The following is a 288,358-nucleotide window of genomic DNA, read 5'->3' as shown; positions in this document are numbered from 1 at the left end:
GTTGGTCCGTGGCTGCTCCCTGGTTAGGTTACGACGGATCAAGTATAGCTGGGCTCACCACAGTCTCGCCTCAGTGAAAGAGGGCAGACCGACCTCCCTGGAGGTCTTCTGAGTGCCATCGCTGTTTAATTATCTGTAGTCAGCTATTTTAAATTTTAGGCTTATGGTTATAGTTTGTTTCAAAAAATTTTGCAAAATTGATTTCTAAATTTACTTTTCAAGCTTAAACACTACGGCCTTCTGCCTTTAAAGATTACGGTAATATATTCTGAAGTTTTGAAATTTAATTGTGGCCCTCACCCATTAGTATTGCACTTTGTGTATGTTGTTTTTGAATTATTTTAGTGCTACCTTAATTGGATATTTACCTTGTTAAGATTTCTTGTTGGAGCCCTTCAGCAGTGAAAGAGTTGCTAAATTACAATAAATGACAAATAGAACTAGCAACTAATTTCAACTCTTGGCCCTTTACACAATCCTATTACCTGTTCTGAACAGCGGGTTTAGCGGGCGTTTCAGAAATCACGAAAGGTGCATAAATAAGAACAAGTAAATGTCGCACTACTTCTAGGATCAATACTAATTTTCTTATGTATAAGGAACTTATCTTGTACCCCGCATCCCTATAATCATCATCTTTATGCGGTCACTCTTGAACAGTACTTTACCTCTAGATCATAAAATCGAAAAACAAATGTAAACCACCAAAAAGAAATTCTAAAAGAATTCGTGCAAATTCCATACTTACGTAAATTACGAAGGTCGTCCAATAAGAAGTGTAGCACTTTCTTTTCTGAAAGCAGGTTGGTGTCATTTAGGAATCCAGTACACCACATTATTCCCACTTTTATGCTACAAAAACCTATTTTTCAACATAATCTCCGTTCAGTCTAACGCAACTACTGCGAGGGTCCGTATTCCCCCATAGTATCACTTCACTGGCCGATGTCGGAGATAACGTCTTGCTACGTCAATAACCTCCCTATCAGCAGATTTCAGAGTACTTGACGGCTCAACACAAAAATTTTTTCTCAAGTACAGATAGTGTTGAGGATCAGTGGACAAAGTTCAAAACCATCGTACAATATGCATTAGATGAGTATGTGCCAAGCAAGATCGTAAGAGATGGGAAAGAACCACCGTGGTACAACAACCCAGTTACAAAACTGCTGCGGAAGCAAAGGGAACTTCACACCAAACATAAATATAGCCAAAGCCTTGCAGACAAACAAAAACTACGCGAAGCGAAATGTTGTGTGAGGAGTGTTTTGCTAGAGACGTTCAATGAATTCAAAGTAAAGTTCTATGTACTGACTTGGCAGAAAATCCTAAGAAATTTTGGACTTATGTCATAGTGGTAGATGGACCAACATAAAATGTCCAGACACACTGTGACCAAAATGACACTGAAACAGACGATGACAGACTAAAGGCCTAAGTACTGAATGTATTTTTCCTAAGCTGTTTCACAGAAGAAGACTGCACTGTAGTTCCTTCTCTAGACTGTAGCACAGACGACAAAATGGTAGATATCGGAATAGACGACAGAGGGATAGAGAAACAATTACAATCGCTCAAAAGAGGAAACGCCGCTGGACCTGATGGGATACCAGTTAGATTTCACACAAAGTGTACCGTAGGCCTCTAGAGGAGCGTAGAGTACCAAAGGATTGGAAAGGGCACAGGTCATCCCCGTTTTCAAGAAGGGACGTCGAACAGATGTTCATAATTATAGACCTATATCTCTAACGTCGATCAGTTGCAGAATTTTGGAACACGTATTATGTTCAAGTGTAATGACTTTACTGGAGACTAGAAATCTACTCTGTAGGAATCAGCATGGGTTTCGAAAAAGATCGTGTGAAACCCAGCTCTCGCTATTCGTCCACGAGATTTAGAGGGCCATAGACACGTGTTCCCAGATAGATGCCGTGTTTCTTGATTTCCGCAAGGCGTTCGATACAGTTCCTCACAGTCGTTTAATGACCAAAGTAAGAGCATATGGACTATCAGACCAATTGTGTGATTAGATTAAATAGTTCCTAGATAACAGAAGGCAGCATGTCAAGTCTTCCGAAGTAAGAGTGATTTCAGGTGTGCCGTAGGGGAGTGTCGTAGGACCGTTGCTATTCACAATATACATAAATGACCTTGTGGATAACATCGGAAGTTCACTGAGGCTTTTGGCGGATGATGCTGTGGTATTTCGAGAGGTTGTAACAATGGAAAATTGTACTGTAATGCAGGAGGATCTGCAGCGAATTGACGCATGGTTCAGGGAATGGCAACTGAATCTCAGTGTAGACAACTGTAATGTGCTGCGAATACTTAGAAAGAAAGATCTCTTATTATTTAGCTACAATATAGCAGGTCAGCAACTGGAAGCAGTTAATTCCATAAATTATCTGTGAGTAGCCTTTAGGAGTGATTTAAAATGGAATGATCATATAAAGTTGATCGTTGGTAAAGCAGATGCCAGACAGATTCATTGGAAGAATCCTAAGGAAACGCAATCCGAAAACAACGGAATTAGGTTACAGTATACTTTTTCGCCCACTGCTTGAATACTGCCCACCAGTGTGGGATTCGTACCAGATAGGGTTCATAGAAGAGAGGAGATCCAACGCAGAGCAGCACGCTTCGTTACAGGATCTTTTAGAATCGCGAAAGCGTTACGTAGATGATAGATAAACTCCAGTGGAAGACTCTGCAAGAGAGACGCTCAGTAGCTCGGTGCGGGCTTTTGTTGAAGCTTCGAGAACATATCTTCTCCGAGGAGACAAACTGTATATTGCTTCCTTCTATGAATATCTCGCGAAGAGACCATGAGGATAAAATTAGAGAGACTATAGCTCACACAGAGGCAAACCGACAATCTTTCTTTCCAAGAACAATACGATACTGGAATAAAAGGGGGAATCGACAGAGGTACTCAAGGTACCCTCCACCACACACCGTCACGTGGTTTGCGGAGTATGGATGTAGATGTAGATCATACAGGTACCGCTGCCCTTCGTGGGGCCAAAATACTGGAAGTTGGAAGGTGCGAGTTCCGGACTGTAGGATGGATGAGGAAGAAAAGTGCAATGATGTTTACCGTGCGCCTCTGGAGTGAGGCGTTGCATTGTCTTGTAAAAGGAGGAGCTCGTTTGAATTTTTGTGGCGACGAACACACTGATGTCCAACCTCTCAGGAGCCATGGCTTTGTGCGGCCGGCCGGCGCACGAGATATGGGAGAGGTTTCCGAGATCTTTCTAGGATGACGACAGACGTCTTTCCCTGCGATTTATCATGCTTTTGCCCAGTGTCAGGTCTCTGTAGATATTCTGCAGGCAACTATGAATTCCTGCGATGCTCTTGTTTCCCACCACTCAATGGCAGCTCTCTGGATGGACACCATTTTGGAGGCTACGTATAGTGTCGCCACCAGTCAAAACATCATGAACGTCTAAGGGCTTAAGTGGTTATATTCCACGATGTCCCAAACAAATTTCACGTTTTTTCAGTATAACTAACAGAACGAAAAAATGTGTTGCATTACTTATTGAATGCCCCGCGAGCATTTGTAAATGTTTTTATTGTGTACTGAACGTAAAATTGTCCCGAAGAGCAAGCAATGACTTGCACCAAATGAAATTAAGAATTAATGAATTGCAGTCGAAACTATTCCGGAAGTGAGAGACCAACAACATAAGTCAACGATTGTACCACAGATACCCCAACGAATGAGTCAAACTGCTATCAACGACTGGTTAACAGAACGTTGGTGCACCTACACAGCGCAATACAGCATTACAGTAGCGTTCCTATGTGGCATGGATTACGCAAGTCCTTTGCAGTTTCCCAGGGGTATGTGGCACCAGATCTCCACGCGCAAGTTACATACTTCCTATAAATTACGAGCCAGTTGTTCACGGGAGCGGAACTGGCGTCCCATAGTGTCCCAATTATGTTCCATAGGGCACAGATCATGCGAATTTGGTTGCCAACACATCAGTGGGAGTCAGTATCATGTTAAAAAAAAAGGCTCTAAGCACTATGAGACTTAACGACTCAGGTCATCGGTCCCCTAGAACTACTTAAAGCTAACTAACCTAAGTACATCACACACATCCATGCCCGAGGCAAGATTTGAACCTACGACCGTAGCGGTCGCGCGGTTCCAGACTGTAGCGCCTAGAACCGCTCGGTCACAACGGCCGTCTAGTGTCATGTTCCTCCAACTACTGTAGCGCGATACTGGCTCTGGGACAAGCGGAGTTATCCTGCTAGAACATGCCATCAGCGTTTGGGAATACGTCAGCAGTAAAGGGATTCAGGTGGAGCACAATAATGTTCACGTAGTCCGCAGGTGCTGTGTTGTTATCGATTGCTACCGTAGACTCCTCGCCAATGCGTGCCACTGACATTATACTGACCCCACTGGCCTGTGTCCGTTTCGCGGTGCATGACTTGAGCAGCCACTCACCAAATGGCACCGTATCAGGACACGGCCATTGGCTAAGTGTAACAAGAAACGTGATTCTGCCACGGTTCGTTCTTTACCCATTGCAACAGTATGTAACAATGTCGTTGTATTAGCATTGGAAAACATCGCAGGTGCCTGCTACGGAACCCTCATTCAACGGTATTCTCGGAAACACTTTCGCCTCCACTAGCACCTTGTACTCTGTCTCGAGCTCCTATCCTCTGACAACAGTGCCTTCTGTGAAGAGGCAGTCATGTGCAATGCTCTGTGACCTACTCGTGGTTTCACCGTCTTTAAGAGACATTTCATCAGCTCTCACGGCACTAACAAGGGAACAGTCCAACATCTACGTTGTTTCCGACGTGTTTGATGAGACCACTGGATTTCCCGATTTGTGATCCGTATCGTGCTAGGGTGATCCTCCAACCTTGTCCACTCCACTTATGAGTCACGTGCCTACAACATCACCACCACGAGGCAGTCAATCTCCTGGTGCATAGTGATTGAATAGTGATATGCCACCTAGCTGCTGGGTGGGACTGCGAGGCCACAACAGATAAACGGGAATTATGTTTCAAAAACATGGCACTATTAAATAACCTACATTCTGATCACTACCATGCTAATATAGAACTCAAAATCATCCCAAAAATGAAAACTGAAACCAAAATCCCAAAAGACGAAAATACTATCCCGAATAGTTAATAAACTCGTTTCCCATCGCAACTGACGGCATGCAAAACCAAAACTGGAATCAGACGAATTAAAGCCCAACAACCAAAGCTGAACAATTAGCTTGCATGAACAAAGCTAAGAAACAAGCTTCGTGGACAGCAGACTGTGACAGAATCCTTGAAATAAGAAAGAGAAGTATGGCAACAGTGTCGACGAGAGAAAAATGAGCATAATAGAAAAAACGTCTTCACCTTAAGACAATAGCGAACAAAAATATTAAAACAAGAAAAGAAGCTCAAGAAAAGCAACTTATTTTTCAAACGAAAGAAGACTTAATCAAAAACAGCACAAAGAACTTTTATAAGACCCTTAAACAAAAAATAACCAAATACAGTTCACCGACTCTACAGTCCCAATTCAAAAACGGAAGGACTGCCCACAACCAAAGGGATAATTTCAAAATATGGGCATAATATTCCAGAAACCTCTCAACTGTGAAGAACACATAGATAAAAACCGATTTTAAGACCTCAATGGTCACCAACCCCTGAATCACCCTCCAACTAGGTACTACAGAGAATCATTTCAAATGCTATAAATCCTTGTAAGAAAAGCAAACCAAGGTTTAACCTTGGAAAAAGTCAATAAAGTGCCATAGACTCTCTCCAAAACATATCTGAAGAAATGTAAATAAATTAAAGAATCCAAATCAATGGAAGATGGCTTTAATACACTCACTCCATGAACTAACTGACCCCAACAACTACAGAGGAATCCCACTCCTACATGTAACGTATAATATATTCTATAAAGTCCTACTAAAGAGGGCAGAACCCCAAATAGACCATCAACTTGGGGAGTACCAAACAGGTTTCGGGGAAAGAAGATCCTGTGCAGTTCAAAACTTAGCACTCAAAAACCTTATGGCATATCAAAACTGAAGAACAAAATCATATGTTATCAGTTTCATTGACTTTCAAAAAGTATACAACTCATAGGGAATCCTCATATCTAGACTACAAGAATTAAACCTAGACAACAAAACCACAAACCTAATCAGAGAATCCCCAACGCACGCAAAGTCAAATTCATGGGAAAACTCTTTGACATTTTTCAGATAAAAGCTGGTGTACAGCTGTTATTTAACTGCACCCTAGAAAAATTAGTCAGTGCGTGGAACACAAAAGTGCATGTGGAATACGATTGGGAACAAAGAACAAAGGCATCAAAGTTAATTACCTAGCTTTTGCAGATGATATGACCCTACTAGCAAAGAACAGACCTTAGAACTACAAAAACAAGCTGAAAAAATACGTTTCAATATCTCCTTTGGAAAGAAAGGAGTTAAGACAAACATAAAAAACACCAGAACTTATTAAAGCGGGAGAAGGAGAAAGAGAGATCGTCAAAGAATTCAAATATCTGGGAGAATGGATCAAGTTGAGTGCCCTCGCGAAACAAGCAATGGAATCTAAAAGAAATAAAACTGGTCTTCCAACTCACCAGAAACACATATTACAGAAAAACGCAAAAATAAGACATTACAAAACAATAATCAACCCGAGAGTTCTGTATGCAGCTGTAACATTGTGTTTCACCATCCTGGCCCATTTGGAAGGCTGGTGATCAAAAAAAGGAAGAAACTAAGAAAAATCAAAAGTCGCAGATTCCACAACAAGAAACTAATTCATATTAAAAATGAAACATTTCCCAAACTACCGAGAACCTCTCAGACACAATGAGGACAAGAGTAGTTTATTTTTACGGACCCATTATTAGAATGAATCCAAATAGAATAACAAAACAATTGTTCCTACTTCTGCAACAAAAAACCAATCAAATTGGCTCAAGGACATGGAGAAGGACTTAAGAGAACTGCAGATTGCAGAAAATATGCTCATAGATAGAACTGCAAGGTAGGCAGCCAGTCAAAATGAAAAACAAACGAACGATCCAAAGTTGCGAAGAAAAAGGAAACTAAGGTCAGAAAAATTGAAACAATGGTGGGACAACAGAAAGGCACAGAACGTTAAAAAGTGATTGATTTAACTTACCCCAAAATTGAGTGAAATGAAAGAAAGTTTAGTAAACATTTATTGTAAATAACTCATGTACGCATAACTGTCAACCATATAACTTAAATATTTTGTGTAATATGTATAAAAAATTTAAAATTTGAATAAGAATCTTCAGAGTAGTGCCCTCGGCTACAGCACAACTGGCAGACCCCGTCGCCATAACAGGATCACCCAACAGGCCCCAGAGGCTCGGATAAAAAGGCAGTTACATTCAATCACCACAAAAAATGAAGAATTAGGATTGCATTTCTAATATAAACACAGCCCCGATAATATTTCCCTCTTTTTCAAAAAGTAAAACACCGTAAAAATCTTAAGTGAAGGCACGGAAGGAAGATAAATTAAATGCAGAGAAAACATTGATAGTGAACTTCGCTGAGCAGAAACGGCCACAAATAATTTAACACTTGACATATTCAATGTCTTTAAGAAAATTCCATTATGCTTCCAGGAGGCCTCTTATTACAACAGCACTACTCCTAAGAAACGTAGTACAAATAGTTAAAAAGGTTTAAGTTAAAAGCAGATACCTGCTCCAGGGTTTCTTTTTCAGAACTTCCATGGCCAGCTATGCAGTAAACTTGTATTTAGTTAAAAAAAACTGTCGCTTAACAGCCCTTGAGCAGCAACTGCCTTTTGTGAAAAAAACTGCTTAATGACACAGGAATTCAACCCTCAGCACAAGGCGCTGTAGTGGCTCCAGAAGTGATTCAGATTGCACAGCAGCTATACAACTTGAACAATATAGAAACTTTTCTAACCAACGGGGAGTTAAAATTAATGTTCTCAATATGAGAAGCTACATAAAACCCATGTTCGCGCTTATCAATGTTGAAAGCACTTTGCTCTCTATAGTACAAAAGCTTTATTAAGCACCATGAAAGCTAAGTAGAAACACTAATAATGTTCACTCAATAGGATGGCCTTAATTGACGTTAAAAGGTTAACTATGAAATACCAATCACACAAACCTTACTGTGCATATGCCTTGCTTTGCACTCAGCCAAACAGACAACTTCCATCGACAAAAGACTGGAGTGGAAACAACCACCATTTAAATTGTAATGTGTCTTAAAATTCAATACAAAGAGCTTATAATGAAAATTTTACCGTGAATCCGGCAATCACATTACAACTTGTGGCGTCGCAACTAGTGCGAGCGCACAGTTTTCTATCAAATATTTACTGTGAAATGTAGACAGACTGTAAAGTAGCCATCAGATTAGCATATGTGCTGTAGCGGGCAGATTACCGGTGTCCGTTCGTCTGACGTCACGACCATATGGCATGTCTGTACCGTGAGAATGTAAGACCTGTGCGCTAACTAGCCGCGTGTATAACGTGGAACTTTCATCTTTAATAACTTCTAACTGAGGAACCTGAGGAAATTAAAAGTTAATATACTAGTTTCTGTTATGAATAAAAATAAGTCATCCAAATTTGAGCTTGGAAACCTGCATATTTTGGAAATTAGAAAAATCTTACAGAAAACGCAAATTTCTACAATTTTCGAGTCTAAATAAATACCATTATGTATAGATCACCTTCAGTGACCATCCAACTATGAAACAAAATCACCTTCCGTGCTTTTGTATTTATTTTGAGAATTTTACTTTTAGAAATTCACCTATAACTTTGTTAAAACCATAAATGTTTTGAATTTTTGTGAACAGTTAATTTATATGAGTAGGTGAGAGTGAATGAGTGTGCCTGAGTGAATGAAAGAGGGACATTCGCCATTCTTTGCAAGTGTATAAAATCTAGGTTGGAACTCGCAAGTGTTCAGACGATGTAACCGTGGGAACAGAGTCGCCAGTGGTTCCCCATCTTAGTGAATGTCGGATGTCCAAGAGTGTATGGTATTGTACAAGCAGCCAGAACGGTCGCGAGTATTTAAATAATTTCTGGAAATAAAGTAAAGTCTAGTTTTCCTTTCGGTTTGTTAAATTATACAGTAAATTTTGTGTAACAAGAAATCATGACGTAAATGATTCAGAAGTCATGACTGGTGCGTGCTAGATTTTGGCGCGAGGCGCACCCAAAGAGTTAATTCTGATTGGCTGTGTGATGTGTGAGCCAATGAGATGCGAGGACGGTTAGCAGACTAGGAGAGTGAGTCGCGAGTGGATGAGGGGTCGCGAAGGAACTGTGATCGAGAAGAGACATGCTTGATGTGTCCTCGCGAATAATGTGTAAAATGAAGTCATAAAACGGCTTCATCGGTTCGGTACTGTGCGATTTGAGACTGGAAGAGTCCAGTAACGCGTAGTGTGAGTTTGAGCGAGTTGTGACTTTTCGTTCCGCGAAAGACGCGAGTAACTTTAATAATTAAAAGCGTGGCGGTACTTCGTAAACTTTTACTAAGTGCTTATGGCGAGCATTAACGTTAAAAAACGAACTATTATTGAACATCGACTGCAAACGTGTATGTTAGAAAATCGTCTGTGTTGCAGTTAAGTAAATTCCGTAACTTTGAAAGCTAATTCTGGCGGGGTTTGAGTGTGGATAGAATTGTGAACTGAACTTTCTTCAAACGTAGATTAGCGGGCTGATGATCAGGCTTAAAGACAATAAAGAGCTTAAATAGAATTACCAACTTCGCGTTCTCGTTTGAGTAAACAATTACTACCATTCCAATAACTCAATTTATTTAGGAAGATTGCTCATAGATTGTATTTCAGCAAACATGTATCGCGGCCTCCGGTGAGCGGCTATTAAATTGCAGTTTCTTCAACACTGCTTTTCTGCAATTTTTCCAGTAGCTGCTATCAGGAGAGGCGAGTGCAGCAACTACCTAAGAAACGAGGTAGGTGGATTTTCTTTCAGGGAAAGGAAACTGCGCGATAAGAGCCTGACCCGTCGCAAGTGGTGCATCGGCCGGGAAATAAAAATAGTAAATTCCAGTGAATTTCAAAAAAAAGCAGTAGTGACAATTACCGGACAATACAGAAGTGCTCGCTATGTGTAGGAACTGTGTAGCGTACAAATTGATATCGCCACGTGAATAGGAAGGACAGTGAAAGTGTCCGTGAACTGTAATGTGTTGTACGGAACGGAAGAATTTTTCGGTGACTACGCGCCGATTGGAATAGCAGTCTACGACGGCGTCTGGCAGACGACGAGCTACGGAGACTACGCAGAGGCGACGACAGCAGTGGCAGTTGGCAGCGCTGATTCGAGCGGGGTTCCGGAAACTGGTACAGCATTGCAGTGTATGGTGAACGGACCCGCAGTTTCATCTAGCAGCAACGCAGCACGCTGAAGCACAAAGTTAAGTACAGTGCTTTTGAAAACTTTGTGTGTTTGTGGAGTCAAACTGAGAAAAATGGCTGAGTTTCAACCAAGTGACAAAAAGGCGGAACTAAGTTGTGATAGTGGGATGGAGACAGGGGAAAATGACCCCATGAATTTTAGTTTAGACGTGTCTCAACCCAATTTCAGTAGTAGTTTGACTGATTCATCCTATGTTAATTATAGTTTGGAGTCAGATCCAAATATGTCAGTGCCCAGTGAGTTACAGTTACCCATGCCGGTAGTTAATGTTAATAGGGACATTGTATCAGCAAATGAGGGGGCGAAGGATAATGTCGCCAGTATGCTGATGAATCTATTAACTAAGATGAACGTGTTGGATTCCAATATGTCAAGTAAGATGGATTCCAGTATATCAAAATTGGAAACTAATATGTCACAAATGGAAACTAATATGTCAAGTAAAATGGATTCAAAAATGTCTAAATTAGGATCTGATTTAAGTAATGAGATGACTAAAATGGGCGCTGATTTAGATTCCAAAATATCCGATCTCAGAGACTGTTGGAAGCAAGATTTAGCAGTGCTCAGTAGTAAAGTAAATGTTGAAATACAGCAGGTTAAACTAGAATGTACAGAAAATATTGTTCAAGTGCAAAGTGAATTGACGACACGAATCGAACAGGTTACTGAGGATCAACAGCAATTTAAATCCCATGTGGATGCAGAATTAGATAAAGTATGTGAGCACATAAAAGTGGTAGAGAATTCCAATGAAATTAATCATGCCGCCTTAGAATGTAAAGTAAATGATACCAAAATTCGGTGTGAGAAACTTGGAGAGCAAGTTGTAAATAAGGTCAATAATTTAGAGACTCACATAAGCCATTTCAGTGAAAGTGTGAATGAGCAACTTTGTGGGCATGAATGCAGACTAACCAAAGTAGAACAGTGTGTTTCTAACCATAGTGGTAGTATAATTTCCAGTGGAATAATTGAATCTACCGAGGTTGCGTATGTTACCCACAGACAGTTTTTAAAATTTGACCCAAGTAAGAACATGCACCCCAGAGAATTTTGGAACGATTTTGAAGACGTTTTGCCGAAAGTATGGAGCGATAAACAAAAGATAGGCTTTATCACTTCAAATTTGATGGGAGAGGCCAGAGTATGGGGGAATTTAGCCTCTGAAAAATACGCGAAATTGTCAGAATTTAAATTAGCGTTCTTTGAGGAATACTGGGGAAAGAGAAAGCAGATGGATGTTCTTAATCGGTTCTGGTCGGGAGAGAAGTATGACCCCAAGAGAGAGGGCATCAAACGATTTGTTCAAAGGTGGGTAACAACTCTGTCCTACCTTAGTAATAAGTTAGAAACAGAACAGATCATATTAGGGGTAGAAAATAAGCTACCGTGGAACTGGAAAACTAAGATCATATCTGCGCCCCGAGATAACATTGACAAGTTCGTACAGTATTTAGAAAGGGTTGAATCCGTCCAAAAAGAAGAAGAAAACATGAGGAGGGAGCATCGCCCGCCTGCTAGGCAGAATGACAATCGCGCGGATGTAAACATTATTAGGATGGGTGTTCAGAGAGGCGGCGGATACCGTGGCAGTTCACGTGGTAGAGGAAGAACATATGTTAACAGGTGCAATGAACGCGAGCAGTATGACAGCGGCCGACAGATGTCAGGAGGTGAGGCGGTCAGCTGGAGGCATAGTGATGACGCACCGCGCTCGGAAAACCATTAATTGTCTACGAGTGTGCTGGCGATCGTAGGCAACAGCGTTTAAAGTTAAATCCGCTGGCAAAACCATTCATAAGAAAGCAGCCTGAACGACCACCTAACATAAATGTTGTTGCTACAAAATTTAGGGAGGATAACGTAAAACAGACAGAGATAGTAGCTTTAAGTCAAGTGGAGGTTAATGAACCAATTAACTGTAAGAATAATCATAAGAAGCCACTTATTGAAGAACTAAGTACTAGTTATAAGGGTAATAATCAGAAAGACATTATGCACAGTAAAACTAATGAAGAGCTGTCGGATAGGGGTGAGAACAGTAATAATGGCAGGGTTGTGACTGTGCTTGATAAGATAATTGATGTTGTAGATAGTTACGAAGAAGAGGATAGATTAGAGGAGGAGGTAGAGGTTAATGACGACGCCTTGGATAGGGTCGTAGAAAAGGAGGTTAATGAGAAAGAGGGGGAAACATTGGAAAAATGTTTTGACTTAGCAATAGTGGATAGGCTAATAGGAGCTGCCACTAGAATTGAGGGTGATAATAAGCATGAAATAAACCCTGTAAGTGTGAATGTGATTGCCACCCAAAAGACAGGCTTCGAAAGGAGAGAAATTGTGCAAGATTTATTGGAGGAAGCAGAACCCAAAATAAATAAAGAGTACTTAGGGCAACCGATAGTAGAGCTAAGAGTATTAAATGAACCAGTTAAATGTTTGATAGATACTGGATCGGAAGTCTGTGCAGTATCCCAGAACTTGGTAAATGAACTCCCTAACAGTAAACAGATTGTTAAGATGCCAGTAAGTGGCTTGAACATTGTAGTAGCAACCGGTAAGACTAAGAAGACAGTAAAACAGGAAGTGTTTCTACCCATAGCATTTAAGGAAGTAGAAATAAGACAGAACTTCTTAGTTATAAATGGACTGAGTGTAGACATATTGGTGGGGGCTGACTTTTTGAATAAATATGAAGGATGGGTGAATTTTTCTACCAATGATGTTATGGTAAAAATTAAGGGTAAACTAATTACTATACCTTTCATCGGTAAGCAGCTATGTGAGGATCCTGAGCAGAATGATTTTCCTATATGTATTTGTAAAACAGAGAAATTCTTGGAGGGCTATAATGAGTACGGTGGCAAAAAAGTAGAGGATCCGTCTGAGCTTGTGAGTGTCAGAAATAGGATCGAGGAGAAATTACTAGAATTAATTGATATTGATGAAGCAAGGAAAAACGATTTAAGACAAATACTAGTCAAACATGCCGAGGTTTTCTCAGATCAACCAGGGCTAGTAAAGGATTATGAGTGTTTTTTGACAGTGCAGAAAGACGCTCATTTCTTCAAAAAACCATTTGCAATCCCAGAAGTACATAAGGAGGCAGTACGTGACTTAATTCAAAATATGTTAGAGTGGGGAATTATTGAAAGGGCTGTTAGTGTGTACAATAACCCGCTAGTCATAGTTCCTAAGAAGGATGGCTCAATTAGACTAGTGTTGGATGCTCGAGCATTAAACAAAATAGTACTACCTGAGAGTGACCGTCCGGAGAATATTGAAGAACTGCTACAAAAGTTTAAAGGTGCTAAGTTCTTTACATCCATGGATGTGACCTGTGGATATTGGAACCTACCGTTAGCAAAGGAATCAAGAAAGTACACGGCATTCTTATTCGAAGGTAGATGTTATCAGTATAAGGTGGTGCCGTTTGGCTTAAATATAAGTGTATGTGCCTTTGTAAGAGCTATGTCGCAGGTATTAGGGGACCATCTACTAAGAAGAATTACAGTGTATGTAGACGACGTTTTGATATCGACACCAACGTGGGAGGAACACTGTATGTTATTGGATGAAGTATTGAGGGCCATAAAATTGGGGGGTATGAAATTGAAGCTAGACAAAACTGAATTTGTGAAGAAAGAAATTAAATTCTTGGGGCACATAGTGAGTGGCGATGGTATCATGCCGGATCCAGAAAAGATTAGAGCAATAAGGGATTATGCTGCACCTACAACACGTAAAGCATTAAAGGGGATGTTTGGTTTGTTTGGGTTTTATAGAAAATTTGTGTCTGGACAATTATTCAATGCACCGTGCCTGCGAGAACTCTTAAAGAAAAATGTAGTTTATAAATGGACTTCTGAGTGTCAGAAGGCGTTTGAAGAATTGAAAGAAGCTCTTATTAATAGTAAGATTTTGAACCATCCCGATTTTTCGAAACCATTTTGTCTGGGATCTGATGCTTGTGGTTACGGGTTAGGAGTTGAACTATTTCAGTTGGAAAAAGAAGGAGAAGAGGAAGTCCACAAGACCATAGCCTTTGCGAGCAGGTCATTGCAACAATCCGAGAAAATTTATAGTATATCTGAACTTGAAGCATTAGCTGTTATTTTCGGCCTGCAAAAATTTGAAAAGTACCTTTTAGGACATGAAATTTGGATCTACACAGACCATAGTGCCCTTACATATTTAGACTCATGTCAGCTAAAACATGCTAGATTAAGAAGGTGGTCCCTGTATTTACAGCAATTTAATTATAAGATGATATACATTAAGGGTTCCGAGAACATCGTGGCGGACGCCTTATCAAGAAGTGTGAAAGATACAGGACAAGAAGGGAAATCTTTAAGAAATACCGATAATAATGAAGTAATGTTGGCCATCATGCAGCTCCAGGACGATGGCTTAATTAAGCGCATTTGTAAGAACCTACGGAGGGAACAGAACCAGGATGACAACATTAAATTAGTAAAGAGTAGATTAGGTCATCCAGACTACCCAAAATTACTGGTCTACTATAAAGTGCATAAAGATGTCTTATTTAGGCGCAGGAAAGACAGTGAGGAGAATTGGAAAATATGTTTTCCGGAGCAACATGTAGATGCACTTATAGACTACGTACATTGTAAGTATGGGCATTATGGCGCTCGTAAATGTATAGCTAAGTTAAGTGAAGTGGTAATTTTTGATAATATGTGGAGAAGGGTGCAACAGCGATTAGAATCCTGTGATCGTTGCCAGAAAGTTAGGGCCAACAATAGAACTATCCAAGGACAGATGTATTCAGTAGAACCACAAAATCGGCTGGATTTAGTAGCTGTAGATTTATTTGGTCCACTACCAGTGTCTAGAGGGGGATGTGAATATGTGTTTGTGATGGTGGATGGGTTTACTAAGTACGTAAAATTTTACCCAATTAAGAAATCCAACTCTAAAGTATTAGTGAATAAGTTGGAGAAGGACTATTTTGGGAAGATAGGAGTGCCAAAGGCAATATTGTCAGACAATGGGCCCCAGTTTATCTCTAAGAAATTTAGTGAATGTTTACAACAGAGAGGTATCGATCACATAAAAATCTCCGCGTACTTTCCTCAAGGGAACATGTGTGAGCGAATTATGAAGGAGTTAAACAGATTGTGTAGAACATATTGTCATAAAAAACACTCCGCTTGGGCCAATTATATTGAATACTTCGAAGAAGTAATAAACCATCTGAAGCATGAAGCCACAGGATATGCACCAGTAGAGCTAATGTGTGACATTAGGCCGAATAATATTTTATTCGACCTGGTCGAGTTTCCAAATCTCACAGACATAGCCATCGAAGAGAAGGAGAGACTGGCACGTATTAATATAAGAAAGAAGGCCCTGGAAAGAAAGAGAAGGCATGACGCAAGAGCTGATCCCACTAGTTTTCAGGTAGGGGATCTAGTGCTAGTGAAAACTAGGGAAAGATCTAAGAAACTTACGTCAGAAACAAAGAAGTTTACCGATGAGTACGTGGGCCCATTTAGAATCGTAGAGAAGCCTCACCCAAATGCTTATAGACTGGAGTTTGTGAAATCACATAAGGTGTTAGGGCTTAGGAACATTGTGGATTTGAAAAGATATGTTCAAAAGAGAGACGTGGCCAGGAGTGAGTAGATACCTCAGAGAGCTTTGCACTCTTTGCAGAGCTAAGTGCGTGACGAGCACTAGGTCTCGAGTCGTTTGACAATATTTCTTCCACTTTCTTTTCCGTATTGTCAACCTACCTCTTCTTTCATTCAGAACTAAAATTCTATCGTCTTTCCTTCTTCTCTATCGTAGTTTTTAAGTGATAAAGTGTTTAAGTAATGAGTAGGAAAGAACCTCAGTGCAGTATAGGTTAAGCGTAAGGAATGAGTGTAAGAGAAAATCAAAAAGGATTAAGATACCTCAGATAAGTAATAAGTCTCAGTAAAGTAAATGTTTGGCCTAAGGTGTGAGTAATGCCCTTAGAAAGGTAAAATAACTAAGAAATATAAGAGCCTCAGAAAATATGGTGACGAACATTGAAGCTGTTTGTTAAGTAACAGAACGATATGTTAAGACGTAGCATTAAGCTAATGTTTAGGAAAGGAAATGGAGCAGTACAGCAAAACTGTCTGTTCAATGAAGTCAGAGCCTCAGGAGGTGATTTAGTGGTAAAATGAGTAAAGGTACAGTGCAACAAGGTTGACTGTCAAAGGGGTAAAGGAAGTTAAGTTAAAGGGACAGTGCAGCAGGACTGACTGTCAAATGAAGAGAAATATGTGAGAAAAGGAGAAAGAATGAGCATAGTGTTTGGCTAGCTCGATATTAGGAAAAAGTGAGGCTACGAAGGTGAGTAAATAAAAAGCTTAATGTTGGTAACCAGAGGTGGCGTTTGTTGGTAAACAGAGGAGATGTTTGTAAACAAAAGGAAGTGAGGCTACGAATGTAAACAGAGCTGAGGCGACGTTGGTAACTCAGGAGGTGGATGTATGTTAGAAAGTATGGGTAACGAGGTTTCGCAGATTAGTAGGAAACGCTTTAACAAATACTAACCTGAGTGTGTGAAGTATGAGTATGAGAGTTGTAAATTAAACCCGAATGTGACTAGAGAAAACCTGATGTTGACAAGAAATTGAAGTAACTCCAGATATGTGAGATGAGGAAAGTACCCATGACATCGATTCCATTTTTGACCAGAGACACACAAAGCTCCCCAAGTTTGTCGTAGAGATTAGTATAAGGATTGTAGTGTTGATAAATGAATAAGTAAATATGTATTTTTCAGTGTTTAATTTATGATACAGGACTACAGGAGATTGCCTGGAGACAGAATTGTAATATTGATAATTTTGTGTATATTTTATATTGTTGTGTATTGTACAGGAACTGGAGAGTCACCAGTGCTGGCGGAGATTTATTATGTATTTGTGAACTATTTGTAGGAATTGTTTTTCTTAGTATTTCTTATGTAACCATAACTTGTTTGATTATGAGATGAAGAAGTAATTAAAGAGTAAATGTGCCATTTCGGTACTGCATTAGGAAAGTCAATTCACTTTTCACTTAAAAAAAAAAAAAAAAAAAAAAAAAAAAAAAAAAATTGAAAATTGTACATACTGTAAAGTAAATTTTATCAAAAATATGAGACTTTAGAGTCAAGCAGATAGCGCCATTTATCGCTGCTGTAGGTTAAGACGTAGCAGTTAGAAAGGGAACTGAGGCCAGCTGATGTTTCAGGTGCGCCGAAGTAAACAGAGGTGGTAGCACGAGACTTGAAATGGACCTCCCAAGCAGGACCCGGTCGAACTACGAGTGCTATCAAAATCTTAAGTGTAAGTGGTAAAAAAGTGACGCTCACCATAGCGATAGTAGTGTTAGTGTGCGTGTGACGTACATCAAGATAGTATTTAGGTTTGTTTTCTCTTTCAGGAATTTGTAAATAGAATTTTGTGATCTGAAAAATTTTTTTTGAATGATGATAAAAGTGCATGTTTAGATATAAGATGTTTTGTAGGTCGTCAGCCCTAGGTATAAGTGGATGATTGATGTACAGGAACTATAAATGTTAAATAGCTGTTTGAGTAAATCTTTAATAGAAATTTTTTTTAGAAAACTAAAAGTTTGTCATGAATGAAAAAATTTAGTTTCCTCAGGAGGTGTGTGGCGTCGCAACTAGTGCGAGCGCACAGTTTTCTATCAAATATTTACTGTGAAATGTAGACAGACTGTAAAGTAGCCATCAGATTAGCATATGTGCTGTAGCGGGCAGATTACCGGTGTCCGTTCGTCTGACGTCACGACCATATGGCATGTCTGTACCGTGAGAATGTAAGACCTGTGCGCTAACTAGCCGCGTGTATAACGTGGAACTTTCATCTTTAATAACTTCTAACTGAGGAACCTGAGGAAATTAAAAGTTAATATACTAGTTTCTGTTATGAATAAAAATAAGTCATCCAAATTTGAGCTTGGAAACCTGCATATTTTGGAAATTAGAAAAATCTTACAGAAAACGCAAATTTCTACAATTTTCGAGTCTAAATAAATACCATTATGTATAGATCACCTTCAGTGACCATCCAACTATGAAACAAAATCACCTTCCGTGCTTTTGTATTTATTTTGAGAATTTTACTTTTAGAAATTCACCTATAACTTTGTTAAAACCATAAATGTTTTGAATTTTTGTGAACAGTTAATTTATATGAGTAGGTGAGAGTGAATGAGTGTGCCTGAGTGAATGAAAGAGGGACATTCGCCATTCTTTGCAAGTGTATAAAATCTAGGTTGGAACTCGCAAGTGTTCAGACGATGTAACCGTGGGAACAGAGTCGCCAGTGGTTCCCCATCTTAGTGAATGTCGGATGTCCAAGAGTGTATGGTATTGTACAAGCAGCCAGAACGGTCGCGAGTATTTAAATAATTTCTGGAAATAAAGTAAAGTCTAGTTTTCCTTTCGGTTTGTTAAATTATACAGTAAATTTTGTGTAACAAGAAATCATGACGTAAATGATTCAGAAGTCATGACTGGTGCGTGCTAGATTTTGGCGCGAGGCGCACCCAAAGAGTTAATTCTGATTGGCTGTGTGATGTGTGAGCCAATGAGATGCGAGGACGGTTAGCAGACTAGGAGAGTGAGTCGCGAGTGGATGAGGGGTCGCGAAGGAACTGTGATCGAGAAGAGACATGCTTGATGTGTCCTCGCGAATAATGTGTAAAATGAAGTCATAAAACGGCTTCATCGGTTCGGTACTGTGCGATTTGAGACTGGAAGAGTCCAGTAACGCGTAGTGTGAGTTTGAGCGAGTTGTGACTTTTCGTTCCGCGAAAGACGCGAGTAACTTTAATAATTAAAAGCGTGGCGGTACTTCGTAAACTTTTACTAAGTGCTTATGGCGAGCATTAACGTTAAAAAACGAACTATTATTGAACATCGACTGCAAACGTGTATGTTAGAAAATCGTCTGTGTTGCAGTTAAGTAAATTCCGTAACTTTGAAAGCTAATTCTGGCGGGGTTTGAGTGTGGATAGAATTGTGAACTGAACTTTCTTCAAACGTAGATTAGCGGGCTGATGATCAGGCTTAAAGACAATAAAGAGCTTAAATAGAATTACCAACTTCGCGTTCTCGTTTGAGTAAACAATTACTACCATTCCAATAACTCAATTTATTTAGGAAGATTGCTCATAGATTGTATTTCAGCAAACATGTATCGCGGCCTCCGGTGAGCGGCTATTAAATTGCAGTTTCTTCAACACTGCTTTTCTGCAATTTTTCCAGTAGCTGCTATCAGGAGAGGCGAGTGCAGCAACTACCTAAGAAACGAGGTAGGTGGATTTTCTTTCAGGGAAAGGAAACTGCGCGATAAGAGCCTGACCCGTCGCAAACTACAAACCTGCGTTGCACAAACAACAAGACTGATCGCCAAATAATGAGTAATCTTGACCGATAGCAAGTTCGATTAATAAATTCACATTCCCCGTAGAGTGCTTGAAATGCAGAGCAAGGCGTTCTACCGAACAGGGCCGCACGGTGCATCAAAGTAACCATGTAGGTGACTCGGTTTACGATACTGGGCGGCCAACCTCCCAAAACACCCGCATACAGCCACACCACAGCAACTGGCCCCTGCCCGCGATGTTTACACTTCGTATTGCTGCTCACCTTCTGGCATCTAGTCCACCCGTCCTTCCACCACTCCCCTGCATGGTTCGGCCATCGTGCAAGTCCACAAACTCTGGCGGTGAGGCTCATAGTCAAAGATTACAAGTCCTGTCAAAAGACATGATCGATAGAGGCCCATACGGCTCAGTGGTCATTACGTGTAAGTTATATTTTGTCAACTATGATGTTTGATATTTTGTTGGTATTATCATATCATGAATTTTCGACCCCACAGATAATGAGATTTAGTGTACCGTAGCCCCACCAAAGTTAGCTACGACTCCGTTACAGTCTGCCGCTGTAGCCGGGTGGTGCAGGACGGCGGTACAAACACTCAATCAGTCTCACAACTTTACCGTGGTTTTTCTAAATCGCTTAAGGCGAATGCTGTGTTCCTTGAAAGAGTATGACCAATTTTCTATCCCGTACCTTCCCACTCTGAACATGCACTGTACCCCTACAGATCTCCTCATCGATGGGTCACCAAACCCTATTTTTCCTTCTTCCTTCCCCTCGCAACTACCGTCGTCATCGCTTGCACAGCCGCAGTACTGGAAGCGGCCTACGCCAACAGTGGCGCTCAAGCCACAGAGTCGACCAATCGGTGCGCCACACCATTGTTGGCTGTTCGAAAATCATACGGACCATGCCCAGTGGCTGCCGACCGCACCTAACAATGAGGAGAAGTTAACGCTTCCGCAGACATCGCCGAGACAATGTCAGGATTTTCCACAGCATGCTGCCCAATTTGAAATAGAGCAGTGTTGTAAATACTTGGCCCAACCATACTGGAGGTGGAAGAGGTTAGAAAAGTACACCAGCTGGGTACAATAGCACCGTTAGTTTGACGTCACTTGACACCGATATATGGACACAAAGGCCGAAACAAGTGCTATACCTGCACTGTACTCCCCTTCCTGAACCTTCTGTCGTATACACCTCCCACTGACTCATATCTCGTTTACAAATTTTTCTTTTGTGATACATTTTCTACTTCTTTTCCTGCTCGCATATAATGAATGCCCTAGACCGCTTTTCTTGTCCTAGAACTGCGTAATCCAATGTTTTCAGTTTTGTTCTAGTTCTGTGTCAGAAATAGAATAATTGTAATAATTCGACACAGACTCCCAGTTGCCAATGTTTAGGTGTGTGGACTGTCATCAATTTGAATCGCGTGCAGCAGCTGGAGCTTGTAGGTATGAGGCTTCAGTCTCGTGATGTGTGTAAAAGCATGAGCACAGTGGTTTGTTCTAGCTGCAGTCTTCCAGACGCCACACCGATTGATGTGGTGGGGCTCTGGATAAGCCTGTTGCACCCGTTCCGCATCTGCGTCGCTGATACGTGGACACCCAGAACTTTTCCTCTTCACGACACTTCCGAATATCTTGAATCTCGTGTATCACTGTCGAAGGTGATGATGGCGTGCTCTCATAAGATGTCATTAAGTTCTGCTGGACCTGGAGATCAGATTAGTTCCGTATCAGCCATTCTACATACTGTGCCATCTACAGGGGGGATGGCCATTTTCGTCAACAACAATTCTGCAAAACAAAATAAAAAATTATACTGCAAATCGTACCATTCCACTCATTCTTATTATTCTTATTGGAAGGCTTTAAGTACTGTAACTACCTGATTACCATCAGCCATGGTGAGCTGTGGTAGAAACTGCTGTTTTGAAGAGCGCACCGCAGCGCGTAGTGTGATGCAGTCGCCCTTCGTTTCTGGCTGTGGCGCCGCTGTGGCAATCGCAGCTTTGGTGTCTCCCTCTGGTTGGAAAGTGGAAAGGTTGCTGTTCACGTGCATGTAAGGGGCGCTATGAGCTAGCCAGTCGATCAATCTGGGTCAGTCTCCCGTCCCCAGCTTGCTAGTGTGTCCCTTATCTGCATTTGTTAGGCAGTTAATGTCTCTCTGTCGTTCGGAGTGCTAGTATGTCTGTCGTTCGGATCAACCTTTAAAGCCGGCAAAATGAGAGTATTTCCACTCCGCCAGTAAGAGAAGTCAGCGAGGGGTCGCCGGACGGGGCTTAGTAAACTGCATCTGCGCGTTAGGCCGTCAGTCTGCTCGAGTTTGCTCAGGAAATGGTCATAGGCGGTTGGGTCGATCGGTTGGTCGGTCGCGCACTGAGACACAAGATGACTTGTCTGTCTTGAGCGTCGGCGCATGAGAGGTCGCCACGTGAGTCCAGTGGGCCGCAGCAATAGGAGTCAACACACGACATCAGTCTGGCCGGTGCGAGCTGCGACGCCGTGAGATGGGAGATGGGCGCGCTTTCCTGCTTCCGTTGAAGCGGCTGGGAGCGGGCGGTTCGCAAGAGCGATTTGGGGGTGCCGCGCCAGGTCTTCTCGAGAAATCGCACTTTATTAGAAGTTAAGTGGTTGGTGATATGTTGTTTGATATACTCTTGTTAAATTCTACTTGTTTTCTTGGTGAGGTCACTAGCCGTTTGCTCTGGGGTCTTCCCACCATTCTTCTCCATTTGCCCATCCACGGGAAAGTGGTTGTTTACAAATTGGGTGGTCCGTTTTTCCCTTGTGGAGTAGGGGCGGGTTAGAGCAACCTTCGGTTCGGGTTGTTCGGTAATCTTCCTATCAATCTACCGTATGTTAGTAGCTGCCTCTGTCATTTTTGTCGGTGTGTTAACGAATTTATTGCTTGAGTGTAACGGCCTAATACCTGAAATATGTTTTTACCCTTGAAAAGTTTGATATTAGTGCCTATGACCTTGAGAGGCGGTACCTGTGCTGCAGAGAATCTTAACTATTGTTTGGCCAATCTTGTAGAATTTTATAAAAGATTGCATTTCATGGGCTTTTATTTAAATGATCATTTTAGTATATAAAGTTGCCACCCCTTCACCGTAAGACTTTTCTTAGAAGATAAAATCAAGTTACACCTTCTGTGGCAGGGTTAATATTTTAACTGTTAGTGTTTTGTACCATTTCCATCCCCCTACTGGGGATGCATAGTTTATGTGCTTGTGTAAGTTGTTAAAACTCTTCGTTTAAAGTTATCTGGTGTGTTGCAGATTTGCATCAGTGTAGTCTTTCAGAGGCTGTTGTGAGCGGTTGTAACTACGGCCTTGTCAAAATGGAGCGGGAAGGTTCTCTGCCCAAAAGCTCATACAGTCAGAAGTTGTTTGTTTCTGCCTCTGAATAAATTGTAACTTTGATATTTAGAGGGTGCTTTCTGATTATAATTTTAAATCAATTTCTTTAAAAAAATGTTTTTAGGCACTATTAAGATGAATAAAATTCCCGTTTGTTAAAAGGGATTTGGTTATGATTTCATCAGTTACTCCCTGGCAACTACTTCCATGCTTACATAGTGTGATTAAATGTGTTAACGTTCTTGATGAATCGCTAGTAAATAAAATAAATTCTTAAGAATATTCTTTGAAAATAAATGACGTTCACATGACTGTCAGGACAGCATGCGAGAAAAACTATAAGCTTGGTTTCTACAAGCGCAGCACAAGGCGAGAGTTTCTACTGCTTGCCTTCATGTTTGCCAAACCCTACCTTGACTAGCAATGTCGCCAGATGTTTCCTGAATTGAGAACGTTTGAAGGTTGTGAACAGGAGCCTCCAATCAGCTAGGAATTTGAACGATCTAACGCGCCAGTTGGACAGAATTCTGCACGATATCCCTCAGGAGGACATTCAACAACTCTGTCGATCATTTCCAAGCCAAATAACTTCTTGCATAAGGACCAGAGTTGGACCAACGCGTTATTGACTTGCTCGATTTGTGAAGCTCTTTCTCTTAAATAAATTATCGAGTTTCTCAGAAATTGTAATCATTTGTTTGCCTATGTGTACACATCACATCTACGGATTTTCGTCCAATTTAGGTTCAAATTGCTCTGAGCACTATGGGACTCAACTTCTGAGGTCATCAGTCCTCTAGAACTTAGGTCATCAGTCCTCTAGAACTTAGAACTACTTAAACATAACCAACCTAAGGACACCACACATATCCATGCCCGAGGCAGGATTCGAACCTGCGACCGTAGCGGTCTCGCGGTTCCAGACTGTAGCGCCTAGAACCGCACGGCCACTCCGGCCAGCCGTCCGATGTAGATAATTCCATTTTTGTGTGTCGTTTTCTTGTCTTAGAGCATATAATGAAGTGCTGTCTGAGAAAAGCTGCACAAATAGAGGCCTGTGCACGAGTCAGCATGGGAGACAATCTGGACGCACCGGGCAGAGCGGGGGGTACGACAGAACAAGTAGTGTGAGAGGGAACCCACGAATACCATCGAGCGGCAAAGAAGGGCGTATTTAATCGGGCGCCTGCGAAGCCATGGTCTAGTCGGCAATCGGTAAGTTGACTCTGCTCTCCGAACAGTGAAAGTACGGCAAGCCCGGTGGTGTTCGCTATAAAACGGTCTGTTCGTGACAGTGTCTGGAAAACATGGATCAGAACAGCGTCTTTAGCTGTGTGAGCCGTGAGAGTGGGTTTTTATAGAGCATTTCCCTCATTTCTTGTGCAAGTTGTAGCTAACTATCTCCCTTACACAACCAATAGACAGCAGATAACCAGCAGACATTGAAGATGATGTATGCTTAAGATCTTAGTCTTTACAAGAGTGAGTAATTATTATTGTGTGGCTGTTCAGCATTCTTGTAATAATTTTAGCCATTAGGGCAGTAGTACTCAGTGAACCACTAGGCCATGTTACTGTAAATTTTTTCCAGGGGATGTAACTACGTCTAAGTGAAGGAAATCAATGACATCTTTTGGTAACCTAGATCTAGTGTTGCTGTAATTATCTTTCCGGTTCCTTTTGCAATTAACCTTGCATATTCTTACTAATGTTGTTGGTCATACCGCCGGTTTTCAGTGCAAGGCCAAAAGCTATTTTGGAATGTTGCATAGAAACGCTTTCAGATAGCGTTGTAATTTTATATTTATTGTGGTGTGCGTGCTGTAAGACCTTCGGTTTACACACCATCAGATTATTTGACTTGTCACTCTAACAAAGTAAGCGAGTGTCAGCAATATGTCTCGTGGTCTTACCGTGGCGTGATTATCTTCTGCTGTTAGGTCAGACGATAGAAATGCCACTTGCACGCTTAGAGTAGCAGATTGACGGTGACCAACTTTAAACAGAACTTAATTAATTTTCACACACCTTTATTGAAATAATAACTAGCATAAACATTACATAACTAGATTCTGGATGCTATTTACAATTGAAAGTCTGAAGTTCCTTTGGTCTTGGTACGTTAATCTTATTCTCACATATCTCTGACACCTGACAAAGAGCCTATAAATTTATCTTCATGGCTATGTACTAGAATATGATAATCTTGTTAGGTGCAGACTGAAACTTGACTATAGACTGGTACAGACTAATGCAGACTGGTACAGACTGGTGCAGACAAATGCAGACTGATTAATCGGAGGTCTGTACACTCATTATAATACCTCGCGCATTCAGGTATCATCGGCGGAAGCAGAATTTGGTCCGTCTCTAAGGCAGCGCCATCTCGTAGTGCGGAGACAGACGAGCGCTGCGCCTGCGCTGTTGTGCTTAGCGGGGCGGGGTCTAGTGGTAAAGTTGTGTACGCGCTGAATACGTGGAATTATGTACACAACATTTATGATTTCTTGTGACTACGTTATTCGGCTGAGACTGTGGGCACAATAATTCAGAACAAATATTTCTGTCATTATTCTCATAACTATAGTCAGAATGTATTTTTTCCTCTAATCTGTGTGCAATTTATTCTTGAAATGGGTTGTTGTTGTTGTTGTTGTGGACTTCACTCCTGAGAGTGGTTTGATACAGCTCTCGTTGCTACTCTATCCTGTGCTAGCTTCTTCATCTCCCAGTACAGACTGCAGCCTACATCCTTTTGAATCTGGTTAGTGTATTCATCTCTTGGTCTCCCTCTACGATTTTTACTCTCCACGGTGCCCTCCAATACTAAAATTGTGATTCCTTGATGCCTGAGAACATTTCCTACCAACGAGTCCCTTCTTCTTGTCAAGTTGTGCCACAAACTCCTCTATTCCCCAATTCTATTCAATACCTCCTCATTAGTTATGTGATCTACCCATCTAATCTTCAGCATTCTTGTGTATCACCACATTTCGAAAGCTTCTATTCTCTTCTGGTCCAAACTATTTATCGTCCTTGTTTCACTTCCATACATGGCTATACTCCATACAAATACTTTCAAAAACGACTTCCTGATACTTAAATCTATACTCAATGTTAACAAATTTCTCTTCTTCAGAAACGCTATCCTTGCCATAGTCTGTGTACATTTTATATCCTCTCTACTTCGACCATCATCATTTATTTTGCTCCCCAAATAGCAAAATTCCTGTACTACTTTAAATGTCTCATTTCCTAATGTAATTCCCAGGGCATCACCCGACTTAATTCGACTACACCCCATTATCCTCGTTTTGATATTGTTGATGTTCATCTTATATCCTCCTTTCAAGACACTGTCCGTTCCGTTCAACTGCTTTCCAAGTCCTTTGCTGTCTCTGACAGGCTTACAATGTCATCGGCGAACCTTAACGTTTTTATTTCTTCCCCATAGAATTTAGTAGCCTACTCCGAATTTTTCTTTTGGTTCCTTTACTGCTTGCTCAATATACAGATTGAAGTGTTTGTGATTTTTCCTCATTCCTTGAACTTCCCTAGAATAATTTTACTATGTTATTTGTTTTTAATATTATGGTTAGTCTCTTTTGGGCTTATTACCTGGTTGTAGATTCTAATTAACTGTAAGGATTCTTGCATCTCACTATGACTGAGAGGGCATTAGCCTCTAACTGTTCCTTGTTATTCAGTCATTTGTCGTCAGTTTTAAGGCATTGCTCTTATAAATTTTTAACACTGATTTAATAAACAGTCTCTGAAATGTTGTTAAATAAAAGTCTTAAAGTTGTGATCAGTACCGCTCAACCCAGAGCTACATTTTGTGTTATGTCAAGCAGCTTTAGGAATATGAAACGAAAATATCACATAGGCTCAATCGTAGGTGAACTAGGTAGCATATGTTCTCAAGTCTATGGCACCTATCTGTATCTGTAATAATAATGAAATTGTGAACTATTGTGTATGTCTGTTAGAACACTCTAATTTCGAAAGCTGCTTAGCGAACTTTCATGGGGTTTTCCCATGTAATTTGAGCGTAGCTCAGGGCAACATACAGCCTTTATTTAATCAAAATCTTATCATACCAAAAATATTTCGCAATTTGCAGTTTTATCTGCAGTCATGTCTGTCTGTTTGAACAAGCTAATCTCCAAAACTACTAGACGAATTTTCGTGGAGTATTTACAGGTAATATCAGAGTAGCTTGAGGCGACTTAAAGGCAGCTTATTGGCGTGTCAACAAGAATGGCTGCCAAGCCTGTTTGTGCTATTCCCAGACGGTGAACCGCCACTGTGCGAACCGGCCTGCAACGCACTCATTTCCTCATCATGCGCCCATCGCGTCGGCGGGCACGTGCTCTTTCGCAGCGACGATATGACGTTATGGGCGGCGGGCCTCCCTGGAGTTATGTTTTATTCAGACAGCCCTGCTGGAGCGGCGCCATAGTCAGGGCGGCCGACGCAGGGAATCACCGCAGATCTGCCTCGCGGCGCCTCTTCCCGCGGCCTTAAACAGGCGTTGCGACCACTTCCGCGGAAGTGGTGTGGCTGTCGAGCTGGTCTCCCTGTTGTCAGCATCGCGTGTCTGGTACAGTACACCATGTATGTCTAAAGGCTGTAACACTAAAAAGCATAAACTCTGCAGATTTTTCACGCGTGTGACCAATATTCCACATGCCATATATACAGGGTGTTACAAAAAGGTACGGCCAAACTTTCAGGAAACATTTCTCACACACAAAGAAACAAAATATGTTATGTGGACATGTGTCCGGAAACGCTTACTTTCCATGTTAGAGCTCATTTTATTACTTCTCTTCAAATCACATTGATCATAGAATGGGAACACACAGCAACAGAACGTACCAGCGTGACTTCAAACACTTCGTTACACGAAATGTTCAAAATGTCCTCCGTTAGCGAGGATACATGCATCCACCCTCCGTTGCATGGAATCCCTGATGCGCTGATGCAGCCCCGGAGAATGGCGTATTATATCACAGCCGTCCACAATACGAGCACGAAGAGTTTCTAAATTTGATACCGGGGTTGCGTAGACAAGAGCTTTCAAATGCCCCCACAAATGAAAGTCAAGAGGGTTGAGGTCAGGAGAGTGTGGAGGCCATGGAATTGGTCCACCTCTACCAATCCATGGGTCACCGAATCTGTTGTTGAGAAGCGTACGAACACATCGACTGAAATGTTCTAACAGCACAGGTAGAGTATCCTGTATGAAATCATGATAACGTGCTCCATTGAGCGTAGGTGGAAGAACATGGGGCTCAATCAAGACATCACCAATAATGCCTGCCCAAACGTTCACAGAGAATCTGTGTTGATGACGTGATTGCACAATTGCGTGCGGATTCTCGTCAGCCCACAAATGTTGATTGTGAAAATTTACAGTTTGATCACTTGGAATGAAGCCTCATCCGTAAAGAGAACATTTGCATATTGTAGGATGAACCATTCGCAGAACTGTACCCGCGGAGGCCAATCAGTTTCTGATAGTGCCTGCACACGCTCTACATGGTACGGAAACAACTGGTTCTCCCGTAGCACTCTCCATACAGTGACGTGGTCAGCGTTACCTTGTACAGCAGCAACTTCTCTGACGCTGACATTAGGGTTATCGTCAACTGCACGAATAATTGCCTCGTCAATTGCAGGTGTCCTCGTCGTTCTAGGTCTTCCCCAGTCACTAGTCATAGACTGGAATGTTCCATGCTCCCTAAGATGCCGATCAATTACTTCCTGTCGGGACACCTTCGTTCTGGAAATCTGTCTCGATACAAACATACCGCGCCACGGCTATTGCCCCGTGCTAATCCTTACATCAAATGGACATCGCCAACTCCGTATTTGTAAACATTGCACTGACTGCAAAACCACGTTCGTGATGAACACTAACCTGTTGATGCTACGTACTGATGTGCTTGATGCCAGCACTTGCAGAGCAATGAGTTGCCCATCAACACAAGCACCGAAGTCAACATTACCTTCCTTCAATTGGGCCAACTGGCGGTGAATCGAGGAAGTACAGTACATACTGACGAAACTAAAATGAGCTCTAACATGGAAATTAAGTGTCTCCTGACACATGTCCACATAACATCTTTTCTTTAGTTGTGTGTGAGGAATGCTTCCTGGAAACTTGGCCATACCTTTTTGTAACACCCTGTACATCAACCGACGGTCACACAGCTGCACAGAAAATCAGAATATACGAGGTGTTCCAGAAAAGTAATCAGAATGTATTTTTCGTTAAACTTTGGGATTCCACGAATGTGACCTTCGAAAAATTGTAACAGCCGTATGGCTCCTTATCAAGAACACAAGTTTTTCGCTGGCACAGATTATTTTTGGAAGGCCGAGGACATGTTGCAGATGAAGCTCGCTCAGGGAGATCTCCAAATTCTAAACGGACGAAAATGTCGAACGTGTTGTGGCGGTGCGGATTGTTCTGTCACTATTCATTAATCATTTTGTCCACCTACGTGGATAGGCTTCCGGTTGTCTGACCATTCACTCTGCAATAGTGGTTTAGCCGACGAAAACAACGTTGACAAAAATTCGACTAAATACTTATCACGCAAAGGCCACGTACCTCCAGTCCATGGGCAGCAAATGAAAATTAGTTAAACTATCGAGCGTTAGGAATTCTTGCATGACTCGTTTGGAAAAAGATCTAAAATTTCCTTTTAATTGGTTTATTGTCTACTAAGGGTAATGGAAATGGCGTATGGCTGGGGCCTCCCGTCCTGAAGACCGTTCGCCTGGTGCAAGTCTTTCGAGTTGACGCCACTTCGGCGACTCGCGTTTCGATGGGGATGAAATGATGATTACGACAAAACAACATCCAGCACCTCAGCGGAGAAAATCTCCGACACAGCCGGGAATCGAACCCGGGCCGTTAGGTGTGACATTCCGTCGCGCTGACCAATCTGCTACCACTGGGCGCAACATGCACAACTTATGCAATACTACTGACTGTCTCCGTAACAAATTCACACCCAAAAGCAGCCAGAAAATATTTAGTCAGATCCAATATTTTAAACGTCCTAGAGTGTCACTGACCCACAACTACTTGCGAGTTAATACAGTCAGTTGTTCAGTTGTCTTCTTGTACAGAAATGCTCGCCATAATGTCTCGTAATTTGCGCTAAACACACCACGCAGAATTTATGTACGACTTCAAAGGTTCACACGCAAAATTTCCTAAAACAAATCACTCAAAAAGCTCAAACTTTCTCAAAATACTCAACACTGTAGTCACTTTTCATCAACTACACGATAACCGATAAAACTCACAGATTTTGTGATTTTAGTAAAAATTTGACCAGCGCGGTTTAACGTAGGTGTTTACTAGCAGGCGGCTTCCAAGCGACTATATCGACTCATAGATCTAAGGCAAGAAGCCCTACTCAAACGCGCTAGAAATTTCTGAATTCTTATTGACTAGTATGTTAAGGAACCAATCTGTTCAAATCGAGCACTTCTTTACACTCGGTATTTCCAATATCAGCCAATCACATTACCACACTAGACTTGAAATCACGTAACTGTGAAACTAGATAAAATTTAATGAAACCAAAATACAATTCCTTATTACAGAATGAATTACCAATAAATTTAATGCTCAACGCCCCTTCTGGCTGTCCTTTATAAAATCAAGCTCTCTCAGACACACGAACTGTTTCCCCTATTATACAACGGCTTCCTCGAACATAAATTTACATAGTGTTGATAAAACATCACATTTTTACTTTACGTATGTCCTCCATTCATTCTCAATCTCTCCAAAACACTCACACAACCAGAACACAAGGAAACAATAGTTTTGCAATGATCTGTTAGTTACGACAGCAATCTGTGACAATGAAACTAAAGAAAAATCTACAAACTTTGATTGTATGAACTTATCCTCTTGGTTTTAGTTTGATTTGATACTATAGATGAATACATTACAGTCCCTAAATCGGTTTCACAGTGCCAGTACAGTTATTATGTGCTTTAGATCAAAATCTGTATTTCCGGAACTATTGAAGTTATTGATTTGAAATTTTGGCAGAATGATTCTGTTATCCATATAATTTGGTATACAAAGAGTGAAAAAGACCGATTAATATTTAACACTACTTCTTCCGATTCCTAGAGAGCCTGTGAAACGTACTGCACGCAGGGGTAAGCAAATACAACATCTCGCAAAGGCCCAGTAGCCGGCGTCAGTTGTGCGAGCGTGAGAATCAAACTTCGCTCTCCTGCCGGCTCCACGGCTAGCTACGCCTTCAGTGCCAGATTTGGTAATAATTTGCTATGCTACAGTGTGCGTGCTCTTGTGAGAACAGGCCGACGTTTGCCAATAAGAATGACGGGTGACCTGTCAAACACTTTCAGCGTACATCACATTTTGACAAAAGTTCAGCACATGCGAAAAGTTTGTGCCAAAATGGTACCGAAAAACATCACGACTGAGCAGATGGACAATAAATGAAACTTGTACATTGATTTTCTTGAGAGGATGTCCAATGAATGGTTCAGTCGTGTGATGACAGGTGATGAATCCTCGATTTCTGAATACCATTCTGAGACAAGGCACATCAAAGATCAAGACATTGCTGATTAGCTTTTTGACAGTATGGGTACCGTGAATAAAGAATTCGTTCCTGCAGGACAACCTGTCAACCAAGTGCTTCACAAAGATATTCTTTAAAGTCTGAGGAAAAGGGTGGACTGGGACAATTGGATGCTGCATCATGACAACGATGCATGTCACACGGCCACGGAATTTTTTACTCCAAATTCCTATTCTTTCACACCCCTTGTTCACCTGATCTGAATCATTCTGACTTTTTGTGTTCCCGAAATTGAAAACTCACTTGTAACGACGTCTTTTTGGGACTCTGGAGAATATTCAAAAGAGTGTCTCCGACTTCTTAAAGGCCGTACGTGTAGAAGCCTTTCAGAGCTGCTACCAAGACTCGCAACGACGCATCCGCCACTGTATAGCTACAGAAAGGACCTACTTTACAGGATGCAATATTATTGTTTGAAAAAAAGTAAAAACTTTGGTAGATAAAACATCAGTCTCATTACTTCTTTCGCACACCTCGTATGATATGTATTACAATGCAGCCCGGAGCAAAGACTTCTGAAAGACATCCTAACATTCTCGCTGCACCACTGAAAGTCTACATTTCGCTTTCGGCATCTCGATAGCTCGACAAACGTCCCTCAGCCAAGGGAACTTGCGTAGAATTATTGTGACGCTAGAGGGAATTGTGATTCTGGGTTCGAGAACTGTCCAAATAACATTCCTCAATGAACCAATCTTTTATTAAATAACCCAAGACCCTAAGCATGAAAGGGAATACCCAAAGAAAGGGTAACCCATAGAGCCACAATTTTAAAATAAGCATATACAAAGACCTCCAAAATATACAAATTAATTATAAAAATACTAATAACATTCCTTAGATATTTTATAAAGTCGTACTGACCCCAAAAATTTACAAAAATTTAAACAGTACAAAATGTCATTACTTAAGTTGCGCAACTGTAACGTAGTTTATTACTGCAAGCAGGAAATTAAAGATTTAACCTGACGCCACAGTCCCTTAAAGCAATAACCGAACACAACACTCTCACACATCAAGTTACCAATTACACCAATCACTGCAAAAGCGACTAACACCTAAAGTGTGACAGAACCTCAGTTTAGATAAAAGGGCCCAACAAAATATACAACGATCAAAGTGAATCTTAGAAGCAAAGAAAACTGCTGAATATTTTTGAATTAACGCAGGGGCACGTCGATGTGACAGGTACCAAAAGATAACACGAGTCTTTTAAAATGATAAATGGCCCCAAACTATAATTTACACATTCACCTTTTGTGATTAAATGCGAGCAGCAATTTTCCAGGAAGCCAAATCTTGAATACAGACAAGTGAACTAGAGCAGGCTCATGTTCCGAGATCATATCCTAGACGTTTCCTGTCTCGTTTCAGATTGGCACATCCAGCAAGACGTGCTCATGCCATCCTAGTTGTTCCTGCCGTGTTCTCTTCTCGGCCTCCTCACAGCAACTGAGAGCACACAAGAAGGCAGCAGCAAATAAACGGCCGCGGAGCGCCCTCTTGAAAGCTGCGGCAGACGACTCGTTCAAATCTGCTCGCATCCGTGACGGCATCGAACCGGTAATGAAGCAGACAGCGGGTATAGCGCGACATGCTGTACAGACACCTAGTTGACAAGGCGCCATAAAGACACCCAACGAAAGCAAAAGATTTGATCCAACAGTATATGATTGTACGAGTATAATTACCTTTCGCAAGCCACCTTACACTGCCCCGTGGAGGGCTTCTCTCGTCCCTGCATCATACTCTTCGGAAAATTGGCTCTGAGCACAATGGGACTTAAGATCTGAGGTCATCAGTCCCCTAGAAGTTAGAACTACTTAAACCTAACTGACCTAAGGACATTACACACATCCATGCCCGAGGCAGGATTCGAACCTGCGACCGTAGCGGTCGCGCGGGTCCAGACCGAGCCGCTCGGCCACATCGGCCGGCCGAAGTATGACTGTTCGTAAACCTCTGTATGAGATGCTGTTTGTCTGATTTCCTCGAGATGGTCAGTCAGCGAGAGAGAGAGTAGGGGCAAAGTAATAATTTGCCCCGGATCTTCTTGTAAGGTACGCACTCGGAAATTCAACAGTAGATCACGCAGTGATGACCCCATTCCTCTCTTGTTGTGTCTCTTAATGGAATTTGTTGAGCGCCTACGTAACGCTCAAGTACTTATTGTACCACCTACTGCCGAAACGTGACGATCTTCGTCGGATGTCGACTATCTCTTCTCTTAATCTAATCTGGTCAGCGTCTCAGACTGAAGCTGCGATACTAAAGAATCTGTGTTAAAATTGCTTAGTAAGTCACTTCTCTCGTTTCAGGATTCTTCCAATGAATCTCTGCCTCGCATCTGCTTTCCCTAAAATTAGTCCATGCAGCCATTCGTCCTTAGTCGTTCTGGACACTTACATCTGTTGTTACTGTTTCCAGTAATTTATCACTAATAGTATTTAATCTTTCCGCTTATTTATGACAAATAAGTTAGATTTCGCTCTGAGCTCTCTGGGACTTAACTTCTGAGGTCATCAGTCCCCTAGAACCTAGAACTACTTAAACATAACTAACCTAAGGACAGCACACACACCCATGCGCGAGGCAGGATTCGAACCTGCGACCGTAGAGTTCCCGCGATTCCAGACTGTAGCGCCCAGGACCGCTCGTCCATCCCGGCCGACTAAGATTTCTTTAGGTTCATAGACAACTGCTGGTTCCTACACAGGTCCTCGTGCATTTCACTACAGTCTTCCTACAGACAGCTGCATCCTCTGTGAAGACTCTGAAGCACTCTCCAACATTGTCCACCACATTATTTATACAGCGTGTAACGTTAATATTGGCAGATACTTCTACTGTGACTGAGGACGATATACTGAATAGCATTACATCAGTATTTTCAGACTAATAATTCTATTTATTACAAGTCGTATGTATTTATGTTGGGTAATACGCATGATATAATCAGACATAACAGTTTATTTTCTCCTGGACAACAAATCGGATACTGAAGTGTCGATTCGTGGAGACACAATTATGGAACAGAATGCCAGATGTAGTTCACTTCGCGGTCTAGTTTCGACCACACACACACACACACACACACACACACATACACACACACACACACATACACACGCACACGCACGCAAAAGCACGCACACAAAGTCGTAAAGACTGAGACGTGTTTGTGGGAAGACTGTTCGACGCAGAGAAAAAACAATCAACCATAAAAATACCTGCACTTATACATGTTGCACGCTACATGAATATTGGGTGTGCCAAATGATCTCCGCATGTCACTTATATTTAAGAAATGGGGACGGGCAGAAAGGTACGGTTTGCGGCATAATATTACTTCCGGACACACCATCATGACGTCCGACAGTGGTACACGAGGTTCAGGGAATCCGGAAGTGTCATGAAGAGGACGAGTTCTGGATGTCCGTGCGTCAGTGACGCAGATGCTGCATGGGCTCCACAGTCGTATCCAGAGCCCAACCAATTCAGTCCGTCTGGCATTTAGAGAGCCACAGCTGGAATCAACGACAGCGCACAGGCTGCCATACTAGAGACTGAAGCGTCTTACCTACAAGTAGGAGCTGCTGCATGCGCTTCAACCTGATGACAGTCCACAGACCAAAACTTTGGCAACTGAGATTCTGAGTCGCATCAACTATGAACCAGACTGTTAGAATCATTGTGTCTCCTAGGCAATACAAGACCAAAACTGGAAATACCGGGTTACACAGGTCTTGTAAAAGAACAAAAAAGCTGTCTAGCGCATTCAAATCGAGCAGGAAACGAAGTCGGAAATAAAATTCGTAAACGAAGTATGGGTTAGTGGCAGCTGTAGACGACACAACGTTCAGGAAGGGCTGTATGGTACAGGTATAGCACTTGCCTCGGCCTTTGTGTCCACAAATAAGTGACAAGTGGCTCCAAGATAATGATGATATCGTACCCAGCTAGTGTACTTCTTCTATTCTACACTACTGGCCATTACAATTGCCACACCACGAAGATGACGTGCTGCAAAAGCGAAATTTAACCGACAGGAAGAAGATTCTGTGATATGCAAATGATTAGCCAGAGCATTCACACAACGTTGGCGCCGGTGCCGACACCTACAACGTGCTCATATGAGGAAAGTTTCCAACCGATTTCTCATACACAAACAGCAGTTTATCGGCGTTACCTGGTGAAACGTTGTTGTGATGCCTCGTGTAAGGAGGAGAAATGCGTACCATCACGTTTCCGACTTTGATAAAGGTCGCATTGTAGCCTGCAGTGATTGCGGTTTATCGTATCGCGACACTGCTGCTCGCGTTGGTCGAGATCCAATGACTGTTACCAGATTATGGAATCGGTGGCTTCAGGAGGGTAATACGAAATGCCATGCTGGATCCCAAATGCCTCGTATCACTAGCAGTCGAGATGACAGGCATCTTATCCGCATGACTGTGACGGATCGTGCAGTCAAGTCTCGATCCCTGAGTCAACAGATGGGGACGTTTGCAAGACAACAACCAGCTGCACGAACACGACGACGTTTGCAGCAGCATGGACTATCAGCTCGGAGACCATGGCTGCGGTTACCCTTGACGCTGCATCACAGACAGGAGCGCCTGCGATGGTGTACTCAACGACGAACCTGGGTGCACGAAGGGCAAAACGTCAATTTTTCGGATGAATCCAGGTTCTGTTTACAGCATCACGGTGGTCGCACCCGTGTTTGGCGACACCACGGTGAACGCACACTCGAAGTGTGTGTTCGTGATCGCCATACTGGCGTATCACCCGGCGTGATGGTATGGGGTGCCATTGGTTACACATCTCGGTCATCTCTCGTTCGCATTGACGGCACTTTGAATAGCGGACGTTACATTTCAGATGTGTTACGACCCGTGGCTCTACTCTTGATTCGAAACCCTACATTTCAGTAGGATAATGCACATCATGTTGCAGGTCCTGTACGGGCCTTTCTGGATACAGAAAATGTTCGACTGCTGCCCTGGTCAGCCTGTTCTCCAGATCTCACACCAACTGAAAACGTCTGGCTAATGGTGGCCGAGTAACTGGCTCGTCACAATGCACCAGTTGCTGATGAACTGTGGTATCGTGTTGAAGCTGTATGGGCAGCTGTACATGTACACAGTATCCAAGCTCTGTTTGACTCAATGCCCAGGCGTATCAAGGCCGTTATTAGGACCAGAGGTGGTTGTTCTGGGTACTGATTTCTCAGGATCTATGGACCCAAAAGGCGTGTAAATGTAAACACATGTCAGTTCTAGTATAATATATTTGACCAATGAATACCCGTTTATCATCTGCATTTCTTCTTTGTGTAGCATCTTTAATGGCTAGTAGTGTAGTATGACTAGGTCACTAATTACAACATCTCTATTGCTGAGTAACCAACTACCTGTGGCCACTCCTGACATTGTCTCCTCGATGTCGCCCTCTCCTCGTTGACAGGTGATGTCGACAACCACAGAGCCTGGTCCGTATGATTTTCGAACAGCCCACATTTATGTAGCGCACCGGCTGGTCGACTCTCTGGCTTTAGCGCCACGGCGTAGGCCGCTTCTAGCACTGCGGCTGTACAAGCAATAAGCCAATAGATGCGACGGGTAGAAACAAGGCAAATTAGGGTTTAGCGACCCGTTGATGATGATATCGTCAGGGATACAGTGCATGTTCGGTGTCCGGAGGGATGAGGCAGGAAAGCGGTCATGCCCTTTTCAAGGCACGTCACCAGCATTCGCCTTACGCGATTTAGAAAAACCACGGAAAATCTGAGGCCGGATGTATTTTTGTACTGCCGTCCTCCTGCACTAGGCTGGAGCTACAGACTTCAACGGTGGCGTAGCTAACTTTGGTGGCCCACAATACACTACATCTCTTTGGGAATTGAAAATTCGTGATGTGGCAACACCAACAAAATCTCAAATAACATAGTTGACAAAACAAAAAAAATGTCTCTGAGCACTATGGGACTCAACTGCTGTTGTCATTAGTCCCCTAGAACTTAGAACTACTTAAACGTAACGAACCTAAGGACATCACACACATCCATGGCCGAAGCAGGATTCGAACCTGCGTTCGTAGCAGTCGCTCGGTTCCGGACTGCGCACCTAGAACCGGGAGACCACCGCAGCCGGCGTTGACAAAACATAAAATACAGATAATGACCGCCGAGACATGTGACCTCCGTCGATCAGGTTCGATGGGAGTTGGAATCTTTGACTATGAGCCTTGTTGCCAGCACTAGTGGGCGTGCACGGCGACCGAACTGCTGAGTGGAAAGAGGCGGGGAGACAGCTCGACAAGATGCCAGACCGAGAGCAGTAATACGAAGTGCAAACACGGCGGACCGGCGCCAGCTTTTGTGGTGTGATTGCGGGCGTAAATTGTCGGAGGCTGGACGGCCGGGATCGGAGACCGAATCACCTAGGAGGTTACTGGGATGCACCGTGTGTCCCTGATCTGTGGAACGCCTTGCTCAGCATTTTATGCACTTTCACGTCAACTGGCTCTACCGGGAATGTGGATGTATTAGTTCAGCTTGCTAATTGTCAAGATTACTCATTATTTGGTGAGCAGCCTTGTTGTTTGTAAAGCGCGGCTATAATCGTTATGCGCTTGACGGATTCCCGGTAAAATTTGTATTAGAAGCTCCTTGTATCGAATTTTAGGACACATTATAATTTTTAATGGTGATTGATTCCGCTCCAGTCTGTGTTCGGTTGAAGTTGTCTGTTTGGCTAAGTGGAAAGCTAGGCACATGCACAGTATGCTTTGTGTGATTGCTATTTCATAGTTAACCATTAAACGTCAGTTGAGGCCAAACTATTGAGCGAACATTATTAGTGTTTCCACTTATGTTTCCTGGTGCCATATAAAAACAAGTAAAACATATTCTTTTGCACTATTGTGAGCAAATTTCTCTCAACTTTGATAACCATTGATATGGATCTTATGTAGCTTCACATATTGATAAAATTGATTATAACTCCTCGTTGGCTAGAAAAGTTTAAGTTGCAAAATTGCTGTGCAATCTGAATCACTTGTGGAGTAACTATAGCGCCTTGTACTGAGGGCTGAATTCCTGTGTCATTAAGTAGATTTTTTCCCAAACGCAGTTGCTGCTCAAGGGCTGTTGTACGACTGGCTTTTTAATTAATTATAATTTTATGCATAGCTGGCGGCGGTAATTCTGAATTTAAAAAACCCCTGAAGCAATTCTTTGCTCTTAAGTCTTTTCAACTATTTGTAATACGTTTCTTATGATCAGTGTTGTAGTCACAGGAGGTCTCTTGAAAGCATGGTGGTATTTTCTTAAAGATATTCAACACGTCAAGAGGATAAATTATTTGTGGCCGTTTATACTTATCCAAGTCTTTTTTTTATATTTAGATTATCTTCCTACCGTTTTTTTTTAAGATTTTAAGGTGTTTTAGCTTTGGAATAAAGAGGGAAATATTACCGGGGCCGTCTTTATATTAGAAATACAATTCTAATTTTTAGTGATTGTAGTGATTGAATGTAACTGCCTTTCTATCCGAGCCTCTGGGGTCTGCTGGGTGATCCTGTTACGACGACGGGGCCCGCCGGGTGTTCTGTCGCCGAAGGCGCCTATCTAAAGACTTTTATTCAAATTTTCATCCTTTGTAAATGTTTAACATTCAAGATTTAAGTAATATCCTTATCACTGATGTTAAAATTAATTACTTAAAATAAATGTTTACTAATCGTTCTTTTCATCCAACTTTGGGTCAAGTTAAACCAAATATTTTTAATGTTCTATGCCTTTCTGTCGTTCCAGTATTGTTTCATTCTTTCTGATCTTGCTTACCTTTCTTCTTCGAAGCTTTGGATTGTTTCTTTGGGTTCATTCTGAGGCTGTGCCCATAAAAATCACTTCTTCTTTTTCTGATTGTGTCTGAGAGTCTTTCGATAGGGTTTCATTTATGATGTGGATTTGTTTGTTGCTGTGGCATGTTTGTCCAAGGAGTTTTCTTAATATCTTGCTTTCTTGGATCGCCAGCCTTTCAACTGGGGTGATGGACAAGGTTGTGGATGCATATTGGGTTTCCGGTTTGATTACTGCATTGTTATGTGTTATTTTGGCATCCCATGAGGGGGTTTCTTTGTAATATCTGTTTTTGGTGAATTACAAGGCCAGTTCAACTTCGCCCCTTTTATATGCGATTGACTTTTTCGAGGGCATTTTAGCTGACACATTTTTGGTTATATTTGAAAACTTTGACGCTCTCTGTTTTTTGTTCTCCCATTTTAATACGTTTTGGTCGGTTTATTATGTTTGTTATTTTCCTGGTCTTTTCTAAGAAGATCCTGAGGCCTATTTTTTCAGCTTATTTTTATAGTTCGAAGGTCTATCCATTGGCTTCTTCCCACGTCTCGGCTATTAGGTCATCCACGTAGAACAGACAATTGACTTTGAAGCCATTGTTTTTTGTTCCCACTCTCTAATTAATTTTTATAGAGCGCAGTTAAATAGCAATGGGGAGAGACCATCTCATTGGCGTAGACCAGATTTTATCTCAAAAAGGTCGGAGAGTTCTCCCGCGTATTTGACTTTGGAGTAGATGTTGGTAAGGATTTCTCTGACTGATACCATATAATTTGATCTTGATTTTTGGTAGACCATTAGGTTTAGGCCAACGGCCTTGCCGCAGTGGGTACACTGGTTCCCGTCAGATCACCAAACTTAAGCGCCATCGGGCTGGGCTAGCACTTGGATGGGTGACTATCTTGTGTGCCGAGCGCTGTTGGCAAGCGGGGTGCACTCAGCCCTTGTGAGGCTAACAGAGGAGCTATTTGATTGTGAATTAGCAGCTCCGGTCTCGGAAACCGAGCCACAGCCGGGAGAGCGGTGTGCTGACCACATGCCCCTCCATATCCGCATCCAGGGACGCCTGGAGGTTAAGGATGACACAGCGGCCGGTCGGTACCGTTGTGCCTTCCAAGGCCTGGTAGGACGGAGAGAGATGACGTTTAAGATTTTTCTGGGCAAGACCTTCCTTTCCTACAATCCGCTTGTTATTCACGAAGTTGACGGTCTGATTGGTGGTCTGCCCTGTTTAGTAGGACTTCAGAGAATATTTGGTATGTTACCTATGGGAGTGAGTTCCCTCTGTAGTTGTTGAGATTAGACTTAGACTTTTTCTTATGGAGTGGGTGGATGATACCAGTCTTCCACTGATTAAGGATTCTTTCATTATAATATTTTAATAATTTAGTAAAATTTTAGTAAAATTTTAACCTTATGCACTTTGATCTATTTAACGTTACAACAGATAACATTATATTGTAAATGTGTGCCGCGTAATCCCCACCGCACACCCTTTTTACGTTATATGCAGTTTATATGGCACAAAATATTAATTAATTTTATATTGCTTATTGTTGCGAGCACGACAGATAAAATACGATTCTTACTATTAGTTTCTGCAGTTGAAAATATTTTAACCTTATGCACTTTGAACTATTATAAGGGGATTCGCACAACATTGAAAAATTTCCTGCTGTGGGCGTACGGTCTTTAATTTACAAACTATTTTTATATAACACTGATCTGATTTGTTAGATATGGAACATAGTATCATTACTGTAACTAATTATGGAATTTAAAAAATGCCCTTCGTTACTTTCATCTCTTGAATGCTCAGACAATTACTCTTATTACCTGTATGGAAGTTACAGTACGTTATGTTCACAAAACGTAAAGGCTACTGTGGATTTTTAAAAAAAATATATGATCACTATTAACTGCCACGCCTAACATGAGAGCATGAAACTAAAAAAAATGAAATTTGACTATTATGTTATTAGCCAGAGAAGGATTAGCACAGCAGTCTTTGATCACACAAAAATTTTAGCACTCGTGAATTATTTACGTAACTGAAAACGTAATAGCACATGCCCATGTCCACCTGAAAATGACATAACAAAATCCACAATTTCCTTCTGAAGTCTCCAGGAATCTGAAAGAGATAGTTTTAATGTACCGGTACCTGCCCGCTATATTGCGGGAAACTACTTTCATTCAGTTTAATTTGAATTTGCCGCGGCAGCGGCTCTCGCGATCGCTGCACGGCTCTGCGTCATGAAAAATTCCTAATATGCTGAAAACTGCTAAGAATGTGGAAAGAAATCTTCGGCAAACTAGCAATAAATTATTACAGGTAATAATTTTAACAATTTCTGTATTCAAAAAATCAACATAAATTGAACGTACACACCTTTTACAAATTTCAGCCTCCAATGAGGTCTTCCTCTATCAGACGACAAACGAAGGCTACCTAACCAATCGAGCAAACGTCACAGGATCTTACAACTGTATCGGCTACAACAAGACAGGGAGAGTAATGTTTTAAGCTCCTCTATTTATAGGCAATTTAATATGCATCTTTGTTATCTCTTTGAATTATGATTGTCTGCTTCGATACATACATGTGCCGACCATGGACATTATTTGTGAAATATAAATACATAAGTATTGCACAAACATAAAAATGAAAAATTGTTATTTCCTTTTATACATAATCTACAACCATTCATACAACAATGAAATAATAATAATACAGATAAATGTTTATTTTTATTATTTTTTATATATTCTAACGATTTTGTAAATGTCTTGCCAGAAGACGTCACATGTGCTACAGATCTTCCTCGCTATGCTAATGTTAAAATGCAGTTGTAAAAAAATATGCGATTACGAGCCTATAATTATTCATCACCTGCAAAACACGTTTTGGATTTTCGTAGTGTCTTAAATGTATGATGTCCCATCAGTTTACCAGTTATACAACCAGTACTGCCAGTTTTCGAAACAAGGGGCATCCTACCAAATCGTAAATTGTACCACCAATTTTACCAATTCCCGGAAATAATTGCTGACAGTTCTGCCAATTGTACAACCAATAGTACCAGTTTCTACCAATTAAAAAAACGTGATATAGCTGACTGTTACAAGACCGTGCTGCTGCAATGTCGACTGCCAGATCTTTATAAACCACAAGTGTGTCTGTTGTTATTGGTTGATGTTGTTGTCGTTGTAGTCTTCAGTCCTGAGACTGTTTTGATGCTGCTCTCCATTCTACCCTGTGCAACCTTGTTCATCTCCATGTATCTACTGCAACCTACATCCTTCTGAATCTGCATAGTGGTCTCCCTCTACAATTTTTACTCTCCACGCTGTCCTCCAATGCTAAATTTGTGATCTCTTTATGCCTCAGAACATGTCGTACCAACCGGTCCCTTCTTCTTGTCAAGTTGTGCCACAAACTCCTCTTCTCCCCAGTTCTATTCCGTACCTCCACTTTAATTATGTGAACTACCCATCGAATCTTCAGCATTCTTTTGTAGCACCATATTTCGAAAACTTCTATTCTCTTCTTGTCCAAACTATTTATCGTCCATGTTTCACTTCCATACATGGCTATACTCCATACAAAAACTTTCAGAAACAACTTCCTGACTCTTAAATCTATACTCGATGTTAACAAATTTCTCTTCTTCAGAAACGCTTTATTGCCAGTATACATTTTATATCCTCTCTACTTCGACCATCATCAGTTATTTTGCTCCCCAAGTAGCAAAATTCCTTTACTACTTCAAGTGTCTCATTTCCTAATCTAATTCTGTTAGCATCGCCCGACTTAATTCGACTACATTCCGTAATCTTCGTTTTGCTTTTGTTAATGTTCATCTGATATCCTCCTTTCAAGACACTGTCCATTCCGTTCAACTGCTCTTCCAAGTCCTTTGGTTTCTCTGACAGAATTACAATGTCATCGGCGAACCTCAACGTTTTTATTTCTTCTCCATGGATTTAAATACCTACTTCGAATTTTTCTTTTGTTCCTTTTACAGCTTGCTGAATTGGTTGATGGGGTTGCAAATAAAAAAAATTAGAAACCGATTTTATAGGACACCTGGTTACTTTACGATGAGCGTTCGATAATTAATGCTCCACATTATTTTCTCGGCCAGTTTCGATTGAAAAGATTCTGCATTTGTTGTGAGACGTCGTGGAATATTCCTGCCTCAAGTCCTATAGTTTCATGACGTTACGAGAGGTGGCGGTGCTATACATAGCCTTCAAAATGGCGTCTGTAACTGAGATATGTTCCTAGGAGAGACCAGTAATTGAGTTAGGTGCTTACAGAACATCTGCGGGTAGCTGGCTGTGAACAAAGGCAGTGAGTCGTGGGGTGAGCCATTTGTCGTCATCGCAGCAAGGTCTCGCAAACCAGAATGATCCGCTACGTGCCCGTCGGCCACACACTGCTGTGACTCCTTCAGTGTTGGAACATGGGGACACTTTTATTCGAGGTGATCGATCACAGGACACGTTCGTCCACCAGTTGGGGTGCTCGAAGATGTGTGGCTGCTCGATTTCTCGCAGCCTAACAGAAGACCATAATACCTCGCTTGGTAGCCGCGTGGTTTGGGGCGTCTCGCCACGGTTCGCGCGGCTCACCCCGTCGGTGGTTCGAGTCCTCCCTCGGACATAGGTGTTTGTGTTGTCCTTATCATAAGTTAGTTTAAGTTATATTCAGTAGTGTGTAAGCCGAGGGACCGACGACCTCAGCAGTTTGGTCCCATAGGAACTCACCACAAATTTGAAAATGTCAAAAAGAAGACCATACAGGGCAACAAAGTACCACAATGTAGAACTGCTTCCGCGGTGCGAGGGAAATGACTGATGCCGCAAAATATTGGCTCCGACAACGGAGATGATGTTGATAAATACAGTTTTGTAGTCAAAAGTGTGAGGAATTGTATGGGGCACTGGAATCCTGAATAAAACAAACATACTTTTAGAAAAAAAAGTGTTTTATTACTTATTGAACGCCCTTCATACATCTGACAAGTACAGTAATAGCCATTCGTTTTCATGCTATATTACTGCTGATTGCCTGGCAATCTAAATAAACTGCTATGTCTTGATTTTAAGGGCTGCTGCTATGGATCAGGTAATAGTAAGGCGCGGGATGCTCTGTATCGTCATCCTGAAGTTCTGCCAGCATTGGCTTAATGGTGGTTTGGGCTGTGGACGGCTGTAGCTGTAGTTTTACCACTGCTTAGTCAAACGACAACAGCTCAGAAAGACATGGTGTGGACAGTGACTGCCGTTATATTAATATTCGCTGCTATTTTACGGAATTAGCTATGACGTTTTCAATATCTACTCACAAAACGGAGGTTTACGTAGTAAGTTGCACGAAACTACAGTATAAGTCTAAATTAACGCCTTCGAGAAGTTCTCTATGGTTTTTCGCCTCCATGAAGCAGTCATAGGTACCGACCATAATAAGAAAAAAGAAAAAAAGAAAAAAATATATAACCGCGCGGTCCATCCCACCCAGGGTCGAGTTACCCCTCGGGCGTGGGAGTGTGTATTGTTCTTAGCATAAGTTAGTTTAAGTAGTGTGTGAGTATAGGGACCGATGACCTCTGCAGTTTGCTCCCTTAGCAACTCTCACACACATTTGAAAAAAAATGTTTCTGGTCACCCCATCTGGAAGATCTCATGTTATGTTAGAACACAGGAAGATGCAAGTCCTGGTCTAAGAAGGTCAAGAATGCAATTGCATTGCCTTCTTACATAGGTGTTTAGAAACCAGCACCTTCCCGGGAATTAGGATTGATATTTGGTTACACAAACTATCAAATAGCAATGATAATTAGCATGAGTCTTTATTCGTCGTTTCTGAACTAGTATATGATATAGTTTTCTTTAACAGTGCATTTATTAATGGTGGAAGGTAGCGGAAATCAATTCGTCGTTTGATGTAATAGAATCAAGAGTTCGTGTAACACGTTTGATATGATTATAATTACTATTATTATTATCATCATTATCAGTAAGGGCATGGATGTGTGTGATGTCCTTAGCTTAGTTAGGTTTAAGTAGTTCCAAGTTCTAGGGGCTGATGACCTCAGATGTTATGTCCCATAGTGCTCAGAGCCATTTGAACCATTAGCAGTAACGCATGCACAAATAGGTTTAGCCTTTGCTAATAGCATTGCATCGACTGCAGAGCCTCTCCTGGGCTCGTGCTCATATCTAAACTCCTCCAGCACACGCCATGAAGGCCCAAAGGTACCGACTGGTCACCGTGTCGTCCTCAGTCCACAGGTGTCACTGGATACGGATATGGAGGGCATGTGGTCAGCACACCGCTCTCCTAGCCGTATGTCACTTTCCGAGTCCGGAGCCGCTACATCTCAATCAAGTACTCTTAAGTTTGCTCACAAGGGCTAACTGCACCACGCTTGCCAACAGCGCTCGGCAGAGCTGATGGTCATCCATGAAAGTGCTAGCCCAGCCCGACAGCGCTTAACTTCGGTGATCTGACGGGAACCGGTGTCACCACTGCGGCAAGGCCGTTGGCAGTGATCACATCAGTTGGACCCTAGACTACTCGAAAAGCGTGGCCTGTCAGATGAGTGCCCATTTCATTTGGTAAGAGTTGATGGTAGGGTTCGACTGTAGCGCAGATCCAGCGAAGCCATGGGCCAAGTTGTTAACAAGCCAATGTGCAAGATGGTCAAGTCTGTTTTTGCATGAAATGGACTGGATCCTCTGGTCCAACTGAACTATTATTGACTACTTGGAGACAGTTTACAGCCTTTCACGTACTTCATGTTCCCAAACACCGATGGAACTTTTGTGGATGGCGATGCACCATGTCACAATTGTTCTAGATTGGTTTGAAGAACATTCCGGGTCAATTCGAGCTAATCATTTGGCCCCCCAGATCGTCCGTCATTGATCCCATGCAACATTTATGGTATATAATTGAAAGTTCAGATCGTGCACAAACTACTGTAGCGGAAATACTTTCGCAAATTATGGACGCTAGTAGGGGCAGCATGGCTCAATATATCTGCAGGGGTTTTCCAGCGGCATGTTGAGTCCACACCACAGTTGCGGCACTACACTGGGCAAATGGAAGTCCGACGCAACGTTAGGAGGTATCCCATGAATTTTTGTCGCCTCAGTGTAAAGTTGGTATTACAGTATTGGAGCATTCAGATCTAATCTTTTTCGTATAGTAGTATGCTTGATCAAAACGAGCGATATAAATAGTAATTTTGACTGACTGTAATATCGAAAACATGTTGGTTGAAGTCTTTTCGTAGCCGCAAGCGAGCAGGGAGTGTTAGGTGAAACTACTAACGTGTAGGGCCGGTGGTACTGTTGTATTTAGCCCCAGATTTGTGGCATTCTGCTGAAGTTAGGTGAATTCGAACGTGTGGACCCTGTGTCATCGCTTTTAATTCGGTCCATTCAAACACATTTTACTTCTGTTGACACTTGATAATGGCGGCATGTGACCATGCTAATTTCATTTTAGGTACACCTGCAGTGCAGTTGTACAATATATTCTTCTTCATAAGCGTTGCGTAAATACAGTAGTTATGAATCACAGTTCAAAAAATGGTTTAAATGGCTCTGAGCACTATGGGACTTAACATCTTAGGCCATCAGTCCCCTAGAACTTAGTACTAGTTAAACCTAACTAACCTGAGGACATCACACAAATCCATGCCCGAGGCAGGATTCGAACCTGCGACCGTAGCAGTCGCGCGGTTCCGGACTGCGCGCCTAGAACCGCGAGACCACCGCGGCCGGCATGAATCGCAGTTTAACATAAAAAATTTATGCTGCAAGACATGATGCAATGGTGTCTCGAATTCCTTGTTACGTAATGAAAATTATAAACAAGTAAATAGATAATATATTGTGTTTGGTGCAATGGTCCTTTTTTCTTCTTAAAACATAAAAAATAACATTGCTCTAACGGTATTACAGTAATACCCATTTCTTGCAACAAATAGCTACAACCTAAAATTTGAAATTTTTCCGGCGAATCAATTGTTCAAAAAGATTTCGGGCTTGTAGACGGTCGTCGTAAACGACGACCGTCTGCATGTCCGAAATCTTTTTGAACAGCCACAACCTAATCCTTTGATCACGGAGGACAGACTGAGATCAGAGAGAAAATAACTTAATAGCTGCTGGTCCCTACTGCTTTTGGCTGAGAGTATCTGCGTACATTTGCTAAATTATTGAGATTTTCTTGAAAATTTTGGGTACAGGCTACATTAGGACCTTATGATTAGCGCTCTCACAATACTGTTTGATTGAAGACCTACGTTTAACGTAAGGCAGGTAATCACTTACATTGCACGCAAAAAGTGATGCATTTTACTCAGTCAGCTGGCTGATATACACACATCCGCATATAGTGCTCAATCTCTTTGGCCCGTACATCTGCATTTTGGCGACTCCTACCATATTTATTTAAAAATTTTCAGGTTTCGCCACCTACCGATTTAAAATTTTTTAACCATTTTTACCAATTTCTGTATTTGGCGCTACTAGATGAACATTTTGCATAAACTCTAGAACTAACTTTCCGCAGCATATGTACAACGTGTGTGTCGTGTATGTGTGGTGTACGCAAACCACATGTAGGATGCATTTGCGTCGCATTTGTGAAGTAATTGTAATGTAGTTATAGAGTGACTGTAGTGTAATTTCAGTGTATGTGGAGTATATGTGGCACTGAGGCGCCAATTTACTTACACAGCCAATAGTACTGATTTCCAGATTGGCATCCCACCATTTATTTTATTGTATAGACAATACAACCTATTTCCGGATTTGGTGCCACTCGAATAACAGTTGGTACACTTCAACTGGTATGACTTACCTTACCTCTCCACTTGTTTTTCTCTGTTTGACCTGCAACGTCTGATCTCTTCACTACCGAGTAGCGACGTCTAATGGAAAACAACAGGGCGAGACTAATGAATAATGACGGTAATTTTCAGCACTAAATAATTTGTGGTTGTTGACGCGACATCATGCCAGTGTGTTTCGCATGTGAGACGCCCACGTTGCACCGACGTGGAAGTCTGTGTGATACATATGTGTAAAACATGTGTGACGCCGTCACATCTTCTAGATACTTTTGGACAAAGAAATTAATTCCTTATAATAAATAGCCGAACACTGCGCTAGAATGGAGAGCATACCTACATCAACATATAAAACTACATACGCACTCTGCAGGCAACTACCATATGCTGCGTCGCGGAGGATACTCCGTACCCGTGCTAGTTACTTCCTTTCCTGTCCCACTCGAGAAACAGAGCAAAGGAAAACGACTGTGTGTATGTCTACATGCGAGCACTAAGTTCTCTTATCTTATCGTTGTGGTCTACAGACGAAACGTACGTGGCAATAGTACAATGGTTAAGCAGTCAGCCTGAAATGCCGGTTTTCTAAATTTTGTCAATAGTGTTCCTAGAAACGAAAGTGGCCTTCCCTCCGTGGATTCCCATTTGAGTTCCCAAACATCTTGCTCGAAAGTGGTGAGAGCTCCTTCATCCTACAAGCAGAGACAGGAAAAGACGACACTCCCAGATTCGAATTGAAATATGTCGAAAGTTCGAAGGCCGCACTTACAGGGCAGCGTTATGCACTAGCAAATGTCATACATATTGACGCTAAACAGGTGTGACATCACAAGCGTAGACTTCGTCCGCACTGCTTCTCTATAATACAGCGGCGGTAGCACCGCAGGTGAATTAATTCCGTGACGAGCAGGGAGGGGAGTTGGCATTGAGGTGCCGGGGAGAGGGGGCGGAGGTGATGGAGAAGTTGGCCTTCACAAGGCAGTAACTTGATGATGTCAGAATTCCAGCACAGAATTCCAAGATCGACGATGTCATGGCTTTGGTGCAATTGTCCTAGCACGATGATACCAGAATTTCGACAACGATGATGGGCCTGAGACTATAACACGCACAACTAAAACGTTTAGTCGGAAGTGATTCAGAGTAATTCAGATTGGAATACTGGCTTTTAAGACGGAACAAAGAATTCTCATCGCATGTTAAGCCGTGCCTTGTAGGCTCTTTTTGTGGAGGACAAATGTGCTCGCCATTTGCGACATATTAATGAGATCCGCTTACGAAGTTCTCGCAACCGCCTGTCTCGGAGTATTGTACTGAAACTATGTAGACTTATCTGTCTAGGTGTGGAAATCTCACGGAAGACAATAGCACAAGTCCTGCGTATTTGTGTGTCGCTCCACCTGACAGAATGCAGTGTAAGCAAATGGAACGCTTGTTCATGAAAGAGTTAGAAGTTTTGGTGTGTGTAGGTAAGGGACACACGACCGAAATGATTGAAATACGTACGTATACGAAGTAATATGTCCAAGATTGCAGAAAGTACGTAAACCTAATATACTGCAGCACACTTTTCCCTTAATGGGTGATTACAATGGACAAAGTTTAATATTTTATACATGCCGTATTTACGCTGTCACACAAAGAGAACCTGAAGATATTATTAACTTGCAGATTGTGATTTTAAGAATGAGGGAGAATGGTTGGCCGGCTGCTGTGGCCGAGCGGTTCTAGGCGTTTCAGTCAGGTACCCTGCTGCTGCTACGGTCGCAGGTTCCATATGGATGTGTGTGATGTCCTTAAGTTAGTTAGGTTTAAGAAGTTCTAAGTCTAGGGGACTGATGGCGTCAGATGCTAAGTCCCATAGTGCTTAGAACCATTTGAACCATTTTTTATCCTGGTTGAAACTCTTTAGAACCCACAGATTTTGAATTAGAATCGATTACTAGCTACCATGTGCTATAGTGAATGAATTTCCCTCACTTCACGTCTATGATCAGAAATATTTTGTCATCAGGCTACTGGTTTCGGTCTATAATGACCATCTCCAGATCAATTTTATAAAAACATGCTATGCTGAAATCATATGCCTACGAAACCATAATGTTCTCCACAGCAAGTTCAGTGAAAAATTAAATAAACTCGATTTTGAGTAGTTTTAAGATGCACGCAAGTACCAGCAACGTAGGCAAAAGGCGAATGCACTCAAGCTGCGATCTCACCGAATTCTTTGTAGCATCAGGCTGAATGCGCCCATTTCGAAACACATAAGGCAAGCGTCCAAATCACATAATTTCGACTAGAAGGCAGGAGCTAAAGTAAGAGCATTCCTTAATCCCAGGAGGTTCTACAGAAAACGAATTTTGGTGGCTCACGCCCTGATTAACTGCCACATGTCAAATCTGCACATACTGTGTAACACCAATAATGAATCAATTTATGTATATTCCGTACACGTTCTCTGCTGATATTTTACAGTAGTGTATCTGCTTAGTCAAAGTCCTTGGTTGTGTAAATATGTAATAATTATTAATTATGTTAATTACCTCTGTGAATGTAACAAATTGTAAAAACGGTGTATATTTGACTGTTCTCTGACCAGGGATTCTAAATGTAAAACACATAATAAAACCCCGCAGCTGCGGAAGTAGTTTAGCGGAAGTGGAAACAGTGGACTTGACTCAGAGAGCGCTTGATTCCCTTGTGGTGAGTGGCGTATTAAAGTTGTGAGTGCGATACTGAATGGTCAGCGACAGCCTTGGTCAGCTATTGCAGTTAATTTGGATGTATAAATTGAGGAAAGAAGAGCCTCGAACGAAACGTAAAGTGGGCTGTTGACCACCGCTTCATTAATGGCAGTGTTTGATTGAACTTCCGGCGCCAAGAAGAGTTATATCAGGGCGTAGCTAACTTCACGAAGTATGGTTCCTTTACTGCCAATTTTATAGTCGCTATAATTTTCCACAAGCGGTACCAACGTTGGCAGAATCGTTATCTAAATATGTACATCCAATGCACCAGGTATTAAGTATTGAATAATAACTTTTTGTGGAACTTCTAAATTACGTGTGCACGTCTATGGTTATCACCAGTCACATTCCTAGACAAGGTCCTTTCCAAGTGAATTAATTCTGAATGTACTGATTCTGTTAAACTGACAATTTTAGCAGTATAACATTTTGCTGCTTTTATTAACTTTGTGGACTATGAAGTTTATTTACTTTTCTGTACTGCAGTAATTTATTTACTCCAGTACTTTTTCATCTTAAAGTCTCCTGAAGAGTATTCATAAAAAAGCTTCTCATTAAATAACAAGCTGCCTTTAAAATAATCAATGACAACAATATGAAGTACTCATAGCTGTCTGTAAGTGAAGTTATACAAAGACAGGAGTATTATTGCACTCTGAACATGTTTGCAAACTTGTAAATGTTTGTTTCTTCGTATATGTTGTTTTAAAATGGTTTTTCAAGTTGCGCAGTCATTTATAGAGCCAGTTTGACTTTGAGTCCAATGAGAGACTAGTTGCTACGTCCCCTTCTTAACTGTTGAACAAATTTTGCAGTATTCACTATACTTAAAATTGTTGTTAAAGATATTTGACATTTTCCTAATTTTGTGTGTTACTGTTTACAACAGATGATGGTTCTTCAAAGCATACCAGTTTAATAGACCCATAAGCTACTTAACTTATGTAATAAATGAAAGTAAAGTCTCTTTCTCAGCAAGTGCAGCAACCAGTATGATATTTATTATGCTCCAAAATGTTTCTTACAAATAATAGCAAAAGTGTCCATTTGTATAGAGTAATTTCAAGTGCAAATTTTGAAGCCCATAGTAATCAATACTGTTTCAAGTCATGATATCTTTTGTGATAATTAAAGCAATAGTAGTTCACGCTACTGCCAGTCACACTTTGTTAGGAGGCTTATATGCTTTCTGCATTTTTTAATTATACTGCATAGCAGTTTTTGAAACTAGGAAGTTTTATTGTGAGACATGTGTACTGATGCATTTATTGGTCATTCTATGTACCGTACAATGGTTAGTGCTGTAACTGATACCGGGACAGTCGTGGGACTGAAGTGACGGAAAGCGCGGCGGGACCCGCGAACAACAACACAACGGGAGAGGACAGACACGACCAACGAAGGACAGAACGACGAACGCGAGACGAGGTGTCAACCGGCGCACGCAAGATTAAACTGGGTGGCTGAGCGAGAGGCAGGCGCGTAAGTACTCTATCGGGGTCGCCGCTATTGGCCGCTGGGACCACGTGTTCCACTGTGGCGCCCTCACACTGAAAGCGGGCCAGGAGGCGCGCGCCGCCACATGGTGCAGAGACCTCTATTGGTCTTCGAAGTCCATGACGTCTGGCGCGGATTCGAATTCCGTAGCGCGCGGTACCAGAGTTATTGTTTGCTAAGGGCAAGTTACTGAATAATATTGATAGCAACTGTGCTAGAAAAGATTAGTTGGGGTATCAACTGAGGTTAGTTTTCTTAGTTGAAGTTTATTTCCACTTTGCTATAAGACTTGTAAGTAGGCTGTTTAGGTTTTCTTATTGGTAACGCCGCTTAGCGCTCGGTATGAAAAATCACTGGCTGTGCTGTGCGCAGTCTGTGTTTAGTTTGCATTGTTGTCTGCCATTGTAGTGTTGAGCAGCGGCAGCTGGATGCTAACAGCGCGTAGCGTTGCGCAGTTGGAGGTGAGCCGCCAGCAGTGGTGGACGTGGGGAGAGAGATGGCGGAGTTTTGTAATTTGTAAGACTGGATGTCATGAACTACCATATATATATTTCGACTATTAAGGTAAATACACTGTTTGTTCTCTATTAAAATCTTTCATTTGCTAACTATACCTATCAGTAGTTAGTGCCTTCCGTAGTTTGAATATTTTATATAGCTGGCAGTAGTGGCGCTCGCTGTATTGCAGTAGTTCGAGTAACGAAGATTTTTGTGAGGTAAGTGATTTGTGAAAGGTATAGATTAATGTTAGTCAGGGCCATTCTTTTGTAGGGATTTTTGAAAGTCAGATTGCGTTGCGCTAAAAAAAGTATTGTGTGTCAGTTTAAGCACAGCCTTGTACAATTGTTCTAAGAGGACGTTTCAACTTGATACTACATTGTCTAATTAGGCTAGCGACCGTATAATGTTCATAACCAATTTGCTTTACTGTTGTTATTAAAACACTTACTTCGTGATTACGAAATTATTGCTCGATTTCTTTGTCATTAGATACAGTCACGGTCAGTCTCAGCCCTTCACATAGTGTTAATATTATCGGCGATTGCCAATTTGGTAAGGGCCGGTAGTGTTACAACTGCCAATATATAAGTGGTGATGGCTCCTGAAAATACATTCTGCCAGCAGACTCTCTAGGATGTTATACGAAACAGCAGTCCCGCGAAAGCGGATATGTTTCAGGATAACATTAACGAAGAAATGAAGTAGTACTAGAAAAATTATTAGAGGGATAACGTTTATGGAAGAACCATTCTATAAGAAGTGGCAAGTTAGTAAATCATTTGCTACTGCACTCAAGTTTTATTAATTTTGTGGTGGAAGAGGACAATGTGCAAAACAGATTTCAGACACTGTTGAGTGCAGTAGAGTGGTACGCCTGTAACGAGTCCAGTGTACTTTACGGACATAAATACACATCGTCTACATACTGTATCCAAGTATGAGAAATTGTCAGTTGCATTCATGACGTTGAGATATGAGAAATATATATCTAAGATAGCGGAATACATGATGCCACAGTAGCAGACACTGTAGATGTAAAACATTGACACTTGGATAGAATATTATTCTTTAGTTAACATGTGTTTTGTGGAAGAAAATTACAGATAACTTAGATCAAGAAATAGTTAATTTATAGCTCCATTATGCCTTGCTCCCAGTCTGTTACAATGATTAAACTATGGTCATTGACAAGTGCAACTTAAACTGTAAATTATATCCGCAGTTATTGCTTGATGTAATGTCTGCTCTATAATTTTTTTACGGAATTACATATTTTTGACAAATAATAAAAATATGGAAATATCATAATTTACACCAATATTGTCAATATCGTTATGTTTCTTACGAATAATACAATCTGTCTTGATATTTTTTAACATGGCACCAATTTACGCAATATTTGAACATGGCACCAATTTCACTATCTTATATTCGTAGATTTCCCAACATTGTAATTAGACTTTGCATCGTCTACACATATTTCTTATACATCTATAGCGCAGAATAGCACTGACAGATCCTTATTCTTTTGAAAGGTTCACATATATTCCCGAAAAATGCGCCACAGGCACTATAGCCATATTACTCAGTTGCTGTTTAGAAATAGAAAACTAGGAAGATAGGAATAAATGAAGACCAGAAACAATGGGGTTCAAAATAAAGTTACCATTTCTACTTCACTCCACCTGTTCTTCCAGGACACAGGCCAGTGGCAAGTAATTATTCTAGAAGGTGATGATGCGTTGCACTGACGCATTCCAAGTAGTGCTATATATATCTACACGTAAGCTGTAGGCTGACATATCAGTATTAGTGTCTGTAGTACTTATAATTCAGGAGCAGTGTGTGAACTTTGCTTCCGGAAGACAGTACGGTATTCAGCTGTTGAGTTATCATATTGTTACATCCGATCAGTGATTCTTTTGTAGTAGGTTCTATTATACCATGAAGCTTTATTCAGTAAGTCGTGTAGCTACATCACCTATTTATACTATACAGTACTAGAGCAATACGTACAGAGCGGGCAGGCAGTGACTAGAAATTGTATTGCACAGTGCAGGGTATGCAATGTGTATCAGTTTTGTAAAGATGAAGAGATTAGCAGAATGTAGAAAAATACTGAGGTCAACGTCAAATAAGTCGAATGATTACTTCATAGAATGTATCATCGGAAACATAACGCGTCATATTATCCTGGATGGAGAATCAACACCAACGTAAAAAATATTTCGGTGTGTTCCATGGAAGTAGCTCTTAACATAGAAAACAGTGAAGAAGTACACGTAACGGAACTATCTCGTTCTTTCTTTTGCACTTTCGATTCGTCGCTTCAAGACGTAGAGCGGACTATTCTAGTTCCTGTCCATTATTTAGTCACGATGTTTTTCAGCCAGCCATCAGGTTAGGTGGTGGTGGTGCATAAGATTTCCAATTGGGAATACATGGGAGGAGCTATCCAGTCCCGACAGTTACATGTCACACAAGGAAAACCTCTCACAAACCTGGGCCAGATCAATAGAATTGCAGTTGTTTTATTTTTGGGGCAGTTATCCTAGACCAAAGTTAAACTGTTTGTGACTAATACGTTATATCTTGTGCACGAGTTTCTGTGTGTGCAGCTTTTAAAAATCCACGGCTGATATTCTTTCATGCCGGTCTCGCAATGGATCGTCCAGTTACATTTTTGGTCGTATTTACTCGGTTCGTTATTTTTTCACAGGAGTTTCGTTTATCATTACAGTTAGCCGTTATTATACTTTATTTGTCCTTTTGAAAAATTATGAGAATATTTGGAAACCTTTAACGGAACAATATGTTCACTCCTGAAAGCTAGTCGTTCTTACCACTATTTACGCAGATTTTAATTAAAATTAAAAAAACTCATGGATTCTGTAAAGTATGAATAATTGAATGAAACAATTGATCGAATTTTCTTATTTATTGAGCACTGGACGGCGATCTGTCTTAACTACTAAAAACCATTCAAAACCCAGGTTCAAATACAATTTTCTTTCATTTAAAACGGCCGGTTTCAACAGGCATTGCTGTCATCTTCAGGCATTTAACATCTTTTCCTCTTGTGTGAGGTTCAGGGCAAAATGGACATGTTTTACAATGAAAAGATGTTAAAGACCTAAAGATGACGGCAATGACTGAAACCGGTCGTCTTAAATAAAAGAAAAACACTTACGCGATGTTGGCTTTCGAATGGTTTTTATGAATGAAAAGAAATTATTGCGTACATACGATAGCGTTTATTTCTATCTAAATATGAAAATTTTGAGTTTGTTACCTGCCCTGCACGAAACCGACTTTCTCTGGTTGAAGGGGTAAGACATATTTAACTCAGACTGTTCAGAGCACCGACATCCCAAAAATTATTTGAGAATGAAGATTAATTTTTGTGACTGTTCTGTATATGAAGAATTGATTGTTTTTACAAGGGACTGAGCGGAATTAGCACAATAAATCGCAGAGATAAAAATGAATAATGTTTCTCAATGTTAAATATTTACAAAACACAGATCACCAGATTACAAAGTATGGATTGGTTATTTCCACTGACTTTTTATACTACCGCCACTCAGTGGATTGTTTTTATTCTGCCAAATAGTGCTAATTCGCTAGAGTTGTATGCTACGAATTTTGTCGATTTTTGCCAGTAATCCTACTGTGTAGGATTGTCATTCACTGTAGGGAACGTTGTGTATGGTGAGACTGAATACAGTAATAATAAACCACAAATAGAGTAACACGTGTAAAACAAATGACTGGGAGTAAGAGTCAGTGAGGATAATGATGTGGGACAAATAAGCAAACTCAGTTGCAGATACTGCTAAAACTTCGATGTATTGGTTTCTGGATAGCCACAGGCTCTGCGAGAGAGAGAGAGAGAGAGAGAGAGAGAGAGAGAGAGAGAGAGACTACTTAAGGAATACTTGTAGGGTCCTCATTGCAATTCAGTTAGGTGTGTGGCATTTTTAATCAGGCTGACACAACAGGAGCCGCGTAGAACAGATTGGCGGGGGAACATAACCCAGATGGTAGAATTAATAAAATGGCAGGAGAATCTCAGAACACACGTCAGCCTGGCTACAAAAAACTGCAAGAATCAGTTTTCAGGAATGAGTCTACGAACATTTTATATCGCCACACCTAGCAATCCTGAACAGCATAAAACTGTAAAATTAAGATGGGTAACAGGCCAGCACATCCGTATAACTCATCATTCTCAATAGGCTCCGTTCGTGAATCGATCTGTAAGGAATCCTCATACATGATACAACAAAAACTGCATTTAGTTGTGAACTGTGTACAGATTCGCAGAATGTAAATGTAGACATCTATGTAGATATAAGAGTTGATATTACTCTTGATACGATGTCCGCGTGATTGTTTTGAGGACTAGACTTCAGTGTAGAGGAAGAAAGAAGCCGTGTGTCGTCTTGCAGTAACAATGCAAGTCTTTCAGAGTCTACCAGTTATTTGTAAAAACACTCTCAATCTCTGAAGTAAAAGCAAATTTCTTACACGTGATGGGCTGTCTTTGACTTTCACTATGGTTCATTCTAGACACCCGAGCTCGAATCGTTTCGGATTCGCTGCTGCACGGACATCTGAGCAAAAGTCTTCAAATGAAAGGGCCATATCTCCGCGTAAGACAAAAACCCGTTTCTTTAATGTATTGACATGCGCCAATCTCTGTAATGTTTTTGATATATCACCTGAAACGTTTTTCAAATAGTCGTGTAATGAAATAATTCTGCAGGGGAGAAGCGTGCATTTTAATTATGAATCGTTACGCCTTATTGTATATGAAAATCAGGAGAAAAATTTCTGCAGAACAATTTTCAGACATCGTGGTATATGCAGGCCAACCTTACCTGCACTTTGATCTGTTGTTTCTGTGTGATATTGCTGAAATGTGACAAGGGACTACCAAGATGTATTTTAGTGTACTGTGTGACAAAACACAATTTACATACAATTATGGTTAATAAATGATGTTATATGTTTATATAAAAAATCAGGAATCTGTTACACAAAGGAAGTAATGCGATAATTATAAAGTTTTAAAAAGGGACATCAAGTGCCTGAAAGCGGTAAGGGAAATAAAATTTCTTTTGTACAAGGGGTTGCTGATTATTTCAGTAAATGGAAATACAGCTGTTGAAGAACTACCAAGCAAATATGGAAGGCGGTATGTTTAGAATATACCGTCTATGCAATGAGAACACGTGCAGCACACACACACACTTTATCAGTTTTTTTGTGTGATGTATTTTTTTACCATTACCACCATAGAAATCTACACTGCTTTATTTTGGTACGGATATTTCACGTAATGCACAGCAATCATTATATCAAAATTTCTGTATAGTAGTCAACTGGTACTCAGTCTGAGAAATATCCACTCTAGAAACGTCGAATATTAATGTCCTGGGCGTAAACAGTGTCGCACATATTCCACTTGAAAATAATACGAGAATGTGTGGTTTATTGGTTTTGATGATGCCTTGAACAGTACCTTCTTCGATGATAGTTTTGTTATCAGGACAACACTATAATACACAGTATGCGAGAGTAATCCTGGCTTGGCAGGGGGGCCTTCAGCACTATAACACACAGTATGTGATAGTGATCCTGGCTTAGTTGTCGCTGCATCAAGCTTCCTCCTTCTTCTTTTGTTCGTCTGTGAATATAACTTGCACCTTGACAGCCTGCAACAAACAGAACACAGAAATTTTATGTTTAAACAGCCATGGGCAAGACATCCATCAAGAATCACAGAATGTTGCACTACTGGCCATTAAAATTGCTGCACCACGAAGATGCCGTGCTACAGACGCGAAATTTAACCGACAGGAAAAAGATGCTATGATATGCAAATGATTAGCTTGTCAGAGCATTCACACAAGATGGGCGCTGGTGGCGACACCTACCACGTGCTGACATGAAGAAAGTTTCCAATCCATTTCTCATACACAAACAGCAGCTGACCGACGTTGCCTGGTGAAACGTTGCTGTGATGCCTCGTGTAAGGAGGAGAAATGCGTACCATCCCGTTTCCGACTTTGATAAAGGTAGGATTATAGCCTATCGCGATTGCGGTTTACCGTATCGCGACATTGCTGCTCGCGTTGGTCGAAATCCAATGACTGTTAGCAGAATTTGGGATCGGTGGGTTCAGGAGGGCAATACGGAACGCCGTGCTGGATCCCAAAGTCCTCGTATCACTAGCAGTCGAGATGACAGGCATCCTAGCCGCATGGCGGAACCGGATCGTGCAGCCACGTCTCGATCCTCGAGTCAACAGATGGGGACGTCTGCAAGGCAACAACCATCTGTACGAACAGTTCGACGAGGTTTGCAGCAGCATGGACTATCAGCTCGGAGACCATGGCTGCGGTTACCCTTGACGCTGCATCACAGACAGGAGCGCCTGCGATGGTGTACTCAACGTTGAACCTGGGTGCACGAATTGCAAACCGTCATATTTTCAGATGAATCCAGGTTCTGTTAACAGCATCATGACGGTCGCATCCGTCTTTGGCGACATCGCGGTGAACGTACATTGGAAGCGTGTATTCGTCATCACCCTGCGTGATGGTATGGGGTGCCATTGGGTACACGTCTCGGTCACCTCTTGTTCGCAATGACGGCACTTTGGACAGTGGACGTTACATTTCAGATGTGTTACGACCCGTGGCTCTACCCTTCATTCGATCTCTGTGAAACATACATTTCTTCAGGATAATGCACGACCGCATGTATCAGGTCCTGCACGGGTCTTTCTGCAAAACAGAAAATGACCGACTGCTGCCCTGTCCAGCACATTCTCCAGATCTCTCACCAACTGAAAAAGTCTGGTCAATGATGGCCCAGCAACTGGCTCGTCACAATACGCCAGTCACTACTCTTGATGAACTGTGGTATCGTGTTGAAGCTGCATGGGCAGCTGTACCTGTACACGCCATCCAAGCTATGTTTGACTCAATACCCAGGCATCTCAAGGACGTTATTACAGACAGAGGTGGTTGTTCTGGATACTGATTTCTCAAGGTCTATGTACCCAAATTGCGTGAAAACGTAATTACATGTCAGTTCTAGTATAATATATTTGTCCAATGTATTCCCGTTTATCATCTGCATTTCTTCTTGGTGTAGCAATTTTAATGGCTATTAGTGTATTTACTGTTTTATTAATGCATCTACATCTATATCCATACTCTGCAAGCCACCTGACGGTGTGTGGCGGATGGTACCCTGAGTACCTCTATCGGTTCTCCCTTCTATTCCAGTCTCGTATTGTTCGTGGAAAGAAGGATTGTCGGTATGCTTCTGTGTGGGCTCTAATCTCTCTGATTTTATCCTCATGGTCTCTTCGCGATACGTAGGAGGGAGAAATATACTGCTTGACTCTTCGGTGAAGGTATGTTCTCGAAGCTTTAACAAAAGCCCGTACCGAGCTACTGAGCGTCTCTCCTGCAGAGTCTTACACTGGAGTTTATCTATCGTCTCCGTAACGCTTTCGCGATTACTAAATGATCCTGTAACGAAGTGCGCTTCTCTTCGTGGGAGCAGTATTCGAGCAGTGGGCGAACCAGCGTACTGTAACCTACTTCCTTTGCTTTCGGATTGCATTTTCTAAGGATTCTTCCAATGAATCTCAGTCTGACATCTACTTTACCGACGATCAACTTTATATGATCATTCCATTTCAAATCACTCCTAATGCGTACTCCCAGATAATTTATGGAATTAACTGCTTCCAGTTGCTGACCTCCTGTTTTGTAGCTAAATGAAAAGGGATCTATCTTTCTATGTATTCGCAGCACGTTACACATGTCTACATTGAGATTCAATTGCCATTCCCTGCACCATGCGACAATTCGCTGCAGATCCTCCTGCATTTCACTACAATTTTCCATTGTTACAACCTCTCGATACACCACAGCATCATCTGCAAAAACCGAGCGAGGTGGTGCAGTGGTTAGACACTGGACTTGCATTCGGGAGGACGACGGTTCAATCCCGCGTCCGGCCATCCTGATTTAGGTTTTCCGTGATTTCCCTAAATCACTCCAGGCAAATACCGGGATGGTTCCTCTGAAAGGGCACGGCCGACTTCCTTCCCCATCCTTCCTAATCCGATGAGACCGATGACCACACTTTCTGGTCTCCTTCCCCAACCAACCAACCAACCATCATCTGCAAAAAGCCTCAGTGAACTTCCGATGTCATCCACCAGGTCATTTATGTATATTGTGAATAGCAACGGTCCTATGACACTCCCCTGCGGCACACCTGACATCACTCTTACTTCGGAAGACTTCTCTCCATTGAGAAAGACATGCTGCGTTCTGTTATCTAGGAACTCCAAAATCCAATCACACAATTTGTCTGATAGTTCATATGCTCTTACTTTGTTCATTAAACGAGTGTGGGGAACTGTATCGAATGCCTTGCGGAAGTCAAGAAACACGGCATCTACCTGTGAACCCGTGCCTATGGCTCTGAGTCTCGGGGACGAATAGCGCGAGCTGGGTTTCACACGATCGCCTTCTTCGAAACCCATGCAGATTCCTACAGACTAGATTTCTGGTCTCCAGAAAAGTCATTATACTCGAACGTAATACGTGTTCCAAAATTCTACAACTGATCGACGTTAGAGATATAGGTCTATAGTTGTGCACATCTGTTCAACGTCCCTTCTTGAAAACGGGGATGACCTGTGCCCTTTCCAATCCTTTGGTACTCTACGCTCCTCTAGAGGCCTACGGTACACCGCTGCAAGAAAGGGCGCAAGTTCCATCGCGTACTTTGTGTGAAATCGAACTGGTATCCCATCAGGTTCAGCGGCGTTTCCTCTTTTGAGCGATTTTAATTGTTTCTCTATCTCTCTGTCGTCTATTTAGATATCTACCATTTTGTCGTCTGTGCGACAGTCTGGAGAAGGAACTACAGTGCAGTCTTCCTCAGTGAAACAGCTTAGGAATAAGACATTCAGTACTTCGGCCTTTAGTCTGTCATCCTCTGTTTCAGTGTCATTTTGGTCACAGTGTGTCTGGACATTTTATGTTGGTCCACCTACCGCTATGACATAAGTCCAAAATTTCTTAGGAGTTTCTGCCAAGTCAGTAAATAGAACTTTACTTTGAATTCATTGAACATCTCTAGCAAAGCACTCCTCACACTACATTTCGCTTCATGTAGTTTTAGTTTGTCTGCAAGGCTTTGGCTATGTTTATGTTTGCTGTGAAGTTCCCTTTGCTTCCGCAGCAGTTTTCTAACTCGGTTGTTGTACCACTGTGGCTCTTTTCCATCTCTTGCTATCTTGCTTGGCACATACTCATCTAACGCATATTGTACGATGGTTTTGAACTTCGATCACTGATCCTCAACACTATCTGTACTTGAGACAAAACTTTTGTGTTGAGCCGTCAGGTACCTTGAAATCTGCTTTTTCTCACTTTTGCTAAACAGAAAAGTCTTCCTACCTTTTTTAATATTTTTATTTACGGCTGAAATCATCGATGCAGTAACCGATTTATGATAGCTGATTCCCTCTTCTGCGTTAACTGTTTCAAATAATTCGGGTCTGTTTGTCACCAGAAGGTTTAGTATATTATCGCCACGAGTCGCTTCTCTGCTTAACTGCTCAAGGTAGTTTTCAGATAAATTTCACTCGATTCGTTGTCCCTGCCACCCGTTATGAACGTTTGAGTCTCCTAGTCTATATCCGGCAAATTAAAATCTCCACCCAGAACTATAACATGGTGGGGAAATCTACTCGAAATATTTTCCAAATTATTCTTCAGGTGCTCAGCCACAACAGCTCCTGAGCTCGGGGGCCTATGGAGACATCCAATTACAATGTCTGAGTCTGCTTTAACAGTGACCTTCACCCAAATCATTTTACATTTCGGATCTCCGTCAATTTCCTTCGATACTATTGCACTTCTTATCGCTATAAACACGCCTCCCGCTTCACTGTCCAGCCTGTCTCTGCGGTATATATTCCAATCTGTGTTTAGGATTTCATTGCTTTCTTTCGGATTGGAATTATTATATTCTTCTTGAAATCTGAGGGTATTTCGGCTGTTTCATACATCTTGCTCACCAGAGGGTAGAGTTTTTTCAAGACTGGCTCTCCCAAGGCCGTCAGTAGTTCTATTGGAATGTTGTCTACTCCGGGGGCCTTGATTCGACTCAGGTGTTTCAGTGCTCTGTCAAACTCTTCACGCAGTATTGTGTCTCCCATTTCATCTTCATCTACATTCTCTTCATTTCCTTAATATTGTCCTCAAGTAATTGCCTTTGTATAGACCCTCTATATACTCCTTACACTTTTCTGCTTTCCCTTCTTTGCTTAGAACTGGGTTTCCATCTGGGCTCTTGATGTTCATGCAGGTGGTTCTCTTTTGTCCAAAGGTGTCTTTAATTTTCCTGTAGGCAGTATCTACCTTACGCCTAGTGTGATAAGCCTCTATATCCTTACATTTGTCTAGCCATCCCAGCTTAGCCATTATGTGCTGCCTGTCGATCTCATTTTTGAGACGTTTGTATTCCTTTTTGCCTGCTTCTTTACAGCATTTTTATATTTTCTCGTTTCATCAATTAAATTCAGTATCCCTTCTGTTACCCAAGGTTTTCTACTACCCCTCGTCTTTTTACCTGTTTGTTCCTCTGCTGCCTTCACTACTTCTTCCCTCAGAGTTACCCATTCTTCTTCTAATGTATTTCTTCCCCCATTCCTGTCAATTGTTCCCTTATGCTCTACCTGAAACTCTGTAGAACCTCTGGTTTAGTCAGTTTATCCAGGTCCCATCTCCCTAAATTCCCACCTTTTTGCAGTTTCTTCAGTTTTAATCTACAGTTCATAATCAACAGATTGTGGTCAGAGTCCAATCTGCCTTGCAAATGTCTTACAATTTAAAACAGGGTTCCTAAATCTCTGCCTTACCATTATGTAATCTATCTGAAACCTGTCAGTATCTCCAGGCTTCTTCCATGTATACAGCCTTCTTTTATGATTCTTGAACCAAGTGTTAGCTATGATTAAGTTGTGCTCTGTGCAAAATTCTACCAGGCGGCTTCCTCTTTCATTTCTTAGCCCCAATCCATTTTCACCTACTACATTTCCTTCTCTCCCTTTTCCTACACTCGAATTCCAGTCACCCATAACTATTAGATTTTCGTCTCCCTTCACTATCTGAATAATTTCTCTTATTTCTTCATACATTTATCAATTTCTTCGTCATCTGCAGAGCTAGTTGGCATATAAACTTGTACTACTGTAGTAGGCTTGGGCTTCGTGTCTATCTTGGCCACAATAATGCGTTCAATATGCTGTTTGTAGTAGCTTATCCGCATTCCTATTTTCCTATTCATTATTAAACCTATTCCTGCATTACCCCTACTTAATTTTGTGTTAGTAACCCTGTAGTCACCTGACCAGAAGTCTTGTTCGTCCTGCCACCGAACTTCACTAATTCCCGCTATATCTAACTTTAACCTTTCCATTTCCCTTTTTAAATTTTCTAACCTACCTGCCCGATTAAGGGATCTGACATTCCACGCTCCTATCCGTAGAACGCCAGTTTTCTTTCTCCTGATAACGACATCCTCTTGAGTAGTCCCCGCCTGGAGATCCGAATAGGGGACTATTTTACCACCAGAATATTTTACCCAAGAGGACGCCATCATCATTTAATCATACAGTAAAGCTGCATGCCCTCAGGAAAAATTACGGCCGTAGTTTCCCTTTCCTTTCAGCCGTTCGCAGTACCAGCACAGCAAGGCCGTTTTGGTTATTGTTACAAGGCCAGATCAGTCAATCATCCAGACTGCTGCCCTTGCAACTACTGATAAGGCTGCTGCCCCTCTTCAGGAACCATATGTTTGTCTGGCCTCTCAACAGATACCCCTCCGTTGTGGTTGCACCTACGGTACGGCTATCTGTATCGCTGAGGCACGCAAGCCTCCCCACCAACGGCAAGGTCCATGGTTCATGGTTCATGGTTCATGGTTGCCTGCTTGCATTCTACGCGCTGTAACGGTCGTGAGCGTTAGTTACCTTTCAGACTGGACGTAGTTACTTGATGTTAGTCTTTAAGACGACAAAGACGCCATACCAACACCTCTCTAAAATTGAATGATGTCGTGTAATAGGCTTCGACAAGCTGGATGTTCCCTCTGCCGTATTGCAGAAAGACATATAGCCATAGTACATAGCTGCTGGAAGCGCTGGTCACAAGAATTTACGGCCACAAGGAGACACGTTTCTGGATGGCCACGTTATAGTACCGTGATGGAAGACAGTTGTGTTCAGAATATGGCCCAGGCGCTTCATACTTCATTTGCAGCAGCAGTTGGCACTGCAGTGACTCAACGAACTGTTCCAAATCGGTTACTTAAAGGACAGTTCTGAGCCAGAAGTTCTGCAGCGTGCGTTCCACAGACTCTAAACCACCGCCATTTGCGACTTCAGTTATGTCAAGTATGAACTCACTGGGGGCAGGGTGGAGTTCCGTTGTGTTTTCTGATGAAAGCTGGTTCTGCCACGGTGCCAGAGAGGTCGAGTGTTGCTTATAAGGAACCCAGTTGAGGGAGTGTAAGCAACCTATCTGCATGCTAGATACACTGGACCTATACTTGGAGAAATCGTCTGAGATACGATTTCGTATGACAGCAGGAGTACTCTCGTGCTTATGCCATACACACTGACTGCAAGACTGCGTGTCAGTCTGGTGATTCCACCAGTTGTGCTGCCATTCATGAACAGCATTCTAGGAGGTGTACCAACAAGTTAAGGCTCGTCCACATATCGCTGCTGTAACTCAACATGCTCTACGGAGTGTCGACATGTTGCCTTCACCTACTCGATCACCAAATTTGCCTCCAATCGAGCATACATAGGGCCTCATCTGACAACAAATCCAGCGTCACCCACAAACATCATTAGCCGTCACTATATTGGCCAACTAATTGCAAAAGGCATGGAACTCTATTCCAGAGACTGTACAATACAATGGAAGCACGTTTGCCTGTTTGAATTCTACATTACAACAGTTATTAATGTACCAGCCTAACATATTTGCAATGGCTTATCTCGCGCTTACTTCAACCTATGACTTCGCGTGTATTACCCTGACGAATGTGTTCTCGAAACTCAATTACTCTACACTAATAACTTTTTGGCGTTCTTATTTTCTCCGTCAGTGTAGTATTCAAAGTTTTCACTGTGTAGAGGATGTTCACATATACAGCCACAGATACATATATTACAAAGACTTAAACATTTTTTGAGTCTGAATGACCTGATACTTGGAATACCATCCAGAATTCATATTTACGCTACCTGTCACATGTTCTCAAGCTGTAATACACTCCTAGTATGGCAAACTCTTTCTAATATATTAATTTGAAGATAGCATTTAAAATAGGCAGTGAACCATTTTTATTTGAGGCTCACATGAATTTAATGCTTCCTAGATTATGATAACATTTACTGTTCCAGACTTTCGCTATACGTTGAGAGTCGAACAGTAGTCACACTCTCAGAAACACGTCTGTAACGAAATCCCAAAACAGAGTAATTCGAAACTCTCAGATATCTGCATCTGGCTTGTCGACCCGTGAAATAATTTTCATGACGTACTTATTCGAAAGTCCCATTAAGAAATCGCAACAGATTACATACCGAGACTTCAAACTCATTAATTTGTCTAAGCTTGCAACTGAGGTGCAAAAAATAGTTCAAGGGATGTCTTTTACTCCTTTCTAGGCCGTAAATGGAAAACTTTTTCTCTTTCCTTTTATTTACCTACGAAGAGAAATTCACAGGGGTCCTCAGGAAAGGCTCTCCAGACAGCTCATGTAAACCTTGTCAGAAGCCAGGTGTGTTGCGACCACGACCAAATTCTCACGATCTCTGTTGGTCCATGATGGACAGGCGACATCGGCTGGTTAAGTAATTGTCAGTGTCAATGCAATTCACGAACAGCCGCGTAACATGTTATTTTATTTTATTTTGAAGGCTACCAGTTTCAGCATTTCACTATGACATCTTCAGGTCCCTGCAGAATAAAAGAGTGTACCTGTAGTGTATAAGAGGGCGTACAAAGCAAGTTTACAGAAAGTGACGGGTAATCATAACAGTGCTTAAAGCTTAAAAATGAAAGTACTGGCGCTAAACGAAATCACTGTGTACATCTAGAACAATACACTAAAAATATGTGTACATATTTGTTAGTCATAAAACTATACAACACCGCAGATTTGGAAGAGAACGTGCAAAAACATTAAAAAGATCAGAACTGGACAGTATACAATCAGGAGCTCCGTTGAAACAAAGCTTGTCTTTCTTTCATTTTATACCCAAAATCCTATCAAATTCTTATAGATGAGGAAACCCCTAGTACATATGAGAACCTACCTTCATTTAAAGTAAAATCACAGTTTTCTATTAAGTGCAACAGTACGCAAATTTACGGCCTACATACTATCACAGCTGGTGATATAATTCGTTAACATAGCATCAAAGAAACAACTTGCCGAAAAACCCAACGGTAGTCGAAAATTAAGAAGAAAAACAGCATGCAAAGAGTCCGCTAAGAACATTCAAAAAAATCTTCTGGGCCTACTTTATACAGCAAATCGAAATAGATATGATTTGGTTTCCTTTATATTACTTAAGAGGTCAGTGTTACCACAGTGAAACAGACCAACAAGGGCTCAAATACTCCTTAACGAAGGGGAGTCCTCCAAGTTCTCAGCTGACAACGTAATAGTGTTTTCCTGGTCTGTAATGCAATACCCTAACGACCTATCTATAGTTGACGAACCCATCTAAATAATAAGGCATAGCAAGTTGTGTCGCGATTCGTAACGTGGGTATGGAAAAAGATAAAAGGTAAGTGAGTGTGCAAAGCCCTTAGAGTGAGTAACGCACTTGCGTGCCAAAGGGGCACCTACTGTGCGCGAAAAGGGTTTATTTAGTCACTGGAACCATATTACACAAATCAAAAAAAAGTTTTGCGACACGTCGGTTCCGAAAGTTCCGGAAGCTGCACAGTAAAGTGGAATATAGATTAACATAAACACCACTTTCGCCCTTCTTATCTCATGAAAACGGCACATTGCATGTTGTACCACCACATAGAGAGACCTTCAGGGTGATGGTCCACATTGCTTTACACATCGGTACCTCTAATACCCAATAGCACGTCCTCTTGCATTGATGCATGCCTGTATTCGTCGTGGCATATTATCCACAAGTTCATCAGGGCGCTGTTGGTCCAGATTGTCCCACTCCTCAAGGCCTATTCGGCGTAGAAGCCTCAGAGTAGTTGGTGTGTCAAGGAGTCCATAAACAGCCCTTTGTAATGTATCCCAGGCATGATGCATGAGATTCATGTCTGGAGAACATGCCGGCCACTCTAGTCGAGCGATGTCGTTATCCTGAAGGAAGTCATTCAGAAGAAGTGCACGATGTAGGCGCGAATTGTCGTCCATGAAGACAAATACCTTGCCAATATCCTGCCGATATGGTTGCACTATCGGTCGGAGGATGACAGTCACGTATCGTACAGCCGTTACAGCGCATTCCATGACCACCAGCGGCGCAACATAATACCACCTCAAAACAACAGGGATACTCCACTTCTCAGCACTCGCTTGACAGTATGTCTAAGGCATTCAGCCTGACCGGGTTGCCACCAAAGACGTCTCAGACGATTGTTTGTTTGAAGGCATATACGACACTCTTCGGTGAAGAGAAGGTGATGCCCATCCTGAGCGGTCCATTCGGCATGATGCTGGGCTCATCTGTACCGCGCTGCATGGTGTCGTAGTTGCAAAGATGGAACTCGGGAGTGCGCATCATACAGCCCATTGCACACAGTTTGAGTCGTAAATTGACGTCCTGTGGCTGCACGAAATGCATTATGCAACATGGTGGCGTTGCTGTCAGGGTTCCTTCGAGCCATAATCGGTAGATAGCAGTCATCCACTGCAGCAGTAGCTCTTGGGCGGCCTGAGCGAGGCATGTCATCGACTTTTCCTGTCTCTCTTTATTTCCTCCATGTCCGAACAACATCGCTGTGGTTCACTGCGAGGCGCCTGGACACCTCCCTTGTTGAGAGCCCTTCCTGGTACAAAGTAACAATGCCGACGCGATTCAACGGCGGTTTTTACAGTCTAGATATGGTTGAACTACAGACAACAGAAGCCATGTAGGTCGGCTGTCGTACCCCCTCCTTCTAATAGGCGCTGCTCATTGTGATTGTTTACATCTTGGGGCGGGTTTACTGACATTTATGAACAATCAAAGGGATTGTGAGATACAATATCCACAGTCAACGTCTATCTTCAGGAGTTCTGGGAACAGGGATGATGCAAAACTTTTTTTGGTGTGTGTGTATAAAGTACTCGTGGGGTGAAGAAAACTATTCAAAGCAAGGCCAGTAACAGAGTAGTCCAAGGCAATGAAAGAACGTGTTAGTGCCAGTTCAAATATATAAAGAGTCTCAAGCCAATTACGTCCCACTGCGGTAGCCCATAAACTCACAAATTTTTTAACTACCGTCTGGTCAACATGATACTCTATGAATATCAAAACGCTTCTCTACTAAAACCATCATAGCATTCCCCCAGAGCTGCATGGAGAAGTATGGAGAACGCTGACACGCTGATAAACTATCCGTCCCGAATTCCCACAAGTGGCCTGGGGAATGTATCAGCTTGGGTATAGAAATGCAAGTGGCTTAAAGGTGGTAGCTGACAGTAGATAACACCATTTCCCATCATAAGATACCGTAGAACACTTCATCGCCCTAATTATAAAAGTAGCGTATAAGATCACAATAAACCGAAAACATAATCACTAATGAAGACATGCTGCCTAACAAGAGAGTAGACTGCTATAAAGCGGGATGCAAAGAGTTGCAGAAATAACCGAGATCTACGAGCCCACTTAAAGGTGACATATTGTATGCTTCAGCCAAACAAGTAAGTGTGTTACAGTAATGGTGAAAAAGTACATTCATATTAAGATTCTTAGACAGCAAAATTATAGGAGAAGAAAAATTTATGTTGTCGGAAACATAATGGTCAAACATATAAAGGTTTAAATTAATATAGAGGTGTATACGGTGAAGAGCCAAGGAAACTGGTACACCTGCCTATATCGTGTAGGATCCACGTGGACCCGCAGAAGTACCGCAACACGACGTGTCAAGGACTCGACTATCGTCTGAAGAAGTACTGGAGGCAATTGACACCATAAATCATGCAAAGCTTTGCATAAATTCGTAAGACTACGGGCGGTGGGGATCTCTTCCGAAGAACACGTTGCAGGGAATCCCAGATATGCTCAATGATGTTCGCGTCTCGGGAGTTTATTGATCAGCGGAAGTGCTTGAACTCAGAAGATTGTTCCTGGAGCAACTCTGTAACAATTCTTGACGTGTAGGGTGTCGCATTGTCAGACTAGAGTAGCCCAAGTCCGTCAGAATGCACAATGGACATGAATGGATACAGGTGATCAGACCCGAGCTACCTGTCAGAGTTCCATCTAGACGTATCTGGGATCGCATATCACTCCCTTAGGCAGCACGTCTTCATTAGTGACCATGTCTTCGGTTGCTTTTTATCTTATATTAACAAATATCTCCAAATATTTTAGCGTATTGTGCTGGATGTACACAGAGATTTGGTTTAACGCCACTGCTTTCATTTGTAAGCTTTAAGTGCTGTTATGATTAACCGTCACTTTCTATAAGCTTGCGTTGTACACCATGATATACACTAATGTATACTCTTTTATTATGCGGGTGTCTGAAGGTGGCATAGTGAAATGCTGAAACTGGTAGCCTTAAAAATAAAAATAAAAAAAGTCTTAAGTTGTACGAATGCTGGCGAATTTCATTGACATTGACAATTAAGATTCTGACGAGGTGCTCTGTTTGTATGCTGGTTAGATTGATACATGTTATCTCACTCCAGATCAAGTAAAATGATAATTATGCCCACAAAGTTAACAGGTTACTTGAAAAAACAGCTGCTGTAAACATTATTTGATAATATCCTGAATTCTTCAGAGGCCTCGCCTATTGTTTGTGGTTGTAGGACCATTTCAGTTGAATGATTTATTTTAATTGTTACTAAATGATAGAGTTTGATCTCGTAAATATAAGATTTATTGAAAAAATGTGCCATCCACTCAAAACACCTTAACGTCCAGGTTACAAACATCGTAAGATTGCATTTTACATAACCAAAAAAAAAAGACCATGATCAGAAAAATGAATTGTTATTGGCGTTGCCACCAGCATGATCCTGGACAATTACGACCGAGACGGTGCCGAGGCACATAAAGGACACGAAATACATCTTCAACTGTGATTGTAAAGTCTTATAGTAAAATAAAGAATTGCATGAATCCGAACAGAGCACCAACAGATCAATAAATAAAGGAAGGAACAGAAAGAATCGTCACCAGATGGGTGAACTCCAATGGACTAAGAACAACAAAACAAAATATAAGTCAAATGTGTTTTATTCCGTTAGACAACTTGGTGGAAGGGCGAAGTCAAGAAAAACATGTACTAGCTCGAAATCTGAAACAGAGTGACCATCTCAGTGAGCAATCGAAGTAGAATTCTTCTCTGAATTTTGATAATCTTCCTTCAGATCGCTGAAAGGCACCTAGTACAAATTGTCTAACAAATTCCAGAAAGAACCTCGCAGCTCCTCCAATGAGCCATCGGGGAGTCAGCTTGCGAGCTCCCACCATCACGTAAAAGATGTATCCGCCAATGAGATTCTTGTTTATGGAAATGAGCACCGAGTGCCATCCCGTTCCCGCAGCCAGACTTGTTTACTGGAATACTTGAAAATTTGGCGATTTTTGCACAGAGCGTTCACACGGTAAGGGCAGAGTTCATAAATTCCGCAGACGCCTGTGAAAACTGTGTCTGGAGACCAAAACACAGCGGGATACCAATAACTGGACAGCAGACGACCCCTAACCAGTGGAGTTCTGAGCCCTTCCACCATTGGCTTGCCCTTCAGCTACAGAGGACGCCGGTCTACAGTTCCACCACCCATTATTCGAGGTACCTGCAGGGTAATTCCTGCGGTCCGCTAAAGTGAAACCAGCAATTTGAGTGACAGGTTTTCTTTTCCCAGCGAAGATGAGTTCCCTTGAAGAAGACCAGATACATTAAAGAATGAAATGTTTGAAGTTACGTATAGAAAAATTACTACTCGATTTGTTACAATTTACGCCCTAATCGCTCCTGTAAACAATTCGCAGAACAAGTGAAAAGTTGGCAGATAAAACGCTCGGAAAGTAAATAAAGCAAGAGAGTCTTGCATACAAACCCAGTATCCAAAAATGACAAAATTTGAGGAGAAGGACCTGAAACAGGCCACTGCCTCACAATCTTCATGCATTTTACCTAATCGTAAAGCATGGGTTAGTATGTCATGAGACATCTCGTATTAGAAATGCATCGGAACAACCGAGCAAAAGAAAGACTAATTGGTAAAGCCTTTCATACATGCTCAAGTTTCTCTAAGTAACCAATCTGCGTATGGGAATTGTGTGGCCAGTTGCTAAAATTCTCTGGTCCAGTATTTCTCCTGTGTCCCCTTATCATGAGCTGCTAGACTATTGAAGCAAAAGGACTCTGATATTTCTTCGGCGTTATCAGCGTATAGCCCGGTTACACGTTAGTAATCCGAAACTCTCAAGTTTATTATCTGCACAATCTCTTTCCCATTTCTCCGACAGTGGGTAGACACGACATGAAACGCGCGTGTATTAAATTGCTGCCTTGTCGAATGTTACGGAATGAAGTGAGTGAAAATTATCGACGACTATTTGCTTGGTAGATATTTGGCGACAATCTCTAATTCTTTCTGGTTTCCTACAACTAGTACAAAGATAGATAGTGATAGGATCTACATGGAAACCTTGCCTGTCAATCTAAATACAGGAGCAAAAGAAACTAAAAATGGAGAAAAAATGATTTTTTTTAAAAAATTTAACTTCTAATCACAGATTATCTACAGCTGTTGCCTGTAGATTTGGCGCTACAAAACCTTCTTGCCTGATTGCCCTTTCAATACTGAATTTCCTACCATGTTGATGTTGATGAAGTGGTATGAATGTTATATGCACAAAAGCAAGTGCCATCGGTTTACGGATAAGGAACATGCAACATGTCCCTCAAAATTCATATTCGTTTCTCCATCTCAAAAGACAATGCCATATTTCTTAATTGGAACTAAATTTGACAGACTACAACATTCATGCGAAATTTAGGTTGAAGGAGCCAGGGTGCATTTTCAAAAAGTTCGAGAAAGATCTTAAGCGTTACACAATATCGCGTATCGAGTCAAGTAGATTTCTAAGCGACGCACATCATTAGCGGGATGTATGAGCGCTTGCTTTTGTGACGGCTCTCATAACAATCATACTGAGTGTACGATAACTAATATAAATTAATGCAGACCGTGACTGGCACACAGATATCCTGCTTTTTGCAAGCACCCGCCTTATTCATTATGCTATACGAGCACACCTCTTGGGGTGTCTCCAGTTATCATATGTCATTGATATTTCTGTCTATGACTACTGCACACTTTCATCAGAGATTCTCCCTTGGGGTGTGTGAGAACAGAACCAGTGGAAGAGTGAAGAAGGCGAAGAACGGCGCATTAACTAGCCGTAAGAGATATACATGAATTATATTAAATATAAAAGTAATATGTTCAGAAATCGCAAGTGGACGCGCCATTGGCGATGAATATTTGGCGCTTAGTCAGGTAGCATAACGCTTTAGCAGAAAATCTGGTTTCAGGTCTAATTCTACTACAGATTCTCATTTCTCGTGACATTCGATTCATCGCTGGATCAGTATTTCTGCCAGATTTCAATTGATAAAATTTCATACTATTGTAGCTTCATTGACTTTAGTGCTATCGTCTCTATTCGACAAATTAAATTCATTTCTTACAGCCGTATATGGTGAGAATGGCGAATTCTCTTTTTTGCTTTAGTAGTCAAGAAAACCGCTGTCTGCAAACACTTATTGAAGCGTATTTGCATATTACTCTTACAATTTTACAATAAGTTAAATTAAGGAACCGCAATGTTACAAATACACTTCTGGAAATGGAAAAAAGAACACACTGACACCGGTGTGTCAAACCCACCATACTTGCTCCGGACACTGTGAGAGGGCTGTACAAGCAATGATCACACGCACGGCACAGCGGACACACCAGGAACCGCGGTGTTGGCCGTCGAATGGCGCTAGCTGCGCAGCATTTGTGCACCACGGCTGTCATTGTCAGCCAGTTTGCCGTGGCATACGGAGCTCCATCGCAGTCTTTAACACTGGTAGCATGCCGCAACAGCGTGGACGTGAACCGTATGTGCAGTTGACGGACTTTGAGCGAGGGCGTATAGTGGGCATGCGGGAGGCCGGGTGGACGTACCGCCGAATTGCTCAACACGTGGGGCGTGAGGTCTCCACAGTACATCGATGTTGTCGCCAGTGGTCGGCGGAAGGTGCACGTGCCCGTCGACCTGGGACCGGTCCGCAGCGACGGACGGATGCACGCCAAGACCGTAGGATACTACGCAGTGCCGTAGGGGACCGCACCGCCACTTCCCAGCAAATTAGGGACACTGTTGCTCCTGGGGTATCGGCCAGGACAATTCGCAACCGTCTCCATGAAGCTGGGCTACGGTCCCGCACACCGTTAGGCCGTCTTCCGCTCACGCCCCAACATCGTGCGGCCCGCCTCCAGTGGTGTCGCGACAGGCGTGAATGGAGGGACGAATGGAGACGTGTCGTCTTCAGCGATGAGAGTCGCTTCTGCCTTGGTGCCAATGATGGTCGTATGCGTGTTTGGCGCCGTGCAGGTGAGCGCCGCAATCAGGACTGCATATGACCATGGCACACAGGGCCAACACACGGCATCATGGTGTGGGGAGCGATCTCCTACACTGGCCGTACACCTCTTGTGATCGTCGAGGGGACACTGAATAGTGCACGGTACATCCAAACCGTCATCGAACCCATCGTTCTACCATTCCTAGACCGCCAAGGGAACTTGCTGTTCCAACAGGACAATGCACGTCCGCATGTATCCCGTGCTACCCAACGTGCTCTAGAAGGTGTAAGTCAACTATCCTGGCCAGCAAGATCTCCGGATCTGTCCCCCATTGAGCATGTTTGGGACTGGATGAAGCGTAGTCTCACGCGGTCTGCACGTCCAGCACGAACGCTGGTCCAACTGAGGCGCCAGGTGGAAATGGCATGGCAAGCCGTTCCACAGGACTACATCCAGCATCTCTACGATCGTCTCCATGGGAGAATTGCAGCCTGCATTGCTGCGAAAGGTGGATATACACTGTACTAGTGCCGACATTGTGCATGCTCTGTTGCCTGTGTCTATGTGCCTGTGGTTCTGTCAGTGTGATCATGTGATGTATCTGACCCCAGGAATGTGTCAATAAAGTTTCCCCTTCCTGGGACAATGAATTCACGGTGTTCTTATTTCAATTTCCAGGAGTGTACAATGTTATCTTACGAAAGTATAAAAAGTACACCATATGTCCCTGGAAGAATAGCCAAAACTGCGCCCTCCCGCCCCCCTCCCCCTTGAAAACTGCCTTATGCAGTTTTTTTCTACACAAATTCAATAAATTTTAATTCTAGAGCAAGTTAGAGCCTATACGCGTAAAACCTGCTTCCGGTGGCTTCCCACACCAGCGCGCTTCTACAGTCGTCTTTAAGGAAACGCTTTAATGAGAGACAGAAGATGGGAACACGAAAGATAGGAGAACTCACATACCAGTCTCGCTTGGTTCGTACTACAGTGAGTTTGACTTCTCGATGTGGGTGGACAAGTTTTTATGAAGACCTGAAACATCCCTTCATTCGCATATAGGATCTTCTTCGCTCATGTCTTGAGTTATTATATATACTTAGGTTATTTATATACTGTTAAGGAATATTTGTATTACAGTACTGTCTCACGCCAGATTTATTCTATCATTGAATGAGAGCATCTACAATAGACGAATGTATTACTTGCTGTTATGTCAGCCTGGTGGCTTGCGCACGGCATTATTCTCACTTCAGTATTTCTTAGAAGCACGTGCTTGTATGTTGACCTCGAGCTCCGTATCATTTGCACATATGATTTTTTTTGTACTTTATTTTGTGGTGCGATGATTTATTTTATGCAATACTACTAGTTTTATGTAAGAAGGATCAGGTTCATTGCTATATCGTACACGCATTTCATGGCGTTCGGTTATGGATGTAATCTTGAGTAGATATCAGGTACCATGTCGAATTTATACAACGAGCTTCACAATATCTTGTTTTCAGTCCGATCCAACGACTGTGGCTTATATTGTTTTGTGTACAGTTGCTATGGTGATACATTTATGTTGCTATTTCTAATGGGCGCACCTAAATAATATGAACTATATTCCTATCATAAATTTACATGGTGATCTAATTCTGTCCATTGCTGCCGACGAATATGGTGTGTGTAGGCAAATAATCTGAACTATAGTTTTATAGTAAAATTACATTTTAAAAAGGAGATTGTATATTTTCTAAATGTAATTTATCGTAGGTTTGTAGTTTTAAGAAATGTTATCCAATATTGTCAGAAGTGATTTTAGGGATCTGCCACTATTGGTTATCCGTCTTGAGCATACTGAAATTAAATTAAAGAAAATTACACCAGTCGCGTTTCGCTTTTGTTTATAAAGTATGTTCCGTGGTTATTCTGTAAATTGGATGCATATGTTTGTACATTTTTGGTTCTTTTAGGTTACAAACAGCGTTTTGTTTATAAAGTTGCTCTGCAAGTTACTTACCATGTTTCTTTACATATTCTGCTTCTTCCCTCTTCGCTAGCAGCGGTTGACGTCGAAAGTCTTCCATCTACACATGCACTTAGCAATTGTTGAAATTATAAAATATTTCTTGCACTGTATTATTTACACTTTGCTTTTGCTACTCACCTAAAGTTATGTGTGTTTCTCACTCTGCACAGTAACAGTGTTTACGTTTGTTCGTTTGTATTCGTTCACGTTGTGAGTAATTTTAAGGAGATTACAGTGTAGAATGTATTTGTATAGTGGCGTATGTAGTTAGAGATTTATGAATCTACATATCGAGTGTTGAGTACCGCAACGTAAGGAACTGAATACGGACTTATCTTTGCAAATATCGTACTTATTCAGTCGCCATTGTAGTGATAAGTGAACGAATGCTCTAGGACCTCAGCACATGGTGCATGTTTTATATTTCTGGCATTTCATGTTTGATATCCAGTTGTTCCTTGCTACCTTTTATTGTAAAACGTTGCAATGTCAATATGTAATATGCAAGTTTGTAAGCTCCATGAACGTATGTTAAGATGTTACAAGCTACATTGTAATGCTTCAGTAACTTATATTGTGTTTAAATGTGTACTAGCCACGTTGACTTGGAATATTTGCTGATTAATAATCCTGATATAAAAATGACAGCATAGATCCGTAAAAACTAGAAATCAATAAAAGATTGATAAGCGATCTTGGGGGTGCGTGAAATTTCAGAATTATATAATTCTTTAATCATTTAACGTTTTTGGCTTCCTTCCTTTCAGGTTTTACGTCGACTCTGCGTCTCCATCCTTGAAGCGGGCCTATTTCGCCATGCCCTCATTATAACCCTGTCAAAACTCTTGGAGGTGGACCGTTTAACTCGCAACTAAGTGGATGAGTTTACAATGTTCACAGAAAACATTGGTCCTCGCAGCAGTGAATAATACGCTGTGTTCAAAAAGTCTCCCCGCAGTGCCGTATGATTGTTAGCCGCGCATGGCGTATGATTAGACGAACTGAATTGTGTATTCAACAACAGGGGACACACTTTCAGCATTTAATGTGACAATTTCTAAGTAAAAATTAATATTCAATAAATTAATAACTTGTATTTCAATAAGTTTCATTTCGGTACGTTCCATGCGTCATACGACACGCGCCGCTAACAGTCATTCGGCACTGCGGAGAGGGTTTTTGAACACTGCTATAAAAATTAGAAACAGTGAATTGACATTGGTATGAAGATAAGCCTTAATTACGTTTACATGATCTGTCCTTACAAGTTGAAGATTACACAAAAATATTGGAAGACTGCAACGACTGTAAATTCAGATGCTAGCGGAGGCTGCAGGTTACGCAGCTGTGTGTGACCACCTGTCCGTTGTCCTCAGTACGTCTCAAGTGTCAGCCACCATCAGAAAAGTGTTCTGAGTATTTGTGAGTGAATTCCGTCGAAAATGAGTTAATTCGAAAGTGTGCAAATTGTTGGCTCTCGTCTTGTCGTTGCTTCCGTAACGAACGTAGTCGAAGTGTCTTTTGTATGAAGACGCACCATATCGAAGATACCTCGTAGAGGGAAAGGGGAAAAACATCTTCCGCTAAGTCGTAACGCGGACGAAAGTGTGTGCTGAGTGCACGCCACAGACAGACATTAGTAGATGACTGTGACGAAAAATAAGAGGATGACAACAGCAAATTAACTGCAGAACTGGATGTCGTACTCACGAACGCTGTCAGCATCGAAACAATGTCTATGAGTTAGGAATTTCAGTGAAGATGGAATTCCATCAGTAATGCAAATGCCAGTACCAGGAGTACGTGGTGCGGAAGACAAAAAATCTGGACTATGTAGCGATGAAAGATTTCGATGGATGAGTCTTGTTGCACATTGTTCCCAACTTCAAGCTGAGTTTGCGTCGGAAGAGTAAAACATGGGGTGGGTTCGGTGTTGATTTGGGCAGTCATATTGTGGTATTCCGTGAGCCGTATGGTAACTCTACGTCACATTGCTGTCAAGGATTACGTAAACATTTTGGTTGATTAGGTCTATTATCACGGTGCACTGTTTGTCCGCCAATTGTGTGTTCCACGACGTAAGTAATCCTGTTTACACAGCTCGCACCGTCCAGGTTGGTTATCTGAGCATGCGGTTGAATTGTCGCATCTCCCCTGGCGAACACTGTTGCCCGATCTCATTTATAGAACTTTTGTGGTCTGCTTTGGAGGGAAGTGTGCGTGATCGCTATAAACCTCCACCATTTTTACCTGAAAACTATTTTGCTGGAAGATTAGTGTAAAACACCCTTGAAAACATTTTCTTTTTTAAATCATGTCTTTTGACTGGTTTGATGCGGCCAACGACAAATTCTTTTCCTGCGTCAACTTTTCATCTCATAATACCACTTGCAACCTATGTCCTCAATTATTTGCTCGATGTATTCTGTATTCCAGTCTCTGTCTTTCTCCACGGTTTTACGCTCTACACTCCCTCTAATACCATGGAAGTTATTCCCTAATGTCTAAACAACTGTCCTACCATCCTGTCACTTTTTCTTGTGAGGGTTTTCCATATAGCGCTTTTCTCTTCGATTTTGTTCAGTATCTCCCCATTCCTTATCATATCAACCCATCTAATTTTCAATATTCGTCTGTAGCACCGTATCTTAAATTCTTCGATTCTCTTCTGTTCCGGATTTCTCAAATTCCATTTTTCGATACCATATAATACCGTTTTCCCAAGGTACACCCTTAGAAATTACTTCCTCTGTTTAAGGCCTATGTCCGATAACAGTAAACTTCTCTAGGCAAGAAAGCCCTTTTTGCCAGTGTTAACCTCGCTTTTGATGTGCTTGTTCCTTCCGTCATGTGTAATTTTGCTGCCTAGATCGCAGTATTTCTTAACTTCATTCACTTCGTGACTATTAGCCCTGATGTTAAGTTTCTGTCTGTTTTCGTTTTTGCTGCTTTTCATTAATTTCACCTTTCATCCATTTACTCTCAATCCATATTTTGTACTTATTATTCCAATCACCAGCTCAGTTCTCCCTCACTATCACTGAGGACAGCAATTCCACCATCAAATCTTATCATTGATGCCTTTTACCTTAAACTTTAAGTCCACTGCTGGAACTTACTTTATATCTATCATTGCTTCTTCGATGTATAGATTTAACGGTAGGGGAGAAAGACTACATCCCTGTTTTGCACTCCTTTTAATCCGAGCGCTTCGTTCTTAGTCTTTCACTATTATTATTCCTTCTTGGTTCTTGTACACGTTGTATATTACCCACCCCTACCTGTAACTTGTTCCTGTTTTACTGAGAATTTCGAACATCAGTTGACACTGTCGAACGCTTTTTCCAGTTCGACAAATCCAATGAAAGAGTCTCGAGTTTTCTTTGGTCTATCTACCATTATCAAGCACATCAACGTCTACATATATACTCCGCTAGCCACCAAGCGGTGTGTGGCGGAGGGCATAATTTGCGCCAAAGTCATATCCCCCCCTCTGTTCCACTCGCGGATCGCGCGAGGGAAAAACGACTGTCTGAACGCCTCAGTACGAGCTCTTATTTCTCTTATCTTTGAATGATGATCATTACGCTACTTCAAAGTTGGTGGTAATAATATATGCTCTACAACCTCGGTGAAGAATGGATTTCGGAATTTAGTGAGCATCCCTTTCTGTTTAGCGCGTCGTCTATCTGCAAGTGTGTCCCACTTCAAACATTCTATGGGAGTTGTAGCGCTCTCGCGATGGCTAAATGTACCAGTCACGAATCTTGCCGCTCTTCTTTGGCCCTTCTCAATCTCTTGAACCAGACCCAACTGGTAAGGGTCCCATAGAATCGAAAAATACTCCAAGACTGGACGAACTAACGTACTGAATGCTATTTCCTTTGTGGAAGGACTGCATCGTTTCAGGATTCTACCAATAAACCACAATCTAGAGTAAACTTATAATTCCATTTGAGATCATTTCGAATAGTCACACCCAGATACTTGACTGATGTTACTGCTTCCAAAGACTGATCATTTAGTTTGTACTCATACATTAATGGGGATTTTCGCCTTATTATACGCAGTAGGTCACACTTACTAATATTGAGAGATAACTGGCAGTCATCACACCACGCATTTATTTTCTGCAAATCCTCATTAATTTGTTCACAACTTTTGTGTGATACTACTTTCCTGTAGACTACAGCACCATCGGCAAACAGTCTAAGACCGCAATATCATCAACCAGGACGTTTATGCAAATCATAAAAAGCAGAGCACCTATGACGCTGCCCTGGGGCACACGTGAAGTTACTCTTGTTTCTGTTGAAGTTACCCGTTCAGGACGACATACTGCTCCCTGTCTGTTACAAAAGTTTCTATCCACCCGCATATGCCATTGGATCGACCGTAAGCGCGCACATTTTGTAGCAAGCGACAGTGCGGAACTGAGTAGAACGCCTTTCGAAAGTCGAAAAATATGGCATCAACCTGGGAGCCGTTATCTACAGCCTGTTGTATATCATACACAGAGAGGGCTAGCTGTGTCTCGCATGACCGTGCTGGTTTCTGCAGATGAGCATCTCAGAGTCTAGAAAGGTCATTTTGTCTGAACGCAAAATATGTTCCATGACTCTACAACAAATCGACGTCAGTGAAATTGGCCGGTAATTATGTGCATCCGATTTTCTACCCTTTTTATAGATTGCTTTTACCTGGGCCTTCTTCCAGTCCCGTAGATCTTTCCGCCGTTCCAATGATTTCTGATAGATGACGGATAAGAACGATGCTATATTTGTAGCATAGTCATCATAAAATCTTACTTGAATACCGTCTGGGCCAGATTCCTTTCTGGCGTCTCAGTATCTTAACTGTTTTACAATCCCAGATACACTAAACACTATGTCAGCCATCCTTTGGTTTTTCGATAGTTGAAAGGGGGAATGGTGCTGCAGTCCTCTATCGTAAACGAGTTTTTGAAGCCGGCCCGTGTGGCGAAGTTGTTCTAGGCACTTCAGTCCGGAACTGCGCGACTGCTACGCTCGCAGGTTCGAATCTTGCCTCAGGCATGGATGTGTGTGATGTACTTAGGTCAGTTAGATTTAAGTAGTTCTACGTTCTAGGGGACTGATGGCCTTAGATGTTCAGAGCCATTTGAACCATTTTGAGTTTTTGAAATCTAAGAACTACCTTTTGGTTCTTTACCTTTCCTGAAGCCCACCTGATCCTCATCTAATACACACAAAACTATACACGAACTGTATTTACCCTTCCCGAGACGACCGGCAACTGTTTTCAATACCAAAGGATATCCTGCACCGTATTAGGCGTGGTGATGGTTTTTGGTGTTTTCTATTTTTTCCATCTCCTGCATATTAATCCTTTTGGACTTACCGAGATGTACTTGCTGGCCGACCTCTGGTATTGGCTCACCTTGTAGCCTTCGTACGTGGAGATGCTGCTACGGACGCGGTCCACCCTGGCGGCGGACGCCCTCCGGCCCTCGGGCAGCACCCACCGCATCAGCGGCGTCACCAGACTCCTGTCCACGGAGGCGAGGTCCCTTTTCCCTGTGACCAGGCTGATGGCCAGTGAAGACACCAGCGTCACCACGAGGCCCATCATTGTGTACCACACGTACGACACTCGGTAGATGGGCAGAACAGAGCTGGAACAAAAACGTTTCATTTAGAGGTCACTGGTATTGTGTCCGGCAGGTTTCGTGACAGTTGGTGTCCGCAGCTCGTGGTCTGGTGACTATCGTCGCTGACCCTGGATCACAGGGTCTCGGGTTCAGTTCCCGGCGTGGAGGTTTGAGCTGTCCTCATCATTTCATCATCATTCGAAAAAGCGGTGAAACGGTACAGTGAAAACATTGAGTATTTAAACGGGCGCTGATAACTCCGCAGTTGAGCTCCGCACAAACCAGGAATCATCATCATCGTAGCAGCTGGAAAAACGTAGTTACGAGTCACTATGAAAGAATGTATCATCAACACAAGGTTCAAAATGGTTCAAATGGCTCTGAGCACTACAGGACTCAACTGCTGTGTTTATGTCCTCTAGAACTAAGAACTACTTAAACCTAACTAACCTAAGGACATCACACACATCCATGCTCGAGGCAGGATTCGAACCTGCGACCGTACAGTCACACGGGTCCGGACTGCGCGCTTAGAACCGCGAGACCACCGCGGCCGGCCAACACAAGGTATTCGATGACAATGTTGTATGCAGTTTTTACAAATACGTAGAAAAGTTAAGCTCCATGGAAAGGCCGTTAATATACAAAACGCTCAGATGAAAAAGATCTTTAGCCAGTTTTGCAGTTTTTCTACTCTAGTATTCACCAAGTTAGCTAAATAGAAAACAAAAATACAAAATAAAATTTCGGAAGTGAGATTAAAATTTAGGGGAAAATGATATCAATGAGGAGGTTGTTGTAACCTGTGAATGTGAAAAAGAGTGAACTGACATGTTGAATGGATGCAAGGTTTCTGCGCACAGATCACTTATTAAGAATAAACCAAATAAAGATGAAGTTACTGATAGCGAAAATAAATTAGCTATACGCTTTACACCAAAGTCGAGGAATATGTACAGACGAAGAGAAGGAAGTCTGCCACCATGGAAACAAACGATTGACGGGCGAAGCAAGGAAGATATAAAAAGCAGACTAATCCAGTCGAGAAGAAGATTTCCGGCAGAAAATAGTCATCACTACAGACTTCCGTTTTAGAAATTTCTGACAACGACGGTCTGGAACAGCACTGTATGGAAATGAAACATTGTGTGAAAACATGCGAAAAGAGAGAATATAATCATTTGAGATGCAGTGTCTATGAACATCGCTAACTGTCAAGTGAACTGATAGATAAGAGATCATCTGCAGAACGCAGGACTGGCTAGGAGAAGAATATCTGGAAAACACTAGCCAGAAGGAGGACGTGATGGTGTAACATTGTCAAATAGCACCGCCACGATGTGTGTATTGGGCCTCAGGTCTGGCACAAATGGCCGACTGCTGCAGAACGAACATCACAGGAACTATGAATGATCATTGAGCATGTGATAAGCATGTAATCAGTCCCTCCAGCATTTTTACCAGTAGGTGAACCCTAGTCGCGCCGCTGTTTCTTCGTTCAAGCAGCTCCTCTTATGACCACACAAACCTGAGTGGACCCTGTCCCAAATCTCGCTACCTCGCGAAAATCCGAGGAGGTACCGAGAATCAAACCAGGATCCTTCTGCAACAAAGGCAGCGACGCTATCCATTTACAGACGACACTAGTGTCATAATAAGTCCCATAACAGCAAACAGCAGAAGAGAGAGTAAATAATATTTTCCAAGGAATTATGGAATGGTTCTCTGAAAATGAAGTCTTCTTAAATTTTGAAAGAAAAGATACACACTACATGCAGTTCTGTACAACAAATAGAGTCAGAGCAAGAAAAATGTACCGCATGAGCAGCAGTCAGTAAATAGGGTAGAAGGCTCCAAATTTTTTGGAGTGCATATTGATGAAAACCTGAACAGGAAGAACCAAATTACTGAGCTTCTCAAACAATTCTGTTCAGCTACATTTGCTCTTCGTATAATATTGCTTATCTGGGAAACAAACATATTAAACTCCTGACATATTTTGCATATTCGTACTCAATCATGTCGTAAGGAAAAATCTTCTGTGGTAACTCATTAATTAGAAAGAAAGTATTGAGTGCACAAAAATAACAATAATATGTGGTACTCACACACGGTCGTCGTGTCTTCAAATAGATAGGCATTTTAACTGCATCGTCACAATACATAATTCCGCTAGTGAAATTCAACATAATTAATCCACTACGACCTGAGAAAAATGGAGTTGTAGACACCTACAGCACTAGATGGGAAAAGAACATTTATTAACCATTATTAAAGCTGTCAGTGGCTCAGGGTTCAATATGGAGCAATAGAAATTTTTGTCATTTTCCCAGTAACATAAAATGTCAGACAGGTAGAAAATAAGTTTTAAATCTCATTTAAAGTCATTTCCCCAAAAAACTCATCTATACTGTTAACTAATTGCTACTTAACAAATGGTAGACATCAAGGAAAGACTAGTTTTTAAGTCTAGTTACATGAGCACGAATAAAATGATAATTTCATGAACGTTAATCATATATAAATATTCTATAAACTCACTCGTTCCACATCATTTGGATAAAAGAATCGTTCAAATGGTCTGTGAGTCATGTAACTAGCTACAGAGCGCTCAGTGTGTTAAGACATCAGGGAATAGCTTCTGTGGTACAGGACGGCGTCACTGAGGGTGGAAATTATGTAAGACAGACATAACTGCAACAAATAATGCACAACATTCGGTGTGTTACTCTCATATGAAAAGGATAGCATAGAGGATGATACCAGTTAAACTTACGAGAAAAAAGGTGAAATGTCTAAGTCGTTTACACGACGACGGTCTTCGACATGGCAAAATACGTGGAATGAAATTAAACAGCTTTTACATTGGCGGAAAAACACGTGGAATAAAATTAAACTGATTTTGTATTGGTTTCATCTGTCATTTTATCCAAACTCTTTTAGAAATATTGCGTATTTCAAACACGCCTTTGGGCGAGGCCACCTGTGCTCCATGTTTTGTCTCCTCCTGTCCATAGAGGTATTTTCACTATCCGTTCGTAAACCTTTTAGTTCCACGTGTTGATTTCGCTTGATTTGAACTTAGGTTTGCTTTCTGATAATTAGAGAGAAATTATACAGATTGTAAAATGTTTTTCTTTCTTTTCTAACTAGCTCTCTGTTAACGTGAACCCATCAATGCAATCTTCTTGCCTGTAATTTTTATGAGTTACGTATAACAAGTCAGGTTGTCGCTATAATATTTGTATCGGTCACTTATTTGTTGTAACATAAAATGAGACAGATTGTTTCTAAACGAAACAGTACCAAAATTTCACAAATTCTCTACTGCTGCCACTTGATTCAACTTGTCAGCTTATGCTAATAGTGCGTTGTGTCAGTTCGCAAGCGTTACACTCATCTGGTCTCACTGACAAGTCGTACGACACACAGTAACATATATAGGACGGGCATTTGGCTACGACCTTCGGCAACAAATAGAATCAGAGACTCAGAGGGCCATAGTAAGAGTGATGTCAGGTGTGCCGCAGGGGAGTGTCATAGGACCGTTGCTATTCACAATATACATAAATGACCTGGTGGATGACATCGGAAGTTCACTGAGGCTTTTTGCAGATGGTGTATCGAGAGGTTGTAACAATGGAAAAGTGTACTGAAATGCAGGAGGATCTGCAGCGAATTGATGCATGGTGCAGGGAATGGCAATGCAGGGAATTGGCCAAATCGTAAAAACTTTATTTTCAATTGACCAAATCACAAAACACTTCAAAACGCAGTATCGGCCTGCACTGGCTCTCATCAGAACCGTAAAACGGATGTATTAAATGAATGTCACGCTTTGAGTGACTCATTACTACGACATTCAGAGTTAGTAATAAGGCAATTTTTGGAAGCAAACGATTCAGATGTGCATCAACTCGAGTGACACATTGCCAGGTCAATTACTTATTAACAGTGACAGAAAGGATACTACGATACTCATTTTCCTCCTGTTCAGAAAGAGTGAAATAAAATGATAACTTACCTTTGAGTACTGAAGTACAGAGGTACTTATGATGGAACTATCCACAAAAATGGTTGAAATGGCTCTGAACACTATAGGACTTAACTGCTGAGGTCATAAGTCCCCTAGAACTTAGAACATCTTAAACCTAACTAACCTAAGGACATCACACACATCCATGCCCGAGACAGGATTTGAACCTGCGAACCTCCGGCCGGAGAACTGTGTACGCTAATGAAACATTGACACATACGCATGGGATATGAGGAGAAAATTAGTTCTAATGACTCGTAAGTCACATATTTAATAAGGCGACACAGCGTCAATTCGACCGAAATTACAAGGGAAATCCACCCTATGAATCATGGACGATGTCGGATGAAAGCAAAGGCCCACTACAGTTGCTATTATTTCGGGGGGATGCATTTGTATAGCTAAACGATGATGGTTTCGTCCAGGACAAACTTGTGCCGTGCGCCCGCGTTTGATTTCGTGTAATTCCCTCGGATTTGGAAACCCTCTGGCCGCAAGAGCACATGGAGCGCTACTTGAGTTAAGGGCTGCGGCGACCAGGACAAAAAAGGGGAATATGACCTGGGTGGCGTGGAGCGCAAGGAAGGCGGCGCGTTGTTGTGGCCAAGTGTCTGCCGTGGCCCGTTGGCAACAGTTGTGCCTTTGCTCACTGTGGTTTTGTTGGCGCCGAGTGTTTGTCGCAGCCGTGGACATTGCTCGTTAAAGCCTAGGACGCTCAGTATTCAGCGTACCTTTAATATTGAAGATGCCGGTCTGACCTTTGCAAGTACTGGACGCATTAGTGTCTGCTGTATGAAACGTGTGGGTTTCCACCTACGAGTAATCTTCGTTACATCCTTCTGTCGGCGCTCTCTAAGCAAGCGTTTGTCAATGGACGCTGGATTTTACGGGAAATCACGTTGAGCATCCGATTAGTGTTCACGTCACTCGGTGTCGTGTGGCGGCTGCTTTGACTCCTTATCTTGGTTGCCCGCTGTTATGTACATAAATCTGTTATTTATGAAGGTTTTTGCCTGGTTCTACTGGAGTCCAGTTCTGTCCATGTGTATGGGCTAGTGGCTGTCACTATCCCATAAAGATTTTAGAATCTAAGAGTATAGAATGCAGATGTAATTCATCTGATGTACGAATTGTACTTCACAATCAGTGAAAATTGTTCAATCAAGCTACCTTATTTCTGAGACATGTCTATAGTTACCTGTTGGCCAGTATCACGAGCTCGAGCTGTTTACTAAATTGTTTGTATCTATAAAAAAAGAACTAAAGAACAATTCCTCCATTTATGGTATATTTAATTTTTACTAAATAACTAACGAGTTTTCTCTGTATTACGGGATAGGTGATTTTATGTCTTGTTAACTGTTATCTTGTTCAAGATGCCTGAGTACCATGACTAAAATTTTTAATGAAGGTTTCTAGTACTATGGTAGTGGCAAACCGCCTCATTATGATAGTAGGGAAGGAGGAATTATTACTACTGGCGTCGCTCTGCCACTGCCTGTATCAACATAAATTTGAACTACCTTTGTCAGTCATTTTGGCCACTTCGAAGGCAATGGCGTTTTAAAATTACTGATATTTTTGACATAATCATTTGACCATATATTTCCTGTTTGCAATGTAAAAAATCAAATGGTTAAAATGGCTCTGAGCACTACGGGACTTAACTTCTGAGGTCATCAGTCCCCTAGAACTTAGAACTACTTAAACCTAACTAACCTAAGGACAACACAAACATCAGCCCGAGGCAGGATTCAAACCTGTGACCGTAGCGGTCGAGCGGTTCCAGACTGAAGCGCCTAGAACCGCTCGGGCACACCAGCCGGCTGCAATGTAAATGTACTTTTTTTTACTTCATTTAATATTCCTTACTAAAAGGAAATGATTTTATACTGTGGAGTTTGCCATCAGTTGGTTATTGAAATCCAGTCATTTCAGTTAATGTTATTCTTGGATGTTTGCTTTTAAAAATAAATTCATTACTGTTTTCAGATACATTAATAAATTCATTATTGCTCAGTACCTTTCCACTCAACACCTGCTCCCTACTGCATTTCAAGAACATTCAGGAGGTAAAATAATCCCACCTTCGATTCTCTGAACGGGGACCACTCAGAAGGATGTCACCATCAAGAAAATCAAAAGATACGACGTACTCGGCTGGGCGTGGAATGAATGCTAGACCCCTTGATAATGTATGGCGGTTAGAGAATTTAAAAAAAGGGAATTGTTAGATTAAGATATTGTGGCAATTAGTGGAACGTCGTGACACCAAGAAATGGCTTCTGAAACAGTTTGTAAAGGACAATAGGAAATCAGAAGGGGTAACAGGTCTAATAATGAGTGAGGATTTAGATGCACATTCACAAAAGCAAAACGAGGGTAATGGAGTGTAGTCGAATTAAAACAGGTGATGCTGCCGGAATTAGATAAGGAACCGAGAAACTTAAAATAGTTGATGAGTTTGGTAATTGGGCTGTAAAATGACTGATGATCGGCGAAGTAGAGAGGATATAAAACGTAGACTGGCAACGGCAAGGAAAGCGTTTCCGAAGAAGAGCAACTGTTTAACATCAAGTATATATTTAAGTGGCAGGAAGTCTTTTCTGAAAGTATTTACGTGGAGTGTGGTAATGTATGAAAGTGAAACATGGTCGATGAACAGTTTAGACAAGAAGACAGCAGAAGCTTTAGAAATTTGGTACTACAGAAGAATGCTGAAAATAGGATGGGTAGATCTGTGGCATCAAGGAATGGGGGTCACCATTTTAGTACTGCTGGAGGAAAGTTGGGAGGAAGGGGGGGGGGCAATAATCGCAGAGGGAGACAAAGATATTGATACAGGAAGGAGACTCGAAAGGATGTGTGTTGCAGTAGTTACTCGGAGACGAAGAGGCCTGCTCAGGATGAAGTAGCATGGAGACGAGCTTCAAACCTTTCTTCCGACTGAAGACAACAACAACAACAATAATGAGTCAGAAAATACGAACGTGTGTCGTAGCCAAGACAGATACGAAACCAACTCTGACCACATCAGCAAACGTTTATACATCAACTAGTTCTGCAGATGGTGGATACATTGAATGAACGTACAATGAAACAAAAAAATACTCAGGCAGTAAATTTTGTTAGTATTGGGGACTCGTATTCAATAGTGGAAAAAGGAAGAGAAGGAATTATAGTAGGAGAACATGTAGTGGGGGAAGGAATGAAAGGCGTCTGGGAGAAATCTGCAGAGAGCATAATTTTATCATTGCTGAAACTGGATTTATGAATCATTTGAGAAGTTGTATATATGGAAGAGACCCGAGGATATTGGAAATATATGCTTAATGGTTTTTTTTTAGTCACTCAAAAGCACCCTGCGCCATACTGTACAACATCCTCTTGTTGTATTTCCAAGTTTTTTCCTTCTTTTCTTCTTTACAGACTCCTTTGTGGCTAACTGTACTGCATACTGTGCTTTATCAATGTGAACCTTGTCCCTCCGTTCAAGTTCTCTTATGCAGTCTGCTATAGGATTAATTCCCATATGCTGTTGCACTTTAACCCTTATAGTATTGCCATCATTAAAATCAATAACAACATCAATGTCCCCGCGCTTTAGTGTCTTCATTCCAGAAAAAAACCTTTTTTTGGTATGCGAGTCCATATATTGTTATTCAACGACCCATTTGGATTTTGAGTCTGATCTTGCTGGCACCTCTTCAGCAATTCAGCAATTGCCAAGTATCTGTAAATAGGTTTAATGATATCCATGACTGCTGCTATGCTCGAATGTTAATGGCTGGATGAACTGTTTGAGTTGTGGGCATTGCAGTAATTGCACCACGAATCATGTCCAGGAGGGTAACGATGGTGTACAGGTTTTTCATCAGTTGACAGAACGTGGAAGAAGGTAGCCCATAATGCCTGCTTCATTTACAACAGATCGTCAGTATTATTTCCAACGGCCATCCCACAATACGGCTGTAGTTCATCAATCATTTTGTCTGTCAACCTGCCTCTTCTGGTTTTACCATCAGAAAGTTTCTTGTCTCTCAAACTTTGTTTCAACTTTACTGGTTTTTACAATGCTACCAATACAAACATGTAATCTAATCTTTATAAAACAGCAATCCACAGCCTTCTATATAAAAAAAACTACCGATTTTATTGGATCTTGAAGTAATGCAAGTAAAAATTTTAACATTTTCTACCTGTGTAAATTATACTTAAGAAAATAAAATAAAATACCTCCCATGTGAGATTGGCAAAAATCTGAAAAAGTGAAAAAAAATTGTTTCCGTTCAAATTCGCCTTAAAGGCAATATACAGAAAAAGGACAAAAATACGGAAACTTAAAAATCGACGTACATTCCAGTGACAAATACGGTGTAGTTAACTCGTTGGCATTCAAAACAGTTTCCAGTCATCTCGGAATGGATAAATACAAGCCATGTGTGGGTTTTAGAAGAATCCTATAGCACTCTTCCTGAAAAATAATGGCAATTTCAGATAAAGATGATGGAGATGCACAGAGACCACGCATCCTTCTCTGCAAATTACACCACAAAGTAAGATCTGGAGATTGTAGTGGGCACGGTAGTAGTGGATGAAGCAAGCTGTTTGAACAGGGGTGATGTCGTCTTACAACATAGCATTATCGTTGGGGACCAAATATACCGTGGGACGGATCTGATCAGCGAAAATGGACACGTAATCCTTTACAGTAATGCGACCTGGCAGAGCAGTCGTGGGGCCTACGGAATTCAAAATAGCATCCAAACCCAGTCATGTTTCACACTTTCGCAGCAAGCAATCTGCGTCGTAGACTTGGGACGGCGTATGCCTGAAGTAAACTCGGCCGGTAGCTGAAAGTAGTAAGATACATCCAACCACATGATTTCCTCCCCTGTTCCATAGCCCAGGTTTTATGGCTTCGATATTACGGTTTCCCGGTGTGGCTTTTGAATTTCAGCCCGCCTTGAATTCCTCGCTCATCGAGCACCCTTTGTGTTGTGTTGGTGTTGACAGGGGTCGGGAGTGCGACATTCAGTGCTGCAGTGACTTTTGGAGAAGTCGACCTCTCAATTTTCAAGACAATGCTCTTCAGAGACCCTCACGATCACTCAGTACACACTTTCGTCCGCTATCTGACTTTGCGCGTAATGTTTCTCAGGTTTCCCAGTATACAGTGTAAATATGCAGTAAGGTGCCTCTTGAAACACCAAACACTGCGACTACCCAGGTCGCAGAAACACCCATCACGCGAGCACCAACAGTTTGTGCACGTTCGTATCCACCTAGCCGCTCTCACAACAACAGAGACACTTGCCACTTACTGATGGCACTGAACAGGTGCCATTAATCGTCAAATACGACAGCGTCTTCTTCGGGCTCGGCTAGCACATTCATTTATGTTCAGGCATGCATTTCTCGCGAGTTTTCGACATCTTTGTACAACTCCTGCAAAAGTATAAAGTACAGATGCAGAACGAGATGAAGAAGTAAATGAGATGGGAAACATGATTCGGCGGGAAATCTTTGCCTAAACACTGAAATGCTAAATAGAAACATGGCCTGAGAAGTAAGCACATCCTCAGGTAATCACTAAGATCCTTCACAGAGTCAGCCATGATAAAGCTATCACACACTACGAGCAATGTAATTGGGACAATCGAAATAGTTTTTTAGGAATTCAGTAATCCCCATTCCAACTGAAGCAGTTGTTGACAGGTGTGTAAACAACCGAACCAACGGTCTAATACAACAATGCTGCAAAATATCTACATAAATTAATCACAGAATAATGGAACAACCGGTGGAAGTCGACCTTGTGGAAGGTCAACTTGAGTCCCAAATAAGTATAGGATTACTCGACGCAGTAGTGACCATAGGAGGTCAGATATGTTGAAGAAAGGCAAACCTACATTTATCGCACTTGTTTATTTTGAGACAAATTTCGAAAATGATCTCTTAAATATACTCGATTATGTCTAGAGGTAGCAGGGATAAATTACAGGGAGTGGGAGGTTTATTCCAAACATGTACAGGAAGTAGACTGAGTTGTAAGATTCGAAGCGCATGGAAAGAAAATAGTGGTTGAGAATGGAATGATACATAGGTGTAGCGTGTCCGTAAACTGTACTCAGCTTGTGTAGTGGCCAAACAATAAACAGAATTGTACATCACATCGTGCAAGTGTGGAGGCGATCTAGGGTAATGTGAGCTGAAGAAGTCAAACTTTCAACAGCCAAGATAGTAAATTATAATGTTATTTTTGATGACAAATCTAAGTTGCTAATATCGGATCTTATGCAAAACATCCTATCACGTCTCCATCACATGAACAATATTTCGTGAGAAGTCGTAACACTATATACTGTACATATGTTGTTGTTGTTATTGTTGTGGTTCTCAGTCCTGAGGCTGGTTTGATGCATGCTACTCTATCCTGTGCAAGCTTCGTCATCTCCCAGTACCTACTGCAACCTACATCCTTCTGAATCTGCTTAGCGCATTCATCTCTTGGTCTCCCTCTACAATTCTTAACCTGCACGCTGCCCTACAATGTTAAATTTGTAATCCCTTGATGACTCAGGAAAATGTCCTACCAACCGATCCCTTCTTCTAGTCAAGTTGTGCCACAAACTTCTCTTCTCCCCAATCCTATTCAATACATCCTCATTAGTTACGTGATCTACCCACCTAATCTTCAACATTCTTCTGTAGCTCCACATTTCGAAAGCTTCTATTCTCTTCTTGCCTACACTATTTATCGTCCATGTTTCACTTCCATACATGGCTACACTCCATATAATTACTTTCAGAAACGACTTCCTGAAACTTAAATCTATACTCGATGTTAACAAATTTCTCTTGTTCAGAAACGCTTTCCTTGCCATTGCCAGTCTACATTTTATATCCTCTCTACTTGACCATCATCAGTTATTTTGCTCCCAAAATAGAAAAACTCCTTTACTACTTTAAGTGTCTCATTTCCTAGTCTAATATCCTCAGCATCACCCAACTTAATTCGACTACATTCCATTATCCTCGTTTTGCTTTTGTTTATGTTCATCTTATATCATCCATTCAAGACACTATCCATTCCATTCAACTGCTCTTCCAAGTCCTTTGCTGTCTGTGACAGAATTACAATGTCATCGGCGAACCTCAATGTTTATATTCCTTTCCACGGATTTTAATTCCTACTCCGAATTTTCCCTTTGTTTCTTTTACTGCTTGCTCAATATGCAGATTGAATAACATCGGTGATCGAGCGAGGTGGCGCAGTGGTTAGCACACTGGACTCGCATTCGGGAGTCCAGCCATCCTTATTTAGGTTTTCCGTGATTTCCTTAAATCGCTCCAGATAAATGCCGGAATGGTTTCTTTGAAAGGGCACGGCCGTTTTCCTTCCCCGTCTTTCCCTAAACCGACGAGACCGATGACCTCGCAGTTTGCTCTCTTCCCCCAAAACAACCAACGAATAACATCGGGGAGAGGCTACAACCCTGTCTCACTCCCTTCCCAACCACTGCTTCCCATTCATGCACCTCGACACTTATAACTGCCATCTGGTTTCTTTACAAATTGTAAATAGCCTTTCGCTCCCCGCCACCTCCAGAATTTGAAAGAGAGTATTCCAGTTAACATTGTCAAAAGCTTTATCTAAGTCTACAAATGCTAGAAACGTAGGTTTGCCTTTCATTAATCTATTTTCTAAGATAAGGCGTAGCGTCAGTATTGCCTCACGTGTTCCAACATTTCTACGGAATCCAAACTGATCTTCCCCGAGGTCGGCTTCTACCTGTTTTTCCATTCGTCTCTAAACAGTTCGCGTTAGTATTTTGCAACTGCGATTTATTAAACTGATAGTTCTCTAATTTTCACATCTGTCAACACCTGCTTTCTTTGGGATTGGAATTATTATAGTCTTCTTGAAGTCTGTGGGTATTTCGCCTGTTTCATACATCTTGCTCACCAGATGGTAGAGTTTTGTCAGGACTGGCTCTCCTAAGGCCGTCAGTAGTTCCAATGGAATGTTGTCTACTCCGGGGGCCTTGTTTCGATACAGGTCTTTCAGTGCTCTGTCAAACTCTTCACGCAGTATCGTATCTCCCATTTCATCTTTATATACATCCTCTTCCATTTCCATAATATTGTCCTCAAGTACATCGCCCTTGTATAGACTCTCTATATACTCCTTCCATCTTTTTCCTTCCCCTTCTTTCCTTAGAACTGGGTTTCCATCTGAGCTCCTGATATTCATACAAGTGGCTCTCTTTTCTCCAAAAGTCTCTTTAATTTTCCTGTAGGCAGTAGCTATCTTACCCCTAGTGAGATAAGCCTCTACATCCTTACATTTGTCCACTAGCCATCCCTGGTTAGCCATTTTGCACTTCCTGTCGATCCCATTTCTGAGACGTTTGTATTCCTTTTTGCCTGCTTCATTCACTGCATTTTTGCATTTTCTCCTTTCATCAATTAAATTCAATATTTCTTCTGTTAACCAAGGATTTCTACTAGCCCTCGTCTTTTTACCTACTTGATCCTCTGCTGCCTTCACTACTTCATCCCTCAGAGCTACCCATTCTTCTTCTACAGTATTTCTTTCCCCAGTTCGTATCAATTGCTCCCTTATGCTCTCCCTAAAACTCTGTACAACCTCAGGTTTAGTCTTTTTATCCAGGTCCCATCTCGTTAAATTCCCACCTATTTCCTGTTTCTTCAGTTTTAATCTACAGTCCATAACGAATAGATTGTGGTCAGAGTCCACATCTGCCCCTGTAAATGTCTTACAATTTAAAACATGGTTCCTAAATCTCTGCCTTACCATTATGTAATCTATCTGAAACCTATCAGTATCTCCAGGCTTCTTCCATGAATACAACCTTTCTTTATGATTCTTGAACGAAGTATTAGCTATGATTAAGTTGTGCTCTTTGCAAAATTCTACCAGGTGGCTTCCTCTTTCATTTCTTAACCCCAATCCATATTCACCTACTATGTTTCCTTATCTCCCTTTTCCTACTATCGACATCCAGTCACCCATGACTATTTAATTTTCGTCTCCCTTCACTACCTGAATAATTTCTTTTGTCTCATCATACATGTCTTCAATTTCTTTGTCATCTTCAGAACTAGTTGGCATATAAACTTGTACTACTGTAGTAGGCGTGGGCTTCGAGTCTATCATGGCTACTATAATACGTTCACTATGCTGTTTGTAGTAGCTTACCCGCACTCCTATTTTTTTCGTTATTAAACCTACTCCTGCATTATCCCTATTTCATTTTGTATTTATAACTCTGCATTTCCCTGACCAGAAGTCGTGTTCCTCCTGCCACCGAACTTCAGTAATTTCCACTATATCTAACTTTAATCTATCCATTTACCTCTTTAAATTTTCTAACCTACCTGCCCGATTAAGGGATCTGACATTCCATGCTCCGATCCGTAGAACGCCATATGATGGAGAGATACATCTGCATAATATCCCACGATGGCACCTTAGATAAGCCGAAAACGGTCATAAAAAATAATATGATAATTAGCGATCATGACTGTTGAATTTTTACCTCTAATGTCCACAGTAAAGGAAACAGGGAAATGGAATGTACACTCAGATAGAAAAAGTAAAAACTTTGAGCTTTCGTACCAATTCTACCATACACGGCAAAGGATACGGAAGAGCAGTGTCCTGAAAATGGTTCTAACATTAGTAAAGTAAAACAAGGTAATGGAATGTAGTCTAACTGAATCAAGTGATGCTGAAGGAATTAGATTAGCAAATGAGACACCAAAAGTAGTAGGTGAGTTTAGCTATTAGGGCAGCAAAATAGCTGTCGGAGGTAGAAAGGATACACAATGCAGACTTATAGTAACAAGAAAACATTTCATATATAAGAAGAATTTGTTGACGTTAAATATAATTTTAAGTATTAAGAAGTTCTTTTGAAGGTATTTTTCGGGAGTGTAGCCATGTACAGAAGTGAAAGGCGGATGATAAACAGCTCAGACAAGAGGAGAAAAGAGATTTTTTGATATGCCATGCTACAGACGTATGCTGAAGATCAGCTGTGAGATTGAATGAGTCTCCCGCTTCCGAAGACGCTTATCTCCACGTAACAAAATTTTTCTGAAACTAGAACAATCTGTCATTCAGCTGTTATTTGGTTTTTATGTTACACTTTATTCATTACCATTTTCTTTTATTTTGTGGATTTATGTTTAGAGTTCCCATAAAAGATATCACAAAAGTTTTATTTCACACAAATACGACGATAGTTTGGAAAGTAAGTTCCGTTTAGATTTTTCTCCACGGCACTGATACGATCGCAATTCCGCTCATGCATAGTAGTGTCTCTGGTTCCAGCAGAACGAGATGATGCCATTTCGAGTTCGCTCTGTGTTGTGTGTCGTTCGTAGTGATTGGTTATAATGGCATCGCTGGTCGAAAATCCCTCCGCGTGTGAACTGAGATGTGTGATTCGTTTTGTTAATGCTAAGAAGGTTAAACCAAGTGGCACTCATCGACAAATGTACGAGGTTTACAGAGAAAATTTAATGAGTGCATCAGTGGTGAGAAGATGGGTCCAACAGTTTAAGGGCGTGATCAAGTGCATGACGAAGAACGAAGTGGACTTCTTTCCGTGGTTTCTGACGAACTAGTTAGTGCAGTCAAAAAAAAATTATTTAAAAAACGTAGTTTACTATTAATGCTATTGCCTGTCAACTTCCACAACTTTCACGGATAGTAGTTTACGAGACTGGTACAGAAAAACTGGGGTTTCATAAACTTTTCACATGTTGGGTCCTTAAACGTAGGGCAACAGGCGGAACATTCTATGACGAAGGAATGCGTGAACTTACGCCACGCTATGAGAAATGCCTGGAAAATAACGAAGGCTATTTTGAAAATTAGTGTGTTATAGATTTTTGTGAAATAACTTGCTTTATTGCCGGCCGGAGTGGCCGTGCGGTTCTAGGCACTACAGTCGAACCGGGCGACCGCTGCGGTCACATGTTCGAATCCTGTCTCGGGGATGGATGTGTGTGGTGTCCTTAGGTTAGTTAGGTTTAATTAGTTCTACGTTCTGGGTGACTGATGACCTCAGGAGTTAAGTCGCTTAGTGCTCAGAGCCATTTGAACCATTTTGAACTTGCTTTATTCGTCTATATTCTATTCCTTTTCTTTTTTTTACATAATGGTTTCTGGAAATGTTTTGGTTTTAAAATTATGGGTAAAAATTAAAAGTAATATAAACGTATGATAATATCAATTCCTTTTACAAAATTACTAGTGACTAGTAGAAACAACAACATCGTATATACTTCGTAATTTTTTTCAACAGTTGCCGTCAACTTTATATGAAACTAGAGATCTTGTAGAATAGAAGTTCATTAATGTCATCCATGCTGGTCAATACAGGTTCTGTAAAAGGACCTTCATGTATTTGACTTTTTCTGATTTTCCCTAACACCTTTACGTATCTCTGCTGGTTTTAGTCCCAAGAAGGATTTACCCTCCTATATGTGCTATAGCTTTGTTCCACTTGAATAGTAATATTGCTCTGACCTTTCTTTTTAGTTAATATTCTTTTTGAATGCTTGAACTGAATGTGCCACGAGAGGGAGGTATCATGACACGTTTGTGAGATGTCTTCCAGGCAGTAACATGTACAGCTGATCCTAGTTTGCAAACTCTCCGATAATGTCATAATAATCACTGGGGCTCAAGACAGGATGTGCTTTTTTAACGTAATTTGTTTTCAATCCGGCTCAATGTTATGTATTTGTGCCAAAATCCACATCGAAAGGTATATCAATATGAAAAATATAAATTACGGAAAGCTAAACAACACAAAGTCGCATTAACTTTCTAAGACAAATGAATATAATGTTTAAAACGTATCCTAAATACGATTTCACAAGTTTACTGAAATGACGGGTTTTGGAACACTATCTTTTTCAAACCATTAAATCTCTGAATCTAACGGTTGTAGGTCCAGTATTGTCTGCTTTTAGCGTCTACTAAAACTGCGACCATCTTGGTTATAACGGAGTCTGGAACTACAGGCAAATTCAGGAGTTACTTTTACAACCGAAATAGCTGCCATTGGTACTTACACCGTGTTCCAAACTGTGCATCTCCAACCATGCTCCTTCGACACACAAACAATTTAATATTGGTTTCGGAAGCGGGCCAGGAGAGTAACTAAAGATGCGGCACTGAATCGAACGGGATGAAAACGAAGTTTATGGCACAACTTAGATTAAAGACGGGGTAAAAGCTGTAGAATGAGGCCAGGTGATCGATACAGTAAGCAGTTCCAAATGGATGTGTGTCGTAGCAGCTGTGCGGAGATAAAGAGAGGGGATGGACCAGCGCGGGGAGCTGCATCAAGCCAGTGTTCGGCCTTAAGGCTACAACAATGACAGGTGTGCACCTGCTGGTTCTAACGAAAATATATCGATCGAATCCACGTATCAACATTCCTTAATTACAACTACAGCTACCTCAGTGTTAAGACAAACAAATGTGTTGCAGTGTGTGTACCATCACTTGACGAAACACGCTGTGAGTGTATCCTATCGCTTGTGAGGTTTTTAATATTTTGTCGAGCAGTTTTGTTTAGTAAGTTATTCACCACTGTTGATCTTCTCCAATTTCGGATTAAAAAATGCAGAGCTTGTTGTGGGACACTGTGAAATATCCCCGCCTCAGCCAATACTTTCATAAATTTCCGATATATGGCGGTGCTATACATACCCTTCAAAATGTCGTTTGTAACGGTAGTGCGCTCAAACAGAGAGCTGTCACTGAGTTCTTTCGGCGAAAATCCAGAGCATCGCAGATATTCACAGGCTCTTGATGAATGTGTACTGTGACCTGGCAGTGAACAACAGCACGGTGAACAGTTGGGCGAGGTGTCCGGCACCAACATCATCAACACAACAAGGTCACACAATCCTGTCCGACCTCCGGCTAGAGGCACGCACCTTTGATCCTTGCAATGTTTTAACGAGCGAACACGCTTATTCGACGTGATCGATGGATCACAGTCAAACACATCACTGCTCAACTGGACACATTCGCCCACTAGTTTGGATGCTTAAAGGTGTTTGCCCGGTGGGTTCCTCGCCGCTCTACAGAAAACGAAATTGAAGAACGAAGGACCTTCCGTGTGGAATCGCTTGCCCGTTATGAAGCTAATCGTGACAATTTTTTGTCGAACATCGTCACAGGCGATGAAACATAGGTTCATCACTTCGAACCAGAAACAAACAGCAATCCACAGAGTGGCGAAACACCACCTCTCCTCCAAAGAAAACGTTCAAGGCGCTCCCTCAGCCGGTGAAGTCATGGCCGTGGTGTTGTGGGATTCTGAAGAGTTCTATTGATGTGTTCGTCGGCACAAAAACGTAAACGAACTGCTTCTTCATGAAAATTAAAACTGTCACACAAGCCTGCGCTTCCGATAACAGCTTGCACAACTTAATTGGACTATTCTTCATCATCCACCCTACAGTCTGTACCTCGTGCCTTTCGATTTCCATCTGTTTGGCTCAATGAAGGATGCACTCCGCAGGCAACAGTACGTGGATGTTGGAAAGGCTGTTGATGCAGCAAGACGTTATCTCCAACGTAGACTAGTAGAGAGGTTCCATCCGGGCATTCCGGCTCTCCCAGCAAGATGGCGTGGGGCCGTTGCATTGAACGGGGATTATGTTGAAAAATATAATGGGGAATAAGGCCATGTCTTGGAATCCTGAGTAAAACTAATCTGCTTCCAGGAAAAAAATGCGTTACATTACTCTCGCATTATATTTAGTAGCTACTGCAAGCATTTTGTTTTCGTTTTCGCTGTGCAGCTGAATGGCTCCTTTTTCTGTTCCCCAATCAGATGATGGCAAAGTGCTTCGCTCAAAGTGAACTGCACACTTTGTTGCATTGCACAATAGATATTGTTTTGAATTCTTGTATTAGAGTCTTAAATCTTGTCTAGGACTAACATAATAATAAGGAAATAGTATTAAAACCAATATGTTGCCTATAAAATTCTTCCTTTAATGTAGGCCTGTACTAAATTTTTTGAGTCGTTCAAACAGCCGCAACTAAAGCGCCAAGTTAGCTCAGGCAGTTGGAGGACAGCGCCATCTATTAGTCGTCTATTGTAATGAACTTCACGTGATGATGTAAGTATTCTGAGTGTAAAACGTTATAATTCATTTCTTATATAACTAACATTGAGAGATTTATTATGTTTGCTTAATTTACTGGACGCCGGACGAAATAAAGGACTCGAAGTTTCCCCCATGTTATTTTGTCTTATTTGGAAAAAAGTACGGTAAGCAATGGCGTACTCTAAGCAAACAGGTAAGTGCGTTAGTATTTTGTGGAGAACCCTGTCGCATTTTGTGTGTACTTAAGACATTAAGAACTCTTTTCAAACCGTTTCTACGCATTCCGGTGTGCTGATCTTCATGCCATAATCACTTCATTACAAGATTATTTTTAGTAACGTAATTTCTCAGCTAATAATATAATAATTCTGAAGTGCGCAACTTAATAACTTAAAGGCAAGAATAAAGAATGCTTTGACAGTTATGCACAATTTTAGTGCACCATAACATTAGTTAAATGTTCAGTGTGTTTCATTTTTAAATATAACCTTGCTTTTTCAAACTTTAGAAGCTATCGCAGTTAGATTATGTACATAATTACAACGAGAGGTCATTACTACATTAATACCTAATTATTGTAATTATTATATTAGTATTACACTGTTATTATTTGTAGACAATTTGATGTGTATTGTGTCGCAGGCTGTGCAAACGTTAGACTTTAAAAAGCAATGATGTGTTTACGTGCGTGAATGCGATCCACTTATCCTGCTAGGCTCTCTCGTAGACACGCGGCAAGATATTTCCACTGTTGATTTCTTTTCTGGAATCGGTAGTTTACGCTAATTTTTCTATCATTTACCGCAGGGAATCTCCTAAGACTATATTTTTATTCTCCTCTCATAACCAGTTTTCTGAATTTTCGGGTACATCTAGCCATAATTATCATGTTGTCAAAATACAGCCAGTCTCTTTTCTTGTAATAATGATTCACCTTGTAACAGACATTATTTCACCTTGTGGCAGACAGTCTCACACTTTGCAATATAGAGTCTCTCACCTGGAAGACCTGGACAGTCACTCACCTTGCAGCGTCCGCCGTGACAGTGCTGTTGGCGGCTGCGGTGATGGCCGTGATGTTGAGGTGACGCAGGAGTTCGGCGCTGCAGCCCGCGATGGACACCGGCTTGCTGGGGATGGTGATGAGTCCGGCGGCCATGACCGCCTGTGAGCCCAGCACCACCCAGCCCATGAAGATCAAGCCTGCCAGTCCTCCAAGGATCGCACCCTGTGCAGCGGTCGAAACAATCAGCTGGCATTCTTTGGCGGTCATCAGCTGTAATTTTCAGTCCCAACGACAGTCATGTTCCATATAGTTGCTTATTGTTTGTGGATTACTGAAGACAGGAGTGAAGGATAATTCGCTAATTCTATACCGCTCTCAGTATAGCGAAACTCTTGGAAAAGTTATGTCGAGTAAAAACACTGCTGCAGCTGAGTGGTTACTTTATACAAAAAGAAGGGTGTTGTTGCTTTAGTTGCATCATCAGGTGAAGCCCTTAATGCAAAAAAAAAAAAGAAAAAGAAAAAAGAAACCGTGAAATTACAGGAAGAAGTGACAACCTTCGATAAAAAGAACGTCTGCTTTACCAAACGTTCCTCAATGCAAGTAATAAAATATGTGGCAATGGCCAGCTCTTACAGGTATATCATGATACTGTAGTATAAATGATGATAAACTTTCCCCCATTTACAAGAACTTCACTCCATTCCAAAAATCATGTCGCAGCACATGATAGATCAATGCAGAAGCGGGCCAAAAGCCAAACCTATAACGTAAACCGCTAAAATACTGTGCGCTGCGGAAGGGGTGTAAGCGGAAGATAACGGAAAAAAACTAGAAAATTACACTATGTGCTAGTGGAGTAGACGAGTAGAATAGAGGGCAGCCCCGAGACTGACAACATAGTAAAGCAGAAACATACCATGAGACACAAGATATGTGGGTGCATGCGTGGAAGAGCTAAGATGGACTCAAGAGGTAAGAAGAGCACTAGGGATCTGGTGCACACGAGATTACAAAGTCACATACTTTCCAATATACACTCCTGGAAATTGAAATAAGAACACCGTGAATTCATTGTCCCAGGAAGGGGAAACTTTATTGACACATTCCTGGGGTCAGATTTATCACATGATCACACTGACAGAACCACAGGCACATAGACACAGGCAACAGAGCATGCACAATGTCGGCACTAGTACAGTGCATATCCACCTTTCGCAGCAATGCAGGCTGCTATTCTCCCATGGAGACGATCGTAGAGATGCTGGATGTAGTCCTGTGGAACGGCTTGCCATGCCATTTCCACCTGGCGCCTCAGTTGGACCAGCGTTCGTGCTGGACGTGCAGACCGCGTGAGACGACGCTTCATCCAGTCCCAAACATGCTCAATGGGGGACAGATCCGGAGATCTTGCTGGCCAGGGTAGTTGACTTACACCTTCTAGAGCACGTTGGGTGGCACGGGATACATGCGGACGTTCATTGTCCTGTTGGAACAGCAAGTTCCCTTGCCGGTCTAGGAATGGTAGAACGATGGGTTCGATGACGGTTTGGATGTACCGTACACTATTCAGTGTCCCCTCGACGATCACCAGAGGTGTACGGCCAGTGTAGGAGATCGCTCCCCACACCCTGATGCCTGGTGTTGGCCCTGTGTGGCTCGGTCGTATGCAGTCCTGATTGTGGCGCGCACCTGCACGGCGCCAAACACGCATACGACCATCATTGGCACCAAGGCAGAAGCGACTCTCATCGCTGAAGACGACACGTCTCCATTCGTCCCTCCATTCACGCCTGTCACGACACCACTGGAGGCGGGCTGCACGATGTTGGGGCGTGAGCGGGAAACGGCCTAACAGTGTGCGGGACCATAGCCCAGCTTCATGGAGACGGCTGCCAATGGTCCTCGCCGATACCCAAGGAGCAACAGTGTCCCTAATTTGCTGGGCAGTGGCGGTGAGGTCCCCCACGGCACTGCGTAGGATCCTACGGTCTTGGCGTGCATCCATGCGTCGCTGCGGTCCGGTCCCAGGTCGACGGCCACGTGCACCTTCCGCCGACCACTGGCGACAACATCGATGTACTGTGGAGACCTCACGCCCCACGTGTTGAGCAATTCGGCGGTACGTCCACCCGGCCTCCCGCATGCCCACTATACGCCCTCGCTCAAAGTCCGTCAACTGCACATACGGTGCAAGTCCACGCTGTCGCGGCATGCTACCAGTGTTAAAGACTGCGATGGAGCTCCGTATGCTACGGCAAACTGGCTGACACTGACGGCGGCGGTGCACAAATGCTGCGCAGCTAGCGCCATTCGACGGCCAACACCGCGGTTCCTGGTGTGTCCGCTGTGCCGTGCGTGTGATCATTGCTTGTACAGCCCTCTCGCAGTGTCCGGAGCAAGTATGGTGGGTCTGACACACCGGTGTCAATGTGTTCTTTTTTCCATTTCCAGGAGTGTAATATGTCCACTCTCGAGGTAGTGCTGTACCTAGAAACTGGCCGAAAAAGTGATGGCATCGGTTTCTTGGGACAAAGATGGCATTCTGCTGGTGGACTATTTTCCTCAAGGATCTACTACTAGCGGACAGTAGCATACTAACCTACTGGACCAGTTGAAGTAGGAGATTAATGATAAACGCCTAGAAAAGTTGACCAAAGAGAATCCTTTATTGCATGTCAGCGCACCTGCTCGCATGTCTATCGCTGTCGCTGCCAAACTGACGACCCTGGGCTTCGAACTAGTCAACCCTTCGTGCTCGTCAGTCCCACGCCGTCGGTTCCACCAGGTGCCGTGATTCATCATCGTGATTCATATTCTCACACACCTGACGAGTCGCAGTGTACTTGTTGACGTGTCAACATGGGTTTGGACAAAAGGAGCAGGGCACTATTAGTGAAGCTCTGATATCAAAACAACAGTAACGCTGCAGCTAAACTTCGAGAAAATCGCCGGTTGAAAGGATTACGGAAGGACTCTCTTTCTCCACCTGCAAGCGGACCATGATGAAGTTCTAATCAACTTGAGAAATGGGCGTCGCTTTGGGAAGAGAGCTACGACCGCTTGCACCACAGGTGTTTGATGAAATATCTGCTACTATGGCAGACAACGCTGCGCACAATTCCCGATCGTCAGGCAGTACACGTGGTGTGACCATCCCGTGGTCCACTGTACGGAAGGTGCTGTGATACCATTCTCAAATGGTATCCGCACAAGATCCATATCGTACAGCAGCTTGCACCAAAAGACGCACAACGGCGTGTTGATTTCATTCTCCACTTTCTCGCAAGGTTTGTAGTTGCCAAGGGCTGGCTATGGACGATCCTGTGGACAGACGAAGTTCATTTTTCTCTGACGGGTGAGGTGTATACAGAGAATTTCCAAGTGCGCAGATTTTCACCTACAGTCACTGTGCATTAAGTTTCTCTGTAAGGTGAGCGTGTCACCGTATGGTATGGCTTCACGGCTACATTCATCATTGGACCATTCTTTTTTTGAACAGGTTGACGCTAAAGGACGAAAGATGTGCAGTGTGACTGGCAAGCACTGCGATATGGTTCGCCAGCGTGTCATACCCGCTCTGCACGAGAGAGAAGCATTGAATTCAGCAATTTTCATGAAAGCTGGAGCCCCACCGCACACCGCTCGTAAAGTTCACCTGCTTCTCCGAAACGCATCTGGAAACTATTAAATTATCAGCCGATCGTTTCCAAATGCTAAGCGGGCAGGATCACCTGATCTCACGTACTGTGGTTTCTGATTGTTGGGCTACCTGAAGGACAGGCTTTTTCCAGGGAAACATCCACACATGTGCTGATCTGAAGCGCAGCATATTACGAGAAGTAGCCAGCAAACCTACGGAGACGCTTCATTCAGTTGTGCAAAATGCAATGCTGAGCTTTCAGACTTTTCTGGACACTGAAGGGCGCCTATTGAGCCTCTTTTGTAGCAATAGTAGTACCGGTATGTAATGATATGATGTACCTTAGCAGCACATCAAAAGTGTTTCAATTGAACTAATTCTAATTTCTCTTTCCCATGATCTCGACATTAATGCTACGGTACGGTAATTAGTTTCTTTGCTATAACTTGTTAAATAGGGAAAATTTAACTATAAACATCCGGTTCATAATGAAAGTATGAGTGCCGTTTGTAGACACATCGTTGACAACTTATTGAAGTTTGGGTCAGGCCGTTGGTCCTGCTCGGATAGCCTAATAATAAGGTAATAGTTCGCGATAAGCGTGAAATCTGGGTTCGTGTCCCGGTCCGGCAAATATTTTCATTTCATTATACAGCCGACGGTTGTCCACATTCGTAAGTGCGAATACATTTTATGTAGTTTGTTTAACGACGTTGTAAATTACAGAAGCTGCTCCAAACGGCAATGATCAGATTTAGTACAGGCATCTCACGAAGCTCGTCAGTAAGTTAGTGGACAAACGGGTCTGGCGACGTTGGAGCAGCTACTACTCTGTCTAACAGCTCCACAAATGGTCTGATAGACCCTGCAAGAACGGGACCTACGGCGACTGAAGAGAATCGTTCAACGTGACAGAAATGCAACCCTTCCGCAAACTGCTGCAGGTTTCAATGCTGGACCATCAACAAACGTCAGTATGTGAACCATTCAACGAAACGTGATCCATATGGGCTTTCGGAGCCGAACGTCCACTCGTGTAACCTCGATGACCGCACGGCACAAGGCCTTACGCCTCGCCTGTGTCCGTCACCACCGACATTGGGCTGTTGATGACTGGAAGCATGTTGTCTGGTCGGACGAGTCTCGTTTCAAATTCTCGAGCGGATGGACGTGTGCAGGTATGGAGACAACCTCATGAATCCATGGATCGTGCATGTCAGCAGGGGACTGTTGGAGATGGTGGAGGCTCTGTAGTGGTGCGGGGCGTCTGAATCTGGAGTGATATGTGACCCCTGATAGGTCTAGATACGACTCTGCCAGTTGACACGTGTGTAAGCATCCTGTCTGATCACCTGCCTCCACTCGTGTCCATTGTGCATTCCGACGGACTTGGGCAATTCCAGCAGGACAATGCGATACCCCACACGTTCAGCAGTACTTCAGACATTAGTGGAGTCCATGCTACGTCGTGCTGCGGCACTTCTGCGTGATCGCAGGGGCCCTACACTATATTAGGCAGGTGTACCAGTTTCTTTGGCTCTTCAGTGCATTTCATGAATTTAAACATAGGCACGTTCAGTATTGCCAACGATATCACATCTGGATACATAATAATAAATTTTAGTCTCTCCAAGAACTGTTTGAACTTAGTAAATCTGATTAACAGATTTCTATTGATGAATACATTACCGAACAAAATTCCTTAGTGATGTTTTCACGGCCTGGCTTTTCGAATAAAATCAAATTTAATGGTAATGTTTTTTAGAAAATTGCGAAATACTTGTAGTTTCTAGAGAAAATGTCGTTATTAAAAACTTACAGGTGACCTTAAAAACATGAATCATAACAATAATGGTTTGGTTTGTGCCTTGAAGCTTTACGCTGAAATCTTTGAAACGATGGCACAAGTCCATAGAAAACATTAGTTTTCTAGGCCACGTACCATCCATAGACTACGAATATTGTACAATGTTTCCCTTATTTTACGAATGCTGCCTGATTTGTTCCGAAAACTCCACGTATCTTTGAAGTACGTTTCCGCGGCTCAGCCAGTGATCACAGATATACATCTGTAAGCCACTGTACACCGACCTGACTTCATCTAAGACCGATTCGAAACTTCCTTTATTAGAAGCTTGATACGATAAAAGGTCTACTATTGTTGTAACTATTTTCATTATATTATGAAGAACAGCGAAAGCATGCTTTTCACGACGTAGTGGAATCCAAGAACAGAATGTCCATTGTGTGCTTGGAACAATCTAATAAAACCAGTTTTTTACACAGCTTATTAGAAGCACCGTTAGTCGTTATCCAAACAATTTTCTTTAGATGTATTTCTTTTCGAGTAAACTAATTTTTAACAGCCGTACAAATAGCTGTCTCATTAGTAGTTGCTGTCAACGGCATCATCGCAATCACTTCTTCTTCGATGCCATTTACTCCACCACATCTAGCAAACACAGCTAAACAGGAGGATTTAGTAACGTCTGTATTTTCGTCAAGACACAGCAAAATATAAAGAGAGGTCATGATGTAATTGTTTTGTGGCTCTTTTACTTTTCCGCAAGTTTTAGTATTCTCTTTTTTATTGTGTTTCTAGATAGAGTATATGTGACCTATTCAATTATCTTGCCTCATTTTCAAAATCTTCAAAAAGTGATGGCGCACATGCAAATCATGTTCCCTTCTGAAATTCCCAGTTACCAAAAGGCTTACCATGCCTGGCGGTGATTTTTGCAGCGGCACTCCTGTGACAGTTCTTGCTAACATACCTAATCACAGACGTCGACTGTCTATTCCTGTCATTAATAGCATCTGCAATGAATTCATTTTGCCCTGGTTTGTGGTTTGCTTCGTAGTGCAGTGTTACAGACGATCTTCTGAGTTCCACATTTCCGGAATATAAAACACACACAGCTTTATTGCGTTTACTAATTACTCGATATTTCTCAATCTACCAAGCTATAAATTGTCTATTACATTTATTTTGTACTTCTTGTTTATTTTCTATACTAGCTGTGTTGAATAATACTCACACGTTTTCCCGGTGCGACAGTTTGTACGAAACTTGTATGTAGAGGTTGGAAGTCGTTGTTGGAACAACTGCCAACCTATGTGATCCACCCATGGATGACAGCGAATTATCACTAATGCATTTGAGAACACTATCACTCACAATAAGTGGGCATGAGCCAAGGTCTATCATTTCCAACTTCCATTAGGGCTTCGGCACCGACAGTCCACTCACGATGGACTGTAATGCCACGGCTTCAAATGCAGGCGAACAAATGAATTAGTTCGATTAGGCAGGTGTATTTGGCTGCGCGTCGCAAATTTTAAGCGTGCCACTGGTTACTATCCCTGCCTACGCAGTGGCTAAGCCATTTCTCTGCAATACCCTTCTTATTTCAAAAGTACTAGGCTCTCAAGGTATGGAGAGGAGCTTCTGTGCCTAAGGTTCTATTGAGTTTAAACTTGTAATTTGTTTTAATGTTGTATACGCTGGGGGAAGCTCAAGTTTCAAAATTTCTGTGATGTCTTGAAGGTGGGAAGTAAGTTACTTCTGTATGTACAGCTATGATACCTCAGTTTAGCAATGGAGATCTCATGTCCCCTCTCGTGACACAGTCTTGATCTGGCATTCTGGATACACGAGTAGGGATAATAAAATATCAGGAGGAATAGTTGTAGTGATACGAGGGACATTAAGACACTAACCAGAAATGTAAACATCACTTCTATTTAGCATAAACTACACCTAGACACCAAATTTTTATACAAGAAACACATAAATGACATGGATAGTACATAGAATGAATCATACTGCCAGTTAAGGGCTCTCAATCTACCTATAAAAGGGAATGTCCAGACTGACTGACTCACTGTCTCAGCAGCGCCTAGCGCAAGGCACTAAGGATAGAAACTTGAAATATGCAGAGGGCTTTGATCTTATACTGTAGGTGTCATTTAAAAAGGTATTGCTCGAAATTCGATTGCTAAGGGGTGAATAGGCGGTGAAAGGCTTTTTGAAAATATGTCATTAATAAGGCAGTTTTTAAGCTGGCACTATGGAAATTGGTGTTTGATTACTCAGTAAAAAATTCAAGAAAAAAGTCACAAAAAACCATATTTTAACCTGTTTAGAAATTCAATAATTAACGAAGTAAAATAGCGTGTGAAAGTTTTTATGAAAATAAATTACCATTAAAGAACTATTAAAGCATTTTTAAAGCTACATCAATGAAAATTGTTATTTGAAATGAAAAAATAAATAAAAAATATGTATTGCACTGATTTGGATATTCAACACCCTAAGGGAGTGAAATAAGAGATGAAAAATTTTATGGAATTATTTCATTTGTAACGTTCCCTTAGAAAAATTAATTAATTACTGTGCTGATAAACCTCTTACATTATTTGATTTTCAAACAGCTAAGCAGAACTGAACGTACTCAGACATTTCGCTCTGTACCTATTATGATCAACACTAAAGTGACACACAATATTTTTTAGCGCAACGAAATCTGACTTTCAATAATCCCTACAAGAGAATGGCCCTGACTAAATTAACCTATACGTTTCACAAGTCACTTACCTCACAAAAATCTTCGTTACTCAAACTAGTGCAATACAGCGAGCGCCAATACTGCTAGCTAAATAAAAGATTCAAACTACTGAAGGCACTAACTACTGATAGGCATAGTTAGAAAATGAAAGACTTTGATAGAGAGCAAACAATATATTTACCTTAAAAGTGTTCAAAAGTTATAATATATATAGCAGTTCATGACATCCATTCTTACACATGTCAGAACTCCGCCATTTCTCTCCCCACATCCACCACTGCTGGCGGCTCACCTCCAACTGCGCAACGCTACGCGCTATCAACATCCAGCAGCCCAACACTACAATGGCCAATAACAATGCAAACCATCCACAGACTGCACACAGCACAGCCAGTGATTTTCATACAGAGCGCTACGTGGCGTTACCAATATACAGAGCGCTACGTGGCGTTACCAATATAAAAACCTAAACAGCCTACTTACACATTATGAAAGCTCTTTCCAAACCAAATCTGTGAAAATTTGTATTTGGCTTCTCTGTTAGAAATAAAAAAATGTGCTTTTTGAGGTTTTTGTGAATTCAACCCTTAAGTGTGTGAAATAGGAGTGAGAATTTTAAGAAAATATTTCGTTATATTGAAACGCCTTTGAAGCTAAATTTATGAGAACTGGTACTTCACTTCTGTGTTAGATACAAATGAATTTGTGTTAGTGGAAGAAAGTTCCTATAGAAATATCATCTCAAGAACGCAAAAGGCATAATTAACAATAACCCTTGACTCCAGCTGCCAGTACTAATTTTTGACCAGAAGTACATACGGAAAGGACCGTGCTCCTATGGCCTTAATTAGTGTGAAAATCTTAGAGTGTCCTGCAATTTCCGAACAACATAAAAATTGGGTTAAAGAGAAACAAAAAATCTGTGCAGACCATAAAGCAGCGTCGATACAATAGTATAACATATTCTGACTACCGTTAGGATAAAAGCCTACTGAGCTCGGTAACGCCCGTATTTCATTAAGATTTATTGTACATGCAAGCTGGTATTTTTAACACAAAATACATTTAATCCAAGGCATGTCGTAATAAATATACAACTTGAGAGTCTGAAGTACATTCAAAGGAAAGTGAAGAACACATTATTTTTCCCTAATCGCTGGAGTCGTATATCTACCACAAACGTACTCACCCAAATGTTGACCCATGGCAGAAACATGCCGGCGGTGAAGACACCCAGGACTGGACCGTTAGTCATGGCATCCAGGGACATAGACAGCTGAAACAGCGGGAAGAATGTCGTTCATCTCAAGCTATACGTCAGTGCGCCCATTAGGAGAAATAAATTTTTTACAACAATGGATAGCTTTCTCATAAAATTTAAGATTCATTTGCCAACTCATTGTACAGGACACGTATGATGCGTGTGATTTTTAATTTAATCTAACAGTAGTGAATAAAATAGCTGACACACAGTACAACCTGCTACTAAAAAGTACCGTTAATTATGCTGACAAGCTATAGGTTCCCTTCCATCCTCCACCTCCCCCCATCGCCCCTTTCCCAAATTTTCGTAAAAAATCCCTTATCATCGCACAAGGATTAATGAGGACGAATACTTAAAAATTCTATTTGTTGAGGCAGACAAAGCCGTGGATATTACTGCGTAGGGATATTAGCTGACGTTTTCAATGACAGGGCGTAAATGAACTCCAGAATGATGAAACACGAGATTTCTAAACAGAACTCCAAAAGATATTATACCTTTCTAACCATAAGTGATATCGTAAATGTTCGTTTATTTATCAATACGTTAAAATCCTTTTTCGGTACTTTGATACGTGTAGGTCAGACACGAGTCAAGAAGCATGTACTGTATTGTGGAGCTTGTACCACGTACGATTAACATAGGACACTGAAAAGACTCAAAGTGGAGAAGCATATTTCCTACTAAGTATGTGCGAGAGCTTCAAGAACATACTCATTCACCTCAGATGGAAGACGTTGCAGGGGAGTCTTTTGTGACTGAAGGCGTGGTTTCTTGCGAAAATTGTGAGAACGAACGTTCGAAAGCAACTTCTTACTATCTGTCCCGTAATTCTTGCGAAATGATGGAAAATCAGAAAATTCGAACATACCGACTATAGTTCTTCCTTTTCATCAGTGGAGAAATCCAAATGATTGGAAAAGAGCTCAGGTAGTCCCATAGTCCCAGTCTTCAAGAAGGGTCGTCGAGCAGATGCGCAAAACTATAGACCTATATCTCTGACGTCGATCTGTTGTAGAATTTTAGAACATGTTTTTTGCTCACGTATCATGTCGTTTCTGGAAATCCAGAATCTAATCTGTAGGAATCAACATGGATTGCTGAAACAGCGATCGCGTGAGACCCCACTCGCTTTATTTGTTCATGAGACCCAGAAATTATTAGATACAGGCTCTCAGGTAGATGCCATTTTCCTTGACTTCCGGAAGGCGTTCGATATAGTTCCGCATTGTAGGAGCCTACGGAATATAAGGCCAGCTGTGTGACTGGATTGAAGAGTTTTTAGCAAACAGAACACAGCATGTTGTTCTCAATGGAGACACATCTACAGAGGTTAAAGTAACTTGTGGCGTGCCACAGGGGAGTGTTAAGTGACCATTACCTTTCACAATATATATTAATGACCTAGTAGATAGTGTCGGAAGTTCCATGTGGATTTTCGCGGATGATGCTGTAGTATTCAGAGAAGTTGCACCGTTAGAAAATAGTAGCGAAATGCAGGAATATCTGCAGCGGGTAGGCACTTGGTGCAGGAAGTGCAACTGACCCTTAACATAGACAAATGTAACGTATTGCGAATAGATAGAAAGAAGGATCCTTTATTGTATGATTATATGATAGCAGAACAAACACTAGTAGCAGTTACTTCTGTAAAATATCTGGGAGTACGCGTGCGGAACGATTTGAAGTGGAATGATCATATAAAATAAATTATTGGTAAGGCGGGTACTAGGCTGAGCTTCATTGGGAGAGTCCTTAGAAAATGTAGTCCATCAACAAAGGAGGTGGCTTACAAAACACTCGTTCGACCTATACTTGAGTATTGTTCATCAGTGTGGGATCCATACCAGGTCAGGTTGACGGAGGGAGTAGAGAAGATCCAAAGAAGAGCGGCGCGTTTCGTCACAGGGTTATTCACAGGGTTATTTGGTAAGCTTGATAGCGTTACGGAGATGTTTAGCAAAGTGGCAGACTATGCAAGAGAGGCGCTCGGCATCGCAGTGTAGCTTGCTGTCCTGGTTTCGAGAGGGTGCGTTTCTGGATGAGGTATCGAATATATTGCTTCCCCCTACTTATACCTCCCGAGGAGATCACGAATGTAAAATTAGAGAGATTCGAGCGCGCACGGAGGTTTTCCGGCAGTCGTTCTTCCCGCGAACCAAACGCGACTGGAACCGGAAAGGGAGGTAATGACAGTGGCACGTAAAGTGCCCTCTGCCACACTCTGTTGGGTGGCTTGCGGAGTATAAATGTAGATGTAGATGTAGATGGAGAACAGAAAGGCCAGAAATCATAATGGTACCACAATTACTTCCCGCCACGCGTTGCAAGTTGTAAGGCGTGTACGTGCTGATGTGGATTTAGATACTGTATTTCAGGTGAAAGTTGCTAGTCAGCTTAGGAATGGAGATGCTCTCGTTAGTTGTAATCCGTCTCGTTAACGGTTTTCTAAAATTGCACTCTTAGTAGCATTTTACACAACTCCTGAGTGGAAGCTTTCAGAGTAGTTTCGGCAGTGCCAGGTTTTGATGTTAGTCATTGTTCAGCAACTCGTAAGAGTTGCCCTGGTCGAGCTTTCCCAAACAGAGTGTAGCCTAAAGATGTCATATAAATCGGTTTTATCAGCCTGCTATTCCTACATGGTTTTGCTGTTATATCAGTCAAGGTTGTAGATATGAATTATTGAATATGTGGAGTTCATTAAGGTGCTTCATAAAACAATAAGTTAGTTCCACGACACAGGTCTCTTTATATAACACAAGAAAGTGTATGGTGAAATATTCTTATATTTTGTTTTGTTCAAGTAAGTTTCATCACCTTAAAATTATTAAAGTATGCACCGGAGGAAACCAGTGGTTTACTTTTCATGATGAACAGGAATAAGCATCATCGCATTTACTGATCCGTTCGACGTAAGTGCTATAGTTTAGCAACACTTCCATTCTGTCAAATGTTCGATAAATAATATTTGTTAGAATTTTCCCACAAAATACCAGCACTAAACATTTCCAGAATAAGAAAATGAAAGTAGCAAAGATGATCTGACGAAACATTCAACTCCATGCAGAACTGCTCTCATATAAATTTCACCAAGAATTAACCACCTGAAGAGAGGTAAACTTGTTAACATCAGGTATTTTATTAGTTTACATATAACTGTCTAAATAGTGGACGCCTACAGTACTTTGTCAATTAAATGACTGATAATTATGATACCGACCTGGACTGTACAACTCGTCTACAACTAATGATGTACCACACAACCTTGTAATATATCTTAAAGAAGCTGAAGAACATATAAACTGGACAGTAGCTAGTCAGCTAGATGTTTGTTGTGCGGTCTCAAGTCTCACGCTTTAGCCTGTTTTCGCATTATGTGTGGCGTCGAGCGCACCGAAAAAAAAGGTGCCTTTGACTGCAGATATGTGGAGGGTGCATTTCAGGCTGGTATTTAGGGGACGCTTCTGGCATCGTACGTTGGGCCCACTTACTCAGGTTACCGTGAATATGAACAAGGATGTTTATTTCAACAGTATCGGTGACCAAGTGTAGCTCTTTCTTCTACATCCTCCCGTCTTCCAGATGACAACAGCCATGTTTCCAAGGATTGTACACATAAATTCCTGTTGTGGCGGTTGCTCAGGTACCCTGTTGTGCGTCAACTAGCCAGGTGAATTGCTCAATCCTAATCCTACATAAGATTGTTAGGAAATTCGAAATGCAAATAAAACGTGACAATCAACATTCCTGCAATTCGGTGACAGTACGAGATCTAGTCGTCAATGAGCGGCTACAGCTGGATATGGAATACCTGTATAAACGTGTGAACTCCTCAGCAACCTGAGAACTTTTTCTAGGCTAGAGAGGATGATGCACGTTAATAGTGTAATGTTTTCTGGGAGCTAAGTAACTGCTCAGTGTGCTTAATTACTAGTCTGAGTAACGGCCCTTAAAGAATTCCAGTAAATTTTAAAGGTATTTTTATCTCTCCATCTGTAAACAGATTGTTTTATGCGAAGTTACAGACGACGAAATGTTAGTTACCGCAAATACCTGATTCGAAGCAAGATCTCAAGGCGGCTATTACACCGCAGCAATCTTGTTTTAGCAGCAGAGCTGAAGGACAGAGCGCGACTTGCAGTTGGTCTCCTGAAGCAGGAAGCTCTTCGTTGAATCAAGAGGGATAGACTCACCTGCAGTACCGTGCCGAGCTTCTCGACCACAAAGACGAGCGACGTGCAGAGGACGCCGAAGATCACCACGACGCTCTTGAGCAGGATGTCGGTCTGGCGCTCGGAGAGCGCGTCCTGTCCGTAGAACGTCTTGAAGAAGTCCTCCAGCACCACCGCGGAGACAGAGTTGAGCGAAGTCGACATGGAGCTACCAAAATGAGCGCAATGAGAAGCGACAGACCTCGATATTTGCTTAGAACGTGGTGTCCGTGATCCGGTCAACTAGAATAAGTACGTAATTTTATTGTTTATGACCAATGCGATGATGCATATACATTCATACACGACAGTTTGTCGACATTACTGCTGTTCACATACATACAATTAAACGTAGAAATATACGGCTTACACCTTTTTGCTGTGACCTGTTTGGCACGGCAAGAAAGTAAAAGATACAGAATTGTTGGTTGAGACCTTGGAACTATGTATCTTCTTCCACGTGTATGAACCGTGAAATTTTTAATGTTTCCCGATCTTTCGGCTGGTTTTATCTCCTCCACCCCTTCCTTATGCTGTTCGTTAAATGCCGGCCGGAGTGGCCGAGCGGTTCTAGGCGCTTCAGTCTGGAACAGAGCGACCGCTACGGTCGCAGGTTCGAATCCTGCCTCGGGCATGGATGAATGTGATGTCTTTAGGTTAGTTAGGTTTAAGTACATCTAAGTTCTAGGGGACTGATAACCTCAGCTGCTAAATCCCATAGTGCTCAGAGCCATTTGAACCATTTTTTGTTCCTTAAATCTCTGATGTACTATTATCAACTTCCTTTTCTTCTTGTCTCACCAGTCAAATTTTCTCTGCCTTTTGTCCCATCTGTTGGATATTGCTCATTCTCGACGAGAACGTAATGGGTTTGTATTGAATTGTATGTATGTTGACCGGGGACCTATAAACGACGGAGAGGTTCCGTCCCCGCCGCAGCCGCAGTGGTCCACAACCCCACGACGACTACTACTGCACACCTCCGCTGTCCCACACTGAGCCCAGGGTTACTGTGAGGTTCGGCACCCGGTGGACCCCCCAGGGAACGTCTCACACCAGACGAGTGTAGCCCCTATGTTTGAGTGGTAGAGTAACGGTGGCGTACGCGTATGTGGAGAACTTGTTTGCGCAGCAATCGCCGGCACAGTGTAGCTGAGGCGGAATAAGAGGAACCAGCCCGCATTCGCCGAGGCAGATGGAAAACCGCCTAAAAACCATCCACAGACTGACCGGTTCAGCGGACCTCGACACAAATCCACCGGGCGGATTCGTGCCGGGGTCCAGGCGCTCCTTCCTGCCCGGAAAGCCGTGCGTTAGATCGCACGGGCAACCGGGCTGGCACGTAACGGATTTAATGTTAGCACATTTACATTTCACAAAATTATCTTCATCACTATAACTATTACTATCAGGTATAGCTAGTATAATATCCACATTCTAAAGTTGACTCACTTAGGCCTGAGATCGAATTTTTATTTTCGTGTTTATTTATTTATGTTATCTTTTGAATGACCTTTATTTTTTGAGTCATCTGTCTTCCTACTGGTTTGATAAGGTACGCCATAACTCCTCTCCTGTGGCAATCTTTTCATCTCATACTACCAGTTGCACCCTACGTCCACTACCATTTGCTCTATGTATTCCAGTATCTGTCTTCCTCTACAGTTAATACACTCTACGGCTCCTTCTAGTACCATGGAAGTTATCCCCCGGTGCCTTATATGTGTCACACCATTATGTCCTTTCGTCTTGTCAGTGTTCTTCTTATGGTCCTTTCGCCGTTGATTCTGAGAAGAATCTCCTAATTCGTAATCTTATCAGGCTACCTAATTTCCAAAATTATTCTGTAGCACCACATCTCAAAGGCTTCGATTCTCTTCTGGCTTTCGCACGGTCCATGTCTCACCACCAAACTATGCTATGCTCCAAACGTACATCTTCAGAAATTTCTTCATCACGTTAGGCTTATGTTTGATGCTAACAGACTTAGCTTGGGCAGGAATGCTTTTTTTCACAAGTGCTAGCCTATTTTTGCGTCCTTCTTGCCCAGTCCGCAATAGGGTATTTTGCTGACTAGTTGGCACGATTCCTTACCTCCGTCTTCTTCGTGATCCTTAGTTGTAATGTTTTCTCGGTCTTCTCCTTGGTGTTACTTCTCATTACTGCCACCTTTCTTCGATTTACTCTGAATAGAAATTGTGTACTCATTAGATTGTTCATTCCATTCAACACGTTCTTCTTCACTTTCACTGAGGATAGCAAATTCTTCTGTGAATCTTATCACTGATATACTTTTAACCTTTCCGACTCTTGAACGTTTCTCTTATTTTCCTTATTGCTTCTGCTATGTATAGGTTGGACAGAAAGAGCTAGAGACAACAACCCTGTCTTTCACCCTTTTTAATCCGAGCGCTTCATTCTTGGGCTTCTAGTCTTATTGTTCCCTCGTGTTTCATGTACCAATTCTATATCACCCGCCTTTCCCTATAGTTTACCCTTATTCTTATCAGAATTTCTAACATCTTGCACCATTTTACATTGTCAAACGCTTTTATCATGCCGACAAATCCTATGAACGTATCCTGATTTTTATTCAGTCTTGCTTCCATTATCTCTCGCAACGTCAGAACTACCTCTCTGTTGCCTGCACCGTTCCTAAGCCCAAACTGATCATCTAACAGGCCCTAATTTTCTTTTCCATTCTTCTGTACGTTATTCTTGTCAGCAACTTGAATGCATGAACTGTTAACCTGATTGTGCGAACATTCTTGCACTTGTCGGCTCTTGTCGTCTTCGGAACTGTGTGGATGATGTTTTCCCGAAATTCAGATAGTATATCGCCGGTTTCATACACTCTACACACCAACATGAACAGTCGTTTTGTTGACACTACTACTAATAATTTTAGAAATTCGGATGGGAAGTTATCTACTCCTTCTACGTTACTTGACCTTAAGTCTTCCAAATCTTCTTTGAATTCTTATTCTGATACTGGATCTCCTATCCCTTCCTTGTCGATCTCTGTTTCTTCTTCTGTTACGACATCAGACAACTCTTCCCCCTTATAGAGACCATCAGTGTAATCTTTCCACCTATCCGCTCTTTTCTCGGCATTTAAGAGTGGAATTCCCATTGCAATCTGAATGTTACCGAGCTTGTTCTTAATTTCACCGAAGGTTGCTTTGACTTTTCTGTGCACTGTATCCATCCTTACAACAATCATTTCTTTTTCGATTTCTTCACATTTTTCATGCAGCCATTTCCTTGGCTTCTCTGCACTACCAATTGATTTCGTTCTCAAGTGCCTTGTGTTTCTGCATTCCTGAATTCCCCCGAACATTTTTGAATTTCCTTTTTTGTAACAGAGTAATAAGCAACAGCTCCATAAAATAAATTTAATTTATTTACGGGTTTCGGTCACTTAATGCACTTCTGCCCTTCTTCAGATTGGCCTATCCCATTATTTGCAAGTGTCAATAATAAGGTTCATACAGCAAAATGTCGGACCTTGTTACTGATGCAAATATGCAGTAGGCACAACCTTCTGAAGAACGGCACTAAGTGCGAGAAACAGGTACAGAAAGTAATTTCTTTGATGTAGCTGTTGGCTTATTATTTCGTTACATACCACTACAGTTAATTCTAAACTCCCTTCTTTCATCGATCACCTGAAGAAAGTCATCTGTTACCCATGGTTCCGTCGCAGTTGCCTTCCTTGCACCTGCGGTTTTCTTTCTCACTTCTGTGATTTCCCTCTTTAAAGATGTCTGTCCCTCTTGAATTGAACTGCCTACTACACTTTTTACTATCGCAGTACGTATAGCCTCAGAGTAATTCAAGCGTATCTCTTCATTCCTTAGTAGTTACATATCTCACTCGTTTGCGCACTGATTCTTTCTGACTACTCTCTTAAATTTTAGCCTACTTTCCGTCACTACCAAACGGTGATCTGAGTCCGTATCTGCTCATTGGTACACCTTACAATGTAATATCTGATATCGGAATCTGTGCCTGACAGTAACGTAATCCAACTGAAGTCTTTCCGTACCTTCCAGCCGATTCCGTGTGTACCTCTTCCTCTTGTGATTCTTGAACAGAGTATTCGTTGTTACTAAAGGATATTTATTGAACAACCCAATTAGAATTATTCTCTCTCGTTTCTACTAATATATTCACATTCTTCCGCTTACAGCTACTCCCTCTCCTACAGCCGCGTTACAGTCCCCCATGAAGATTAAATTTTCATCTCCCTTCATGTTCTGAACTACCCTTTCGCTATCCTCATACATCTTCCCTATATCTTCGTCCTTTGCTTGCGACTTCGGCATGTTTCCCTGAATTATTGTTGTCGGTGTTGATTTGCTGTCGATTCTGATAACTACCCTATCAAGGAACTGTTCACAGTAACACACACTCTGCCCTACCTTCCCATTCATAACGAATCCTACTCCTGTTATACCATTCTCTGCAGCTGCTGATATTACTCCATGCTCGTTAGACCTGAAATCCTTGTCTTTCGTCCATCTCACTCCAATGACCCCCACTATATCTAGACTGATACTTAACATTTCCATTTTCACATTTTCTAGCTTCCATACCACATTCAAACTACTGACATTCTAAGCCCCGACTCGTAGAACGTTATCCTTTCGTTGGTTATTCTGTCTTTCCCTCTTGGCCACCTAGCCATTGGCAATTCCCTCCCGGAGTTCAGAATCTGGGACTAGTTCGAAATCTTTTGGGAATGGAGAGATCAAATGGTTGAAATGGCTCTGAACACTTTTGGCAATGGAGAGATCAAATGGTTGAAATGGCTCTGAACACTATGGGACTTAACATCTGTGGTCAACAGTCCCCTAGAACTTAGAACTACTTAACCCTAACTAATCTAAGGACATCACACACATCCATGCCCGAGGCAGGATTCGAACCTGGGACCGTAGCGGTCACGCGGTTCCAGACTGAAGCGACTAGAACCGCACGGCCACAACGGCCGGAAATGGAGAGATCATCATGATGCTTTTTTCAATAAGAGGGCACATTTCATGTGGATACATTTTGTGTGCCTGTGATGGAGTGGTTTCCATTGCCTTCCGCCTGTTCATGAAGTTCATCATTGCTGGTTCTTCCGCCTGTAGGGCAGTTTCCCACCTCAAGGACAAGAGAGTGTCCTGAACCTCTATCCGTTCCTCCGCCCATGTTTGACGAGGACGTTGGCTGAGTGAGGGTGACTTCTTATGCCAGAAGTCTTCGGCCGCAATTGCTGACGATTTTTTTTTTAAATTTAAGCCGTGATGGGGTTCGTCCCATGATGCATGTTCAGGTTCGTCATCGATTTGTTAACTCAGTTTTTTTAATTACATAGGGCAGCTAACGCTCTGACCGAACATGCTGAGCTACCTTGCTGGCGTCCCTAGAGCACATTTATGTTATCAGAAATACACTGATGAACAAAATTGTTATGACCACCTATCTGCCTGCCGGAGTGGCCGTGCGATTCTAGGCGCTACAGTCTGGAGCCTGGCGACCGCTACGGTCGCAGGTTCGAATCCTGCCTCGGGCATGGATGTGTATGATGTCCTTAGGTTTAATTAGGTGTAATTAGTTCTAAGTTCTGGGCGACTGACGGCCTCAGAAGTGGAGTCGAATAGTGCTCAGAGCCATTTGAACCATTTTGAACCACCTATCTAATAGCCCGTGTGTCTATTTTTGGCTTGGAAAAAATGGAAATGAGCGTATGGCAGGCCTGCTCCGGTAAGTTCGGCCGCCAAGTGTAAGCCCTATTTCATTGGGCACCGTATTGGGCGTCTTGGGCGCCAGTGATGATGATGAAATGATGGTGAGGACAGCACAACACCCAGTCCACTAGCGGAGAAAATGTTCAACCACGCCCAGAATCGAACCTGGGCCCGCTTGCATAGGAGACGAGCACGTTACTACCCAGCTAAGCAGGCAGACTTCAGCACGGATGACAGTGGCGACGCAACGTGGCAGGGAAGCAATGAGACCTGACTGGTCGCTGGACGGAACTGGCACCACATCTGCAGACACGAGTCTCCTAATTTCCGTAAATTATGTGGAGAGGGTCGATGGACTCTGACGCCACGTTCAATCACATCCAAGATGTGTTCGATCACGTTCATATCTGGCGAGTTGTGAGACCAGCACTCAATTGGAACCCGACACTGCGTTCTTCAAAGCACTTCATCATACTCGCGGTCTTATGACAAGGCGCTTTATCTTGTTGAAAGATGCCACTTGTGACGTTACCTTTAAATTCAAATTGAATGTCAAAAAAATTAATTATTTAAACAGTATCGAATGCAAACTGACTCAGAAAGTTATCGATCTTATACAAGGGTTAGAGCTATAACCTCCCTTCTATATTTGTACCTGTCGGAAATTTACCCAACTGCACCTCGCACTGTATAAAAGTCTTTGGGTTATCAAAACTATGTCCCCACAAACTGTTATCCAACTTAAACTCGTTTGCTAACCTTTGACTAAACAGAACCTAATTTGAACTGAACTGTAACTGATCGGAATGCAGCTTGTCTTTATATTGAATGTATAACTGCAGTAAAACCATTATCTAGCCGTAACAAAATTTCGAATTGTTGCAAACTACCCGAAAGCACAATAGCAGACAGCAATCAGACAGCGGCTAAGCTAGAGTCTTGTCTCTAAATACATAGTAAAACTGTTGCATGTGGTAATGCGTAATGATAAACAATGGGGTGGGGTGTGTAGCTGTTCCTATGAAATGGTATTCCAAGGCAATGATTTTAGAATGAAGTATGTATTCAAAAAAGACTGAGTAAAACTTCGCCGGTTCCTCACACATAACCTTGGTCTGAACAATACTATGCTTAACAAACTGAACAATGATTTAAAAGTGGTACAATGTTAACAGAGAATTTCTGTAAAAGCCGAACAGTTTAATCAGTTTATTTGTTAAAGCATGAGTCAGGGAAGTAGAGCGATCTTTCTGTCAGCTCTGGGCAAGCTAACTAGCTGTCAATAGCCATTTCTAGCTGAGCAGTGCTGCAGTCTTACCTCAAACTCCTTCTCTGCAAAGTAATAATATTATTCGAAATATATATTCTCGTCGCTTTCAGATGTATTCATCTCACTCATGCGAGGAGTCCTTTACAATTAATCTATCTTCATGTAACACGAACCATCACAAATCAACAAAGCACTGCTGAATATGTCCATCACTCACCACAGTTCAACTAAGAATGTAACAGACTATGAAGAGGCAAAGACTGTGCCATGACAAGACCAAAGATTGTTGAACAATAACGTAACTTGCTCTCTCTCTCTGAAATGCATTAGGTAACATATGGCAAAATTTATGTTGTTGTTAATGTTAATAAAAACAGTATAGAGTTGTGCAGTTTTAAGAAAAATGCTGTACTGTGAAAAGGAACATAAATTCTGCGCGTGAAAGCCAAAATACCAGAAGTTGGTGATTAAAAAAATGGTTTAAATGGCTCTTAGCACTATGGGACTTAACATCCATGGTCATCAGTCGCCTAGGACGTAGAGCTACTTAAACCTAACTAACTCAAGGACATCACACAACACCCAACCATCACGAGGCAGAGAAAATCCCTGACCCAGCCGGGAATCGAACCCGGGAAGCCGGGCGTGGGAAGCGAGAACGCTTCCGCACGACCACGAGATGCGGGCGTTTGGTAGTAAAAGAACAACCTGCAAGATAGTGCAGCAATGACAGTTACTGACAGTTCGACAGTCTATTTTAGGTTGCATTAGAGTTCCTGAGAGACCAGAAAAAGACTTTAAAAATATGGCTGGTTCTAACGGCAATCCAGAAACAGGGAAACTCACGATGGAGCAGTGAGGTGGCGCTCGCTGATGACGCATGCGCGGTGGGAAAGAGTGACTCAGGTGGCCAACAAGGAGTTATTACTAGCGGCTAGTGACAATAGGAGATTAGTTGTGGAATACGTCCAAAAACATTTGATTTTTATTTCCTTTCAAGTTTACGTTACAGTGAATTATAAGTGAGATATTACAACAATGTATTTACGTTCATAAATACACAACAGATTTTGACAACTTTTGTAAACCAGAAAGATTCTCATTTGCTTGAGATTTTTCCTAGACGGCTAAACAACTCGTAACCGAAACTTGTACTGTCATAGGCACAATTGTTAGATTGATTAAAAGTGCGCATACACACAATTGTCTACATTATCCATTTCTCCCTTTTCATCAAGCGCGTTTAGTAAAAAAATGGTTCAAATGGCTCTGAGCACTATGGGACTTAACATCTGTGGTCATCAGTGCCCTAGACCTTAGAACTACTTAAACCTAACTAACCTAAGGACATCACACACATCCATGCCCGAGGCAGGATTCGAACCTGCGACCGTAGCAGTCCCACGGTTCCGGACTGCGCGCCTAGAACCACTAGACCACAGCGGCCGGCAGCGCATTTAGTACTGACTACTTTAATCGATCAGGAAACTGACCATTCCTAAAGGAAAAATTACATATATGGCTAAATACAGGGCTAAGATGCGCAGCACAGTACTCCAACAGGGATCTCATTTCTGTGATCCACGTTGGACTTTTACCTGAGGGCGGCGCTGAAGATACCCGCAACAAAGATTCCTGGCAGACCAGGTAAGTCCTGTAGGGCTTGCATCACCAACAGCGGAAGCAGTTGATCCTTGGCGCTCGCTTGCTGAAAGAGAGGGAAGACTCACTGTTTATGGTGCACTCGTTAAATTCTTTATATTTCCATAGGCATGTGATTACCCATATAACTCATAGCTACAGCCTATATTTGAAGCAACAGATATTTGGCCTCCAAATGTTATTTGCAGCTGATGGGGACGCCGAATGTGAGACCCACAAGTGTGTATTTTGTGTTATTGCATGTTATATGCTTGGTAAAATTCAAAGACAGGAATATAAATACTATAAGGCAAGACAAATTTTATAGTGGACAGGGCTTTCATGCGGTCCATGTGGAATTAATTGTTAGCTGCATGTGGCTAATTCGGATATACAACAGATAAAGCGGTCAGATTAACCTTCAACTCAGTGTCAGCAGTTTCTTCCACTGATCTCGTTATTAGTCAGATAATGTTTGCTATGATGTTAGAGGACTGGGTCAGTGTAGTTACAACTGAATGATAAATGATCATTTTGCATCAAAAACTTCTGTGTTTGAATGGAATTCCAAGTCTCTTGGCAAGGACCAAACAGTAGAGTGTTAAAATTACAACCACTTTACTCTGTATTTTATTTGCCTGTTTATATAATATAATCAATTTTGGGCCTGCAAGTCCGCTCTTGCACCAGACCAAGGTTTCACACAAACAGTACTTTTATCTCTCGCTTTCAGTTGCAGTTGACAGTAATTTTTACACGATAAATAGTAATAAAACTAAAAACCTTTCGAATCATCTTTGAATGTACCTAATGACATTGGTATTTACAGGACTTAGAAGTAATAGCTACAACACAGAACGACACGGTGCTCTTTTTATGGTCAAGAGTTCTCAGAGTCATGACTTCGAGGCGAAACGGTTATTCATTGAGTTTGATTCAAGGCCATTTGTCTGCACCTGGGGTTGGAGAGCGACAGACATTCTGGCACACCTTTTAAAGCCGAACCCCTGCTGTGATCTCGAGGTAGCTGCTGACGTGAGTCGTTATTTTAGAGGTAAGGAATTACGCAGCGTTTTGTGACCGCTTATATACAGAGGCACACAATATCACTCTGGTCAACACTGACTGCCTTCTCCACTGGCCTCTACAAATTGTTTGGCAATCGTCGAGTAAATTTGCTCCATTCACTCACAAATATGCCTACAAACTTAAAATCCATTATATGTAATGTTTCTAGATTTCAGTGAATAAAAAGATATACCATAAGTCTTAGGCTGTGACTTTAGATTGACATTAGAATCCTTTTGTCGTCACAACATCAGTCATCGCTCAGTAGGAATACACTATCGCTATCGTTTACCTTAGTAATGAGAGGATCACAGTCATGGTACACTGCATAAGTGAGCAAACCAATATAGCAGCTCATCATAATGAGGAACATTGCACCAGCAATGAACACCCACATTGTCCTGAAAATCAACAAACAGGTACATGAGGACAGTATGCTTAGTCTCTTAGGTCAAGGTTAGTGTTATCACAACAATTTTTCATTTGAAAGTAAACACTAAGCTGAAACGTCTTGAAAAGTTAAAAATATTTAAGTGATTGGAACTCGAACATTGTCCTTGTCTTTTATGTACAAGTAGAACATCTGGGAAGTATGGCAAGTAGAGGATATGTCACATTTGTACTAGCAGAAATGACGTTTTAATGGTGTCCACATTGCAACTCAAAGACAGGGAAGAGAAACAGTTTCCCAGAGAGACATGACGTCAAATCAGTCTTCATGATTACATCTGAAATATGTGAACTCACGATGCGTGTGGAAGATTGTGTAAACTTCAGACCTCCTACCACTTACGAAATACCATATGAGTGCAGACAGTGTGACATCGTACAGATTGTATGATGGACAACAGGACACCGGACTGAATATGAGAGTTTTCTGTGACTAGCCTATCCAGAGAATTGTGCAGTAGCTAAAAATGCATTGTAAAACCGACATACCATCGCATTCAACGGCTCCATTATCCTAGTGAATACTGACGGCTTCTGCGCCAATAAACGTAAAGGAGATGTATAGATTAAAATATAAGCTAACGTCTTCAACAAAGATGGTGCTTTACAGCAGAGCACCGCGTGTAACCGGTGCATCGTGAAATTAACCAGGGGCGCAGCAGACTGTGAATACAAATGTTCCCTTATATGGCGATGGACCAAGAATCAGTGACAGCACAGGCTTTACTATGGCTGTTAACGTAGATGGCGGGTATCAGAGGGCAATTATTTGCCACTTGTCAATGGCCAAAGAGTACTCGTGGATATGTAACCACTAACCGGGCTGGAAGCTCGAGAACATTTTATTCACTCTGTAAAAAGTTTTGCAGTTTCCTTTTCCTGCTGTTTAAATGAGTTCTATTCAAACATCATCATCTTTCGGCACCATCCCTTATTCATAGCTAAGATACCTAGATACCTAAAATATCTGACATTTTTTCCAGAATGTCATTAATATCGTTAATAGTTGTCTACGTTGCTGTTTCTTGTTATGAACTATTTGTATGCTTCAGTTAATACTGAAACAGTATTATTGTTTAAATGGCTCTGAGCACTATGGGACTTAACATCTGAGGTCATCAGTCCCCTATAACTTAAAACTACTTAAACCTAACTAACCTAAGGACATCACACACATTCATGCCCGAGGCAGCATTCGAATCTGCGACCGTAGCAGCTGCAAGCTTTCGGACTCAAGCGCCTAGAACTGCTCGGTCACACTGGCCGGCCAGTTACAAGTTTCCTCGCTCTAAGTAGTTTTCCATATTTAGTGATGCAATACGATATGTCCGCCACATTATTTTCTATTTTTTTTCTCCCAACGAGTGACTTGGTATTGTGGTGTAAACGCTGGACTCGCTTTTAGCAAGGTGGAGGTACGAATACCCAGACAGATACAGTATCCAACGCATTCGCATGCAGACACGTTGGATGCGGTGTGTTGACGTTTCGTCCACAGTTTATAAAATTTTACATGGAATTAATTTGTGAATATAGAAATATGGTGCTCCAAATTGGATTGGCAGGATTCGAACCTGCGACCGTAGAGGTCGTGCGCTTCCAGACCGTAGCGACTAGAACCGCTTGGCCAACCCGGCCAGATCATGTGAGCAGAGATGAAACTCACTGAGAGACAGTTGGACTGTATAGTGGGTCATCAAACACTTCCCACCAAAAGCGCTGCAGAAACATTTCCGTTGCCCCCTGCATAGTGCGGCCAAGAACTGTAATGAAGAAGGAAACGCATGACAGGTATATTATGTGGGCTGCTTGAGATTAGGCGAAATATCTCACCAGGTCCTCGTGTTTGGCGGGAGACACTATTTTCTGGGGATCTTTACATGCTCACTGTGCGCTCAGAACTGAAAAGAGCGACTTGACACGATCGACAGGCGTACTAGGAACATTGCCAACACGTCTGCACAAACCTTTACCGGATTTTGCTGTGATCTCTATTTCGCGCCGGATCGGATCTTACTTTCCGGATAGGCCTCCTATATTCTCATATGGGGGCGATCTTTTTAGCTGAAAGCCTCTTGCCTGGTGTCAGAGTGTAAATATGATATCGGAGCGCCTGTGCCTACCCAAAGGCCCTTCGCACACGCATGCATGGTTGTGGTCTAGAGTCGTGCTCAGATAGGGTAGTGGTAAGGAGTTTCATGTGTGGTGAGGTTCAGTGACCATGTTGGATTCTACTTAAAAATTCAGTCCCAGCAGGAAAACACTGTCAGGTTAGGCAATGCTACCCTAAAACGCCATGCCTACAAGAAGCTATGTCTGTCGAACCAACCAGTTCTGAGGCAACTCTTTACTCCTATTAAGTTGCCGTTTCCAGGTTGATCTTAACCGCCAGCTATTTCCCGGGAATGTGTTCCTGTGCTCGTGGCGCCCTTCTTCAAACCAAGGAGCTTCTCTAACGGTCACTACCATCTGGGTGACAACCATTACAGCTTGAGAAGTGTTGGCTTAAAACGAACCAGGCTCAATAAAGCTGTGTACAGAGAGAATAATATAAAGAAATTTCTGGATCCCTCTCGTCTCGAAACAACATTTAATATGTAGCTGAACTGCCTACTGAAATAGATTCAGTATTGCAAAATAACTGCTTTGGGTTCAAATGTGCTATTACCACTTGGAACACCGATTTTTACTGAATCCCAACATCTAATGTTTAAAGCTGAAACTGTTGTCTGAACTAAACTAATCTAAACTTCTCTCAAAAAGGCCATGAAGGCCCAATGGTACTGACCGGCCGCCGTATCATCCTGAGCCCAAAGGCGTCACTGGATGCGGATATGGAGGGGCATGTGATCAGCACACCGCTCTCCCGGCCGTAAGCCCGCTTCCGCGACCTGAGCCGCCACTTCTCAAAGCAGCTCCATAGTTTACGTCACAAAGGCTGAGTGCACCCCGCTGGCCAATAGCGCTCGGCAGACCGAATGGTCACCCATCCAAGTACTAGCCAAGTGCTAGCTCAGCTCGACAGCGCTTAACTTCAGTGGTGTGACGAAAATCGGCGTTACCACTGCGGCAAGGCCGTTGGCTTTAATAGTCTGAAGATGCGAATAATACCGAAACTGTCTTCAAAAGGGAATTGTAGCGGTTACCCTACAACGTCTCCATCAAGGGAACAATCCAGAAGTTCAAAATCGTCTGCCCGCAAAACCAAAAATATAAATTTTCGTTTGTTCAAAATCGTGTTTGTACGGTTCCTTTGAAGTATAATTATTTGTAACAGCATTGTAAAATTATATATCATATACATTCAAAAAGTAGGTATAAAAAAAGCATGCTTATCCCAATGCTACGTCGTGTCAAAATTTCAAAGCAGTTGGTCAAAAGATTTCGGAGAGTTGTGATTAGGAACATTTACTGTTTCTATATAAGTGCGTCTCCGAAAGTTCTTCGAGGATTCCTTTGAAATTTTGACACAGCACTGCATTCGAATACTCATGTGTTTTAATATACAAGCTGGACTACCATTTGGTGTATGCGTAAAATATATCTACTAAAACGCGAAACGTTATATAAATTTAAATTTTGGTTTGTTCCAAATCGAAAGTCCTTGAAATTTTGACACCTTGTCAATACGGGCCTTTTTTGAGGTACCTAATTATTTAACAGATGTATATTTTTAATACATGTAAAATATATGCGAATTGTGTAAAGAAAAAACTTTGTTACCAAAAATCTGGTAGTGAATCGTTGTATTTATGGGTTACTGATTTATGGTTACAATGCTACTACAGAATCTGAATTTGCAATAACAATAAATAAGGCTCAAGGTCCGAGAAAAGGGCGGAGAGAGAGGAGATGGACAGAGTCGTGAGATGAAGAAAACGTGAAGAAGGAAATTGAAGAAGAAGATGGATACGGGGGTGGGGGAGGAGATGGACAGAGAAAGGAGGGGTGATGGACACAGAAAAGGGGGCATGAGGAGATGGAGAGAGAAGGAGGGCAGAAGGAAAAGATACACAGAGAGAGAGAGACAGGAAACGAGGAGGAGGTGGACAAAGAGAGTGGGTAGAGAATGAGCTTAGGACGTACATCCAATTCTCAATTTTAATTCATTCTAGAAGAGTGTGTTTTCTCTGCTCTTTCATTTACATTTAAGCAGACTGAGCCACCGCAAAGCGTGGCCGGGTACAGCTAATTAAGGATGCAATTAATCTAGAGAGTCCGCCTTCAGTTTCTAAGGACACGGACGGTCTGCATAGAATTGATGCAAACAGTCCGTAGAATTTCCGTTTGATATCCTGAGGCTGGTGTGTCTGCAGCTTATACTCACATTCGCGCCTTGGGCAGGCTCTCGACTGAGGCGAACCTCTGCAGCGTCATCTGGGAGACACCGAGCGGCAACCAGCCGAAGAAGTTGCCCACGAGGAAGCCGAACCAGCTGTGGCGGGCCGTGAGTTCGAACCCGAGGCTGCAACACACGAAGTGAACTACTTTCTTACACGTCGAGTCTGTCAGATTAGTAGCACACTTTTGACATGTGAAGTTCTGCTGGCTGTATGATAGGATCATACTGAATAAAATATCTGCGATCTCTTTGATTGCTGTTGTTGGTAGCAGCCACCACGGAGACCAACATCATAAAGAGTGTTACTTCATGATATTGTGATATACCGTTGAGGCCTAAGCACGTACACCGTCACGGATTTGAGGTCGAATGGGGACCATAGCACCGAGAACGCGGGCCACATTCACCAATATGTATCCACGTATTTTAAACTCAGTATTTTACTTCAGTTTTTTAGAGTTCCGTACTTCAAATAGGATCCTTATAGGGTCACTATCGTTCAGCTGTTTCTGGGCCTGTATACACCATGCGAAGAAAAGTATCAGGACACCCCCAAGAACATACGTTTTTCGGCATTGTGCTGCCACCTACTGCCAAGTACATATCAGCGACCTCAGTAGCCATTAGACATCGTGGAAGAGCAGAATGGGGCGCTCCACAGTTGGTGGTGGTGGTGGTGGTGGTGGTTAGTGTTTAACGTCCCGTCGACAACGAGGTCATTAGAGACGGAGCGCAAGCTCGGGTTAGGGAAGGATTGGGAAGGAAATCGGCCGTGCTCTTTCAAAGGAACCATCCCGGCATTTGCCTGAAGCGATTTAAAGAAATCACGGAAAACCTAAATCAGAATGGCCGGAGGCGGGATTGAACCGTCGTCCTCCCGAATGCGAGTCCAGTGTGCTAACCACTGCGCCACCTCGCTCGGTGCTCCACAGTACTCACAGACTTCGAACGTGGTCAGATTATTGCGTGTAACTTGTATCATACGATATTTTCGCACTCCTAGCCGCGGAGGCTAGGCGTGTGGTCTGGGCGTCTTGTCAGGTTCGCGCGGCTTCCCCCGTCGGAGGTTCGAGTCCTCCTTCAGGTATGGGTGTGTGTGTTGTCCTTAGCGTAAGTTAAAGTTAGATTAAGAAGCGTGTAAGCCTAGGGACCGATGGCCTCAGCACTTTATTCTCATAGTCCTTAGCACAAATTTCCAATTTCCACACTCCTAAACAGCATTAAGTCCACTGTTTCCATTGTTATAGTGAAGTAGAAACGTGAAGGGACACGTACAGCACGAAAGCGTGTAGGCCGACCTCATCTGTAGACTCTCAGAGACGGCCGACATTTGAAGAGGGTCATAATGTGTAATAGACAGACATCTATCCAGACCATCGCATATGAATTCCGAACTCCATCAGGACCCTCTGAAAGTAGTATGACAGTTAGACGGGAGGTGAGAAAACTTGGATTTCATGGTCGAGCGGCTGCTCGTAAGCCCCACATAACCCCGATAAATGTCAAACGACGCCTCACTTGCTGTAGGGAGCGTAAACATTGGACGATGGAAAAGTGGAAAAACGTTGTGTGGAGTGACGAATCGCGGTACACAAGTGGCCATCCGATGCCAGGGTGTGGGTATGGTGAATGCCAGGTGAACGTCATCTGCCAACGTGTGTAGTGCCAACAGTAATATTCGGAAGCGGTGGTGTTACGGTGTGGACGTGTTTCTCATGGACGGGGCTTGCACGCTTCATTATTTTGCGCGGCACTATCGCAGCACAGGCCTACATTAACGTTTTAAGCACCTTCTTGCTTTACACTGTTGAAGAGCAATTCGGGGATGACGACTGCAATTTTCAACACGATCGTGGACCTGTTCATAATGCACGGCCTGTGGCGGAGTGGTTACACGACAATAACATCCCTGTAATGGACTGGCCTGCACAGAGTCCAGACATGGATCCTATACAACACCTCTGGAATGTTTTAGAACGCCGACTTCGTGCCAGGCTTCAGCGACCGACATTGATACCTCTCCTCAGTGCAGCAATCCATGAAGAATCGACTTCCATTCCCCAACAAGCCTTCCAGCACCCAATTAGACGTATGCCTGCGTGATTGGAAGCTGTCATCAAGGCTAAGGGTGGGCCAACACCATATTGAATTCCACCATTACCGATGGAGGGCGCCACGAACTTGTAAGTCAGTTTCACCCATGTGTCCGGATACTTTTGATCACATAGTGTATCTGTCGAGCTGTTCAAAACCCTTTTCTGAGAAACGTGTAAACGTATCAAATTCAAATTTATGTAAAAAACTAATGTCTATGAGCTTCTAAATCAATGCAGCAAGAAGATACGGCCATTTATGTCTATTTTGATACTCGCAAACTCACTCACTCAAACCTGTAGAGTAGTCCCCGTTGTCCTAGAATCTTGTCATTTAGCAAGAAGCAAGGCTTCAGAATTGAAGGAAAAAAAATCAGAGAAATGTTAATTTGTAATTGCATCTCACGAAGAAAATATTTCTTTTTTCATTTCTTATCGGAGTCCAAATAAATAACATCAAAACATTCTCTAAAGTCTTAGAATTCCCGGAACCGATATCTTGTCAGTATCAATATCGATAACAAGCAAAAGTCGTCGATGATCCTCAATTCCGGGGCTGAGTGAACTGTCAACTAGGTTTGTATGGAACCCTCAGAGTAAGAATCGTACTAAAACCTCGTCAACTTAAAAAAAAATATATTCTTGTGTCTTCTAACTGATGCGATGAGGATCGCCAGGAATTCTTCTCCTGTACCTACCTCTTCATCTGAGTAGTACTTGCAGCAGACGTCCGCAGTTATTTGCTGGGAATAATCCATTCGCTGCCCTCCCCCATCATTTTTACCCACTACATATACCACGGACGTTATTCACTAGTGCTTCAACATGTGTCCTATCATCCTGCCTCTCCTTCTTGTCATTGTTTACCTATTACTCTTTCTTCAGCGATTGTGATGAGTCACTTCACATTGCCTATCTTATCGGTCCCCCTAAGTTTCATCACTCTTCTGCAGCACCACATTTCAAACTCTTGGGTTCTCTTCTTTTAGGGTTTTTCCACAGTACATAATTCAAACCACGCAAACGTACATCTCCAGAAAATTCTTCCTCAAATTACGGCCTATGTTGACTTCTCCTTCTCCCACTTTTCCTGTCCTGGTATGCTTTTCAAGTTCTTCTTGTTTCGACCGTCATGGGTTATCTTGCTTCCAAGGCAGCAGAGCTCCTGATCTTCGTTTACTTCATGAACACAAATGTTGATGTTAAGCTTGTCACAACTCTCATTTCTGCGATTTATCGTTACCTTCATCTTTCTTCGGCGGACTCTCAATCCGTTTTCTGTACTCATAAGACACATCATTCCATGAAACCGGCACAAGGAATTCTTCTTCACCTTCGTTGAGGATACCAATGTCACAAGTGAATGTTATCGTTGATACGGTTTCACCTTTTAATCACACTGTTCAGAATTTCTTTTATTTCGGCTCTGTTTCTTCGGGGTATAGACCGGACAATAGCAGCGGAAGTCTGCGAACCTTCCTTGTACCCTTTTTAATTAGAACACATCATTCTTGGTCTTCCGATACATGTTGATTCTTGTACATGCTGCATGTTACCCGTATTTCTCTATACTTTACCCCAATTGTACTCAGGATCCATAACATCTTACACCATTTTAAAACGTTGAATGATTTTTCTACGCCAACGACTCCTATGAACAAGTCCTGATTTTTCTACAGTCTTGCTTCCATTATCAACCGCATGGTTACAATTATCTCTCTGGTGCCTTTACCTTTCCTAAAGACACTGATCGTCATTTAAGGAATCCGTAACTTTATTTTCCGTTATTTTGTATAGCATTCCAGTCAACAACTTAGATGCTTGGTCTTTTAAGCTGATTGTGTGGTAGTCCCCCACTTATCTGGTCCTGCATTCTTCGGAATTATGTAGATAACATATTTTAGAATGTCTGAACGCATGTCGCCAGTTGCATAAACTCTACATATCAACTCGAATAATAGTTTCGGTGCCGTTTTCCCCAACGATTTTAGACATTCCGCTGGAATGTTAGGTACCCCTTCTGCCTTATTTGATTTCAAGTCTTCAAGAGATGTTTTAAATTCTGACTTTTAAAGCTGTATCTTCAATTTCGTCGACATTGACTCCATTTTCTTCTTCTATCACTTCATCAGACAAGTCCACCTCCTCACAAAGACCTTTAAGGTTCTCTTTCGACCCATCCTCTCTCATCTCTGCTTTTGACAATGGATTTCTTACTAGACTCGTAATGCTATTGTGCTTGTTTTTAATTTCACCGAAGGTTCTTGTAACTTTCCTCAGTATTTCGGTATCCCGCTGTTCCTTCTTCCGCATGACTCTCTTAAACTTCAGTCTAACCTTCAGCATTACAAAATTGCTATCTTCTCCTAGGTTCGCCTCACAGTTCAGTATTTGATTTCGTAATCTGTCTTATCAGCTGGAATCTTCCAATTCTACAGACCTCTTCCACGTATAGCTCCTTCACTTGTGATTCCTGAACAGAGTATTCGCTTTATTATTAGTTGAAATTCATGGCGGTACTCAATTAGCCTTCGTTCTCTCTCATTACAAGTCCATAACCTCAGCTGGCCGAGCGGTTCTAGGCACTACAGTATGGAACCACGCGACCGCTTCGGTCGCAGGTTCGAATGCTGACTCGGGCATGGGCGTGTGTGATGTCCATTGGTTTAAGTAGTTCTGAGTTCTAGGGGACTGATGACCTCAGAAGATAAATCCCATAGTGCTCAGAGCCATTTGAACCTTAACCTCAGCTAATATCTTCTTCTGTTGCTTCCCCTGCAACTGTGCTCCAACCACACATGAGCCATACATTTTCTCTCCTTTTAAGTATTGAATTAATCGTTCAGTATCCTCATATACTTTTCCTATTTGTTCATCTTCTGCCTGCGACGTCGGCAAGCATTCCTGAACTATTGTGTCTGCGTTGGTTTGCTTTTGAGACCTACTCTACCACTGAACTGTAAATAGTAAGCCATCATCGACCCTACCTTCCTATGCACAGATAATCCTACTCGCATTATACTATTTTCTGCTGTTATTATTATTACCCTTTATTCTTCTGACCAAAAATCAATCTTTTCTTTCCATTTCACTTTATTGAATCCCACTATATTCAGATTAAGCGTACGCAATTCGCTTTTCAGATTTTCATTCTTCTGTACCACAATAACACTTGGGACATTTCTCACTCCGACTTTTACAATTTTAATCTTTGGTTGTTTATTCTACCTATTTCTTAGCAGTCCTCTCTCAGGGATCCGAATGGGGGACTAATCCGAGATCTTTATCCAACGGAAAAGAGTTTATCTCAACACTTTGTAGTTACATGCTACATGTCTTGTGGATACACGTCATATTATATCCTTAAATCAAGATTTCCATTGCCTCCTGCATCCTTTTGCCGTTAATCATTGCTGATAATTCCGCCTTTGAGGAGCAGCTTCCCAACCCAAGGGCAAAAGGCTGCAATGCAACTCTCTCCGTTTCGGCACCGTCTTTAACAAGGTCGATGAGAGAACGAGGGTGACTTCTTACGCTGGAAGTTTTCGGCCGCTGTTTCAGATTAAGCAGCGTCTGGGTACTAATACGGACCCAGGGCATTTTTATTACAAATCAAAAACGCTGTACGTTTTTCGATCTGTTTCTTCGTTGTTTTTTCATCATTAGTGCTGCATTAGTGTCACTTGCCATCTTTCAAATTCTATTGATGAGAAATACGCCGGCTTCTTTTCTTTCTTTTATTGGTACAGAGGGTACCTAGTCGCCTGGCCGAATGCACTTAGCTATCGTGTCTGCAAAAGTTAATTCTGGTTAGGCTTATACGGGGATTTCGGCCTTGGCCATCTGCGTGGTACAGTCCCGACGTCTGCCTGGAGAGACCGAGGAAATCTGTGGACCTCGATCACAACTTCCGTAACGGGAATTGAACCCACGTCCTCCCGAATGCCAGGATTGAACTTTGCTGCTAACCTTCAGGCTCGGTAGACTCCTATACCACGGGTGTTTCCATACAACATGTGAATTCAACACCTAAAAGTATTTCATTTTATTTGTTATATTTTGCGTAGTTGGTGGTGAATTGCTTTGCGCGGGGGCGATCAAAAGATTGAAATTTTTTTATTGAAACCTCATTTACTACATGCTATTTAAATTTCAATTCCTTAATATTACGTTTCAGTATCACTCCAAATGTGATATAAAAATAATAATCGACAAAAGCTTGTACGGGGCCACGCCTCATGCTTGTTACGTATTTCCTATGCAGTTACTACCCGGGGGGGGGGGGGGGGGAGGGGAATCTTTCGGTGTTCAGGAGATGCAGAACTTCTACAAAAATGTGTGCATGGAAAAAGTCAAAATCCTAATGAAAGTTACAACTGTCTGATAGGAAAACCATACTCATAGGAAGCATGTGGTTTCACAGCTGTTGATGAAGCTGCACCGTATGGTTCTTGTTTAGTTTTTATGTGTGCTAATCTTGGCAGACTACGGTCTCTGCTGAGGTTAGGATTTGATTCAGGAGCTTTCACACTGTCGGTATTGAACAACAGCATTGATGTAGCTGACATTGTTATTCAGTTTTAAAATCAAGTTAACCTAAGAGGACATGCAAACAAAGACTACTTGAAGATGAAGAAGAAGAGAATGCATATAATTTGCACTCGTTAACCCAGGGCTGATACATACGCTGTCAAAGCCCTTAACTTACGTTTCGAGAACTTTACATATCTTCTCCTCACAAACCACTGACATTATAACACTTCGCAGGAAAGCTTCTGTAAAGTTTGGAAGGTAGGAGACGGATACTGGCAGAAGTAAAGCTGTGAGTACCGTGCCTGAGTCGTGCTTCGGTAGCTCAGTTGGTAGAGCCCTTGCCCGCGAAAGGCAAAGGTCCCGATTTCGAGTCTCGGTCGGGCACACAGTTTTAATCTGCCAGGAAGTTTCATATCAGCGCACACTCCGCTGCAGAATGAAAATCTCATTCTATAACACTTCAGTTTGGCAGTAATTTAGTCAGTACTATAGTGACACATTCTGTGAAGGGAGTCGTGACTTACTACAATAGTAAGCCATTTATGTAACAGAAAATCCCTAATATTTGGTTTCTTGTTTTGCACAAATTTGGAGAGCTGTAAAAATCTAGCATACGAAAAGACCAATATTGTGTTCCACAGATATTTTCAGTAATTCTACATCGAAGTTTGTACAAATATACTTGTACTCACCTCATTGAAAAAAGATCACTCTACCACCAAGGAAGTCATTCTCTGATTTCTTAGGGGATGTTCTACCATCCTGTCCCTTCCTCTTATCAATGTTTTCCATAAATTCCTTTCCTTTCCGATTCTGCACAAAACATACTCATTCATTACCTAATAACTCCATCTAATTTTCAGTATTATTCTGTAGCATCACATCTCATATACTTCGATTCTATTCTGTTCTGGGTTCCCCACACCCATGTTTAACTACCATACAGCGCTGTACTATAATCGTACATTCTCAGAAAGTTCTTCCTCAAATGAAAAACACTCCGTCTTCAGGCCACAAGTGGCCCATCGGGACCATCCGACCGCCGTGTCATCCTCAGCTGAGGATGCGGATAGAAGGGGCGTGTGGTCAGCACACCGCTCTCCCGGTCGTTGTGATGGTTTTCTGTGACCGGAGCCGCTGCTGTTCGGTCACGTAGCTCTTCAATTGGCATCACGAGGCTGAGAGCACCCCGAAAAATGGCAACAGCGCATGGCGGCCCTGATGGTTACCCATCCAAGTGCCAGCCACGCCAGACAGCGCTTAACTCCGGTGATCTGAGGGAACCGGTGTATGCACTGCAGCAATGCCTTTGCCCTCCTCAAATTGAGGCCAATGTTTTATACCAGTAGACTTCCCTTGGCGAAGAATGACACTTTGCCAGTGCTAGTCTGCTTTTTATGTCCTCCTTTCTCCGTACGTCAAGAGTGATTTTGTTGCCGAGGTAACAGAATACCTTAATTTCATCTACTTCGTGATCGTCAATCCTGATGTTAGGCTTCTCACCGTTCTCATTTCTGCGACTTCTTATTACTTACGTCTTCTTTTGATTTACTCTCGTTCCGCATTCTGCACTCATTAGACTGTTCACTCCATGCAATAGCCACTGTAAATCTTTTTCACTTACATCGAGGACAGCATGCCACCTTCGTACCTTACCGTTGATACCTTTCACCCTGAAGTCTAACCCCAATATTGAACGGTTCTTTTACTTCCGTTATTGCTTGTTCCTGTATATTCGATATACAACAGTACGGGCGAAAGACTGTCTTACATAATATTACTCCGATCGCCTCGTTCTCGGTCATCCACTCTTACTGTTTCTATTGTATATTTCCTGTCTTTTTCTATAGCTTACTCCCATTTTTCTCAGAAAATTGGATGTTATCTTGAACAGTATTACATTGTTGAAACTTACTCTAGTTCGACAAATGTTATGTATGTGCCTTGACTATTCTTTAGCCTTTTTCTGTTAAGAAGCGCAAACTGACGACTGCCCCTCTGGTGCCAAAATGATTGTCTTCTAACAAATCCTCGCACTTATCTGAACATGGTACCTCTGCAGTCATAAAGATTATATTTTTCCGAAAGCTCTAATGGTACTTAGCCAGTCTTATAGATTCTACAAACCAACCTATATAGTACTTTGGATCCCACTCTCCCAACAATTCTAGAAATTCTGGTGCTGTGTTATCTATCTGTTCTACCTTATTTAATGATAAGTCTTCCAATAATATAGGTCTTCAGTATACCCTCACCACATGTCTGCTTTCTCCTCTGCGATTGACAGTGCGATTCCCATTGCGATTTTAGTGGTACCACCATTACTTGTAACTTCACCGAAGTTTGATTTCTCTTTTCTGTATGCTGAGACATTCCTCCCGATGGTCATTTATTTTTCGATTTCTTCACATCTTTTTCGCAGTCATTTCGCCCTGTCTTCCTCTGCACTTCCTACTTATTTTATTCCCAAGGGATTTACATAACAGTGTGTCAGTCTCTGCCTGAGCATTTATGTAGTTCCTTCTTTCGTCGGTCAATTGAAGTATTTCTTCAGTTACGCACTGTTTATTTGCGAATACCTGCCAACTATCTATGTTTCTCTATCATACTTCTACGATTGCCCTTTGTAGAGCTCTCCCACCCCTACAAGCGAAATGCCTCTTCTCTTATTCTTTATCTCAGTATCTATATTCTTATCAAACTTCAAACAATTCTCTTAAACTTCAGTCTCCGCTTCGCCATTATTAAATTGGGATCTGAGTGTTCCAGGGCACGCCTTATAATCCAATATCTGATTTCGGAACCTCTGTCTAGATGTAATCCATCTGGAATCTTTCTGTGTCTCCAGTTTTCTTCCAAACGTACTTCCTCCTGCTCTAATAACTGCTGAACAAAAAATTCGCTATTACCATCTGAAACATACTGCAGAACTCATTTAGCCTTCCTCCTCTCTCATTCCTACCACCAAGTCCATATTTTCCCGTAACCCTTTCTCCTACTCCTTCCCCAATGCTTCATATTTATTTCATTTCCTGCTCCCTGGCCGTACTAAATTACCAGTTCAGTGAACTCATATATATATATATATATATATATATATATATATATATATATATATATATATATAGAGAGAGAGAGAGAGAGAGAGAGAGAGCTAATACATGCAAACAGAGTCCCGACCAGAGATGGAAGGGACGCCTTTATTAGATCAAAACCAATCGGTCGGCTCGTCCGGTCGGTTTGCCTTGGTGACTCTGAATAACTTTGGGCTGATCGAACGGTCCTCGTGCCGGCGACACATCTTTCAAATGTCTGCCTTATCAACTGTCGGTGATAGGTTTTGCGCCTACCATGGTTGTAACGGGTAACGGGGAATCAGGGTTCGATTCCGGAGAGGGAGCCTGGGAAACATGTCTCTTGATCTTGCGTTTACGATGTAGCATATATGCCGGAACTATCGTTGTCGGCTTTAGACTGGTGTCGAATCTGATGAGAACAAGCCTATCAATGAACTGCTCACAGTAACTCGCCCTTCCTGTTCATAACGAATTCTAGTCCATTTACAACAGTTTCTGCTGCTGTTGATATTGTCCTATATTCGTTTGACCCGGCCACGTACCCTCTGTACGTCTAGATTCTACCTTTGCTTTTCCCTTTCTCGGTTTTCTAACTTTCCGACGTGCAAATTTCTGACATTCCAAGCTCGTCGTAGAATGTTATCCCGTCATTATCTATTCTATTTTTCTCTTGTGGACACCACCCCCTTGGATGTCTCCCTCTGCCACCCTCCTCCAGAATTACTGCACTTTTTCAACTACAGGCCATATGTCCTGTTGATACACATTATGTGTCTATAAATCATTGGTTTCCGTGGCCTTTTGCATTCTCCTACCGTTGAAAAAAGGGCAGTTTCCCACCTCAAGAGGAAGAGGGTGCACTTAACCGCTGTCCGTTCCTCGCCCCTCTTTGACAAAGCCATTGGCAGGAGGAGGGCGACTTCTTATGCTTGAAGTCTTATGCGGCCTCTGATGATGAATTACATTCATAATTTTAAACAATACCTGTGTTTGAACCCGGGACGCTGGGCGTTTTGACTATGGGTGAAAGATGCTACCCCTACACAACACGTGTAGAATAATATTAGCTGTGCTGAATTGTGATAAGCTGTGGGTTTATTCCTCTTGCGAAAGGTTGCAACATAAACTCGTTATTAATAAAAAATACGGACAAAATAGTTTAGATATCGGTTACCGTGAAGTGTTTTTTGTGCTTTCGGTGCCTGTTGGAAAATAAATCTGAGAGTTAACGTCCTGTTACGCTAGTATACGAAATTACAACAGAATGTTTGGGATGAAAAACAAAGGAAAGTAACACTTCACCCTACTGCTACTGAATTTTCGCATTTCTTGTTACCATTAAAATACAGCTTGTGTTGGAGTGGTATTTTACGCAGAAAGAGAAGTAGTTCTAGGTTTTTCATAATACTATCTGAATTGCATTTTTATTGTTTGCAATGTAGTACCTTTCGGTTTATCCAGTTATACTCCACTTGCGCTTATGCTCCACTCTTAACAGGCAAAGCATGAAATTAGCACTAGCACTGAATTTCCCACTTTCAAGCAAACACTTATTCTCCGTATGTGCTTCCTAGTTTCAAGTCTTTTGCATTCTTATTGTTTGCAATGTAGTACCTTTCGGTTTATCCATTTATACTCCACTTGCGCTTATGCTCCACTCTTAACAGGCAAAGCATCAAATTAGCACTAGCACTGTGCACTTTACCAGAGAACGCTTTGTATTAATTGTATAATCATTGTCTGAGAAAATCTTTCAAACTGACATAGTCGAAGAAAATAGAAAAAAATATAACGAAGAATGGTCCGAATAAGAAAATTATGTAAACAGAAGCTCACAGTAAGGCAGTTTACAAATCATACAAATAACCACTGAAAGACTATGAATATCAGAATTTTTCTCAAAAAATATGTCAAAGTACACCACATATGCGCAAAGGCATCCTCGCAGTCATTATGCAAATCGACATCTGAATTTCAAATAGTACGTGGTGAGTGACCAAAAATTCTCTGGAGATCGACAGAAAGTAAACGTCAGTGCCATCGTACATAATAAACGATCCTTAAGGCATTCAGTAATGTTTCTAGAAGAAAATGTAAATATGTATATGTACCGGTTATTTGTATTCCTTAACCCTAGTGTTGGTAATACGTCCAGTTTATTGAAATAAGTCATCATAAAGGACAGTTTTGGTGCCACGGAAGTGGAAGCTTTGTGAATGTTGAATCCGCTTACTCAGGTAGCTCTATCCTGCCGCTGTCCATGTTCCGCTGCCAGACCGTGCCCAGTCCGCCGACGTCGATTGAGCCCTTGACGATCACCAGAATGACTGCCATGAACATTAGTACGCTCTGGATGACGTCCGTCCACACGACCGCCTTAAGGCCGCCCTGGAGTACAAAACAGAGAATACAACAGACGGTGTGAAGAAAAACAGTATGCACATTACCAGTGATAAATTGCGGACTCTTTTTTCCGGGGGGTGGGGGTGGGGGTGTCTACTTGCACAAACAAATATTTTGATGATACAGGAGTGTATTATACGAATTTATACTATTGGAATTGGAAATTAGTGATAAGGGCATATGGGACCAAACTGCTAAGGTCATCGGTCCCTAAGCTTACGCACTCCTTAATCTAACTTAACGTAACTTACGCTAAGGACAACACACATACCCATGCCCGATAGAGGACTCGAACCCTCCGACGCTGGGAGGCGCGCGACAGTGAAAACACGTTCCAGAGCGCGCGGCGACCCCTCGCGGCAATTCATATCATCTTACATCTAGGACGTCGTGAACAACTCTGTGACATAAGATACTTACTCAGTGGAAATTAACAAAAGTGTGGGAGTAAGTTTCCAGGGCCTACCAGTTGTGCACAGGAAGTTGGACATCACACGGCGTGAGGTCAGCGTGACTTCAGCGGCAGATGGTGGTGGCACGCAACACTACGCACTTCAAGGAACGGGAAACAGAAAGTGTCTGTGTCAGTTAGCTAGTAGTTATCGTGCAGTGCGGTTGTGTTCTTCGTTACAACGTGGCCCCGAAACAACATTTGGATGACTTCCAACGGGGAAAAATCACCGAGAAAATGGAAGAAGGGCGAACTGTGGCGAGTGGTCTGTGGTATTGTTCACAGCACTGTTGCACGTGCGTGGGCATCATTCAATGCAATGGGCAATAGTGGCCAAAGGAGAGGAGGCGATCGACGACGGCCAGCAACAGTAGCACATGACCACAGCATAGTGCAACAGACAAGAAGAGACCCACGTCAACCACATTTTTCAGGACTGTTAGGCCTGCAATCTGACACTCGACAGTGGTACGGTACGGCCATCCAATGGGGTGGTCTCCCTGACGAGGACCAGTGCGTTGTGCTCCGTTGACACCTGCACATTGACAACTACATTAGCCATTGTGTCAAGAGCGCGGAGAGTTCTAAGGAGTGTGTCATAACTCTCCATTATACTAAACAATATATCCAACTTAACGCTATTCTTTGCATTGTATAAGCACTCAGATATCGATAGTAACAACCTGAGGGAGAAACATGGGAGCGCGAGTCTAAGCATTGTTGTGAGACGAGGTCTGCCTGCGAGAGTGAAAGAGTAATATCGGTAGAGATCTCGGAGACGTAAGACGTGTCACGCTGCCCTCACGACGGCGATGGCAGATCTCACCATACTCAAGGCCTGATTTCCTCGTCAGGAGAGGTTTATGTGGCTTAACTACTCTTGAAGCTGGAATTCAAGGTAAAATTCCCCAGCATAGCACAAAAGCAATTGCAGTGTTAGGCTCGCGATTGTGAGTACCAGTGTGCAATAATCCCATGTTTTACTTGACAGTGAAAGAAACCTCCTTATCCTCCAAATAATAATAATTATTCTCCACAACTAAATAATATGCTGTAGTTAATAAATTTTAATGTAATTATGAAACGGAAATAATTTGTTAATCTGGAATTCAGTCATTATTGACAAATTGGTCAATTGTCATTGTCATTATTAATACTTCTTCATTATGATTCTGAAGTTTTAAATAGACTTAATTAATGAAATCCCTTTTTAAAAGTTATTTAATAGTTAACAGGACCCAGCAAACTCTTTTTTATTAAATGCATTCTTAGTAAAAGTAAGCTTTAGCCGCTGCTGCTGCATGCTGTTGCGCATTGCTGTAAACCATATGGAAAAAGGCACTCATCTAAAGAGGTGAGTGCAAACCTTAGGGTCCGAACACACAGTGTGTTGACCGGGTTGCTTCCAGACAAGACTCCGATGAGTGTCTGGTTGAAAACATATGCGACACTCATCGATGAAGAGAACGTGATGCCAATCCTGAGTGGTCCATTCTGCATGTTGTTGTGCCCACCTGTACCGCGTTACATGGCGACGTGGTTGCAAAGATGGGCCTTGCCATCGACATTGGGAGTGAAGTTGCGCATCATCCAGAATATTGCGCACAGTTTGAGTCGTAACACGACGTCCTGTGGCTACACGAAAAGCATTACTCAGCATGGTGGCGCTACTGTAAGGTTTCCTCCGAGCCATAATCCGTATGTAGCGATCATCCACAGCAGTGGTGGTCCTGGACGGCCTGAGAGAGGCATGTCAGCGACAGTTCCTGTCTCTCTGTATCTTCTCCACGTCCGAACAACATCGCGTTCGTTCACTCCGAGGCTCCCGGACACTTCACGTGCTGAGAGCGCTTCCTGGCACAAAGTAACAATGCGGACGCGATCGAACCGTGGTATTGACCGTCTAGGCATGGTTGAACTACAGACAACACGAGCCGTGTACCTCCTTCCTGGTGGAATGACTGGAACTGATCGGCTGTCGGACTCCCTCCGTCCAATAGGAGCTGCACACGCAGGATTGTTTACATCTGTTGGCGGGTTTAGTGACACCCCTGAAGAGTCAAAGGAACTGTATCTGTGATACAGCATCCACAGTCAACGTCTATCTTTAGGTGTTCTAGGAAGCGGGGTGATGCAAAACTTTTTTTTATGTGTGTACATTTGTTTCACTGTTGCTATTTTATTTAAGAAGAGTTTTCTTTCCTAACTGCTGCAGATTTTTGGAACAGACAGGAGTCATGCACACATGTGTCGTTGAGGGTGTATATGGTGGAGAAGGAGGATGTGTATGTGTCTCACGCTCTACAAGCCTTTTTTTTTTTTAATCTCATTTTGTTCCCTTGTGTTCGTTGCATCTGCTCGGGGCGGACGTCGTAAGACATCCATTTAAGTTCGTTGTTGATCGATTGACTCAGTTTTTTTTTTTTTTTTATTACAGAGGGCGCGTGACCCTCTGACCGAACACGCTGAGCTACCGTGGCGGCTGAGCCTTTAACGTGAATCACTGACTTGCTTGCCAGTATAACACTGATCAGCCAGCTACATGTATGTTATAAAAAGAGTTCAAATATTTTATATTACTAACAGAAGATTAATTGATACATATTTTATCTCATTAGGTTCACTTAAATGTTATTTTAGCCTGCTGAATGACAGTTTTTTAATAGATTGCAACCTCATATGTCCAATAAAAATTGATGAGGACGTCAATAACCACATTTCTTAGCACCCAAAAATTAAATACCAATCAAATTCGACTTACATGAAATAAAAAGAGATTACTGGACGTAGTTAACATTATCGGTTAACCCTGTTAACCGCTATAGAAGGTGATATACAATCTGTACAAACTTTTCAGCAACGACAACTTACAGAGTGACAATTACTGAACTAAATGAAAAAATACAGACTTCGAGACTTTATAACTAAAAGCCTAAGAAGCCGACCTTGCCTCTGATATTGCACGGGTCACAGGTGGAGGATAGCCAATTTTCTGGGTGATATGGTTGACAGCTGCGAATAGAGAATAAGCAGTGCCATACCATGGCAAAATAAAATGAAATCCACTTTACGTCTGTCTTGCAGCAAGCGGCAAAATGGTCAGCGTCTGTTCACCAGTGGTGCGGATGAAATTTATTTTCTGCAACTAGCCCTTCCAATCTTAACACTCTGAGTTCACTCAGTGAGTCTACTCAACCCCACTTGATTTCAAGTACAATCATCATGGAGCATATTGATAATCACAAAATTATCAAAGGTGGTCAATCCACCGCCAGTATCACTGGTACAATTTGTCTTTCGGATTCTGTGGCGTGCTGGCTAAAATTCAGTGTGATTCAACAGAGGAAGTGGGGGTCCACTGGCCAACTTAAGACCAAACCAAATTCATTTTAGCAACACGTAACACACTAACACTTTTGCAACCAGGTAAATTTCATAAGTTGGGAAATACATTAAAAGGAAAGAAGATCCAAATTTTGGTACTTCAAGAAACACGAATGACGGACAATAACACCATGGATTTCAGCAATTGTCATCTTTTTAAAAGCAGAACTAATACAGAAATTCTTAACAATACATCACATCTGGGAGTTGCTGCTGCAGTCTCCAAAAATATTTTAAGTTAAGTTACGGAGGTAAAACCCATTAACAATAGACTAACGTCAATTTCTCTTAATTGCCCAAATAAAGCATGTAGTTTAATTGATGCCTACACGCCAGTCAATGAGGATAACCGTGAAAGTACTGAAGTTATTCATGTAGCTGAGGCATCATTAGAAAGCATCATCTTGAAGATTCCCTCATACCGTGTTAAAATTTTAGTGGCTGATTTTAACGCTCAGTTTGGCAAATAAAAAAGGAAATAAGATGACGGCGGGGGGATTTCCCGCATGTAAAGTGACGAATGTAAATTGGCAAAGACTTGTTGAAACTTGCAAAAATTTAACCTTAAAATCATGTCAACACATTCTGAAAAGAACCATTCTAAATAATAGTTTTGGTGGGTACCCAATACATTTGTTAGGAAATTTCAAAGAAATTTTAAATTTCCAAGTTAGGAGGACCCCCACTTCCTCTGTTGAATCACACTACATTTCAGCCAGCACGGCACAGAATAGTGATTCTGACCATTATTTAATGCAAATAAAAGCAAAACTTTAACCTAAAATACTCTTCAAAACAGAAAATGTTATTCCATAATTTGACACTGCAAAAAAAAAAAAAAACCAACTTTGACAAGCGAACTCTACAAGAAGCAATTCAAAAATTAGAAAATTTAAAAAAAAGGAAGTTCATCAAAACAGCACAAAATTTAATTCCGCTTCGAAAAAAACAAAAACGCCATTGGTGGAACGCAGTTGTGATACAGCAATTAAGTCTAGGCATGAGGAGCTCAAAAATTGGAGTAGTAACAAAACTGAAAATACGTGCAACACTTGGTCCTATTGGACCCATATGTGAATATTAATAATAAATCAAAAAAAAAACCTAAATTAATTACAAACACTTTATTCAACATTTAAACGTCACTGCAGAAATTCGCATTTAGGTTACGATATGTTCGATATGTCTGCCATCATTTGCGATGATGATTTGGGGCAGACGAATAGCGAAGTTTTGCATGATCCGCCGACGTGTCAGAACATCGATGCTGTCGATGATCTCCTGAATGGCTGTTTTCATCTCCGCAATCGTTTTGGGGTTATTGCTGTACATCTTGTCTTTAATACACCCTCACAAAAACGAGTCGTGTGTGTTCAAATAAGGAGAATATGGCGGTCAATCGAGGCCCATGCCAGTGGCCTCGGAGTACCCTACAGCCAGAATACGGTCCCCACAGCGCTTCTGTATGACATCAAGCACTCTCCTGCTTCAATGGGATCGAGCTTCGTCTTGAATGAACCACATCTTGTCTAAATTAGGGTCACTTCGGATAATGGGAATGATATCATCTTCCAACACCTTCACGTTCCGTTCTATAGTCACCATGAACCATTGTTGTTCATTGCCCCAATTGCATTACCAAGCAGGGTCCCTTCCTCTTCCGGAATGAACACGAGTGTCGTTGTAATTCAAACGCAAGCATTAAAGTAATATCCTTCCATTTCGCTGCTTTAATTTCAAAGTTCAGTTAAAGTATTCATAGCTGCCTACAATATTTAGATTACACAAGCACAAATTAAGAGTGCGAGTTTTGTTACCATATTTTAGCTTACCTGTGACTGCAGCTCAGCTTGGTACGTACTAAATTTTACTATTGTCAATTGTTCAGAATCATTTAATTCAAGTTCAAATTCCTTATTTCTAAACTGCGTAGATTCAAGTAGCTTTTGAAATGATTGTTGAGGTAGCCCAAGACTAACCTTATTTTACTGAATTTCGTAGTGCTTCAGAAACAAAGTTCACTATTAATTTCAGTCACTAAAGTAACTTTCAATTTTCCGGTTTTATTAATTCTTTTGCTAAATTAAGTCAGAGTGTAGCGAAATTTATTACTTCGGACAAACATTCAGTTTTCACACAACACATGTCAACCTTCAGTTGCCACGCTTTTAGTGTTAATTATATGTGCATTTATCTTTCATTTTCAGTTATTATAGTAGTTGTCCATAGGACTGGCGACCGTAATTTTCCCCAAATCTCAAATGTCTAATTAACGCCAATTAATTGTTAACGTAACGACCGCACATTTACTTTCTTTATTAATTTTACCCTTTACTCAAAATTAATTTCCACCAATTTCATTTGCATTTTCCTTTCATTTAGATGCAAACGTTTCCTCCCTCTTTACCGACAAATTAACTTCGGTGACGATTGCTTTTCCCAAATTTCCATTAGGTGCGCGGGATTTAAATTTTACTGTCATTAAGGTCCATAAGTGAGGGGGAGGTTACAGGGTGAATAGAATTTTCGATCGCGATAATCGAATTCGCAGTCCCCAAATGCGCCAATTTTGCTCATTGACGAACCCATCCAAATCAAAGTGGGTTTCGTCGCTAAATGAAACCATACATGAGCATACTAATTCCCAAAATACTCCGTGCCCACCGGACTGTTTGAATGTATTAACGCCAATTATTCACAAGTTACGACGATTTCATTTCGTATAGTTCATTGTCACCCTGTAATAAGAAGATATCACAGAGAGAAGCAACTCGTCCCAGTTTTAGTGACCTCCTTTTTTCTATATGAAGTAACTAGTATATGTAAATAATGACAACATTTATGTCCCAGAAATTCTGACTGTTGCTTAAAGTAGCTGTTTCAATATCCCGGTTTGCACCGTGGTACTTTCTTCCGCAGAGTATTACTCGTACAAAGATGAAACCCATCCGCAATACTCGCAGGGTACATAATCGTGTGGCAATGACCTCTTGGAAGTTTACTTACCACACAGGTGTAGAATATGCACACGGCGCAGACGATCGGAGTCACAATGTGCACGTTGATGCCAGTCACTGTAATGCAGTGAGAAAAATTCTGTTATTAACGGTACTTTAATTGATGGTACAACACAACATATATAAACATATTTAAAGGAAGTGATGTGTGAGTAACACGGTCCTCTATTTTGAACAACATTGCGACCATCTGCAAATCTATCTTATAATGACAGACTTAAGACGTTGACTTACCGCAGGTACATTATCAGATAGAAAGTATTCTGACATCTAGACGTTAACACAAAGTGAGTCCATCTGTCGCCTTTTGTGACTGTATGAACTCTGCTAGATACACTTTCAATTAGGTTTCAGAATGTCTGTGGAGGATTTTTCCTCAAGAACCGGAACCAGAGCAGGTGATGATCTAGGACTATGGAGTCTGCAGCTAAGTCGATGTTCTAACTCATCCCAAACGGGTTTCACTAGGTCAGAACGCGCGGAAGACATTTCCTGATTCTTATTGTCTACGAACTGTTGCTTGGCAGATGCTGATTCACTGCAGGGTCCATTTCGTGCTGATGCAATCAATCTTTGTCTCCAACTACTCCTCTTCTGTATGCAGCATAATGTATTCATATCTTCCATATGTAGCGTTTTCTTAAGCGCCATGAGGAAATCACACCCTAATCGCAAGAAACATCCCCATACCTAATCACCAACTCTTCCGTCCTTTACTGTTGGCGCTACACGTAATGGTAGGTAACTTTCCCAAGCATCAGCCAAACCCAAACCTTCACACCGGATTGCTACAGGGCATAGCCTGATCTATGGCACGAAATTACTCGTTTCCTGACATACATTGGTCAGTGGCGTCACTGTTTACATCACCTCCGGCGTCAACTGACGCCCACTACGGAAATATGTGGCTTGTGAGGAGCTAATCTACCATGGTACCTCATTCTTTTTAACTCGTTACTACCAGTTAGTATACTGGCTGGACTGATGGTAGACGTTGGCACTCACAAGTAATGCTTTCCTCTAATTGCGTGGAGCATTTTTTACAACCTCCATCGGCAATACTCGCCGATCCCACCCGTCAGCACGTAAGCTCTACCTCGTCTCGGTTGTTCTGTGGTTCTTCGCTCGTGTCTCCATTTCAGAATCACATTAGCGACAATCGACTGATGCGGCTTTAGAAGAGTTGAAACATCCCTGATGGTTTTCTTGCTCAGCTGACATCCAGACATCAGTCCACGTTCGAAATCACTTAGCTCCCCTGAGTGACCCATTCTGCTGTTTTTACACTCCTGGAAATGGAAAAAAAGAACACATTGACACCGGTGTATCAGACCCACCATACTTGCTCCGGACACTGCGAGAGGGCTGTACAAGAAATGATCACTCGCACGGCACAGCGGACACACCAGGAACCACGGTGTTGGCCGTCGAATGGCGCTAGCTGCGCAGCATTTGTGCACCGCCGCCGTCAGTGTCAGTGGCATACGGAGCTCCATTGCAGTCTTTAACACTGGTAGCATGCCGCGACAGCGTGGACGTGAACCGTATGTGCAATTGACGGACTTTGAGCGAGGGCGTATAGTGGGCATGCGGGAGGCTGGGTGGACGTACCGCCGAATTGCTCAACACGTGGGGCGTGAGGTCTCCACAGTACATCGATGTTGTCGCCAGTGGTCGGCGGAAGGTGCACGTGCCCATCAACCTGGGACCGGACCGCAGCGACGCACGGATGCACGCCAAGACCGTAGGACCCTACGCAGTGCCGTAGGGGACCGCACAGCCACTTCCCAGCAAATTAGGGACACTGTTGCTCCTGGGGTATCGGCGAGGACCATTCTCAACCGTCTCCATGAAGCTGGGCTACGGTCCCGCACCCCGTTAGGCCGTCTTGCGCTCACGCCCCAACATCGCGCAGCCCGCCTCCATTGGGGTCACGACAGGCGTGAATGGAGGGACGAATGGAGACGCGTCGTCTTCAGCGATGAGAGTCGCTTCTGCCTTGGTGCCAATGATGGTCGTATGCATGTTTGGCGCCGTGCAGGTGAGCGCCACAATCAGGACTGCATACAACCGAGGCACACAGGGCCAACACCCGGCATCATGGTGTGGGGAGCGATCACCTACACTGGCCGTACACCTCTGGTGATCGTCGAGGGGACACTGAATAGTGCACGGTACATCCAAACCGTCATCGAACCCATGGTTCTACCATTCCTAGACCGGCAAGGAAACTTGCTGTTCCAACCGGACAATGCACGTCCGCATGTATCCCGTGCCACCCAACGTGCTCTAGAAGGTGTAAGTCAACTACCCTGGCCAGCAAGATCTCCGGATCTGTCCCCCATTGAGCTTGTTTGGGACTGGATGAAGCGTCGTCTCACGCGGTCTGCACGTCCAGCACGAACGCTGGTCCAACTGAGGCGCCAGGTGGAAATGGCATGGCAAGCCGTTCCACAGGACTACATCCATCATCTCTACGATCATGGAAGAATAGCAGCCCGCATTGCTGCGAAAGGTGGATATACACTGTACTAGTGCCGACATTGTGCATGCTCTGTTGCCTGTGTCTATGTGCCTGTGGTTCTGTCAATGTGATCATGTGATGTATATGACCCCAGGAATATGTCAATAAAGTTTCCCCTTCCTGGGACAATGAATTCACGGTGTTCTTATTTCAATTTCCAGGAGTGTATACTGGTGCTTCCGCCTATTGTGACGTCCGGTAACAGAGGGCTGCCCAGATACTTCTGACCTCGTTCTCCATGTCTGACATTCAATTAAATTTCAGCACGGCCTGTTAACCGACGTTAACGTAATTTACTATCATCCAAACTGAATACACACACTGTCTTTGGTCTGTCGAATATTCCGTAAAACCCTTTCACTGTTACGAAAATAGTCTTACTTGTATCGCCAGTTCATAATTAATCAATCATTTACATATTTAAAGCGGATTTAAATAAAACGCTAGTAGGTGGTGTTGAGGTCGTCCCCAATGGAAATATTGTGTGACATGACTGTAATGCACTGCTCTTCTACCGAGATAGTTGTCAAGCGCAGGATTTGTAAGATACCCAGCCATCGATGTGAGACGCTTTGGAGGTTCCATGTCTGGGTAATGGAAATGTGGAACTCTCCACGTGCCATTGTCTCGACAGTGTAACGCGAGTACTTTGAACAGGTGCACTATCTAAAGCCATCGGCTTGCTGTAGACGGTGTATGAAACATGAACCATACTTACGGCATTTATTCTTCATATCAAACACTACAAAAAGTTCAGGAGACAAGCTTTGGAGACGATAAGAAACCATATCCTGATTCCCTCGAACCCATTTCCTAATCTCTACACTTTGAGTGGCACAAAAGCACAAACACCTGTGAATCCTGTACTGTGCCTCAATGCCCTGAGGACTAACCACGCAGAAAATTGAGATGTCTAACTTGGAACTCTCGCCATGTGCGGATAAACACTATCTTGCTGATATGTAAGCGCAGAATGGCTATCCATAAAGGGAAATCAAATGGGGCGTAGGATGTAGTCTGAGTGTGTTGTAAGGGTGCCGCGGACGTCAACAATAGGGGTCCTGCTACGTAACGAAATGAGACTGTAGCCCATCACTCCTCGCTGTCGGGTGACAGTCAGGTTGATATCCCAGCGATGTCTGGTGCGTCTCCAGACACGTCTTCGGCCGGGAATCTAGCTGAATGAAATACCATTGTCTTCAATGATGAGTCTGGCTTCGAACTGATCCCCGGCGACCAGCGTGTACGTATCTGGAGGCCAGAAAGGCCGATGGATCTCTTCCCAGTTGGGAATATATGGAGCATTATGGCAGGATCCTCCAAGGGGCTTTTACGACCCAACACGCAATTTGGAGACAATTTGACAAGATACCCCTCAGGAGGACATCCAGCGAATCTGTTAGTGAGTGCTAAGCCAAAAAACGGCTTACATTAGGGCTATTTGAGGACCAAAGCGCTGTACACTTGCTCAATTTGTAAAGTTCTTTCTCTTGAATAAGTCATCCAGTTTATCTAAAAACGTAACCATTTGATTGACTGCACATGTACATGACATCTTACGATTTCTGTCCCACTCGAATAACTCTTTTATGGCGATCCATCTTTTCTGTGTCAAAAGGTATCTGACCCATTCTTATATCTAGATTACTAGAAGAAATAGCAAAAAAATAAATTACAGGAAGGTCATATGTGCATGGTACAAAAATCATTCATTAGAGAGGTAAAATCTGTAAACCCACTGAAAATGTTTCTCCTTGACATTCCCTTCTATTCAGTAGAAGACATAATGTGTAAAAGGTGATGGGTAGAAATTATTACTCACATACGCATACTCAATAAAAGCCACTGGCAAATGGTTAGCGTGTAAACCTATAAGAAAATAATTTGTGGTGTGACCATGAAATGACACTTTCCACATCACTGATACTTATCAATCAAATTATCCATGAAACATGAAGCTAACTAACTAACTAACTGAAAGCCGTTCCTTTTTGGCCCTTGTTTACGTAATTCGTCTCAGCCGTGCATTTTTACACACTTTCTAGTTTACAGCTGCCCATGGTGTCTGTTTCTTATTGCCGTACTGTCGTCTGTTTTGTTTTAGAGTAACTTCCATCATAACACATCCTTATGTGACAAAGTCACATTTTAAATAAAAATATTTTTTTGTAAAGATGATTGTAACAGTCAGATAATGAGTTTCATTAATCACAATACAGTTTTGAAAAGTTAATTTACTTTCAATAATGTAACAAATTTAAATTGTACCAAAATCTTCTCACGAGTTTTATTCTCTGCCTGTGCGTGTCGCCGCATTGCACTTCTTTCAAACAGAGAGGCAGACACTGCAGCATAATCTGCTTAGCATATCCGCACACCCTGCACAAGGTTTTCTTTTCATTCCTTTAGCTGGTTTGCTGCTGCGCTCCAATTCTTATGTTTAAACACTTCGAGAAGTACTGAGCTCCCGGTAACGAAAATACAGCATGAAAATTTCTTAGAGCCAGTTTTGTGTTACAGTCAAGACAACAGGATCATTCGTAGTTGGGTACTGTTTTTCAAAATTATTATGAAGTTCAATTACATTTCTTGTGCAGACAGTTTCATTTTTACAGCCGGCCGCTGTGGACTAACAGTTCTAGGCGCCAGTCCGGAACCGCTCTGCTGCTGCGGTCGCAGGTTCGAATCCGCCTCGGGCGTGGATGTGTGTTATGTCCTTAGGTTAATTAAATTTAAGTAATTCTACGTCTAGGGGACTAATGACCTCATATGTTAAGTCCCATAGTGTTTAGAGCCATTTGAACCATTTTTCTATGCAGTGTTACAGTTACGTGTGCATTATTTAATGTTCGGAATTTTACTTGGACATTTAGCGCACGTTAAATTCGTAGGTCAAAGACCGGGAGCCAGTTGGCTTAGTGCAGATGTGAAAGTCATGTCGGTCAGTGTTTTTAGTGCCGGCTAATTCCATTGTATGGAAACATGTGTGGACGCAGAACCAAAGAGGTTGATGCACAAGATGTAACTGTTTTGTCAGAGACGCCATGTAAACTTTACGTGTGTTTTTAAAAGACGACTAAAAACGTGTGATGACTTTTATAAAACTGCTAGATGTCTCGAGCCTTACCTTTTTTTAAAATCCTGACCTCTTATAAATATATAATACCCTAGACAACAAAAGTGAAGAGCAATAAACTTTATCTCTGAAACAGTATTACTCATCATTGTGATGACCACCCCGCAAACATCTTTGAAATGTTTTGATGAGAAGTTATATTGCCGTAAAGCATGTGACTTTTATTTACTAACATAAAACTGAATTTTCATCATATTAAGGTAGGGAGCCGATATATGTTCCATCTCACTTTACACCAACAGCTCGCCAGTATCTCGACAGCCAGTTTGCGAACAGGTAGCTTGATCGAGGCAGCCCCACAGCATGGTCAGCTCAATCGCCACATTTGAATCCAATGGACTTTTTTAATGTGGGAACATTTAAATCCTTGATGTAGTCGACTCACGTATCCAGTGGCGATATTCTGAGAAACCATATCGAAAATGAATTTGACTAAATGTGGAACACACCAGAGTTCCCCACAATGTACGGCCATGTAGGAAATTGGACTCAATGCAAGAAAGCAGTAAGTGGCCACTTACAGCAATCTTTTTAAATTTAAATGTCTTTCGTAAATATATACTTTCTTACCATAAATAATAAATCCTGTCACACTTGCAGGTGTCTTTGTTAAATGTATCATTTTTATACCATGAATAATGAATAATTTCATACTTCTGTAACGAACGTTTTTCGGATAGATGTTTATATGAGCGTTTTGTAATGTTTTAATTTCAAGAATAAGTCCCTAAAGTTTTAACACGTCTTATACACCCTGAATAGCACAGAATCCATGGCCTCAGATGTGTGTCACGCGTATGATCATCGTGTTTCACATAACAAAGAGCGTGAGGGCAACAAAAACACCATTTGACACTTATTAATGTTTAACGTAAAGGAAACTTCACTACCACATACAACACAAAAAAATAAGTGTCTCACTGCTGCTTTACAGTTACATTTTGCAATTCTATTGCACTGTTATGTAAGGGGAGATTGCAGTGTCGCCTACACATCACGATGCCACACCGAAGTCGACAACGTAAATCGACATAACCGACGTTAAGCCTAGTTTACACGGCGACATTGGGTTGCACCACTCGTTGCGTGGAATGAGTTGCACGCAGGTGGTTTCATATATGACTGTAGACACGGCGACACCAGTATGCACTTCAGTTTCGTCGTTTTGTGGGTCCCTGAGTCGTGTCTGAAACGAAAGTTTTGGCAGTTGCACGTCGCACGGGTTGCGAGGGATTTAAAGCTTATTGCCTGGAATCGCTGCATAAGAAAAAAATTAGAAATGTGTTTCAATTCGTGACTAGACAAAGAAAAGACGTCAGCTCGGTTGCTCAGCATTCTTGCTGAAATAATTTGTAACGGAAGATCTAAGAAGTTCTTTTAATTATCTTAGAATGTCGCCAGAACTGTTCACGTTTCTTCTGAATATAGTTAATTATGCGATAAGGAATAAAGGTGCCGTAATGCATGCAGCACTGTCGCCAGTTCTGAAATTACATATCAATTTACATACATTACATTCGAGAACACTCGGAATGCTATAAGTTACGGTTGTAGTTGGTGATGACCCTATTTCATTAGCACCGATAATTATTAAACTTAACAGTAAGAATTATTAACATTAGCAACAATAATTACTCGAAGCACGCCGCATTAAGAAGAGAATGGTTTGCAAATTACTATTTTCTAGACAGATCTTTACAGTGGCAATATTTCAAAATTCTAACATATGTGAATGGGGAGTACCACAGCAACATTTTAAATAGATGAATATAGACTAAAAAATGCAGCTTCTTGAATTTCCATAGCCTTCCCTCCTGTCAACAATATTCCTTAACAACTCGAATGATGGGATTTTAGTATTCCAGATGAGAGCATTGTCACAGCTAGAATTATACATGCTTGTATTTTTCTTAATTCAGTTGTATAAGTGCTAATTCAATAAATTTTGCTCTGCAGCTCAGATATTGTCAAACCATCTATGCTATGATCGCACATGACGGTCTTAGCGGCAGCAATATGTTGCTTATTTTTTGTAACCAGCATCACTGAAATCCACAAACACCTATGCAAAGCATAGATATCCAAAAAGCGAAAATTAGTCTCCGTTCCCCACATCATATTCCAGTTTGTCTACTCTCTAAGAACACACATAACCTCAAAACTCATGCAATGAGTGTCGCCGAAGTCGGAACACTCCTAAAGTGTTTAGTTTCACCAACGAGCTGCAGAAATGCGCAGTGGCCGGTTTCGCAGTTGCCTGCAACCTCGTGTTGTCGTGTAAACTGGGCTTCAGCGAGGTCTCGCTGCAGTCTGCAACCGCGTATGGGAGGCGTTCCTGCAGACTACACCTCCCCTCACAACAACAGCAGCGCCCTCGCAGTGGAGGTCGGTAGAGTATCGACAGTTCGAGAGCTCAGCCCAGATCGAGGGCTCACCTACAGTACTCAACATCATCATGTAAGACCACCGAATAGTGAAGGTTTCAGATGGACATGTAATGTTACAAATGTCGAATATAGTATCGCAAGACAACAATTTGTTAATTAGCGCATCAAGCGATGCTTTAATAGTCGATGACAGTAGTAAATAATCCAGTGCTCATGTGGGAAAGAAGGGCGTCAAAGCTCAGTAAATCTTTTATTCATTTGCGGAATAAAGTGAACTAATATTTCATGTGCTTTACTTTGACAGGCCATCTCCGAGAGTACTGAAAGGACCCACAGGTATAGTCGGACGAAAGTAGTTTTGTCTGGTCACAATAGCGATCAAAAAGTTTCCGTTTGAGGCAACTTCTGCAGCGTATATGCAACGCAGTGCGACCATGATGCGGATACATAAGCTCAGACATGTACACAAAGGATTATAGTGGCGTTCGTCTCTTTCGTACGTGTTTGCGGTAAATTCGGAAACGTGAACAATAACGCCGTTATTATCACATGCGTCCAAACAGAACCAACGTGAAGCTATTCTTTTCTTGGCTGCCGAAGGACACACACCGATAGATATCCTTCGGTGAATAAAAAATGTGTATGGGGCAGCATGTCTGTCAAATACCACCCTTGTGGTATGGTGCGCCAAGTTCGTGATAACATGAGTGCCCATATCGCAGACGTCACAACGTAGATGTAAAGGCAACTCAGGTTGGACCAGCCCTGATATCAACCCATGCGATTATCGCTCTTTCAATCCCTTGACTACCGCCTTGAACGCTCCGGTAGGATGAGTACGTGCAGCGGGCAGTGGCGAACTTCTTCATGCAGCAGTACACGGAGTTTTACCAAACGAGCATCTTCAAACTGGAGCGTCGATGGGATGGTTGTCTCAATGTCCACATCGTATTTGCCTGACTGGCATACTTGTTCTGGACTGTACGGCCGTAAAACAGAAACTTGTATTTTGGACAATGAATAATTAACTGCTGTGCAATACCACAAAATTTACGGCAGATGTAAAATAATCAGACAATTACATTTCTCTTACTGATTCGGTATAATGCCAAAAAGTATGTAGCTAAATATTTATGTTTACCTTGGTTAAAGGCGAGAGCAGGCACGTACATAACAATTGGAATCCACGATATCTGTAACACAAGATAATGATTTCATGTTGATATTTCGTGTTTAGATGTTCGTGGTCAATGGTTAATTCTTAAAAATGGTTCAAATGGCTCTGAGCACAATGCGACTTAACTTCTGAGGTCATCAGTCACCTAGAACTTAGAACTAATTAAACCTACCTAACATAAGGACATCACACACATCCATGCCCGAGGCAGGATTCGAACCTGCGATCGTAGCGGTCGCGCGGTTCCAGACTGTAGCGCCTAGAACATCACGGCCACTCCGGCAAGCTTAACTCTTAAGATAGTATGACAACACTCGTATGGTACTTAAGATATTTTGGCTATTGTGGAAAATGATTATCACCTGAGGAACTCGCGGACAAAGCAACAAGACTTTTATGCATGAGAAGGACATATTTAGTGGCACCATAGTTTCGCACACGATCTCCAGTAATACCACAGCCGCTTCCCGCAGGATTGATGTTGTAGCAAAACAGGTCCCTTTCTGCAGAAGTTACTGAACTCATTTAACTGAAACTGGTTTCTGAGTAGTGGACTCCAAGTGCCACAAATATTTGATTATTTTTAACCGCTTTCACCTCTAGAACGCAACTTACATGTTAATTATTAAGATACACAACTTACCGGTAACATATAATACTGTTAAATACATATGATGTTTCGTATATTTTTCAAGTACGTTTCATTTATTTATTGAATTTTCTCAAATGCAACCTACCGGACTGCACTAGATTGTCTGATATATTTCAAAAAAGTATTAACTATTTCTTCAAATATGTCTTCCTAGAAAATTCTGAGAATTGGGCGATTTTTCCATCATTAAAACGATATCATGGAGAAAGTGACACAACTTGGAACACGGTAATGATCAACAGGAGGCAAGCAATAGTCTAAGAAGCGTCTGGCAGAGTTTGTAATAGTAGCGAAGCATGGCAGATGGACACATCGAGTTTTGAAATGGACTGTGAAGTATATCGGGATGTAAGAGTGTATATTCTGAGTTTGTGTTTTCGGATCTGGTCCGGATATAGTTTTTATATGCCACGATTTAACAGCTCTCCATGTGTGAGGAAGAGAAATATTCGTTTTTGTTTATAAGTAATCACATTAAAGACAATACGAAGTGGAACTGGTGAATTGAAGTTGAAGCAGAAACATCCAAGAGAGCATAAAGAAAACAGAGATGTAGTTGTCAATCGTTATTTGCTGCTCTTAGCACTTCTGTTCTGCCACTTCCTCTATCCTGTTTTTGAAACTTTTGAAGCACCGGGGAATAATAGGCTTTACGTACACGATCCAGTCAGATTAATGCCGCCACCCGTAAAAAGCCTCAACAACAATCTTGAATGAGGTTGTGGATGATGCCACTATGTGGATCCGTACCGACTGTACTGCCATGCCCAGCTTCGCTAGGTTTGTCGCTTGTGGATTCATGGCGCGAGCACCGCAGTCGAGGTGGTCACGCGATTCTCGATTTGATCTAAACCTGGAGAGTCTGGTGGCCAGGGGAGTCCGGTACACTCATCCTGCTGCTCTTCGAACTACGCATGTATACTGTGAGCTGTGTGGCACGTTGAATTTTCCTGCTGGTAGGTTCCATTGTGCCGAGCAAAAATGCAAACTGCACGTAAGGGCGGACATGGTCCAAGGATAGATGCGTACTTGTGTTGATCCACTGTGCCATTGAAACCCTCCCCAGACCATAATGTTCCCTCATCCAAACTGGATCCTTCCGACGATCATTGCAGGGCCGTGCACGCCAACGGCCATCTGTCCAATGGAGAATACAACGTGATTCATCCGGAAACGCCACCTGTCATCACTCAGTGGACTTACAAGTCCGGTGTTGACTTGCAAATTCTAGCTATTACTATTGAGGAACTGCAGTTGTTGAGGAGACGATGTTGGTAGAGCCTTGGTTCATCTTAGCGTCAGTTGCTCGACAGCTGCACGTCTGTTCGCCCTTGTGCATCTTCTTAGTATACGACCCATCGGCTGTCGTTCATCCCTGTCATCTATGGCCCATAGTGTACCACAGTTGCCTCGGCGTTGGGTTTCGATAATAGCATTACGCCTTGCATGGTTCAGTTAACCACAGCGGCACGCGAACATTTTATAAACATAGCCGTTTCGGAAATGCTTCCACAATTGGACCGGAAGCCAATGACCATGACCTTTCCGGACATGATATAAATCACTCAGTTCCCGCATTACGACGACAACTGTACTGTCTTGTCGTTCCCCTGTTTGTGCTGCCACGTGCTGTCTGCGAGTGATGCCGAACATAAGCGGTGATCGCATTAATGTGAATGGACTGTGTACATCACACTGGAAAAACTCACACTTATTAACGCAAAGGAGTATAAATAAAGGGAAAAATAACGGACAGGCTTGTCCTACTTACAACGCCAACAATAAACAGGGACGAGCCCAGCAGCCGGGCACTCTTCCCAAACCTCATCTCCAGGTACTGCAATAAAAACATAAATAAATAAAAACCTAAAATGTAGACGAAGTGAATAAAATATTATACAGTCACACGCATGACTGGAGAAGCGAGCACTCAGCAAAAGTAGTTGAAATATATTACTACATAAAATTGTCTTAGCTTCTAATGTACCTCCATAGCTATAAGCAAACATTCACTAGGTTTTTAAAAATATTCCTCAAGTGCGTCAACAGAACTCAATAATCACGTTTGCCACCAATTTCTGACATTCTTCATGAAATGGGTATTTAGGACGACCCATTCAAATAACCAAATTTATGTTTTGTAACGGTCTTTATATGTACAAAATACAGGGTCGTCATAATTAAGCTTTCGCTACGTGAGCAACTGTAAACGGAAACTGTTTGCTGCGTGTATACACAACTTTACAGGAATGATGTTCAGACAGCGTGCTGCAGGATTTGCGTTGTTAGTACATTTAGTGTCGTTACTTGCCGCTAGGCGCCGGTACTGTCACGGTGACGTAGGATTAAGCATAAATTTGGAAATTTGTGATAAATTCTAGGGGACCAAACTGCTTATGTCATCGGTCCCTCAGCTTGCACACTACTTAATTTAATTTAAACTAACTTACGCTAAGTACAACACACACACACACACATACTCATGCCCGAGGGAGGACTCGAACCTCTGACAGGGCGAACCGCGCTAGCCGTGACAAGTCGCCGGTCACCGCGCATTGAAGGAATACGGCGAGGTCCTCTTTCCGCACTGGGGTTGAAGAACATAATTCGGAAGTTCGAATTCACTGGCCGTTTGGGAATTGATCGTGGGATAGGCCGACGGCCAATTGCGGCACAAATTGGTGAAGAAGTTGCCGTTTCCATGGCTTAGAATCCTAGCCAGAACGTGCGATCTTCAAGCAGACCGAGAGCAAACAATTGTGAAATGGTGTCTTTAGTGTGGTTCCTGGCTGTTGTGGACACAGACGGTCGTCACACTGAGTGACGTTTCTAACCAAGAACGTAATCATAACATGGCACGCACTTATCAAAAGTCACTCTCTCCTATGGATGTTAAAATGTATTTCTTTCGATGATTTATTCATTATTTGTCCTCCGCATGTCCTTAGAAATGTTTCCACAAAATATCCAATGCCCTAAGATAACTCCCTTTTCATGGGGATCCCCTCAAGCAGGGAAAGTTTAATTACGACCACACTGCATTCACGTGATGCTTAACGAGAGCATGCTGTGAAGAAACATCTAAGACGAGTCAGAATGTCTCTGCCTCGGTTTCCTGACAACGATGTACTACGTACTTGTCAACCATTCCGCCATTATAGTTCTTTCGCATTCACCTTTCAATTTTGCGCCTTTGATTCTGAGGCGTTGTGTGCCTAAGAAAAACTGATCCTTGCCTTCTTCACTTCGTTCTTCATGTATATACACGCCACGAGAACTTTATTACGCCCGTGAATTTCCAAATCGTAATTATTCTACATACGATGGCAACTGAAACTATAATACTGGAAACTACATATATACCCTCACATTTAAGTAAAGGCGCTCTGAAAACCTCTGAAAGTGAAGTGGTAAGTGCACTTTTACTTTTTATATGTTCATGCAAGAAGAAAGTCAACTGAAATAATAGCACTGAAAATCATAATTCTATGTATCGTCGCCTATTTCAATATGTAGTCATCTAGAAAACCCGATGGAATCTAATGAGTATTCCTAGTTAAGATTAGTGACACAGCACTGAACTGTTATTTTCAATTACTTATTCAAGCATCTTAATTGAGATAACTCCTTGAATGAATAAATGACCATAAATGGTTGCCAGATTGCAAGCGAAGGTAAATAAACAACGAGAGTTACTTCAGACGGGAAAGAAAGAAAATATTTGAAATTATGACGAAATATTGGGTAGGCGGAAGAGCAAAACATCCTTTATGTAATACAAATTATATAAATACTTGTGTAACAATTTATTATTGAACAGTGTTAATAAATTATTATTGAACTGAATTGTATTATTGAGTAGCAGCAGCTTGTGCAAACCTTCGTATCATTGGCTACATTAGTACAATGAAGACCATAAAATAAAAAATGACGCTAATAAGAAAATGGTTGCTAGTTGCTTTGTAAAATTTTTTAATGTGCGGGTCTATTACGATAACCTACCTTTACTTCTCTAATAGATAGGAATAAACTAATTACAAAACTAGAGATCAGTATTGCAACCAATACTTTATTGTTGTCAAGTGAGAATAAGAGAGATACATTTCTTCTGTGATTTGAACAGCAGGATACGCCCATGTTGTTGTTTTCAACTATGTAGGGTCTGTACTTATTCGTGTACTTTTAATAAAGGTCTTCATTAATTAAAAATTTGTTAATCACTGATCAGAAAGGGTTTTTGATGCGTCGAACTCTGCAGTTGCAATTTCATGCAATTTTTAAAGTAAAAAAATCGATCGTGGACTTGATCTGCAACTTTACTAGACCGGTATTACACTTTTATACGAACATCACTAGGAGCCACTTACTGGCCAAAATTTTTATGTACACTGATTCTTAAATCGTGGAAAAACAAGTGTTTTCGATTAGTTACAGCGGCAAAGTTGCTGTCGTAATTGTTGACAACGTTCAGATATTTAATACTAGCTTAACAGTAGTGAACTACGAATTTTGTTTCCTCCCGAATATTTTCCACAAATCATATCCGATCATTTTTCGATTTCTCTCTGAGCATTGTTTTACCGTTTGAATAGAGTTCAAAATTATACTGTACATAATCGCTTCTGCAAACGCTGTGACACATACTATTGGACTAACGTGTAGTGACATGAGGAGACACTCCAGGGCGACACAATCAGAAGGTAGAACGAGAGAAGATGTTTTAAGGTAGTAAGGGTGTTGTTGGAACAGATGAGGGTTGGAGAATGTTTTCTGCAGGGTGAAGATATGGCGTAACAAACGTTCACAGAGACTTCTCCAGGCGCCGTGGCGCTACGTACCTCGTAGTTGGAGGTCATTCGAAGGCCGTGGAACACAGGTAGGTATGTGAAGCCTATGAAGAGAGACGCCGTGAAGAACGACACGTTTATGAAGACGTACTGCGTGCCTCGAAGATAGAGTTCCGTAGGCGTGCCGAGGAGCGTGATGCCCGAGATAGAGCTGTCAATAGAGACCACGGGTGAGGCAGAAACCAGAGACAGTACACAAAATTGTGCTGAATGGGTGCCTGCTTATCGTCTCTCTAAAAACAGCTTTAGCTAATATTAACCAATTTGCAGATTACATGCACGTGTCACTTTTCTTCTAATGCCTTCCGCGGCAGCTGCCTGCTGCAATGACAAAAAATTTAATGTACACAATATTTTCGTATAATGATAGACTCACAGGGATGATGAGAGAGAACAGAAAATTATTAACGTGAAATAAGGAACCAGGAACCAAGTGAATGAAAAGCTACGCCATTACCTACAAGTCGTTGTTTGTACAGTGCGAAATGTAACGTGTATATACACACGGCATTGTTTTGGTTGTTTTATCCCTGTGTCCAACAGTCTTACCACAAACACATCACAAACCTTACGACCTGATGATTTCTACAAGGCCGTAGCTGCACCACTAAGTAGACTACCCCTTTCAGTATAGACTCCTGCCCAGGAGAAATAACCATTCATGCTTGCTCTTGCTATAAATACTTGGAGGCTGCAGCCAACCTGAAACATACGGCTCGTAATAAATATAATTATTAGTCCGTAAATGACGCAAATACCGATGAGATGTTGTGAAGGACGCCGTCCTCAGTCATCAAAGCAAATATCTGCAGTTATATCCATTACACCCCGTATAATGATTTGTTATGTGCATGGTTGCAAACATTTTATGGAAGGCATAGGAGTACTAAAATCTTCTCTCAGGTTTTTTCAGTGTGAAAATAGGAGTATTGCTGGTGTGTTTCCATGAATTCTGCTGAGCTGCTGTTTTCATTTTCTGCATAATATTTCGACTACCGAACCAGCTGCCTTCTACAGGTGCCGAGAGTGTTCTCGCTCCCTGGAATCCAACCAGACTGTGGACTATCGTTGGCTATATGAACCTAAGTTCGAGCCTTTATTGTTTTTCGGAGCCCTCGCAGATATTCCAGGACACTCAAATTTACGTTCACGGAATATTACAGCGGGCTCTCAAAAAGAAAAGAATATCAAAGGTGGAGTAGGGGTCTGAAATCTAGGTGAAAACACCATTTTGTGAGTTTGTTTCGAGAAATCCTTTGTTCCTGGATACAGCGTCCTGGAACGACGCACTATATGCGAGATTGATAAACATCTGGGCTGTGTGGATGGAACTGGTATACGTCCAAAATTAAACATTTTCAGGACAGCAAATTTAAATTTGCATCTCGTACCTCTAGTATAAATTAGGATGCGGCAGTAACTTGTAAATATAAGCTTTCTGTCACAATGTAGAAATCTGAAGTGGAAGGACTTTAACTGCCTCAAAGCTTTCAAAATCATTATTTTTCAAAGAAAAAAGATATGCGATTGAGTACGTGCTAAAATAAGAGTTGACAACATACTAAAGAAAGGACAGAACTGTTATTTACTGTGAAGGTATACTAAGAAAAGGATAAGTTGATAAATACAAAACGAAAATACAAACAATATAGTTATTTCAAATCATTACAGTTTCATCAAGTTATTTGTCACTGAAAATCTGGCAAGTCCACATTTTAAACCTAAAACTAAATTATGCAGCAGAGGATGTATTTTTTTATTTGCTTCTGTAGCGAATCTTGCATCAGGGGAAGTTGTCTGAAAGTGACGGCAGGTTAAGGTCACTGACTGACCCTCAGCTCTGTCATCAGAAGCATGCTATTTTGTCAAACGAGGCTCATGGAATTCAGCATGGTAATTCAGGATTTATTTACATATACTACTACTACTACTACTACTAATAATAATAATAGTAATAACTGCTGTTCCATGTGCTTTACAGCGTTTTCAGCCAGCTGCTCTCATTTCCGGCGACCTGTTTTTCTTCTGATCGTGACAAATTCTTGGAAGTCCTTGTCAAAAAATTTGAGCGTTGTGTTTCATAAACCACAAACTTATTCGTCATCAGTCGGAGGCAGCAGATCTAATTGCCATGAGAGTTTGATCCTACGCTACTCGACTGCCAAGGCGCTCAGCTGCTTGGGTTAATGTGAACGAACTACTGAAATAGGGCACAAGCCACTTTTCTGATACAAAGACATGTATGTCAGGCAATGATAACTGATGGAAGACAATCATTCAGTTTTTATGACTGGCACCATCCGGCAGCCAATTCCCCAATATTTTCACTTATTTGACGGTGAGCCGTGCTAAAAATTGCTGTTTTGAAGAGAGCGCCGCAACGCGTAGTGTGAAGCAGTCGCCCTCCGTTTCTGGCGGTGGCGCCGCTGTGGCAGTCGCAGCTTTGCTGTCTCCCTCTGGTGGGAAAGGGGAAAGGTTGCTTGTTCACGTGCATGTAAGGGGCGCTATGAGCTCGTCAGTCGGTCAGTTGGTCAGCCGGGTCAGTGTGGGGCAGTCAGTGTCTGTCCGGTGTGCCAGTATGTGTTAGGCCGCCAGTCTGCTCGAGTTTGTTCAGGCAATGGTCGTTGGCGCTTGGATCGATCGGTTCGTCGGTCGCGCGCTGGGACACAAGATGACTTCTCCGTCTTGAGCGTCGGCGCATGTGAGGTCACCACGTCGGTGCTGTGGTCGCGCCATATAGCGAGGGGTAGTGGCTTCACGGCCGACACGAGAGCAACAGGAGTCAACCCACGATATCGGTCTGGCCGGTGCGAGCGCGACGCCGTGAGACGGGAGATCGGCGCGCCTTCTTGCGTCCGTTGAAGCGGCTGGCAGTGGACGGTTCGGGAGAGCGTTTTGGGGGTGCTGCGCCACGTCGTCGCCAGACATCGCAGTTTATTAGAAGTTAAATGATTGGTGAAATGTTGTTTCATTTACCTTTTAAATTCTACTTGTTTTCCTGGTCAGTCTCTCGTCCCCAGCTTGCTCGTCTGTCTCCCGTCCGCATTTTTTAGGCAGTTAGTGTCTGTCTGTCTGTCTGTCTGGCGTACTTTAATAGCTGCCTCTGTCATGTTTGTCGGATTCGGTGTTAACGAATTTATTGTTTGAAGTGTAACGGCCGAATTCCTGAAATATGTTTTTATCTTGCCTATCATCTTTAGAGACGGTTATGTGTAATGTAGAGTATGTTTGGCCAACCTTGAATATTTTATGTAAGACTGCATTTCATGAGTTTTTATTTAAATGGTCATTTTAGAATATAAAGTTGTCACCCATCCACCGTGAGTTTCTTTTTTTTCATCAATTTGCACCTTCGGTGCCAAGTTAATCTTTTCATGTTAGTGTTTTGTACCATTTTCATCCCTCCTACTGGGTGCATTGCTTCTGTGCTTCTGTGAGTTGTTAAAATTTTTAGTTTAAAGTAATCTGGTGTGTTGTATATTTGCACCAGTGTAGTCTTTCAGAGGTTGTTGTGAGCGGTCGTGACTACGGCCTTGTCAAAGGGGAGTGGCAAGGTTCTCAGCCCGAAAGCTCATACCGTCAAGAATTTGTTCTTTCTGTCTTTGAATAAATTGTAACTTGCTATTTAGATGGTGCTTTCTGATTATAATTTTAAATCTACTTCTAAAAAAAGGGCCTTTAAGAATAAAATTTCCATTTGTAGAAAGAAATTTGGTTTGTTTTTGTCAGTTATCCACTTGCAACTACTTCCAAGCTCACATAGTGTGATTAAATGTGTTAATGTTCTAGATGAATCGCTAGTAAATAAAGAAAATTCTTAAGATAAGTTTTGAAAGTAAAATCACGGTGCAGAAGGTTATTCCAGGAAGAGGATCGGATTATCAGCTATTATAAGACAGAGGCATTCCGACGCATGTGTCTCCGTTCAGTCATCACACGAACGACGTAATGGTTAATACTGAGACATGTGATGGCTTAGTAGCGGTAAGGCATCTGGACCAGATAAGATACCCGTAAGATTCAGCAGAGACTATGTGAAATAACTTGCTTCCCTTCTAGCAGCAGCTTATCGTTCCTCGCTGGAACCTCGAGGAGTGCCTTCAGAGTGAAAGAGTACAGGTCATTCCCGTTCCCAAGAAGAGTCGTAGCACACACTGGGACCCTATACTGCCGACGTCATTCAACTGTAGAATTATTTTATGTTACGCGGTTTATAGAGAAGGAAAGTATCCTATGTAAAGGCCAATACGGTTTCCGCAAACACCGATCTTGTGAAACTCTGTTTCTCCATAAGAGCCAAAGGTCAGATTAACGCCAAGTTACTTCAGGAAGGCATTTGACAGAGTCCCGGATTATCATCTAGTGACACAAATACGAGCTTACTAAGAACCGGACCAGAAATGTGGCTGAATTAAACAGTTTTTTCCAGTCGTAACTCTAGAGGTCGCTCTAAGCGGAAGAAAAAATAACAAATTTAATGATTTACATCTGATGTATTCGCTGTCGCGAATACTGACGACCATGAGCTGTGTGATGGAATAACGACAATGAAAATTTTTGCCGGACCGGGACTTGAACCCGGATTTTTAGTTTATCGCGAGCGGTCCCCTTACCTTTTAGGCTATCCGAGCACGCATCACGCCCAGCCCCTGTCTGTACAAACAGCATCTACCGTGATGTATCTAGGGCTAACTATCGAGAGCATCTTAAGTGATGTGACCATACACTGAGGTGTCAAAAGTCATGTCATAGAGATATGAACATATACAGACGGCAGCAGTGTCGCGTACGCAACGTATAAAAGGGCGGTGCGCCGGCGGAGATGTTATCTGCACTCAGGTGACTGAGGTGAAAAGGTGTACGACATGATAATGGCCACACGAAGGGAGTTAACGGACTTTGACTTGAATGATAGTTAGAGCTAGACGCATGGAACATTCCGTTTCGGAAATCGTTAGAGAATTCAGTAGTCCTAGATCCACAGTGCAAGAGTGTGCCGAGAATACCAAATTTCAGGCATTACCTCTCACCACGGACAACCAAGTGGCCAACGGAATTCACTTAACGACCGAGAGCAACGGCGTTTGCGTAGAGCCAGTGTTAAGAGATAAGCATCACTGTGTCAAATATCAGCAGAGCTAGTGAAAGACTGACGACGAAGGTATCTTTTAGGACAATGCGATAATTCGATGAACTTTATCTTAACGGGTTATGGTAGCAACAGTTCGAGGCGATTTCTTTTTTATTTTAATAACACGACCGTAGAGAACTAGTCAGATGATTCACGATTTGAGTTGGTAAGAGCTGATGATAGGGTTCAAGTATGGCGAAAAGCCCACGAAGCCACGGACCTGAGTTGTCAACAAGCGACTGTACAAGCTCGTATGAGATCCATAATGCTGTGGGCTGTGTTTAGATGGAACGGCCTGGGCTTTTGGTCCAAATGAACCTATCTCTGAATGAAAATGGTTATGTTCGGCTTCCCGGACACCATTTGTAACCATTCATGAATATCACGTTTCCAAACAGAAATCGAATTTTAATGGAGGACAGTGCGCCATGTCACTGCGCTACATTTGTTCGCAATTGAAGAAGATTCTGGAGAATTCGAGTGAATGGTTCGGCCACCCAGATAGCCCAACATGAATGTCATCTAAGTTATGGGATATAATGGTCAGGTAGCGCACAAAATGCTGTGGTAGAAATACTTTCACAATTGTGGATGGCTTTAGAAGCAGCATTACTGAATATTTCTGCAGGGGAATTAAAACGGGTTGTAGCGTCCATGCCATGTCGAGCTGCCGCACTAAGGCGAGAATAAAAAGGTCCAAGATATTAGCACGTATCCCATGACATTTGGCACCTCTGTGTATAAAACAAATGGGACGAATTTTAAGGCAATATAAATAATCCACGAAGGAAGCAGCTTATTACCTTAGGTACTACATAAGAGAAGGCCGCCATGGCCGAGCGGTTCTAGGCGCTTCAGTCCGGAACCGCGCGACTGCTACGGTCGCAGGTTCTATTCCTGCCTCGGGCATGTATGTGTGTAGTGTCCTTAAGTTAGTTAGGTTTAAATAGTTCAAGGTTCTAGGGGCTGATGACCTCAGGTGTTAAGTCCCATAGTGCTCAGAGCTATTTTACTACATAAGATTGATAGATGGGTGAGAGAAGAACCAAACAAGAGCGATGCGTTCCGTCACGGAATCTTTTACTCTGCAGCAGAGCGTTACCGAGAGCATGCTTAACAAACTCCACTGGCACACGTCACACGACAAGCGTTGTGCATTAAATAGATGATGTTTGCTATAGAAATTCCTATAGAGTAATCTCCGGGAAGAGTCAGAAAACGACATCTCGCGAAATGATCGTAATGAGAAAATTCGAGTGATACAGGGAAAGGGTATCAGCTACACCAGAGATACCCTCCGCTACACACCGTGAGGTGGCTTGTATAGTTTAGAGATTATATGCACAAGTAGAGGATATTACATTCGATTTTACGTGAACATTTAGCTCTGACCAGTGACCTGTTCCTTATTGGTTCCGCACACTTTGAGCTCAGAAACAGGTTAGTTGCAATTGGTGAAGGAGTAATTGCTCAATAAATGCGGCTAACGAAATGCAGTATGAATTGTAACGCCACCACCGTTTTCTGGGCGTTACCGCAGCAGTAGAGGTGCGCCAAAGTATGGCAGCCGATGGACGCAGCGACGAGGTTTTCCCACTAGGCTAAGCACCGAAAAATGGCAACGGAGCGTTAACAAGGAGCTCTTGAAGAGAGCTTTCCACACCGCCAGGCCACGGATTTGTTACTCCAAACGCGAATGGAAATAGCACTTAGCACAACAAGTGCGCTGAGAGCCAGTGTAAACATTAACTGTAACACTGGAATCAGCCCTCCCTTCCTCTCCGATCCTGCACAGAACCCCCTTATTCCTTACCTTACCAGTCCATCTGATTTTCAACATTCGTCTTTAGCACCATATCTCAAAACCTTCGATTCCTTTCTGTTCCGATTTTTCCATAGTCCATCTGCAATGCTATGCACCAAATGTACATTCTCAGAAATTTCTTTCTCCAATTCAGGCATAGCTTTGATAGCAGTAGACTTCCTTCGCACAGGAGTGCTCTTCTTCCCAGTGCTCGTCTGCTTCTTGTGTTCCCCTTGCTCCGCCCATCACAGCTCATTCTGCTGCATAGGTACCGGAAGTCCTTAACTTCGTCTACTTCGTCATCCCCAATTCTGAGATAACTTTTTCGGCGTTCTCATTTCTGCTACTTCGCATTACTTTCGTCTTTTTTGATTTACTCTCAATCCATATTGTATTCTCATTACACTGTTTATTCTATTCATAAGATCACGTAATTCACTTTCACTCAGGATAACAATGTCATCAGCGAATCGTATAACTGATACTCTTTCACCTTGAATTTTAATCCCACTCCTGAAGATTACTACTCATTTATTGCACACAGTCATGCTTCCGGCTTGATAGCCGTTCTCAGATGGAAGTTGAAATATCTGATGCCAGATGCAAGCTGATTTAACCTTCCCGTATAAATAAAAAAACAAATAAATCTGGATAATTTCATTCTGACCTAAGAAAACTGATAAATCTTAACTAATGAAAAACGAATAAATTTTGACATAAGCTCAATCTGAATCTGTCCGTGAGAAATAAACCGAAAAATTCTTACCACGTGATGGTGTCGCCGGATAACGCTGTCTATACATCTGCTCATAAATGGAACAGCTTAGTGCAATGCTGGCCTATCAACTAATACTGGATAACATTTGTCTGAGATCTGAATTACGAGAAAAACTGACTTTACTCAGTGTCGCAGCTGCACAGCTGCTCGTCTGATTACTAAAGAGCACATGAGTATGATCTGGCAAAAACTCTGGAATATTTTAATTTAGATAAATGACTGGTTCGAGACTAGCAATGACTTTAGGGGAAATTATACTTTTATAGTCTGGTAAATAAATTATATTCTGGAAATTTTCTACGTTATTGATAAAGATCTACAATCCATTACACGGGAAAATTGAATTATTACAAATATAGGTCAACTGCTGCTGACGAGTCTCAAAAGAAAAAATTGAAACAAATTCATATTAACATCTCAGACAAGTGACTTTACTACGCGCATGCCAATAAAAATAATAAAATTTACCTTACAATAGATGGTTGACTTAATTACACTGTTGTTTCTTCTTTATATTAACAATTATTCATTTGTTCATCATCATCTCATTCCGTGGTGTCATTTAGTTCTGTGGCTGATCACAATTATTATTCAGTTCCATATAGCAAAATTTTACAACTTGTTCTAGACTGCGACGTTAACAACTACCAACTGAAAACCAGCGACAGACTGCAACTACACTGTAGCAGCGAGCGAGTGCAACTGCAGCAGAGACTGTTCTGACCTGAAACTCGTATGGAGCTCCCTTTTAACAGGGGCAAAGATATTTTATGTCTCAGGCAACGCCTCTGAATTGTCGTTCTAGCAAGTGACCAATACATCGAGTTTACATTTGTTCCAGCAGGGAGCTGAACCCCTTACACTGATTGAAATGACTATAGTTATGGGATACCTCCTAGCGTCGTGTCCTGTTTCCTAGTGTAGAGCAGCACATGACATGGCGTGGACTGAACAAGTCGTTGGAAGTCCCCTGCACAAATATTGAGCAACGCTGCCTTCATAGCCGTCCATAATCGCGAAAGTGTTGCCCATGCAGGATGTTGTGCACGAACTGACCTCTCGATCATGTCCCATATATATTCGTTGGAATCATGTCGGGAAATCTGGGTGGCCAAATAATTTGCTCGAATTTCCCAGAATGACCTTCAAACCAATCGGTAACAATTGTGGCACGGTGACATGGCGCTTTGTCATCCATAAATATTCGATTGGTCTTTGGGAACATGAAGTCTATGAATGACTGCATTTGCAGTCGAATATAACAATTTCCAGTGAATGAAAGGTTCAGCTGGATCAGAAGATACAGTCCACTGCGTGTAAACACAGCATACACGGTTATGAAGCCATCACCAGCTTGCACAGTTCCTAGTTGACATCTTGTGTCCCTGGCTTCGAAATGTCTTTACCGCACTACCATCAACTCTTAGCAAATGAGATCGGGGTTCGGCTGCTCAGGCCAAGATTTTCGAGACGTCTTGGGTCCAACCGATGTGGCTACGAGCTCGGTAGGGGCGCTGCGGGCGTCGTCGTGCTCTTAGCAAAGAGAGTGCTGTCAATCATCTGCTGTCATAGTCCATGAGCGCCAAATTTCGCGACACGTTCGTCGAATGTCCCGCAGTGATTTCTGCGGTTGTTCATGCAATGTTTCTTGTCTCTTATCACTGACAATTCTACGCAAACGATAGTCCTCCCTGTCGTTAAGTGAAGCCCGACGGTCACTTCGTTATCCGTGGCGAGAGGTAATGCCCAAAATTTGATATTCTCAGCACTCTCTTGGCACTGTGGATCTATTAATACTGAATTCCCCAATGTTTTCGGAGTGATACGTCCTCCAACTACCGTTCCGCGTTCAAAGTATGTTAATTTCCATCGTGGGGCCATGATCACGTTGGAAACCTTTTCACGTGAATCATCTGAGTACAAATGACAACTCCATCAATGCACTGTCCTATTGTACCTTTCGTACACCATACTACCGCCATTTTTATAAGTGCATGTAGCTATCCCATTATTTTTTGTCATCAAAATGTATACTAATATAACGATTGATCGGTCGCAGTAAGCATTGCTCTGTTTATACATACATCTATACAGAGAACACTTTTCCGAAGGCTGCTGGAAATTTAATATTCAATACCTTTTCAGAAGTCTAACTATTAAGTTGACGTAGGATACACACATTCGAGGCGTTAACGAGGATGAAAGGACAGTACCAGAACACGTGACAGGAAGTGCTGTCTCTAAATGCGGATTCATTATTAAGAGAAATTTCAGACATGCATCATAATTGTACGACTCGCTGTTATTCCATAAACGCAATTGCCATGATCAACTAAATATAGAAATAGCGTGGTCTCCTGTGGCAGGGATACAACAATGATATTGCTCTGTGGCCAGTTTTCGTTTTACGGAGAACGTTTTATGGAGAACATATGTTTTCTCATAGAGGAGTGTGAATAAACAAGAATACGACTATTTTGTTCGCATTGGATTTGAATCTAAAGCTTGCACTGTAGCTTGAAAATTTTTGCAAATACCACTCGTCTTCTAACGAAACGCATTTATAATTTTGTACTTTCCATCAGTTACTTTTCGTCTTACAACCTCAAAAACCTCACAAAACACAGCTTCCTTAAAGGCCGTCTGATCCCGACCACTGCTCATTAGCTTTGTCAGCACTACTTTAGAGCAGCAATATCATGTGCTAATCTTCCATAGTACTAATAAGTTACCACTAGCCTTATACCTCTACTTCTGTATGCTTCCTCATATTCCTTTCTTCACCGATTCTGCGCTGAACCTCCTCATTCCTTACATTATCAGTCCACCTAATATTCAACTTTCGTCTGTAGCAAGCATCTCAAATACTTCGATTCTCCTCTGTTCCTGTTTTCACTACCATACAATACTTTACTCCAAACGTGTATTCTCAGAAATTTCTCCCTCAAATTGAAGTCCATGTTTCATAACAGAAACCTTCGCTTGGTCAGAAGTGCCCTTTTTGCCAGTGCTAGTTTGGTATCGATGACCTCCTTCCTCCATTCGTCATTGGTTATTTCGCTGCCTGGGTAGCAGAATTCCTTAACTTCATCAACGTCGAGACCATCAGTCCTGATGTTAAGTTTCTCGCTGTTCTAATTTCTGCTGTTTCTCATTACTTTCGTCTTTCTTCGATTTATTCTGGATCTATGTTCTGTACTCATTAGACTGTCCATCCATTCAGCAGATCGTGTCCTACAACACTTTTAATCCGAGCATTTCGTACATGGTCGTGCATTCTTATTATTCCCTCTTGGTTGCTGTACATATTGCATATTGCCCGTGTCTCCCTACAGCTGCCGGCCGCGGTGGTCTCGCGGTTCTAGGCGCTCAGTCGGGAACTGCGCGACTGCTACGGTCGCAGGTTCGAATCCTGCCTCGGGCATGGATGCGTGTGCTGCCCTTAGGTTAGTTAGGTGTAAGTAGTTATAAGTTCTAGGGGACTGATGACCACAGATGTTAAGTCCCATAATGCTCAAAGCCATTTGAACCAGCCATCCCTACAGCTAACCCCATTTTTTTCAGAATTTCGAACACATTGCACAATTTACTTTGTCGAAAGCTTTTTCTAGGGCTACAAATCCTATGACAGTGTCTTGATTTTCCTTTAATCTTGCTTCCATTATAGACCACATCGTCAGAATTGCCTCTCTGGCGTCTTTACCTTTCCTAAAGCCAAACATCGTCATATAACTCATCCTCAGTTTCCTTTTCCATTCTTCTGTATATTATTCTTGTCAGCAACTTAGATGCATGAGCTAACTGCATGAGTTAACTGTGCAATAATTCTCGCACTTCTCAGCGCTTGTATTCTTCGGAATTGTGTGGATGATATTTTTCTGTAAGTCAGACAGTGTATTGGCAGACTCATACATTCTACACACCAGAGTGAACAGCGGGTTTGTTTCAACTTCCCCTAATGCTTTTAGAAATTCTGATTGTATGTTACCTATCCCTTCTACCTGATTTGATCTTAAGTCCTCCAAAGCTCTCATAAATTCTGATTCTAAAACTGTACCCCTATCTATTATAAATCGACTGCTGTTTCTTCTACTACGTCAGACAAATGTTCCCCCTCATAGAACCCTTCAATGTACTCTTTCCACCAATCCGCTCTGTCCCCTGAATTTTGACAATGGAATTCTGGTTACAGTCTTCTTTTTACCATCCTTGCTTTTAATTTCACCAAAGGTTGTTTTGGCTTTCCTATATGCTGACTCAGTCCTTGCGACTATAATTTCTTTTTCGATTTTTTCACATTTTTCATGCACCCTTCTTATCTTAGCTTCCCTGCACCTCCTATTTATTTCATTTCTCAGCGTCTAGCATTTCTAAATTCCTCAATTTCCCAGAACATTTTTGTACGTCCTTCTTTCGTCTTTCAACTGCATTTCTTCTGTTGCTTATGGCTTCTTTACAGTTACCTTCTTTGTCGCTATGTTTTTCTTTCCAGCTTCTGTGATTGCAATTTTCAGGGATGTCCATTCCTCTTTAACTGTACTGTCTACTGGAGTATTCTTTATTGCTGTATCTACAGCCTTAGAGAATTTCAAGCGTATCTCATGATTCCTTAGTACTTCCGTATCGCACTTCTATGCGTATTGATTCTTCCTGACTAATCTCTTAAACTTCCCCCTACTCTTCATGACTACTACGTTGTGTTCAGAGTATAACTGCTCCTGGGCACCCCGAACAATCCGCTATCTGATTTCGAAATCTGTGCCTGATCATGATGTAATCTAACTGAAATCTCGTTTCGCCCGCATTTTCCAAGTATACTTCCTCCTCTTGTGATTCTTGAACAGAGTATTTGCTATTACTTGCTGAAATGTATGACAGAACTCGATAAGTCTTTCTCCTCTCTCATTCCTTGTCGCAAGCCCATTTTCTCCTATAACTTTCCTGTAGCCTTTTCTTCTACTCCTTCCACAGAACTGCATTCCAGTCCCTCATGAGTATCAGATTTTCATCTCCCTTTTCGTATTGTATTACCCTTTCAGTATCCACATATACTTTATCTATTTCTTCCTTTTCAGCTTGCAACGTCGGCATGTATTCCTGAGCCACTGTTGACGACGTAGATTTTCTGTCGATTCTGATAAGAATAACCCTATCACTGAACTGTTCACAATAGCACTCTCTGCCCTAAATCTTATTCATAACGAATCCTACTTCTGCTGATTTTGATATTACTCCATACTCATCTGACCATAAATCCTTGGCTTCTTTCAGTTTTGCTTCATTGACCCCTACTGCATCTATTGCGAGCCTTTGCACTTCTGTTTTCAGATTTTCTAGCTTCCCTACCACATTCAAACTTCTCACATTCCACGCCCCGACTTGTCGGACGTTATCCATTCTTTGATTATTCAATCTTTTTCTTTAGGTCGTCTCCCCCTCGGCAGTCCCCTCAAGGAGATCCGAATTGGGTGTTATTCCTGAATCTTTTGTCAATGAAGAGATCATCGTGACACTTTTTCAGTTACAGGCCATATGTGTCTGGACTATGTGTCTTTAATGCAGTGGTTTCCATTGCCTTCTGCATTTCCATGATGTTGATCTTTGCTGATTCTTCCACCTGTAGGGGCAGTTTCGGACTCCAAGGGTGAGAGTGCCTTGAACCTCGATCCGCTGCTTCGCATTCTTTGACAAGGCCGTTGGCAGAATGAGGGTGAGTTGTTATGCCGGTGGCCTTCGGCTACCAATGCTGAGTATTAATCCATATTTAAGCGGTGGTGGGTTTCGAGCCCGGGACCAAAGACGTTTTGATCTCCAAGTCGCCGTACATAACCATTTCCAGTACATAACCATTTATTGTCAACTTGTCTCCATGGATTCGTTGGGTCTGCACCATACTCCACCCCTACCGTGCTCTTACCAACTGAAATGGGCAATCATCTGATCGGACCACGGTTTTCGAGTTGTATAATGTTCGATGGATATGGTCATGACCCCAGGAGAGGCGCTGCAGGCAATGACATGCTGTTACAGAAGGCACTCGCGTAGGTCGTCTGCTGCCATAGCCCATTAACACTAAACTTCGTGGCACTGTCCTAACGCATACCTTCACCGTACATCCCTTATTGATGTCTCTGGCTGTTTTAAGTAGTGTTGCTTGTCTGTTAGCACTGACAATTCTACCTAAACGAAGCTGCTCTCGGTCGTTAAGTGAAGGCCATCGGCCACTGCGTTGTCCATGTTTTCTTGACACACTCTTAACACTGTGGATATCGGAATATTGAATTCCAATACGGTTTTCGAATCTAAATGTCCCATGCATCTAGCTCCCACTACCACTCTGCTTTAAAAGTCTGTTAATTCCTGTCGTGGGACCATATGTCGGTAACTCTTTCACATGAATCACCTGAGTGAATCCATCAATGGAGCTTCTATACCTTTTATACGCAATACATCCGCGATCTGCATGCGTGCTTATCTCTATCCCATGACTTTTCTTACCCCGCTGTGCTTTTGTCTGATACATTTTCAATGTTGTATATTGTTAGAAGGGCGACAACGTGTCCCAAGGAAAATAAAGTGATTTTCAAAGTATTTTAATGAAAAACTACAGTCCCAGTATTTTTTGTTGTAATGATTGGTTTCAGCTGAATAAGACAATACCTCAGTAGGTATGGGAAGAGGAAGATGGCAAAGCTTATAGATGACAGTGTAGTGGGTGTGGTGGGATCACTCATGAAAAAAATCTGTAGTAGTTGGTGTTAGAGCTGCACCTTTTCTAGACTGAAGTCAGCTGATAGGTATACCTCCTTAAAGGAAGACCCTCTAGCAAGGAAATCACCTTCAAGGGCGGTTGGGTATCCAAGTAGAGTAAGAATTAGCACGTTTCATCAGTTTATAAGGGGTGTTAGAGATAAAGTTAGTGATCTGCTTATAGATGTTGACTCTGACATTATTGGTATATGGGAGCACCACTTAAATAATCTGACAATTTCAGTGACTTAACTTACCAAAATACAGATTAGCTGGCTGTTTTTCAAGGAGTTCTTTGCGGAGTGGGGGAATAGCCAGATAAGTAAATAACATTATTCCGTTGGAGACCGTAGACATATCACAGCACTGGCACTGAGCAGGTATTTGAATGTTGTGCAGGGGCAGCTGAATTTAGTGAAACTAAACTTCTAATTGTTGTTGTTTATAGGTCCCCTAACCCATTCTTTAGAGAATTTCTGCTCAAGATAGAGGGAATTATTGGTTCACTTTACAGGAAGTACCAAAAATTTGTTTTATGTGGTGAATTCAATACTAATTCTGTATGGGACTGTACAAGAAAAAGGATGTTGGAAGGTCGCCTAAACTCATATGATCTGATGCAGACTGTGTTTTCTTCAACCAGAGTGCAGGGGAACACTAGCACTGCCATAGACAATATTTTTATTCATTCTTGTTCCTAGATGGGCATTCTGTTAGTAAAAGAGTGAATGGCCTTTCAGACCATGATATACAAATTTTAAAACAGGAACAGTTTTGTACTGAAACAAATGCTATATATGATTACAAACTATGCAGAAAAGCTAATCCATCGGAAACACTGAGTTTTTCAAACCTCATTAAGGAACAAGATTGGCAGGTTGTTTATAGTGCCGATAACACATAGGACAAATATAATGCTTCTCTTAACACATGTCTCATGCATTCCATTAGAACGTTCTAAACAGGGTACTAGCAGTAAAGAGCAGCCTGGATGACTGATTAGTGGACTAAGTATATCATGTACAACGAAGTGGGAATTATATCAAAATGTTAGAAGTAGGCACAATCAGCCTAAAGTATCCCTTTACAAACAGTATTGTGAGGTGCTTAACAATGTTATTAGGAAGGCAAAGAGTATGTGGTACGCTAGCAGAATAGGTAATTCACGGGATAAAGTTGAAACCTTATGGTCAGTTTTAAGGATCTGTCTGGTCAGCAGCACAAGGTTGATGATATAAAGTTAGTTCGTAGAAAAAATATTTCTGTTACTGATAAGTCAGATATATGTACAGTATTTCTGAGAATTGGTGGTGAATTAAAAAAATGATTAGTTTCTACAGGGAATCATACAATTCCCTTGGAAAATGCCTTTCTGAGATTGATGTGTTAAATACTCCTCTGTAATACTGACAAGGGAAAGATTGGGTCAGTAATTAAATCACTGAAGACCAAGGACTCTCACGGATATCATGGAGTGCCGCGCAGAACATTAAAGTACTGTGCTGCGCTTGTTAGTCCAGTACTTAATCAGTTTTGTAATTTTTCCTGTAAGAATGGTCAGTTTCCTGATCAATTGAAGTACTCAATAGCTAAACCGCTTTATAAAATGGGAGAAGGGGACAATGTAGATAATTTAGACCTGTTTCTATGCAACCACTGTTTGCTAAAGTTACTGAAAGGCCTGTGTATGTAAGGATAATTATTTCACATTATTTGCTATCAAATGTAGAGTTCAGTTTCAGAATTTGTTTAAGAACTGAATATGCTATATGCTGTTTTGTCTGTGAGGTACTGGATGGATTAAACAAAAGGTTTCGAACACTGGGCATATTTTTTTATTTAACAAAGGCGTTTGATTGTGTCGATAACAAAATATTGCTCCAGGAGTAGGACTACTATGGAATACCTGGAGTAGCTCACAACTGATTCACCTCTGAATTTAACAACAGAGAGCAGAGAGGCATTACTCACAGTGTTCACAGTGTTGAGAATGGCTATAATGTGGTGTCTAAGCGGGAAACGGTCAAATAGTTTTGTGTGAGGGAGGGGGGGGGGGGGGGGTAGGGGGGCGTCGGATGCCCCAGGGATGAGTGCTGGGGCACTCCTGTTCCTTATTTATATTAATGATATGCCCTCTAGCTATTACAGGGAATTCCAAAATATTTCTGTCTTGGTAGTATATGCAACATTGGCTCTGTTTCAGATAGTGCAGTTCATGACAAAGGTTCATAGCTTGTAGAAAATAAACATACGTAAATCACAAGCAGACTCAGTTTTTACAGTTTCTAACACACAATTTAACCAAACTGGACGTTTTCATTTCACAGAATGAACGTACGGTTAGCGAAACTGAAGGGTTCAAATATCTAGGTGTAAGCTCTCGTGGAAAGCCCACGTTCAGGATCTTGCTCAAAGACAATTCTGCCATTTTTACTGTTCGAACGGTATCTGAAGTAAGTGATAGTTGGACACGAAAAGTAGTCTACTTGACTTATCTTCATTCTCTTATATCCTATGGTATTATATTTTGGGGTAACTCTTCCCATTCGCAAAGGATAATTTTGGCTCAGAAACGAGCAATTCAGGCAATAAGTGGTATAATTTCGATAAACTCTCGTCCACCCCTGTTTACCAGTGTGGGTATTCTGATATTGGCCTCTCAATATACAGGGTGGTCTATTGATAGTGACTGAGCCAAATATCTCACGAAATAAGCATCAAACGAAAAAACTACATAGAACGAAACTCGTCTAACTTGAAGGGGGAAACCTGGTGGGGTATGGTTGGCCCGCTAGATGGAGCTGCCATAGGTCAAACGGATACCAACTGCGTTTTTTTTTTTAAATAGGAACCACCATTTTTATTACGTATTCGTGTAGTACGTAAAGAAATACATATGTTTTAGTTGCACCACTTTCTTCGGTTTGTGATAGATGGTTCTGTAATAGTCATAAACGTATACGTACGTCGTATTACGTAACATTCCGCCAATGCTGACGCTATTTGTTCCGTGATACATTACCCGTGTTAAAATGGACTGTTTACCAATTGCTGGAAAGGTCAATATCGTGTTGATGTATGGCTATTGTGATCAAAATGCCCAACTGGCTTGTGCTATGTATGCTGCCCGGTATCCTGGACGACATAACCCAAATGTCCGGTTCGTTCGTCGGGAGCTGTCGGCCGTGGCCGGCATTTGGTTGGGTGACCATCCGGGCCGCTACGAGCTGTTGCCATTTTTCAGGGTGCACTCAGCCTCGTGATGACTACTGAGTATCTACTCGACCGAATAGTGGGAGCTCCTGTCAATAAAACCATCATAACGACAGGGAGAGCGGTGTGCTGCCTCAACTGAGGATGACGCGGCGGTCGGATGTTCCCGATGGGCCACTTCTGACCTGAAGACGGAGTCCTCCTCATTAAGCGACGAAGCGTCATTCACCAACAGCGGTAACGTAAACCGGTATAATATGCACTATTGGGCAATGGAAACTCCAACGATGGCTGCCACAAGTGCAACATCAGCGACCTTGGCAGGTTATTGTATGGTGCGGCATTATGGGAGGAAGGATAATAGGCCCCCATTTTATTGATAGTAATCTAAATGGTGCAATGGTTGCTGATTTCCTACATAATGTTCTACCAGTGTTACTACAAGATGGTTTCACTGGATGATAGAATGGCGATGTACTTCCAACGTTATGGATGTTCGGCATATAGCTCGCGTATGGTTGAAGCGGTATTGAATAGCATATTTCATGACAGGTGGATTGGTCGTCGAAGCAACATACTATGACCCGCACGTTCACCGAATCAGACATCCCCGGATTTCTTTCTGCGGGGAAAGTTGAAGGATATTTGCAAATCGTGACCCACCGACAACGCCTGACAATATGCGTCAGCGCATTGTTAATGCATGTCTGAAAATTATGGAAGGGGAACTACTCGCTGTTGAGAGGAATGTCGCTACACGCATTGCCAAATGCATTGAGGTTGACGGACATCATTTTGAGCATTTATTGCATTAATGTGGTAGTTACAGGTGATCACACTGTAACAGCATGCGTTCTCAGAAGTGATAACTTCACAAAGGTACATGTATCACATTGGAACAACGGAAATAAAATGTTCAAACGTATCTACTTTCTGTATTTTAATTTAAAAAACCTACATTTTACCAACTCTTCACCTAAAATTGTGAGCCATATTTTTGTGACTATTGCGGCGCCATCTATCACAAAGCGAAAAAAGTGGTCCTACTAAAACACTCATATTTCTTTACGTACTACACGAACATGTAATAAAAATGGGGGTTCCTATGTAAAGAAAAAACGCAGTTGATATCCGTGTGACCTATGGCAGCGCCATCTTGCGGTCCAACCATAGCCCAATCTGGTTTCCCCCTTCAAGGTAGACAAGTTTCGTTCTTTGTAGTTTTTTCGGTTGACGCTTAATTCGTGAGATATTTGGCCCGGTCACGATCAGTGAACCACCATGTATATATTCATCACTGTCATGTCTTCTTACCAATAGCAGCCTTTTGCTAGGAATTAGTAGCTTTCACTCAGTAATGCTAGGCAGAAATCCAATCTGCATTTGGATCGTACTTCCTTGACTTTTATGGAGAAAAGTATGCGGTATACTGCTGCGTTCATTTTAAGTAAGCTACCAAAAGAATTAAAAAATTTTAGCAACAGTGCAAGCACTTTCAAATCGAAACCGAAGAGTTGTTCTGTATTGTAGTTTTTTCGGTTGACGCTTATTTCGTGAGATATTTGGCCCGGTCACGATCAGTGAACCACCATGTATATATTCATCACTGTTATGTCTTCTTACCAATAGCAGCCTTTTGCCAGGAATTAGTAGCTTTCACTCAGTAATGCTAGGCAGAAATCCAATCTGCATTTGGATCGTACTTCCTTGACTTTTATGGAGAAAAGTATGCGGTATACTGCTGCGTTCATTTTAAGTAAGCTACCAAAAGAATTAAGAAATTTTAGCAACAGTGCAAGCACTTTCAAATCGAAACCGAAGAGTTTTTCTGTAGTGGAGTTCCTTGAAAAATTATGCTGACTCCAATGTTAAATTGTTGATGCGTTTACGTAAACTTATGACTTGTCTTTTTTGGATTAATAAACATTTCATTTCAAATGTTATTACTTTTTATGTTGTAATTTGAGTCACTGACTCATTCCATGATCTTGGAGATTTGCTCTTCAATTTGGTCCTGCGTAACTAGACATGCAAAATAAAATAAAAACGTAAAATTATAAGGTCAAGTAGTTAAGTCAAGCATCAGCTGCTACGCCTTTTAATAATCAGTATGAGCAAACTGTGCAACATTTTGAGAAAAGTCCCTTAAGGGAGGAAATCAATAGAGTAACATGTGAATATTAACATGTTGCGTGGACGATTTTATATGTTGAAGTTGCTGAGAAATTTAAAAGGTATAAAAAGAAGTATGATTTTATAGTCTATTACCAGGAATAGTCAATCTACACAGAATTTTGATTTTCTATGGTTTGGCATAATGACAAGCGATTTATGGGGAAGGGACTCTTTCGAACAGATTTATCTGATTCTGTCCATAACGTTTCATGTCGGAGTTGATTTTCCATGTCTAATCTTAAAAGCTAATCTGCATTTTCTTTACAAATTAAAAAAAAATGTATGCATTGAGAGCTGGCTATTAAATACCAATTATTTGAGCAAGATATGTCAACATTAATGCTCTTGATGCACATGCAGAAATTTTTGTTTGTGAAATTATAATTCTCTGTGCCTAAGATCAGCTTCTGCCTCCCAGGCAACGTATCACCCGTGTGGGGAGTGTCTATTTACCTGGCTACCAGCGAAACAGCTACGGGAAACATAGCCAAGCGGCGTCCGCCTAGCAGGTACTGCTCGGCGTTGACGGCGACCTTGAAGAATCCAAAGTAGACGCCGATGGCCACGCAGCCGAGCAGCATGGCGCTGAAGATGACGTAGTCGGCGATGCCAAACAAGAGGCGACTGTCCGCCGCTGTGGGTTCCGAAATCACTTCCATAGTTTCCGGCTGGCGCGTTCAGTAACTGTACTGTTGGAAATCATAAACTTATAACTACTACAAGTAATTCTTCTGTCATTAAAATCTAGTCAGAGTCATCATCAGAGTCTACAGACAGCAGTTCATGTGGAAGAACATGGGGTGTAAAAATAATGGACAGGTGCTTTAGTACTTGTCGAAGATAACAACAAAACACGAAGGTACTGCGGACCAGTGGTACGACTTAGATACGAACCCAAGTGTCCAAAATGACAAATCATTGTGTTATAAAACTGTGCCGACTCGTTCAGAGCGGTATGGTCGTCAGTTCTGGAATGTCCACTGCAGCCAACGATGCTACGGTGAGGTAGTATTTCTGCACGTGGCCTGCAGGCGGTCGCTGCGATCCTGATGGTGGAAGAGGAGCAGAGAAGGGAAGATAAGCAGTGCAAAATTTCTGATGATCAGATTACGCGCTAACATTAGTGCAAGGTCTCAACTCTCTCTGCCGCAGATCACGAAATGAGGGCTTATGACGCAGCTGATGGTGAAGTGTCCGTCAGGTTGGATCTTCCCTTTTGATGGGATGTTGTTAGACGAATCGCATGGTCGAGTAGGGCTCTTAGAGAGCTGCGATATTTATGTGTAACATGAACATCACTGTTAACTGATATTTGTACCCACCAATCGAAATATTCTGATAAATTGTTTAAGGATTACCCAATAATAAGATACTTTTTTATTCTGATTTTGGATAAATGAGGATTTCCAATTTTGAACTAATATGTATTAATAATCATCTTGTGGTGCAGTTTTTCTTGTTGTCCCCGTGCTTGCTAAGAAAATGGGATGAGAAGTTCCGCCTTATGCAGGACACCTTTTTTCTTTTGTTTCACCCATACATGTTTCAGCACTTTTGTCCTATCGTCGGTGAGGCCTATTTTTTATTTTTAACTTACATGATGTTATTGTCCATTTATTTTGGTAGCTGTTCTGCTACACAATATACAACTTGTCATAGTTTTGAAGTTGTGGTGCGTTCTCCTATGTTGTTGGCGGCGTAAGTAGGCTTACGTCTTTGCCTGTGTTCGCGTGGCAATGCACTTTTTCCGATTACTCAAAACATAGGAGGAGTTTTCGCTGCCATTACAACAACATGTAGTTGCATACCAGGGACGAGGAGCGCACGGCGCTCTTTATAAAACAAATATTTGATCATGAAAGACGAGCGAGTGCAATACTAGCTCTTTTCTCTGAATTCCCGATGGAAATGATAGTTGAGTTTGGCCGCTGTGTACAATAATATTGCCGTCACAGAAAAACAAACTTAGGTGTGCAGTAGGTTACCTTATTATTAGTAGCTCGTCTAATCACAGAAAAGTTGTAGAACAATGTAAAGGATTATGAAATTTAAGTCCCGATTGAGATTCAAAGACATTTATTTCCTGTAATAACTGACAAATGACACAGTAAAAATTACTGGAAAACATTACGAGATGACGCTAAGACTGTGAGAAGGTACCAAAAGGAGGCGACGACTGATCAGAAAGTTCGACAGTGTCTGCTCATTTGGCAACTTGGAAAATCAAAGTTAACGGTACAAAAATATTTCGCAAATTATAATAACATTAAGGAACACAATTTACATGGTAAAGTTAACAAAAATGGAAGTTTTCAGGATATGGATCAAGATAGCTCAATTACGACACTTACTTTTCCCAAAGTCAAGAGACCGTGTACCCATCAGCACCAAACAATAGCTACGGGACGAGTGCGCTCGCCGTGGTTAGCAATCTAATGACCACGAAACGCTGAACTCCATCTAAAACTTCCTAATTTAAAACCAAAAAAACGTGACAGACAAGAATATCGTCTATTTTACAAAAAAATTGGAAGAATAATAGACATATTTCGCACTCTTGATGTTTAAAATGCAGATTGACAAATACGAAGTGGTTACTGGATGGAGCAATTTCGTGGCAAAAGGCCGACTTCTTCACACCAAGCACTCTGGCGGCGCGTGTCAGGTGCATTGGGAACACCAAATTGTGGACGGAAAGCAATGAATCTGGTCAGATATGTCTCGTCCTTTGATGTGTAAACAGAATATGGGTGGAAATTTTAATACTGGTTTTCTTTCTCAAAACTGTCCCATAACATATTTATAAGCAGAATACGTAATGAAATCAAAAAAAGAAATGCATAACATTGCTAGTGGTTGTCAGCAGTCACTTGCCATAATTTACATTTTTATTTGAATTTTCATGCTTTATTTAAAAGTAAGAGGGCGTTGAAAGCAGAGTGGCATAAGGCGACAGTTCTCAGGCTAGCAGCAGAGCCATGTAGACTAAGAGCACTTATCAGAAGGACGTAACAGGAGGCACGCAGGTCGTTGTCTTGCTGTCCACCGTTCTCTCTTTTTAGTATAGCGCTTGGGCGTCAGACTTACAGCAGCCCACAAAGATACGATCTCCTGTAAAATAAGGTTCCCAGGAACCAACGTTTTACGGCCCAGAATAGAAAGAAAAGTAGATCTGTTTTTAGCAAGAACTAGGAAGGCGCTATTGTGCACAAAACATTGGAATCTGTGTTTCCTTGGAACGCACAGGATATTGTGGATAATATCTAGAATATGGAGAGAGTACCCATATTTTTCGGTGCCTTTCAGAGTTTCAGAAGCCGCCCATAGTTGACTTCACAAAAACTTTATGCAACTTGAGAATTGCCAGATGTGGCTGTGCAAGTAAACTGGTGGTTAAAGAGAGAAACTGGACACTGTCGGCTAGGGCCCACCTCAGTTTCCACAGAGAGATAGAGATAGAGAGAGAGAGAGAGAGAGAGAGAGAGAGAGAGAGAGAGAGAGAGAGAGAGTGAGCTGACTTTTTCCAGCACTAAAAGGTAATGCATTGCGAATACATAGGAAAAGGATCCTTTATTTTACGATTATGTGAGAGCGGAACAAACACTGGTAGGAGTTACTTTTGTAAAATATCTGGGAGTATGCGTATGGAACGATTTGAAATGGAATGATCATATAAAATTAATTGTTGGGAAGGCGAGTGCTAGGTTGAGATTCATTGGGAGAGTCCTTAGAAAATGTAGTCCATCAACTAAGGAGGTGGCTTACAAAACACTGGTTCCAGCTATACTTGTTTATTGCTCATCAGTGTCGGATCCGTACCAGGTCGGGCTGACAGAGGAGGTAGAGAAGATCGAAAGAAGAGCGGCGCGTTTCGTCACATTGCTATTTGGTAAGCGTGATAGCGCTACGGAGACGTTTAGCAAACTCAAGTGCCAGGCTCTGCAAGTGAGGCGCTCTGCATCGCGGTGTAGCTTGCTGTCCAAGTTTCGAGAGGGTGCGTTTCTGGATGAGGTATCGAATACATTGCTTCCCTCTACTTATACCTCCCGAGGAGATCACGAGTACCGTTTGTTGGACTCCATTAACATTAAGACTTATATTTAGATTTAAAAAACATTTGCTAGTAACTCCGGCCATAGATTCAATGCATTCCCTTCTTTGGTGTTGTTTGTCTCTCATACTAGCTTCAGGACAATCAATGCAGTTTCATGACAGTACTAGTTTCATTCACACGATTAGTACATTCTTAACCCAATTCCATTTTTATGATATATTAAGATATAAATTCTGTTACTGCTGGTCAAATATTTTCTAACGGACTCCCCCAGTCGTTATGACCTGGCCTTAGCATTTGCCACAAGGAGATATCTGAGAGAGGCAAATTGCCTGTGAATCCAGGGCCTGCAAGATAAGGAGATCCCAGATGAAGTCTCGACTAGACATCAGAATAACAGATGTCATACATTCCCTAAAATATTTCAGTGAGGAAGGGGTAGCCTCTACTCTAGCACACCCAAACAACTGTTACCTATACTAAATATTTTTTTTTAGACATTCACCATACACATTGGCCTCAAGTGTATAGTTGGTGACAACAGAAAAATCCTTTATAATTGGAAAGATCTTCATAATGAATTTACAATCCAAACGAAATTAATCGTGATAAACATGAACACATGACAACCTTTCAAACGCGTTCCTACCTGAGGAAGGACCCCCTAGCGTAACTTACAATACAATTATCACAAAACAAAATAATTTACCCTCCCAACACTTCAATATGTCCTACTGTCTATGCTATTTTAGCTGGATAATAACGTATATTTACCGATACCTTTCTCAACTTTTAAGCCCTATGAACATACACACGACGCTTGGGTAGCATTGAGACGAGGTAATGAGAAAACAAATACGGAGCACAGCTCCAGTCTCCAATAGAATTGAAGTGCACACACAAGCCAGTGACTCACTTACTGATCGCCTGAGCAAACGCGATGTTTACCGTGCTTTATCGGCGGCTGCTGTGGTGGGCAGTCGCATATGATGACAGCTGCGCATCTATACTGTGTGGAACTAGAACCCTCAATGCTATTCTGGCCTTGGCTCTATCAACAGTCGGAAACCGCCCTGAGTTTTCGTGAAGCGAAAGAGAGTGTATTTTTCCCCAGATAAACTACTGGCAGTGTCCACTCGCTCTGGCTTAGCGACATGTACACCTCTGCCCTCTTTAAATGTTCTGTAGAACGTGACTAAGTCAGGCCCAAACCCATAATCTCCACTCTGGAGATGTTACGAGACTTTCAATCCCTGTGAACGCAAGTGTTCACTAAAAAGCTCCTCTAGGCTGACAGAACAGGAAGTGGTCTGTCTACATCGGCTCGGTCTAAAGAGACTTCTCTCCCTTCTACCAACAGCCCTGGTCTGCAGAGACCTCTCCTCTCCTCTTCTCTCTGACAAGACCGTCCTGTATTTCTTTTTCACCCCCCCCCCACTATATCTTGTGTTCATTCCCTACCACAAGTTGTAGCGGCCAGTTCTGATTTTGGTACGACTAGTGTCATTTCTAGGCCCGATGAGGCTTGAGAAGCACAGTGGGGTGAAAACAATTTCCCTTCTGGCCTATAGCACTCATATATCGCTCCTATCCCTTCAGACACCACCCATACACGATCTATCCACGTGGATCCTCGTGTCCTTCACGCTTTCATCACGTGATATGCGAATATTTGTTAAAAAAAAAGAGGTGCTTTCCACTGTGGCCTATTTTCTGTTTTGAAAAAAGAAACCAAGCAACAATGGTTTTCTTGCTTTTCAAAGACATCCCGTTGTGATTCTGGTAGCATTCCTTTCCTGGAAGCTTTCCCAGGCATCGGGTGTAATCTTTCTATGTGTGTTCTGTGCAGTCGTCTCTGACCCACTATTAACTTTATTTTGTGTGAGTGAACATTCTTCATAAATGCGAATTCCGCAAGTACATGAATCCCTGCTATGTTAAGATGTTTCTTTCCACTAACCTCAGGTGTGAATCAGAGAAGCTCCCTTAATGGCCTATTCTTATCTGTGCACAGACATAAACGACCAGTTTCGGGCTTCACTAAAGGTGCCTGCCTCCCCACTGCGAAGGGTCGTCTTTTCATGGCCCCTCTCGAAATGCATTCCATGTTCTACTTATCTCGAGGGCTGGGAACTCTCTGCATCCATTTGAGTTCAGAGTGATTGCGATAGTATGTGACTATTAACAAGCAACGTAGGGAATGCTTGTTAGTATCGAGTTCATGTTGGTCACGTATGAACGATTACTCTCCGTACTGTGCAAATTAGTCTCACTTTACTTGAAGCAAAGCATGCATATCATCAAACTCCTTGGCTTGATGAGTAGATAACGTATCTATATTTAAAATAATATGTTAAGGGCGAAACTATATCGTTACCTTACAACTTCATGAGTCAGCTTAACGGAATAAGCCGAATTAATTGTAATTCTTGTTTCATTTAGTAGCCATTGTATTCCTAATTCATTATTTTGGAGGGTTTCCAGTTAAAACATGTCAGATCACTCAGTCAATTCCCATACCTCCACTTTAACGGACAATCGTCTCCCTACAGTACAGGCAGCATGGCGCCTTCAGCTCAGAGGCAGTAGATACACTGGCTCTTTTGACAAGAAATTGAAGCAAGGCACAGCCTTACTTCAACAAAAACTGCCTAGCTCCTTCTTAAGGTGATTCACTGACTGCCCTCTGCTGACAAAGAGGACCCTGTGACCACGCCAGAAAAACGCGATCCCAACAAGAATACCGCAAAGCTTTCCTTATAGCAAATATACCCAGTAGATCGTAATTAAAATTAACCGTGAAAGTGTGGCAAAAATTAATCAGTAGTGTGTAGCGATATGTGTCAACAATGTCACGTCCTGTTAAAGATCTTTGCACCATAATATAAAACTACATTTTGTATGGACGAAATATACTGACGGAAAAAAATAGCAACACCAAAAAGGCATCATGTGACATACACGTTAGTTGGTAGAATTGTTCTTACATCTGAAAGATGACATGGATTCAAATTTTCCGCCATTCGCATAAGGGTGGCGCTAGTAGCGTCATACGAGGACGCAAATCAGGTTTGCTTTACAGGCTGCAAAGACCTTTAGCGTTAGTTAACTAAGAGACTGGGTATGATGAGTTGATGTCAGTCAAGAATACCTTTCATGGAACGAAGACCGTCACAATCAGCACCTCACTGAACGTGAACGAAGCGGTAAAATTGGGCAACGAGAAGCTGGATGTTCATTCTGCAATTTTGCAGAAAGATTTTACTGAAATGTACCCACTGTACATGATTGCTGGCAGCGGTGGTCACGAGAAAGTATGGCTGCAAGATGACTGGGCACTGGATGGCCACATAGGGCTACCAAGAGGGAAGACAACTGGTTTCGGCGTATGGCTCCGGTGTCTCGCAATGCATCTGTAGCAGCAGTTTGAGCAGCAGCTGGCACCATAGTTACACAATAAACTGTTACAAATCTATTACTTCAAGGGAAACTACATGCCAGACCCCCTGTCGAAAGAATTCCACTGACCCCAAGCCAACGCCATTTACGACCTCAGTTGCGTTAAGTGTGGGCTCACTGGGGGGGGGGGGGGGGGGGGGGCAGGATGCAGGACACTTAGAGTCATCGTCTGGGACGTGATTTGGTATGACAGCAGGAGCATCTTCATGGTTATAGCAAGCACCTTGACTGCAAACGTCAGTCGGTTATTAGATCTTTGTGCTGCCATTCATGTATAGCATTCCAGAGGTGTTTTCCAGCATGATAACGCTCACCTACCTACCGTTGTTGTCACGCAACATGCACTACAGAGTGTCGACATGTTGTCATGGCCCGGTCAATCGATCAGCAGACCTGTCTCCAATCGAACACATAGGGGACACCATTAACTGTTCCTGTACTGACTGACTAAGTGCAAAACGCATGGAATTTCATCCCACAAATTTACATCCAGCACCTGTACAACACAATGTATCCGCGTCTGTATATCTGTATTCAACATTTTGGTGGTTACACCGGTTATAAATGTACCAGCATTTCACATTCGCCACGGTTTACCTCGCGCTTACATTAACCGGAAATCTAGCGGTGTAAATCCCTTACATATGTTATCTTAGACAAATGCATTCCCAGAATCTCAGAAATCTATATTACCTATTTTTTGGGGGTGTGAGTATTCTCCATCAGTGTGTTTGCTTCTCGTATAGTGATGAATTTCACGCTACAGGTTTCACGTTTATTAGTTCGTTACTAAATATAAATAAAGCAACGTGACTGTAAGAATACCAAGATTCTGTTGAGGTTTGGAAAATATTTTATTACAGACTTTAAAGTTTTATTCTACTAATTGCTTGAATAATTAGCTCTTTGAACTTAGCTATATTTCATCAGAAAATTGGGCAAAGTACTGCGTTAACTTGAAGTATTGAAATTTTGCAAGGAATCAAGTATGTGGGCCAGTACAATGAAGTAACTGCAATTTTTGGTTAACTTTTCCCTTGCGTCAACTCCATTATTTTGCTTTCTGGGTATACAGCTAAGAGTATTCATTATTATACACTATCAATTTTGAACAACGTAGGAACTGACATTAAAAAAACCATTTCTAACAAAATTAATTTTTCCGTTTTTAAATTTGCAGTTATTGAGGGGAAATAACTGAAGTTGGGCTGGAGATTATCATATGTAAAGCACATGGGAAGTAACAGTAATGTCAATACAAACTGTGAACACTGTTGAAGATCCAGCGCACTTACAGAGGATGGTATACTGCTAATGAAGTGGGTCGTAATACTGGCCTAGGTTCTTTGAACGGCACGCAGAACACTCACGAATATTACTGTAACGTATCAGAACCGTCAGATTAGATCAGACGAAATCTGAGTTTCTTCTACTGGCGTGATTTACCGCCCACGAAGTAGACCTAACCTGGCAGGAGAGCAGAAGGTGAGCCGATAGGTTAGAGTGTGGGGTTTTCATTAACGAACAGGTGTGCGTCTGTATAAATACCTGCTCTGTAGACCGACTGCTACGAGTACATTAGTTAGCGACAATCGAACATACCTACATTCTCTTATGGTCAAAAATTAGTAATGTAGCGGCGTCGCCGCTTTAGTGCGACTTTGTAGCAGTGTATTACACCCGTACCCGTAAACCAGCCACGAGCTTGTTGTCAGTGACTTTGTGCAACGCAAAGTAGCAAACTATGATGGGCCGACATGGGCGCAAGTTTTGTCGAAACGGCGAGCTTATTTAAAGTGCGTGTAACTCTAGCCCCAAACCGCCATCGAAACCGTCGCTGTGGAGAAAACTATTCTGTGTCTCTACGTGACTTGAAGAGACGCATTTACAAAACATAAGTGCACTGGCCAGCATAAATGTGAGGGGCAAGTATAGTGTCACAGCTCTCTTGGGAGACTGCTGTGCTGCATGGGCGGAGAGATGAAGCTGCCAACGGAGGACTTCAGTTCCAGACTATGGTTCGACCCTCTGAGGGCGCCAAGGACCCGGAGCCAGCCAGCAGCGGGCACGACCACGCCTTGCTGCAGTACGTTCGATCCCTGCCGAGTAGCAGCTGTTCGCGTGCCGGCTGCTGTAGACAACATCTGCACACCAGTCTTCGCCGTCGCTCGGAGCAGGTCGGCGTGGTGCGAGTCACTTCTCACCGGCAGCCGGCGCGCAGTCGTCGTCGAAGAGTCCACTGCTGGCGTAGCGTACCTTGCCGTTGCCGTCGCAACTGGGCCACGGGCAACGGGGTGCGTCCGCAGTAAGGCAGGGTGACGAAACCGCTGAGTGAGCGGAATTCGACGAGTGGGACAACGCACACCCGTACCGCCTGAGGCAAATGTTCAGAAACCACCGCGGCGTCTCTCTGCTTCCGTGAACCGCCCTCTGCCCCGCCCCTCAGCCGGCACTCCAGTACCCAGGTACCTCTGGCGATGGCAATAAGTTCAGACTAACAAACGCCACCGAAGATCGGTAAAAGGCGTTTTTACTACCTCAATGGAATTTGAGCAATAAATGGAACTGTTGATTCTGACGAGAAAAGATTTGCACAAACATAATTTGAAGAAAAGTTAACTATAACGGCAATATAGGTTAATACGTACCTGTAGATCTACAATTCTAGTTATGTGATACGTTTACATACGTATTTTTAACAGTAACATGTACGACAATGCATTTTGGGAGGTTTTCAACAGTATACTGCGGGCTAATTAAGGACATCGATCATACTAGCCGTCGAAAGTCGGTTTTATGAGTTAGTAGGGATAAGACTTATTTGGATGTGTGGTGCATTAGTTGCTACTGAAAAATTTTGAAATTTTTCTGGCAAACATAATGACATTAAATTTCTTTATGAGTTCTTGACTCGGAAAAGTTTACGCAGTTGATTTGATGGACTTTGAACTGTAACGCGGTGTTCAAGACTTAGTAAAAGCTTGAAAGAGTTCGCAGACCAAGCTGTTTGTCGCACTCATAGAACTTAAGCATGTGCGAAACAAACTTTTCAGTAGTAAATTGTAGCCAAGAGTGATTAATAATTAAGATCTCTGACTGGAAGTCAAATACACCATTAATGCTCTCATTTCGACAGCCAGCACTGTTCATTCCATTTCCAGGCAGTTAGCAGAACAGTAATTCGGCAATTCGACGGGTGTGCCTCCTTACCCTAGAGGCGGACGAAGCCAACGAGCTTTTAACTCGGTCTCACACTCCTACTGCACTTCAGGGGGTAATTATTATTATCATACAATAAACGCACTGACAAAAGAGAAAGCAATTTCCCCAAAAGTGAAACTCAACATATACCAGTACAGGAGTTTATTACTGGAACATGAACGCCTGCAAACATTATGCAATGACAAAAATACTAGAAGCAACCTTTAGTGAGTCAAGTCACATTTATTGTGAAGATAAGGCTGTAGAAGAAGCAAATAAACTTAAAAGTTATATAATTTAGCTTGTTGAAGATTTTTCTGGAAAAGTACGTTTGGTGCTCAGGATTGTATGGCTCTGAAATATGGACTTCGGGAAAACCGTAAAAAAAAAGGAGAATCGAAGCGTTTGAGATGCGGTAATACAGAATAATGTTGAAAATTTGGCTGATCTATGAGATAAAAAGTGAGGAGGCTGTCCGTCGAATCGAGGAGGAAGGGAATATATGGAAAACACTGACATGTTCGAGGGACAGTATGATAGGACTTCTTTTAAGACTTCATAGGGTAACTAACATGGTACTACAGGGACTTAAAGAGATAAAAACTGTAGAGGAAGACGGAGGTTGGGATACGTACAGCAAATAACGAAGTACGTAGGTTGCAAGTCCTACTCTGTGATGAAGAGGTTGCCATAGGAGAGGAATTCTTGGCGGTTTGCAAAACAATGTTTTCTCAATCACTTTAGGCCAATGCAAGTGGCAGCTAATATCGCATTGAGATTCTATCCGCTGCATGGGGTTCCTTCCTTCAAGACGGTCAGACAGCTTGAAGACACTGCAGCAAGAGGACGCGTGCCTCAAACCGGTAGGATCTGTTAAAGTAAATTATGTGTCAAATACCCTGTTTCTTGGTTTATCAGCTCAGTGGAAATAAGGATAGCCAGCCATTGCTCTCGTATTGTACACTCAACAGTCAACGGAACGAACGCAGGAACCACAGCCCTGCAAATGAACAGCTGCGTACAGAGCTCATCTTAAAATAGCAAGAACACTAATGATTGGTATAAGAAAAACTTTCACGAGTAAATGCAAAAAATTGTACTCAATCTCTTGTTTCTAATTCTGAACGTATTAATCCGAGGTACAAAGGTAATAAAAGATCAGGAACCGAAATTTTCTGCTGATAAGTGTATATGTTCAGAATGTTAGCAAAACTAATACTAGAAACAATAGATACAGGCATAAGAGGTGTCAATCTACATCTACATCTACATTAATACTCCGCAAGCCACCCAACGATGTGTGGCGTGGGCCACTTTACGTGCCACTGTCATTACCTCCCTTTCCTGTTCCAGTCTCGTATAGTTCGCGGGAAGAACGACTGCCGGAAAGCCTCCGTGAACGCTCGAATCTCTCTAATTTTACATTCGTGATCTCCTCGGGAGGTATAAGTAGAGGGAAGCAATATATTCGATACCTCATCCAGAAACGCACCCTCTCGAAACCTGGACAGCAAGCTACACCGCGATGCCGAGCGCCTCTCTTGCAGAGTCCGCCACCTGAGTTTGCTAAACATCTCCGTAACGCTACTACGCTTACCAAATAACCTTGTGACGAAACGCGTCGCTCTTCTTTGGATCTTGTCTATCTCCTCCGTCAACCAAACCTTGTACGGATCCCACACTGATGAGCAATACTCAAGAACAGGTCAAACCAGTGTTTTGTAAGCCACCTTGTTTGTTGATGGACTACATTTTCTAAGGACTCTCCCAATGAATCTCAATCTGGTACCCGCCTTCCCAACAATTAATTTGATATGATCATTCCACTTCAATTCGTTCCGCACGTACACTCCCAGATATTTTACAGAAGTAACTGCTACCGGTGTTTGTTCCGCATGCATGCTTTTCGTAGCACCTACGAGACGCTCCAGGAAAAATTTAGAGAAGCGCCGTACATGCATCTTTAAGATAAATTGAATTCATATTATGTCGGCTCACAAACAATACAACGTCTAGGGTCTCAACGTCCACTTTAGTTCTAACGCTTATGGGTCTATCATTGACATCCGATAAACGGTTGTAAAAATATTCTTTTGTTCATTATAGAACCGTTTTCAACAGCTGTTTATTTCTGAAATGTGAACAGTCTAATTATTTTACTGTTTTAAGTAAACGAGACACTTTTGATCACCGTTTCGTAATCCTTACCGTTACTGTAGGACCTAGGTTTTTGGTTATAGACCCATTTTCTATTACATAACTGATCCCAAAAATGGGAAATAAGGACAAACTTTTCAACTTCTTAGTGCAACGATTCTTCGCTTACACTATAAAACTGTAGACAATTTTGACAATCACTTCTTTACGAATAAATACATACTGTAGAGAAGCTCAGGGAAGGGAATTTGTGTGATTATCTATTTACAAATAAACTTACATCCTTCCCTTATGTAGAGGTAGTAACATGGTTTAAATAGGTTGTATAATGGGAATGAGTTTGGTCACTCAGTAGTAAATGTGGGGATACACACTTCTCTTTGTAAATATCTAACGTTTCTAACTGAGTCAGCCTTACACGCTTTTCCTCTATGTACAAGTCTTCTGCATCTGTTATATATTAAGCAGGTGAAAATGTGGATGCCTTCATTCGTAAGTAGTAAATGAAGCAAATTCCAATTCCTGTGGGCATAACTTTATTTCAGTGTAATATTCATAACTGTTGTAGATGCTGTCCTAATGAATTTTCTAAAATATATATTTACCTGCGTCCAAATAGTCAACAAATACCAACTTGTATTACTTAAGCTAAAAATTGACACACCAAAGGGTTCACATGTTTATGTCTGCTTGATTTGCATGTTTGGGATCAGTTGTATACTAGGCGACTGGCTTATAACACGAAATCTATGCCGTACAATAACTATGAAGTGAGAGCAACAAGGCTAAAAATGTGTTTTGCGTAATCAATACAATACATAACATCGCACCAAGAAACCAGAGTTGAGACAATGAAAAATTATTTTATTAATGAGAGCCCACTTCGAATTTGCAAAGATACCATGCAGCTGTACGAGCGAATATACATTGCATAAAAGTGTGTCTTAAACTATGCCACAGTTTCTACAAAACGTCCTCCCATATTTTCAACTTTAAAAATGGCTGTTCTTACCTCCTCATCGTCCCAAACTATCAAGGAAGAGTTTGCGCCGTCGAACCCTTGTACATAAAGGCAGCTATGAATAGTAAAATAGTGCTCATAACAGGAAGTTTCAATATGCTGCTATATGAATTCACGACAAACTCACGCTTAGACAATGTGGGGTCATTATTTCATCGACCATAAGTGACGAAGACCGGTAATAACAGAAAACATAGTCTACATCATGACACTACTCATTTTAGTGTTGCGCTTGAAGTAACCCTCTGTACTGCATGCAATCAAGGGAGCCTCTGTACTCACATTTGGAAACATTTATTTCAGCACAAAACCAGAAGCTCTAATCAAATAATGAGTGCTGTATTCGTTCAGTACTGTCAAAAGTGCAACGTACGGGTTGTTTATAATTAAGCTTGCGGTGTTCCGAGTGCTGTTGTGCGGGCTGTGTGTATTTCAGGGCACTGAAACATCGTAGGGTATGTCGATTAATCGGTGCGCTAACGGAGTAAGCCGAAAGGATAACAGTTCCAATTTGTGCCACCAGGTGAAAATATGGCACTGTAGTCAGCCAGAACGTGGCGTGGGTGCAGAGGAAGTGGGTAACACTCATGATAATGCTGAGCCTGGCACGTTTATTAAGATATCGTCACGTGTTACACCATTGTTCAGGATGGTCTCCCTTCTCAGCAACCTGCTGGATGTGTAACATGGCATGGCTCACAGTTCCTCACAGGATATCCCGTGTAATCAGAAAGACTAAGAATACATCCTTTCAGATATTTCCACTACCAGAAGTTACATGGATGTAGGTCGGAGGTATTTTGAGCCCCACACATGCGATACGTGATGTTGCCCTGTACTGCAAGAATACAGTGCTGTGTATACAGTTGCGTTCTTGCAAAGCTAGAATCGCCTGTTGCATAAAGAGTTCCTTCTAACGCACAGATGCCAATGTATACCTGACAGACCCAAGAGGGGTCATCTTCTTGCAGAGAAACGGAATGAAGCAGCTTGTGAAGCCACACCACGTAAGATGAGTGCAGTGGATGTTCCTGCACAGCATGTAGCAGAGTGAAACTCCATATGTGACAGTTGTGCGCATTCACGGCGCCTTGCAGAGTTAAATGAGCCTCGCCCGTCCCAATAAAATTCCCTAGCCACACGTCATAAACTTCCATGCGAGCCAAAAAACGTAGGCCAAAATCTCGGCGTTTTACCTTCGGGCGTACTGTGATGGAAAAGAGCCACCGTGGTACAACAACCGAGTTAAAAAACTACTGCGGAAGCAAAGGGAACTGAACAGCAAACATAAACATAGCGAAACTCTTGAATACAAACAAATATTACGTGCAGCAAAATGTAGTGTTAGTAGGGGTATGAGAGAGGGGTTCAATGAATTCGAAAGTAAAGTTCTGTGCACTGACTTGGAAGAAAATCGTAAGAAATTTTGGTCTTATGTCAAAGCGGTAGGTGGATCAAAACAAAATGTCCAGACACTCTGAGACCAAAATGGTACTGAAACAGAGGATGACAGACTAAAGGCTGCAATACTAAATCTCTTTTTTTCCAAAGCTGTTTCACAGAGGAAGAGTGCACTGTAGTTCCCTCTCTAGATTATCGCACAGATGACAAAATGGTACATACCGAAATAGACGACAGAAAGATAGAGAAACAATTAAAATCTCTCAAAAGAGGAAAGGCCGCTGGACCTGATGGGATACCAGTTCGATTTTACACATAGTACGCGGAGGAACTTGCCCCCTTCTTGCTGCGGTGTACCGTAGGTGGCCGCCTCGGTGGCTGAGCGGTTCTAGGTGCTTTAGTCTGGAACAGCGCGACCGCTGCGGTCGCAGGTTCGAATCCTGCCTCGGGCATGGATGTGTGTGATTTTTTTAAGTTAGGTTTAAGTAGTTCTAAGTTCTAGGGGACTGATGATCACAGATGTTAAGTCCCATAGTGCACAGAACCATTTGTACCATAGGTCTCTAGAAGAGCGTAGCTTTCCAAAGGGTTGGAAAAGGGTACAGGTCATCGCCGTTTTCAAGAAGGGATGTCGAACAGATGTGCAGAACTATAGACCTATATCTCTAGCGTCGATCAGTTGTAGAATTTTGGAATACGTATTATGTACCAGTATAATGACTTTTCTGGATACTAGAAATCTACTCAGCATGGGTTTCGAAAAAGACGGTAATATGAAACCCAGCTCGTGCTATTCGTCCACGAGACTTGGGCCATAGACACAGGTTCCCAGGTAGATGCCGTGTTTCTTCACTTCCGCAAGGCGTTCGATACAGTTCCCCACAGTCGTTTAATGAGCAAAGTAAGAGCGTATGGTGTATCAGACCAATTATGTGATTAGATTGAAGAGTTCCTAGATAACAGAACGCAGCATATCATTTTCAATGGAGAGGAGTCTTCCATAGTAAGAGCGATTTCAGGTGTGCCGCAGGGGAGTGTCGTAGGACCGTTGCTATTCACAATACACATAAATGTCCTTGTGGATAACATCGGAAGTTCACTGAGGCTTTTTGCGTATGATGCTGTAGTACATCGAGAGGTTGTAACAATGGCAAATTGTACTGAAATGCAGGAGGATCTGCAACGAATTGACCCATGGTGCAGGGAATGGCAATTCAATCTCAATGCAGACAAGTGTAATGTGTTACGAATACATAGAAAGAAAGATGTTTTATCATTTAGCTACAATATAGCAGGTCAGTAACTGGAAGCAGTTAATTCCATAAATTGTCCGGGAGTAGGCATTAGGAGTGATTTAAAAAGGGATGATCACGCAGATGCCAGACTGAGATTCATTGGAAGAATCCTAAAGAAATGCAATCCGTAAACAAAGGAAGTAGGTTACAGTACACTTGTTCACCCACTGCTTGAATATTGCTCACTAGTGTGGCATCCGTACCAGATAGGGTTGATAGAAGAGATAGGGAAGATCCAACGGAGAGCAGAGCGCTTCTTTACAGGATCATTTAGTAATCGCGAAAGCGTTGCGGAGATGACAGATAAACTCCAGTGGAAGACTTTGCAGGAGAGATGCTCAGTAGCTGCGTACGGGCTTTTGTTGAAGTTTCGAGAACATACCTCCAACGAGGAGTCAAGCAGTTTATTGCTCCCTCTTAAGGGTATCTCGCGAAGAGACCATGAGGATAAAATCAAAGAGATTAGAGCCCATAAAGAGGCATACAGACAATCCTTCTGTCCACGAACAATATGAGACTGGAATAGAAGGGAGAATCGATAGAGGTACTCAAAGTACCCTCCACCACAAGCCGTCAGTTGGCTTGCGGAGTATGGATGTAGATGTAGATGCAGATGGGCATTCTGAATCTTGTAGGGAAAGCGTCTCAAAATCGGTTTAACTGTTGACTACAAGAGAGAGTTCCTGTGACAGAGCTAGAACACTGGCTGCAGAATTTGAGGCATGTGCTGCACGGGCAGATATAGCTGCAGCAGCTTCACATCAACAACTGCCACGAGAATGGGCCTTTTCCCTCTTCCTGACACACCACCTAATTCATTTTTATCTACAAGTTTCTTGTATTTAACGCATTTATTTACATGGGACTTCTTCTCAGCTTTTTCTATCGACGATATTCGAGCAATGTTGCACTGCTCTTGTGGCAAAAAGAACTTTCCAGCCGTGCATGGTACTTCAATAGCCATTACGTTTCGCGCACAAAACGTCAACCTTCTTATTCCTATACATCATCAATCAATTCACAAAAAGAAATCAACACTCGTCTCCAAGTGACAAACAGCAAACTGACCTTGAGACGTGAAACAATTCACATTCAGACTGCTTCAGTGCCGTATTTTCACCTGGTAGAAGAGAGTGGAACTATTATTTTTTCAGCACACTCCATGAGGCCACTGATTAATAAACATGCGTACGATGTTGGGTCAGCGTCTTACGACGTATACGGCCCGAATTACAGCACTCGGAACACTGTCAGTTCAAATATAACCACGTCGCACTACTCCCATTTAAGAGACAGCCGGAGCTTAATAAATACCATTAAGGCGGTACATTCCCTCTTCAAAGACAATGATGTCACTTTCGACAGAGTATTGTCCATTCGGTCAGTATGCTAGACAAATTACCGTTCAGGTGATCCATCGGTGTGATGGCCAACTGGAGTCTATTGATTTCTTTCCGACACACATTGTTTCACAACTAAGCCGAAAATTAATTAGCAGATATTAACCGAAGTGGATAGTAAGTAGTTAATAACCTAATGTTCTCATGTTCCAGCCTCCAACACTAAATCAAAGAAGGCGTCTTCTTCATTACTTTCTTTGCAAAACATAATCGAGTGTTTCTTCGCGGCAAGCCGTCGATAGTCACTGACATGACGGTGTAGCGTTCCCAAGCCGTCCGCATAACTCGGCAAGAACTCAACACATGGTCGCTTATCAGTAAGCCCGAAAGGACGCAGAAGAAACGCATCAGACAGTGGCGCGGGTGGCCGTCAGATATGACTGGAACAATGATTTGTTGCTTCATTGTGTTTCCTGATAGTTTACAGGCGCCCTAATTTATAACTTCTCTGGTGAGAAGTGCTTTTTTCTGTTTGCATAATTAAGTGGATAATATCAACGCAAGACTGCGTCACACTGCACGCTCTCATACTGTAGGTGCACGAACAATGAAACAACTACATGTAAAAACTCATGAAACGGTGATAGCGTATTTTATCTAGCGTCACTAAATAATAATACATCTGTTTTTGTATGTCTTCGTTGATAAAAAGAGTTAATTAAAATTTTGTATAGGTTTGTGAGTAGCATACGGGCCATTAGCACACGTCGCACCTCTATTGAAAACATTAACAAGTCAGGATTTCTGTCCTACTCTTCCAAACTCCAAGGGGACTCCCATGCGAAATGCACTTGGAAACGTCGGGGAGCCGACTGTAACTCACTTAAACCACAAGCTCATTATAACGACCGATTTTTAAGTCATCAGAAATGATAACAAGGAACTGCTGACTTAATGTTTTCAACGCCCTTTATAGACTAAGTCACTGATAAAAAGAGAAGTGTTAAAATGAAAATACGCGATTAGGCACTAAAACCTAATTAAGGTGTGATGTATGACTGTAGCCTTAGCCGAGGTTAACAAATTACATAATTATTCTCACATACTGGAAATCCAATTAACTGAACCATTATTATTAAATTAAACCATATCACATAAAATAACATTTGCTATGTATTGCATTATAATGTACAAAATTTAAGACTAAAAGAACTCAGCTAAATCTGTCTACTGTGTAAAAAATGTGTTATAAAAATATCAAAACGAACGCTGAAAGCAATCACTTCAAAGTTTTCCAGACAATTAAAAAGAGGACCTGTACGGTAGAAAATGATGCTCCGGAGATTTTTGAGGTAAAATGCATTTTTGGCAAAGTTCTGAAGGAGAATTTTCCTGAAAAGCCTAATTTGCCATCCATTTACTAGAAAGTGGTGAAAGCGTAGTTGTAGTTTCCAAAAATGGCCCTGGGCACTATGGGACTCAACTGCTGTGGTCATTAGTCCCCTAGAACTTAGAACTACTTAAACCTAACTAACGTAAAGAAAATCACACACATCCATGCCCGAGGCAGGATTCGAACCTGCGACCGTAGCAGTCGCACGGTTCCGGACTGCGCGCCTAGAACCGCGAGACCACCGCGGCCGGCTGTAGTTTCCATGCAAGTTCTATCTCGGAATATAATTAGTATCGTTGTCCGCCCCCGGTAGCTAAGTAGTTTAGCCGGCACGGTAGATCGCGTGTTCGGTCAGAGGGGTGCGTGCTCTCTGGAATAAAAAAAACTGAGTCAAGGAATCAACGATTAACTTGAGCGGATGTCTTGTGACCTCCGCCCAGAACGAATGCAACGAACTATATCGAACAAAATGAAAAAAAAGAAAACGTAGTCATCGTGACAAAATGTCAATCCTATGGACCCGAGTTCGATTCCCGGCTGGGTCGGAGATTTTCTCCGCTCAGGGACTGGGTGTCTTGTTGCCCTAATCATCAACATTTCATCCCCATTGACGCGCAGGTCGCCGAAGTGGCGTGAACTCGAAAGACCTGCACCAGACGAACGGTCTACCCGACGGGAGGCCCTAGCCACACGACATTTTATTTATTAGTATTAGTATTTATTAGTATTAGTATTTATTAGTATCGTTGAACAGAGGTCTCAAAACAAAACACTTTAAAAAAAGTACTTTTTTGTTTTTAAAATATTCTTCTTTTGGGAGCCCACAGTCTGACTATATTTAAGCACAAACGGCTATTGTTTATGACAGTCTGGGTTGGAAGCCATACGAATAAATGTGGGATGATTACATTCGCAAATCTTATGAAAGAGAGCACGGCCCAAGCAGGGTGTAATCTATTTATATTCTGTGGTACTAGCTAACTACGATAGACAGTAGTTTTCAAGTTCTAGTCACAAGTTTCAAACTTTTGGTTTAGTTCCTCAAATTTATCTAGTGTTCCGCTAGTCCTGTAATAAAGGAACCACCTTAGAGTGTTAACGAATTGAGAAACGTTTAATGAAACGCACATAAATGTTGTATACAGGTTGAGCACAGTCTGTACTCATTTCTCTAATGATACATCGAAATCCACTTTTGTTGGAGGTGATCGGACAGAAAACTCACAACAGAAGGATGAAAAGCTGTTCTTCACAATACTTTAGTTAGAAAGACATACGAAGAAATGTGCAATGATTTCGCTTGCAGATTTTGAAAGCCACGTCCCACAAGTTCAGCAATCAAGAATTTCCTAAACAAATCCAATGTTACAGTGACTATCAAGGGGATCGTCTATAACTCTAGAACCGATGGGACGCATGGAGGGTGCATCTGGACGAACTACCTCCGCCTCTACCAGGTGAGAGAGTACGGAACTACGTGTTGCTCAATCCACAGTCTGAAAAGCCCTGTGATACACGTTGAAGGAAAATTCTTGCCTCTTCCAAGTTCTGCGTAGGCTTGAAGATGAGGATTGTGGAATCTTATAGGCTGCTTGTTACAATTCTTTACAGGCACTGGAAAATAATCTCATGGTACATGATTTTTACAGTGATCAAATAACACTCCAAACTTGTTGGCCCGTAAATATCCAAACTGGAAATATCGACGAACAAGCACCCAGAAGCACTGCAAGACTACCGTTTCTGGACCCCTGTTTGATTGCAGAGAAAATGATTACCGGAGGCACATACCTCCACATGTTGGGACCGTTTGTGGAGCCACAGTTGGTACAGATGGGATCCAACACAGTTATTCTCCATCCGGATGGGGCTTCGTCAATTTTTTCCTTAGTTGTCCCTCTCTTTTGAGAGACTGCTGAATTCGCACGAAGAACTGGTCACTCGCTGTTCAGGAAATTTTATTTATTGGCGCAGTAAGGATACAGTCCATCATTAGAATATCAACACAGAAGTCTGTATACAAAGTATGAAATCACGTGTGTCATTCATCGGTATCAGAACACAACTGACTTTATGTCGCATCTTAAGTTAGTTGTCCTCAATTACCTGGATACAGAGTTTTTCCTTGTAGATGTATTGGACGTGGTACTGAAAGACTTATGACTCCTCGCTCGTCGGACATGATGCCATGGGATTTCTTTGCGTGGTGGTGCATCAAGGCTAAAGTAAAGTAGGTGAAGACTATCAGAACAGCACAACAGAAGCAACGAACTGGAGATGCAGGTGATCAAATGTCTCTAACTATTATACATAGCGTGCTTCATTGTGAGCTAGAGCGATAGCAGCTGTGCCTGGAGCTGGGGATGTACTGCTTTGAGGTTCTATTGTCATACGTGTTGCATAAGAGTCGCACACGTTTAATAAATTTAGTTTTCCACAGAAATGGTTAAGGACTTTACGTTTATCCTTTATAGATATCTTCATTTTAGGAGTAAAGAGAATTATGATTTAGGATTCATATGTAATTTTTGTTGTTCAAGCATTATTACACACGAATACATTTGCATGTTTATTGTTGATCTTCAAACTTATTTTGTTTTACAATCATATTCTATTTTTGCCCGTTGAGAGTACTCGGTGACAGCGACCAACATGTTACAACTTTGGTATCTTGGTTACCCCCACCCGTACTCTCCAACTGAAAAAGCACTGACACTTGAACATGAGATGTACTCTAGACGTAAATATATGGGGTGCACAAATTCAGTTATGGTGGGTTGAGTGAGAGACTGATGATCTTCGAAGTTCAGTCTATTTAAACCAACAATTATCGTAATAATCATTAAAACTCATACTACTTATTCATCCTCAACTTCGTGTTTCAGCCGCTTGGAAAGACCCGTTACGAAAATTCTATTTAGATTACGGAAAGTTCACCAGGCTATTGGTAATCGACTCTTCATGTCTTTTGCTGTCAAGCTTTGATTACTGATTTTACGTTATTTTATCTCCATCACTGATTGTCACTTCTTCTTCCTATGTTAATGTATACATTTGCTACATTAAAGGCAAACAGAACCATAGCATCAAAAAGACGAGGATGATTCAGTGTTTGTGAATAGTACACATTTCTTCTTGTTCTTGCAACTAAGAATTCAGTATACGTTCTCTGGCAAGACTCTTCTTTAAAATGTACCGAAAATTACCGCGTAAGACCATTAGGGTTTCGGGTAATTCTTACTCTCCCGAATACGGTCTATATTAAACTTCGATAATAATCCACTTGTCATCGTCAGGTAGCCAGGCAGCAACACAATCATCCTCTATAACCTGATGATGATGATGATGATGATGTTGTTGATGATGATGATGATGATGATGATGAGGTCCCATACTCCTTGACGGAGCGTAGGGGACGATGCGGGAGACCCGCACCGCCGTACTAGGCAAGCTTCTAGCGGAGGTGGTTTGCCATTGCTTTCCTCCGACCGTAATGGGGATGAATGATGACGATGAGGACGACACAACAACACCCAGTCATCTCGAGAAAGGTGGATACGCCTGACCAAAAAAAAGTTCAAATGACTCTGAGCACTATGGAACTTAACTTCTGAGGTCATCAGTCCCCTAGATCTTAGAACTACTTAAACCTAACTAACCTAAGGACAGCACACACATCCATGCCCGAGGCAGGATTAGAACCTGCGACCGTAGCGGTCAAGCTGTTCCAGACTGTAGCGCCTAGAACCGCTCGGTCACCCCGGCCGGCAAAACTCCTGACCCCGCCGGGAATCAACCGGGGCCCCTGTGCTCGGGAAGCGAGATCGCTACCGCGAGACCACGAGCTGCGGACCCTCTATAACGTAAGCTTTCAAAAGTAGTATGTCCCCGTTATATATGCAATAGCAAACCCTGAGAGTATTAAGTTTCATATAGTTCATATAGTATCACTAGAAGAAAACTTACCACAAGTAAAGTTTCGCGTCTCGGAAGAACAGTAGGGTAGCTGGGGCGAATCCGATTTTAGAATCCGCACGTCGTGCGCAGCCAAAGAAACTACACCTTTATTTAGCAGCGTTTTTAAAAAACACGGTAGCACATTATTCCATAGATGGTGTAGGGGAAACGACCGGCGAGTTCGATGTATATACGAGAGCGTTCTAGGGTGACTGGGGGCGTGTACTGCCTGTCACCTTCACTGCAAGAAGTGCCACTGTGGGCCTGAGGCAAAAGCCAAGCCAGAAAAATCTCCCCAGTTACTTAGATGAGAGTACGAGAGTTCGCTTGCTCACTTGAGGACGTCGGTTGCACAATAAATTAACAGTGTCGAGTTCCCTAAGGAGGTGAGCTCACCACTTCTTTGTTGACTCAGGGAGACACTCCATCAGTGTTGGCAGCATGCATCAAGGGAACCGCCCAAGTAGCTGTTATGATTCATAACTATTTGCTGTTTCATTGCCGTCGATTCAGAACGACGCCAAGCGTTATCGGTCAGTCCCTTACATGGACAATCCAGTGGGTGATGGCCTTCACCTAATGACCGAGATCAGTGACTTCTGCACTAAAATGTCAGTGCTAACGGACAAGCAGCGTGTGTGAAACAACTGTCGGAATTAATGTAGGGTGGATGATGAAAGTATCCATTAGCACTGCTAAATTTGACATTATTGGGCAGAAGTCGACCAACACAAAATCATATGCTTTGTTTGATGCTAGATGAATGAAAAACTGTGGCATGATAAGATGAGTCCCGACTTCCGATGATAGGGTTCAAATGTGGTGCAGACCCAAAGATACCATGGTCCAAGTTGTTAACAAGGCAATCTGCAAGCTGGTGGTGGCTCCATAATGGTGTCAGCTATGTTTACAAAGAATGGGCTAGGTTGCTTGGTCCTACTGAAGCGATAATTGACTGGATGTAGTTGTGTATGGCTACTTTGAGACCATTTGCAGCCATTCATATACTTTATGTTTCCACACAACAAGGGAGTGCTTATGGATGACGGTGCATAATGTCATTGTGACACAGTTGTTTGAAGGACATTCTGGACAGTTGGAACAAATTATCTGGACACTGAGATGGCCAACCCGAATCCCATAGAATATTTATGAAACATAATCGAGTGATCAGTTCATTCACAAGACATTGCATTGACAACACTTTCACAATTATGGATGGCTATAAGGCACCATGGCTTAGTATTTCTGTATTTGACTTCATTAGTATATGTAAGAGAGTTCTGGTGCAGAAAGTATATTTTTTTAATATTCCCTACTGTAAAACTGTAACTTTAATTTTACTCTATCCATTGTTACGAAATTTTTCTATACAAACAGAAGATAATTTCTTTCAATTAAGAAACCATAAAAATATTCACATCCAATAATATGAACTAATATATCTTTATTTTCTTGGACTTTGATACACAAAATTTTATCCAATAATTTTTGCTCTTATTTACCTTTGCCCACAGGAAAGTATTTGAACAATGATCCAGACGAGTAATACTGAATGTATGATATAAAAGTAATAAAAGTATAAAACTTTTGACCCAAATTTCAGTCTTTGATTGATTCCCAGATTTAGTAATTTTTTCAGTTCTGATAATTTAGTAAACAATACTGCATAACAATTACTGCAGTTATAAAGTTCAACTACTAGAAATACAAATGATGCCATTCCTGTTCATTTTGGTTACATATAAAAAATTTATATTTCAAAACATAAAATACAAAATTTTCCAGCTGAAATATTTTTGATTAATATTCTGTGTTGTGAATTGTAAGGTAATTTCGCTTTACCATACACAATTACATAATGTATTATTTGGTAGGTTTTCTTTGAAAGTAGCACATAATTACACTGTTGTTTTTTGAATAGTTATAAAGTTAATTTCTCCAGTCATACATATGACATACATAAGATAATGTTCAATATGACTAAATGGACTTATATTAATATCATAATTGAATTGTGTAATTCTTTAAGTCTTGAAAAGCTTTGTCAGCTTTTAAAAAGTTATTCTGGGGCTCAAGATTCCATAAATTTCACTTCTTCCTTTCCTCAGATTTTGTAGTTTAACATGATCAAATAAAGAAGAATCAATTAACTAATTATTTTTTGCACTATTTTGGAAAACAACATAAGACATTTCAAATTTTGCACAGTTATAATAATTACTAACATCTAGTACAAAATTTTTTCTACCACTTAAACCAGTATATTCAATAGTTCATGTTTCAAAAAAAGAAATTGGTATTTTTCGAGTTTTCAGTCTTGCCTGTTCTAATTTAAGTGACTAGCCTGCTTCAGTTTTCACAACTGGAACAAGGATTTCCATTGATTCTAAAACAATTTTCTCTTCTTTAGGAAGTGTGTCTTTAATTTCAATTCCACCTTGATGACAGTCAATGTGAATAAATTAAACAATGGAAAAAGTTGAAAAACAAACAACAAGAAAATATTCAAAACCAAACAGCAGTGAAAGAATGTTAGAATACCTTAATCATAGTGAAGATATTTCTTTGTTTCAAGATCTTGTTGATAAATTATCAGTACACTTTACTGGCGATAAATTAATTGTTGTTAGCTTGATAAAAAAAGCCAGAGATTATTTTCCTATAAAACTACAAGTAAATCTAGATTCAAGTCTAGAATAAAGTGCAGATGAAAAAATAGGTTAAGGATTAATTAAGAAATATACAAAATAAGCTAGCAAATTCGAAAATGTTGTAATAAAAAATTTGCTTTTGATAAATTCGGTGGAAACATTCCTGAAATTTTTTAACAATTTTGGCAAAATTGACCAGTATTATAATGTCTAAAGAATGAGGAATTTCAACTAATGTATTTTAGTTATTTATGTTCATATGTCTTAAAAATATTATGAGACTGTTATAATTTTAATGAAATTTTGACTGTAAAAATTGGACCATTGTGAAATAAGTTAAGACATTAGCAAATATTACAAACTAAACATTATAGATACAAAAGTGAAGGAAGTATCATCTGACATAAAAATACCATAAATACATTAGAATCATTAGTCAAAAATATTCAAACATTGGAACCAAAAGTAAAAGCACAATTAACTTCAAAAGTCGAAGACTTTCAATTATAAATTAAAAATACGATGTGTGGTATTCAATCGTCATTCAATCAAAAAATTAAGGAAAAAATAAAAAGCCATCAATGACATTAGAAACAAATATCAAAGATATTTAACCACCAGAATCGAAAATTTATGGAAGAATGACATTGAGATAATAAATTAATTAAATCTACTGTCATTAGAAACAAAATGTAAAGATATCCAACAATTTCAGTCATCAATAGACTAAACAATGGAGTATTAGATTAAAGTTTCATAAAGAATTAAGCAAAATTTTTTAAATGTATGTGAGAGTTCCATTAGTTTTCATAAAAAAAAAGTGTTGAACATTACAGGAACAATCGATAAAAAAGATGTCACTAAACAATATTAAGAAAAACAATAAAAAAGCTTTTAAAATGCTCAATAATTATTCCTCTGAATTTGATCTAACGAATTACTTTAGCAAAAATGGAAAGTGAAACTGTTTTTCTGAGCCATTCCAAAGCCCACACATAAACCAAATAAATGATGTTCAAAATACATCTCTGATAAACAACTAATTGAACTACTGTTTATAAACTGAAATGAACAAAAGGTGAATAATATCTATGACTATTAACGCATTCACAAAAAGGTTTTCGTTACTGGTGAAAACATAAATATGTGGTTTAGATATTACATTAAGTGCACTTTATAATCTTTATCAAATAACTCCAACTAATTAGTCAATAGATGTATTCCATAGTTAAAGTTTTCTAACAACAGGATATTGAAGACTATTAAAACTGTTCCACAGAACAATAATTTTATTTTGTCAATTGTTGTTACAATGAGATGTGGATGATAGATTAGAATAGTAGATATTTAATTTTTGTCTATGTAAATGGACAATCGTTGGATACTGCACAGTTATCATTCGTATTATTTGAAGTATAAAAGGTTTACTTAAACAGATAACCCTCAAAGAGTAACGACAAAGAATGTAAGACAAATAATTCGTGATCTTTGTTCAATTTGTACCACTGCACTAAAAAATAGATCGAAATATTCGAGAAATATAGTACTGCTAACAGATTTTCTTAAAATACAGCAGTATAATCACAATGTGACTTTAAAATATAATACATGTATTGTTTGGGCTTTGGTAAAATTCTAATATTCTCAGTGTTATTAATATTTTACATTTTTTAACATTTCTGTATTAAAATAAAAGTACTTTTTCAAAAATGAAATTGTTGCAATGACAAGTGTGTGTGAATTGTTAACATTTTATCACAGATTTAAACAATGTTTAGGAGATCTGTAACATAAAAGATATTTTCTTCTTATTATATAATGATTTTTAGTAATTTATTACCTCCATATTGGGCAAATGTTAAATCCTTGTGTAAATCAGGTATTTTTTGGATATTCTAGATCACCTTAAAAATGCAAGCTTATATATTATAATTCGGTATCTCAAGGAATTTTTAATACTACTTATTTCGGATTTAACGATTTTTCGTGGTACATATGATGTATAGTTTGGTCATTTCCTGTATTCAAATTTTTCATATATTTATTTCTTTATTTAGCATATCTTTTAATACTTTGCGGAAAGCTCCCTCTAATTCCTTTTTCAATAAATAAAGTAATGTCATAATGGCCTCAGAAATCTAATTCATTTTTTTCAGTTTTAACATAAAATCCCTAGATAATCCACATGAAGTTAGATACAAATATCCATCCGTTTATTAAATAGTATCTCTAAGACTTTGCAAAATATCTGCCAATATTAAAACTTCACATTAATCATACACCCTTGTAGACTCATCAAAATTTTTAATATTCATATTCTCCAAACTAGTCTGCCTGATTATAATCTTTATCAAAATATTGGCTTTGTTGTTGTTGTTGTGGTCTTCAGTCCTGAAACTGGTTTGATGTAGCTCTCCATGCTACTCTATCCTGTGCAAGCTTCTTCATCTCCCAGTACCTACTGCAACCTACATCCTTCTGAATCTGCTTAGTGTAGTCATCTCTTGGTCTCCCTCTACGATTTTTACCGTCCACACTGCCCTCCAATACTAAATTGATGATCCCTTGATGCCTCAGAACATGTCCTACCAACCGATCCCTTAATTAATCCTCAAATGACACATTCTCTTGTAGGGAACTCTGTTTCTTTTCAATTTTCTTTATAATCCATATATTCATCTGGGTAAACATCATTTTAATTGTTATATCTAATTGTTTACCTTTGAAATATTTTGATATTTTTAAGTGCTCTTTTGTGAGATAAGAAGACAATTTGGCAATGCTTTAAGAAATAAATTTAAATGTGTCTCAAAATATTTCATTATTAAACCATTTTCTACCTTCTTACTAAAACATATATATATGTTTGTTCATTATTTGGAATAGTACCAATATTTTGATCTACTGCCAGTTCTCGGGGAAACCAATTTTTAAAATTGTCAATATAAACTGATGTAGGATTTTTAAATTTAAGATTACAAATCTAATGAGCACAATATTTCTATTTTCGTGTTAAATGATAATGATCTATGTTTTTCTTCCTTCTGTAAGTTCTTCTTAAAGTTTTCAAAAGTCTTGTTTTGAAATTCAAGTAATTTTTTGCAAAAGTGTTACCAGTATTTGTGACAAATTTTTTATAATCACTGTTAGAATATCTGACTTAATAAATAAATGGAAACAGAATTTTGTATTTACTAATATAAGCGTTTTCTAGATTTGGTTGACAACTTTTTTACAAGACTTCCGAATTCAGCATAAATTACAAACAATACTCCCAATGATTACTTACAAGTTTCGGATTTAGCTTTTTTCATCTTCTGTGGGTATACTATTTTTACTTCTTCTTCTTCTTTAGATTTCCAATGAATGAATGAAACTATCTTAAATATCTACCACAAGGATAAATTTGACCATTGATTTCAATTGTTTGTTAACTGATTGAACTACATAAATTTTTGTTAGATGATATTCAGAACTCTTTCCTTTATGAATTAAAAGAAGATTAGTTTGTTTTCCTTGTTTATGTTTTGTATGGTAATGTTATCCTACAACTACAAACATTAATGAAAATATTTCATTTTCTTCAATTTTGGAAGATATGTAAATTGAGCAGGAAAATTTATATTTTCCTTTTAAAATTTTCATTTGCCTCTTACACACCATTTTTGTATTTACAACTCTTTTATATGATAATTCTTTCCACCCGTGATCTATTGGGTGTAAACCAGATTTTACTAAGTAAAGAAAACATTTTTGATCAGTGTTTTTATATTAATTACAGCTTTTTATCTACAATATCTTTTGGTAAATTGATATTAGAAGAACCAGAAATTGGCAGGTGTCTATTAACACTAAATTGGGAACTAATTATAAAAAATAGACAACAACCTGCTTTGCATTTCTTTTTACTATAGTTAATAGTTATCCATCGATTTTTGATAATCTTAAATCAGTTGTTCATAACAAGCATTGTTGCATGATTTAGAATTAAATTCTTGTATTTTGTCTTATTTTCTAACATTAAAATAAATTTTTAATTAATTTTCATTGATCTTTGTTGAATTAAATAATTATTATACTTAGTGAATACTTTGTTTATTTGATTAAAAAATTCTTGTGGTACAACAGTATTATGGATATTATTAATTTTATATATTATTGTTATTGATTGATGACCAGGAGCTATTCTTCTGATTTGTTTACTTGTTTAAAAAGAATCGTTATAACATAGTGAAATATAGCCTGAAACTTTTTTGATATATATTATGGTACATTTCATTGCCTTTATCCATATTTTCAGCCATTTCATAACCAATGTTGTTACTGTTGTCCTTAAAACGTCAATTGACTGGTGTTTATTCAGTTTAGAATAACATATTATTTTTCTCATTTTACAGATTTCAAGAACATCTTTTGAAGTTTCTTTATTAATGGCGATACCCTTATTATTAATGTTGTCCTCATATCCTTTGATAAGATCGATTATTTTTTTTGTTTATTAAGGATAAAATACTTTTTTTAATTTTTTCATTTTACAGGTTTTACATGCATCTCTTAATGACTTTTTATTCATGTTGTTTCCATATGGTTAATGTTGTGCTTATATCTTTTGATAAGAAATCTTATTACATGTTAGTTAAGCCTAGAATAATTTTTTAAATTTTTAATTTTATAGATTTGATGAAGATATTGAAGTTTGCGAATAATGTTTTAAATTTCGCATTTTACAGATTGTTTGAAGTTCTTAATGGCTTTGTACCTTAGTTCTGCTTCCTTAATTTCTTTCTTATTAAAATAATTAAAACTCTGGTCTACTTACATTTGAATAACATTCCCACTTACAATTCTTTCCTAAATCCATATAACTAGATCTATATTTTCTCTACAATAGATTCGAAGTCCTGTAAATAATTCAGCTTGGGAACACATTTTCTACTTTTTATTTATATAAAAAATTAGATTTTTTAATATTTTTAAATAAATGGGAATTTCGTTTGTGGAATGAGACAAACATGATGTGAGAGATTTTATTTATAAAGAAAAAATAATTGGATTTTATATATTTTCCAATATATGAGAATTTCTGTAATGGATATACTGAAGCAACATGATCTGTGAGCTCTGATTTACAAACCAAAAAATTTATTACATTTTTTCGTTTTAAAATAAAATAAAATTTAATTCAATGGTTGAATGTGTGTGGCTCAAATATGGAGGATGATTGTGTTCGTGTCTGGCTCTCTGCCAATGACAAGTGAATTATTATTGAAGTTTCATCTAGATTGTACTCTGTAGAGTGAGAATTAATTGAAACTCAAATGGTCACACTTCATACTCGTTTCTGGGCAGTGCATAAATAGAACCATTTTAGGCCATGTTATGAAACACTTGTTAAGACATAAATCAATCAGTGTTTAGTGATATATGGCAAGTACTCCCTATCATAAACCAACATAGTATGAAAACATGTCCATGTTTCATATTTATCCAATTACTGTCATGGATTCTCCATCACTTTGTGACTTTCACAGCATGTTTCAGGGAGTTTAAAGAAGGGTCTTGCTAGAGGTAGTATACAGAAGTCTCAACTGCAAGAAGAAGAAGCAATTTGTAGTATTCACAAACACTAAATGACCCTTGTTTATCTGATGTTATGGTTGTGCTTGCTTTTACTGTAGTTAAACATTAACAACTAATACACAAGTTGTGTACAGAAACTTAGGTAGCAGATATGACAGACAGTGATAAGGTTAAAATAATGAAAAATCAACACACAAAACTTGACAGAAAAGATGTAAAGAGTAGATTACAAGCAGCCTGGTGAACTTTTCAGAATCTAAAAAGAAATTTAGTAATGCACCTTTCCAAGTGGCTGAAACAGGAGGTTGACAATCAATAGTAGTATTTGTTTTAATGATGATGACAAAAATCGTGAGTTTAAATAGACTGAACTTGGAAGATCACCAAGCTTTCATTCAACCCATCAGAACTGAATTTGTGTATCTCATATCTTAACATCTAGAGAAAATCTTACGTTCGAGTGTCAGTCCGTTTTTAGTTTGTTCGCTTTTTTGTGAGAAGACTGGGAGGGATATCGAACATACAGTGTATCAAAGTTGTAGTATGTTGATAGATGTCACCAAATGTTCCTAGGGTACAAAGAATAGAATATGTCTGTAAAACAAAATGATTTTTAAGATCAACAACAAACATTCATATGTATCCTTGTGCAATAATTCTTGAACAACAAACGTTAAATATGAATCCAAAATCATAATTTCCTTTACTCTTAAATTGACGATATCAATAAAGGTCTTAAAAGATTTCTGTGGAAAAGTAAATTTATTAAAAGTGTGCAACTCTGATGCAACATTTATGACAACCCCAAAGCAGTACATCTCCAAGCCCAGACATAGTTGCTGACACACAATGAAACACACTATGCAGAATAGTTAGAGACACGTCAACAACTGCATTTCCAGTTCCTTGTTTCAGTTGTGCTTTAGCCTTGATATACTTCCATGCAAAGATATTGAATGGCTTCATGCCCGAAAAGTGAGGCGTCATAATTCTTTGAGTACCATGTCCAGTCCACCTAAAAGGAAAAAAATCTGCGTCCAGGTCAGTTCTGTTCTAATGCCGACAGATGACATGCGTGAATTCATACTTAGTATAGAGACCTCTGTGTTGATACTCTAATGATGGACTGTGTCCTTACTGCGTCAATAAATAAAACTTTCTGAACAGTGAGTGACTAGGCCTTCTTGCGAATTCAGCAGTGGGCAAAGTCTCTTAAAAGAAAAGGACAACTAACGCAAAAACTTACGACACTCTTGTGACTGGAGAAAAACTGGATCCCATCTGTACCGACTAAGGCTCCATAAACGTTCTAATATGTGGAGGTATATGCCTCCAGTAATCATTTTCTCTGGAAACAAAAAGGAGTCCAGAGACAACAGTCTGTCATAACTTGCAGTCCTTCTGGGTGCTTGTTTACAGAAAATTTCCAGTGTAGATATTTATGGACTAACAAGTTTTGAATGTTGTTTGATCACTGTAAAATCATGTACCATGAGATTAGTTTCCACAGTTTGTAAAGAATTTTAACAAGCAGCCTGTAGGGCACCATAATCCTCATCTTCAAACATTCGTAAAACGTGAAAGAGGCACGAGTCTTTCTTCAACGTGAATAACAGTGCTTTTCTGACTGTGGATTGAGCAACAAATATTTCCATTCTCTCTTACCTGGTAGGTGCAGAGGTAGTCCATCAAGTCGCATCCTCCATACCGGTTATAACGTTATGGAGGCCCTCCATGATCGTTGCTGTACCTCTGAATTTGTTAACGAATTCTGAGTGCCGAACTTATGGGACATGGATTTCAAAATTTGAAGGTGAAATCATCTCGCATCTCTTCGTATATGTTCCTCACTAAACTACCATGAAGAACAGCTGCTCATCCTTCTGTTGTATTCTGCCAGATCACTCCCACCAAAAATCGAGTTAGCTGTAGTGCCAGATTAAAATGGGTAGTGTCATTCTGGTTGTTCTGTTTGCTGTTACTAGCGGTCTTTGTCACTTATGATCATGATTCAATGATCCCAGTTTATTTAAGCAAGAGACAGTCGTGAATTCATATGCCACCATGTTAATACTTCCTGTTAGGAGCACTTCTTCGCCTTTATGAAAAATCCTCCTTGATAATTTGTGGACAATGAGGAGGTAAGAATAGCCATCTTCAAATGTTGAGAATATGGGAGAATGTGTTGTAGAAACTATAGCATAGTTCACGACACACTTTTCTACGATGTATAGCTCCTTGTATATCTGCATGTAAGCTTTGTACATTCGAAATGGGCTCTCATTAACAAAAAAAAATTAATTGTCTCAACTGTAAGTTCTTGGTGCGATGTTATATATTATATTAACTAAGCTAAACCCAGTTTTAGCCTCGTTGCACACACTTCATACTTACTGTATAACATAGATTTCGTGTTATAACCCAGTCTTCTAGCATACAACTGATCCGAGGTATGAGAACCAAGCAAAAATTAACATATCAGCTCCTTAGTGTCCCAATTCTTAGCTGAAACTACAAAAAGTTGATCTTTGTTGACTATTTTAACATGGTTAAATATTTTGCAGCTGTTGTGGCCAAGTGGTTCTAGGCGCTTCAGTTGGGAACCACGCCACTGCTATGGTCGCAGGTTCGAATCCTGCCTCAGTCATGGACGTGCGTGATGTCCTTAGATTAGTTAGGTTTAAATAGTTTTAAGTCTAGGGGACTGATGACTTCAGATGTTAAGTGCCATAGTGCTTAGAGCCATTTCAACCATTTAAATATTTATTTTAGAAAATTTGTCAGGACAGCATTTACCATAACTATGAATACTACATTGAAATAAAGCTACGTGCACAGGAATTCGTGTCATTTACTGTTTATGAACGAAGGCATCTACATTTTTCACTTACATAATATACATGAATGTAAAAGTCTTATACATAGGGGAAATGTGTGCTAGGCTCTCACTTAGAAACATTAGATACTGACAAACATATGTGTGTATCCCCACATTTACTGCTGAGTGAGCAAACTCAGTCCCATTGTACACCCCTTTTAAACAATGTTACTAACTCTAGACAAGGGAAAAATGTAAGTCATCATCATCATCATCATTTAAGACTGATTATGCCTTTCAGCATTCAGTCTGGAGTTTAGTATCCCTTATAAAATTCCTCCATGATCCTCTGTTCAGTGCTAACATTGGTGCCTCTTCTGATGTTAAGCCTATCACTTCAAAATCATTCTTAATCCAGGTACCTTCTCCTTGGTCTACCTCGACTCCTCCTACCCTCTACTGCTGAACTCATGAGTCTCATGGGTAACCTTGCTTCTCCCATGCGTGTAACATGACCCCACCATCTAAGCCTGTTCGCCCTGACTATTGCACTCCCTGACCATTGCATCTATAGAGTTCATTCCCAGTTTTTCTTTGATGTCCTCATTGTGAACACCCTGCTGCCAACTGTAAGTTCATTCATAAACAGATAATCACACAAATTCCCATCCCTGACCACACAGCTTCTGTGCAGTATATATTCACTCATAAACAAGTAACTTTTATAGTTCAGGCACAGAATCGATGTACTAAGAAGTTGAAAAGCTTAACTTACCTTGTTTCCCATCTTTGACATCAGCTGTGTACAGAAAAATGTCTTTCCAACTCGAAACCTAGTCGTACAGTAACGGTAAAGATTATGAAACAATGACCAAAAGTATTTCGTTTACTTTAAACAGTAAAATAATTTGAGTGTTCGTATTTCGGCAATAAACAAGCCTTGAAAACCTGCACACAAAAAGGGGCTTCTTTAATGAACAAAAGAATATTTTACAGCGCTTTATCGAATGTGAATGATAGAAACAGAAGCGTTAGAACAAAAGGAGACGTAGAGACAGTAGAAGCTGTATTGCTGATGAGCCGACATAATGTCAATTCAGTACAAGTTGATAAGGACTCAAAATATGTTCTCAATTTATCTTAAAGCTGCATGTACGTTGCTTCTCTAAATTTTTCCTCTAGCGTCTCATACATGCTACAAAAAGCATGCATCCAGTGTTGACACATCTTGTGCCTGTATCTATTGATTCTAGTATTGGTTTTGCTGAGATTCTGAACATATACATTAATCAGAAGAAAATTTCAGTTCCTGATATTTTACTATCTTTGAGCCTTGGATTAATCCATTCAGAATTAATAAAAGGAGAGACTGAATAAAAATTTTTGTAGTTACTCATGAAAGTTTTTCTTATTACAATCATTAGTGTTCTTTCTATTTTAAAACGTGCTCTGTATGCAGCTGTTCATTTGCAGGCCTGTGGTACCTGCGTTCGTACACTTGACTGTTGAGTGTAAAACACGAGAGAAATGGCTGTGCTCTCCATATTTCCACTGAGATGATAAACCGAGACACAAGGTATAGGGCACATAAGGGCTTTTACTTTAACAAATGGCATTCCGCTCACTGCGGATCCTGGTTTGAGGCAGCGTCTTCAAGCTACCTGACCATCACGAACAAAATAAGATGACGAGCCATGTAGAATCTAAATACGACATTAGCTGCCACCAGCAGTGTCCCAAAGTGATTGAAACTTTTTTCAATCTTCTGATTGGTTTGATGAGATCTGCCATGAATTCATCTTCTGTACCAACCTCTTCGTCACATAGTAGCGTTTGCAACCCTCATCCTCAATTATTTGCTGAACGTATCCCAATCTCTGTCTTCCTCTACAGCTTTCACCATCTGTGGCTCCCTCTATCACCATGTTGTCCTAACAGATGTCGTATTATTCTGTCCCTGCTTCCTGTCAGTGTTTTCCGTATATTACATTCCACGTCGATTTTACAGGAAGCCTCCTCACTCTTTTCTTAAAGACCAGCCCAATTTTCAATATTCTTCTGTAGCACCGCATATGGAACCCTCAGATTCTTCTTCTTTTTACGATTTTCCCAAATTCCATGTTCCACAACCGTAAGATGTTGTGCTCCAAAGGTATTTTTCCCTAAATTTCTTCTTCGAAACCAATTTTTCCCTTAATTTCTTCTTCAAGTTAATTTATATAACTTACAAGTTTATTTGTTGCTTCTATAGCCTTATCTTTACAATAAATGTGATTTGTCTCACAAAGGCTTGCTTGTAGTATTGTTTTCGTCTCACAATGTATGCAGATGTTCATGCTGCAGTAATAAACCCAAATATTGATATATGTTGGGATTCAAATTCGGGGAACTTGCGATCTATTACCATATGATAATAATAATTACCGCTTGAAGTGCAAAAGAAGTGTGAGACCGAGTTAAAAGCTCGTTCGCTACAGCTGCCTCTAGAGTAAGGAGACACACCAATCGAATTGCGATATTACTGTTCTGCTAACTTCCTGTACCTCGAATGAACAGCACTGGCTGTCGAACCAATAACATAAATCGTATATTTTACTTCCACTCAGAATGCTTAATTATTAATCACTCCTGGTTACAATTTACTAACTAAAACGTTTGTTTCGCACATGCTTAAACTATGTGAGCGCGACAACAGATTGATCCACGAACTCCATCAAGATTTTACTAAGTCTTCAACCACACATTAAAGTTCCAGAGTTAAATTCCATGTAATCAAATGCGGAATCTTTCCAAAGAACGAACTCATTAAGAAATTTTATAAGTCATTAGTCCTATTGCACGGAAAACTTCAAGCTCTTTTGTAGCGACTGATGCGCCACACATCCACATAGTGAAGGCTATCGGCCACTACGTTGTCTGTAGTGAGAGGTAATACCTCAAATTTTATATTCTTGGTTCACTTTTGACAATCTAGATCTTGGAATACTGAATTCCCTGACATTTTCCAAAATGGAATTCTCTATGCTTCTCCAACTACCATTCCAGTCAAAGTCTGTTAACACCCTTCGTGCGCCCATAATCATCAGTTCACTGCACGTGATTCTGTAAAGTGATACTGTCTTCTGGCATTGATGTTTTCTTATAGGTAACCGCATCATATCCCTAAAGCCTTAAAGAGCACCCAGATGCTTTCTATTAGATGGTTTATACAGATGGTAAATAATAACTTTGTTTTCAAACTTCTTTGTGGTTGCTGAATTTACCTTTACGATATTGCAGTGCCTGTGTTATTCCGAATACATGCCAATGTTCCTACTCACACGCATGCATGTCCGATGGAACATTGCATCGTAATTCATTAACACAGGCACTGCAATGTCTTTTGTATCCATCGACACCGAGTAAGCCGGCACGGTAGCTCAGCGCGTTCGGTCAGAGGGCTGCTCGCCCTCTGTAATAAAAAGCTAAGTAAAAGAATCAACGATCAACTTGAACGGATCTCTTGTGACGTCCTTCCAGACCAAACGCAACGAATAATACCGAACAAAATGACAAAAAAAGAAAGAAATAAAGAAAAGGCAATGGGACCGCCATGAATCCGGGTTCAAATCCCGGTCCGGCACAAATTTTCGTTGTCGTTATTCTACTAAACAGCTTATGGTTGTCCGTATTCGTAGCTGCGAATATTTTACATGGATATCTTTAAATTGTCGATTTTTTTCCGCTTAGAGCAACATCTTGCGTTATGACTGGAAGGAAATGTTTAATTCAGCCACATATCTGGTCCGATACTCAATATGCTCACATTTGTGTCACTAGATGATAATGTGGGGCTATGTCAAATGCCATCCTGAAGTAACTCGGCGTTAATCTGAGCTGTGCATCTTATGAGGAAACAGAGTTTCACAAGATCTGTGTTTGCGGATTCCGTGTTCACTTTTATAAAGAAGACTTTCCTTCTCTATGAATTTCATAACATGAAATAGTTCTACAATTGAATGACGTCAGCAATATAGGGTCCCAGTGCGTCCTACGGCCATTCTTGGAAAGGAGAGTGAAATCCACTGTTTCAGTCTGTAGGTACTCATCGAGGTTCCAGCGACGTACGGTAAGCTGCTTTTAGAAGCGGGTCAAGTTCTTTCACACAATCACTGTAGATTCTTACGGGTATCTTATCTGGTCTGGATGACCTTCCACTACTAATCTATCACATGTCTCAATATTAGCCATTAGTTCGTTTTTGTCATGATGATTCGTGCGATGACTGAACGGAGACATATGCTTAGGAACGCCTCTATTTTGTAGTAGCTTACAATCCGAACCTCTTCGTGCATGTTGCTCACGGCGCTCAATGTTTTCTGCAAACAGAAAAGATATTAGTTGAACACACGAAATTTATCGCTAAGGGAAGCGCTATAAAACTCTGTAGTGGAACAGAAAATAGTAATTTCCGAAGGTTAATAATTACTGTAAGTTGAATGAATCGACGAAGCACATGGACTAATTTAGTCCTGACCGTGTGGTTCTGGATGTAATAATATTCTAATCTGAATTCCGAAGATCCGTTTCAATAAAAGAGAATCGAATCAGCGGACATAGACTGCAAATATAAACGCGCAACCTCTCCTTAATATGGATTAATAAGATACAAAAAAGGGAAAATACCGTTGCATTGTCCACACGCAATAAACTTATCCTGGAAAAACTTCCGAATAAATGCACACATTGGTCTATTGGCTGCCGGATGGCGTCAGCCTTAAAAACTATATAATGTGGTTTATGAAACTCAATAATGTTGAATTTTTTTGACAAGGACCTTCAAGAACGTGTCACAAGCAGGAAAAACAGAGGATGCTGGAAATGAAAGCAACTGGCTGAAAACGCAGTAAAGCGCAAGGAACATCTGTTTTTATTTTTAGTATTATTATTGTTGTCTATAAATAAAACCTAAATGAACATGCTGAATTCAAAGACATTGAATTGAGAAAATGGCGTGCTTCTGGAAGGGGAGATGAACGTCTGTCAATGAGCTTTGCCTGCCGTAAGTATCAGACAACTTACCCTGATGCAAGATTGGTTACAGAAACAAAGAAAAAAATTGGACTTTATGCACATTTACGATGTGGTCGTGCCTGATTTTCCGTGACGAACAAGTTGTGAAACTACGATGACTTCAGAATAATTATATTGATTGGATTTTCCTTTTGTATTTATCACCTTATCCTCTTCTTAGCACATTTTGACAGTAAATTATGTTCCGTCTCGTTCTTTTTTTTTTTAGTACGTTGTCAATTCTTATTTTAGCTCATTCCCATCCGCAATTTTTTTTAAAAAAAATAACGATTTTCAAAGTTTTGAAGTAGTTGCGGTCCTATCACTATAGATTTCTACATAGTGATAGATGACTTCTATTTACAAGTTACTGCAGCGCCCTAGTTTACATTATAGGTACCAGATGCCAACTTAAATTTATTGTACTGAAAAAGTTTAATTTTTGGCATACATCACTTGTATCCAAACAGCCCGTATGTTCATCAATCGCGCACATGGTGCGCTCCAGGACGCTGTATCCAGGAACAAAGGATTTCTCAAAACAAACTTACAAAACTCAATTTTCACCTAGATTCTTGACGTCCATTACACCCTTTGATACTCCTCTGTGTTTCAGAGCCGAATCTGATATTCCGTGAACACGAATTTGTGTTCCCCGGGATATATTTCGTGCTCCGAAAAATAAAAAATATAAAAAAGAAAGGCATCAAAGGGCGTCGTAGGCGTCGGCAATCAAACTCAATTATGAAGAGCGGTGCAAGGGGATCAATAGTGCGCTCCAGGACACTACTCAGGAACAAAGGATTTCTCTTTCCTCAAAAAAACGCATGAAGTCTGCTTTCCTCTTAGATTCCAGACGCCCAATACGTCGTTGTATTCTTTTCTTTTTGACAGACCAATGTCATATTCTGAATGTAAATTTGAGTGTCGCGGAATGTCTGCGGGGGCTCCAAGGAACAATAATGGATCAAACGGTATACATAGAACTTAGGCACAAATAGCAAATGATAGTTTACAGTCTGGGTGGATTTTAGACACCTGTAGACGGCAGCGGATTCTGTCGTCGGAATATTATGCAGGAAATGGAAATAGAAGCTCAGCAGAATTCATGGAAACACACCAGTAGTACTCGTATATTCATGCTGGAAAAACCTTACTGATGATTTCAGTACCCTTTTGCCTTCGATACAATGTTTGCAACCATGCACATACCAGATCAACTTATTATACAGCGTGCAAGGGGTATAAGTTCAGATTTTCTCATGATGACTGAGGGCGATGTGCTTCACAATATTCCACCAGTACATACGTCATTTGAAGGCTAATAATTATATTCATTACAAGCCATATGTTTTAGATTGACTACAGACTGTCCAAGTACTTCGCGCAAAAGATAGCGATGAATGCTTATTTTCCCCTGGGCAGTTGTCTATACAGGCAAAGTCTACTTAGTGGTGCAGTTACGGCCGTGTAGAAATCATCAGGAAATGGAAATAGAAGCTCAGCAGAATTCATGGAAACACACCAGTAGTACTCGTATATTCATACTGGAAAAACCTTACTGATGATTTCAGTACCCTTTTGCCTTCCATACAATGTTTGCAACCATGCACATACCAGATCAACTTATTATACAGCGTGCAAGGGGTATAAGTTCAGATTTTCTTATGATGACTGAGGGCGATGTGCTTCACAATATTCCACCAGTATATACGTCATTTGAAGGATAATAATTATATTTATTACAAGCCATATGTTTTAGATTGACTACAGACTCTCCAAGTACTTCGCGCAAAAGATAGCGATGAATGCTTATTTTCCCCTGGGCAGCTGTCTATACAGGCAAAGTCTACTTAGTGGTGCAGTTACGGCCGTGTAGAAATCATCAGGTCGTAAACTTGTGATGTGTTTGTGGGAAGACTGTTGGACGTGGAGCTAAAACAAGCAACACACTGCTGTGTGTACTTATTAAGGTACCATATCTAAAAATATCTGCACTGACTTACACCCTTTACATTCTGTACTGCACAAACAACGATTTGTAGGTCATGGCATAACTTTTGATTAACTTGCCCCCTGATTCCTTATCTCAAGTTAATAATTTTCTGTTTTCCCCCATCATCTCTGAGAGTCTGTGTCGTCATATGAACATACCAAGTAAATTAATTTTTTTGGCTTTGTAACAACCAGATTCCCGCGAAAATCATTAGAAGAGGTGACATGTGCATATAATGCTGCAAATTGATTAATATTACCTAAAGCTGTTTCCAGTGGTACGACAGGCAATAGTTCAGCACGATTTTGTGTACTTAATCCGTCTCTGGTACCTGCCTCACCTGTGGTCTCTGTTGACAGCTGTATATCGGGCATCACGCTTCTCGGCACGCCTACGGAACTCTATCTTCGAGGCACGTAGTACGTCTTCATGTACGCTTTCGTCTTCACGGCGTGTCTCTTCATAGGCTTCACTTACCTTCCTGTGTCCCACGGCCTTCGAATGACCTCCACCTACGACGTAAGTAGCGCTCTCAGTGCCTGGAAGCGTATCTGTGAATATTTGTTACCCCACTTCTTCACCCTGCAGCAAACATTCATCTGATATGACTTCTGAAAAATGTTTTGGAGGAAACGAAATTCGTATTTCACTCCTGCTAAGTTAGTATTAAATGTCAGTGTATTTTAAACAATTACGACTGCTAGTTTCTCACTGCAACTAATCGAAAACGCATGATTTTCCCTGTTTAAGAATCAGCGTACATACAAGTTTTGGCCAATAAGTGGCTCCTACTGATATTTCTATAAGACAGTAAAATTTAAAATTCGTACCGCTCTAGTACAATCGCAAATCAAATCCATAATCAAATTTTTTATTTTAACATTTGCATGAAAGTGCAACTGCAGATCTCGAAGCAGTACAAACCCATTCTGATCAAAGATTCGTAAATTTTAAATTAATGACGACCAACATTAAAAGTATACGAGTAAGTAAAGACCCTACATAGTTACGAATAACAATACTGGCATATCCTACTGTTGAAATCAGAGCAGATATGTTTTTCTCTCTCTTGACAACAGTAAAATATTGGTTGCAATACTGACCTCTAATTTTGTAATTAGTTTATTTCTATTTGCTGGAAAAGTACAGGTAGGTTACATTAACAATCTTAAGCATTAATAATTTCTACAAAGCAACTGGCAACAATTTTATTATTATTATCATTATTTACTTTATGGTCTTCATTGTACTACCATAGTTAATTACACCAATTACACAAAGGTTTATACAAGTTGCTGTTACTCAAAAATGCAATTCACTTCAATACTAATTTAATAACATAATTCAGTATTACAGTGGTTATACAAGAATTATCATAATTTGTATTGCATGAAGGGTGTTTTGCGCTACTCTCTACACAATATTTCTTCGTTATTTCAAATATTTTCTTTATTTCCCATCTGAGATAACTCTGTGGTCTTTTATTTACTTACGTTTGCAATCTGGCAACCATTTTTGGTCATTTATTAATTCAAGTAGTTGACGCTATTAATCTATTCGAATAACTAATTGAAAATAACAGTTCAGCGCTGTCTCACTAAACTCAACCAGGAATAAGTCATTAGATTCCACCAGGGTTTCTCGATGTCTACATCCTGAAATAGATATAGATGACAATACATACAATTATAATTGCCAGTGTTGTTATTTCAGTTGACTTCCTTGGGTCAAGAACATATAAAAAGTAAAAGTGCACTTAAGATTTAATTTTCAGAGGCTTTCAGAGCGCATTTACTTAAATGTGAGGGTAAATATGTAGGTCCTAGTTCAATATTTTCAGTTGCCATCGTACTTAGAATACTTACGATTTGGAAATTTACGGGCGTAATAAAGTACTCGTGGCGTGTATATGAAGAAGGGAAGGATCGGTTTTTCTTAGGCACTCAATGTCTCTCAATCAAAGGTGGAAAAATGAAATAAATATACGAAAGAACTATCATGGCGAAATGGTTGATAAGTACGTAGTACATCGTTGTCAGGAAACCGAGGCAGAGACATCCAGACTCGTCTTAAGATGTTTCTTCACAGCTTGCTCTCGGCCAGCATCAGCTGAATGCAGGGTGGTCGTAATTAAACTTTCCCTTCTTGAGGGGACTCCAATGAAAAAGGAGTTATCTTAGGGCATTGGAAGTTTGTGGAAACATTTATAAGGACATGCGGAGGAGAAATAACGAATAAATCATCGAAAGAAACACATTTTAATTTCCATAGGAGAGGGTGACGTTTGATAAGTGAGTACCATGTGATGTTTACCTTCTTGGTTACACAAGTCACTCAATGTGACGACCATCTGGAACCACACTAAAGACACCATTTCACAATTGTTTGCTCTTGAAGTGCTTGAACATGGCACCTTCTGTCTAGGATTCTCATCCATGTCAACGGCAACTTCTTCACCAATTTGTGCCGCAATTGGCCGTCGGCCTCTTCCACGAGCAGATCCCAAACGCCCAGTGAATTCAAACTTCCGAATGAAGTTCTTCAAACCCGGTACGAAAAGAGAACCTCTCCGTATTCTTTTAATACGTCAGTAGGCACGAAAAGAACCATTACTATCGATGTTCTTTTGAGAAAACAGCTCACCTCTCCGCAGCTGTAATGCACACTCACGCTCGTGCTCCAACACTACCTCAACGTTCTAGAACCGGCGCCTACCGGCAATTCATGAACCTAATACCACTAACAAAGCAAATCCTGTAGCACAGAGTCTGAATACCATTCTTGTAAAGTTGTGTATACACACAGCAAACAGTTTTCCATCTACAATGGCTCACGTAGCTAAAACTGAATTATGACGACTCTGTATTTTCTACATAAACGGACCGTTACAAAACGTAAATCTGGTTCTTTCAAAAGGTAATCCTAAATACCCATTTCAGGATGTTTCCTTTCTTTTGTGCATGAGAAGCTGTCATGAGCGATCCCCAATTCTTTCAGTTTTCAATGTCTTCGGCCATGAAGAATGTCAGAAATTGATGACAAACGTGATTATTGAGTTTTATTGACGTACATGCGGAATATTTAAAAAAAAAACCGAGTGAATGTTGCTTATAGCTATGGAGATACATTGTCAGCAAAGATAATTTTGTGCTGTAGTATATTTCAACTTCTTTCGTTGGGTGCTCGCTTCTGCAGTGTGTCATGTATGTGAATATGCAATATTTTACTTACTGTGCCTTGATTTTAAGAGTCCAGTCACATTAATGCGACCACCGCCTATGTTCGACATCAACATGCAAAACCCACTCGCAGAGAGCAGGTGGCAGCACTAGCGGGGGAAGGTGTATAAAGCGTGCTGGGGGACGTGGAAGACAGCGCAGTTATCGTCGTAATGTGTGAATGGGGTGATGTACCTTACGTCCGAAACGAGCATGATTACTGGGTTCAGATCTAAGTGTGGAAGCATTTCCGAAACGGCTGTATTTGTAAACTGTTCGCGTGCCCCCGTGATTAAACGTAACATGCAAGATGTAATGCCATTATCGAAACCAAACGCCGAGGCAACTGTGGCGCACCGTGGGCCATAGGTGACAGGGATGAACGACACCTGAGCAGATATATACTGAGAACATGTATATGGGTGAACTGACGAGCAACAATCGAACAACTGACTGCTAAGATGAATACAGGGTTCAGCAACAACGTCTTCTTTGTCGTAGGGGCACCTTTTCAGTTAGAGGTGCCCGCACAACAGACAAGCAACGGGGTTGCTGACCTCCCTTCAAGAGCTCGCCGGTGGATGGAAATTTGTGGTAAGGTCTTATGGGACGAAACAGCTGAGGTCATCGGTCCCTAACCTTAGGCACTACTTAATCCAACTTTAAGCCAGCTGGAGTGGCCGTGCGGTTCTATGCGCTACAGTCTGGAGTAGAGATGGGTAGTTCGCGAACGAATGGGTGCAGAGGAACGGTTCACCAAGATGAACGAAAGGGCCGAGGAACGAATTCCAAGGAACGATCGGTTCATAGTTCACTTCGGTCGCGGCGGACTGCTTATAGTTCCCGGGAACGAGGAACGATCGGTTCATAGTTCTCCACTTCCGTGATGTACCTTACGTCCGAAACGAGCATGATTACTGGGTTCAGATCTAAGTGTGGAAGCACTTCCGAAACGGCTGTATTTGTAAACTGTTCGCGTGCCCCCGTGATTAAACATAACATGCAAGATGTAATGCCGTTATCGAAACCAAACGCCGAGGCAACTGTGGCGCACCGTGGGCCATAGGTGACAGGGATGAACGACACCTGAGCAGATATATACTGAGAACATGTATATGGGTGAACTGTCGAGCAACAATCTAACAACTGACTGCTAAGATGAATACAGGGTTCAGCAACAACGTCTTCTCTGTCGTAGGGGCACCTTTTCAGTTAGAGGTGCCCGCACAACAGACAAGCAACGGGGCTGCTGACCTCCCTTCAAGAGCTCGCCGGTGGATGGAAATTTGTGGTAAGGTCTTATGGGACGAAACAGCTGAGGTCATCGGTCCCTAACCTTAGGCACTACTTAATCCAACTTCAAGCCAGCTGGAGTGGCCGTGTGGTTCTATGCGCTACAGTCTGGAGTAGAGATGGGTAGTTCGCTAACGAATGGGTGCACAGGAACGGTTCACCAAGATGAACGAAAGGGCCGAGGAACGAATTGCAAGGAACGATCGGTTCATAGTTCACTTCGGTCGCGGCGGACTGCTTATAGTTCCCGGGAACGAGGAACGATCGGTTCATAGTTGTCTAGTTCACTTACGTCGCGGCGGTCACTTCGGCAGTCCTCGTTCCAGCCTCGGTCGCGTACTCATCTCGGTCTCGGTCCCCTCGGCCGCACTCGTCGTTCTTCGCATGACCACCTGTCGCAGTTCCACTGCCGACTGCTCCTAGTCAGTTCAGTATCCAGTTGTTCGTTTCATTCACTGCACTCGCCTATTTTACATGTGTTCCAAACAGTTCTTGCACTTGGTTCTGGTTATTCAGCGTCCACGACCGGTAATCAAAAAGTATTTTATAGTTACGTAAATTACATAAAAAATTACGCTGTATATAATAGGTACATATTTTCCGGTAACAAAACGGCATATCAGCTCACTTCATTATATCGATGAACAACAGAAGACATACTTATAACAAGGCAAGTTTTTTTTGTTATTCATATATATTTTTTTTGGTTTCATCGACTTGATTTAGCAGCTAACTTTCAGTAATTTGCTTAAATATTAGTGTAAGAAAATTCATATAAACGATTTTCGTGTATCTTTCAGGTACAAAACATTAAATTTAGGAAGGCTCTAATTTTTTTTAAGTTTGGTTGTTTCCTATTTGCATCATTTGCTAGTTTGGTTACTTTGAAAAAAAATGGTTTCTTGGTCATTTTGGCTGAGTAGGAAAAGCGGTGCCTCTCCATTTGAAAAGACATACACTCCTGGAAATTGAAATAAGAACACCGTGAATTCATTGTCCCAGGAAGGGGAAACTTTATTGACACATCACATGATCACATTGACAGAACCACAGGCACATAGACACAGGCAACAGAGCATGCACAATGTCGGCACTAGTACAGTGTATATCCACCTTTCGCAGCAATGCAGGCTGCTATTCTCCCATGGAGACGATCGTAGAGATGCTGGATGTAGTCCTGTGGAACGGCTTGCCATGCCATTTCCACCTGGCTCCTCAGTTGGACCAGCGTTCGTGCTGGACGTGCAGACCGCGTGAGACGACGCTTCATCCAGTCCCAAACATGCTCAATGGGGGACAGATCCGGAGATCTTGCTGGCCATGGTAGTTGACTTACACCTTCTAGAGCACGTTGGGTGGCACGGGATACATGCGGACGTGCATTGTCCCGTTGGAACAGCAAGTTCCCTTGCCGGTCTAGGAATGGTAGAACAATGGGTTCGATAACGGTTTGGATGTACCGTGCACTATTCAGTGTCCCCTCGACGATCACCAGAGGTGTACGGCCAGTGTAGGAGATCGCTCCCCACACCATGATGCCGGGTGTTGGCCCTTTGTGCCTCGGTCGTATGCAGTCCTGATTGTGGCGTTCACCTGCACGGCGACAAACACGCATACGACCATCATTGGCACCAAGGCAGAAGCGACTCTCATCGCTGAAGACGACACGTCTCCATTCGTCCCTCCATTCACGCCTGTCCCGACACCACTGGAGGCGGGCTGCACGATGTTGGGGCGTGAGCGGAAGACGGCCTAACGGTGTGCGGGACCGTAGCCCAGCTTCATGGAGACGGTTGCGAATGGTCCTCGCCGATACCCCAGGAGCAACAGTGTGCCTAATTTGCTGGGAAGTGGCGGTGCGGTCCCCTACGGCACTGCGTAGGATCCTACGGTCTTGGCGTGCATCCGTGCGTCGCTGCGGTCCGGTCCGGGTCGACGGGCACGTGCACCTTCTGACTACGATGGAGCTCCGTATGCCACGGCAAACTGGCTGACACCGCGGTTCCTGGTGTGTCCGCTGTGCCGTGCGTGTGATCATTGCTTGTACAGCCCTCTCGCAGTGTCCGGAGCAAGTATGGTGGCTCTGACACACCGGTAGCAATGTGTTCTTTTTTCCGTTTCCAGGAGTGTAGGTTGACATAAAATCATATTTACTTATTATCTCAAAAACATTTGTTCAGAACGAGCTTTCAAACCAAAAACTTTATTACTGAGAACTTAATTATTGTAATGCAACATAAAAAGCTAGTTTTTTCTAAGCGTGGGGCGCAAGTATGACAAACCACATTTTATTTTATGCTTCCAAGAAAATGGTTCAAATGGCTCTTAATGGGACTTAACTTCTAAGGTCATCAGTCACCTGGAACTTAAAACTACTTAAACCTACCTAACATAAGGACAGCACACACGTCCATGCCCGATGCAGGATTCGAACCTACGACCGTAGCGGTCGCGCGGTTCCAGACTGTAGCGCCTAGAACCGCTCGGCCAGTCGGGCCGGCTTTTATGCTTCCATCAAGTCTCTACTTCGCCTACGAACTCAGAGACAACGTAAAGTATATATAAGGTGTAAACAATTATTGTTTACGACGTAGCTTACGTATGTAGCGGAAATCGAAACGAAGAATTTTATACAAGACACTTGTGGTCTGTTAAGTTGGGAAACAGCCACCAACAGGTTTACAAGACTACATGTGGTATAGCCCATGCGTGTCGCATGAGATTTTCATGTTCTCTTCTCCAGCTCTCTACACATCGTCATCGATTGTTTCGTAAATGTTGCTTGCATTAGCTTGTTATGTCTTCACTGCCTAATTATTACATGTTTGTCTGTTTGTTATATCTGCTCGTAACGGGTAACACGTTGTCCGTAATTGGCGAGCAGTCTGTACTCGGGGCCAGTTTTCCGTGCGCCACCCTATATTATTTCCCTGCGCTCAGCCACACAAGCCTAAGGTTGCTAAACGAGAGGTTCTACAGAATCACAGAAATTACTTCTAAAAGTGTGTAATGAATAAAAACTCTATACTCCAGGAGGCGAGGCAGGTGCCACCTCTTGGTGCCCTCCATCCTTCAGTCACCTACACTCTAGTTTTCAGTTTTTCATAATAACCATATACCAAGCACAAATGAACAGTGAACGAGTAAAAACGAACGGTTCCCATTAAAGAACTAGTTCCCAAGGATGAACGAGTCTGCCCATCTCTAGTCTGGGGCCGAGCGACCGGTGCGGTCGTAGGTTCGAATCGTGCCTCGGGCATGGATATGTGTGATGTCCTTCGGTTAGTTATATTTAATTAGTTCTACGTTCTAGGCGACTGATGACATCAGAAGTTATGTCGAATAGTACTCAGAGCCATTTCAACCATTTCTAACTTTAACTTACGCTAAGCACAACACATACACACACCCATACTCGAGGAGGACTCGAACTTCCGACGGGGGAAGCCGTCCGCACCGTGACAAGACGCTCTAAACGGCGGAGCTACCCCTCGCGCCACATGGGACAGAGATCCACCAAATGGAACTAGTGAGACTACGTGTAGCACCCCAACGAATCCGTGTTATAAGGAAGCCAGCAGAGTCAGATCAGCAGTGTGTACCTACAGCGAGGACAGCTCCAGCCAATACCTACGCGGGTCTATCCCAGTAAACACTCGCCAAATCCTTCAGTAAAAAGTTGTATCTTGTTGGTCGTAACGCCATTTTGTAATTGTGTAGCGTGGTTTTTGGTTACTATTTCTTTTAAAAATCTTGTACACTTATCTGGCTTTTGCCACCCCAAGAGTTGTTGGGTTTCTTGTTGCTCTTGCGATTGGAAATTATTGCACGCCAAGAAGGCGTTTAAGTTAAATAAAGTGTGATAAAACTTGATCGTTAGTTCTTTCCTGACGACCGCAGGACACTACATCCTAAACGACTGCATTTCGTCAATAACGATGGCTAGAATTTGCACGTCAACACCACACTTGGACGTCCACTGAGTTGCGTTCTGTTCTCCAATGGACAGATGGCCGTTGGCGTGTACGGTCCTGCAGTGATCGTCGGAAAGATCCACGTTGGATGAGGGAACATCACGGTCTGGGGAGCGTTTTCGTGGCACAATGTATCAACACAAATACACATCTATCGACGGACCATGTCTCCCCTTGCATGCAGTTTGTATTTTTCCTCGGAATCGACCAGCACAACAATTCAACGTGCCACACACATCTCGCAGTATACGTGCGTGGTTCGAAGAGCAGCAGAATGAGTCTACCGTACTGTAAGGTGTCAGGCAAATCCAACACCTTCCATGAAAACCCTGACATAATAAACAAATCTACTAGTATGTCACATAGCTCCGAATAAATCAAGACCTTAAATTAACCAAAGTAATACAAGTAACGAGTGAGCAAATGGAATGCCACAGACTAACACAACAATGCCTAAATGCATGTCCTACCTTCCCACCGTGAGGCAGACGCAGTTCCGAGGGGAGAAACGAGGACAGAAGCCGAGAGCAGAACCGTCTTAAGCTAGAAGGCCCGACGATAATGGACGGAGTGGACACCCACGTCGCTAGCCTACCGCTAAGTCTACCACCCGCACGTTTTAGCGTGAGACTTTTTCGCGTCTCAGGTACGTCAAGGACCCCCCCCCCCCCCCAGCCCATGTTAAAAGCTAGAGCCCTCCACAAAAACAGTATAGATCTTACGATAATACAAAAAGGGCCACTACCACCCGCAAGTTTTAGCGTGAGACTTTTTCGCGTCTCAGGTACGTCAAGGACCACACCCCAGCCCATGTTAAAAGATAGAGCCCTCCAGAAGAACAGTATAGATCTTACGATAACGCTAAAAGGACCACACCAGCTGCAGGTTTTAGCGTGAGACTTTTTAGCGTCTCTGTTACGTTGCAAACTTTAAAAACATTGCGCCACCACGAAAAGTATAACGTTTCTCATTGGATAGACAGAATTTTTGTAGGCGGAGCTTAAGGTTAACATTGAGACCCTGACTGGTCAGATGAAAACACAGCCAGATAGTTTTTTTAAACCAACTTCGGTAATTTGTAGTAAGGAGAAGTTAGGAGAGTTAGTTCCGAGACGGCGAGCTGAATGGCTGGTGCGCCGCCCTCTGTCGCCCTGACGCTGCCTAAACACCGACAAGGTAATGAACGCACGCGATGCCGCATTTTTGAGCGCATAAGGCTTCACTCTGAACTGTAGAAGTCTCATCTGCTACACGCCCTTTTTGCGTAATACTAGTGTCGATCGTTAATCAAAACTCATGGTGTTCACATTTGCCACTTGAAGTAAAAATCTGAAACGCGATAATTTTTCTGTTATATAGTTATTGAGAAGCCACATCAGCCACTGTACTTTACGACAAGTTAGATAAGTAATTAAAGATAATTGAGGGTCACTGTAGACCATTTTGATAGTTTTCTCTTTTGTGAAACTTAAATTAAACCTAGATTATAGATGTGATATGGCATAGGTCATCCTTCGATCGATTGTAGAACTTGGAAACCCATTCAGGGAATATTCGTTCACATTTTTGTTGAACGCAGTTGGTTTTTACCATCCTGTATTAAAACATTTCCTTTTATCAATAGTTTAATTTATAAACGATGTTTTGTGAGTAGAATAAAATTTCCAATGGTAAACTTAACTGCTTTTTCGACGTTATTTTAGCAGCTAACTAAAAATAGGAAAGCCTTGAACCCTTTCCACTAAATTTAGTTAGTATTAAGATTCTTTTACAGGGAGTGCAGTGGAGCTGACGCTGAGGTCATTTAGTATTTGGTTATATCATCGCTAGTCTCACTGAACTCTTCTGAATTCTACATGTCATGTGTGGTCTGGCGTCTCCTTACCAGCAACAGGTCCCAGGTTCAAACTAGTTAATTCCCTAAAAAACACGCTCAGAGCGTCGTTGCGCGATAGTGGTAGGGAGACACGATATAGAACAATCAGACACCACCATGAATGTTTAGAGTACTCCCCTGGCCACCAGACTCTGCATGTTTAAACTAAATCGAGAACTGTGCGACCACCACGACTGGGCAGTTCGCGTCATGGATCCTCAAGCGACAAACCAAGCGCAGCTGGCCTGGACGCTGCAGTCGGTTCTTCCGAAGTAAGAGTGATTTCAGGTGTGCCTCAGGGGAGTGTCATAGGACCGTTGCTATTCACAATATACATAAATGACCTGGTGGATGACATCGGAAGTTCACTGAGGCTTTTTGCAGATGATGCTGTGGTGTATCGAGAGGTTGTAAGAATGGAAAATTGTACTGAAATGCAGGAGGATCTGCAGCGAATTGACGCATAGTGCAGGGAATGGCAATTGAATGTCAATGATGACAAGTGTAATGTGCTGCGAATACATAGAAAGATAGATCCCTTATCATTTAGCTACAGAATAGCAGATCCGCACCCGGAAGTAGTTAATTCCATAAATTATCTGGGAGTACGCACTAGGAGTGATTTAAAATGGAGTGATCAGCCGGCCGCGGTGGTCTCGCGGTTCGAGGCGCTCAGTCCGGAACCGCGCGACTGTTACGGTCGCAGGTTCGACTCCTGCCTCGGGCATGGATGTTTGTGATATCCTTAGGTTAGTTAGGATTAAGTAGTTCTAAGTTCTAGGGGACTAATGACCACAGATGTTAAGTCCCATAGTGCTCAGAGCCATTTGAACCATTTTTTTGGAATGATCATATAAAGTTGAGCGTCGGTAAAGCAGATGCCAGACTGAGATTCATTGGAAGAATCCTAAGGAAATGAAATCCGAAAACAAAGGAAGTAGGTTACAGTACGCTTGTTCGCCCAGTGCTTGATTAATGCTCAGCAGTGTGGGATCCGTACCATATTGGGTTGATAGAAGAGATAGAGAAGATCCAACGGAGAGCAACGCGCTTCGATACAGGATCATTTAGTAATCGCGAAAGCGTTACGGAGATGATAGATAAGCTCCAGTGGAAGACTCTGTAGGAGAGACGCTCAGTAGCTCGGTACGGGCTTTTTTTAAAGTTTCGAGAACATACCTTCACCGAAGAGTCAAGCAGTATATTGCTCCCTCTTACGTATTTTTTGCGAAGAGACCATGAGGATAAAATCAGCGAGATTAGAGCCCACGCAGAAGCATACCGACAATCATTCTTTCCACGAACAATACGAGACTGGAATAGAAGGGAGAACCGATAGAGGTACTCAGGGTACCCTCCACCACACACCGTCAGGTGACTTGCGGAGTATGCTTGTAGATGTAGATGTAGATCCGCATACCTGTTCGTTTCTTCCACAACCACATTGACTCTTTTCCGCTGGCCGTTGTGGCGCTTCAGTCTGGAAACGCGCGACTGCTACGGTCGCAAGTTCGAATCCTGCCTCGCGCATACATGTGAGTGTGATGTTCTTAGGTTTAAGTAGTTCTACGTTCTAGGGGACTGATGACCTCAGATGTTAAGTCCCATAGTGCTCAGAGCCATTTGAACCATTTTTTGACTGTTTTTCTGCTCGTCCGGGCTATAAAAGATTGTTGCTGAGGCTTTTTACAGGTGTTCGCATTAATTTGACTTGATCGTGAACGTAAAGTCCATTATACTCCGCCACTTCAAAAATTAATGTAGAGTTTGAAAAACTGGATAGAGTAACTGGAAGAACAGAAGTGCTGATAGCATCACGTAACGATTGATGACGAGATCTCGATTTTTCCTTATACTTTGTTGGATGTTTCCGCTTCGAGTTCCATTCACCAGCTCGACCTTCTATTGGTTTTAACGTGATTACTTACAAACATCGGTTGATTTAGAAAATGAATATTTCTCTCCCTCACACATGAAGAGATGTTAATCCGAGGCATATTAAAACTATATTTAGACATTACCTGGAAACCCAGATTTAGAATATACTCTCTTACATCCGAAAATATCTCACAGTTCACCTCTAAATCCAATGTGTCCATCTGCCAGCACGTCTTCGCTACTCCTGTAAACGCTGCAGAAAGATTGTTACATTATTGCTTACCTTCTGCTGCTCTTTACCGTCTTTCAATTTGTGTCATTTCCTCCATCGTATCATCCTGATGATGGAAACATCGCCCAGCTCTCACAATATTCTAGGAATACATATCTGACCACATAGTTAATACTGGTCTGAAATATATCAGACAATCCAATTCCGTCCGTTAGGCTGTAGCTGAGAAAATTCAATAAATAAACGAAAGGTACGGGTAAAATATAAAAAAACATTGTATGTGTTTAACAGTTTAGCGGTAAGTTGTATACCTTACGAATTAATATGTAAATTGAGTTCTAGAGGTGAAAACGGTTAAAAATAATGAAATATTTGTGGTACTTGGAATCCCCTACTCAGAAAACAGATTCAGAAAAGTGAGTTCAGTAACCTCTGTGGAAAGCAATCTGACAACATCCATCACACTTATAATACTCTGTTCCCTGTTGTAAGAGGACGTGAGATTAAACGAGATTGTGTGTGAAAATATGGTGCCACTAAATATGTCCTTCTCCTGCATAAAAGTCTTGTTGCTTTGTCAGCGTGTTCCTCAGGTGATAAGCATATTTGACAATGACTAAAATAACTTAGAGACGACACATGCGTTGTCATACTATCTTAGGAGTTAACACGAAATATCAAAGTGAAGAATATTATTTTGTGTTACAAATAACGTGGATTCCAATATTTATCTACATGCCTGCTCTCGCCTTTAATCCAGGTAAACAGGAAATATTTAGCTACATGCTTTATTCTTGTTAGACCGCATCAGTAAGAGAAATGTAATCTCGTCTTCTGATTATTTTACGCCTGCCGTAAATTTTGTGGTATGGTGCAGCAGTTAATTACTAATTGTCTAAAACACAACTGGCGATCAAACAGGTTCTATCTGAAGGCCGTACAGTCCAGAATCGATATGCTAGTCAGGGGAAGACGACGTGAACATTGAAGCAACCATCCGTGGATGCATCAGTTTCAAGATACCCGTTTGGTAAGACTCTGTGCCCTGCTACATGAAGAAGTTCGTAGCTGCCTGCTGCACATACTCAACCGATCGGACCCTTCAAGGCCTCTCTCAGGGGATCGAAGGCGTGATAATCGCATGGGGAGAGATCAGAACTACAAGGCGTTTGCTCGAGTGTCTCCCACTTGAGTTGTATTAAGATTTTGGATCTGAAAATTCTTTCCTACAGCTGGCACGGATATAAAATTTTTGAGGTGTTCTTAGCAATCTCATGTAGCTCCCAGTGACTTTTAGACTATCTCAGTTTAAATATAGTAGATGAGAATGGGATCTAGTCAATTTTCTCTATGAGGAAAGTGTCATATAACTGCACGTAAAGCACCATGGGTAATAAAATACACAAAACCAATACATACATTTATTAGAACACAACTTTCACAGTGGAAGCAGAAAGTGATAATGTGAGAGCTACGAGTTCCTTCGATCGACAGGATTGAAACCTAACAATCACACCACTCGATGTAACAACTCCAGTTAAGTATGATTAGTGAATCTTTTTCAGGAATATTTCTCCAATAAACCTCTTGCTATAGCGATATTTAATAATAACGATGAAATAAAATTCCTCACTCAACATCAAGATATTAAACACTTCCAAGCAAGAGTGTCTTGTAGTAGGGCGGAAGTTTTCTGAAGGAGATAGATGGAAGCATTCTGACAGTGAAATCATAATTTACACTAATGTGTTAGTCTTTCAGTTTCTAGAAACACAGTACGGAGTTAACAACTTCGAGGTCGACTAAACAAAGAATTTTGGAATCACATTGACCTTCAAAACATACGTTTCTGCATCAGCTTTGGACCTGAATGTAGTACGAGATACAATATGGTCCACAGACAGATTGATAAGTAGCCACTGTAGCTCATTTCTTCCTCGCAAAATGTTAATGTGGTTGTCTAAGAATGATAAGGGCATCATTATGAATGCCAAACAGGAGCTGATTCTGGTTTTGTTAGAATGTTATGGGTTGTACACCATATACCTTTATCAGATGAACAGAGTGAATGGGGGGAATTTTATGAATTTCCATCCGTGGGATCGTTATGAGTATCAAATTCTTCTGCAGACATCCATACAAAAACAGATGATGAAGACATCAGCTCAACTGAAAACGCCTCCATTTATTATTCTGGCACTATAGATAGGCAGGCAGGGGATTCTAAAAAATGATTCTAGCGTTTTAGACTACTGAAAATCACACAGTGCAAGAGTGCACTTAAATTTCGGGTTTTACTAAATATTAGCAATAGCAATATCGGTCTACTGTATGACATGTACGCAAGGGCCTGCTATTCTTACTATGAGGGTGATCGATTTGGATGTATAGTGCGACCGCAAAAGTTTAAAGAAATGTTAGTCATAGCGGTGACAGGTTTTTCAAAGCAAACTGAAGTAGTGAAAACTAGAACTTCAGTTGTATATATTGAATTTTAATCATCACAAACCTCTTCTCCAGGCACCATAGAATATGCGTTATTTCTACATTACTGACTTGCAAAGTACTCCCCTCTCACAGGAATCATACAACAAGTAGTATAAATATAGAGTTGCTGTGTTACATGCGAATTATTTCATGATGACACTTCAGAGTACAAACATCACTGCGGATACACAGGGGCTTTACGACGCAAGTGATCAGGTTGTATTTAAGGATGTAGCATTCATTGAATTCCTCAATTCTGGATGAGTATTAACGAGGTGTTCCACCATCATCGCTTTTCCCAAACCATTTAGCACAATACTGTACGCAGAGATTCGGAAAACTGTTGTGTGTTTGATGAAATTCCGCAATGGAAAATGCCGGGATTCTGGGGGAATAGCACGTGAATATTTGGTGGCACTGCTCTCAATCTATGAGCGTACAAACAGTATAATTTACATCAAAGATTGTGAAAAAGTGTCGTGCTTGCATGAAATCTTCAAAATTGCTTCATCTCAAAACCTTAAATACAACTGTCCGTTATTTCAAAGGCTCAGGCAAATGTGTGGTGATGGTATCAGCGGCTATGCTTCGGATAATGCTCAAATACCACTAACTCATGCTACCAATAAATGATATTGTCTCTTAGAATCTTGTATTTACTTATTCAGATCCTCCCACACCTCTTTCCATTACATGTTGCCTTTGCAGTTGGTCAAAGATGGCAGATATAATTTTACATGCCTCATCAATATGATGTTGGAAGCGGCAGTGGCTGACCGATGCTTGTAGCCAGCGGCCCATGCAGTCCTATCTGTGTGTAAAAAATCCCAATCATTTAATATATGATGTGATTCTTGAGTTTCTCCCGGCGTATTTGATAATCAAAATATCCACGGGTGTACTGCCGGTCTATAGTGTCCAATGGGTAGCCCACTCTCACCGGTGGTAGCGAATCTGTACATGGAGAACTTCGAGGAGGAAGCCCTGTCGTCATCCGAATGGAAACCTACTTGCTTTTTCCGTTACGTGGACGACACGTTCGTCATCTGGCCACATGGTATGGATAAACTCCTTGACTTCCTTACACATCTAAACTCCATACACCCCAACATCAAATTCACTATGGAGACTGAAACGGAGGGTAAATTACCTTTCCTTGACGTCTTGGTCAGGAGAAGGGCTGACGGCACCCTAGGTCATGGGGTGTATCGAAAGACAACACACACTGATCTGTATTTGCACGCAGACAGCTGCCACCACCCTTCACAGAGGAATGGGGTACTTAAAACTCTAGTACATAGGGCGCGCACTATCTCTGACACAAAGAGTCTACCCCAGGAATTGGAACATCTGAGAACTGTATTTCGAAAAAATGGGTACTCAGAGTGGCAGATCCAACGTGCACTCCGCCCAACCACTGCATCACAACCTGTTGAGATGGATGAAGTCACGAGGGAGGAGGTGGGCACTGCATTTATTCCATACACTGGCGAACTCTCGAGGAAAATCGCCCGCATTCTGAAGAGACACCGGGTCGGAACTGTGTTTTGTCCTCCGAATAAAACTCGTGCACTGGCGGGGAGGGCCAAAGATGACCTCGGTTTGAGGAAGGCCGACGTGTACCAATGTGGCAAGTCGTATATTGGTCAGACGATGCGTACCGTCGAGGATCGATGCTGTGAACACCAGAGGCACACTCGACTGATGTATCCGAGCAAGTCGGAGGTCGCTGAACATTGTTTGTCGGAAAATCACGCTATGGAGTATGACCGCACGAGAATTCTGGTACAGACGTCGAGATACTGGGACAGCGTTGTTAGAGAGGCCATCGAAATTCGCACCAATGACGACCTCATAAACCGTGACTGTGGCTATAATCTTAGAAAGGCTTGGGAACCAGCGATTGGGTTAATCAAGAGTAAATCGAGCAAACGCATAGTTGTGACGACCACGGCGGACAGAGCCATAACACCGACGTCATCTCAGACGCCGTCGCAATCTATTCCACCGCGCTACCGTGGCGCGGGGCGCGGACGGCGGAGGGAGCGCGCCGCGGGTATTTAAATCGGCCGCCGCCGCGACCGAACCCAGTTACCCGCTGAGCAATCATAGCGTACGGATCTCCGTGCCGGCGCGTTCACAGGAGCTCAGTCCGTCAGTTCACCTTATGATGGCGACATGTTTGATCGCCGAAATATTGTGCATGTCGGACACTATAGACCGGCAGTACACCCGTGGATATTTTGATTATTTAATATATGAACCGATGTACATTCCTCATGTGAGAGAAATGAACTTTTTCTTGTTTCCCTCCATCCCCTTATTTTTAACACTTCCACAGTGGCTGTTTCCTTCTATTCCTGTTACGGAATAGCTATTCTTCACTGTAACAATGTGAGTTGCGAAGCGACATCTGCCAGGTGCCACACCGGCCACTAAGACGACAGCACTGCGTCCCACTGCATTAGTGCTTTCCTAGTACACATCGGATTTCAAAGCTGCGTGTATGCACCAAGGGCAACAACTTCCTACCCCATGTAAAAATGTGTGATGTACAAAATCAGCGCACCTGCAACGCATGTATGTAGTCTGATACAAAGCAATGCACCTTGAGACATGTGTATGTCATGGCTAGCACCGTGTCTCACTCACTGACCTGTGGTCACACACACAGCCAAGTAGCAGCGGTAAACAGTTGCATAAGCATTTTGCAAGCTAGACCAGGGCATGATGGTGGCTATAAAGATCAATCCTGAATAGCTCTTTTGGACTTTAGTCCGATTATCATTTATAGCTACCACGTCAATACGAAACACCATTATGACTCTCCTAAAAATGATGTAGTGAAAAAGCACCCTTAGTAGTCAAAGATGAAGGATGAAGCTGTTAACATATCATCACTACTCTTTGATGATGAAACTATGGCTTTGCTAATGTGTAATTTGCAGGACTGTGAACGTATGTATACATATTTATATTCATATGTTAGAGTTTTAATAGTTATATAAATTTGCAAACAATGCTTATAATATGCATTCCTTTTTTTCTATGTGATCTGAATACTATATGAAATTATTCCACTGCAATGCTCACCCCAGAATTCATCGGGTTCTGCTCCAGTTGTGGAGGATCAGATTTTTAAGTAGTATTACCTCTACCTCTTGTTCTTCTACAGTTAATTTAAACTTACATGCAGTAATTATGACGTGTATTGCCGTTTCACTTTTTCTAGATGCAGTTGATGGGAATATAGCGGAAGATTTTCAGGTTGAAGTGAACAGAAAACCATTAAAACACACGGATAATATACCCAATTATGAGTATAACGTATGACTGAAATCCTTTATTAGCTCTATCAGCATCGCTGAACTTCAACGTAAGTATTAGAAACTAGTACTGTTTTATGCGCTGGATAGTTACCCATATCCCTTCTTTCTCTGTCAGACTACTGGAACGTTCCAGAGATGGTCTTGCACCAAATATAACAACTTTGTGAGCAGACAAAACTATGATATATTCACCAACATAGCCTACTCCATTGATAATGGCGATCTTATCTGAAGCGGATAGTCAACAATGCACTCAATGTGCCCACTGACACCTTGTGGTAGCCGCTCGGTTCTGCAGGCAGACCCAACGATGATGTGTTCATCACCCTAGCTGCGTCTGTCGACAATGATCAATTGGTCATGACAGGTCCATCAGCAATGTGCTCACCCCAGCCCAATCCATCATGATCTACCTGATACCGACATCAGTGTCGCTCCGCACCCAGCAACAGCAGCCCTGTGTTCCACACTGTTACAGATTACCAGGTGAACTGCGCAGCTATATTGGATTGCTCTGTGGTTGTTGGCATTCAGGGACAGAATCTTATAAGATCCTGTTGACAATGCTAATATGGATTACTCAGTATCTGTCCCCTTCCTCAATGCTGTCAAGTCGTTTTGGAATGGGAGATCCGTGGAATCGTTACCGAAGCACAGTATCTCACGATTGGGTGTAAGGCATTTCTGTACTGCAAGCTAATGCATCCCCTCAAAGAGGCAGAAATGCTGAGGAAAAAATAATTGCCTGGACTTTGGGAAAGAATGGTGTGATATCGTCGGGTGAGCCAGTAGCAGAGGGGTTCGTAACTATTACTAAGCATGTAAGACTGTGCCATTTCTCCGAAATGAGGGAAGATGGTCTGGTAAGGCACTCAGCTGCATACTCCAGTTTGATATATGTGGTACATGATTTCCTTAATCGTACCACAATTACACACCATTTCTTAAATACCATAAAGGAGGAAGCTGGATGGAATCATGGTTGGTAGTCTCAACTTATAATTAAGACAATTATGGACATTACGCCTTTTATGTTATAATGAAATATAGACAGTCAAAAATAAATACACTATTACACAGATTACTTACAAAAAAATCACTGTAATACAGCTTACAGCTTCAGAATCTGAAGTACAGTACAAATTATCAATGGATATTAAACGTCGAAAATTTTTGAATGGTACAGAAAGTATTTTATCTGCTTTTTTTGTGTTACATGTGCCCCACATTCTATGAGTTTGTTCCTGAAGGGAAGCAAAATAAGGGAATATCTAAAGAAATACAAACGGAAATGCAGATACGGAAATACATTCACGTAATAGCATGACAACACTGTGTCTCATCAAATCATCACAATATACCATAACAAATTTTTAAAAACAAAATTGGTGTCCGAGCGGTTCTAGACGCTACAGTCTGGAACCGCGCTGCCGCAGCGGTAGCAGGTTCGAATTCTCCCTCGGGCATGGATGTATGTGATGTCTTTAGGTTAGTTAGGTTTAAGTAGTTCTAAGTTCTAGGGGACTGATGACCTCAGCAGTTAAGTCCCATAGTGCTCAGAGCCATTTGAACCAAATTCTTAGACTGATGGTGTAATAGGATTTTCTCCGCAGTAAATCCTCGAGTTTCGTCCGTCAAAGCATTCACAATCTTTACAAAATCGTTTACATACACTACTGGCCATTAAAATTGCTGCACCACTAGGATGCCGTGCTACAGACGCGAAATTTAACCGACAGGAAGAAGATGCTGTTATATCCAAATGATTAGCTTTTCACAGCATTCACACAAGGTTGGCGCCGGTGGTGACACCTACAGCGTGCTGACATGAGGAAACTTTCCAAGCGATTTCTCATACACAAACAGCATTTGACCGGCGTTGCCTGGTGAAACGTTGTTGTGATGCCTCGTTTAAGGAGGAGAAATGCGTACCATCACGTTTCCGACTTTGATGAAAGTCGGATTGTAGCCTATCGCGATTGCGGTTTATCGTATCGTGACATTGCTGCTCGCGTTAGTCGAGATACAATGACTGTTAGCAGAACATGGAATCGGTGGGTTCTGGAGGGTAATATGGAGTGGCCACGTAATCACTAGCAGTCGAGATGACAGGCATCTTATCCGAATAGCTGTTAACGGATCGTTCAGCCACTTCTCGATCCCTGGGTGAACAGATGGGGGCGTTTGCAATACAACAACCACGAACAGTTCGAGAACGTTCTCAGCAGCATGGACTATCAGCTTGGAGACCATGGCTGCGGTTACCCTTCACGCTGCATCACAGACAGGAGCGCCTGCGATGGTTTACTCAACGACGAACGTGGGCAAAATGTCATTTTTTCGGAAGAATCCAGGTTATGTTTACAGCATCATGATGGTCGCGTCCGTGTTTGGCGACATCGCGGTGAACGCTCATTGGAAGCAGGTATTCGCCATGGCCATACTGGCGTATCACGCGGCGTGATGGTATGGGTGCCATTGGTTACACGTCTCGGTCATCTCTTGTTCGCATTGACGGGACTTTGAATAGTGGACGTTACATTTCAGATGTGCTACGACCCGTCGCTCTACCCTTCATCCGATCCCTGCGAAAGCCTACATTTCAGCAGGATAATGCACGACCGCATGTTGCAGGTCCTGTATGGTCCTTTCTGGTTACAGAAAATGTTCGACTGCTGCCTTGGCCAGTACATTCCCCAGAACTCTCACCGGTTGCTAATGTCTGGTCAATGGTGGCCGAGCAACTGGCTCGTCACAATACACCAGTCACTACTCTTCATGAACTGTGGGATCGTGTTGAGGCTGTATGGGCAGCTGGCCCTGTACACGCCATCCAAGCTCTGTTTGACTCAATGCCCAGGAGTATCATGTCCGTTATTACGGCCAAAGGTAGTTGTTCTGGGTACTGATTTCTCAGGATCTGTGCACCCAAATTGCGTAAAAAAATAATCACATGTCAGTTCTCGTATAATACCCGTTTATCACCTGCATTTCTTCTTGGTGTTGCAATTTTAATTGCCAGTAGTGTATATCGCCCCACGCTCTGTAATTGTGGAGACAATACGTTCGGCAAAGTCGCCCGAACTAAACATGTTTCATTCCGCCGGATTTCCTGACGGACGATAGACCGAGATGTGTGTCACTTCAACCCCATTACTTTCCATACCTTATTTCATAATTCAGAAGTAAACTATATCCCATTATCGGACGAAATCGCTTTGGTTTTCCGATATGCCACAGTAATCGCCTGCATATTTCTTATAAACCGCTTGAGCTGCTGCCTTTCTTGTCGGATATAAATGAACTTCAAAAAAGCTTCCAGCACTACTAATATGTAAGCGAAATTACCTAAAGTTTTTGGCAGGGAGCATTATAGATCCGTAAGCGCTAACTGAAGTACACCGTCAGGCCTTATTCCCTGCGTAGGTCACGATTTGTACAGATGGTCACTTTCACCCTCTGACACTTATCGCAAGTATTTATCCCATCTGTTATTCTCATCAAAATGTTGTTAAAATTCACAACCTCAGAGATTTTCTCTGTTCATTTCTTTGGTCCGCATTGATCATAGGCTAAATGATAATAGCCTGCAACTTCGATTATGTATTTGGTGGGCCAACACACCCGCCAAGTGTCGCTATTTTCATCTTTGCTTATATACAGGTCGTTGTTGTACATTCTGTAATACTTTCTCAACTTTTCTCCGTTTTTATTTTTTTCTTCAGACTTGGACCTCACAATTTTGAAGCATTCATCCTCGCTTTGATGAGGACGCATATTTTTATAAATACACTCTGTCTTCCTTCATCCTTCCACGTCTTGAACGCAAAACAATTTCAGTACATCTTTGGATTTGTCTTACACTTTTCACTGGTCGGTTACAGGTAAACGTGACGGCGCATCCGCTACGCAGTTGTCTGTGCCTTTTACGTAACATACATCATTATTAAACGGCTGTAAATAAAGAGACCACTTTGTCAATGTTTCGTGCAGTAAACGACAATCTTAGAGATATGTGAGTGCCTTATGGTCTGAATGAATTATTCCTGTCTCATAGGTAACCTTTAAATTTCCTAATACCTCATATTATTGCGGGGTCTTCCTTCTAAGAAATCGTGTTCTGTAGTTTCGCTCACTTTTCGTCAGCGTTCGACTTGCGAACGCAACTGTCCCGTGTGCTCTCCTTTTTCCCCTCCTCCTACTACTGCCATTTCATCGTTGCTACCGATATATTAAATGAAGTTTCCTTAGCTATTAGCCACCAGTTTACAATATTTTCATTATATTTACAATCAGTTATAAAAGGTCAGAATACATACACTACTACATCAATTACTTATTACAGCTTTAGAATCAGATGTACAGTAAAAATTATCAATGGATTTAAAAGCCGAAAATTTTTGGAATATGCAGGAAGTATTTTAGCTACATTTTCGGTGTTTAAACTGTAAACATGTTGCCTCGTCGGAAGAGTCTAGTTTCAAATTGCACCTAGCGGATTGCCGTGTATGGGTATGGAGACAACCTCATGAATCCATGGACCTTGAATGCCTGCAGGAAACTGTTCCAGATGGTGGACGCTCTGTGATGGTGTGAGGCGTGTGCAGTTGGAGTGATATGGGACTCTTGATACGTCTAGATACGACTTAGACCGGTGACATGTGTGTAAGAATCCTGGTTCAGATGGCTCTGAGCACTATGGGACTTAACATCTGAGGTCATCAGTCCCCTAGAACTTAGAACTACTTGAGCGTAGTTAACCGAAGGACCTCACACACAACCATGCACGAGGCAGGATTCGAACCTGCGACCGTAGCGGTAAAGCGGTTCCAGACTGAAGCACCTAGAACCGCTCTACCGCACCGGCCGGCTGCAAGAATCCTGTCTGATCACCTGCACCCATTCATGTCCATTGTGCATTACCACGAATTTGAGCAATTCCAGGAGGACAATGTGACACCTCACACGTCCAGGAACACTCTTCTGAGTTTAAACACTTCCTCTGGTCACCAAACCCCAAGACATGAACGTTACTGAGCATATTGGGGATGCCTTGCAACTTGCTGTTCAGAAGAGATCTCCACCCCCACGTACTCTTACGGATTTATGGACAGCCCTGCAGGATTCATGGTCTCAATTTCCTCTAGCACTACTTCATACATTAGTCGAGTCCATGCCACGTCGTGTTGCGGCACTTCTGCGTGCTCGCGGGGGCCCTACACGATATTAGGCAGGTGTGTCAGTATCTTTGGCTCTTCGGTCTAGATTGACTTGAGAGATTGAACGAGACGTAGGTAAAAATGAGAATGTCTTTAATCTTACAAGTCATTCAAGGAAAAAGATGAGCGTGATAAACGTACAGTGATTGTACCGATGTTGCCAGAAGGGCCTATGATAACCACATGTAGCTAGCGTAAATAGTCTGTTTACTGATGAGACCACGATCTATGAAAGTACACATAGCGAGCACGGAACTTAATCCTGCCTACACAGTGAGCCTGCCATTGGCCAACAACTCTCCTTTCCTGGCTGTAGTGCTACAAGTTGTCACAACAGTTTATTTGCTGCGGAGTAGAGTGAATGATTGGTGTGACCACTTCCCCACAGCTGCGAAGGCTGAAGCCAATGTTCTCTGTTGTCAGAAGCCGAAGGAAGTCCTCTCATCTGCAGCCAGATGCTGAAGTTTCCCTCCTGAAACCTAAGACTGAGGGTGTTTACGCAGGACCCTTCTCTCCCGTAGCGGAAGCCTAAAAGTTCTTCCAACCAAACTGTACTCTCTCTCTACACTCCAAGTCTTTAAAAGATGAACTCTGCAACTCAGACACCTTTATAAAAAGTTGTCTGATGATATTACTTTTAAGAAAATGCCCAACTCCTCTCCTGGTAAACGTTTTGCATGTTGTCCAGTCATCTGTCTTCGCACAAAGACAATTTTGTCAAGAGATTTAATATCAAATCCCCACTCCCGGACACTGTTGCTCCTTCGCCCAGTCTGCTGTACCCCAGGCCTGATAGCCTCAGAAGGTTGTCTGCTAGGTCCCAGTCTACGTTATTTTTGTAAAATCAGCCAGTGAGTTTTTCTCGCTTTTTACGCAAATAGGGGTAAATTACACCATGCGCTTCAAACCACCAATGAGCTTGCTTCTCTCTTTTCACGCAAAAGGGGCCAGTTAACCCATGTGCTGCAAATCACGGGAGTCGACATGTCGTTCAGCAACAATGGAGAAAATACGTTTCTTAACAAACAGAACTGCTTTTCTTCCCACGAGAAGTAAAAGAGATCAGTATATTGCGATCAGCTCCTCACTCCCTCTCCTAATGGGTATCTGTCGCTGAGAAACTGCGCAAAGGGCGAATGCTCTACTTGTGAAAAGAAGGCGTATCAAAAATGGCTGCATACTAGAACTTAGGCACACAGAGAAAGTTATGTTGAAGAAAGAAACAAAAGCCAAACAGATAATGCAGCATCGAAGATGAAATCTTGGTAAGACTTTGGAAACAGTTTGGGTCAAGCTGCTGGAAAACCATTCTGGAGTGTAATTAGCAGTCTTCGAAAGGGAGGTAAGAAGGAAATGACAAGTATTTTGGACAGGTCAGGAAAACTGCTGGTGAATGCTGTTGATGCCTTGGGTAGATGGAGGGAATATCTCCAAGAGTTGCTCAATGTAGGTGAAAATACGATCAGTAATGTTTCAGATTTCGATGTACAATGGGATAGGAATGAGGATGGCAATACGATCACATTTGATGAAGTGGAGAAAATGGTCAATAGATTGCAGTGCAATAAAGCGGCTGGGGTGGATGAAATTAAGTCGGAACTCATCAAATACAGTGGAATGTCAGGTCTTAAACGGCTACACAGGATAACTGAAATGGCGTGGGAGTCGGGATAGGTTCCATCAGACTGGACGAAAGCAGTAATCACACCAATCTTTAAACATGGAAACAGAAAAGATTGTAACAACTGCAGGGGAATCTCTTTAATCAGCGTTGTGGGTAAAATCTTCTCAGGTATTTTTTAAAGGAAAGTGCGAGTGTCAGTTGAGTGCAAAGTGTGGGTTTATGCCTCTTAGAGGTTGTCAGGACCAGATATTTAGCTTACGGCAAATAATGGAGAAGTGTTACGAGTGGAACAGGGAATTGTATCTATACTTCATAGATCTAGAAAAGGCATATGACGGGTTCCTAGGAGGAAGTTATTGTCTGTTCTACGAGATTATGGAATAGGAGGCAAACTATTGCAAGCAGTTAAAGGTCTTTACATAGATAGTCAGGCAGCAGTTAGAGTTGACGGTAAATTGAGCTCATGGTTCAGAGTAGTTTCAGGGGTAAGACAAGGCTGCAACCTGCCTCCACTGTTGTTCATATTATTTATGGATAATATGTTGAAAACACTAGACTGGCTGGGTGAGATGTGAACACAAAATAAGCAGTCTCGCATATGTGGATGACTTAGTTGTGATGGCAGATTCGATTGAAAGTTTGTAAAGTAATATATCAGAGCTAGATCATAAATGTGAGGACTATGGTATGAAGATTAGCATCTCCAAAACGAAAGTAATGTCAGTGGGAAAGAGAAATAAACGGATTGAGTGCCAAATACGAGGAACAAAGTTAGAACAGGTGGACGGTTTCGAGTACTTAGGATGCATATTCTCACAGGATGGCAACATAGTGAAAGAACAGGAAGCGAGGTGTAGCAAAGCTAATGGACTGAACACTCGGCTACGATCTACTCCCTTCTGCAAGAAGAAAGTCAGTACTAAGACTAAGTTATCTTTGCACCGTTCAATCTTTCGACCAACTTTGTTATATGGGAGCGAAAGCTGGGTGGAATCATGTTACCTTATCAATAAGGTTGAGGTTACAGATATGAAAGGAGCTAGAATGATTGCAGGTACTAGTAGATGTGAACAATGGCAGGAGGGTGTCCAAAATGAGGAAATCAAAGAAAAACTGGGAACGAACTCTATAGGTGTAACAGTCAGGGCGAAGAGGCTTAGATGGTGGGGTCATGTTACACGCATGGGAGAAAAGAAAGTTACCCAAGAGACTCATGGGCTCAGTAGTAAAGGGTAGGAGGAGTCGGGGTAGACCAAGGAGAAGGTACCTGGATTCGGTTAAGAATGATTTTGAAGTAATAGGCTTAAATCAGAAGAGGCACCAATGTTAGCACTGAATAGGGAATCATCGAGAAATTTTATAAGGGGGACTATGCTCCAGACTGACGTCTGAAAGGCATAATCAGTCTTAAATGATGAAGATGATGATGATGATGATGATGATGGTGAAAAGACAATTTATTCGGTTAGACTTTCTTCTCAGTTCACTATGGTGGTGTTTTATTTAGAGTCGGGCACTGTACATACTGTAGCCCAAAGGCTGCAAATACACGCTACTGACCAGCTGTCCGGCGCCTATGCTTCATGATGGCTTAGGCAACAAATAACTACCCACCTGGTCGCCCGCCCTCATCCTCACCCTCAGCCCTTGCCAACTTAACTTATAGAAAGCTGGAGGAATGCAGGGTGTCCCAGTGGGCTTGACCTCACTAACTCCCTTCCCTCCTATTGTGGTTTATCAAGATCCAGCTAACATGCACAATGGGACATGTAAGGTGTTATCCAAAATAGAGATAATCATTTAGAAAGGGACAGACAGCAAGATCCTTGCAGTTGTTGATGATAATCATAATTAGTATTACACATTCATTTACCTGTTGATATGAGAAGTTATACTGGGATAAATCAAATTGACCATAACAGAACATCAGACAAGTCGGTCCAGTAACGGCAGGTACTGCTCACTATACACCAACATGTGCCAGCCATTCTTTCTCTAATTTCCCCAAGAATAATGACTTAATTCTCAATAGCCAGAAAAATATGATGACTACTAGTGGTGAGATAAATTTTGTCCAAGCTGCCAACAGTACTTGTGCTTATACTCAGTCATATGCCAAAAAAATATATGTTGAAATCGCCACTTTTCTGACCATAGATGGGCCAGTTAGAACCGACCGACCGCCGTGTCATCCTGGCCAATGTTGCCCTCGGGGTGCAGTATGGAATGGCGTGGGGTCAGCACACTAGTCAGTCTACCACCTGTCGTGAGGTTAGGTAAGCTAGTGTCCATACTTTCCATCCAAGTAGCTTTCCATGCAATTGGCCTGGCATAGTGCACCACATGCGAATCCTTCCACTGCAGGCAAATCCCTGGTAGAACCATGAATCTATCCCAGCCCCTCTGGATGGCAGTGAGCTGTGCAGACCACTCGGCTGCAGAGGAGTAATGCCACACACTAAGTTGTTTTCTTTTAAGGCTTACTCGTCAGTATCAACAGTTACTGTAACGACACATGAAATATATGTTGAAATGCCTTATCATGCTGAAATTGGCGCAACAGATACAAGACGCCCAGATCGTTAGCCTACTGTAGTACAGATGGGGTAAGAAGATCCCTGACAGCGTGTAGCGCTGTTGCCAGCTTTCAACAGCTAGCGGCGGCAAGCGAAAACAGTTGCCGTCTACAGAGCTCTGACAACACTGAGGCACTGCCATAGAGTCGTTTACAAAACCGCGTTACGAAGTTTGTTGAGTTAGGCCTGTGAAGCTGAAGCGCTAAGCAAATTGCAACTCAGCTGTAGGGGAGGGACGTTGTAAGGGCTAAAAGCATGCACGCAGCAACTCACGCACATACGCGGGCGTAGTTTGCATTATCTCGAAAATGCTGACAAACTGCTTGCGGCAGGTGGCCTACAAGCTGCGCGGCCTCCCGCGGCAGAATGCCTGAACAGCTGGGTCGCTGGCCGTCTCGTAAACATGCTGCGAGAAAGCTATTAAACTAGCCGAGTATCGGATGAAGTGTCTGCCTTTCTCGACTCGCGCGGGGAGGTCTCGATTGGTTTGTAATTATTCAGTGTAGAGCAGCAGACGCTGACTGGCGTAGCGTGCATGTTACTGTAATCTGTATTTGGAAATATATTGCTTGATTATGCTCCTCATGAACCCAATGCCTACAATTTCTATTAACTAGCAGCTGCGGATGACCAATTACAAAAATCTACATGATATTTTCACTTCGTAACCTAACATACAATGTTAGTTACATTAAAATGATTATGCCTACATGGTTAAATCATGAACATAATTGTGCATTGTGAATGACAGCACACATGACGCTATGTAATATTCTATAATATTTATTATTATTTTCACAACGGAGTACTCCGCTGTTACATGATCATCACTTAGAAGGCAAATACATTGTGGTCGCAAAAGTCGTGGGATAGCGACGTGCACAAATACAGACGGAAGCAGCTATAAAAGCGTAGTTCACTGTCGAAGCCGTCATTTGTACTCAGGTAATTCATGTGAAAAGGTGACCGAAGTTGTTACGGCCGCACAACGAGATTTTATAGACTTTGAACGGGGAATGGTAGTTGGAGCTAGACACATGGGGCACTCCATTTCAATATTCCGAGAAACACAGTGGCATGACTGCGCCGAAAAAACCATATTTCAGGTATTACCTCTCACCACGGCCAATGCAGTGATCGACGACCATTACAGCGGCCTAGAGCAGCGGCGGTTGCATAGAGTTGTCATTGCTGACAGACAAGCAACACTGCGTGACATACTCGCAAAAATCAAAGCGGGACGCACGATAAACTTATCTATTATGCCCGGGTGGCGAAATTTTACGTTAAGAAGGTATGGCAGAAGACGACCGACGCGAGTGCCTTTGCTAACAGCAGGACATCGCCTGGAGCGCCTCTCTTGGCTGCGTCACCATATCGGTTGGATCCTCGACTACTGGAACATCGTGGATTGGTCAGATAAGTCCCGTTTTAAGTTAGTAATACTTGATGGTACTGTCTGAGTGACGCAGATCCCACGAAGCGAGGGACTCAAATTGTGAAAAGGTCAACGGTTGTAACTCCATAATGGTGTGGACGATGTTTACATAAAATGGACTCGGTCCTCTGGTCCATCTGAACCGATCGTTGACTAGAAGTGGTATGTTCAGCTACTTGGAGACCATTTTCAAACATTCACGGACTTTATGCTCCCAAGCAACGATGGAATTTTTATGTGTGACAATGCGCCATGTCGTCAGGCCACAATTGTTCGCGGCTATTTTGAAGAATATTCTGCACAATTCGAGGGAATGATTTGGCCACCCAGATCGCCCGACATAAATAGTATCGAATATTACGGGATATAATCAAGAAGGCCGGCCGCGGTGGTCTCGCGGTTCTAGGAGCGCAGTTTCGAATCCTGCCTCGGGCATGGATGTGTGTGATGTCCTTAGGTCAGATAGGTTTAAGCATTTCTAAGTTCTAGGGGACTGATGACCACTGCTGTTAAGTCCCATAGTGCTCAGAGCCATTTGAACCATTTTATAATCAAGAAGTCAGGTGGTGTACAAAATCCAGCTCCGGCAACTTTTTCAAAATTATGGACGGCTAGAGAGGTAGCATGACTCCGTATTTCTGCAGGGGACGTAACAACGATTCGGTGAGTCCATGCCACGTCTAACTGCTGCACTACGACGCTTTAAAGGAGGTCTGACACTTCAATAGGTTATGTCCAGGGACTTTTGTCCCCTCAGCGAATGTGGTGCAATGAAATTTTTGAAGGATTCAAGAATATGAACTAATGCATCAACAGAGTATGTTCGTTTCCTAACAAATGTGATGTTCTTGTGATGTACTACAACACGAAATACAACTAATATTGAGAAGGTTATGTCTGTGCCTTACCTATTAACAGTGAACTCGCTATGACTTTTCTTTATGTAAATTGTACTATTGCAGTAACTTACTAATGCTCAAATGTGTATGTTAACTGTAGAATCAACTGAAATTGTAACTGGTGAAATCGTTGTTGAGGGAAATAAAGTAACAGTCAAACGGCGAAACCGTTATCACTTTTACGATTCTATATCACCGTGACTCCTAACAGCCAGAGATAGCTACACATCGATGCCACGTGACGTGCGGTGGCGCCCTCTACGATCTCCATATAAGCGGCGGCTCCAGCTCCTAGCAGCCAGTCGTCGACTCACCTCGGAAGATGTTCTCCGTAGCTGAGAACGAAACGTCAGGGAGAAGAAGTTCTACTGATCGACCACGGCAATTTAGTCCAGAAGTGTTTCCTGATGAAGACGCCGGCCGTGAAAGCCTACATGGAATGAAGCGGGAAAGTCATTGGATCTGTTTAATGTTAGGCCTGTAGCGAGATTTCTACTTTTACACGGACTGTGAGCTGGTTAAAATGAGGATGTTATTTACAAGTGCGAGCTTGCTTAATTTCAGTCTTAACGGATCACCTTTTGTAGCCAGCATGGTATAGTGCTACAGGAATAGACTCGAAACACCGTTTGTATCCATCCCGTGACAGTAGGGCCCTCCACGAACACATTCGAAACTGACAGATCTTTGAGAGATCGTGGCTTTATTCATTAGCCTAGATCTCCAAGGAGCTCGTGCTGCATTTCAATGTCCTACCTATCCTTACATAAAATACGAAGCGTCCTATACGAGTCTTCATCCCGTCTGCATTGTAAACTGCTAAATATATGCAGCAGTTTTTTTTTTCCAATATGCAGGTACAGAAGAGCACAATTTATGTAATATGAAATTCCAGATGAGTACTTTCTAGATCTAATAACTTCTCGTAATTCGGGCAGACATTTCCGACATCCGTTATCCTAAGTTATTTTTTAATTAGTTTGGAACTACGAAGTTAATTATTCAGTTTCAATTAAGAAACTTCTGCCGAGTTGCCACTGCGGACTCATTCTTCCTCTTTTTTCTGCTGGTTGAATGCCGCTCGCCAATTTCTTCACGCCCCCGTCCCTCTCCTCATTGATAATAACAAAGCCATCCCGTTACCTCACGAACGCGAATGACTTCAGCGCAACTTTAATTTTTTTCAACTTGATTTTTACGGTTCTGAGAAATGCATTAGACAGCGTTGTTGTTAATTTCGTAAAAATATATAAAAGAATGTTGGAAAGTTATATTTTAAGTTTGAATGATGTACACAGTGTTTACTCATTCAAAGGTCGTCATAAAGACAGAGCTGGCATTATTTTGAATAGACGCTCTTGCTCTGTGATGTGTTGTTGACAGAAATACAAGCGTAAAACATGGTAATCGGTGGGCTTGTCTCCGTCTCTCTCTCTCTCTCTCTCTCTCTCTCTCTCTCTCTCTCTACAGCTTACATTCCCAACACGCGAGTGCACGTTGGACTGTTGCTGGGATTAGTATATAGGAACTCACAGTCGGAAATTTTTGGGAAGTATCACTTCCACCATTCATCTGGTCACGAAGGGTAAGCTTCCGAAAACCTTGGTCGAACTAGCGGATTGGAACTAGTTCAGTTTATTACATGCGCTTTGTCGTCTGTTATCGCAGACAAAAATTGAAATTATGTCCTAGGGCTATTTTTTCAGAGGCCTGTCGGTTGTGAAATTAAAATCACAGTGAGAATACTGTGAAGCTATTCGCAGATGCGTTGCTTAGTGTGTCTAGTGAGCCTATTGCTCGCGTCACATAGCACATTTTAAGTCTAGGCCCACAGTGACCACATATAGATATCTTTAAACGCCCGCACACTCCAGACAAGAATTTCGTGGAATGTTTCTTGCTAAAACATTTCTTGAAGAACATTCACAAATAAGAAAAAGGAGTAGTAATACGTGAAACTATAATAAAATAGCTAAAAAATAAAGTTGTGCATACAACAATTGCAAAAAATGACAAACAGTAACTGTTTTGAAACAGTAAACATACAAAACTTAATTAATATGTAGGTGTCTTGATAACGTAATACGAACAGCTAAAGATCGATAACGAAACTAGTAACTGAAAAGAAATCCAAGACAGTTAAGTTTATGAGCAAATTAACAAGAAAAACTCCAAAAGTTAGTAAACTACAGACAATAGTGTAGCGCATACAGTAATAAGGATAAGCTGAATGGTTGACAACTGTTGACAATGTGTTAATAATAAAATATTAAATATCTGTAAAAAAAAGTTGCAAACTGTCTTGTTATGGTGAAGGAGAAAGTATATGGTGGGCAGTGTCATTCGCAGGGAGATGAAAATGTTAAACTAAAGGCAAAAAACTGATTCATTTAGTCCCAACTGAACAGAAAAGTACTCATTTGTAGACTAAGGGCGGACTCAGGGGGTACAGTAAAGTGATAAGATTCTCAACTGACAACACAATGATCCCGACGTCATAACAGTAGTATTGACAAGAGCACACTAAGAAAGCACAATAAATTTAGTTCCTCCACCGACAAACCAAAGGCTCAGTATTGACGAGATAGCAGTAGCGTGGGCCCTTTCATCATCCAATGCCACCTATACTTCATCTGTCATCTACTCCATTTCCAGCGAAAAGACAGGCACTACTTGGCGAACCAACTGTGTGGTAATGTTTATATAATGTGAGATCTGACATGGTGCACTACTAAGTGCCTCTGCCCCTTCATTAAATGAGGCATAGCTGGATATCTAGCTCCAGTGTTCATAGCATCTGCACAAGAGCTCCTCTCATGGCAATATGTCTGTGTTATCTTTACAGCAATGAGTACCTCCCATGCTCGTTCAGAATGTATGAAACATCAATGTTAACAGGAATGAGACATTATTTCAAATGCATCTGTATGCATAGATGGAATAGAAGATCGATTAGAGAAGTATTAATATATGTTGATATTCAGAAAATACAACATATCATAAAAATAACTTATAAAATCATAATACATCCAAATAACTTATACAGCAAAATCTTGAGTTTGTATGTAACTTATATGCTGACGGAGTGGATTACATGGACATCGCATTAGTATAACAAAATATGTCCCAATATGCTGTTTGTATTATGGTGAGATCTCAATCACTGTGAATAACCTCAGACGAGAAAAAAGAATTATTTACAGGGTACATTTCTATTCAGTGCTTCTAGTTCCACAGGTATAATTATAAGACCACAACACCAAACTATAAAACATATTAAACACAAACGTATGGAAAGGTGATCATTATGATTTTGGTTACTACAAAAAATGCACACTGTTTGTAAAAATATCATAGTTGCACAGAAAATTCAGTCAGACATCAGTCATATGTATATGTTTTTTATCCTCATCTAACACTATCTTGATGATTAAATTTAACATTATGTTGTAACACCAAAAGAAAACAAAATAGATAATGTACACCTTCATCAAATTCATGACAGTACTCTCAAACTTAATGTTGAAGCTTAATGTTAAATACTGAGCTAAATAATATCCAAAAAATTCTTATTTTTATTTTTTTCTCTTTAAGTTGTTTACGAATGGAAATTGCAAAGGAAGAATATCTCCCTTCAATGATATATATATATATATATATATATATATATATATATATATATATATATATATATATATATATATATATATATATATATATTTCAGTACTTTAAAAGAAAACCGCCTTCTGAATGTCACACATTACGGTTTTCTTTATTTAACTTGTGCTCCAAGAGTTGTTTCGGATGATTAACTAGCATCTTCGAAGAAATTCCTGAATGCAACTCGTATTTTTTGGTTTGCACACATAGGTTACTGTTTGCTCATATAAGTTCCAGATTTATAGCAGATCACTGAAGTTTTTATAGTGAAATGGGAAAGTACTTAAGGGCAGCGTCTAATTCATTAGTTGTGAGCAGAACAGTTTTCTGTCAAGTGGGCCACGGGTTGAAAGCTTGCAGTTTTCCTTGTGGTCACTATTTTCTAAATACAGCAATGTAATTACCATTTTCTGTGTCGTTTGTCTCTGTAAGTTTTGTCAACGTTCTCAGGTTTTGCTTTAAGTTCAGCTGTTTTCTTTTTGTCTGTATCTCCACTGGCGAAAGTTGTCTCTCTCTCTCTTTTCTTGTTTATTTCTATTATTGTTTATTTTTCAGCTTTTATGTAATTTATATACAGCTACTGTGAAAATTGCCACCACAAAAACTCGTCAAACTTATATATTTGCCAAGTATTTCACAGTAAAACCCATTGCAAATGCCAGTGCAATCTTCCCACTCGATACTCTCATTGCACCTGAAACAAACATTCCACATCAATTATTCGTCTAAATTCAGTAACGAGGAATACCGCCCTTGATGTTTCATAAATTCTTACTCTGTGGTTTCTGTGTTTATCAGTATCCTTCCACATGAAATAAAAAAAAAATCTTATCTTTCAAGTCATTAACACATGTTTTCATTTCTATTCTCCAGTTCGTACTATATACCTAATAAAACTCTTTACATTCATGCCTGCAATCAAAAAATTCTGTAAATATTATCTTCAACATATACTTCCACTTTTTTTCACACATTTCAAAAAATACAGCTTAAAACTCTTACATCTCCATACCTGTGCAAAAAGTATAATTTGTCATACAAATTACCTTTAACACCATTATATTATATGTCAAGCACTCATGTATTTTCATAAATCCTCCACACTATATTGTATCATATTTCCTCATACACTTCTTATTTACGTACTTTCAGGACCAGCCAAAACAAAATAGTAGTGTTATCAGCATTCGGTTAGTAGGTTTTCAGATTAAGTGCGTGGTTGTATATACTGTACTGACCATTAAAATTGCTGCACCACGAAGATGGCTACAGTCGCGAAATGTAACCGACATGCTGTGATATACAAATGATTAGCTTTTCAGAGCATTCACACGAGGTTGGCGCCGGTGGCGACACCTACAATGTGCTGACATGAGGACAGATTCCAACCGATTTCTAATACACAAACAGCAGTTGACCGGCGTTGCCTAGTGAAACGTTCTTGTGATACCTGGTGTAAGGAGCGGAAATGCGTACCATTACGTTTCAGACTTTGGTAAAGGTCGGATTGTAGCCTATGGCGATTGCGTTTTTTCGCGTCGCGACATTGCTGCTCGCGTTCGTCGAGATCCAATGACTGTTAGGAGAATATGGAATCGGTCGGTTAAGGAGGGTAATACGGAAAGCTGTGCTGGATCCCAACGGCCTCGTATCACTAGTAGTCGAGATGACAGGCACCTTATCCGCATGGCTGTAACGGATCGCGCAGCCGCGTCTCGACCCCTGAGTCAATAGATGGGGACGTTTGCAAGACAACAACCATGTGCACGAACATTCGACGACGTTTGCAACAGCATGGACTATTAATTCGGAGAATGGCTGCGTTTACCCTTGACGCTGTATCACAGACAGGAGCGCCTGCGATGGTGTACTCACCGACGAACCTGGGTGCACGAATAGCAAACCGTCATTTTTTCGGATGAATCAAGGTTCTGTTTACAGCATCATGATGGTCGCATCAGTGTTTGGCGTCATCGCGGTGAACGCACATTGGAAGCGTGTATTCGTCATCGCCATACTGGCGTATCACCCGGCTTGATGGTATGGGTTGCCATTGGTTACACGCCTCGGTCACCTCTAGTTGTCATTGACGGCACTTTGAATCGTGGACGTTACATTTCAGATGAGTTACGCCCCGTGGCGCTACCTTTCATTCGATCCCTGCGAAACCCTACATTCCATCGGGATAATGCACGACCGCATGTTGCAGGTCCTGTACGGGCCTTTCTGGATACAGAAAATGTTCGAGTGCTGCCCTGGCCAGCACATTCTCCAGATCTCTTACCAACTTAAAATATCTGGTCACTGTGGCCGAGCAACTGGCTCGTCACAATACGCCAGTCACTACTCTTGATGAACTGCGGTATCATGTTGAAGCTGCATGGGCAGCTGTAAGAAGGCCGTTATTACGGCCAGAGGTGGTCATTTCTCAGGATCTATGCACCCACACTGCGTGAAAATGTAATCACGTGTCAGTTCTAGTATAATATATTTGTCCAGTGAATACCCGTTTATCGTCTACATTTCTTCTTCGTGTAGCAATTTTAATTTCTAGTAGTGTAATAAAATAGCTTATAATTCGTTAGCACGATACATGTGATTCATAGACAACTTTCTCTTCTGAAACAATATGCTATAAATTATCACAAATTCTTAACAAAATCCTCATGTACAACAGACCAAAAGCTTTTACATTATATTCTGTCACATAGAGTTCAGCAAGAATATATTATACTAACATAGACAAAACAAATTACATGGATTTATGAACAACTAAAAAAATGCTGTCATACTTCTATTTCATTTCTGTATCAATTGACAGTATTAAGCATTACGTTCTTACTTCACGCACATATTCCTAGAGACTTCAATAGTGCCAAACAATCTTCTTTACCTAATTCTATTCTTAAACAAATTGGGAAATTGGCCTCATAATTCCCTACAACAAATGGTACGAGAGTTTTACGTATAATCCCACAGCAGTTTCAAATTCCCATGAGAAATTATGTTTGTAGACAGAAGAGTTCCATCGAGTTTACTATCTTCTTAGGAAATTATATCATAAGAACAAAACTTTTTGTATCTACGCCTTCCTTACATCCTTTCTACAGCAAAAAGTAAATATTTGGTTTCATGAAACGCAACAGCTATCATTCAGTATGCCCACCCCAAGTCATTGCCTAACTATACAACACCACAAGCCAAAAATAGTATTCAGTGGGAAAAACATTTTCTTACAAAAGTAAAGAATGACAATAGGTGGTGAAAGTATTAACCAACTCCACCAGTACACAACCACCACTGCTGTAATGAATTCGAGCTTCCACATGCGGCTCTGCCACTAGCGCTGTTGGGTAGTGTTGTGGACAGCACTGTGGTAAGTGCGACAGTGGCGCCTCATAAACGAAGCTGTCTGCTGTCTGTGGTGGAATGACAATGCCAATTGTCTTCCACCATGAGCTTGGAACCAGCAGCGACTATCGGCAGAGTCCACTTCACTAGAACCCTGGCTTGACTTCTTTGCTTTTCTGGCTCTGTGACGTCAATGGCAGCACCTACCATCTGGTCATCCACTGTACTAACGGTCATCTGTTCAAGATTGTGTACCATGTTTCGCTGCATGTCCAGGACCGCCGCGTGAATTATTTGTTATGTAGAAATCCTCTCATTGTAATTCAGACAACTGTTGGTGTGGCTGGCCAAAGGCTAATTTATCGTCTTACGTATAGGAATGCAGTTGCTCCAGTCATGTTGGTTGCTCCATTTAATCGGAGATCACTTTGGGGACAAGTTTAGTTAATAGTGCTCATAAATGTGAGTGGTTGTTGGCTATATAACAAGAATATACTTTTACCTCATTCACGTATAATGTCACTCATGTCATAGCAGTATTGTCCCTTGCATGAATAATGAGGAATTGTAAAGTTGTCTTGTTAATTTTGTTTTGTTTTCATGCTTTTTACAAATTATTGCAGTTGAATTTTGTAACTGCTAAGGAAGTTACGGAGTTGTACCCATTTTACTATTTAAAATTGTATCATTGTAGATGCACTTAATTAGAACTTGGGTATTGTTGTTTTCCTTTAGTGAGAATATTCGATGTAAAATTGTAATTTATTATGAACAAGAGTATCATGTTCATCTCAGCTTAACCCTTCCACTGAAATTTTATACCACTGTGATATAAAAGCATGTTAGGGTGTGGTGAGATCGTTTGATATGAAAAACCTTGATCTGTGGAAAAATTTTTTGTTTTGCTGAATGACTTATTTTGTCTTGTGTTACATTTGGCACATATAACACGCTGCTCTTCTCTTTCAGCATGGCAGCGGAGGTGCCCAAGGTCGTGGAGTTAAGGAAATAAGAGTTTGTGTTTGACTTAAAGATTTGTGATGCTGACACATCAGGCATTGCATCCGATTTATTGTGCCACCTGCAAGATTTTGGTGCTCGTCCCATGGCCTTACCAGCCCTGTCGATGCGTAGATGAGTTACACCATCTCTAGCAAGAGGTTTACGTAGCAATGTTAGAATCTATACTCCCTTCTTTGAAGTTATCAAAATAATTCACTCTCTGGTTCATAAAATTAGAGCCTTCATTACTCATTATGTTAACAGGGATCAACATTTTTTGCACCTCCAGGCTGTCCAATTCTGTGTGTAATTTACTCTCTGAGAAATTTTACTGGTACGAATCCAGGATATGTTAGCTTGGGAGGAGGAAATTGCCCAATGTGAAATAAGTACATCCTTACGTCAACAGATCAGAGAACCCATACCTCGTGCATCTCCTTCTACAGCTATGGCTGATCTGTTTGTCAAGCTACCTAACCCATAAGAGGGATTTTTCCGTGTTGGTAGTGTATTGGTGGTAGGTTCTATGGAGGACGCGCTGAAGCCTTTGTAGTTATTTATTGAACTGCAGGGTCAAGGGGAATTCACTGGGCTAAGTACTGAAGGTTTTTACCAGTTTTTCAGCACCATTGGGTGAGTGATTACAGCAAAGGTGGACTTCGGCCACAGTAGAAACTGTCTTTTAATGAATTCTGGGAACTAAAGTGTAGAACTTATCTGAGTGTCCATACTCGATGAGAGCTGAATGGTAAGGATTTTTCTGTCGTGCAACGATATAAAGAACTGTAGAAAAATTTATTAGAACTGAAGATAGTACTATAAGTTTGTGTCAGGATTATAATGAAAGGCATACAGTTGAAAATATCCTTGAAGGAATCCCTAGTGAAGGATCGATGATACTTTTATCGCCACAAACATTCTGGCCACAGATATTTTGCAGGGGGTAACGAACAGAGTATGTAGAAGCGGGAAAATAATGGACGAAGGTGAGGAGACAGACAGAGAAAGGGAAGAAGAGGACTGAGAAAGGGGGAGAATGATTGAGATATGGAAACAGAAAGAGACATTCACAACGATGGGGAGTGGGGGATGGACACAGATACAGGGGAGAGACGGATGTAGAGAGAGGGAGAGGGAATCTGACAGAGAAACGGAAGGGGAGGAGATGGGCAGTGAAAGGGATGAGGAGGCACATAGAGAAAGTGTGAGAAGGATATGGACTGAAAGAAGGAGGAGAAGGAGATTCACATGGAGATAAAAAGTGGTTCAAATGGCTCTGAGCACTATGGGATTTAACATCTGAGGTCATCAGTCCCCTAGAACTTACAACTACTTAAACCTAAATAACCTGCCAGAAGGAGGATTCGAAACAGCTACCGTAGCTGTCGCACGGTTCCAGACTGACGCGCATAGAACCGCTCAGCCACAGTGGCCGGCCATAGAGATAGGGAGGAGGAAATGAACAGAGAAAGGGAAGAGGAGAACGACAGAGAGAGGAGGAGATGGACAGATATAGAGAGAGAGACAGAGCAAATGATGGAGAGAGAGAGAGAGAGAGGAAGGGAGGAACTGATGGACAAGAGAGAGGGGAAGAGGGACAGAAAGAGGGGCAGGAGGAAATGGAGAGAGAGGTGAGTATGGGGGATGGAGGGGAGTATAAACATAATGGGGCAGAGGGGGGGGGGGGGTAGTTGGGACAGGTGGAGATGGGCTTAGAGGGATAGGAGGAGATGGACAGAGGGGGAAGGAGCAGATAGCCAGAGGGAACAGGAGTGGATGGAAAGAGAGATGCAGGGAGAAGCTGATGAACAGAGAGAGGGGCAGCAGTACATGGACAGAGATTAGTGAAGGAGGAGACATACAGGGAGGGTAGAAGGAGATGAACAAAAAGAGAGAGGTGGAAGGAGGAGATGTAATAATAGGATTGGAATAGATACTAAACAGGCAATGTAGAACACTTAACTAGTCATGAAATAAAATAAAAACAGTTCTTGTAAAATAAATTTGTAATACGAGGACGAATACAAACAATTAAGGAAAATATTGGCGAAGCGTGTTGAGAGCAGTGTTTCCCTGTATAGTCGGAAAAATTTGTTGCTGAGACGGAGAGAGTGCTGAGAAATGGTTAGACGCATTTTAGACATGGATTGAGAGACGAATGGTAGGCTTAGTATGGACAAATATAAAGAAGAATGAACTGTTTTCATACACGATGAATGAGGACAGACAAATTATGGAAACAAGAGAAGAAAACGAATTGTATAGAACATGTGGTGAGAAACATCATCATAAAATTGGAACTGAGGCTAGGAAGAAGACCAGAGGTACAAGAAGATTAAAAGAATCAAGCTAATTGCCATATGGGCAAAACACGTCGTCACCGTCATCATCATTTGTCACTTTCGATAAATTCCGTTGAAATTCAAAATCCCACGCTGAAAGACAAGGCCCTTTGCCGAAGCTCGACCCCAATTGAGATCCAACCGGCTGACAATTGTACGCCCCGCCTTTTCCCATTTCGGATCTTTGGTTTTCAGTCAGAGCATGTCACGAGGTTCGGCCGCGGAGCGTCCGCTCCGGACTGTAGCTCGTATCTCTCGCGGCAGAATTGTTCCTGCGCCAGGATGTGCACGAACCCACAGGAGCTGGGACAATGGCCGACAGGGAACAAGGCGGGCACAAACACACCCGCCCACACACAGAGACACACACACGCACACGCACTGCGGCACACAATTGAAAGGCCACGGCCGCACACGCGACGTGAAATATTTCATATCGGCGCCGCGCAGCAGCACGCCGTCCGCACCCTGTATTTATGGCCTCGCAGAGAGCAGAAAGCCTAGCACCAGGACCAAAGTCCGATTTTTTTTTTATTTTCGTTCCATGACCTGTTCTCACAGTTCCGTAAGACAAAGAGGAACAGGCCTCTCACTTTGTATAGCATGTAGGCCTAATATGATCCATTTACACTACTGAGTAGAAAAAGCCGGAAATTGTTGACACAAATTAGTAGTAACAAATTTATATTTATTGTACGAGAAGGTAATGTAATTATTGATTCCCTTGAGAAGGCAGATTTCCTCTGGCTGCCGAAGAGATTCTAATTACAATCATATGTTTCCCCATAGCAGAGGATCCGTCAAATGACTCCATTATGACTATTATACACTACTAGCCATTAAAATTGCTACATCAAGAAGAAATGCAGATGATAAATTGGTATTCATTGGACAAATATATTATAGTAGAACTCACATGTGATTACTTTTTCACGTAATTTGGGTGCATACATCTTGAGAAATCAGTACCCAGAACAACCACCTCTGGCCGTAATAACGGCCTTGATACGCCTGGGCATTGAGTCAAACAGAGCTTGGATGGTGTGTGCAGGTACAGCTGCCCATGCATCTTCAACACGATACCACTGTTCACCAAGAGTACTGACTGGCGTATTGTGACGAGCCAGTTGCTCGGCCACCATTGACCAGACGTTTTCAGTTGGTGAGAGATCTGGAGAATGTGCTGGCCAGGGCAGCACTCGAACATTTTCTGCATCCAGAAAGCCCCGTAGAGAACCTGCAACATGCGATCGTGCATTATCATGCTGAAAAGTAGGGTTTCGCAGGGATCGAATGAAGGGTAGATTCACGGGTCGTAACACATCAGAAATGTAACGTCCACTGTTCAAAGTGCCGTCAATGCGAACAAGAGGTTACAGAGACGTGTAACCAATGGCACCCCATTCCATCACGCTGTGTGACACGCCACTATGGCGATGACGAATACACGTTTCCAATGTGCGTTCACTGCGATGTCGCCAAACACGGATGCGACCATCATGATGCTGTAAACAGAACCTGGATTCATTCGGAAAAATGACGTTTTGCCATTCGTGCACCCAGGTTCGTCGTTGAGTACACCATCGCACGCGCTGCTATCTGTGATGCAGCGTCAAGGGTAACCGCAACCATGGTCTCCGAGCTGATAGTCCATGCTGCTGCGAACGTCGTCGAACTGTTCGTGCAGATGGTTGTTGTCTTGCAAACGTCCTCATCTCTTGACTCAGGTATTGAGACGTGGCTGCACGATCCGTTACAGCCATGAGGATAAGGTGCCGCTCATCTCGACTGCTAGTGATACGAGGCCGTAGGAATCCAGCACGGCGTTCCGTATTACCCTCCTGAACCCACCGATTCCATATTCTGCTAACAGTCATTGGATCTCGACTAACGCGAGCAGCAATGTCGCGATACGATAAACCGCAATCTCGATAGGCTACAATCCGACCTTTATCAAAGTCGGAAATGTGATGGTACGCATTTATCCTCCTTACACGAGGCATCACAACAACGTTTCACCAGGCAACGCCGGTCAACTGCTGTTTGTGTATGAGAAATCGGTTGGAAACTTTCCTCATGTCAGCACGTTGTAGGTGTCGCCACCGACACCACACTTGTGTGAATGCTCTCAAAAGCTAATCATTTGCATATCGCAGCATCTTCTTCCTGTCCGTTAAATTTCGCTTCTGCAGCACGTCATATTCGTGGTGTAGCAATTATAATGGCCAGTAGCGTAATAACGCAATCACACGTCCCGCCTAGCGGGAATAAAACTGAAAGTATACTGCATTCAATGCTGTGTTAAACAAGTCTGTATGCTATTTACCCTTTTCACAATTAAAGGTTACTGTTGTGTAACTAGCTTATAAAGATGCTGTACCGAAACAATTTATCAGACAGGGTCAGCAGCACCACAACATGAGATTGTTCGATCACGATGCTGTTCTTCATAGCAAAGTTCCGCCGCCGTATGATCGTAAGGAAATGCTAAATAATTTTGTAAACATACGCTCATGTTTTGCACAGACGGTGTACCTTAGCATTGTAATGGTAGTTCTCTTTGGGCCGCAGGACACTTACGGCGACACTGGACATTGTCATGGTGCTGAACGGCAATGTGAGTTTGGAGTGTATGGCGTATGGCAGCACTGGAGGAGAAGATGAGACTGTAAAGCGAATTTATACATTAAGCTACGTTTATAGCGTGCGAAAAAGGCTCATCACATTTCGCAGTAAGGACATCATTTTACCACAAGACACTTGCCTCAGGGAACAGCTCAGCATAGTGTCAATGCGCTTCTTCACTGGGGACGGGGGCAACGTCTGTCGTCTCTTGGGCATAAAACGTACTTTCTAGGTTCTCACATGTTACAACAAAATTAATGAATAAGTATTCTATTGATCAATGCAGAAATTAATTCCGTATTTGTTGCTGCATTAGAGGTTTCACTCTACTGATTATTAACCAGACAGTTAATTAATACGTGTACACTTGACAACTTTGGATAAATTTGCTGATTTCCGGAAAGAAAGGATCTTTATCAACAGTTGAGTCGGATGAAAGTTCCCCTTACGCCAACTCTTGTTCACTTGCTGTGGAATTGCTCGTATGTTTGTTATCAATTTCAGAGTCACTATCGCCGATCCTTTCACCACAATTGCTGCTACACTGTGAATCATTTGTAGGTGTCAAGTTCGCAAGAGAGGAAGAACTTGAAGGTAGAGAATCAGGTCCTCTGTTAACGAAAAACGTTTGTAGCTTTGGCGTTTGATCTAATATTTCCTTTTCCCTCTTCCTCCCTTGTTCAAATAATTTTCTGTAGACGTTTCCCACTGTCCATATTCACGATTACGTTACGTCCAAACTTCACCAGATTCATGAAACTGGGAGAAAATACACTCAAACAATAAAAAAAGCACGAAACTGAAACCAAGCCACATCAACGGTACATATGATGTGTTCGTGCCTTCCCCCACAAAAACAATGCTTAGGCAATGGTGCCAATTGCATGATGTACAGACCCTACCCATTCTAACAATACCACCACTTGCAAAGTAGGTTAGAAATCAGATTAATAATGTTTCTCACGCAGCATATGTTCGCTTTATCAGGCAACATCAAAGTTATTGACTGTGGATTGTATCTTCAGAATGGAATTAATGAAGTCACCGTAAAAAAGTCATTAATTTTGGCACTTTTCTTTAATGGATTCCCATGTAGATTTCGTCGAAGTTGTTATGGCTCATCTTGTTGATTCTAGGGTGACTCCACTTTGATAGCAAGAAGGTCCAGATCTGTATTTTAGCAATATTTGAAGACCTAACAAATGCGTTTTCAGGAAATACTTAATGATCAAATAGTCCCAGGCCAGAACAGTGATATGGTAGAAATAATATTTGACTTGGTGTTCACGATCCACATTTTTATTAAACTTCTTGTAAATTCACGTATACTTCTTCTTAATTGTCACATCATCAAAAAGCAGTTTTGTATCAATCTTCATATATTTAATTTCCACTTTGACCAAACACAAGACTTGACTGATCTTTTACAAAGCGAAATAACAACTTAACTGCTCTGTGCGCATTCGCGCCAAAACGGTTACAAGTAAGTTAAAGACTATGACAGTTTCACAGAAATGAATACACACAAGAACCTTATCACTGTAATATATCGATACATCGTAGTACCTATACATTAATAAAACCAAATGTGAAAATTGTCACAAAAATATGTCTGTTACTTCGCAGAAAAGTAATACAATATTACTGGTATCGAGAACTGGGGTTGGAGTGCCCTAATGGTCACGTAAATAAAGAACCATTACACCGTCTACCTACGATTTCCCCCTCAGGTTAATTCTAGTGAAGGTAGCACAAACTATCGAAACTGCTACGCTCGTTTCGATTCCTTTGCAAACTCTAACGCTTCTTGATTGGCCCCCCTTAGCGCCAGTTTACACCTTTGCTCGGTTCAGAAAACTATAGTACGCTCATGCACAATGATCTCTTTGAGGCACGGTTTTAAACACTTTGGAACCATCAGAAGATAATCCTTTCATCAGTCGGAGACAGTTTCGGCCGTGCATTGGCCACAAATCGAATAGCAAAGGCCAGTCAGAAACCATGGAAACAGGGGAAAAGTTGTACTCGAACGCATTTTTGCGGTTGAAATTATTTTGACCTAACTCGAACAAACCTAATAGTAATTCCCGCAACCATAACTACGTTTATTTCTGCACTGTAAGAACGCAGCCACTTTCGCCAAGTCGCCGCAAGCCGCCGTGGAGGAGGTAGGGGCGGACTTCCTGGGGCGAGCCACCAGGTGCAGTCATCCTGCAAGCACAGAGCGGGAAGCCGGGCCGAAATCCTCACCTCGCTCAAGGACGGACACGATGCGAAGGGCCTGTCTGACTACAAGAAGTGTGCCGTGCCGAGAACTAATGGACATCTCTGCAGGATGGAACGCCAAGAATGTACGCGTGAAAACATCTGAGTTCTTTTGGCCTGGTGGCAGTCATGTTACTTGCCTTAGGTGCCTTCCAGCACCTCATAGGCACAGGGAGCAGCGTACTAAATAATCTTGGGAAATTGCCGCAGGGAGGCACGTGAAAGGATCCAGCATTCATAAGAAGATGTTTTCTTCTCGACAGCGAGGACATTCCTTGTAAATGACGGACGCCCGCAGATTCTGAGATGGAGCCCAAACACGAGTCTGTCCACAGCTCTCGCAGACAGAGCGGTTATAAAGAAGTGTTGTGTAGTTGTTCTCCGAACAGCCTCAGAATACAGAAAAACATATTAAGAATGTGAAATCGTGAGGAAGATCCCAATTCACAGAGCACGCGCCAGCCCACGCCAGATTGAAAACTTTCGTCCAACACGGAGAGGCGTGGCGATAAAACGGCGACCTGACACTGGGCTACATTGAAAATTTTGTCCGCCAATGGCAACGCCGAAAGGAATAATGTTTCAAAGAGGAGTTGAGCTGAGATATGAATGGGAAGCGAAAGAGGGGGGAGTCGTGGGGACACCGCGGAACTGGGAGGACACGGGCGCTCCTCCACCCATCGCTAACTTCCGCCTTCCGATGCCGTGATAGCACAGCTCCGGACACGCAACCGACGACGGGCAGACAACGCGGATATCATACATGGGACCCGCCGCAAAGCCGCGATTGCTAATGAGGGGGGCCAACCCGTGTAGCACAGCTCCGACGCGACGCGCCGCACCGCCGCAACGCCTGCCGCCTACAGCAGTACACGACGAACGATAGCGAAGAATGGTGAGACGATTCGTTCCCTCCTCCTTCCCCTTCATAACTGAGTTCTGTCCACGCCCAGTCAAATCGACCCAGAGATTCATAATCTTGTTTCGTTTTGCGTAAACAGCACGAAAATAAACACATCTCTTTCCTGCTTTGAACATTCAAGCAATCTTTTATATTCATACATGAACCCCTTAAAGTTGCACCCTTTGTGTTTGCTATCATTTAATTTCTTGAATTCACTACAGATTTGGCGCCTAACATGTGGCGACCGATATCTGATGTCACAAAATAACCGATTTGATCACGACAGCACACATAAACTTGTATGCTCAAAATTTTGCCGTCTGTAAGATTTTGCCGCCCCTGACAATTCGTCGCCGTATATATATATATATATATATATATATATATATATCGTCTCCTGGAGTAGATGTAATGGCACACTGCTGAAATGCCATCCCCCTCCTCCACCACTTCCCCTCCCCTCACACTTATATATATATATATATATATATATATATATATATATATATATATATAGCCGATTTCGCTCTATAGTGTTATTTTAACGCATCTCAGATCTCAGTGCTTATGATGTCATGTCTCTTGAACTATGTGTCGCACAATAATATAATTTTGCACGTACATTCCATGATATATGTGTGTCACCAGTTGATTTAGTAGTAAATACGTAATACTTTAAAACATTTTGCTTGATGCTGTAGTTTTACTGCGTGAACAACGCAAATGTATTAAGAGATGAACTCATCAGCCCACAGGGGCTGTCAGCGAGAAAAAGTTTTGCAATAGTTCGAAATTAAGCGTTACGTTTGTTGCAAGTGACTCAGTTCTCTCATCCGCAAATCCTACATCAACAAAATCTAGGTATCTGCACATCATGATCTACACTCTTTTTCACCCCACTCATAACCGTTTGATAAGAATGTAGTTCTGACCCCATGGCACTTCTTTTCACAAAGTAAATGATAATGAGTAGGGGAAAAAGTCATTTTTAGCACAATCTGCATTGTTGCCAAATTTATTGAAGATGGTGGCTATTCCTGGGTGGCCACTCACCTCCTCTCCTGGAGTAGAATTGGCAATGACACATTGCTGAAATGCCATCCCCCTCCTCGACCACTTCCCCTCCCCTCACACTTCCCCCTTCCATCCCCACTTCTACTACCCTTCCCCCATTTGTGAATTGGCGAGGAAGAGTCTCAGTCTGCGCTGAGCTGCTGGACAGGAAGGACGTAAGGTACGGTGCGGTCTTCATTTTTTATGTGTGGACTGTCCTACAGCCAACTCCCCTCCTCAACTTGTGAACTGCTGGGAAAACCTCAGTTCGAATTAATCCGGTGGTGAGGAGGCTACTGTATGTGAGTGTGTGCGCAATGTGTACAATTTATGAGATGTGGGCGTGGTCATGCAGGAGTTTAATATTTGCATTACGTGTAATGGTACAGCCAAGGACGTGACCTTAGCATCATACTTGATGGTTGGAAATATGAGATAAAGGAGGAGGGTAAAAGCAATACTTTTCGTCAAATAATGTCAGTGCAGCAGGATGGGGTGAAGATGCATTTTGCAATTTATACAGACAGTTGCTGCGCTCAAATTGCCAAACACCTTCTTTGAAATGGCTAGTCCACCTGCCTCTTCCATCGTGCAAGTGGCGACCGTCACCATTCAAGCTGGTAGGTAGTATTATTCCCATGTGTTACATATTTTGTGTTGGGATCTACATCAACAGTAGTTATGTACTGAGCTAATAATGGTTCTCCCTACAGACAGGTCTGCAACGGTCTGTTCTCTTCCACAGCACTGTACTGGCGTAGTTGTCAATTCCGCAATCGGACGGTGGTCGAAATTTTGACATCATGGGCGAAAGATTGGCACGAACCAATGACAACACTGCATTCAGTCACATGATCATGATGTCAGGGGAGACAAGACAGACTAGGTCGCAATCGCAATCAATCAGTGGAAAGACCATGAGGCGTCAACTGCAGTTGAGACTGTCATCCACCTCCACCTCACAGAAGGAAAGTAAAAATAAATGCATATTGTTTAGGTCCATGCCTTTGTTCAACACCATATCTTACCCGTGGAAGCTGATTGCTCTCCTTTATTCGCTGTCCTCCAGCATGTACAGACTGAATAAAATGTTCTCGGTTTTCAAGCAGCGTCAATTCTAATAAAATCCTCGAGCTTTCGATGGCCAACTCCGCCTTCGTCGTCAGGAGTTCACTGACTACCGCGGCTACTACGGTCTCTCGCCCGTGACATCATCAGCAGCCAATGAGATAGACTCAATATATCGCGCGCGCGTAAGTCAACCCGGACAACCAGCGGAGCTATTGCCCGTGGCAGCAGCGGGGACGTCAGGTGGCGCCAGGGGCAGGCGCCACGTTTGGAACTGCCGCTCCCGCGTCGCTCACCTGTCTTTGCTTTCTTTCGATGTCCGAGGAAACACGCACAGACTGGCAGCAGTATCTGGCTTGTCAGAATCTTCAGCGACCTCTCTCATGTCTGAGCCAACCGCAGCCACTGCAGACTCGTCAGGACCTACAGTGACCTCCGGTCTGTTAATGGCAGCAGTGGCAACAGCACCATGAAATCCTGTAGCACACCTGACCACCACATGGAGCAGGACAACGAGCTGCTGTTACTAATCCCACTCGTCGATTTGTGTAATGTAGTCACCAAACCAGCCTCTGACTCTAAGAAGAATTGTACGTGGGGTCCTAAACCACACGTTGCAGGTGTTGCTGTTGTTCTACATATGGACCATCCCAGTACATTACAGGAAAGTTACCCCTGTATCTTAATTTTCGTTTATCTGTTCGTAGACTACCAAATCTTTACACATTTAGAGGTTTGTCCTTACTAGTTATGCGCATTTCGTCCCATTCTTATCAACTCCTCTTTCAACAGTTTAGTTAATAACCCTCAGAATCTAGTATAACAAAACGTAACAATGGATAAAGCAAGAGACAGACTGTGTGACCATGACACAAAACATATGCTATGTGAGCAGGTAACACTTCCTTTTTTTAACTTGCCATAGCATTTCCATATCAACATTCTCTCCTTGATTATTTAAACAGCATCAAGAAATATCAATTTTAATGGCTAGAACTGTACAAAATTATTATTTTGTAGTTTGGATGAGATGCAGTACCAATGAAAAAGGGATTTGTTCTAAATTTGTATTTATTTTTATTCTTTCACAGCAAGAAAAACGCGAAATTCACACACTATCACTATCTCTCTAAAGTATTAGAATTTCCTACAACAGACATGTCATCAGGCATAATTAACGTTGGATTGACCTAATGAATTCAACTGGGGTATTAAATTGGGTCACTACTACTCTCTGAATCTTTTTGTATTTCTTCCCAAAACTTATATCGTTCGCCTAGTATCTTTATCAGTAAACTTATATGTCAACCAAATCGTAAAATAATGCCAAGAAAGGGAGGCTCTAGGAAAACGAAAGTATGTCACACACAACTCACAAAGATAGGCAAAGGATACTCAATTAAATTCCCTTTTAAAAGGTACGTAAATTCACTCATATTACTTTCTGCGATCTCACGGAGCATTACATATTGCAGGACGACATGGAGGATAGTAAATTACATAAGCTTCGTCTCTGATTTCGACCGTCGTAGCCACGTGGCTAAGTACCAGTCACAAAAATCTGCTCTAAATTGAATTAAATTTCCATATAAATTGAATGATATCACCTTGAGTAGGCTCCCATGGAATTGAAATGGAATAAACTTACGTACAATGGCACAAAGTGCATCGTGGGACCATGTGGTCTCTCTCTCTCTCTCTCTCTCTCTCTCTCTCTCTCTCTCTCTCACACACACACACACACACACACACACACACACACACACACACATACTAGTCATAAAGAAACCCGACGAAATCCACTAAAATTACCACCCAAAATTTAAATTTATATGCTTGGAAACATTCACTCCACAGATTATTAAGCACTGGCAGCAGTGCACAACACCGATACTTCGAAATGTGTAGCAGCTACCAAATAAGTGGCACCAACATGAGGACAAGTACAAGATACAAAGAGAAATTTTAATTTATTGACGTAATTAACCAAAATTATATCGTTTTAGCAACAGCATGAGGTTTTACACAAACTGAAACATTCTGAAACAAGCTTGCAATACGAATATGACCGTGAACTGAAGTTTCACGTTACACATGGCTCCATGTTTAAGTCCACAACTTTTACAGTCAAATTCATCAAATAATATTAATTAAAACTTCACTGAAAGCTTTCCCATCCAAACTGATTCTAACACAAACAATGTTAGTATTTTTTACTACAAAATGTTACATTCTTACATCTTTTCTTACCAATCCACAAGCAGCTCACCTCGACTCCGTTAGTTCCGTCTTCACATCAGTTCCCGTTTCACTAACATCGTCGCCCTTCCTATTCAACAGCGCGCCTGTCCAAACAAATGGTGGAAGCGTTCATTCTGCAGTGACGAACCTGACAGCATCTACTCTGTTAAGCTAGATTATCTTCTGTCCCTGTTACCCTTTGCTGAAATTTGCTCAACGAGAAACGTTTTCAATACCCTGCACTACTGTTACTATCCCTGGATAACCACGATTTCGATATATACATAATTTATATTTCACTCACACTTTCATGCAGTCACACACACACCAGGAAGCATAATTTCAAGAAGGAAAAATAGTGTGTGACATAATTAAAACACGAAAGAGTCCAACGTTCCTAGATATCAGGTAAAATACGACAATACTACCTGTGAGAAAAAATTTTGATGTCTTAATTAACCATACCAAATTTATTTAATGAGAGAAACAAGAAATGAAGCGAAACAAAAGTTACGTTTCAGTGCTACTGCAAGAACAGCGTGTTGATGTGGTGGCTGAGAAGCTGCCCATTCTTTCCAGTGCTCAACTACTTTTCACTTCAATTTATAATTTAACCGCTATCAGATAAAAGGGCTTAAATATTGCTATAGAAGCATCAGTGGACAGTGACTGGTGTGTTGTGTTAGAGACTGAAAACGCGTCAAGAATTGTTAAAGTGTAGTTTACACAGTTGGAATGTGCCATGTAGAACTATACCACGATCAACAGCTGTCCATTTCGTTCAGCCCCAGACATTTACTGTGCTGCCTTGACGCTACCTATAACATCATTGTACGACGGTGCAGCACTCATGGTGAGATCTGGAGATCGATCATTTATCTGCAAACGCTCCACCGTGACAAACTTGTTGGGCTTACAGATTGTGTTCAAACGACCAAACAGATGTCTACCTTGTATTCAAACTGTATGTAAAGACTTTCTCTGTACAGACAGTTTACAAAAGGAACACCCACCTGTTTGAGAGAAATACACTCTGAATTATGTGCATACAAGAAAGCGTTATTTGCTAAATTTTGTCAAGGTGTGAAGATAAAGATAGAACCAAAAGATTTTTTTTGGAGTATAGCATCCAATATATGACTGTTGCATAAAAATATGTATAGTACCACAAACTGTGTTTCATTTTTTTCAGACCTCTCACCATAATGTTACTGCTGCCAGCATTACCACAGTAGCACCAAGCTGCTATCTGAATCACCTCATAAACACAGTCGGCGTCTTCTCCAACTTTCTTCTGTATAAATACGCTGATGCGTTGGAGCTCAGTTGCTGATATAACACACTATCTGATCAAACGTATTCGGACAGCCCCAAAAACATACGTTTTCTATATCAGGTGCATTGTGCTGCCACCTACTGCCAGGTACTACATATCAGCATCCTCAGTAGTCATTAGACATAGTGAGAGAGCTGAAAGGCGCACTCCACAGATTCATGGTCAGTTGATTGGGTGTCAATTGTGTCATACGTCTGTACGTGAGATTTCCGCACTCTTAAACATCCCTAGGTCCACTGTCTCCGATGTGAGTCTGTCGATGGACAGAGACCTTGACAGTTGAAGAGGGTCGTAATGTGTAATAGGCAAACATCTATCCAGACCATCACAAAGGAACTCCAAAATGCATCAGGATCCACTGAAAGTACGGTGACAGTTAGGGGAGAGGTGGGAAAACTCGGATTACATGGTCGAGCTGCTGCTCATAAGCCACACATCACTCCGGTAAATGCCAAACGACGCGTCGCTTGGTGTAAGGAGTATAAACATTGAACGACTGAATAGTGGAAAGACGTTTTGTGGAGTGATGAATCACGGTACACAATATGGAGATCCGACGGCAGGGTGTGGGGTTGTGGGTATGGCGAATGCCCGGTGAACGTCATCTGCCAGCGTGTGTAGTACCAACAGTAAAATTCGGAGGCGGTGGTGTTATGGTGTGGTCGTGCTTTTCATGGAGATCGCCTGCATCCCTTGTTTTTCGTGACACTATCACAGCACAGGCCTACATTAATGTTTTAAGCACCTTGTTGCTTCGCACTGTTGAAGAGCAATTCTGGGACGGCGATTGCATCTTTCAACACGATCGAGCACCTATTCATAATGCGCTGCTTGTGGAGGAGTGGTTACGCGATAATAACATCCCTCTAATGGACCAGCCTGCCATGATTCCAGACGTGAATCCTATACTGATGACCTATGGGATGTTTTGGAGCTCCGACTTCGTGCCAGGCCTCACTGACCGTCATTGATACGTCTCCTCAGTGCAACACGCTGTGAAGAATGAGCTGCCATTCGCCAAGAAACCTTTCAACACCGGATTTAATGTATGCCTGTGAGAGTGGAAGCTGTCAATCATGCTAAGGGTGGACCAACACCATATGGAATTTCAGGATTACCGATGGAGGGCGTCATTTTCAAGCAGGTGTCCGTATACTTTTGATCACATGGTGTACATATATTCTATAAAATCCCAATTCACACCAAAACCTGGTTTAGTCGATATCATGTCTGGGTGGGTAAAGCATCCTCGACATAAAGACTTTGTTGGTCCTGTGATGGTGTGGAAGAAGATCAGAAAAAAGAGAAGATGAAGAAGAAGAGCGATAATTGTACGTCTGTCTAGCTGTGGCAAGATGAATGTTCTCATGTCACTGCTCACACACCCTGTAGGAGTCCGCTTTGAGCATGATGTAAGGTGTCAGGCAAATCCAACACCTTCCATGAAAACCCTGACATGATAAGCAAATCCGGCAGTATGTCACATAGCTCCGAATAAATCCTGACATTAAATTAACCAAAGTAATACGATCAACGAGTGAGCAAATGGAATACCACACATTAACACAAGAACGCCTAAATGCATGTCATACGTTCCCACCGTGAGACAGAGGCAGTTCCGAGGGAAGAAACGAGAACAGAAGCCGAGAGCAGAACCGTGTTAAGGTAGAAGGCCCTACGATAAGGGACGGACACCCACGTTTCCAGCCAACCACCAGGACCACCCACCAGCCCTTGTTAAAAGATGGAGCCCTCCAGAAGAACAGTACAGATCTTACGATAACACTAAAAGGGCCACACCAGCTGCAAGTTTTAGCGTGAGACTTTTGCGCATCTCTGTTACGTTGCAAACGTTAAAAACATTGCCCCACCACGAATAGTATTACGTTTCTCATTGGATATACATAATATTTGAAGGCGGAGCTTAATGTTAACACTGAGAGCCTGATTTGTCAGATGAAAACACAGGCAGATAGTTTTTTTAAACCAACTTCGGTAAATTGATGTAAGGAGATGTTAAGAGGGAGTTGCTTCCAAGCTGGCGAGGTGCATGGAGCTGTGCCACCTGCCGCCCCCTGACAAACACCGACAAGGTAATGAACGCATGCAATGCCACATTGTTGAAAGAATAAGGCTACACTCAGAACTGCATAAGTCTCATCTGTTACATCCCCTTTGTACGTAATACTAGTGTCGATCGTCAATTGAAGCTCATGGTATTCACATTTGCTACGTAAGTTAAAATCTAAAAAACACTCTCAGAGCGTCGTTGCGCGAACGTGGTAGGGAGAGACGACTTAGAAGAAACAGACACCACGCCGAATGTTAGAATGTATGTGCATCTTCAAAAACGCTGTTGCAGCCCAATTACCAGTGCTGTTAAACATACTGCAACGTGTTGATGGTGTAACACAAAACGACATTCAATCAAGGCAGTGAGATCACCAGCTAAAAAAAGGATAGCCAAATACCATGTTCATATTTGATGACTACAGTGTGGAAAACTGGGATCTAATTTTTTGATATTTCTGGTTTGGTCGTCATATGGGTGTTTACATATTTTATTTGAGTCAGACATATTCCAGAATCATGAAACAGTTGGTGGGGTATAACGCAAACCTCATTATAGACTTCAAGCAAGATAACTTGAATTTAATGCGCGTTTTCCAAGGTTTTGTAGGAACTGATATGTCATTCAGTGTATCTGTGAAGATACTTGGGTTCCTCGCTATTGATAAAACAAGAAAACTAGATGATGGTAGTCATACATGCAATATGTCCCGGTTTTTCTACAGTCCATTTTTCACTACCATAAGGTGCTGTACTCCAAACGAACATTATCAGAATTTTTTTCCTCAATTTAAGGACTATGTTTGGCACTAATAATTTATGCCTGCAATTCTCTGTCACTTTCTTTTTGTCAATTCATCGTAAGCTAGCCGTTTGTTACTGTTTTCGTGGAATAAAAAACAAGTAGACTTCTCTTGACCAGGAATGCCATATTTGCCACAGCTTTTGATTTCCTTCTTGCTCCGTCCCTCATAGGTTACCTTGGTTCCCTAGGTTGCAAAATTCCTTAACTTCATCTATTTCGAAATCGCCAATACTGATGTTAAGTTTCTAGCTGCCGTCATTTTTATTTCTTCTCATCACTTTCGTCTTTCTTCGATTTACTCTCAATCCATGTACCGTACTCATTCCAATCATCAGGTTCGGTAACTCTTCTTCACTTTCACTAAAGATAGCAATGTCATCAGCTAACCTCATCATTGTTATCCTTTCAACCTGAATTTCGATTCCACTCCTGAACTTTTCTTTTATTTCTGTCGTTGTATCTCCGATGTACAGATTGAACAATTGAGGCGAAATCCCTGCCTTGCACTTCGTTCTTGGTTTTTCACTCTTATTATTCCCTCTTTGCTCTTGTACATGTTGTATATTACTCTCGCTTCCTACAGCTTATACTATTCACCTCAGAATTTCGAGTATCTTGCACTATTTCATATTGTCGAACACGTTTTTCATGTCGACAGGTACTATGAACATGTCTTGATCTTTCTTTAGTCTTGTTTCCATTATCAGCCGCGATGTCACAAGTGCCTCTCTGCTGCCTTCAACTTTCCTAAAGCGAAACTGATCGTTATCTAACAGATCCTAATTTTTCTTTTCCATTTTTCTGTATATTATTCTTGTCTGCAACTTGGATAGATGAGCTGTTAAGCTAATTGTTCAAAAGATCTCGCACTTGTCTGCCCTTGCAGTCTTCGGAATTGTGTGAATGATATTTTTCTGGATGTCGGACGGTATAACGCCAGACTCATAAATTCTACACCTCAAAGTCATTAATAGTTTTGTTGCCACTTCACCAATGATTTTAGAAATTCGAATGGAACGTTATCTATCTCTTCTGCCTTATTTGATCTTAAGTATTCCAAAATTCTGACTCTAATGCTGGATGCCCTATCTCTTCCCTATCGACTCCTGTTATTTCTTCAATTACATGAGACAAGTCTTCGCCCTCACAGAAGTCTTCAATATACTCTCAAGCTGGTCGTAGGTTGTGTTAAAAGTATGAACAGCATAGGGACAGAAGTATTGACACTTTCTGCAGTACCAGACCATCATTTTGCAGGACAATGCACAAGCACGTACAGAGCAAGCTGTTAGAGATTTGTTTGACTGAAGTGCTAATTGCTATACCACCTACTGCAATCGCCTGACTTAAGCCCTCGTGAGTTCAACTCGATTTGTAAACTGAAGGAAACACTTCACGGCATACGATTCAGAACTGCTATAGATTCGTCGGGCAATAGACCGCGCCGCTCGAACTGTCAACACAACTGGCACTGCTAAGAGTATCCTACGACTTCCACACAGCTGGCAACGGGTTGTACACAATGATGGTGACTACTTTGAAGGTCAGCAAAACTTTGAAGCACGTATCTTGTTTTTACGAGCTGTAAGTAAATAGTTGCCACTATTAAAGTTCCAACCCTCGTATGACCTTTCTCTGCAACAGCCAGGCGATAAAAAGACTCCACATAATGAAGTACTCTCAACTGTTTTACAGCAAAAGATATACAATGTTTCGTTTCCGCTTGGGCTCTTTAACGAAAGTCTCGGACCAAACGTTTTTATTACGATTTTAGTTATAAAACTTATTTTATACAAAAAATAAACAAAGAAATTCACAACATGTCACAGTATTAATTTCTTTTTATTGGTATATTTTTATCTCACACTTTAGACGGGTATGAAGTTACCAGGGCGGGAGCGGGTAATGCATACATGAGCCGCGCGGGGTAGCCGCTCTGCCAGGGTCGCCTTGTCTCGGGTCACGCGACTCCCCGTCTGCGGTTCGAGTCCTCCCTCTGCCACGGGCGTGTGTTTTCTCCTAAGCGTAAGTTAGTTTAAGTTAAACTAAGTAGTGTGTAAGCCAAGGGGCCGATGACCTCAGCAGTTTGGTCCCATTGGAACTTACCATCATCTCGATGCATACTTTTATTTCATAGTTAGTACATGTAACATTATTACATCGTACTACGTAGATCACATAGCAATTGTTCGGACACAGTAAACAGTCGGTCTGTTCCCTTAGATTCTGATGATTTATAATAGTAAAAACTGATACAAACAAACAACCATAGTCAAAACAGGCCTCGAAGGCCCAACGGTACCCATCGGCCGTAGTGTTATCCTCAGGCCTTAGGCGTCACCGAATGTGGATACGGAGGGACATATGGTCAGCACACTGCTCTCCCGGCCGTTGTCAGGTTTCGTGACCGCTTCCCCTACTTATCAATCAAGTAGCTTCCCAACTGGCTTCACAAGAGCTAAGTGTACCCCTGTTAACAACTTAATCTGTATTGCCCCCTCGTGCAGTGTGAATAAATGGCAGATGATGCTCACAACAAACAGCGACATCCAGATAGCATTCTATTGCAAGATTAAGTATTTAAATATTTTGAGTTAATATTAAATGTAGAAACTCATAATACTACTGATAGTAAAGCAAGATGAAGACTTAGATCTGTTGGAACGGCACTGGAAAATGCTGTGGATCTGAAAATAAAATTTCAAGTAAAACAATGATGTTATCAGTTTTGGAGTACTGCTCCAGAGTTTGTAGTCTTTACCAAGTAGGCACGGAAGCAGATATCGAACGAATTGAGACACACATTTCAGGCATTATGTTAGGTCAGAATAGCTCGTGTGACAGAAGAACAAAGATTCTCAAAGAACTTAAGTGGGTATCTTTGAAATAGATACAAAGTTGTTCTAGCGAAACCCTGTTGGATAAATTTAGAGAGCTCATACGAAGGGAAATGAGAAAATTTTGCTACCTCCTTTAAACACCCAGAGTATGGATCACAATAATGAGGGACAGTGTGCTGACGAAAAAAAGATTCCTTTCTCCCCATATACTTACAGTTTTGGATAGAATACCACGAATATAGGATGTAGAGGCTTATCTGACTAGTGGTAAGATAGATACTGCCTACAGGAAAATTAAAGAGACCTTTGGAGAAAAGAGAACCACCTGTATGAATATCAAGAGCTCAGGTAGAAACCCAGTTCTAAACAAAGAAGGGAAAGCAGAAAGGTGGAAGGAGTACATACAGGGTCTATACAAGGGCGATGTACTTGAGTAAAACATTATGGAAATGGAAGAGAATGTAGATGAAGATGAAACAGAAGATGCGATACTGGGTGAAGAGTTTGACATAGCACTGAAAGACATAACTCGAAACAAGGCCCCGGGAGTAGACAACATTCCAGTAGAACTACTGCTGGCCTTGCGAGAGCCAGTCCTCACAAAACTCTACCATCTGAAGACCACAACAACAACAACAGCAGAAAGAACCACTAATATTGATAAGTGGTACCTTCCAAAATTCAAGAACGCAAAAATGTTATTGTCGTGTGATGGTAAGATGACAAGGGAGCTGAACATTTTAAATCATCACATTTCAATTAAAAGACTGACGGAAATATGAGATTTGTGGTGTGTATTCATTGATTGCTTCTCTTTGTACCATAGGGATTAGCTTCAGTGTCACCGTGAATATTATTTGTTTATTTTCACACTACTACATCCTGTAGCATCATACTTTCGGACATCTCTGCGCATTGACGATGGACATTATTACTACAAATGAACGAGATCTAAACGATATTCGGTGTTAGTTCGTAAACTTCGTGTGGGACGTTGTTGAAGCTTCTTGGGATTTTAAACCGGCCACTCATGTTATTATACTCACTCGTTGGATTTTTAGGTAGTGAGAGGATTGGGGACGGCAGAAAAATTGGAAATTTGTGGTAAGGTCTTATGGGACCAAACTGCTGACGTCATCGGTCTGTAAGCTTACGCACTACTTAATCTAATTTAAATTAAGTTACGCTAAGGGTGACACACACACCCATGCCCGAGAGAGGATTCGAACCTCAGAAGGGGAAGCCCGGCGGTCCGTGAAAAGACGCCTTAGACCGCTCGGATTCCCCGCGCAACGACGGCGGAAAGGCCTTCATCTTATTCTGATTTTACGAAAGTTACTTTGTATACCTATCAAATGCGTAAGAATCAGTTCGGTTTCCATAACTGCACTGATGATGGAGCTTCAAAAAATGTTCAAATGTGCGTGAAATCTTATGGTACTTACCTGTTAACGTCATCAACCCCTACGTTTACTCACTACTTAACCTAAAGTATCCTAAGGACAAACACACACACTCATGTCCAAGGGAGGACTCGAACCTCCTGCGGGACCAGCCGCACACACCATGACTGCAACGCCCTAGACTTCTCGGCTAATCCCGCGCGGCGATGACGGAAGCTACTGATAAGAAAATATGAGCCATGTTGCCCTGAAGGCAACCTAATTTGGCTTTGAAGTTTTCTCATAATGCAAACGAACAGGTCTTTGATGTACATAAGGTATAAGACTTAAAAGTGCAAGTTGACATGTCCCATGATGTTGTTCACATACCCAGAGCCTCATTCAGAAAGTGAAGATAACTCTTGACAAAGCACACTCAAATCTCTAAAAGTATGGAATGTGACATGATAGAGAACATAGTCGCTTATTTCGACTGCCAAGTCTTCGACTGCCAAGTCAGTAAAGGGATTGATGTCAAATATATTGGTCACTACGTAAGAATTTACTAATAGGAGCATTACACTGTAAGTAATTTTCATGTAATTAAAAGAAATTGCATCTTCATCTTTAAACAGAAGAGGTTAGTATAACTAACATAGATACTCTGAATTGATAAGTAGGTTAAGCAGTTTGCACGCGTCTTTGTTCATTTGCTACATTCATACAATAAATGCAAATGATACACGTCTGATGGTGTCTGGTTATATTGTCTTTCTAGTTTTGCGATGATAGTGTTAATAGTTTATATCAGTAATACTTGTTCCACGTCACTAATTATGTATTTCAAACATTCATATTTGTTCCCGAAACAATTACTATTGTTATGTGTCAGTCCATTTCTGGGCTGCCCCATCTCATGTTTCAGTCATAATGAAACGGAATCTGTTGTCCAGTTCCATATTTTTCCAATAAATTCCTATACAGGAGAACTATAGCCAGAGTGTTTTGACTCTGCAGAAGCGAATTTCGTGCATGACAAAGAGAATGGACTAAGTGGTGCTTATTTCTTTATGTAGTCATTTTATTTCACGTGTGCCGCGTTTCCTTGTATCTTTTCCCGTATGCGACCTTGGACTGTATGAATGAGATAGTATGTGATGTAGCAGCAAGTTCTAGTCAGAGGTCATAGCTTTGCACGTATAGAGTCGTTCTGTGATAGGAGAGTACCAACCCCCTAAACGTGAACAAGTTTAGCAAATATGGTGGTCAAGTAAGGTCAGAGAGATCGCGAAGGCCCGAGGATTGACTCTGTTAGATTGGCGAACCATCCCCTCCATCACCTTTTGAATGAAGAACGAGGTGTCCGGTGGCGCACTTGTTCCTGTGTCGCGGCGCTGGACAGACATGGAGACGCAGCTCTCGTTCCGGTAATGTTAACAAAGGTATTAGATGGTCTAAAATCAGCTCGGTAATGTTGAAATCAGGTCCTTGAGGGAATTTATTTTCATAATTTATTCGAATTTCAGTATAACTTTGCGTTTGTGACTTGGTCAGGCCATGCACCAAGGGCCTTAAGCTGACGGTCATATTTTTGCTCTGTGCTTAACGGAAATTCACTCATTCGATGTATTTTAATCTGAAATCCAGAATGAGATTTTCACTCTGCAGCGGAGTGTGCGCTGATATGAAACTTCCTGGCTGATTAAAACTGTGTGCCCAACCGAGACTCGAACTCGGGACCTTTGCCTTTCGCGGGCAAGTGCTCTACCATCTGAGCTACCGAAGCACGACTCACGCCCGGTACTCACAGCTTTACTTGTGCCAGTATCCGTCTCCTACCTTCCAAACTTTACAGAAGCTCTCCTGCGAACCTTATTTTAATCTGCTCTTTCATTTGCAGTAATATTTTTTTTAACTTCATTTTTCATACGTTTTCAGAACTTGCTTTCGCGCCACGTGATCGGTTAGAGCAATTGCCACATTGATAAACTGTAGTTTCGGTCTGAAAATGTATTGTACACAATGAATAATCATACGGTAGTGGGCAAGTGTTGAATAGGGAAGGAATAATCTTGTGTGTCCGTATTTTTCTGGGTTTCTGTTGGCTACCGAAACATGGCCACGTGTGTTGAATACCATTGAAGTGATGCTGTTTCTTGTGCTCCCCCATAGGTAATTGATTTGTTGGCGTTGTCATGCGATAAGTAAAATGCATAGTTTGAACTCGAGCCACTAAGAAAAGTATAGGATTTGATTTGATAAGGAGTTGCGAAGTATTCTTCCTCCCTGACCTAGTTTTTCTCGTAGTCTCTTTGCTGAACTTTTTCTGAGTCACCTACAGCAATTGAATGTAATTAGTATGGGTTTAGGTATAATTGTGTGTTTATATAAAATAACATTGAAGCCAGGTCTTCGTTCGCCTGTCCCATTCCATAATTTCATGGCGAAACTGCACGATGTTGAATAGAGAGACCAGTTTTTATGATGTGCATTGCAAGAGAAACACGACTAGTTTTTAAAATACGATCGGTACTGAATAAATATCAATTAACGTGACTGATTATTCGCTTCCTGCATCATAAAGAATAGGTGAAAGTCAATACCACAGTTGAATTCTGGGACACTACAGCAAATAAAAGCTATATACTGCCTGTATAGGTGCTCTCTGTAGTAGTTAAAAAAATTGCGTTATCCGTTGAGTTCAAATTTTAACCGGTTCTGTAAATCCTTCCTCTAGAAATTATTAATGCCCGGCAATAACTCGCAGAGGCCAGTAATTTCGTGGACCACCCGAATTTAAGAAACCATTTACTACAGGCGGTAGGTAGCAGGAGCTGTAGGACATGACAAAGCGACGGTAATCTTCCTACTTCGGTTGAGTTTTACCACCACCAGTACTGGAAGGTTACGCTAATTGACTTAAATTCATCACATTCTGAGTTATATCCATGTCGATTAATAACTATGCTTATAATTGGTAACTTCAGTGTTTGGCAGGATTAAATGATCTACTTTTATGTTAACACCTTCTCTTTTCTAGTGGCAGTATTGCTTACGTTATTTTCTGCAATTTGGCTGGGTCCATGATGAGCCAGAGCGGGCAGAGAATCCCGTAACAGTGAAGACTCCGCTCAGACGAGCCTCGCCTTTGGGAGTTTCGGCTTGCATTTCAGACAAGGAAAGGTGGGGATGAGGCAAAGTGTCTGCTCGTGGCAGGTGGAATGCTATTATAGCCCAAGTAATGTTTAGCCCAGGTCTCTGGAAATCGCATTCCAGCAATTTTTCACATCCTGCTCCCTTCAGAATTCGGGCTCAAGGTCTCCATTCAAAGAAGAATAATGTGCCGTGACAGGCAACTTTACTAGTACAGAATCTTGGATTAACGAGTTGTTCCATCTGGTCACAAAATATTTCAAAAGAACTTTTTTTGCCGATAGGTCGTTTTCCTAAAAAACTGTGGAAGGGGAAGACACAGATACAGATGTCAGCATTATGTGAGAAACGACACAGGTACGTTGTGTTCAGTAATAGTTTTCTGTCTTTGTAAAGCAGTGGTCCGACTATCTGGTTCCGTTTAGTGTACTGAAAAAGTTGTAAAAGGGCCCCTCATTGGTTAATCTTAAAGAATAGCTGAGGAGAAGTAGTCAGCGTCGCAGAACAAGCAGAAAGCCAAGTAATAATAGATATAAGCCACCAGCCTCGCGCAGTTTTACATACAGCGTAAACACAAATAAAATACACTCCTGGAAATTGAAAAGAGAACACCGTGAATTCATGGTCCCAGGAAGGGGAAACTTTATTGACAAATTCCTGGGGTCAGATACATCACATGATCACACTGACAGAAAAACAGGCACATAGACACAGGCAACAGAGCATGCACAATGTCGGCACTAGTACAGTGTATATCCACCTTTCGCAGCAACGCAGGCTGCTATTCTCCCATGGAGACGATCGTAGAGATGCTGGATGTAGTCCTGTGGAACAGCTTGCCATGCCATTTCCACCTGGCGCCTCAGTTGGACCAGCGTTCGTGCTGGACGTGCAGACCGCGTGAGACGACACTTCATCCAGTCGCAAACAT

General features: G+C 41.7%; 1 protein-coding gene and 1 pseudogene across 2 annotated transcripts; both read right to left on the bottom strand.

Moving 5' to 3' along the window:
* Positions 1 to 46,226: 46,226 nt before the first annotated feature.
* Positions 46,227 to 46,344, bottom strand: LOC126285594 (5S ribosomal RNA; annotated as a pseudogene).
* A 12,118-nt stretch (positions 46,345 to 58,462) lies between these two features.
* LOC126284326 (sodium-coupled monocarboxylate transporter 1-like) lies at positions 58,463 to 202,162 on the bottom strand. Of its 2 annotated transcripts, none has more exons than XM_049983170.1 (15): positions 201,899 to 202,162; positions 184,362 to 184,597; positions 164,049 to 164,208; positions 160,982 to 161,047; positions 158,523 to 158,574; positions 149,324 to 149,391; positions 142,313 to 142,467; positions 130,362 to 130,499; positions 125,877 to 125,985; positions 124,474 to 124,583; positions 115,850 to 116,036; positions 111,582 to 111,668; positions 102,201 to 102,403; positions 82,754 to 82,988; positions 58,463 to 59,126 (listed from the first exon to the last, which is right to left on the bottom strand). In XM_049983170.1, exons 2-15 carry the CDS (start codon positions 184,565 to 184,567, stop codon positions 59,070 to 59,072), a joined length of 1,833 nt encoding a protein of 610 aa, XP_049839127.1. In that variant the 5' UTR covers positions 184,568 to 184,597; positions 201,899 to 202,162; the 3' UTR covers positions 58,463 to 59,069. The 2 variants fall into 2 exon arrangements, with proteins under 2 accessions (XP_049839127.1, XP_049839126.1); XM_049983169.1 differs by lacking the exon at positions 201,899 to 202,162 and adding an exon at positions 197,792 to 198,322 and having other exon boundaries at positions 82,715 to 82,988.
* Positions 202,163 to 288,358: the final 86,196 nt, after the last annotated feature.

The sequence above is a fragment of the Schistocerca gregaria genome, chromosome 8, assembly GCF_023897955.1.
Source record: "Schistocerca gregaria isolate iqSchGreg1 chromosome 8, iqSchGreg1.2, whole genome shotgun sequence".
Taxonomy (NCBI): Eukaryota; Metazoa; Arthropoda; class Insecta; order Orthoptera; family Acrididae; genus Schistocerca; species Schistocerca gregaria.
Note: the sequence above shows the minus strand (reverse complement) of the source record. Positions and strands in the feature narration are given on the sequence as shown.

What these genes read in the sequence shown, in the direction of transcription:
- LOC126284326 (XM_049983169.1), bottom strand. Translation starts at nt 184,567, where the DNA reads ATGGAAGTGATTTCGGAACCCACAGCGGCGGACAGTCGCCTCTTGTTT. An exon ending in GTGATCCTCTCATTACTAAG is followed by an intron (nt 124,584 to 125,876) that starts GTAAACGATAGC and finishes CCTCTCTTTCAG; the next exon opens with CAAGCGAGCGCCAAGGATCA. An exon ending in GTCACGGCGGACGCTGCAAG is followed by an intron (nt 82,989 to 102,200) that starts GTGAGTGACTGT and finishes TTTTTGTTCCAG; the next exon opens with CTCTGTTCTGCCCATCTACC.